At 44.0% G+C, this 288358-nt stretch overlaps 1 protein-coding gene across 1 annotated transcript; it reads right to left on the bottom strand.

The window, feature by feature from the left end:
• Positions 1-81948: 81948 nt before the first annotated feature.
• LOC145336444 (calcium/calmodulin-dependent protein kinase type 1-like) lies at positions 81949-282879 on the bottom strand. Its single transcript, XM_080181753.1, has 12 exons — positions 282807-282879; positions 282340-282473; positions 159053-159184; positions 119745-119819; positions 99864-100002; positions 98254-98380; positions 94503-94578; positions 92535-92647; positions 87788-87866; positions 86558-86645; positions 84779-84917; positions 81949-82274 (listed from the first exon to the last, which is right to left on the bottom strand). The coding sequence occupies exons 2-12, from the start codon at positions 282420-282422 to the stop codon at positions 82165-82167; spliced, it is 1161 nt and encodes a 386-aa protein (XP_080037879.1). The 5' UTR covers positions 282423-282473; positions 282807-282879; the 3' UTR covers positions 81949-82164.
• Positions 282880-288358: the final 5479 nt, after the last annotated feature.

Here is a 288358-nt window from a genome sequence, read left to right as displayed (position 1 = left end):
CGAGCACCACCTCTCTAGTAACAGTAATGTCATTAAGACCCTCCAGTCCTACCACCTTTCCATCGCTAACACCCGGCAAATTATTCACGTCCTCCTCCGTGAAGACAGAAACAAAAAAGTTATTCAAGACCTTAGCCATATCCCCATCCCCTACCACTAGCTCCCCTTTCTCATCCTCTAAAGGACCAACGTTCACCCTAGCCAGCCTCTTCCTTTTTATATATTTATAAAAACTCTTGCTATCCTTTTTTATATTAAGTGCTAGCCCAGCTTCATAGCTTCTCCTACCCTCCTTTATCAACTTCTTTGTCAATCTTTGTTGACATTTAAACCTTTCCCAATCCTCTTCTCGCCCACTGCTCTTAGCTACTCTAAATTCCTCCGCTTTTAATTTAACACTTTCCTTCACCTCCTTCGTTATCCACGGCTTATTACCTCTCCTCCTACTGTCCTTTTTGACCATCGGAATAAATTTCTGCTGAGCACCAAGAAAGATCTCCTTAAAGATCCTCCACTGCTCCTCAGCAGACCCACCTTCCAACGCGCTCCCCCAGTCCACATTCGCCAATTCTTCTCTCATCCTACCATACTCCCCTCTATTCAAACAAAGGACACGTGTCCGGGAACCCACTTTCTCCTCCTCCATCTGCAACAGAAACTCCACCATACAATGATCACTCTCTCCAAGAGGATCCTTCACCGCAAGGTCCCTAATTCTACCCGCCTCATTACATAGCACCAGATCCAAGATAGCTCGCTCCCTCGTCGGCTCCAACACACACTGTTCAAGGAAATTATCCCGGCAGCATTCCAAGAACTCCTCCTTGAGCCCACCTCGTCCAACATGGGTCGACCAATCAATATGCAGATTGAAATCTCCCATAACTACTGCCGTCCCATTCCTGCACACCGCCCACCTATTTATTCCAGTTATCAATCTAGTAAACCTTCTTTGAATCACCTTCAACACATTTACATTCTTCCTTCAATAAGGATACCAAAACTGCACACAGTATTCAAGACATGGTCTTACCAATGGCCTGTATAACTGAAATATATGTAACATCCTTATTTTTATATTCAGTTCCTCTATCAGATGACACTGAGACTGATGGCTTGTGGACAGTGAAGAAAGTTATCTCCAACTGCAATGGGATTTGACCAATTGGGCCAGTGGGGTGACGAATGGCTGATGTTGTTTAATTTAGACAAATGCAAGGTGATGCATTTTGGAAGATTGAACCAGGGCAGAACTTACTTAGTTAATTGTAGGGCACTGGGGAGAGTTACAGAACAAAGAGATCTAGGTACATGTTCATAGCTCCTTGACAGAGTGGTGAAGAAGGCATTCGGCGTGCTTCGTTTCATTGATCAGGACATTGAATACAGGAATTGGAATATCTTGTTGAAGTTGTACAGCACATTGGTATGGCCACACTTGGAATACTGTGTGCAATTCTGGTCAGCATATTAAAGAAAGGATATTATTAAACTAGAAAGAGTGCAGAAAAGATTTAGTAGGATGCCACTGGGACTTGATGGCTTGAGTTATAAGGAGAGGCTGGATAGACTGGGACTTTTTTCTCTGGAGCGTAGGAGGCTGAGGGCTGATTTTATATAGGTCTATAAAATACTGAGGGGCAAAGATCAGCTAGATAGTCAATATATTTTCCCAAATGCAGGATGATTCTAAAACTAAAGGGCATAGGTTTAAGGTGAGGGGGAAGAGGTACAAAAGTGTCCAGAAGGGCAATTTTTTCACACAGAGGATGTTGAGTGTCTGGAACAAGCTGCCAGAGATAGTAGTAGAGATTGATACAATCTTGTTTTTCAAAAAGCATTTAGATAGTCACATGGGTACAATAGGTATAGAGGGATATGAGCCAAATGCGGGCAATTGGGATTAGCTTCAGGATTTAAAAAAGGGCAGCATGGACAAGTTGGGCTGAAGGGCCTGTTTCCGTGCTGTAAACCTCTATGATTCTATGAGTCTGTGATTCTATCAATGAAGGATCATGTTCCATTAACTTTCTTGATTCCATGCTGCACGTGCATACTAGCTTTCTGAACTCAGGCAGAACATTTAGATTCCTCTGCACCTTGGAATTCTGCAAAGTTTCTCCATTTAAGTAACACTCTGCTTTTTTATTCTTTCTGTCAAAGCTATTTGACAAGCTATGGCAGACAGACAGAAATAGAGACATATGTAGAGACAGGCGTAGAGTAACAGAGAGAGAGAGAGACCAAGGCAGTCTCAGACAGAAAGCAAGACAGAAACACAAACCGGCACAGATACAGCAACAGACACAGGGATGCCAAGACAGACAGTAAGATAGACACAGTCAGAAACTGAAACATACACCAAGATCGATACAAAGATAGACACAGGCAGCAGAGACAGTGTTAGAGAGAGGCATAGTGACAGACAGACAGACACCGAGTCAAACACAGACACAGTGAGACTCAGAGACAGAAAATGATTGTATTAATATATGATGTTATTACCTGTGCCTGAACGATTTTATCAAGGTTTTTCATCTGAGACCTGTGTGGAAATTTTAAGTTGGAGTTCATGAAGGTCCATCACTTGTTAGCTTGTAACATGCACACGTGCCTAGCATTAGTGAAATGTTTCTCACTGACAACAAGACTGCTCATTCCAACAATAAACTTGAACTTGCAGCAAGTAAAACCAATGACTTTTGCAATGAAAGTTCTCAGAATTTATTGTTTTTTATAAAAACCAGATAAAGGCAAAGACCTATTGGGTGGCACAGTGGTTAGCACTGCTGCCTCACAGCGCCAGGGATCCGGGTTCCATTCCCAGCTTGGGTCACTGTCTGTGCAGCGTCTGCACATTCTCCCCATGTCTGCATGGGTTTCCTTCAGGTGCTCTGGTTTCGTCCCATAGTCCAAAAGTCTTGCTGGTTGGGTGCATTGGCCGTGCTAACTTCTCCCTCAGTGTACCCGGACTGGTGCCCGAGTGTGGCAACTAAGGGAATTTCACAGTAACTTCACTGCAGTGTTAATGTAAGCCTTACTTGTGACAATAATTAAAAAAAACCTTAATAAGGGTGAAGATTTTTTTACATCGGATTGGAAACAGAAACGTACATAATAGATCTGGAATTCCAAAGTTTTTTTAAAACTTTGTGAACAAAACTATTGACAAGTTTTTTTAGATTTCCAGGCATTATTGGTGTTGCTAATGTTTTGCCAGTTGCTGTAGAATACGGATACTCTTGAACTTGGTCGGGATTATGGATCTCTCAAAAGATCTTTTTTTCTGAAAGCCTTTGTAAATTATGATTGGTTACATTGTAGTAAAATCACCAGATATCCTTACCAGCCATCCTGCAGTCTTTTTGAGTGAACCTGTTAAAGTGGTATTAAGAACATAAGAACATAAGAAATAGGAGCAGGATTAGGCCATCTAGCCCTTCGAGCCTGTCCCGCCATTCAATAAGATCATGGCTGATCTGAAATGGATCAGTTCCACTTTCCCGCTTTCTCCCCATAACCCTTAATTCCCCTGTCTATCAAAAACCTATCTACCCATGACTTAAATATATTTAGCGAGGTAGCCTCCACCACTTCAACGGGCAGAGAATTCCAGAGATTCACCACGCTTTGAGTGAAGAATTAATTATTGGTGGTTTAAATTGCTGTAACAATAATTCCCTGCTGGAACAGTGGGGAGCGTGATTAGATCATATTAAAGAATCGTTTTTCACATCTACGATCTAGGTTTGAATCTTGTCTAACATAAAGAACAAAGGACAAAGAAAAGTATAGCACAGAAACAGGCCATTTGGCCCTCTAAGCCCATACCAATCATGATGCCCTAACTAAACTAAAACAAACTTGCTGACCTTATTCAGTCCGTATCTCTCAGTTCCCTCCCTATTCATGTACCCATCCAGATGCCTCTTAAATGTTGCTGACATGTCTGCTTCCACCATCTCCTCTGGAAACGTGTTCCCACAAATCTCTGCATGAAAAACTTCTCCGCACATCTCCCTTAAAGTTCCCCCTCTCACCTTGAACCTGTGCCCTCTTGTAATTGATAATTTCACCCTAGGAGAAAGCCTCTAACTATCCTCCTTGTCTATGCCTCTCATAATTTTGTAGACTTCTATCAAGCCTCCTCTCAGCTTCTGTCTTTCTAGTGAAAACAATCCTAGTTTATTCAACCTCTCCTCATAACCAACACCCTCAAGACCAGGCAATATCCTGGTGAACCTTCTTCACACTCTCTCCAAAGCTTCCACAACCTTTTGGTGGTGTGGTGACCAGAACTCCAAATGCACCTGAACCAAAGTTTTATACATCTGTAACATGACCAGGTCTTTCATTGGTTGCTTGAGGACCCCAACATTAGTGATATGGGGCAGTCTGGATGCAGTTCTTAGGTTCAGCTCAAAGCTCAAACTTGCATTAACTGGAATCCTCACACCAAAAGACCATAAGATGGTGTGAGGAAGGGAGAAGTGCTAATTGGTGCACTGGCAGTTTTCCACGGGGCTTAGAGTGCTGTGGTGCTGAGTGCCATCACTAGACTATTAATTCAGAAACTCTGCAAATGTTCTGGGAACCCAGGTTCAAATCCCACCAATGTTGGCATTTTGAATTCAGTAAAAAAAATTCTGGAATTAAGAATGTCCTGATGACTGTGAAACCATTGCCAATTGTCAGAAAAAAGCCCATCTGGTTCACTGATGTCCTTTAGGGAAGGAAATCTGCCATCCTTACCTGGTCTGGCCTACATGGGACATGTAATTTGCACGCCTGGAAAAGAAACCAGTTCAAGGATGAATGTGGTTGTGCTCTATTGCCCTCCAAGGGCAACTAGGGATGGGCAATAGATGCTGGCCAGCCAGCAACACCCATGTCCCCCAAATGAATAAAAAAAAATTGTTGTTGGTCTGGAAGTCATTGGGATCGACACTGGCTTTTCAAAATGGAAGCTGCCCATCCTGATGAATAGAAAACTAACATTTTCTCTTAACCCATTTGAGGAAAGATCCTGCTTTAAGAGTCCCCTGATGATGCAATGAGCAAACTGTCATCCTGTTATAACTTTCCAGCAGACTGGTACAGCATGTGCATTTTCTACTTCTTTAAGATTTCACTTGTCTCTGAGGACCTCTCTGTGCATGTTTCTAGTTTACATAGCAGATGTGAACTCTAACCCCAAGTTTTACTCCTTTCACTAAATCCCCAAGTTCATGTGTTCCTGATTTATTAAGTACATCAAGCTGCGCGGATCCTTCTCAGTTGTTCATGTAAAGTACATTCTATGACATTTCAAATGGGTTAAGCGCATTGAAACAGATAGGAAGTGGAAAAAATGGAGTGTGGTCTGGTTTTGGGTGTCAGTACTCCGCAGTAATAAGGGTAGCAGATGTAAAAGCTTGAAGATATATCTTGCTGTGAGATCAAGGCTAGCTCAGATAGGGGTAAATGCATCCATCTTACTGTCAAAATAGAGGAACCATTCGCTTGTTTTCATCATCTTTGAACTGTTTTCTTTTCCAGGCATGCAAATTACAGCATATCAATGTGATTGGTGCAGACATTCTTCAAGCTATGCTGACTTTGTCTGACAATATTGGCTGGACTGCAGCTTTTAAAATATGTTTAGTACCTGATCATAAACCCTTATCATCTGCTATTAACTGTTAAAACTACAGTTGTCCAATATATAAGCCAATAGGTGCAATCTAGTTCACAAAATTACACAGTCCCCATTATGTATTGGAGAGTTTGAACTAACATGATTTGCCTAATCTTTGTGTTTGATGACGAATTACAGCAGGTTATAGCAAAAAGTAATTCTGAAGCTATCAAAAGCATCCATTTTCTGATTATGATCTGTAATTGATAATTCTGCATACAGTGTTGTACATAGGTCTAGCCAAAGTGGCTATCAGTAGGTCCAGGCAGCTCTACATCAAGCGGATCACTTAGCTCAGTTGCCTGCCTTAATTTTGCAGCTATGCTTGCACCCAAGTGCACTGAAGTGGGAACAGTATCTGCTGCTACTTTTGAGGTCTTCCATGACATGTGGGCATAAGAGGAATTGGAGTGCATCAAAGATCCACTGACCACAATTTAATGTAATGTAAAAAATGAAAATGTTGTAACAGACCTGGCAGCTTCTATGGAGAGAGAAACAAGGTTAATGTTTCGAGTCTGTACGCACTTGAAAAAATTCTCCCGACATAGATGTTAACAGACCTGCTGATTTTTTGCACACTTTCAGTTTTTATTTCAAATTTCCAGCATCTGCAGTATTTTGCTTTTAATTTAGTAAGTTTTCTTTTTGTTGATTTTATAAATGTTTTATAAATGTTTATTGATTGTGCTTTGTCAATGAGGAACTTGCTACTTTCATTGATGACGGCCACTGTTGTTAACAGCATGTTAATTTTATTATTAATGTCGAGGATACATAGGTGAAGGGCAAGAATTAATTAAATAACTTAAGCTCATGTAAAAGGAATGTGCTGCAACATGGGGTGCTGGTTAGGGAGTACTTGAGGCAGATCTTTGTAACATTGCATTCTGCAACTAAATCTTGTAGTAAGGAGAAGATTAGTGATTTGGTTTGATTTATTATTGTCACATGTATTAGTATACAATAAAAAGTATTGTTTCTTGCTCGCTATACAGACAAAGCATACCATTCATGGAGAAGGAATGAAAAGGGTGTAATATGTAATGTTACAGTTATAGCTAGGGCTTAGAAAAAGATCAACTTAATATAATTCAAAAGTCTGATGGCAGCAGGGAGGAAGCTGTTCTTGAGTTGATTGGTACATGACCTCAGACTTTTGTATCTTTTTCTCAATGGAAGAGGGTGGAAGAGAGTACATCCGGGGTGCATAGGATCCAATGATTATCCTGGCTTTTCCGAGCCAGTGGGAAATATAGATGGAGTCAATGGATGGGAGGCTGGTTTGTGAGATGGACTGGGTTACGTTCACAACTCCTTGTAGTTTCTTGCCGCCTTGGGCAGAGCACACCATCTGTGATACAACCAGAAACAATGCTTTCTATGGTGCATCTGTAAAAGTTGGTGACAGTCATAGTGGACATGTCAAATTTCCTTCGCCCCCTGGGAAAGTAGATGTATTTGTGGGTTTTCTTAACTATAGCGCCGGTATGGAGGGACTGCACATCTGATTTCAAAATGATTTAATAGCTGAAAATCAGAATTAATAAGGCAGGCAATTGATTGATTCCCCTTCGAAGACTTGACTTGGCCAGAAATCAGCAGAACTTTTAAATCAGTAAAGAATGAACTGCATAAAATTGCCAGCATGCTTAACTCAGTTCATGCAATATCATTGTAATTGACTCAAATGGTGATGACAAATGGTCATTTACTTGATATTGGTGGCTGTCCAGCATAAGCATAGATGGTGTACATGGTGGAGACTGTAACAGGTACCTTTGTTAGGTACAGGATCTGAATGATCATATTTGCATGGTGCATGTAAAATGGTCAGAGGAAAAATAGATTGTGTGTGAGGTTTGCTTTACTTTCTTGGTTAATGAATGATAGTAGATGTTTGTTAAGTAAATACACAACGTATGAAGTTCATTTATTTGTATTGTGAGTGCATGTAAATTTCTCCCATAAAGTCTTGGAACCTTACAACATGGAAAGGGACAATTTGGCTCAATGTATCTTTTCTGTCTCCTTGATGGGACTATTCTGTTATTACTGCTGCCCTGTTCTGTCCCCATAGGCCTGCAAATTTTTTATTTTCTATTATATATCCAATTCCCTTTTGAAAGTTACTATTGAATCTGTTTCCAACCTTTCAGGCCAGACCATAAAAACCCAATTCATTGAATCGAATCATAGAATCCTGGCAGAAGTGGCCATTCGGCTCATCAAGTCTGCACCAGTTCTATGACAGCGTATCTCATTCAAGCCCACCCTATTCCTGTGACCCTGTACATTTTCCATGGCTAAACCATCTAACCTACACATCTTGGGACACTAAAAGGCAATTTCGCATGGCCAATCCACCTAACCCACACATCTTTGGAATATGGGAGGAAACCAGAGCACCTGGAGGAAACCCACGCAGGCACGAGGAGAATGTGCAGACGCCACACAGGCAATCACCCGAGGCTGGAATTGAACCCGGGTCCCTGGCGCTGTGAGGCAGCAGTGCTAATCACTATGCCACTGTGTCGCCCTTCATAAAACAAATTCCTCCTCCTTTTACTTCGTCCATTATCTTAAATACATCCTTGCTTGACTGACCCACCCACTATACTCCAACAAAACCCCCCACAATTTTGAACATCTTTATTACATCTCCCTTTAACTTACGCTCCTGGTGCATTTCAGCTATAAGGCGAGACTAGATTGGATTGTTGTCTCGAGAGCAGAGAAAGCTGAGGGGAACATGAGGTGAGGTGTATAAGCTTATGAGCAGTATGGATAGAGTGAATAGGGAGCAGCTGTTCCCCTTGGTTGAGGGATCAATCACAAGGGTGCATAGATATAAGGTGAGGGGGAGGAGATTGAGAGGGGATTTGAGAAAACATTCCCTTAGAAGGCAGAGGGGGTGGCGGTGAGAATCTGCAAAGTACTGCAATGGAAGATAGTCAAGGCCAGAAACAGTACAGCCTTTAAAAAGTATTTGGATGAGCATTTGAAAGATCATAACATTCAAGAATGTGGGACAATTGCTGTAAAGTGGGAATAGTGCAACTTTAGTGGTGATTATTATTGTGCAAATCTGATGGGCCGAACGACCTATTTTGCACTGTGAGGCTCTGTAATTCTAAAAAGTACAATCCAATCTCCTCTTGTCTCTTCACGTAACTGAAATCCCTCATCCCTAAAATTGTTCTGGTAGATATTCTTTATACCCTTTCTAAGGCCTTGACTTCCTTCCTGAACATAAGAACATAAGAACATAAGAAATAGGAGCAGGAGTAGGCCATCTAGCCCTTCGAGCCTGCCCCGCCATTCAATAAGATCATGGCTGATCTGTTGTGGCTCAGTTCCACTTTCCCGCCCTCTCCCCATAACCCTTAATCCCCTCTCTTATCAAGAACCCATCAACCCGCTTCTTAAAAATATTTAGCGAGGCAGCCTCCACCACTTCAACGGGCAGAGAATTCCAGAGATTCACCACCCTTTGAGTGAAGAAGTTCCTCCTCAACTCCGTTCTAAACCGCCTCCCCTTTATCTTGAGGCTGTGCCCCCTAGTCCTACTGTCTTTTTTGAGCGGGAAGAGTCTCTCCACCTCTATCCTATCCATCCCATTCATCATCTTATACGTCTCAATGAGATCTCCCCTCATTCTTCTAAACTCTAACGAGTACAAGCCTAGTTTATTCAGCCTCTCCTCATAGCTCAACCCCCTCAACTCCGGTATCAGCCTAGTAAACCTCCTCTGCACTCCCTCCAGGGCCAAAATATCCTTGCGCAGGTGCGGCGCCCAAAACTGCACACAGTACTCCAGCTGCGGCCTCACCAATGCCCTATACAGCTGCAGTGTCATGCTTAGATACAATACTCTAACTGTGGTCTAACCAGTGATTTCTAAAGGTCTGGCTTGTTTTATCTACACTTATGTGAGAAAGCTTCATCCAAATAGGGCCACTTTAAGTGATTTTTTACAGCCAGGTGATTCCCTGAGGCCAGATAGAGCCACAGGCTGCAGTCCATGCCATTCAGGGCTTAGCATTGACATCAATGAGGAAGCCCTCACAGATAGACACCCACGGTGCTGTCTGACCCCAGGGAATCAATGTCATCCAAGCAAAGCGCCATTCAGAGTGCTGCAATGCAAAACTTTCCCTCCCCCCACCCTCCCATGTCCCTGTTCATCAAATCAAGGACTCCTTGCACTCTGAAACTTTTGTATGAACTTGTCCTTGAAAACTTGGTGTATGTGAACCCCCAAGTTTTTCTATTCCTACTCTCCCTTTTAAAATGATACTGTTTCATTTCTACTTAAAATTGTTTGCAAGTGGCTGGAACCTGGTTACTGTAGATCATTTGGTGGCTTGTCAGGAATTTTACTGCAATGGTTTTCAAAGCTTTTTGCTTAAAGGGTCCGTTTTCAAATGGATTAGTAATCATGGAACTCCATCTAAATTATAATCATAGAAACACAATAGTGCAAAAGAAGGCCACTTGGGCCATTAAGTCTGCACCGACAACAATCCCACCCAGGCCCTATCCCTGTAACCCCCTACTTTTACCCCCATAATCCCTCTAAACTGCGCATCCTGGGACGCTAAGGGCCTATTTATCACGGCCAATGCACCTAACCCGCATATCTTTGGACTGTGGGAGGAAATCGGAGCACCTGGAGGAAGCTATCGCAGGGAACGTGCAAACTCCACGCAGACAATGACCCAAGCCGGGAATCGGACCCAGGTCCCTGGAGCTGTGAGGCAGCAGTGCTAACCACTGCGTTTCCATGCCACAAAAAAATTATCATAATGCTGGAGTGAACTTGTGTTTTGCTATCTTTTTGTTAAAGTAGCAACTAGTTAAACAATTAAACAGTTGTCTCCTCTTGAACAAGGCCAAACTCCTCTGGTAGCCACCAGCCGCCTTGGTAACTATCGGTTGATCCACTACTCACTCCTCACCTTCCTCCTCGCCTCTGATGGGAGATAGCCAGTTCATTCAGCACACTATACTCCTTGCTCCCAACCCACAATAAGCCAGCCTCCAGCCGCCACTCATTTACAAACTGCACAATAGTTTCACAGACTATTTGCACAGTCTCTCTGGACGTCTGCCCTGGTGTCTGTGGATGTCAAGTTGAGAAACACTGTTTTATTGGACTTTGGTATTTTAAATGTTCAAGTTTGTAGGTTTAGCTCTCCCTGCCCACCAACCCCCACCCCGAGCATAACAGTAAATAAAGTAAATGATCCCTGATTGTAAATCAGATTATCCTGAAAGCACTGGTTTGAGGGGAAAAAAAGCGAATGGCTGCAGATGCTGGAATTTGAAACAAAAACAGAAAATGCTGGAAAATCTCAGCAGGTCTGACAGCACACGTAGAGAGAGAACAGAGCCAACATTTTGTGTCTGGATAAGCCTTCCTCAGAGCTCTGATGAAGGGTCACCCTGACTCGAAAGGTTGGCTCTATTCTCTCTCCACAGATGCTGTCAGACCTGCTGAGATTCTCCAGCATTTACTGACTTGGGGAATCTTACCAAAAAGTATCAGTTCCTGACTGGGAAACTGGTGTGTTCCTCACATGAGAAGCAGGCAAGTTTCTCCAGATCGTATGACACCTTGTCTAAAGAAAATCAGGGAGATGTGTTTCACATCTTCGTTTTGAGGGAGATTCACCAGGGTAATTCCTGGGAATGAGAGATTTATCAAATATGTCTGAATCTGTATTCTTTGGAGTTTAGAAGAGTGAGGGTCGACCTTATTCGAACAGGGTATTTGACAGGGTAGGTACTGAGATGTTTTCACTTAGTGGGAAATCTTGAAAAACGGGATATAAGATGAAGGGCTGGATGTTTTAAACTGAGGTGTGTAGAAGTTTCTTCTTGCAAAAGCTGGTGAATCGCTGGAATTCTCTGCCCCAGTGAGTAGTGGAGTGGATCATTAGAAGTATTCAAAGTGGAGGTGGATAAATATTTTTTAGATTGAGGAATAGAGGGGTAGGGGGAAATGGCACACAAAAAGAGCTGGGGTCAGCATCGATCAGTCATAATCGTATTAAATGGCGGGGCAGGCTTGAAGGGCCCACTCCTGCTTCTATTTCTTGTGCTGGGGTGCTGGGGCCTCAGCTTTTTACCATTTATATAGATGATCTGGAGGAGGGAACCGAGTGTAGGGTGTCGAAATTTGCTGATGACACCAAGATTGGAGGAAAGGCAAATTGTGCGGAGGGTGTGGAGAGTCTGCAGAAGGATCTAGATAGGCTGGGCGAATGGGCCAGGAAATGGCAAATGGAATTTAATGTTGGCAAGTGCGAGGTGGTCCACTTTGGTAGGAAGAATGGTAGGAAGGACTATTACTTACGTGGCGAAAAACTGCAGCAGGCGACGGTGCAGAGGGACCTCGGGGTCCTTGTGCATGAGTCGCAAAAACCCATCTTGCAGGTGCAGCAGGTGGTCAGGAAGGCGAATGGGATGCTGGCCTTCATAGCGAGGGGGATTGAATATAAAAGTAGGGAGGTCTTGCTGCAGCTGTATAGGGCATTGGTGAGGCCGCAGCTGGAGTACTGTGTGCAGTTTTGGGCGCCGCACCTGCGCAAAGATATTTTGGCCTTGGAGGGAGTGCAGAGGAGGTTTACTAGGCTGATACTGGAGTTGAGGGGGTTGAGCTATGAGGAGAGGCTGAATAAACTGGGCTTGTACTCGTTAGAGTTTAGAAGAATGAGGGGAGATCTCATTGAGACGTATAAGATGATGAATGGGATGGATAGGATAGAGGTGGAAAGACTCTTCCCGCTCAAAAAAGACAGTAGGACTAGGGGGCACAGCCTCAAGATAAAAGGGGGGCGGTTTAGAACGGAGTTGAGGAGGAACTTCTTCACTCAAAGGGTGGTGAATCTCTGGAATTCTCTGCCCATTGAAGTGGTGGAGGCTGCCTCGCTAAATATTTTTAAGACGCGGGTTGATGGGTTTTTGATAAGAGAGGGGATTAAGGGTTATGGGGAGAGGGCGGGAAAGTGGAACTGAGCCATGACAGATCAGCCATGATCTTATTGAATGGCGGGGCAGGCTCGAAGGGCTAGATGGCCTACTCCTGCTTCTATTTCTTATGTTCTTATGTTCTTATTGTGTACGGGGTTGTGATGACTTCAGTCAAGCTAATGAGGTTGACTTGACAGAGTACGAACTACCTGATGAATCGTAACTGTTGGTTAAACAGGGAGCCTCATGCTCTCTTTTTATGTGTCAGACTCCCAGCCTGCATTCAGCAGGGAAAACTGGAGAGCTGGCTGTGTACAGGGGTATGGTGTAAATAAAGTAACTTGGACTTTCGCCTCCATGGAGTTATCACAGGGGTTTAAACATGCAGATAAAGCCAACTGCACTGAGATCGGGGCACCCTTTTTAAAGGGCACCCCAATCAGACAAAGGAATAACTCCCTCCACACCCACCAAGGAGGTCTCAGTTGGCACAGCCAACCTCTGCCAGCGGTCAGTGCCAGGGCATTTCCTGGCCATAACTCACTCCTCCAGAAGTCATACTCACCTTTGTGCCACCGGGAGAATCCCCATGACAGTTCGACAGGGTTAACTTGTTGTAAACCTCACCGACGTGAGGGGGGAAGATCTGAGGTGAGGGGGGTGTTTAATAATATTCAAATTTAATGTAAATCAGGTTCCCACCCATTAAGGGCCCGAATCTCATTACGTCGCCAGCGTGGGTATGGCGGTAATTGAAAATTGCTGGCGAGAGTCGTGACTACAGGGTTTCGCCGAATCTTGAGCCTCCGCCAGCTATCCTGCAGACGGAGAGTGCGGGCTCAGAATTATCCCCATTGTATAGCAAGGCAAGGGAGTACTCTCTGAAGCATTTAATTAAACAAAAACGCAGAGTCTCCTTTAAAGTAAAGGCTTGACTTTTATCCTGTTTGTGTTGCTTGCAACCAACTCAATTCAGGCTTATCCCTCACTTCAAAGCTATTACAATGCAATACTAACTGACAGTTTGTTCCCTTCAGGTATAGAGGAAGGAAATCTCCAGCCTTCAGAATGTACGAGTTGACATATCTGTTGTGACAGTGTTTTCACAGCTGTGACCTCTCTGTGCTAACACACAGCACGTACTACACCTTCAGCAGAGGGCAGCGAAAGACACAGAAAATGTTATTCCACATCATTCCCTATCCTCTCTCATTCATTCCCTGAGATCAAAGGATCATCACTGAACTGACCAGTGTGACTTGACAGCCAAAGTAATTGTTGAGAAAACGCCATTCAAAGCAGGGTTAATCCCAGAAAACATCCAACAAGCAAATTCTATCTCATCAGTTGCCATTTTAATCATTTTTTTTTAAAAATTGAATGTCAAATGGTTGCTTGTGATGTTGGTTGCTGTGCAGAAAGCTCCCCAGATGCTTAACTGGGTAAATTCACTCTGTGGCATGTATCAGGTTTAACAGCCCACCCTCTATTTCTACATCGACTGTTCTCCCTAAGGTGAAATGTGGGTGCTTCATTTAACTTTATATTCGCATGCTAGAGTGAAGAAGAATGGCAAATTTCCCCATATTTGACTGTCTTGCAGGAAAATCAACATGGATCCAGGAGGGGCAGATCCTGTCTAATCGAACTGCATACTACGCATAAGTGATGTCTCAGCACTGCGGCACGGTGGCACAGTGGTTAGCCTTGCTGCCTCACAGCACCAGGGAGTCTGGTTCGATTCCTGGCTTGGGTCACTGTCTGTGTGGAGCCTGCACATTCTCCTGGTGTCTGCGTGAGTTTGTTTCGGGTGCTCCGGTTTCCTCCCACAGTCTGAAAAATGTGCCAGTTAGGTGCATTGGCTGTGCTAAATTCTCCCTCAGTGTACCCGAACAGGCGCCGGAGTGTGGGCGACTAGGGGACTTTCACAGTAACTTCATTGCAGTGTTAATGTAAACCTATTTGTGACACTAATAAGTAAATAAAATGGAGGAATTGGAACAGAAAGTGGGGCGGTCCTTGCAGGATTTTGCATCCAAGGGAGGGGACTGATTGAAAACAAATGTTATTCATTTCTGTATTGAAGACAAGACAGCAAATGGGAGCCAGCATTAAGACAAGGAGGGGGCAATCAGATTGACACAGCAAAGATGAAAGGGACAATGAGATCTGGAACAGTGACAAAGAAAGGTAAACTTAAATCCAAAAGCTCTTCACACAAAGAGATCTTGGAATATGTTGCCATAGGGATTAATCGAGATAAAGACAATCGCATCTTTTAAGGAAAAACATCAGAGGACGAAAAGGGCTAGAAGGAGAAAGCGGGCATGTGTGTTTAATGTTGGACTATTCCCAGGGAGCTGGCACATTAACAAGGGGAGAAATTGTTTCCTTCTGTGCTGTAAACGCTTATAATTCTATAGAGTGCACTGTCACATCTTTCAGAAATGTCCCAAAGCATTTCCCACACAATGATACATTTCTGAAATGTAATTGCTGTAATTCTGTAGCAGCAGCCATTTTACATACAGGAATATCCCGTTAACAGTGAAGGGATAGGTAGCTCGGTAATGTTTTGTGTCATCCTAAAGAGGATTTATAGAAAGCTCACTGCTCTCCTTGAAACAGTGTCATAGAATCTCCAGAACAGAACAACAAACCCTGAGGGTGGCAATTCCAAAATAAACACTGCCACAACTATACCGAACTGTTTGATGATAGTAAGTGTCTAAGTCCCTCCTGGAGAATTTGAGCCCAAAACTTTCTGACTCACCATCAACAAAGCCAAGTTGACACAGGGCCTGGATAGAACATAAGAACATAAGAAATAGGAGCAGGAGTAGGCCATCTAGCCCTTCGAGCCTGCCCCGCCATTCAATAAGATCATGGCTGATCTGTCGTGGCTCAGTTCCACATTCCCGCCCTCTCCCCATAACCCTTAATCCCCTCTCTTATCAAAAACCCATCAACCCGCGTCTTAAAAATATTTAGCGAGGCAGCCTCCACCACTTCAACGGGCAGAGAATTCCAGAGATTCACCACCCTTTGAGTGAAGGAGTTCCTCCTCAACTCCGTTCTAAACCGCCCCCCCTTTATCTTGAGGCTGTGCCCCCTAGTCCTACTGTCCTTTCTGAGCGGGAAGAGTCTCTCCACCTCGATCCTATCCACCCCATTCATCATCTTATACGTCTCAATGAGGATTGTGGTCAGTGCAGCCTCGATGGGCTGAATGGCTTCCTTCTGCACTGTAGGATTCTATGATTTATGATTATGATCGATGACATTCTTCGTAGATAGAGCTTTTCGAGCAGTATGAAGTCATTCTGGTCTGAGAATCTGCTTAGATTAAGGTTGCGGTCTTACTGGGCATTCATGCCACTCCCCTGCTGTGGCAAAGTCGTAGAATTTGGTGGCCAGCCAAATCTCCGCTCACTGCGATGGGATGGGAAAATTCTGCTGGCATGAACGATGGTAAGGTTCCGGCCTGTATTTTTGGAATATCTGATTGGGTGGATTTTGAACAGAAGGCAAGAAATGAAGTAAGTCTTTTTTTAAAATCAAGTATATAGGTACAAGATTATTTACTTTGATGTATCAGGGAATAACTGGCTGTAAGAGCAATTTACATTATAAAATTATAGGATGCAGCACACAGAGTGGTTCTTTCCAGCTCTCTGTAAAGCAATCCAGCTAGTCCCACTCCCCTCCCTTTCTGCTTAGCCCTTCAAATGTTTTCCTTCAATTACTTATCTGACTTCCTTTTTGAAGGCCGTGACTGAAGGCACCTCCACCGCACTCATAAGAACATAATAAGAACATAAGAAATAGGAGCAGGAGTAGGCCATCTAACCCCTCGAGCCTGCCCCGCCATTCAATAAGATCATGGCTGATCTGAAGTGGATCAGTTCCACTTTCCCGCCCTCTCCCCATAACCCTTAATCCCCTTGTCTGTCAAAAACCTATCTACTCGTGTCTTAAATATATTTAGCGAGGCAGCCTCCACCACTTCAACGGGCAGAGAATTCCAGAGATTCACCACCCTTTGAGTGAAGAAGTTCCTCCTCAGCTCCGTTCTAAACTGCACCGCCCCCCCCCTTATCTTGAGGCCGTGCCCTCTAGTCCTGCTGTCCTTTCTGAGCGGGAAGAATCTCTCTACCTCTACCCTATCCATCCCTTTCATTATCTTGACTCTCAGTCAGGCAGTTCATTCCAGACACTAACCACGCGCTGCATTAATAAAAGGCTTTCTTTCATGTCATTAATCCTTTCGTCAATCACCTGTAAATTTGTGGTTCAGCCAATGGGAATAGTCTCCTCAATCTAGATCCCTCATCATTTTGGGCACCTCAATCGAATATTCTCATAACCTTCTCTGCTCCAAGAAGATCAACTATCTATCCCTGTACTGAGTTCCCTTATCCCCCGAAGCATTTTGTAAATCTTTTCTGCACCTTCTCTAAAGTCTTCACAGCCTTCCCAAAATACGATGCTGAGAACCAGATAAAATCATTCACTCGAGGCTTAAGCAGTGTTTAAGTTGGAAACATTGAAACTAGAAGCAGGAATAGGCCATTCAGCCCTTCAAGGCTGCTCCACCATTCATTTTGATCATGGCTGATCATCAAATTCAATATTCTGATCCCCCCGCCCCCGTCCCCCTTTATCCATTGATCCCTTTAGCCCCAAGAGCTATATCTAATTTCTTCTTGAAATCACATAACCTTTTAGCCTTAAGAACTTTCTGTGGTAGTGTAGTCCACACATGGACTACAACCCGGATAAATGTGTAGTGGTACATTTTGGCAGGTCAAATGGGATGAAGGAATATAATAGGTAGAGGATGTGGTTAAGAAGGTGTATGGTGTACTGGCCTTCATCAATCAAGGAATTGAGTTTAGGAGTCAGGAGATAATGCTGCAATTGTATAAGACCCTAGTCAGACCCCACTTGGAGTACTGTGCTCAGTTCTGGTCACCTCATTACAGGAAGGATGTGGAAGCCATTGAAAGGGTGCAGAGGAGATTTACAAGGATTGGGTAGCATGCCTTATGAAGATAGGTTGAGAGAGCTCAATCTTTTCTCCTTAGAGAGACGAAGGATGAGAGGGGAACCTGATAGAGGAGTATAAAATGATGAGAGATATTGATCGGGTGGATTCTCAGAGGCTATTTCCCAGGGCTGAAAAGGCTGCCACAGGAGGACACAAGTTTAAGGTGCTGGGGAGTAGGTACAGAGGAGATGTCAGGGGTAAGTTTTTCACTCAGAGGGTGGTGGGTGAGTGGAATCGGCTGCCATCAGTGGAGGCAAATTCGTTAGGGTCTTTTAAGAGACTTCTGCATGAGTACATGGGACTTAATAGGATTGAGGGTTATAGGTAAGCCTAGTAAGTAGAGATAAGATCGGCGCAACTTGTGGGCTGAAGGGCCTGTTTGTGCTGTAGTTTTTCTATGATTCACCACTCTCCGGGTGAAGAAATTTCTCCACACCTCAGTCCTAAAAGGTTTACCCCTTATCCTCAACCTAAGACCCCTGGACTCTCCCACCATTGGGAACATTTTTTCTGAATCTATCCTGTCTAATCCTGTTAGAATTTTATAAGTAACTATGAGATCTGCTCTCACTCGTCTAAACTCCAATGAATATAATCCCAACTGACTTAGTCTCTTCTCATATAACAGACCTGCTATCCCAGGAATCAGTCTGGTAAACCTTTCGCTGCACTCCCCGTATAGCAAGTTCATCCCTTCTCAGATAAGGACACCAGAACTACACACAACGCTTTAGATGTGGCATCACCAAGCCCTGTACAATTGCAGTAAAACGCCCCTATTTTAAAGAGGTTCATCATCACTTTGTTCTTTTTGTACTCAATGGGCTGCATTTTCCTGGCCCTATGGTGGCACACTTGGAGGCAGTAAGTCTAGGACAACAGAGGGAAGCTTCATCAGGATGGCTTTCCTATGCATTCCCACCACTGGGGAGCTCTGCCAACCTGATAAATGGATTGGCTGACTGCTCTAAGCAGGCAACAACGAATTAACAAATTTACGGTTTGCCTCCTTGGCATTTTGTCAGCAGCGAAACAGTTCCTACCACAGTCTGGAGGACACCAGCTCAATGGAGGCAATCGCCGTGTGGCAGGTTCCAAAAACTTGACCAACTCCAGTCCTCTGAATATTTTATTGAAATCTATGACTTTGACATTGAGGCACCCTCGCGGTCTCCAACCTGTCTCAGCAGCACCTATCTTTCTTGGTGGTACTACCAAGAGTCTAGAGATTCTGCCTCTTCTGACGAGAACGTTGGAAACCTGTCCACCATCCATAATAAGATGATGAATGCAGAGGCCACTAATTAGGAGACAACATCTATGAAGATTGCCCAGTCTCGCTGCGGGATGTGTGAGCGCAGGATCCCCACTTGTTCCCAATGTTGAGATTCTAAAGCCCAAGGGGAAATTCTGCCCTTTATCATAGGATCCTACAATGCTGGAAGAGGCCATTCGGCCTATCGAATTGAAAAGTACTGTTTCTTGCTCGCTATACAGACAAGGCATACCATACATAGAGAAGGAATGGAGAGGGTGCAGGATGTAATGCTACAGTCATAGCTAGGGTGTAGAGAAAGATCAGTGTAACACAAGATAGGTCCACTCAAAAGTCTGATGAAAGCAGGGAAGAAGCTGTTCTTGAGTCAGTTGGAACGTGACCTCAGATTTTTGTATCTTTTTCTGATGGGAGAAGGTGGAAGAGAGTATGTCTTGGGTGCATGGGGTCCTTGAATATGCTGGCTGTTTTTCCGAGGCAGTGGGAATAGTAGACGGGGCTGGAATTCTCCCCAAAAAATTCTAAGTGTCAAATTTCCATGAAAACTGGAATAATTCACGCTGGTTTTTTTCAGTGGGAGTTCGGAGAAGAATCTCCCACAGTCCTGTGCACGGACCACATTCCTACCTAGGCCCTGTTTCTATAATCCCATGCATTTACCCAAGTTAGTCCCCCTGACACTGAGGGGCAATTTAACATGGCCAATCCATCTAACCCTGCACATCTTTACCTCTGTTTATAAAACTCGGAATCCCAAAGACTTGATCAGGAATTTTCTCAATCTACCCCGTCACCTACAATGAATTCCAACGTACGCAACAACAGAAAATTAAGAGACTAGAACATGTGCCTGGAGAGAACAAAACATTCTGAATATTAGAAATCTTTCTGTAGACTGAGCTTGGAGGCTCGGTTCCCAGACTCATTTCCTGAAATGAAAACTTTCATTTCCTTAATGATGTGATCTGACCATTCTCCACAAATATGAAAACTCTTTTCCATAGCTCTGCCTGCGAGGATTGAATACAATTCTTTGGTGTCAAAATAAAAAAAGATAACATATTCAATTCATAAATTAAGCATGGATTGTGAAATGTAACTTTTAGTACACGTTAGAAAGCCCATGGCACAAATAAACTCAGCTGCCAATCTCTGCTTAGTACCAAAAGTAGCTGAGCTTAGATTAGATACACTTGCACATTTGGTCATCTTACTTCCTTTTACTACCCTACAGAGATGAAAACATTTATATCCCATCACAAAAACAGTGCTGTTTATAGAAACTCAACTTCCTTCAACACCCAGGATAGAGAGAAGTGACCGCTTCCTCCAAAATCCTACAATTACCAAGATCGCCCTTCACAATCCTACACAAAGACAAAAACCTAGAATCATAGAAACCCTACAGTGCAGAAAGAGGCCATTGGGCCCATCGAGTCTGCACCGACCACTATCCCATCCAGGCCCTACCCCCATATCCCTACATATTTACCCGCTAGTCTCTAACACATGCATCTCAGGACACTAAGGGGCAATTTTAGCATGTCCAACCGATCCAACCCACATATCTTTGGACTGTAGGAGGAAACCGGAGCACTCGGAAGAAACACACGCAGACACGAGGAGTAGATGCAAACTCCACACAGACAATGACATCTTGCTTCTTCTCCAGTCCTATAAAAGCCAAAAATGTCTTTCACAATTCTACATGGAGAAAAGGGAAAAGCTAGCCTCACAAACATAATGCACAACTAGCTCTTCATTGTGACTCCATTCTTCATGATTTCTATGTAAGTGCAAAAGTCTCACCCTCGCTTCTTATACTAATTCTACTTTGGAGTGGTAAATAGCATGAACACAACCAATAAATCAGAGTAAAGCAAAGATACATACAAGTAACAGTGGCAAGACAACATGAAGCTAGCGAAGTGCACTCGTTCTTTCTCAATCCCGTCTAGTCATCCTGTTCTCCTGATTATACTGTGTTTTTAAGCTCTTCTCAAAGTCTTAATACCATGGTTATATAGTCCTCACAAATGCTTTCTATTCCACTCCAGTTGATCAAGCTAACATATTCCAGAACATCATAGACATGGTTGAGTGACTATCACTCATTCCGTTATTTTGAGTTGATAACCTTGCCTTAAGCCTGCAACACTCTTTTAACTCATCATGTGCTAGTCCCAGGCCATCGGAGTACCCTGGCAATGTGAACTTTGATTCCCACAATCTTCAGAATCCTATAAGGACCCCTAACTTACTTCACATTCCTCTGCAAATGAAAGAGTGCTCAATTCCCTTCATAATCCGTCAACAGGTGAGAGTATTCAACTCTTGTGCACAGTTCTACACATGAAAAAGAGCACTTCCATCCCTTCAAAGTTCTCCAGGAATAGAAGTATTTAGCTCTACTCATAATTCTACACAAGGACAAGAACATTTGTCTCCTTTCAGAATTCTACAAAGTGCTAAGAGCACTTGACTCATTTCAGATAAAGTTTAGTAATGGGATAATCAAAGTCCGATCAGTACTGGTCCACCCAACTGAATGATGTGTGAACAAGTGTCTCAAAGATGTCATTATTCCTTATCAGTTAAATCACTTCATTGAAAAGCAAATAGAGTATTGTATCCATCCAAATCTTGGGAACAAATACCGACATTGAAAATGGACTTGTTCCCTTTGCAGTGCTTTAGAAATATGAAACATGGCAAAAACAGCAATTAGAAAGTAATTAGTTTTAAGCACTCTAAAGTGTATGACTGAGGAGATTAGTGGGCAATTTAAAACAGTGAGGAGAATTTCTGCAGCTTTAAACATAAGCCACCATTTTTTAAGTCAGAGACTAGAATCAATCTGATATGATTTGATTTGATTTATCACTGTCACATTTATTAATATACAATGAAAAGTATTGTTTCTTGCTTGCTATACAGACAAAACATGCCATGTATAGAGAAGGAAAGGAGAGGGTGCAGGATATGGTGTACAAGTCACAACTAGGGTGTTGAGAAAGATCAACTTAATGTAAGGTAAATTCATTCAAAAATCAGATGGCAGCAGGGAAGAAGCTGTTCTTTAGTTGGTACATAATGTCAGACTTTTGCATCTTTTTCCAACAGAAGAAGATGGACGAGACTATGTCTGGGGTGAGTGGAGTCCTTAATTATGCTGGCTGCTTTTCCTAGGCAGCGGGAAGTATAGACGGAGTCGGTGGATGGGAGGCTGGTTTGCATGATGGACTGGGCTTCGTTTATGACCCTTTGTAATTTCCTGCAGTTTTGGGCTGAGCAGGACCTGTGATACATCCAGAAGAGGTACTTTCTATGATGCATCTGTAAAAGTTGGTGAGAGTCATAGCAGACATGCCAAATTTCCTTTGCCTCCTGAGAAGGCAGAGGCATTGGTGGGCTTTCTTCACAATAGCGTTGGCATAGAGGGACCAGGACAGATTGTTGATGATCTGGACACCTAGGAAAACTTGAAGTTCAGAAACTTGAAGCTCAGAAACTGAAAGGAGTGTTCATGGTGTTTTACTCAGGGAGAACGTTGTTAACATCTCCAATTGGTGTCTCCGTAATCAACAAGAAAAAAAACGAGAAAATGAGAGGGTACTTAAGGCAAACAGCACTCTTCAAACCCAGCAGCAATCAATCTTTCCATGTCAGATGAGAAAAGGGAGGGGGAGAAAAATAGCACAGAGAGAAAGAAAATGCAATGATGTGACAGAAAGGAAAAATGAAAAAGAGTGAGGAAAATAAATTGAGAGGGACTGGGAGTGATATGAGTAAGAAGGAAGAGCAAGAGACAAAAAAATAGAGAGGAGGAAGAAAGTGTGCATGAGAGAAAAAAAAGTTGAAGGGAGAGAGGGAAAGCAGAAAGAGAATTGAACAAGGGCAGGAACAGTAATTTGCAGCCTTAAGATAGAAAAACATTCCCAAGGAGATAGTCTGAAGGAAAATGAAAAGAAGGAAAGATTGGGAGTCATGGCCCACCTCTGACCCAAGATCCACAGCAATGTAAGTGCCCCTCAAAAGCAATTCGGTATGGGCAATTAATGCTGATCCAGCCAGTGGTGGCCACATCCCAAGAAAGGATTAAAAAAATTTGTAATGAGGCAAATGATGTAAAGGCACAAACAGGGCGACACGGTCGCACAATGGTTAGCACTGCTGCCTCATTGCACCAGGGATCTGGGTTCAATTCCAGCCTTGGGTCACTAACTGTGTGGAGTCTGCACATTCTCCTCGTGACTACGTGGGTTTCCTCCAGGTATTCCTGTTTCCTCCCACATTCTGCAAGACGCGCTGGTTAGGTGCATTGGCCGTGCTAAATTCTCCCTCAGTGTATCTGAACAGGCGCCGGAGTGTGCTGACTAGGGGATTTTCACAGTAACTTCATTGCAGTATTAATTTAAGCTTACTTGTGACACCAATAAATAAACTTTAAAAAAGATGTAAACGGATATGATCGAATTAACAGAGGAGATTCTCCCAAAACAGTTCCAAGTGTGCACTCATGATGAAGGCCTACTTTGACTCTGTGAGGTGCCTTTTTTGCAAATGAAAATCATCAAGTTCAAGTATTACACTTGTCTCCCTGAAGGACTGGTTGTCGTAAACTCCAGCCCAGACTTCACAGCATTCACAGATAATATGCAAGCGAAGGTGTCGCATTAAGATTAGATGAGTGTTATATATAGGTACATTTTGGGGGTTTTTAGTAAATTCAAATTTTTCAGAATATGTCTCGTGCTACATTTTGATGTTAAAAGTGACCTTGTGCTTAAAAAAGGTTGGAGACCACTGCTGTAGAGATTCTGGGTGATTTTCTAGAGCAGCATGTTGAGGAATGGTAGGGGGAAAGGGTTTTAATTCAGTCAGGCAGCATGGTCAGTGCAGGCTTGGAGGGCCAAAGGGCCTGTTCCTGTGCTGTAATTTTCTTTGTTCTTTGCTCCCTTTGTTCTTTGAATTGATTATTTTAGATGCAGTATTATGTAATGAAAAAGGATTTGTTAATAATCTCGTAAAAGAAGGTATGAGTGAGGCAGTCTATCTGAAACCAGGATTTTTAATTTGACACTTGGAATCTTTTTGAGAAAACTCTGCCCAATATCTACGGATGACATAAAGCTAAGTGTGAATGTGTGTTGTGAGGAAGAGGCAAAGTGGCTTTAAAAGGATTTGGACAGACTTGGCGAGAGGGCAGGAACATTGCAGATAGAAAATAAAATGGAAGATGTGAGTTTTTCAATCTTGGTAGGAAGAACAGATGTGAAGAGCATTCGTTAAATGATTATAAGGTGTCAATGGATAAAGGGACTTGTGTGGCCTCATCAATAAGTCTCTGAAGGCTGATATGTGGTTGCAGAAAGCAATTACGAAGGCTAATAGCATGTTAGCATTTATCAAGAGGACTTGAACAGTGAAGTCTTGCTTCAAATGTATAGAACTTGGTTAGATCACACCTGGAATACTCTGTGCAGTTTTGGTCCCCTTATCTTAGGAAGGATATCATTACCAAAGAGGGAGAGCAAGGAAGGTTCACCTACCTCCTTCCCAGGATGGCAGAGTTGTCCTGTGCAGAGAGATTGGGGAGACTGGGCCTTTACTGAAGAATGAGAGGTTATCTCATTGAAAGCTATGAAGTGCTTAAAGGGTTAGACAGGGTAGAAGCTGGTGAGATGTTTCCCCTGGTTTGGGAGTCCAGGCCAGGGGACACAATCTCAAAATAAAGGAGAAGCCACTCAGGACCAAAATAAGGAGAATTTTCTTTCCTTTAAAGGTTTTGAATCTTCGGAATTCTCAAGCCCTGAGGGCTGTGGAAGCTCCTAACTGAGTATATTTAGAGACTGACAGATCTCTAGATACCAATGGCATGAAGGGACATGGGAAAAAGACATTGAAGTGGATGATCAGCCATGATTGCACTGAATGGCGGAGCAGACTCGATGGGCTGAATGGCCTATCCCTGCTCCTATGTAAGTAATTGCAAAAGTTCACTCTGCTGTCAGGAAGCTGATTTCTGGCTTCCCGCTCAGTTAAGTTGTCCTGCCTATGTTGGTTTACACTCACAGGAGCAGCACAAGATTCTGCTCTTTGAGAAGGAACAGCAGAACTCAGAGCTGAGACAATTGAAGATACAACCATTCCAAATAATCTCTCCCCCCTCCCCCGGTTCACTTGCGATGCAGAACAGCTCACCCTTCTGGTGGGCAGTGCCAAGGTGCCCGGTGGGCATTACCAAGGTGCCAGGCTGGCACTGCCCAGGGAGCACCACTCATGTTCTCGGTCTACCTCAGGGGCCTCAATGGCCTCCAGTTCCACCGACAAGGACAACACGACTGTTCTAGTTCATGGGGAGCGGATGTTTTCCTCACCAGAGAGAACCTTTCCTGGCGACACCATAAGGGATGACGAAGGGCCGGGCTTATTAAAGACATGTAAAGACCTATTAACATACATTACCATAACTTTTTCAGTCTGTCACCTGTTTCAGGCAAGAGACTGACCTTGCTGGAAATCCGGGTCTTGTAAGGTCGCAAGAGCCCAGAAATTGAGCGTGATCCTGATTCCTCGGCTCTGCGTAATTTTACCAGCACGGGGCGGGATAAACCAGTAAAATTCCCCCTAGGTATACCTCAAAGCTTTTAACACATTGGCAGTGGAGGGGTCAGGGTGGGGTCAGAAGGCTAAGGAAATTCAGCATGTCCACTATGACACTCACCAAGTTTTACAGATGCATCATAGAAAGCATTCTTACTGGATGTATCACAGCTTGGTACGGCTCCTGCTCTGCCCAAGACCCCAAGAAACTACAAAGAGATATGTGAACGTAACCCAATCCATCACGCAAACCAGCCTCCCATTCATTGACTCTGTTTACAACTCCCACTGCCTCAGAAAAGCAGTCAGCATAATCAACGACCCCATGCACCCCGGACATTCTCTCTTCTAGCGAGAAAAAGATACAAAAGCCTGACGTCACATGCCAACCAACTCAAGAACAGCTTCTTCCCTGCTGCCATCAAACTCCTGAATGGGTCTACCTTATATTAAGCTGATCTTTCTCTAAACTCCATCTATGATTGTAACACTCATTCTGCACCGTCTCCTTTCCTTCTCCCCCATGTTCTGTATGAATGGTATGGTTTGTATACAAGCAAGAAAAATCCTTGTCACTGTATCCCAATACATGTAATAAAAACAAATCAAATCAAACCGAATCTAAGCAAGTATTCTGGACAATTAAAATTGGCTGTCATTGGAAATGAGGAATCTGGATAATGTCACTAAAAGTCAATGTGTAGATGGAAAAGAGAAGAGGATCTTGAAAGGACCTTTGGGAGACTCCAGAGGTGATAGTGCAGGGTAGACAGAGAAGATATTACTTGTAATACTTTGGATAAGATCAAACATTTAAGAGTGGAACTAAGTAAAGGTAATCCCATAAAGTTACACAATGAACACATTGGCAGACGGGTGACGGATAAATAGCACATGATCAACTGATCAAAAAGAGAGATAACAGGAAAAGAAGGAGAAAATATGAGAAGGGCAAAAAGGAAGAGGAGAAAATGTGAGAAAAGAGGAACGCAAGTGGAAGGGAAAATGAAAATGTTCGCATCAAAGAAAGAGGTCAAGATAAAATAGAAAGAACAAGCAAGTAGAATTAATTGTTTGGGAAGAGGGTAAAGAATTGACTCTGAGTAAAGTGATGGACAGGCTGAAAATGAATAATTTCCCCAATTCCTGATGGACTACAAGTTCTATTTAAAGAGGATGCTTCTCCCCTCCCCTAAGATCAACTCAAAATAAAGATGATGAATTGTGAATGTTGAGGTAATCTTCCTGTGTTATATTTGGAAAACGTTGAACGAAAGTAAAGGTGCAGTTTATGTATTCGTAGTCCTACAGAAACCAAGTTTTCTTTTGGCAATAATACACAGTTAGAATTGGACTTCCTCCCATTCTCCTGTGCAGCAATGTGACCCGTGCCAGAGGAGAAACAAGAGAGCTTGCACTGAATGATGGAAAACCAGTAAAGTAAATTGCCCCAGTCAGCACAACAGCAGGGTTTTGGAAGAAAGGTTTCTGCTCTGGTCTACATTATATAAGCTACAGATTTTTCTCATCAAACCATCCAAACTTGCATTCCAATTTTGGGCCAATTGGCATGTTATATTAGTTTTCCATTTTCATGTTTTTTATTATTTTTGCGACCACATTAAATTAGGCTTTAGAAAACAATCACCTCTGCGAAACATTACAAATGTAATCATTTTGAAATGGGACATTTGGGTATTTTCTCAAAATTAGAAGTAAAACAACATTTCAGGGGAATATAATTGAGAGCAGAACTGGTTGTGTTAATTGTCCTTTTACTTTGTGAGCAGTTCTAGTACATTAGTTCTCACTCTGGGCTATGGAGGACATGAACTGACATAAACCTCTCCTAGAAATGGCACAAGCTGTTACTTTTCCATTGAGTTGCGTTTGCAACATGACAGCTGTAACTGTCAGTGAGATGCTATTAGTACATCCACAATCTGAACAGTAAGAAGTCTCACAGCACCAGGGTAAAGTCCAACAGGTTTATTTGGAATCACGAGCTTTCGGAGCGCTGCTCCTTTAATGAGGTGAGTGGAAGTAAGTTCACAAAACGACATACATAGGCCTATACATGTCACGTGCAGGATCTGTTCATTCCTCAGAATAGACATAGACAGCACTGGTATGTTGAATTTATTTTACTGAGCAGAATTTTAAAGTTAACACCTTATAGCAAGCGAGAAAACTGATTTACTGGAGAGAGAGAGAGAGTGCGAGATATCAGCAAAAACCAGTCCTGACACAGACTTGACCCAAACCTCACTGAACACTTATTGCTGTATATAGAATTATAACTTTTCTGTTATCTCGTATTGAAATTGCTCGGTACAAGCTGTGTCTCTAACTTTCAGAAACAACTTGCACCTGTGGCCATGAAAGCTTTGTTTTGCTTATGAGAAAGCCGCTTCTGCTAACATTGTACTTTCAAAGAATGCAGTCAATTTTCAAGCTAATCCCAGCATGCCTGCTGGGTTTAAAATGTGGTCAAGTTAATTCTAAAAGCTTAGCATTTAGTTACATAAGCAGAAACATCTTAAAATGATGTCTTTGCATTAGCTGAAGCAAACCATACAAAGGATCCCACACCGTGTTTGTGAACCTACATCCATTCAGCTGACGAAGGAGCAGCACTGCAAAAGCTCGTGATTCCAAATAAACCGGTTGGACTTTAACCTGGTGTTATGAGACTTCTTACTGTGTCCACCCAAGTCCAATGCCGGCATCTCCACATCATGGCTATCCTCAATCTGAAGTTGAAGGAAAACATAAGGAATCTCATCAACTTCATTTAAGATTCAAAGTGGATTTCAGCGCCAGGTTTAAAAGGAAACTCAGTAACCCTTGACTTTTAAGAAGTACAGGTCGAGAAATAACACCTATGATGTTGGAGCTCCATGTCCCTTTCAGTATGCCTCCCACATCAGATCTAACCTACACTTACACCTCGATAAAGGCCAGATACTGCGGATGTTGGAATCTGAAATAAAAATAGAAAATGCTGGAAAATCTCAGCAAATCTAACAGCAGTGGTGGAGAGACAATAGAGCTAACATTTCAAGTCAGAATGACCCTTTAAAGAGTGGGATTGCAATTGGTGTGGGCTTGATGGGCCAAATGGCCTCCTTCTGCACTGTAGGGATTCAATGATTCTATTTTTCTATGATTCAACTCAGCATATAATCCAAATTTCAGGCATGGAGAATGGTAGACTACAGCCCAGAATATTATCCTGGGGTAGATTGCGTAAGGTCAGAGAAAATGGAGTACTGTGTGCAGTTTTGGGTGCCGCACCTGCGCAAGGATGTTTTGACCCTGGAGGGAGTGCAGAGGAGGTTTACTAGGCTGATACCGGAGTTGAGGGGATTGAGCTATGAGGAGAGGCTGAATAAACTGGGCTTGTACTCGTTAGAGTTTAGAAGAATGAGGGGAGATCTCATTGAGACGTATAAGATGATGAATGGGATGGATAGGATAGAGGTGGAGAGACTCTTCCCGCTCAAAAAAGACAGTAGGACTAGGGGGCACAGCCTCAAGATAAAGGGGAGGCGGTTTAGAACGGAGTTGAGGAGGAACTTCTTCACTCAAAGGGTGGTGAATCTCTGGAATTCTCTGCCCGTTGAAGTGGTGGAGGCTGCCTCGCTAAATATTTTTAAGAAGCGGGTTGATGGGTTCTTGATAAGAGAGGGGATTAAGGGTTATGGGGAGAGGGCAGGAAAGTGGAACTGAGCCACGACAGATCAGCCATGATCTTATTGAATGGAGGGGCAGGCTCGAAGGGCTAGATGGCCTACTCCTGCTCCTATTTCTTATGTTCTTATGTTCTTATATTCCTGGTTCTGTGAAACCAACCTTTAAAAATGTCTGTCCATAAACTGGATTTTCAGATTGGGGAAGGGTTGGAGTGCAGGGGTGGGGGTGGTGGAGGGGGAGTGGTGATGGGCTGAACTAAGACTGGGGGCAGGCAACCCCAGAGTAAATGCTGAGGTGACTAGGTACAGAACCTAACTGATCACCAGGCCTGTCTCTCTTCACCAAGATTGTGCTTAAATAAATAAAGTATTGAAACAAAAAACAGCCCTCACCCTCACAACCACTTCCTATGTGCTATCCATGCCAACCTATGCCAATCCATGTCAGCCACACACCTCCCTTTGCACTTCCTCCATGCCAATTTGCCTGATATCAGCTTTGACACTTACAAGTTTAAAGTTTATTCATTAGTGTCACAAGTAAGCTTATATTAACACTGCAATGAATACATTGTGAAAATTCCCCAGTCACCACACTCCGGCACCTGTCTGGGTACAATGAGGGAGAATTTAGCATGGCCAATGCACCTAATCAGAATATTTTTTGGACTGTGGGTTGAAACTGGAGCACCCGGAGGAAACCTACGCAGACCTTGACAGCTTTGACAGCTGGACATCTCCTTGACAGCTTTGTGAGCTGGATGGATCCTGGACAGTTTCTGGACTGCTGGATAGTTTATTGACAGTTGTCTGACAACTGGACAGTTCCTTGACAGCCAGATAGTTCTTTGACAGCTTGACAGTTCCAATGAGTTGGTGCACAAAAAGGACATAATTTTAAAAATATTAAAGGGTGACTTATCTTTCCCAAAGGTGTGCTCGGGTCCCAGTTATCCAAACAAATCCACCAAGTTCAGACGCCTTTTATTTGTTCCAGTTTGCACACTTTGGGTTTTACAGTCCCAACCTACCAAAATCCATCTTCAGTGGAGGCAGCTGGTGATTTAAATGGCCAATTGCCATCCTCCCACCCCACCTCCACCCACAGATATGAGAAATGAGAGATCAAACAGGATTTAGAACTTTTGAGTCATTTCCAGGATTCCCACTGTAACACAGAGTCTGTCCTCTCTGTTCTGGTGAAAATCTGAGCCAATTGGTGTTTCATTTCGACTGAACTGTATCAACATCCTTGTAGGCAATCAATAAAAGCTTTGGGAGAGGAGTTAAGTTCAATAAATCAGAGTTTTATAACAGATAGAGAGGATAGCAGCTAGTTTCCCATCTTGTTCAACCTCAGTTACATGTGTTAAGTAGAACATTTAACAGAGATTGAACAAGTGAAAATGGCCAGAGGCAAGGCGACACATACTTGGAGGAATTCTGAAAGGCAAAGCAGGCAACTAAAAATAAATCTCTATTCCATTCTGCAATATTGCAAATTGACAAAAGGAACCAGAAGCTTGAATTGTATGCAATATGATATAGTAGCAATTACAGAAATCTCATTATGATATGAGCAAGATTAGAAGATGAAAATATGTAGGCTTTTTCAGAAAAAGGAGGTAAGTGTGTTAGAAGGGGGATGACAGCATTCATAAAAGGCAGAAAGGAAGGATCTAAATGAATGTAATCAGTTGGCAAAATCAGCAAAGCATGGCTTAGGAACAGGAAAGAATGTTAAGCACTAAAGGGAGTGTTTTATGGACCTTCTGATTGTGATGATTTAATAAAGGAAAATATCTTAATCAATTCTGAAAGGCATAAGAAGAAAATGTAGTAATGGAAAATTTTAATTTGCATTGAGATTGGAAGATAAAATGGTAAAAAGAAATAGATTAAATGCGGGCTTTTAACCCAACCAGAGGGATGATGATAATTGGTTTAGTTCCAAGGAATCACAGTATTAGCTTGTTAAGAAGGGAATATCTTGGGAAGTCAGAGGGACAAAGCAGGCAAGCAATCTTGGGAATAGTGAAAGGATCATTGAGATGAAGTGTCAGACCTGAACGTTCACCCTGTTACTGTCCCTTGACACATCTGCTGAGTATGTGCAACATTTTCTGTTTATAGTTCAGATTTCCATCATCCATAGTGATTTCTGGCCATACTATGATTGAGTTCATAGTCTGATAATGGAATCTGATTCATGGATCACAAAACAAGCATATTTCTGAAATACACCATCGATTTAGGTGACGGTGGTTAGCACAGCGCCAGGGACCCGGGTTCGATTCCCATCTTGAATGGCTGTCTGTGCGGAGTTTGCACATTCTCCCTGTGTCTGTGTGGGTTTCCTCCAGGTGCTCCAGTTCCCTCCCACACTCCAAAGATGTGCAGGTTAGGTTGATTGGCCAAATTGCTCCTCACTGTCAGGGGGATTAGCAGGATAAGTACGTGGGGTTGAGATATGAGGCCTGGGTGGGATTATTGTTGGTGCAAGCTTGATGCACTGAAGGCCTCCTTCTGCACTATGATACCTTCAACTTGTCACTGTGATAGTCTATCAATTGTGGTCAGAGCCTGTATTAAACAATAAAAAGCTTATGCAAGAACGAAGAACAATGGAAAGAATGAAGATGGGGTTAGATTATAGAAAGCAATGAAGGAGAACAAATAAATAATAAAAGGTAAAAGTTGCAGATGTTATTAAACGTAATAGTAATGTTTTTCTTTTATAAAACATCAGAATAAAGGAGTGGTGCAACTTTTTTTATTCATTCATAGGATCTGAACTAGCAAGGCCACCATAAGTTGCCCTTCAAGCCACACACCACCCTTATTTGAAAATATATTGTGGTTCCTTCACTGTCACTGGGTCAAATTATTCCTCCCTTAACCGTACTGGTATAGCTACATGGGCTGCAGCGGTCTTAGATGGCAGCTCACCACCACCTTTGGAAGTATAATTAAGGATGGGAATAAATGCTGGCTTAACCAGCGACATTTACATGATAAGAATGTAGACATAAAAAGGCCAGGAATTTACCTTCCTCTGTGATTTTTTTCATTCCGTATGAGAGATTCCTGGCTAAATGAGACCATATTTCTGCAGACAGTATTTTAACTCAGGCCACAAACAGGTGAGATAGTGGGAGGCACAGCCCATGTACAAATTGCTCCGACGTGGCGGTTGTCCCCCTTTTGAGACGGAATGCTGACTCCCCCAAAGAGGAATACCTTGCCTTGTAATCTGTTAAAATTGTGTGGGAAAATGTGAACTGTCCTTCAGTAATATTTAGTAGTTAACTAATAAAAAATCTGACACTCTTTTTAAGATGTACACTTGATTTATCTATTTAACTAACGGGGAACTTTAACTAAACACGTAATATATTGAATAAAATAAGCTTCTATTGGAATGTTCAAATAAACATAATAACCATTCATTAACCAAAAAAAAATAGAATTTGGTCACTCTCAAAAAAATATACAACCAGGTTTTGTGCCTTTTGGAACCTTTTGGAATTTTTCAGTTGATTTCTCTGCCTATAAGTTGAAACAAACACCAGCTTTTAAAGAGGCCACGCAATAATTTTTCCTCTAGCATTTTTACATTCTTTACATCTTTACAATCTCAACTTTTCCGCAAAATGAACTGCCCTTACAAGATAAATTGAAGCCATATTCTGTGCATACTGATGTTTGACCACAACTAGGGGGATATTGGGGACATTGGCCAAGAGGACATTGAAGATGAGAATATCAGTATTGGGAGATAAAGAATGCTAGAATTTTTAGTTTTATTATTTTTAATTTTTTTTTGTGTATCACAAGTAGGCTTACATTAACACTGCAATGAAATTACTGTGGAAGCATCCTAGTTGCCACATTCCGGCAACTAGGATACTAATGGAGGAAACCCAATGCAGACACAGGGAGAATGTGCAGACTCTACACAGGCAAGCTGGGAATCGCTAACCACTGTGCCACCGTGCCACCCCATAGAAGATAAATGTATTTTCCCTTCACTGTCCTTCAATTTCTCAAACCGATCTCCTTCAGATCCATTTCATCAACACCATTCTCGCTGTGAAAAATCTTTTTCATTAATTTGCATTTAATTGCCTTTGTTTAAATGTTTAGATTACATGACCTTATTTATATAATCCACAGTTACAATGCAGTGTGTATTCCTTTGTAGACTGTGAGGTTCTGTTATTAATACAATTCAAGAGGTCTAAGTAGTCAACAAAATCTATGTTAAAGGGACACTGTCTTTCGGAATAATGTTGCATTTTTAAAAATGTGTTCATTGCATGAAGCTTTAAATCACTTTGAAACAGATTATTAACTCACATTTAGATGATTTCATTGTGATTAAAAATGACAGTCGGCTCTCTGGCTCTCCACATCTTCCCAGGAAATCTTAACAAATCCTTTATTCATGAAGACAGTGTCCCTTTAAACAGATGAAAATAGGGGCTCACAAATCTTTCTCCAGCACACAAATCTGGTTATGTTCTCTCTTACCATAATATGGTCCTGCGCATAATGTATAATTTGTGGGAATTGTTGCCTGAGGCTGCTGCGTTGAAGGCAATGATATAAAATCATTCTGGCTTCTCCTGAGGAACAGCCCACCCTCAGCAAGCAGTAACTTTCCTGTCCCGCAGTGGTATTCTTTCCCCTGCGGATTCATCCATAATTCTTACGATGATAAGTTTTGCAACAAAAGTTGTTGGGGACGTTAAATGCTCTGGAGGCCTTGGACTCTTTATGAATTCTTAGTGACTCAGAAACAGAGATTGGAATTCTCTATCTTGGGCCAACATATTGTGGCCTTATTCAATGAAGATTGAAGCAGAAATGGTGTGTTCCAAAAACATATCTGAATTGGAACAGCTGCGAATGAGGCTTGGAAACATAACCTCGGGGATTCATCGTTACCTCCTTTGGAATTATATGAGAAGGAAAGATATTGCTGCAGCATGGATTAATCAAATATACGGCACTCCATATTTCACTTTCATCACTTGAAACTCTCCCTGGAAACAAAATAATAAATCTTTGGACTGAAATATTCTTAGGCGTCAGGTCCTGGTTCTGCTCATTTCCATCATTATAAACTGAAGTTCTCTTGTGGACAGGTTCCATCCATGGGAGTGTAAATTCCCAGAAAGTTACTCCCTCCCACAAGACCGTAAGACAGAGGAGCAGAAGTAGTCCATTCAGCCCATTGAATCTGCCCCACCATTCAATGAGATCACGATTTAGGGGCGGCACAGTGGTTAGCACTGCTGTCTCACAGTGCTAGGGATCCAGGTTCGATTCCTGTCTTGGGTCACTGTGTGAAGTCTGCATGTTCTCCCCATGTCTGCGTGGGTGTCCTCTGGGTGCTCCGGTTTCCTCCCGCAGTCCAAAGATGTGCGGGATAGATGCATTGGCCAGGCTAAATTACTCATGGTGTCAGGGAGACTAGGGTAAATGTATGGGGTTGTGGAGGTAGGGTTTGCGTGGAATTTTGGTCTGTGCAGACTTGATGGATCGGATTCTATGATTCTATGAAAGGCGTGCTGGTTAGGTGCATTGGCCATGCTAAATTCTCCTTCAGTGTACCTGAAGAGGCGCTAGAGTGTGGCGATTTGGGGATTTTCACAGTAACTTCATTTCAGTGTTAATGTAAACCTACTTGTGACACTAATAAATAAACTTAAACTGTCCTTTCCTTCTCTATGAACGATATACTTTGTCTGCAGATTTCATAAGAAACTATACTTTTCACTGTATACCTGTGACAATAATAAATCAAATCAAAAATCCAACTGAGGTCCCGTTGGGGAGCCTTAGATTGCAGTGTCTTGCATTCCAAACCTGACTCCTCCATCTGAACACTGTGACATCTTAAAATGCTTAATAAAAAGAAGGATATTTTAACTAGTTGGTTGGTACATATTAGTCACAGGCTCCAACTGTGATGCTCAGCCAACAGAACAAACAAATGATCTGTGCCTCAACAATAGCATTTGAATAACATCCAACAAATGTCTTCAGAGTGTTGATTGAGGGGTGAGGAACGGATTTAACGAAGAACATATTTGATCAGATGGTTACACTTATCTCCACAGAATTCTGTGTCCTCACGGAGGGGCAAAGCTAATAAAATTGAATTATCTGTTTATGTTCCAGAAAGTGATCTCAATGCTTTTTTTTCTCAACTGTACCTTATCAGATTTTATGCTTATCCGAAGTCCCCGGAGGGGGGTTTTCCTTTGTTTGGATTTTAAAGTTAAACATCTTAGCGCTCTGCCTGATCAAGAGTTGAATGCTCGCAGCTAAATGACAGCAGAGGTCCAAGCACAGAGCTATCTGATAAGAGTGTGTGTTTTCTCCCCCACCCCCCGGGCAGTTCCATTCTTCTCCCTTCCTAATAAAAATTGTTTACACAGATCAGCATGCCGTAGCCTGAAAAATATCCATCTGAATGATCCAAAGAACACCTTCAAGGACACAAGGACTGTGGAATGCCTCCAACCCCTCTCCACGTCTTAATTACTCAGTAACAATCTCGAATCAACAAAGAGGATGCACAACTTAACGATGCATGAATTCTGTTCTTGTACGATTGCCACCAATACAGTGTGCACTAGGTGTAAATAGTCATGCCACCGTATCTGTTAAAATAAAGGCAAAATACTGCGGATGCTGGAATCTGAAATAATGCTGAAATATCTCAGCAGGTCCGACAGCATCATTGCCATAGAAGGCTGTGGAGGCCAGGTCATAGAGTATACTTAAAATAGGTTCATGATTGGTAAAAGGATCAAAGATTACGGGGAAAAAGCAGGAGAATGGAGTTGAGAAATTTATCAGCTGTGGTGGAGCAGACTTGATGGACTGAACAGCCTAATTCTGCTTCTATATCTTTTGGTTTTACAGAGGGAATAGAGCCAATGTTTTGATCAGGATGAGCCTTCATGAGAAGGGTTGTCTGTGGCTACTTTATCATTAATATATATCAATGCATCACATTTATCCCATAGGCTACAAGTTTCAGCCAAGGAGAGTGAACATACTGTCTGAAGTTTACAATGGAACATGTACTGTCATTACATTGATCTTGATGTGGAGTTGCCGGTGTTGGACTGGGGTAGGTACAGCAAGTAATCTCACAACACTAGGTTAAAGTCCAACAGGTTTATTTGATAGCACAAGCCACAAGCTTTTGGAGCACTCGCATTCCAACTATTATCTTGTAAAATGAGTTTGTGTCTATGTACGCCCTGTTTATGAACACAACTCCCACTCACCTGATGAAGGGACAGCGCATCGAAAGCTCATGCTACCAAATAAACCTGTTGGACTTTAACCTGGTGTTGTGAGACTTCTTATTGTGCTTACCCCAATCCAACGCCGGCATCTCCACATCATGACCTTTCAACCAAAGCAGAACCCTGGTTATACCAGCTCCCTTCCTAGCGCAGACGTAGATAACACAAATCACTTACTTAAAGAAACGCAAAATTACTGTGAATGCTGGAATCTGAAGCAAAAACAGAAAATGCTGGAAAATCTCAGCAGGTCTGACAGCATCTGTGGAGAAAGAACAGAGCTCACATTTCACAGAGAGTCCTGTTCATTATGTTATCTCTTCATCTAAAGAAATAGGGTGAGATTTATACTGTTGTGGGGGGACGGGGTGTTTGGTGCAGTAAGCACTGAATGGACAGTGCTTCCTCTGCATGGACTTCCTCTGGGTGCTCCAGTTTCCTCCCAAAGTCCAAATATGTATTGGTTAGGTGAATTGACCATGCTAAATTGCCCCTTAGCGTCCAAAGATATATAGGTTAGTGGAGTAAATATGTGAGGTTACAGGGTACGCCTGGATAAGAGTCAGTGCAGGCTCGATGGGCCAAATGGCCTCCTTCTGCCCTGTAGGGATTCAATGATTCTTGATTCTATGAACAGACCAGGATTGCAGTGAAACCATAGAACACGAAAGCAAGCAGCTTCACTTAACCATGGTATGTTATGGCATGACCTGTGTTTTTTTATTGATGCCATGTGTAAACATTCTAATTTCAGTTTATTGCATGTTGCTGTTTTCTGAATGTTCGAGCTTTGTGTGGGGTGCTGGAGGGGGTGAGGGGGTGGCGGGATGGTTAGTGAGCGGGGAGGGGGGTATGTGGATTGCGGGTTTGAGAGAAGGTGCGCAGAACTGACCCAAATTTTCTTGGTGCACTGACTCCAAATATTGTTAACATGGCATTGTGCCAATGTAACTAACCAACAGCTGATATGTGTGGGAGTTTGCTGTTGAAAACTATAGAATCCTGATGTGCATAAATCAGAATGTCCCCCTGTTATTACTGTTCCATTCTGGAGACCCACTAAAGCTTTGAATCGAAATGCATTATCTACCCTACCCTGTGACAACCATCAATCAAATTTAACAAGATGTGCGAGTCAGGAATACCAAAGAAACGAGCCAGATGTATAACTTCCTCATCCTTAATTACCTTCTGATTTTGCAATTCCCAAAGCAAAATGTTTGCATCACCAGTGAGCAATTTCCTAAACTGCTCAGATTTGATTATATAAAACCATCGCTGAGATTCACATCCCTGAACACCAAAGATTTAAACTAAAATAAAATCCTGCAGCTACTGGGAGTCTAAAATGAAAACAGAAAATGTTGGACAAACCTCAGCAGATCCAGCAGCATCCGTGGAGAGAGAAACCGAGTTAACCTTTTGAAACTGTATCACTCTTCCACAGAGCTCTCCTTCAGCCATAGAAACATAGAATGAGTTTCACAATCCACAGACGCTGCCAGACTTAAAGTTTATTTATTAGTGTCACAAGTAGGCTTCCATTAACATTGCAATGAAGTTACTGTGAAAATCCCCTAGTCGCCACACTCTTATTGGGTACGTGGAAAATTTAACATGGCCAATGTACCTAACCATTTGGCCTTTCGAGCCTGCTCTGCCATTCAGTTTGATCATGGCTGACCATCAAATTCAATATCCTGATTTCCCTCCTTTCCCCCAATAGCCCTTGATCCCTTTAGCTCCAAGAGCTACATCTAATTTTTTTCTTCAAATCACACATCGTTTCGGCCTCAACGACATTCGGTGGTAGTGAATTCCACACATTCACCACCCTCTGGGTGAAGAAATTTCTCCTCACCTCAGTTCAAAAAGGTTACCCCCTTACCCTCAAACTCTGACCCCTAGTTCTGGATTCCCCCACCATGTGAATAATTCTTCCTGACCTTGTCTGATCCTGTTAGAATTTTATAAGTTTCTATGAGATCTCTTCTCACTCTTCTACATTCCAATGAATACAATCCTAACCGATTTAGTTCTTCCTTATATGACAGACACACCACCCCAGGAATCAGCCTGGTGAACCTTTGCTGTACTCCCTCTATAGCAAGAATATCCTTCCTCAGATAAGGACACCAAAACTGCACTCAATACTCCAGGCATGACCTCACCAATACCCTATACAATTGCAGCAAAACATCCCTATTCCCTCAATCAACTCGTCTCGCAATGAAGGCTAACCTACCATTTGCCTTCTTTTTGCCTGCTAAACCTACTGTAAACTGACTCAGAACATTAACTCAGTTTGACTATCCATAGATTCTGCCAGACTTAACATTTAAGGTTTATTTATTAGTGTCACAAGTAGACTCACATTAACACAGGAATGAAATTAGTGTGAAAATCCCCCAATTGCAACACTCCAGTGCCTGTTCAGGTACACTGAGGGAGCCACCATGTGCGATGCATGGCCAATACATTTACCCAGTACTTCTTTCGGACTGTGGGAGAAAACCAGAGCACCCAGAAGAAACCCATGCAGACACAGGGAGAACATGCAGACTCCACACAGACAGTGACCCAGGCCAGGAATTGAACCCAGGTTCCTGATACTGTGAAGCAGCAGTGCTAACCACTGTGCCACTGTGCTGCCCTTATGTGATTTTATACCCTTTCAGGAAGGTTGAAGTGTAGGCTGAGTGGTAGTGGTGGCGGGGAGCAGGGGACGAAATAACTAGAAGGCCAGTTTCCAAGGCAGGGAGGAACTTAGTGAGATCCCCAGCACTGTGGAGCAACAGTGCTAACCACTGTGCCACTGTGACGCCAAGACTTGCTGAGTTCTTCCACCGTTTTATGTTTGTTTTTACTAATAAGCATTTAAACTTTGCTATAAACTAATTGCACGTGCTCATAAGAAGATTATGAAGAGTTAGTATGATATTTGCAAGCACCTTGTTGTCCCTATCATTTGAAAGTTCTCCTGAACATTGATGGAAAAACACATGTGGCAGCAATTACATGTAAATGATATTTAATTCTGATCTGTGAGTACAGTATGCTTCACCATCGCGCATGGTGGCTCATTCCTGGCAGTGAGTTAAGCCCTTCAATGGTACATTAGGTGGAAAATTCTTTGTATGCCACATTGACAACTATAAATTAGCCATCTGACTTTCGTTAATGAACATGGCTTGTCGTAAATAGATAGCAAAAGAGTGTTGATCAAAAGCAGGCGACAGGAAAGAGAAAGAATTCATTGACATAACACGCAACACACAACCCTGAACAAAATACAGCAGCAAAATGGCCAGTGAACGCAAATGTAATGAGAAATACGACCAAAGAAACCGAGTAATATTAGAAATGGCTAAAGGCTTTAAAAAGTGAGCTTATACCGAAGATCAGGAAATGAAGACCAACTGTGTTACTGTGAAACCCTAAATCGTTCGTCCTCTATAGCTGACTCCGGTTTAAATATACCCAGATGCACATTTCTACCAAATTCTAAATTTCAACATAAATCTCATTGTAGGATCTTACATTGCAGGTTGAAACTCTTTCCCACGTTATGTCTGCTGGGACCACACATGTAGGATTACACTTTCTCTCACTCATATCCACTATATAAGTTCAGCGAATTGACCATCTCTCCTGTGTTACCAAATACTGCAGTAATTCATTCCACGGACCCCAGAGGACACGAAAGACATTGAATTCCTGCTCTGCCTTCTCTCCAAGCGCTGTCGAAGGTCTAAGATTTAACCCAAAGCCAAAATAAACCAATTCAAATCCTCAACTCAGATCCCAGACGTTATGCCCTCGCCACATTAAACATGGTGCAAAACCTTCAGTGGAACATTAAATCATGTCCTCTGGAGCATGTGGTTCTTATTCAATGACAATTGTCCTGTTTAAAGGTAATGCTGCTATTCTCTTATTCCTCTTTGCACCTAAGTGACAGATGTACAGCCAACATAAATCCAATGAAAGATTTGCTCGGATTTGTAATTCAATGTAAACATCAAAGCAATGAGATCCTTTATAAGTACAAATATAGAACAGTACAGTCCAAGAGCAGTAGATTTTTCAGTGTTTCATCAACTATGAGGTTCCAGGTATTCCTGATCCAATTCAAAAATAGCTTTCATTTATACAACCGCTTTAATGCAATTTCTAGTTATTCCATAGAATCATAGAATCCTGCAATGCAGAAGGAGGCCATTCAGCCCATCATGTCTGAACCGACCACAATCCCAGCTAGGCCCTATTCCCATAATCCCATTTATTTACGCTAACCTGACACTAAGATGCAATTTATCATAGCCAATCAATCTAATCTGCACAACTTCAGAATATGGGAGAAAACCAGAGTACCCGGAGGACACAACGGACCAAGTGACTGCACTTATCTTTATATCATCTCCAAACTTAAGTGTATTGCAGTCAGCCCCCTCATCTAAGGTATGGATTCATCAACTTTGAATTTGCTATTAACCCAATTGCAGAACACGGGACTAATATAGATAGTTCCCTCAGAGAATAAAATGGCACAAAGCAAGAATGTGGACGTGAAATTTGTCACAAGATGGAATAGTTGAGGCAAAAGCATGTTAAGGGGATGCCGGATAAATACATGAGGAATGGAAGGATATTCTGGCAATATAAGATGAGGTAGGGTGGATGGAAGCTCGTGAGTAACATTAACATTGGCATAGATCAGTTGGGCCAAATGACTAGCTTCTGCGTTGTTATTTCTAAGCAATTCATTGAAATGGTAACTGAAAAAGAGCAGCACAATCTGTGAATAGCATAGACAATTGAATGGACAGATACACCAGACAGACCCACTTGGGTGTTATTTCTTACTTTTAAAGTTGAAATTCCGAAGGGACCTGAAGGATGATTGGATTACCGCCTTGATGGTTCTTTCACAACTTGGGTGTCATGTTGAGTCATGCCCTTACTGTAACATATAAATTTAGGATTAACTCTCAGAAGATACAAATATGAAACCAAAGTGTATACAAATATAAATCTTTCACACATACATGCGTGCACACAGATGTAATAAACTTATCTGCCATTGAAAAGAAGCAATAATTCACTCTGACAATCTTAACATGCACTGCAGGGATCTTGTGGAACAATTATTAAAGTTTTCATTTCAAGCTAGCAATTCCACAGACCAAAATCAGCCCACGGGGCCTATGTCCACTGTTCCAAGAAATGCCAACCTATAAGACTGGAATTGAATAGAAAAATTCCCAACGTAAGCTAAGCTATTAACGCAGATTAGAAATGATATCAGATTTAACGTTGGACAAGACGTGCATAATACCCCAGTTTCTACATATACCCCTTTCTTTCTGTGTGTGTGTTTTTTAAATCCTATTGAACACCCAGTCCAGATTGCAAGGCTTGCTGTTTGATGTGTCTGGCTGTGTTAACCGCTGTTTGATCTGCTGCGCTCTATTAATGACAGGACTGCAGATTCCTCCGTAATTAAAGGGAGCCGTTCACTGCTCATTTCCTGACACATCTGCTGCTTAGTGTAGAAGTAAGTGCCGCAAATTCTTCTCATTTTCAACAAAGGAAACTATGTTAAAGAGGAAGGAATTTTCCCCCCTTTTTTTCCAAAGTATAAAATTCCTTTTCTGATGAATTCGTTCTTATTTTAAAGCAGCACAATAATCAATTGGGGCATTCAGGTGGAAGCTGAAATCTGAACACATTTTCTAAAATAAAATCATTATTTTATTTAAAAGTTATGCGAACCTTCAATCATAGCGGAGAAATTTAATTTCCAACATAAAATAAAATTATTTTTCAAGAATGAGGTGCCTGTTCAACAGTAGTTCTGAATTTATCATGCTGCTAAAAAGCTGCATACAATAAGGGGTAACATTTCATGATATTTTTACGCCAAGATTTATCATTTTGGATAGTACCTTCCATCCAAACTCACAACCACTACCATCCAGAAGGACAAAGGCAGCAGATACCTAGGAACATCACCACCTGGAAGTTCCTCTACAAGCCACTCACCATCCTGACTTGGAAATATATCCCCATTCCTTCACTGTCGCTGAGTCAAAATCCTAGAACTCCCTTCCCAACAGCAGTGTGAGTATACCTACACCTCAGGGACTCTGCTGTGGTCCAAGAAGGCAGCTCAGCACCACCTTCTCAAGGGCAACTAGGGATGGGCGATAATTGCTGGCCTAACCAGCCACATCCCGTAAATGAATAGAAAATAAATAAAAGGATAGATTTTGGCACTGTCAACATTCTTGGGATTACCATTGGCCAGAAACTCAACTGGACTCGCCACACAAACACAGTGACTACAAGGGTAGATCAGAGGCTAGGATTACTGCAGCGAGTATCTCACCTCCTGACTCTCCAAAACCTGTCCACCATCTACAAGGCTGAAGTCGAGAGTGTGATGGAATACTCTCCACTTGCCTGGATGGGTGCAGCTCCAACAGCACTCAAGGAGTTTGACACTATCCAGGACAAAGCAGCCCATTTGATTGGCATCACACCTACAAACATCCACTTCCTCCACCACCGATGCTCAGTAACAAGATGCACTATAGCAAATCACCTTAGACAGCACCTTCCAAACCCATGACCACTTCCATCTAGAAGGACAAGGACGGCAGATACATGGGAGAACACTCCACCTGCAAGTTCCCCTCCAAACCACTCACCATCCTGACTTGGAAACATATCGCTGTTTCTTCACAGTCGCTGGGTCAACATCCTAGAATTCCCTCCCTAACAGTATTGTGGGTCAACCCCAGAGCATGTGGACTGCAGTGTACCAAGAAGGCAGCTCACCGCCACTTTCTCAAGGGCAGCTAGGATAGGCAATAAATGCTGGCCAGCCAGTGATGCCCATGTCCTACAAATGAATAAAAAAAAGTTGTGGTCAGTTCAGCGACATTGGGGTCAATTCTCCCTTTCTGACCCAGTAATTTTTTTACGGGTTCGATTGGGAGATGCACGTGTGCACCAATTGGCGGATGTGTTCCTGATGCATGGGCCTCTCCCGCCTCCGGAAATCAGGCGCGGCCAGGACCACACAGGAAACCGGTGGGAAGACCAGATAACTCATATGAATCTATTTGGAACGTTATTTGCATGTGATTATCGGGCCCGGAACTGAATTCTCTGGGACCGATAGCATTTCCCACCCTGACAGTACAGCTTCACTCTAGCGGAGTTTAGCTCCCCACTTTCAGGGAACTAGCGGGGTGATGCCACTGGAGTAAAGGGGGGCAATTGTGGCCCCCCAGGGGGTTAGATGACAAGAGGTGATGCCTCCTGGGCGTGGCCACTTGGCAGTGCCAACCTGTGTCCCTGGCACTGCCCCAGGGAAAAAGTGCCAATGCCCAGGTGCACCTTGACACTGCTCACTGGGCATAGAGCATTGCCAAGGGGGCAGTGCCTTTTAACATAAGAACATAAGAAATAGGAGCAGGAGTAGACCATCTAGCCCTTCAAGCCTGCCCCGCCATTCAATAAGATCATGGCTGATCTGTCGTGGCTCAGTTCCACATTCCCGCCCTCTCCCCATAACCCTTAATCCCCTCGCTTATCAAAAACCCATCAACCCGCATCTTAAAAATATTTAGCAAGGCAGCCTCCACCACTTCAGCGGGCAGAGAATTCCAGAGATTCACCACTCTTTGAGAAATTCACCACCCTTTTGGGGGCAGGGTCTTTTGAGGTGGGGGGGGGGGGCGGTGCGGTCCTACTGCTACTCTATCATTTGGATCCGGTCAGGACTGAAGAGAGGCCAGTGATTAGGGCGGACTGGGTGGAGCCTGCAGGGTGGGGGCTGGCCCGGGAATGCTTGTGGCAGCCATGATCTGGGCATGTTGGGAGGGGCAGTACTGCGAGGGTCCCAGGCTGGCCAGCGATCGTGCTGGTCAGCAAACTTCATGATGACAGATCAGGGTCACTGCGCATACGCAGAGTTCCAGACCTGTCAGACTCTGGTGTGAATAGGCCCCAGCACTCCCGAGCTTTTAATGATATTCACAATTGTGATCTCTGCATTGCAGAGTGTGGCAAATTCGAGTCTGAACTCCCACTGAAAAGAAAATAGTGATTTACACCATTTTTCTTAGAATTCTTAGGGAGAATCGCCCCCATCTACTTGTTTGAATCTGTGGATATTTCAACAGCGTACCCTAAGGAATAGAATCACTGACAGCAACTTGTAGATTTCCAAGTTTAGCTGTGCATGTGCTCCAGGAATTGCTGTCAGTTTCAGAGAAGTAATGAAGACAAGCACTAGCAGTTTTGGCTTCGTTACTATGTTAAACTCTGGGTCAAGATATAACATTTAAGAAAAAAGTTACATGCCAAATTGTCCAAACCTTACAACTTCTATAATCGACTGCAGAATTTTGAAATGGAACAGATTCTGCTGGTCTTGTATGACCCTGTTGTGTGATTGACCAAGATTCTCTCTAATAGCTGTCACATGTCTCTCCCACGATCTATGAAAGAATTAGCTTAGCCCTTCCGTGAGAATATGGGAAGATTCTTTTCTTCAGAGGGATTAGCTATAATAAGATCTTTCTTTGATCTGAGAGTGACCCGGGGTAGTGTACTCAGAAAGCAAAATTGCAAAATGTCAGCACCTGAGCAAACATTCCAACTCCTCTAAATACCCCTTGGATCATTCTCATCGGTGTCTCGCTCCATTGTGTTTTGAACATTAAACTCTCTCGCCCTTGAATCATTGTACTTTAATACTTGAAAATAATGATTTTGGAATGTGTCAAAGTTACATTATTACTTTGGTCACAATTGATTAACAACTCAATCTTCAAATGAAAGTTGGCTTAATAACTAAGTGAAATTGTCCTGAAGAACATCATGAAACCATCAAAAACATTAAAAACTCAAAGAGTCCAAGATTCTCATTTTCTGTAGAATAAAAATGTGGTTAGAACTGGCTATGGTTTAAGGAAATCCACATATTTTAACTTTGTGTCAGCATGGTTCATTTGGGAATGCTGTTAACACTAGGTAGGCTTCAAGTTTCTAGGCATCCAGATTACCAACAGCCTGTCCTGGTCCCTCCACTCTGAACCATAGTTAAGATAGGCCACCAATGCCTCTCCACTCTCAGGAGGCTAAGGAAATTCAAATGTCCCCTCCGACTCTCACCAACTTTTACAGATGCACCGTAGAAACTGTCCGTTCCATATTTATTACACCTTGGTAAGGCTCCTGCTCTGCCCAAGACTGCCAGAAACTACAAAGGGTTGTGAATGTAGCCCAGATCATCATGCAAACCAACCTCCCATCCATTGACTCTGTCTACATTTCCTGCTGACTTGCGAAAGCAACCAGCATAATTAAGGACTCTACACACCCTGGACATTCTCTCTGCCACCACCTTCTGTCCAGAAAAAGATACAAAAGTCAGAGATCACATACCAACCAACTCAAGACCAGCTTCTTCAATTCTGCCATCAGACTTTTGACCATCTATTAAGCTGATCTTTCTCTTCATCCCAGCTATGACCGCAACACTACAGGTGCGATCCTTCCAGTCCACTGCTCTGCTTTTGTAGTGCTTGCTGGGGTTAGGACCGTGGCCGGGGATGCGGGGGTGCCAGGGGCGACGGGATTGTGGCAAGGAGAGTGGGGATCAGGGGTTGCTGGGGTGAGCGGGGGGGGGAATCGAAGGGTGGTGTTTGATGCTGGCCGGACATACTCGGGGCAGCTCAGTGATCTGGCAGTGGGGAAGTCGGGGGACCAACAATGAGGGGTCACGGGGCTGACCAGCGTTCGAGCTGACCAGAGATAGGGAAGCTACAGTGCAGGGCTATTGCGCATGTGCCAATCTTGATGCTGACAGATTGACGCATGGGCAGTGGCCCGCTCAGCGCTATGCTGCTGGCCTCTTCAGCGGGAATAGGCCCCGCCACTGATTTTTTGCAATATTTACACTAGAACACTCTGCAGTGCACAGAATGTGGGAGATTTGTTTTGAAAATCCTGCTGAAAGAAAACTAGTGGGATTTACTTCAGTTCTTATGCAAATTCAACACTTAGAATTTTTTGGGAGAATTGTCCTCTACATTGTTCACCCTCTCCTTTCCTTCTCCCTATACACTCTATGAATGGTATGTTTTGTCTGTATAGCGCCCAAGAAACAATATTTTTAACTGTATCCCAGTACATGTGACAATAATCAATCAAATCAAATCAAAGCAAAACAAAAAGAAAATGATGTGGTCAAGTCACGTCCCAAGATTGAAGCATATAATCCAGGTGGATGCCTTATGCAGTACGAAAGGAGTGCTGTACTGATGGAAGGTGCTTCCTTTTGACTTGCGATATTGGTCCGAGGCTATTTCAGCTTTTTGAAGGGTGGGTGGGTGGGAGGGTGAGGCTGGGTTGGGGGAGGGGCATTAAAGGTTCATGACTCCAAGAAAAGCAAGGATTTCTCCCATGTGTCCTGGCCAAAATTCCTCTTGATAACAACCCTCTTTGCTGGTCCCTTGTGAGACTTTGCTACGTTTAGATTAGATTCTGTGGTAATATCTGCATTTGGAATAAAAAGCAATGCATGTGAAACAGTTGAAATGTCTTGAGGGCAGAACAAAGTGCTTTTTAAAAATAAGCTCTTTTCATAACCCACACTTGTTGTTTATGTTGCCGATAAACTCCAGTATGGTCTCACGGTGTGTTTTCAAGTTCAAAATGGTTGGATCCTTTGGGAGTTTGAGATGGTTGCTGGTCGGAGTCCACTTAAAGTAGTGCAGATTCTACTGCACATCAGCTTCCATTAGTGTGAATGTAATGTCCACCACTGGCATCCAGGTCAGTCAGGTCGCCAGGTCTCCTGAAGACCAGGAAAGATTTAAAATATTTTTGTAAGTCTCCAGCTCAGAGTTTTTGGGTGACATGGGCAGACTAGTGCTGGAGATGATATACCCAACATGATGGCACAATGGCACAGTGATTAACACTGCTGCCTCATAGTATTCAGCACTCTTGCCTCACAGTGCCAGAAACCTGGTTCAATTCTTATCTTGGGTGACTGTGTGGAGTTTGTACATTCTTCTCGCGTCTGCGTATGTTTCCTCTGGATGCTCTGGTTTCCTCCCGCACTCCAAAGATGTGTGGGTTAGGTAGATTGATCAGGGTAAATTGCCTCTTCATGTCCCAAGATGTGTAAGTTAGATAGATTAGTCATGGTAAATATGTGGGGTTACAGGAAACGGGTGGGTGTGAGGGCTTGGATAAGAGACTCTGTGAGAGAGTTGGTGCGGATTCAATGGGTCAAATGTCTTCCTTCTGCACTGTAGGGATTCCATGATGCCTGCACCCTCCTTTCCCATTCAAATTAGATGTCCCCCCACTGACCCCATAAGCTCCAGCAGGGATCAGCACTGGAGGACACCATTGAATATTATCCCTGCGTAACCACTGGGATGTGATCCAAGAAATGTAGCAGTTGGGTTGGGGACCTGACATAAATCTCAACCTGTGACGTTACTGAAAAATAAAGTGCTAGCCCATATCATGAGGGCTATTATTTATATGTGGGGAATGCAGTCGGAATGGTGAAAGACATATAATGTATTCAAAGTTGCACTGCAACAAAGATATGTATAATTGTGGGTGAAAATGACTAAAATAAAGAACAGTCCTCAACCCTCCCCCTCCCAACATATTCCCCATGCCCCACCAGTGCCAATCCATGACCCCTACCACTTACCACTATTTCTGCCCTTTACTCCTCCATGCAGACTCACCTGGTCTGCGTCATGGAACTACAATGTCATCAAGTAATGTGCCTATTGATAACATCACGATCTTAAAAAATAATTTCATTTAAAAAAACATTCAATACAATGAAATATCTTCTCTTATGAAAACAAACATTTCACTTAAGTGCTTAATCTCTTGTGAACACAAACATTTCTATTCTATTACCAGTCCAAGCTGTCAATCAAACTGCTCACTTAACAGGCACCTCACTGTGATAATGTTCACTTGTAAAAGCAGTCATGCAGCAAAAATTCTATAATGATAACTCTCAAACCTACGTTAACAGACAGAGCGAAACAGCGAGCATTGATACTTCTTCAAAACTCCATTTTTTAATATATCAGAACCCCCACAAAATTAAATCTCTGAACAAGTCCAATGCGTTTTGACAATTCTTTGACAGCTTTGATGATTCTTTGACAGCTCTAACTTTTTATGAAAAATTATGTCTACTTTTACAATCCCAAAATGGACCTGAGATATCCCAGAGTGCACCTGATTCTCCAAAAGGAGTCCTGGGACCCTATCAAAATGGGCACCTAGCCTCTCCAGAAGGATGCCTTGGCTACCCAAATGAATCCACAAGGTTCAGACCCCATCCTACCTGTCCTAATTGACATTCTTCAGGTTTCAGACACCTATTTCACCAAAACCACACAAGTAGAGGCAGATGCTGATTTATATGAGCAGCTGCCTCTCTGAACCCAGGGATGCATGATTTGTAATCCTTCTCATTCCTCCCCACCCACCCCCACCAAAAATGGCAAAGGCCATGTTCAGCGACAGGACCATGAGATTCAGGCCTCTTTTCCATGTGGAGAGAGAGCTGTTCCATCCATGTGAAAATTCAGGCTTTAGTCTTAGCAGTTTGTTAATATCAAAAGCCCCTATTTCATATTAACTTCACATGGAATAATAATGAGTTCAAATTGAATCATACACCAGTTTATTCTCCTATGCTACGCCTATGGGTGGCATCTTACCAGCCGTTCAGGCCACGATCCCGCTGCAGGGAAGAAGGATTGGCACCTTGCCAAATCTCTATTCACTGCAGCATGATGGGAAAATCCCACCGGTGTGAACGGCCGTAACATGCCGGCCGATGAGTTTGAGTAAAATGAGTTTCAGCAAAACGCATGGATAAAGGCTAAAGTGTCAAGTGATGAACATAGAAACATGGAAGGGAGCTTTAACCACAGAAATGGGCAGGTTTAGGTCAGCTTCCCCATAGAGAAGTGACTCATGGGAAACAAGCAAGCAACTTGCAAAAGTCAGGCTGGCAATTTAAGATGTATTGAGGCTGGCAGCCTTGGGAACTTGATAGCTATGGGAGACAGAGGTCTGCTGAATCCAGGAAGTAAGGGCCATTCAAAACGCCGCCCCACTCAATCCCTGTGGGGGGAGACCTGCCCCCAACCACCACCCCCCTAGCCCAGGTCAAACTCTAAATCCAGCTCAGATTGTTGAGCCTGTTGGATTATGGCTGAACTCCATTTGTCTGTCCGTCTTTCCATTTCTTGGTGTCTGTACCCAACCAAAAAAAAATCTATTGATTTATTTTAAAATGCCAATTTTGTCCTCAGGCATTTATGGGAGAGAAGATTCCAGATTTCCACTACATGTCCAAAGAGCGCCTCCTGATTTTGCACTTAATGACCTACTTCCAATATAGTGTCCTTTCGTTCTACTCTCTCCACCAGTGTAAAGATTCTTTCTGTGTCTTTCCCTCTCAATACATTCAGATCACCCCCTCCAATTTTCTGAACTTGGAGTTCAAAATAATCCATGCAACCACCTCTCACAACCTTCCGATGAGTCCACATTGTACTCCCTCTAAGGAAAATGTGGGTAGGATTCTCCCAAAAGAATTCTAAGTGCTGAATGTGTGTAAAAACTGGAGTAAATCCCGCTGGTTTTTCAAAATGAATCACCTACACACTGTGCATTACTGAGTGCCTTAGTGTAAATCTTATTAAAATTCAGTTGGTGGCGCAGCATAGTGCTGAGCGGGCTACTGCACATGCGCAGATCTGTCATGGCAGAGATCGACATGCATGCAGCAGCCTCGCACTGCCAGCTTCCCAATGGCTGCCCAGCCCCACAACCCCTGCAACGCCCCCCCTCCAATCCCCCCACACCCCAATCACTGGCCTCCCGGATGTTCGGGCCAGCCCTGAAACCACTCCCTGCCTGCCTCCCCTGGCAATCATGATCTCCCTGATATCCACCCCCTCGCAGTTCTGACTCCCCGCCATAGCCAGAACCCACCCCCAGCAGTCCTGACCCTCCTGGCAGGGGGAGGTGACTAGGGGGTTTTCACAATAACTTCATTACAGTATTATAGTAAGCCTACTTGTGACGCTAATAAATAAACTTAAACAAAAGCACTACTGAACTAGGCTCATCTTATATCCCGCTCCTCTACACCCCCCCCGCCACCTCCCCAGTCTCTACCCATGAAGAAATTATTCAAAGAATAACAGAAAAAGAGAGAATGTGGATTTATACGCTGCTTTTCATGAGTACCAAATGCCTCAAAGTGTTTGAACAGCTAATTATGTTCTTTTGAAGTGGGGACATTGTTATAATGTAGGCCATCACACTTTACTCAGATTGAATTTATTTTGCCATAGTTTTAAATTAAGAGTCCTTGCAATTTGCTGCCCCAGTTTTACAGTACTTCCTAACAACTTAGTGTCGTAGGCAAACTTGGGTAAAAATAACTCTTTTTTCCTTCAACCAAGTCATTAATATATACATGGTGGAAAGTGTGGTCACAGTAAAGATCTCCATGGAATATCACTTGTCAAACCCTGAAAGAGAAAATCCTATTTAAACAAACTGTCTCCTTTCTCCCAACCAACCACCAGCCCACATCACAAAGTTGCCACCAATTCTGTGCATTTTCCGTTTTTACTTGTTTTCTCTTGTGTGGAATTTATTAAATGCTTTCTGAAAATCCACACAGACAACATCCATAACAATCGACCGCGCAAGTGACCTCAAACAAATTCAACTAGATTATTCAGACATGACCTAGCCTTCACTAATCCAGGCTGACTCTTTAATCAGCTCATGCTTAATCAAGTGCTCAGTCATTCCATCCCTAATGATAAGATTCCAGTTAATTTCCCCACAAGAACTGATGCTAAACTGACAGATCTGTGGTTGCTGGTACTTACTTACTCCATCCATCATCCACCACCACTGCTCCCCCACAAACTCATGAATAATGGAATGACCTTTTCAATATTCCAAATCAGAACCACAATACCTGAATATAGAGAGCTTTGAAAACTATGACTAAGGTAGCTTCAATGTTCTCATAGATTTATTTTGCTATGCAGAGGGAGAAGCTAGCATGACGATGATGTATGTATCTTAAGTCTCATCATTTTCCCCATTGCCATATATTTCACTGATATGTTCACTTATCTCTTTACAGACATACCATACTATTTCTCCAATATATAAAAAAAGCATGCTTATACCAAATTTAGAAGCTACATTTGAAGTAACTTTAATCTGGTCACTGATCCGGCATTTTACCATATGAATAACATTACCACTAATGTATTGTTACATTACTGTAACACGTAAAGAGTTTTCCCAATACACTTTACAAAAGCATTATAATGCAAAATTTGACAGCAAGTCCAGGGACGCGGGTTCGATTCCCAGCGTGGGTCAATATCTGTGTGGAGTATGCACATTCTCCCCGTATTTGTGTGGGTTTTCTCTGAGTGCTCCAGTTTCTTCCCACAGTCCACAGATGTGCAGGTGAACTGGCCATGCTAAATTCTCCCTCAGCATACCTGAACAGGCGCCAGAGTACCTTCATCACAGCAAGAATATAAGCATACTTGTCACTTTAAGTCACATAAGGCATGATTAGGGCAGAGTGCCAAAAGCGTGGTTGAAACACAGATGTTACAGGGGGTGGATAATGCCCACAATATGCAAAGAATCTGGGTTTCAGATGCCCATGTCTGAACTATATTATGTCTTGTGTACTTGGACCCAAGCCCATACTAAATAATGTCAATGGGGTGCGAGGGCTCATAAATTCCATTCCCAACACACTAAGTACACAAGGAGGCCTTTCCTTACATTACACATGTATTAGAACTGGTTTGCCAGCGTCCTAAACTAACATCACTTGCTAAAGAATGAGAATACACACTAAACATGTACTCCAAATTATGAGTAACCTTCACACATTTGAAGCAAAAGATGTGATATGAATAAGAACTAGCAGTAGATACATTACTTTGCTTGCTTTGTCTGTTCTATCAACATTGTCTCCTCGATCGCACAATGCCATGTCTGCAATCCATCCATTGGTGGGACTGTTATTCAGGTTCAGCAGAGATTTCTAATTTTTACATTTTTTTCAAAGTTTATTTATTAATGTCACACGAAGGCTTACATTAACACAGCAATGAAGTTACCATGAAAAATCACCTAATCCTGTTCGGTACACTAAGGGAGAACTTAGCATGGCCAATACACCTAATCAGCACATCTTTCGGAGGAAACCCACACAGACATGGGGAGAATGTGCAGACTCCGCACAGGCAGTGACCCAAGCTGGGAATCAAACCTGGGTCCCTGGCAGCAGTGCTAACCACTGTGCACCGTGCCACCCTTACAACAGAAAAATCAAACACTCCCACTGTACTTCCACATATATAACAATGACTGTACCTTGTTGGAAAAGTGATCTTTATGAATAAAGGCAGAAGATAATACGTGATAACTTCGCCTGCTTGAAAATCAATTGTCCAAAGTTGGCCAGAAAAATTTTAAACAATGTGATAATAACCCAAAATGTCATTGGCATCATTTTAGTACAGAAACAGAAGGTATAGTGTTTGAATTAGCTAAACAATTTTATTACTGCTTTGTAATGCTTAATCATTACAAATCTTACCCAAATCTTACGTTTTGGGTAAATATTGTTTTCCACTTCACACATTTGTGGTTAGGCATTCTAATGTCATTCTTTAATCTAGAAAATTCCAAAATCCAGAAATGGTTTAGTCCCAAAGATTCTGGACTGGAGAGATTACATCAAGTAGGATGGATTGATTTTCTGAGGTCAGCATGCTGATGATGCACAACACGTACGACACATAGCAAAAACATTAGATCTTCCATGTTAACCTGAATTATAACATTTCAATTGAACTCTTGTCATAGAATGTACAGACTGCTGGGAGTTTGCGATAGTGGGAATCAGAATGTTAGTGCTGTTACGGCCACGTAAAGGGCAGCGGCAGTCATTTAAACAGATGTAGGCCATGAAAGGAAAGTGGTTGCCTGAGGGGAAGAATGTTTTTAAAGGTGCTAAGTATTAATGGAGAGCAAAAATGATCAGCAATGAAAATAATTTGGAAGTTAAACATTGAAAGCTCCAAAAGGTTTACCCTCATGCTGTCAATACCCCTAGTCATCCAATACCTGTGAATCTGTAGCTCAATTCTAAGCTGAATATAAACCCTACCCAGTCATGTTACTTCTCTATAGTTTTAAATGTTAAGAAATGTTAAGACATCATTTTGTGAACATAATTCATATAAGTCTTGTAACTAAATTCTGGAATTATACAGTCCAGCATAATCTCCTTACTCTTATATTCTATGGGTGGTATTTTACCATTTTTAGTCTAAGTGCTGGGAGAGTTCCAGATCTGTTTTTTTGACATATTTTTAGGCCCCGCCACACGCACTCTGTCTGCAGAAGCCTGTGGGTGGGGCTTAACCTGCCCGAAAGCCTGCAGAAGGAGATTGTGCGCATGTGGAGCCCTCTGATGCTGCACATGCAGTTTAGCAGCAGCAGGGGTCTGACAGATAAAAAGAGAGCTGTCAGGCCTCTGCTGCTGCAAGCAGCCTGAAGCAGCTCCCCCACTGAAATTGCAGAGGCCTGCGGTCAGAGATGCAGCCTTCGCCAACCTCCCTACCACCCAGCCTGAGTGCAGACCCCCTCCCTCCCCTACTGATTGTGGCCCTGCTGCCCTCCCCATTGCAGGGTGGCAATGGGTCCCTTTCCCCATTAGCTCCCCCCACTGGCTGCTCCCCCATTAGCCCCGCCCCCACTGGCAACTCCCTCACAGGCCCCTTTCCTTTATAGTCTACCTGATCGGCATTACCCATGTGCCAGACTGACATTGCCCTGGTGCTGGGGTGGACCGCCAGTCTGGCACAGCCCCAGGGGCACCCCACCCTGCCCTCAAGCATCCCCAGGGGACCTCAATGGTTTTCGTTGAGGCCAAGTCAACCAATGCCTATTCCATGCTGGCAAGAACCTTTCCCGACAAGGCCATAAAGGGGAATGAGCCTGGATGATTGAGCGTCGGGCTCACTAATGATATTGAAGTGCTTATTTAAATAAATTTCAATAAATTAACCTGCCTCTTGCCCATTTCCGGCAAGAGGTTGACCATGTTGGAAATCCTGTGCTCGTCAAATGGCACCAGTTGTGAAAACCGGCATCAATCGCTTTAAGCCTCACTTAACGACGGCGCGACGTGATGGTAAAATCCTGGCCTATATCTCAGCCGATAAGAAAATGTATTCTGTGTGCTTTCTTAAATAACTTATGCACCATTCCCATAATTTCAAGAATGTGTGATAGTGCACTTTACAGTCTCTGTGTTCTTCTACACTTCTCAATATCCTTCTATTTAATGTGCATTCCCTTGCTTTGTTTTCTCTTTCCAAATGTGTTACCTCGCACATAGAATTCCTACAGTGCAGAGGAGGCCATTTGGCCCATTAAGCCTGCACCGACAACAATCCCACCTTATCCCCATTAGCTCACGTATTTATTATACTAAACCCCGACACTATGGAGCAATTAACTATGGTCAATCAACCTAACCTGCATGTCTTTAGAGTGTGGGAGGAACCCGGAGCTCCTGGAGGAAGCCCACGCAGATACGAGGAGAATGTGCAAACTCCACACAGACAGTCACCCGAGGCCAAAATTGAACCCAGGTTCCTGGCGCTGCGAGGCAGCAGTGCTAACCACTGTGCCACCGTGCCTTTCCATTTGCCACTTTTCTCTCCATTTGACAAATCCGTTGATGCCTAACTGCAGTCGATAGCTTTCCTCCTCACTGTCAAACACATGATCAACTCTTGCAGAGATTTGTTGGAATCGATAAAATGCTAATACATTTATTAATCTATACCTGTCGTCATATAAAGTAGCCTTACTCAGTTTGAATTCTTTAATAGATATTATTTCATTTAAACAATTTACATGCATATAAGCAGATAATATGGATCATGCCAGCTCATAAAAGCATATTATGGAGCATTTTGGAAGCCTGGTATGTTTAGCTTGGCAATAATTGCCAAGGGTGGATTTTCACTATTGAGACAGGCAGCTTGAGTTGAGAAATTCATTGATTCGGCAGGCCCTGAAAGTTGTTTTAAAGGTTATTGTGTCTCCTAATCCTCACCCCTCACATACCCTAGCTCCTGACCCAGTCCCTACGTCACCTCCATGGCCTTTCCCATGACTAGGCACAAAACCAATGAGCCATATGGAAACAATGGCATGTGCGAACTGACTAAAAAAAACACATCCATCCATGAATCTTCATTTTGGTAGGACAAATTTGAATATGGAATACAGGGTCAGCGGCAGGGTTCTGAGGAATGTGGAGGAACAGAGAGATCTTGGGGTTCACATCCACAGATCTCTGAAGGTTGCCACTCAAGTGGATAGAGCCGTGAAGAAGGCTTATAGTGTGTTAGCGTTTATTAACAGGGGGTCTGAGTTTAAGAGTTGTGGGGTTATGCTGCAACTAGACAGGACCTTGGTGAGACCACATTTCGAATATTGTGCGCACTTCTGGTCACCTCACTATGAGAAGAATGTGAAAGCATTGGAGAGAGTGCAGAGGAGATTTACTAGGATGCTGCCTGGTTTGGAGGGCAGGTCTTATGAGGAAAGGTTGAGGGAGCTGGGGCTTTTCTCTTTAGAGTGGAGGAGGATGAGAGGTGACTTTATAGAAGTTTATAAGATGATGAGGGGGATAGATAGAGTGAACATGCAGAGACTATTTCTTCGGTGGATGTAGCTGTTACTAGGGGGCATAACTATAAGGTTCATGGTGGGAGATATAGGAGGGATGTCCCAGGTAGACTCTTTACTCAGAAAGTGCCAGGGGTGTGGAATGCACTGCCTGCTGTGATAGTGGAGTCGGACACTTTAGGAACTTTCAAGCGGTTATTGGGTAGGCACATGGCGCACACCAGAATGATAGGGAGTGGGATAGCTTGATCTTGGGTTCGGACATAGCTTGGCAGAACATCAAGGGCCGAAGGGCCTGTACTGTGCTGTACTGTTCTATGTTCTATGTTCTTTAGAAAAAAACTGCTGTTCCTACAAAGTTTCAATCAGATAGACTGTTGATATAGCAATAATGGAGGTTTCAAACAGTTCATACCTCTTAACACTGTGCAAATAAACATTCAGACATTGACAACAGAGATCACAGAAAGAACTTGTTATAACCACTTAATGTTGTCAATTAAGCAAAGTCAACAGTTCTCATTGGTTGTCAGATCCTCCTGCTGAGTTTGATCCATTCATATTTCTGGGCTAACAGTCAAGCATGAGAAGTCCAGTTCTATGAAAGAGATCTTCCACCTGTATCTGAAATGTTGTGTCATGTCACTTCTTTGGGAAAGGCCTGCCAGAGCTAAGCCTTCCCTGGATTAAGAGCTCCAAGGCGTTGGTGGAGAAGTGAATCCCACACCCATAGAGCTGCAGGCCACTCAGGCTGGCAGCAGTCCATTGGCAGGCAACACCAGGGGAGCAGTAGCAGCTGTCAACAATACACCTACCAGACGTCTCGGATCATTGACTGTGCCTTTGAATGAGGGAACACTCACAGGTTGCCCTACCTGCCTATAACAGACCAGTATCAATAATGCTATCTGTGCCTGCATTCAGTAGATGCACTACGTCTGCAATAACTCCTACATTAGACCCAATGCCCTAACATTACAGATATGATCAACAAAGATCTAGATCTATATTAGGAAGCATACTGCAGGCCAAATAATAATGGTGGGCACATACCAACTTGGAACGGAATAGGGGACAATCCAATTTTACGAACGACCCTTGGCAATTTCTTAAGAAGAGGTCCTTAGTCTGGTATGAAATCTTAACTAAGTTCTAGAATGGAAAGTTAAAGGCTTATTCTGAAGTATTGTATTTATTCTTTCATGGGATGTGGGTGCCATTGGCAAGGCTCCATGTGAGGTAAGTCCTCCCATAGTGCTGAGATTGTTCATGGCTACAAAGATATTAGTGTTAGAGAGCTATAGATGTGAAGGTACAATATTCATTTATTCCTGTGCTCCATTGAACATTATATAAATCATTTTATAATACTTCAGTTGTCTTTCTGTAAGGATTATTCAATAACATCAACATATGATAGATTTATACATAATAACAGGTAGTAAAATCTGGCACTTACATCAAATTCAGCAGCACCTACATTCTTTAAATCTTGATAGGAACAGATGTAGTTTCCTCATAAATGTCAAGAATGACACTTTGCTCATAAAACTTAATTCTTCATTGCAAGACATATCTTGCCCGGAGATGAATCCTTTGAAGCAGTTCGTATTTATTTCTCTCTAGATTCTTATCAGGAATGTCCCTCGAGGCTAATTCTTCTTTCTGACCAGTAAGAATCTCTGAACTCCACATTCTGCATTTATTAATACATAACAATCTGGAATTTGGTTTATTAACTAACTGCAATTCTGGGATTAAAATGTAAAGTAAACATCATATCTGCAGCTACGCCAGGTATATCTTGGTCAGGACAAAATAAAAAATCACGTACTTCATAATGTAGATCAAAGTATCACATAACGCAAAGAGTTTTTGAATCATGTAAGAGACAAGACTGAAGTTTGAAGTTTACTTATTAGTCACAAGTAGGCTTACAGTAACAGTGCAGTGAAGTTACTGTGAAAATCCTCTAGTTGCCATACTCCTGGCACCTGTTCAGATACACTGAGGGAGAATTTAGCATGGCCAATAAAATCAAAACATAGTGTCGGACAATAGATGTGATTCTGCAATTGTACATTAGCATGGAATTATCACACTTCCCCACATGAAACTCGACCTGCCACCTTGTTACCTTCTTGTTAACTTGTCCGTATCTCTTTGCAGCCTTTTTGTATCCACCTAACTTAGTATAATCAGCAAGCTTAGATATATTACACATGGTCTCTTTGTCTAAGTTGTTGGGGCAGCAGGGTGGCACAATGGTTAGCATTGCTGCTTCACAGCACCAGAGACCTGGGTTCAATTCCCAGCTTGGACCACTGTCTGTGTGGAGTCTGCATGTTGAATCATTGAGTCATTAGATGTTCTCCCTGTGTCTGCATTGGTTTGCTCTGGCTTCCTCCCACAGTTCGAAAGACATACATTGATCGTGCTAAATTCTCCCTCAGTGTACGTGAACAGGTACCAGAATGTGGCAACTAGGGGATTTTCACAGTAGCTTCATTGCAGGATTAATGTAAGCCTGCTTGCGACAATAATAAATAAACTTAAACCTTTTATTTCGGTTGAAAATAGTTGACTTCCCAGCACTAATCCTTGCAGCATTCCAATAGTAACAGCCTGTCAACTTGAAAATGATCCATATACCCCTAACCTCTACTCCCTGCCCATTAACCAATCCTTCATCCATGCTAATATATGCCATTAATCCATATCTTGAGTATTAACTTTTTGTGTGGCATCTTGTTGAATACCTTTTGGAAATCCAACTTCCCGTCTATCTACTGTTTCCCTCTATGCAAGGCCTGTTTGATATCTCCAATTATAATTCCTTATATGGTATGTGTGAGTAAAGTGGGAGTGACACTGAGTGTATGTTTGTGGAAGAGAGTATGAGAGAATATGGAAGAGACTAAGGAAGATCTTATGACCTGGACTATTTTTAACTGACATCAGATACACTTCCAGCTTCGTGAAGAGTGTTATGAAGCAACAGTAACTTCAGGCAAGAGGTTAATACTTCTCTAAAATGTCTTGGTCAAACAGTTTCAATTCATTTCATATAAAAGGCCAATAATTTTCTTGGAATGATGATTGCAACCAATCCTCCTGCAATTTAAATTGACTCATTCAATATGCATGAGTGAGTGCAAGATACAAGGTTGAGTTTTTTATGAGCATTAACTCTCCCCTTCAACCCATTTCCATTTATTTTATTTAATTTTATCTTGTTCTCTATTTTGTCACCTCCTTCTTTCCATCCTCTCTCTGACCTTTTACAGGCCAATTGTCACATTCCTCAGGCAGTCCTTTGCCAAGCTGTACCTTTGTTTTGCCAATAACGCATTCTCATCACTTAATGGACACTTTCAGTATCTTCTCATCCTTCTGCCAGCTCATTTACACTCCCTTTGTCCAACTCCACCCACCCCCACTTCCTACCTTCACAGTATAAATTTCTGCTGACTCCCTTTCCTCTTAGCTCTGACAAAGGTTCATCTAGACTCGAAACATTGACTCTACTCTTTCTCCACAGATGCTGTCAGACCTGCTGAGATTTTCCAGCATTTTTCTGTTTTGGTGTCAGAGTTTTTCGTTAAATATTTTTAAGACGCGGGTTGATGGGTTTTTGATTAGCGAGGGGATTAAGGGTTATGGGGAGAGGGCGGGAAAGTGGAACTGAGCCACGACAGATCAGCCATGATCTTATTGAATGGCGGGGCAGGCTCGAAGGGCTAGATGGCCTACTCCTGCTCCTATTTCTTATGTTCTTATGTTTTCTTATTTCTTAAGAAATAGAAATAGAATGAAAACCATGGGTCAGTTTAACGATAACACATGAATGGTGATACTTACACATGCAAGTGTTCATATTGGAGTCTGCATGTTCTCCCTATATCTGCATACATTTCCTCTGGGTTCTACAGTTTCTTCCCACAGTCCAAAGACATGCAGGTTTGGTGAATTGGTTATGCTAAGTTGACCCTTAGTGTCCCAAGATGTGATTAGATGGGTTAATCAAGGGAAAATGTGTGGAGCTACAGGAATAAGGTGGGGAAGAGGTCCTGGGTAAGATGCTCTGTTAGAGATTTGGTGCAGACTTGATGTGTTGGATCGCTTCTTCTGCCCTGTAGGGATTCTATGATTCGATGTCTGGATGCCCCTAAACCACTTTAGAGAAACTCACAGGTGCCACCAACACCACCTCACAACTTACGGTTAATATAGCAACAGCTGCAGTGTTCAGGGGCACATTCAGCTGGTTGTAGCCAAGACCAGTTTCAGCGACCATCACTGTATCAACCAGCAGTCTTCACACCCTGCTGTAGGCAGGAATCCCAGTCACCAAGCCTGTGCTTGAGTGCACACTGCCATCACCTTCTTGTGAGACTTGTAAAGAGCATTTACAGCACTATTAGTATGTATAGGTTATAAAAATTCTGCTCACAGCTCATTGCCATGGGTTAATTTTGAGAGAATAACTAATTACCTTCCCGAGTAAAATAGAGGTGAAAGGATTAATAATCACATGTTTAAAATTCACATAAGCTGCAAGCAGTATCTCAGTCACACAGGAAAGCTATGTGAAGACCACAGATCTAGATTAAAGCAGACCCAAATAAGAGCCAAGGACCATTTAATTAAACAATGTGCAACTCATATTTGCCCATGAGAATAAGGAATAATGGAAAGGGAGGTTGATATATACCATTGGTCAGAGATATAGCTATAATTTATCGATGATGCAACATGCACTAGTTTTAATTGGACACTATACCCTTATGGATGTATGATGTAACCTTAATAACTGTGAGTGGATAGAGATAACTCCTATACTTTTACTGGTATACGCTAATTACTTATAATCAAAGTTGAAAGTATAATTGCTTGTGTATTTCTGAATTCTGTACTGTGACTGCACTGAACAACAAAGTCGGAGTCCTGTAGTGCTGCAGTTTGTCAATGGATCATCTTAGAGTCCTTACAGTGCAGAAAGAGGCAAGTCAGCCCATCAAGCCCACACCAATAACAATCCCACCCAAACCCTATCCTCACACATTTACTCTACTAATTTCCCTGACACTAAGGGTCAATTTAGCATGGACAATCCACTAACCTGCACATCTTTGGAGTGTGGGAGGAAACCAGAACACATAGAGGACACCCAAGCAGACATGGGAGAACGTGCAGGCTCCAGACTGTCATCCAAGGCCAGAATTGAACCTGGATCCCTGGCGCTATGAGGCAGCAGTGCTAACCACTGCATCGCCCAGAAACCACTCTGTGAATTTGTCTGACTACTTGAGGGGAATGATAATTTTAAATACAACAAGAAGCATTATGACAGTCCTGTAACAGGTGGGAAGGTGTGAGGTGAATGAATTTCGAAATGGTCCTGTTTATTAAACCCACTTCAATGAAGTTGGCTCCCTCCTGTTGCTCTTTCCTCGATTTACAACTGCACAACACAATCAGGACCACTTTTGAAGTGAAGACAGAATAAGACACACTTTTATTAAATGTTTTTAGTTTGGCCTTTATTTCATTCCATCCAGTCAGTCTTTCCAGCCCAAAGAAAACACAAAATAAGTTGACTTCCAACACCAGTTGCGGACACACAGATATGATACGTGCCAGGGAACTTCAATCAAAGTTATCTTAGCAACATGTTTCTATTTGACTTATGCAACAATCTGAAAAAAAACCTCAAATCCACGTGTAAAACAGTCGGAGAAAGATGACAAATATTTGGGATTTGAAAAACAAATTGCATCTATATCACAGCAGCTTGGCCAACAGTTCAATAAAACCTAACACTTGGACTATAAACTTAACAGGGACTGCCGGAAGGAGAATAATAAATAGTGCGGCCCAATTTAAACAGACAGCTACAGGTGAGACATAACTATCCCTTCTGGGGTGCATCTCACCCTGCTGCTGTGTAAAACATCTCAGCTTATTGCAATAAACCTTTCTATCACAGAGTGAGGGCTGATCAGGATTTCCATTGCCTGGACAAATTGATTTTCCATTTAATGACTGTTCAACTTAACAAAATGATGATAAAGCAAAGGTGATGACTTACATTCTTGTGAAGCAGGAAAGGATGCCAGCGAGCCGCATGCTGCAAGTCAGTTGAACTACTGGAATTTCTCATTATCCTCACGATAATATCAACTGGTAATCTGTTCATTGGCTCATGGTAGCTAATAAAAATCACCCAGCCTTTTGGCTAAGTTCAAATGTCAAATCAAGCCCAAAATGCCTTATCTTGTCAGCTTGGATCTTGTTTGTCTCTCTTGTGGGGAACATGAATTGGATTCAATTGGATTTTGAGTTTGAAATATAGAAACCTGACAGTGCAGAAGGAAGACATTTGGCCCATCAAGTCTGCACTGAGAACAATCCCACCAGACCTATCCCCGTAATCCCGCATGTATTTACCCGGCTACCCCGTCTAATTTACGCATCCAGGGACACTGGGGAATAATTTAGCACGGGCCAATGCACTTAACCTGCACACCATTGGACTGTGGGAGGAAACCAGTGCACCCAGAGGAAACCCATGCAGACACAGGGAGAACGTGCAGACTCTGCACAGACAGTGACCCAAGATAGGAATGGAACCCCTGGTGCTCTGAGGAGTTTGGTTTTTGGGTTTGGTTTTTGGAGTAAGTCAGGAATGGATTTGGGTTTGCCTGGTCCACTCTGGCTTTGTAATTTTAAGGAAGCAATATTTTTTAAAAATCTACAGCACCGATGGTTCTCCAGTCTTATCGAAACATTTCTTTAATGTTTCTAATGATTGGGGAATGTACAAACGCCAGCCCTACAGTTCACCGGCACCAGCAAAAACTCATACTTTTGTGATTATAAAGTAACAGGAAATGTGTTTGGAGCAGAAGAAAGATCCATGATTGGAAACATTAACTCAATTTCTCTCTCCACAGATGCTGCCAGATTTTGATACATTTTTAAAAAGTTTTTCATTCAAAATTTTCAGCATCTGCCTACAGTATTTCACTTTTATGAGCATTGCTTCTCAATCAACACAGTGGAATCCTTTTATAATGAAGATTTTGCCTGAGTGGTAGTCACTGGGATGATTATCTTTGAATGAAGGGAAATTGAAGTGATTACTACACTAATCATTACAAATGAATGCAATAATATGTTGATGGTACATGGATTCTGGCTTTGGAAGACAAAGTCTTATTGTTTTAAGGGGTGAATATAGCAGGGTTCAACTGCAAATATTTCAAAATTATCTTTCCATTGTAAGCTAGCATTCAACCATTCTATCATCAATTATTCAGTCATTATTACACTGTCAATTAACCTTCAATAGTCAATTGTCATTCCGTAGTCAACTATCATTTTATTATCATTTTATAGTGAGTTGCCATTCAATTTTATCATTCTGTAGTCAATTAACATTCAATTATAATCCCATAGTCAATTATCCATTCATAGTCAATTATCAACCCATGTTATTCCATAGTTAATCATTCAATTATTTCATTGTCAGTTATTATTCCTTAGTCAATTACCCAAAGTGACTATTTCCAAAAATGTATGGGTTAGGTTGGCTATACTAAATTGTGTCAGGAGGATTAGCAAGGCAAATGCATGGAGTTAAGGGGATAGGTGGGGTTGTTGTTAGTGCAGGCTCGATGGGCTAAATGGCTTCCTTCTGCACTGTAAGGATTCAATGAATTATCATTCGATAGTCAATTAACATTCAATTATCAATCCATTGTCAACTATCATTCCCAAAATGGTTTTCCTTTAATTCTGCCAATGGAGACCTTTACATGCTCAACCATGAACTGTTCCTACAACCCCACGCTGGATAAATGTGTCGGATTGTGGGAATGGGGCCTGGATGGATTGTGGTCCGTACAGACTCGATTGCCCAAAAGGCCTCCTGTTGTACTGGGGGGATTCTATTCTATTCTATTCATTAGGGTTTCACTTCTTATCGTAATTGTAATCTAACAAAGGGCTGAATAACCTATCCTGTCACTTTCTCTGTGTGTGATCACTGTTATTAAAGTTGCTTTGGTTAAAGCTATTTTGTGTCCTCTGAAGTTTAATGGCTTAACCCATTGGGGAGGCAGCTATTAAAACTCTGGGCTCAGGTTTAGCCAATGCACCATCTGCATGAAAATTGTAGCAGACGCTGGAAATCTGAAATAAAAACAGAAAACTCAGGTTCAAAATGTTAGTTCTGTTTTTCTCTCCACACATGCCGTCAGCCCTGCTGAGGTTTTCCTGTTATTTCTGTCTTTTTCACAACTTGCGTGGCCTACCTTTAAAAAGAGTATCTCAAGTAAACAGCACAACGGAGAGGAGGTCAGGACAAGAATTGATATCACTAAAGTCCATATTAAATCTCAACAGTTGGTTAGCATGAATACTGTCCATGCCTGCCTGGCCCAGCCTCACAATCCTGTGTTCTGTTGTCCAAACAACATTAATGCAATATTTCCTGTACTACTGAAGGGGGTCACAGGCAGAAGGCATCTTTGTCGAATCCTACAATCCTTACAGTGCAGAAGGAGGCCATTCGGCCCACCGAGTCTGCACCAACCTACTCAGGCCCTACCCTTGTAACCCCCCATATTTACCCTGCTAATCCCACTGACACTAAGGGGCAATTTAGCCTGGCCAATCCACCTAACCAGCACATCTTTGGACTGTGGGAGGAAACCGGAGCACCTGGAGGAAACCCACGCAGGGACCAGGAGAACGTGCAGACTCTACGCAAACAGTGACCCAAGCAGGGAACTGAACCCAAGTCCCTGGCGCTGTGAGGCAGCAGTGTTAACCACTGTGCCACCGTGCTGCCCTCTTTGAGGTGGTGTACTTACAAATATCAGCAAATTTTCTGTGACCACTTCATCTGCTCCTCTAGGGCATGGTAAGAAGCCCCACAACACCAGGTTAAAGTCCAACAGGTTTATTTGCTAGCAAAAGCCACTAGCTTTCGGGGCTCTGTTCTTTCGTCAGGTGAGTGGGGAGTTCTGATTACAAACAGGGCATATAAAGGCACACACTCAGTTTACAGAATACTGATTAGAATGCGAGTTTTTATAGCTGATCAAGTCTTAAAGATGCAGACAATGTGAGTGGAGATAGCATTACGCAAAGGTTAAACAGATGTGTATTGTCTCCAGACAGGACAGTTAGTGAGATTTTGCAAGCCTAGGCAAGTCATGGGGGCTACAGATAGTGTGGCATGAACCCAAGATCCCTGTTGAGGCCACCCTCATACGATGTTGTGAGACTTCTTACTGTGTTTACCCCAGTCCAACGCCGACATCTCCACATCATGCTCTAGAGCACGGTAGGTAGCATTTCAATCACTCCATCAATCACGTGAATTGTGAATTGATGCACTGTGGAACGCTGGAAGATCTAACTTCAAACTGTAATCATTTTCCATGACTGCATTCAACACGTGTGGGATTCATTCTTTGTCTCAGGATTTGAAAACTGTTGCGTTGCTTGGGAGGATCTCGGCATTCTGCTGTCTTCAGATGAACGAAATATGATCCATCCCAAGAATCCCAGCTGATAGCGACGTGTGTTTATACTGCATTCCACCTTCATTTGCAATTCATCTCAAACCCTTGGCTTTCTGAGGCGTTTCTTCACACAGCTGGAGATTTTTTCTTTTGTTTCTCCCCCTTTTTAGGGAGTCTAAAATGTGGTCCATTGCTGTTCATTATTTCACATTCATGGACAGCAGCTGCATTAACCCATTCGCAGGCTAATGCTTTTAGAATCATAGAATCCTACAGTGCAGAAGGAGGCCATTCAGCCCATTGAGTCTGCACTGACCATAACCCCAGCCAGGATCTATCCCCATAACCCATGCATTTACCCTACTTAGTCCCGCTGACACTAAAGGGCAATTTACTATGGCCAATCCATCTAACATCTTTGTACTGTGGGAGGAAACCGGAGCACCCGGAGGAAACCCATGCAGATACAGGGAGAATGTGCAGACTCTGCACAGACAGTGACCCAAATCAGGAACCGAACCAGGGTCCCTGGCGGTGTAAGGCAGCAGTGCTAACCACTGTGCCATCATGCCGCTTTGTTGATCTGAATCCCAAATTTTAATAAATGGTCTCCAATCCAGCAATAACATTTCTTTTTCTCTTTCAGATGATGACGGACCAGTGAGTATATTAGCATATTCATTTCCTACAGCCTCTGGTGTTGGGCCACTGATTGCAATGAACCAGAACCATTTTCTAGATAAAAGGTGTACAGAAATCTTTTAAAATTAGGCTGGATAAGAATGCTAAAGAAGCGACTGACGTTCAGTCAACAATCTGCACAGAAATAGGCGCATGACTCCTTTAGAGGAATTCCAAACATTTTACTTGGCATATGTGATGGATTTTGATGTGCTCGCTTGAGGTTTGTTTAGTGATTGAAAGCAGTAGGCAACTCAAAGATGAATCAGACAGAGGGCTGCAGAAGATGGTGGGCTTCTGTTATCAATATGGTTGCAGGGATTGAGAAGCAAATTGAAACCAGTTTTGACTAAATATTCCCTTTACGTAAATAAAATCATTCATAAAATAGTGATCAGTTTAGACGTAAAAGCACACCGAGTACAGCATGTGGAAGATGGAACCATACGGTGTGCGGACAGAGTGAAGAGAAAGATAACTCTTTGTTAGAGGTAGATATGGAGGTTTAGGATGGAGACAAAGGAAGAGAGAAGATGAGTCTTTGTAGTTCATTCTGTAAGGGAAAGAAATGGAATAACTTAGCCACTCAGCCAATAATATATGGCATGACTAGGAGGTGAAGGTTGGGAATAACTACATCACTGTATTTGAGGGAGAGGCTACTTGAAGAGACACACAAACATGTCTACATTAGCAACACTTTAAATAATGAAGCAGTTCATATCCACATTCAGCAAGACTTGGACAATATTTGGGATTGCGCTGTTAAGTGGCAAGAAACATTCACACCGTGTAAGTTTCGGGCACTGATCACCTTCAGTAAGAGATAACCGAATCATCGACCCTTGGCAATCAATGGCATTACCATCGCTGAATTCTTCACTATCGGCATTCTGCGGATTACCAGTTCCTGGAAAATGAACAGGACCAGCCAGACAAATCCTGTGGCTGCAAGAGCGACGATGTAGAGATGCCGGCGTTGGACTGGGGTAAACAAAGTAAGAAGTCTGACAACATCACGTTCTAGTCCAACCAGTTTATTTGATAGTAATCCCACAAGCTTTCGGAAACAGTGTCCCTTCGTCAGGTGTGTGATGAAGGGACACAGTTTCCGAAAGCTTGTGGGATTACTATCAAATAACCTGATTGGACTCAAACCTGGTGTTGTGAGACTTCTTGCTGCAAAAGCAGGTCAGAGACTGAAAATTCTGTGATGGGTAACTCCACTATCTACAAAGTATGTATGTTGGCACAATGGTTAGCACTGCTGCCTCACAGAGCCAGAGACCCAGGTTCAATTCCCAGCTTGATCACTGTTCCAAGATGGTGCCAGAACATGGTGGCTTCTTACAAGCTGTGCCCAGCACACCTTCTAATTCTACCTTTTACTGTGGTATGCGTACTACATTCTGCACTCTCTCGTTTCCTTCTCTATGAACGGTAAGTTTTGTTTGTATAGAGCGCAAGAACAATACTTTTCACTGTATTCGAATATATGTGACAATAATAAATCAAATTAAATATTGTCTGTGCAGTGTCTACATGTTGTCTCTATGTGGGTTTCCTCCAGGTGCTCTGGCTTCCTCCCACAGTCTGAAGGATGTGCTGGTTAGGTGCATTGCTAAATTCTCCCTCAGTATACCAAATAGTGCGGTGGCTAGGGGATTTTCACAGTGACCTCATTGTGGTGTTAATGTAAGCCTACTTATGACAATAACATATTTTAAAAAATTCATTTACATACACAATGTCAAAAATATATACAATAGGTATGGATTTTGAATGTATTCACTTCATACACTTTAAGGGTGTGCCCCTGTGAAGTGGACACTGGATGTTGTCTACATGGACTTCAGTAAGGCCTTTGACAAGGTCCCTCATGGCAGACTGGTGCAGAAGGTGAAGTCACATAGGATTACAGGTGAGCTGGGAAGTTGGATACTAAACTGGTTTGGTGAAAGAAGACAGGGGATAGCAGTGAAAGGGTGCTTTTCTGAATACAGGGCTGCGATGTGGTATTCTTCAGGGATCAGTGCTGGGATCTTTGCAGTTTGTAATATATATAAATGATTTGCAGGAAAATGTAACTGGGTTGATTAGTAAGCTTGTGGATGACAGAAAGATTGGTGGATTTGTGGATAGCTATGAGGACCATCAGAGGATACAGCAGGATATAGATCAATTGCAGACTTGGGCAGAGAGATGGCAGATGGAGTTTAATCTGGACAAATGTGAGGTAATGCATTTTGGAAGGTCTAATACAGATAGGAAATATACAGTAATTGGCAGAACCCTTAAGACTAGTGATAGGCAAAGGGATCTTGGTGTACAGGTACATAGATCACTGAAAATGACAATGCAGGTGGAGAAGGAAGTCAAGAAGGCATATGGCATGCTTGCCTTCATTGTCCAAGGTATTGAGTTTAAAAATTGGCAAGTCATGTTGCAACTTTATAGAACCTTAGTTAGGCCACACTTGGAATATAGTGTTTAATTCTGGTCGCCATATTACCAGAAGGACGTGGAGGCTTTGGAGAGGGTACAGATAAGATTTACCAGGATGTTGCCTGGTATGGAGCGCATTAGCTATGAGAGCTCTGTCACTGAAGCGACAGAGGTTGAAGGGAGACCTGATAGAAGTCTACAAGATTATGAGAGGTATGGACAGAGTGGATAGTCAGAAGGTTTTTCCCAGGGTGGAAGAGTCAATTACCAGAGGCATAGATTTAAGGTGCAAGGGACAAGGTTTAAAAGAGATGTACGGGGTGGTTTTTTTACACAGAGAGTGGTGGGTGCCTGGAACTCGTTGCCACGGAAGTAGTGGAAGCAGATACAGTAGTGACTTATAAGGGGCGTCTTGACAACTACATGAATGAGATGGGAATAGAGGGACATGATCCCCAGAAGGGAGGGGGTTTTAGTTAGGTCGGGCAGCATGGTCAGTGCAGACTTGGAGGGCTGAAGGGCCTGTTCCTGTGCTGTAATTTTCCCTGTTCTTTGTTTGTTCTTTATTACAACAGATAATATTTATCAAACAAACCCTTACAATTTTGCAGCAAAATAATGCATTTATGGGTCATAATCTTCCAGCAACATAATGGTGAAGCTAATAGTTTTTGCTGTTTATGCTCAATGATACGGCAACTTCAAGCAAAGGCCAGCTACTTGGTTACAAAAGTGCCATCTCATTCCTTCAGGTCTTAATTGTTGTTGGAGATGTAAAATTGTAACATTCAAAGTTTTATTTGCACTTTTTCCTCTTGCAATCAAATCTTTCTTTCCCTCCCTCCTCTTCTTCCTGTACCTGGTTTGACATTGAATTCAGCCACTCCGATTTAAACTTCCTACTCCTACACTGATTGGTTCCAGCAATGCACGATTGACTTGTTTGCTCTGGTCCCAATTGCCCTGTTTTCGTCACTGACACATTAGCTTTTTAAATTTGCCACTGAAAGTGTGAGTTGGTAATGTGTAAGGGCAGGTCTGGCTAACTAATGCCAGGCTACAGCAAATTATACCCCTTCATGTTTTACACAGTATAATTTTCACGTCCTTTATAAAAGTGTATCATTTGTCTAGCGAGGAAACTGCGGGCGATTTGCTAATGTATATGTATGTTATATTTATTTTTCCTTCAAACTATGTAATAAACTTAATGTTTCTATCATTGTCATTAATACTTCATTGAGAAGGTAATCATCCATTAGTTGTTTGTGGCACATTGACAACAAATATCTGAAGTATTCAACTGGCCCTGAATATATCAGTGGACAGTCTTTCTGTGATTGTGAACACAGTACATTATAGAATCATAAATATTCTAAAGTTTAAGGTTTTAAAGTTTATTTATAAGTGCCGGAAGTAGGCTTACATTAACACTGCAATGAAGTTATCATGCCACCATGCGAAAATATAACTTTTTAAACAGTTACCCCATCAATCCCATAGTATACCTTCCTAAAACACATGGGAGTGATTTTGCACTGGTCATTGGACTCTTTCATCTGCATTTGTGCTAACTTTAATTGCTCTGGGCTTCAGGAAGCATACATAGACCACAGTAGTCAGCCTTCACAGTAGTCAATTGGGTGGTACAGTGGTTAGCACTGCTGTCTCACAATACCGGGGACCCAGGTTCGATTCCCAGCTTGGGCCACTGCCAGTGTGGAGTTTGCTCATTCTCCCTGTGTCTGTGTGGGTTTTCTCTGGGTGATCCAGTTTACTCCCACAGTCTGAAAGATGTGCTGGTTAGGTGCATTGACCTGAACAGGTGCTGGAACATGGTGGCTAGGGGAATTTCACAGTAACTTCATTACAGTGTTAATGTAAGCCTTACTTGTGACTAACAAATTAACTTTTCTTTAACGATTGAAGCTGTAAAGTTACTCTTTTATGTTAAAAAAAGACTCACAACACTGGTGTATTTAGATACAAACAGAGGGTAGACAAACAATTTTATTGATCAATAACAAATCTCAAAAAAGGTACAAATCAATGGCTTCCATTAGCATAATCAATATTACCCATGATGCATTGCATCCATACTGACAGAGCTCAGAACTGCTTACAGTTTAGTGCAGTCTTCATAAAAATTAGCAGAAAGAACACAGCACAAAAACTTGCAAGAGAAGATGTTTGCTCAGCATAACACAAATACCACAACCTCCCCTCCTCTTCCCCCATTTAAAAAATAGATCAAGCTTAATGATAAAGAATAAAATACCATTAACAAGCAGCAAGTGACTGTTACTACATGTGTCAATTCAGTAATGTACAAGTAATATTGTATCTAGCTGTATGAATTCTCAGATTTCTTAAAGCTGTCTATCCCACAGGATTGCCAGTCTATCTGTCTCACATATAAAGCTTTGTGGTCTGCTTCACTCTGTTATACTCCAGTATGTAGGATATTCATCAGCCTACTTCCCAAGCAATCTACCATCATCCATCTTATATTGCCACTGCTTAACTCCCCCATTTATCTGCCATATCAAATGTCTCCCATTTGGTAACTCAGTCCTTAATCATAGTAAATTGCTTTATACTTGCTCTGCTTTTTCACCATCGCCCCTCTGATCGCATACATTTTCCACTGGTAAGATTCCAAATCATCTACGTGCAATGTGAATGATACAGGCCTGAGTACTGATCCCCAATAATCACTTATTTCCATCTGAAACAACTAGTGCAGGGTTACACACTCAGTAAGTGTAGGTAACATTTACACGCATGCTAGGTCGACTTTCAGAAAAGCAGCGCTGCTTTGTCAGCACTCCTCACATTTGTACTAAGAGTAGCTTTGTAACAACGGGACAATCACAGAAGGAGATAAAGGTCTATAATATTAGTGCTGACAGGGTGTTGGAAGGCAAACTGAACAAATGAACTGGAATGTAAGAGCATCTTATGTGGGGTTTGATAGCTGTTTACACTGCAAGGGTTTATTTGAGTGTTTCACAAAACATGCTAAAAGACACACAAAACTGCTCAGTTACAAAGAAACCTAATTCTTCCATTACTAGTTGTGTGTTTTATATAATTATGATTTCAAATGTACGAACATGAGATCCTCAAAGAAAAATGCAGGAACGAATTATAGAATCATACAGTGCAGAAGGAGGCAATTTGACCCATTGAGTCTGCACTGACCACAATCCCACCCAGGCCCTATCCCTATGCATTTACCCTAGCTTGTCCCCCTGACACTAAGGGATAATTTAGTATGGCCAATCCACTGAACCCGCACATCTTTGGACTGTGGGAGCAAACGGCAGCACCCAGAGGAAATCCACACAGACACGGAGAGTGTGCAAACTTCACACAGGCCGTCACCCAAGCCGAGAATTGAACCTGGGTCTCTAGCATTGTGCTAACCACTGTGTCACCCCAAATTTAATTTAATCCAATTTTTTAAAGTTGTAAAACAACAGCTCTTTGGATTGCATTAAAGTGTTGCATGTTTATGAGCTACCAGGTCCTTCCTTGCACTCTCTATCAACATTGAGACAGGCAGCTTCCTTTGTGGACTTGTTATTGTTTCATAAAACTGTCTGGCATGAAGGCCTGCTACCAAAACTTTCAATAATTGCTCAATGCTGCAGAACTCTTCAGCTTATGAGCAAGTACAAGTTCTCTCATTATCTCAGTGACACAAGCAGCCGAATATAGTCACTCACCAATGACCTGCCACAATCGGCACTCACTAGACTATTCCAACATCTTCTGAGCAGTGGATACACCATGTGCCAGATCCCACAAGTTCACCAATGTCAATGACACAGCACTGCTGACACGTACGTCACTGTGAGAGCAAGATGCTCATCATTGGCCTGCATCTCACTGAAAATATTATTTCTGGGGTTCTGGAACCTCCACCCCAAACTGGAGAAGAAAGTTGCTTCGGTATTTCATCAGAACACCAAAGACATTGGGAAAGAATCCAACATTTTCTTCTGTAGGGGTGACTGACCCATGCCCCTATCCAAAATAGCTGGATGGGATCTTCACTGTTTGGCTTCATCCCATCAACACAGGTTAAAAAGTAAAAAAAGCAGGGTGAACCTGGTCCAGAAACTCACTGGAATGTCTTGGGGAAACATGGTCAGAACAATGGCTTGATTTTACTCTGCTGCAGAATATTGTAGTCTTGCAACTACCATACAAATATAGCTCATGTACAGTTTGTCAAGAGTCGCTTACGTCCCCTCCAGTTGAGTGGCTCCCAGTGATGCCCCACCCTGCCCTACTTCCCATTCACCATGGCGCCACTGTGCTCTGTGAGGTGGGTAAACAACATGAGCAACTGTAACCTTTCCACCCACAAACAACCCAACCATGCAAGCACATAAAATTATACTGAGCATTTCCTGGAAACAGCAGCCAATGTTCACACAGCTAGTATCCACCTGCTATCCAAATGCACAGAAAGGAACAATCGCTGACCCAACAATAGAGGTCTCTGGTTTCGACTTTCCTTAAAGGGCAGCACACAACTCAATCTGTACAGGGAGTGGGACGGATGAGCGATGTAGCCATCTGCTGGAAGAAGAGGGACAGCTGAAAGAGGATAACGTGGCCATCACATCAACCTGCCCACTATGATGTGTGGCAGCAGGATGCACCTCAGTTCTTTGCTTGGCATTTCAGGAAGCTGTCAAATGGGTCAGGCATCCCCTTATAAGCTAGAGTCATAGTATATATTAGATTAGTTTACATAAGTGTTTTCTATTATAAATGTGCACACTGAAATTTATAATAAGTAACAGTAGGCAAAAACGTTACAACAGGAAACATGGTCTTTGGAAGAACACGCTGATGTAAGATTAATAAATTGTAGATGTTGGCAACAGTGTCACATTGCATAAAACCCACCATGCATTGTGGGAACCAGTACAGCCAGAGTACTAAGATGAGGTTACAACATAATAGTCCCTATTCCTCTAGCAGTAGAAACACCGCAGACAGCTAAATTGTCATTTATCAACTGATGTTCTGAAAACCGACGGGTAGGTTTGGAATCAATTAGCAAACCATGTCTAACAGTTCTTGCTGCAATCAATCTGGTTTTTCTTTTCAATGGGAATTAAAGTTACGTTTAGCAAGCATCTTCCTTCCAGTATTTTAAACACAGAAAGCTGGAAATTTGCTGAAATATATTGTAGCCCATCATGCAAAGAGCTGTCACGATTTTTTTTAAAGAAAAGGGAAAACCGCGCGACTTCAGCCGTTGTAACCACAGGACATGAAACCTCAGGCTGAGCAGTGGGCAGAAAGGAGTAAGTGACTGCACTGACAGCTGCTTCACCAGTAGAGATGGAGTGAGGCTAACAGGACAGTCACTGTGAACACTGGTCAGCAAGGAAGCTGCTGTGAGCCGGCCGCAGCCTCCCCCCTCCACCCCCCAAATTCGCTCCCCCCCCCCACCCCCCCGAAACCCCACCCCAATACAAACTACTGATTGTCAGCAGAACCCTTCCACACAATTATACTGTTATACACACCACTTCTACACAACGTGACACAACACAAACAGCCTGTACACAGGGTCTACCGTGATGCAGCAAGCACAAAGATATTTAACCCACCCATCTGATGCACTGTGATAGTCTAGCATGTACGCTGTGTGAACACAAACAAATGCCAGTCACAAACAAAGTCCGATCAACAGCTCAAAATGGAACAAAAGACAAAAAGGGTCAAATCAGTCTTTGATCGTGTCAAACTCATTCAGTTATTTTATAAACTAATTATTGATGTTGGGCATCCTAAAATTTCCTTGTCAGAGCAATGGGTAATACATTTCACTTAATCATTGCTATTTCCAGTTTCATCTCAAATCCTTGCTACGCCTCTACCTCAAGATAATGAACTGACTTTGCCATTCATAATTGGGCCCTAGGTAGCATTGCCTCCCTTACTGCAGTCAATGATGATGGTTTAAATGGGCAAGGTATAAGGGGCGGGCAGGCATTACCCAATGCCAATTGGCATTCTGGTTCAATGACACAGTCTCAATGTCCAGTCATTCTCTGGAGGTTAAATCAGACAGACCAGTGCAACCACTACCAGCCATCAAGCAGTGCCCCCTCTCCTCCTCCTGCAGCGTCAGGAGCATGGGAGATGCGGCCTTCCGTGGCAGACATAAGGACCAACACACCAAGATGACTCGGAGGCCTTCACTGCCTCCCCATCAGCCTACCTGGCCACCGCTACAACTGCCCTGTGACAGAGTGATCTGGCAGTTGTGGTAAATATACCTGCAAGCGCAGATGGAACTCCTTCAGTGCTAGAAGACCTATTGGCCTTCCAGTTTGAGAAATCCCCCAACTTTACCCCCAAACAGCTAATTGGACGGCCTCCGGTCAACAATTGGCTAATCCAGCAAAAATCGGTTGGATTAACTGTTCTTGACCTGGTGTGGGGTTGGGACCTCCATTTGATCTTGATATCAGGGTCTCAACCTAAAACTGAAAACCCTGTCCAACACCCTAAGCTCAAGGCTAACAACCAAGCTGCTTTATTATTTTAACCTGTATATTTATTCTCACTAACTAACATCTATTCTTATCAACAGCACTCACCATTTTAAAGGTGGGGGGGAGTGGCTCAAGGCTCATTTCCAATAGCTCGATAGCAAAATACCACGTTATTTACTGAAGTAAGTTGCCACGGGCGGGATCTTCCAGTCCTGCCGAAGATGACCTCCTGCAGTGAGTACCCAGAGGTGGGACAGGTGGGCCACACATAACACCGTAGGCATCTGTGGGACCAGAAGATCCCACTGGTGGCCAGTGGTTAACCTACATCTGCTGCTGAAAAATGTGCGGAGGGGGGTAGCCCACCCAGCACATGTCCCAGTCAATGATAACAGTCTCTGAAATGCACTTCAATCAAGGCTTGCTAACGAACAGTAATAGACCACTGCCTCCAGACTAATACTGCGATATTTCTAGGGATGGCTTCTGGCACATTCCTGGGTTGTGGGCATCACTGGCAATGCCAGCATTTGTTGCCCATCCCTAACTGCTCTTGAATTGAGTGACTTGCTAGGACATTTTCAGAGGACAACCACGTTGCTGCGGCTCTGGAGTCACACATAGGCCAGACTAGGTGAAGATGGCAGATTTCCTTCCCTAAAGGACATCAGTGAACCAAATCAGATTTCACAACAGTTAATGATGTCGTGGTCACCATTACTGAGATCAGCTTTATATTCCAGATTTTTATTAATTGAATTTAAATTCCATCTGCTGTCTCCATGGGATTTGAACCCCATGTTCCCAGAGGTTGGTCTGAGCTTCTGGATTACTAGTCTGGTGACAATTTAGCATGGCTGATCGACCTAACCTGCACATCTTTGGAGTGTGGGAGGAACCGGAGCACCCAGAGGAAACTCACCCAGAGAGAGATGGGGAGAACATGCAAACTCCACAACCACAATCTACCAAAGTGAAATAGGATTAGTCATGACTGAAAGGATCCCTGATGTCCCAACATTTGGTGGTTAAGTGAAACAGGATGAGTGTCTCTTAACCTAGTGTTGCACGATTAATTTTCAACAGGACAGTACGGGTTTGTGCTAATTGGTGTAACCAGTGACAGTGCTCAACATCTAATCAATGGAAGAATGACCACTATCTCCCCATGATTGGTTCCAAGATGTAGAGAAGTCAAAAAGGAAGAGAGTTTAGCAAAGATTGTTCTGCAAAGGTCTTCAGCAGAAACTTTGTTTGCTATTACAAATGCTGTGTACAATGCCTTTTCAGAATGTTCTGCTTTCTGTTTAAGTTCCCAACATCCCAGCCTTTTCATTTCATTTCTACAGAATTTACAACCTACCACAAAGTCAACTATCCCATTAATTTCATACTATCTTACTTTGTACCCAGAAATCCATTCAAATATTGGCAATTGGTTACCAGAACGCAGCAGGAGCAGGTGGTTAAAATACAATGAGTGCCACTCATAGATTCCCCATGGTGCAGAAGGCCATTCAGCCCATTGAGCCAACACTGACAACAATCCCATCCAGGCTCTATCTCCCTATCCCCACATGTTTACCCTGCTAATCCCCCGACACTAAGGAGCAATTTAGCATGGCTGATCGACCTAACCTGCACATCTTTGGAGTGTGGGAGGAACCGGAGCACCCAGAGGAAACTCACCCAGAGAGAGATGGGGAGAACATGCAAACTCCACAACCACAATCTACCAAAGTGAAATAGGATTAGTCATGACTGAAAGGATCCCTGATGTCCCAACATTTGGTGGTTAAGTGAAACAGGATGAGTGTCTCTTAACCTAGTGTTGCACGATTAATTTTCAACAGGACAGTACGGGTTTGTGCTAATTGGTGTAACCAGTGACAGTGCTCAACATCTAATCAATGGAAGAATGTTTCAGTTGCTGTTGCAATGCTTAGTTTCTGCTCTCTGACAGTAAGTTGACTGGGTTATAGATGGTCTCTCAATAAAGGATATAGCAGTAGTTAAATGTGGGAAATGGTCCAGCACCTGAATCATAGACATAGACACTCTAAAATGCAGAAAGAGGCCATTCAGCCCATCAAGTCTGCACCGACCACAATCTCATCCAGCCCCTACTCCCATATCCCTACATATTTTACTTGCTAATCCTTCTAACCTACACATCTCAGGGCACTAAGGGGAAATTTATCATGGCTAATCAACCCAACCCACACATCTTTGGACTGTGGGAGGAAACCGGAGCACCTGGAGGAAACCCACGCAGACACAAGGAGAATGTACAAACTTCACACAGGCAGTGATCCGAGCCAGGAATCGAACCCAGGTCCCTGGAGCTGTGAAGCAGCAGTGCTAACCACTCTGCTACTATGCCACCTCTACAGGCTAGGTCGCACAAGTTACATAATTTAATAAGTCAAATGCAGCTCATTGCCAAGAAAAACCCCTGTTGAAATTCAAATTTCTTCTCTGGTACCTTCTCAAGTTTTACGAATACAGACTGTGAATCAGAACTCTTCCTCCACCCATTCCCACTCCCACCAAAAGACAGAGGTAAAAGTAAGGGCACCAGAAGGACTAGGAAGAAGAATGGCCTTTGTCACAATGGCCCAATTGGGTAATAATGAGCTCTGACAAAGTATCATCTAGACTCGAAACATTGGCTCCACTCTCCCCCCACCGATGCTGTCAGACCTACTGAGATATTCCAGCATTTTCTGTTTGCGTTTCAGATTCCAACATCCACAATATTTTGCTTTTACATTGGGAAAATAACTCGTACTGAAAGAGTGCAGAGTATCCCCTATTTTGAAAAGATTGAACAAGCAACTAAGCTGTTTGCAATGATATTCCGGTGAGCAGTGACCGACGTAAAGGTCACTCAAACTCAAGCCCAATAATTGCTTTGCTTTTGCACCCAACATCCAGCCATTTAATCAGGACAAAGATCAAAAAGAATTTAAATACAAATTTTAAAGTGAGTGTGAATTTAGATAAAGCACACATTACAATATCAATCCAAATTTCCAAGTAAATATTTCACTGTTTTGTCTAACATTTTCTAGAGAATACAGCCAAATTTGCCCATTAGTTACCCTTACTAATGACGCCCAGAATCTCTACTTATGCACTTTGTGCTAGGACTACAAATTATCCAGGCCATTTCTGAATTTTAACTTTGTCTGCTGATTGGTTTGAGGGACACAGGTGGCCAACAGATGGTGTTAAATATTCCAGTGAATGTCAAACATTTTGAAACTTCACATTTCCCCTTAGTTCATTACTAATAGCTTATGGCAGCAAACCTTGATAGTATGCAGTGTAAAAATACTTTGTTATTGTATCTTAACCTTAGCTTTCGTTTAAATAGAAGTATATTTCCAAAATTAGCTGTTTGCTGTCAATGGTTTACGAACTCTACAATGTTAGATCAAATAAGTGCTTGGTGATACAGAACTTGAGTATTGCTGATTAAAAAAAAAGACGTGCTGTAAAAGCTTTTGATCTTGCACTCATCAGGACAGATGCAAGAATGCCAAATTTCAAAGGAAGCAATAATTTATACTGCATGGGAAAAGGGGTGCAGGTTGGTTGACAAGTGAGCTCTGATTGGTCAAGACTTTTCCATGGTGAATGTACTCTAAAACTATTGTTCCCTCATGCTGATTTACACTTGCCAGAAGTTACACATATTCAGGTACAGGAACCTGTCATCTGCAGATTAAAGGAATATGTTCAGATAATGCACCATTTTTGAATAAACAAAAGCAGGTTGGTTAGAGACGAGGGGGCAGTCAATAGGCCCCTACTGGATTCAGCATGGGTCTCAACCAATCAGAGCCCCTTTTCTCTTACAGTATAAAATATTGCTCTCTTGGAAATTTGGCATCCTTGTGTTTGTCCTGAAGAATATAGGACAAAAATCTTTGACAGCATGTCTCTTTTTTCAGCCATACGTATGTTAGGTCACCACAGGGTTGGTTCAGTTAATTGCAGAGAAGGGGCATCGATCAATAATGAGATTCACATTTCATCTATTCGGGGCATTAGAGGGCTAGCGCCCACCCGTGTATAAAACTGAATTATTAGGTTTAACTCATCTAAAGAAAAATATTTCGCATTTTCTTTTTTAACTAGTTATTAGAGTCTTTATTCTGAGCCCCTGAGCACTGTGACAATGCAGTACTGTGACTGGCATATCATTGAGGCAGGCTGATGTATGGCTGACACCTTAGATGAAGATTAAATGGCAGTGTTACTGAGTGCCTTGTGACCAGAAAGTTTAGAGAAACTCCTGCGTTCATAGATCTCAGAACACAAAAACCAAAAAAAAGGACTCCTTCCTTATTGACAGGACTTTCGCTGTCCTTATGTACCAGCTCTTCTGCTGTGAGTAGCAACCCAATTTCCCTAGTTAGTAGCATTACCCATGTGCGAGGTGGTATCGAGATTTGCCAGAACTATACAGTTCCGAACATAAAGTGCTTTGGATGGGCCCTTTTACACAGTGTCCTTGCAGTTGTATTAGAACTGGCAGATGGTCAGAGTGCCAATATGTCAGCAGCCTATTCAGCACCATTAGCTGAGTCACATCGTGGCAGGCAAGTGAAGATATCAGATTCACTCATTTGCAACCAGTCCAATTCGGCAGGCCACAAAGCAGAGTAGACAGTTGCTTTCCAGACAAACTGCACCACACTCTGGGAAAAAGGCTTTGGAAGGAAAATAAGTCAGAAGTGAAATTGGAGTAGGCCGTTCATGTAGACGTTTGTTTTCCCAAAATTGATCTTATTAAATAGAAGCAGTGTGGGAAATCGCAATCCTGCTTATGCCACATTGTACAAGCTTGCATCTACACACTGGAGAGGAAGTTAAAACTGATTTCTATCTGTACAACTCTATGACTTAGCCCTTCTTAGTATTTCAAACCTATAAGTGTGCAATTTTCATCAACTGATCAGAATTAAAACCATGCTAAACAACGTAAAAATATTCCTAAACTACGCATCATCCAGCTTTAGGAAAGGATTAATTGTTGTGGAAGCAAATACCAAATAATTAAAAACAGAATGCAATAATTGTCACTGAAATCAAGAGTGCCTGTGCAGATGGCTAACCTCTCTTTTATCACCTGTGTTACAAGGAGTAGGTGAAAATCTAAGGACTCTATAGCAGCCAATCATCTCTTTCTAGCATTCAATCCAACATTCAACTCCAAGGGTTTCAGCTAATCAGCATTATTCAATGGTGTGATCTACTGAAGATCCATTCAAAAAAAAGGGAAGATACAAAAGGCCCAATTAAAAGCCACAATTTCCAACCTAAAATCTTTCCACTGATAAAAATTCCCTTGAGTTAATCAAATGGGACTGGTTGGCAAAGTTTCAACGATTCCCATAGCAGCACAATTTCAAACGGCTGTGACAATGACTCCTTGCCCCAGGGGAGCATCAGAAGCTGGACTTCAAAACTATCCATTTATCACACCACACTCTGGCTCTCGTAAGTCGAGGTTCACGAAACAGTTCAAGTAAGTACGAGCCGTTTCAATTACCCATTTGGGTTGAAAGATTAAAAAAAATACAAATAAGGTGTGATCGCAGACACTCAGATAGATCATTGGTGACAGTCCACATTAATAAAGCCGCAAAACCCAGATGGTGCGGGAATCCGGATACCATGTGGATGGGGCTTGGTCCTGACGTAGTAGTTCATTTGACTTAAATTCGCCATATTTACATATACATACACACACAAAACAGTCTCGATATCAGGTCAAACCTGTGTGGCACTTTCCATGTTACCTGGGCCAATTCTCTTTAGATATTAGGGAGCGGGTTCAACGTATCAGCTATATTAGAACAGCAATCATCTCTAGAACGACTTTTGCACAAGGAGTCATTGTTATAAAGAAAGGGAATGCATGGGTCAAACTCACCTGGCCTTTGGTGCATGAATTTATTGAGCCCTTAATGGTATTTTTCTACTTGTTTTTATTTAAAAAGATCTCAATTGGAATATTTAAAACGGTTAAAATATATTTTGATTCGGGTCCCAGTCTTTCAGTGGTCAGAAGGATTTGACCGCAAAACCTATTTTTGTAATTGTCTCTCTGATTTGTGAGTAATCAGCTTTTCAGAGATGGAATTTAAAAACACAAGCCCTGATCGAGTGCCCACCACTCCCGAGTGTCACTCACACCATCAGCTCGCCAGTTGCATTCTCCACCCACCACCACCACCACCCCACACCCCCCCCCCCCCCCCCCCCCACACCCCCCTTTACACCCAGAAGTAACAATCACATCACAGGCAACAGTTGTACTGCTTCGACATTCTGGGGAACAGGAAAGTTTAAGAGCATTCAAGAAGGGGCCCCGTGCACAAGGCTCTCAGGTAATATGTGCTGAGAATGGAATGATTGTTACATTTAAAATCTGCCTCTGAGCCCAAGCTACGTCATCGATAGCCAGCACGTTGGTGGTCTCCGTCTGGACTCAGACCCGGTTAGAGTAGCGGCAACTGTGCGAATGGTTGGTCAGCAGGTTTTGTTCTGTTTGTACCGGCGAGTGCGGCGAGGGAAGAGAGCATTCCTCACAGGGTGACCCTTGGGAAAAGAAAACAGGACACTCTTAACAGTCAAAAGAAAAATCACAGAATCCCTACAGTGCAGCCAGCACTATGACTCTCACCAACTTGTACACATGCACCATAGAAAGCATTCTTTCTGGTTGTATCACAGCCTGGTATGGCTCCTGCTCTGCCCAAGACCACAAGAAACTACAAAAGATTGTGAATGTAGCCCAATCCATCACGCAAACAAGCCTCCCATCCATTGACTCTGTCTACAGTTCCCGCTGCCTCGGAAAAGCAGCCTGCATAATTAAGGACCTCACACATCCCAGACAGACATTCTCTCTTCCACCTTCTTCCTTCGGAAAAAAGATACAAAAGTCTGAGGTCACGTACCAACCGACACAAGAACTGCTTCTTCCCTGCTGCTGTCATACTTTTGAATGGACTTACCTTTCATTAAGTTAGGGTGAAGTTTCTCTACACCCTAGCATTTTGCACTCTCTCCTTTCCTTCTCTATGAATGGTATGTTTTGTCTGTACAACGCGCAAGAAACAATATTTTTCACTGTATGGTAATACATGTGACAATAATAAACCAAATCAAATCAAATCGAGGCCATTTGAGCCATTGAGTCTGCACTGGCTCTCTCTAACAGATTATCTTACCCAGGCCCCTTCCCACACCCTATCCCTGTAACCCCACACATTTGAAAGGACTTACCTTATATTAGGTTGAGCTTTCTATAACTGTAACACTATATTCTGCACCCTTTCCTTCTCTTCTCCCCTATGTACTCTATGAATGGTATAATTTGCATATTGTGGTATATCGTGGAAGAAACAATATTTTTCACTGTATACCAATACATATGACAATAATAAATCAAATCAAACCTAACATGCAGATCTTTGGACACCAAAGGGCAATTTAGCATGGCCAGTCAACCAAATCTGCACATCTGTGGAGTGTGGGAAGATGTGGGTATGCCGGCGTTGGACTGGCGTAAACACAGTAAAAAGTCTGACAACACCAGGTTTTAGTCCAACCTATTTATTTGATAATATACTCGCAAGCTTTCGGGGTTAGCCCCTTCGTCAGGTGAGTGTGGGAAGAAACAGAGCACCCAGAGGAAACCCACACAGACACGGGGAGATCGTGCAAACTCCACACAGACAGTGACCCAAGGCCAGAGTTGAACTCGGGTCCCTGGCGCTGTGAGACAGCAGTGCTAACCGCCATGCCATCATGATAGCACCCCGCCAACAGTAAATACTTTGCAAGTGATCAGAAATAAAACTACACCATCGTTAAACAAAAACAGTACACGCGCTTCAGAAACACACTGCCAGATCAGGCAAAATCAGGGCATCCCAAAACCAAACTGCAGCAAAAGTCCCATGCTATATGTTGAATAAAAGCCTATGGGGAAGGGTATTTTCTTTCCATAGCTGTGTGGAGACTCTTAAACCTGACTGTCCACATTTAATACACACCCAGCCAACCACAAACACAGAGGATAAAAATTAATAGAATGGGCAGATCTACATTTTGAGCATTAATGGGATTTTCATTTCAGGCCGCCTTTCCAAAGAATGTATCGTTGTAGGAGGGATTTTCGTTTCTGTCAGGCTTAAATGCAGCGAGGAGTTTAAGCTCTATCCAGATCAACTGCATTTTGAGAATAAAGAGTGTCTTATCATGGTGGCTTCCTGTGACAATGTAGTGATATAATCTTTTCGTAATGCCATCCAAAACTGGGACAGCTGATGACACCAAATTCTGTCAAACAACTGAGAACAAAGACAAGTACAGCCCAGGCTGCGTGGAGATAGTTTTTCCATGGCCAAGGTTATCAAGTCAACTTTCCAAAGAGGAGTGTCGCTAGTGGAATGGGGCTCGCGCTGACTATTCAAAAAGGGGCAATGTCCCCCTGTTTATTCTAATGGCATCAGCACTGGCAAATAGCAGCTGGCATGATCCTGGCATGAGTGGATTTTGAAGAACATGCCTGGGTCAGTGGGAAGAAATTGACCCTCACAATTCTAACTCTGCACTCTGAAATGGCAGCGCGCCTTTGAACAATCCTCGAGGTCACTGAAATTAAATCGAGAAGTAAGCTTTTCTTTGGGAAGACATGAACTGGCTCAATTCATCTTGTTCTGCTTGGACTTTTAACCATCTAGTGGCAGGTTAATTAACTCTGCCTGATTTTAACAGTGCTCCCACTGTCAATATACCCCCCAGTTCACCAGAAGAGAAAAATCAATCAGGAGGCACTGCGAACATGCACTGAAATGGAGAGGTCAGCTTGCTGGAATATAATGACCCTGATATCTGAAAGCTCAAACAAGCAAAGCCATTGAGATGTCAGCAAATGCTGTAGAATCCATTTTGCAATATAAAGAGGGCATGGATAATGGAGGTAAATGAATTTCCTATAGACTGCACCCCAAAACACTACTCCCCCAAACCAAAGCAAGTTGGGGGAGAGTACTTGCATCACTTACTTTAACGCAGCTTCGACAAATCCTTACCATTGTTGGAGTCTCCCCCTGGCACCAGCAGTGTCCCATGGCATGGGCTGGTGGGTGTGTTCTGGACTGACCCTTCCTGACTGGTGCCCAATTGTAGTTTCCTCATGTGACGTATAACAGCTGTGGCATTGAAAGCTTGCTGTTGGAAGGCAAATGGGAATGTTCTGAGTGTTAAGACTCGTGTTGGAGTTTAGGAGCCGAGTGGGGAGAGATGGAAGGGAGAGTTGGAAAGGAAGACACAAACATGTTGGAAAACTAATCACAGGAAGAACATGTGCATGTCTATGAATGAGAAGATGAATGCACAAAGGTACAATGCTACCTACACTTGCGTAATTTTTTAATCATACAAGTCCATGGAACTGTAAGATTTCGGAATAGAATTAGGCCATTCAGCCCATCGAGTCTGCTCCGCCATTCAATCATGGCTGATAAGTTTCTCAACCCATTTTCCCATCTTTTCCCAGTAACCTTACCAATCAAGAACTTATCTATCCCTGTCAATGACCTGGCCTCTGCAGCCTTCTGTGGCAATGAATTCCACAGATCATCACCCTCTGGATGAAGAAATTCCTCCACATCTCAGTTCTAAAGGATTATCCCTTTACTCTGAGGCTGTGCTCTCGGATCCTAGTCTCTCATGCTAATGTAAACATCTTCTCCATGTCCACTCTATCCAGGCCTTTCAATACTCTCCAATGACATACCCCTCCCTCATCCTTTCAAATTCCATCGAGTACAGGCTGTATATGCGGCAATGTCACATGGACGCATTCAATGGGCCAAAAGGTTTCCAGTGTTGTATTAACTCTAGAGGGAGCTTTTTTCACTAATATCTCTGCAGTAAAATGAAGACACTGAGGACAATGACTTTATTCCCTGTAGAGTCATAGTTTTACAACACAAAAAGAGATCCTTCAGCCCATTGCATCTGTGCTGGCCTTCAAGCACCTATCTATTCTAATCCCAATTTTTCAGAATTTGGTTTGTAACTTTTTTATGCTGTGGTGTTTCAAGTGCTCATCTAAACACTTCCTAATAGATGTGTGGGTTCCTGCTTCTACCACCTTTTCAGGCAGTGAGTCCCAGATTCCCACCACCCTCTAGGTGAAAAAGTGTTTCCTCAAATCCTCTCTAAATCTTCTGTCCTTTAGCTTAAATTATGTCCCCTGGCTATTGACCCCTCTACTAAAAGGAAAGGTGCCATTCTATGTATGTCCGTCATAATTTTTTACATCTCGATGGCATCCTCCCCCTCAGCCTTCTCTGCTCCAAGGAGAACAACCCCAGCCTAACCAGCCCCTCTTCCTAGCTGAAGCACTCCAGCCCAGGCAACATCCTGGGGAATCTCCTCTGCACCCTCCCTAGTGCGATCACATCACCTTCCTGCATATCTCGCTCTCCTTATCCAAGTTCAAAATGTCTTCATGCTTTTAGATAGTCACTGATGAGACAAAGACTCTGTCCTACACATCTGCGCCATGCATGTCATGGCATTGTCCAATAAAGATTCTGGAGAATAAAAATTTATTTTTGAGGTAGTGGATTCAAATGTGAGAGAGAGAATAAAAGACATTTCATTTAAATTGTTAAGTTCTAATGAACGGTCTGGAGGTATCATTTCTGCCACTGAGCAGATATTTCAAGGCAACTGTGACTCAATGTTAGGCTAAATAATTAACAGCATGGTCGCTAAGCCTAAAGGATTGGGGATTAAGTCTGTACAGAATACATACAGACCAAAACACTGCACAAATGAGAAACACGCCAGGCACCTACCTTCCATTTACTCTTTGCAAAGTTCTTTCTGATTTGAGCACTGACAGACTCATGAATGTTCTTATCCAATGCGGTATCACCAGCAATCCTGCAGGGTAAACAAACAGATCAGTGTAACAAACAAATGCAAACTGTTATCATATATAATAAATGAATACAATTGTTAAATTATTAAGTAAGTGCAATTAACTTATCTCAAATCACCATTATTAGGTTTGAACTGCATGGTCCAGTTACTCCTTTTCACATCCAGATTCATAGAATCGAATCACTGAATCCCTCCAGTGCAGAAGGAGGCCAATCGGCCCATTGAGTCTGCACCAACTCTCAAACAGAACATCTTACCCAGGCCCTATTCCTGTAGCCCCATGTATTTACCCCGCTAATCCTATATATCTTCAGATAATAAGGGGTAATGTATCATTTGAAGGTGACTTACAAAATGTAAGAGATCACAGGTCCATCGATCAACAGTCAACTACTTGACTGTAGGGTTTCACAGCCTTACATAACCAAATAATGGAACACAAGAATACAAGTTAAGAATGAATCATAGAACCATAGAATCGCTGTAGTGAAGAAGGAGGCTATTTGGCCCATCAACTCTGCACCGACTCTCTGTAAGAACATCTTCACCAAGGCCTACCCATCCCCTGTCCTATCCGTGTAATCCTATGCATTTAGCAATGACTAATCCACCTAACCTGCACATCTTTGGACACTAAGGGGAAATTTAGAATGCCCAACCCACCTAACCTGCAGTTATTTCTTCACTAAGGGGCAATTTATCATGGCTAACCATTCTAACGTTCACAGATTTGGACACAAAGGGGAAATTTAGCATGGCTAATCCAACTAACATGCACATCTTTGAAATGTGGGAAACTGGAGCACCGGGACGAAACCCACATAGACACGGGGAGAACATGCAAACTCCCATAGACAGATTGGAATTGAACCCGAGTCCGTGGTGCTGTAAGGCAGTGGTGCTAACCACTGTGCCATCGTGCCACCCTATGTGAAATATGATCCATCTAGGTCACTGTCATTTGGACCCACATGCAGGACTCCATTAGTCTATTTTTTTTAAATCTCCCTCTTACTGTAACAAAGTGCTTTCAACATTTATTCAGAAAACCTCCCCTCCTGTACATCTTTATTTTGTGTTGAAGTCTATTTACAAATCTACCAATAGCTGAAAAAGTGAACGTAATTCAGGTCAAATCTTACCAGGGATGCTGCAAAGCTTGGTCACAGGTGTAGCGTTTGTTGGGGTCCTTTTCCATCAGATGCTGAATAAAATCTTTGGCTGGATTGAAACCAAAATAAAACCGTCATGAAAGCAGCAGTGATAAGCCATTCAGAGCTTTCCATTAGCTATAACCCAGCTAAACATGCTCTGTGAGCAAGTAAGCTTGGAGTTTGATGAGAAGCTTTGCTAGTCCACAGTTTGGTCTCTGGTTAAGGCAGAGGTGGGAAGGTCAGACAGACAATGGTGCAGCAAAGTAATGCCACAGAAAAAGTGCACCACAGGTTCTTTCCACAACCCACTCAAAGAGCTCCTGATGTCAGGTGTGGCATCGGAGAGGGATATGGGGGAGATAGTGAATGGAGGTTCTTTCATGGGAGGGTGGGGAAACAGATGGATGGGTCCCTGCAGCCCTCAGTGTTTTCAAGTTTATTTATTAGAGTCACATTAACACTGCAATGAAGTTACTGTGAAAATCCCCTGGTCACCACACTCTTTTTCTTTTGGGCATATTGCTCTCCTCTTTAGTTTAGATGGAAGAGGAACGATGCCATGGTTTGCAGATGGGGGGCACAGTAAGCTTTGAGGAAACTTTCCACACATTACAGGAGAACATAAGAACATAAGAACATAAGAAATAGGAGCAGGAGTAGGCCATCTAGCCCTTCGAGCCTGCCCCGCCATTCAATAAGATCATGGCTGATCTGTCGTGGCTCAGTTCCACTTTCCCGCCCTCTCCCCATAACCCTTAATCCCTTCTCTTATCAAAAACCCATCAACCCGCTTCTTAAAAATATTTAGCGAGGCAGCCTCCACCACTTCAACGGGCAGAGAATTCCAGAGATTCACCACCCTTTGAGTGAAGAAGTTCCTCCTCAACTCCGTTCTAAACCGCCTCCCCTTTATCTTGAGGCTGTGCCCCCTAGTCCTACTGTCTTTTTTGAGCGGGAAGAGTCTCTCCACCTCTATCCTATCCATCCCATTCATCATCTTATACGTCTCAATGAGATCTCCCCTCATTCTTCTAAACTCTAACGAGTACAAGCCTAGTTTATTCAGCCTCTCCTCATAGCTCAATCCCCTCAACTCCGGTATCAGCCTAGTAAACCTCCTCTGCACTCCCTCCAGGGCCAAAATATCCTTGCGCAGGTGCGGCGCCCAAAACTGCACACAGTACTCCAGCTGCGGCCTCACCAATGCCCTATACAGCTGCAGCAAGACCTCCCTACTTTTATATTCAATCCCCCTCGCTATGAAGGCCAGCATCCCATTCGCCTTCCTGACCACCTGCTGCACCTGCAAGCTGGGTTTTTGCGACTCATGCACAAGGACCCCGAGGTCCCTCTGCACCGTCGCCTGCTGCAGTTTTTCGCCACGTAAGTAATAGTCCTTCCTACCATTCTTCCTACCAAAGTGGACCACCTCACACTTGCCAACATTAAATTCCATTTGCCATTTCCTGGCCCATTCGCCCAGCCTATCTAGATCCTTCTGCAGACTCTCCACACCCTCCGCACAATTTGCCGTTCCCCCAATCTTGGTGTCATCAGCAAATTTCGACACCCTGCACTCGGTTCCCTCCTCCAGATCATCTATATAAATGGTAAATAGCTGAGGCCCCAGCACCGACCCCTGGGGCACCCCACTAGTCACCATCCGCCAATCCGAATAGCACCCATTGACCCCCACTCTCTGCCTCCTATTTGACAACCAATCCTCTATCCACGCTAACACCCTACCCCCAACTCCATGTCCCCTGACCTTCTGCAATAACCTCTTGTGAGGTACCTTGTCAAACGCCTTCTGAAAATCCAGAAAGACCACATCCACCGGCTCTCCTCTATCCACTGCCCTAGACACATCCTCATAGAACTCCAGTAAATTTGTCAGACACGACTTCCCTTTAATGAAACCGTGTTGCGTCCGCCCTATCAAGCAATTCCCTTCAAGATGCCTCGCAATTTCCTGCTTAATGATGGATTCTAACATTTTACCTACCACAGACGTTAAACTAACCGGCCTATAATTCCCCGCCTTTTGCCTGGCACCCTTCTTAAACAACGGCGTAACATTAGCCGTTTTCCAATCTTCCGGCACTTCCCCGGAATCCAGCGACGTCTGGAAAATAACCACCAAGGCATCCACTATCACCTCCGCCATTTCTTTCAGAACCCTCGGATGCATTCCATCCGGTCCTGGGGACTTGTCCACAATCAGCCCCTCCAGTCTGTCGAGCACCACCTCTCTAGTAACAGTAATGTCATTAAGACCCTCCATTCCCACCACCTTTCCATCGCTAACACCCGGCAAATTATTCACGTCCTCCTCCGTGAAGACAGAAACAAAAAAGTTATTCAAGACCTTCGCCATATCCCCATCCCCTACCACTAGGTCCCCTTTCTCATCCTCTAAAGGACCAACGTTCACCCTAGCCAGCCTCTTCCTTTTTATATATTTATAAAAACTCTTGCTATCCTTTTTTATATTAAGTGCTAGCCCAGCCTCATAGCTTCTCCTACCCTCCTTTATCAACTTCTTTGTCAATCTTTGTTGACATTTAAACCTTTCCCAATCCTCTTCTCGCCCACTGCTCTTAGCTACTCTAAATTCCTCCGCTTTTAATTTAACACTTTCCTTCACCTCCTTCGTTATCCACGGCTTATTACCTCTCTTCCTACTGTCCTTTTTAACCATCGGAATAAATTTCTGCTGAGCACCAAGAAAGATCTCCTTAAAGATCCTCCACTGCTCCTCAGCAGACCTACCTTCCAACACATTCCCCCAGTCCACATTCGCCAATTCTTCTCTCATCCTACCATACTCCCCTCTATTCAAACAAAGGACGCGTGTCCGGGAACCCACTTTCTCCTCCTCCATCTGCACCAGAAACTCCACCATACAATGATCACTCTCTCCAAGAGGATCCTTCACCGCAAGGTCCCTAATTCTACCCGCCTCATTACATAGCACCAGATCCAAGATAGCTTGCTCCCTCGTCGGCTCCAACATGCACTGTTCCAGGAAACTATCCCGGCAGCATTCCAAGAACTCCTCCTCGAGCCCACCTCGTCCAACATGGGTCGACCAATCAATATGCAGATTGAAATCCCCCATAACTACGGCCGTCCCATTCCTGCACGCCGCACTTATTTGCGTGTTAACAGCCCGCCCCACCTCCAGATCATTATTCGGGGGCCTATAGACGACACCCACCAGCGTCTTCCTCCCTTTGCTGTTCCTAATCTCCACCCACAACGATTCCACGTTCTGCTCTTTGGCTCCGATATCATCCCTTGCTACCACCTTGATACTATCCTTAATCAGCAGAGGTGACAGATACTGAAAATTGAGAGGTGTGTGGGGGGTGGGGGGGAAGGAAGAGTAAATGTTGGTGTCCACAAGACCATCCTTAGTTGCAATGAACTGGGTGGGCTTGCTGGAATTCAGAGAGACAGTTAAGAGGCCACATTGTTGTGGACCTGGAGTCACATGTAGGCCAGCTTCCTTCCCTAAAGGATATTAATGAAACAGATGGGTTTTTAACAATGATCAATAATAGTTTCACAGTCAGCATCACTGAGACTAGCTTTATATCCCAGATTTTTAATTCAGTGAATTTAAATTCCAGCAGGTGCCATGGTGCAATTTGAGCCCATGTCCTCAAGAGAATTAGTCAGGGCTTCTGGAGTACTATCCCAGTAACATTAGCACTGCACCACCATTTCCCCTGGGAAAGGATAGAGAATTAAGGTCTAGTCAGCACCAACACGATGGGTGCGATCTTACCAGCCGTTCATACCCTGCTGCAAGCAAGGACGGAGAATTTGGCACCCAACCAAATCTCCATTCACTGCAGTGGGACCAGAAAATCCCACCAGCACGAACGGCCGTAAGATTCCACCCGATGAGTCTTTCTGTGATCCCAAGGTCATTGGCTGCTGGATACAGACGGGAGCAGGTTCCGAGCTCTTGGCAAGGGAAAGGGCACACTCTGAGTTGGGGAATGGCCTAGCATACTGGAAAACAACTCTTTTCCCGATGGGGAGTAGAAGAAAATGGGAGCTTTTTCGACGTAATTCCCATGTTTTAGTAAAAGTTGTACCAGAGCCAACATGGAGAAATCAAAATGCAAATCAATCCAACACTCCATCCTCTCTCATTAATAATGATGATGATATATCGCAGGTAGACTCTTTGTGGTAGAGGAACCAGGCCATTATGTAGGGAGAGGGGACAGCTGCAGGAGCATAGAGTCCCTGCTGTACAGAAGTAGGCCATTTAGCCCATTGAGTCTGCACCATCAGAAATCCCACCCAGGCCCTATCCCCATAATCGCATGTGTTTACCCTGCTAATCCTCCTGACACAAATGGGAAATCAACCTAACCTGCACATCTTTGGAGTGTGGGAGGAAACTGGAACACCCAGAAGATATCCATGCAGACATGGGGAGAATGTGAAAACTTCACACAGATGGTCACCCAAGCCGGGAATTGAACCCAGGTTCCTGGCGCTGTGAGGCAACAATGCTAACCTCTGTGGCACCGTGTCGCCATGGGAGGAGGCAAATTAAATATCTATGGAAGAGGGGGAAAACCTGGAGCTGGATTCCTGCAGAATGGATTGCAAACTGCTTTACTGCCCTGCGTGCACCCTGGAACTGAAACAGTCGCGCTGAGCAAATGGGAGCACCTGGATATGTCAGTACAACACAGAGACCAGGGCCTACCTGATTCGGAAATATCATCCCAATACGGAGAATCAAATTCGTATTCAGCCTTTAGAATCTGCTCAAAGAGCTTTGCATCATTCTCATCGTAAAATGGAGGATAGCCACACAACCTGCAGGAGAGAGGGGGGGGATGGGGGAGGGGAAAAGCAAATGCCAGATGAGCAACTTTCAGCAAAGCCACATGGTTATTAGGAACAGAACCTGGATAATATAGTCGGGAAGGGGATTGCTTGGGGTGATGCTTCCACCTTCACATTATCTGAGAACTTTGAACAGTAATCATTTCAAATGTAATAATTCTTAATTGAATAATTTTGAAATAATATTACATTGAAACATTTCAAATCATTTTACATTTAATCATTTTTAATTTGGCCTGACTATTTTAAATCCTCCCACGGATAAAGATATCAAAGCTGGCGAAGGAAGCATCACCTCCCATTGTTCAAGCTGCAGAGGGAAAGTATTGGATTTCTCATCCACACGAGTCTCAATCGCCAAGAGTTTCTCACAGCAGGCAGAACTTCTTTGTGAGATGAATCATTTAGAGCCAAATTGAGTACAGCTTTTGGGGCCACAGAACTTCTGAGCCAACTTGGTAATTGTCCCTGATCCATTCCTTAAATCACCGCTTGCACATCTCCCCCCACAACACCTCCACCCCCCTTCCTTCCCGCAGCTCCTTCCATGTAAGTGGAGTAGAAGCAACGTCTGCCCTTTTACCCTCAATTCTTTTCACCACCCAAGGCCCCAAACACTTTTTTCAATTCAGTCTACTGTATTCACTGCTCGCAGTGCGACCTGTCCCACGCTGGGGAAACCAAATGCAGATCAGGTGAACACCTATACTCAGTCCACAGGTGTGACCCACTGCTGAGCAGACTCTTTAATTCTCTACCTTGCTTCTTTAAAATATTGATCCCTTCCAAAAAAAACACAAATTCAATTTGAATCCAATTCACGGTCCCCACAAGAGGGACAAACAAGACCCAAGGATGGACACGTCCCGGGTCAGATCAAACACTTCACCTTAACCCATAGGCCGCGATGGCTTTGAAAAATTGTATCTGGCAACACCTCAGTTTGATCTTATTGGCTACCCCGATCCTTGACTCCGCCCTATCCTGGGCGAACCACCTGCTTTTTCATGATTTCACCTCTGGCGCTGACCTCTCTGTTCTTGCCCTCCTGCAGTGTTCCAATGAAGAGCCATCTTAAGGAACAGTGCCTCATCTTTTGGTCTGGCCTCTTCAAGACTCAATGGCGAGTTCAACTGTTTCCTTTTCTTTACATTGGTCTTACCCTGTTTGTTTTTCTCTTGCTTTTGCTTTTGGATGGCAGCTACTCACCATCCTGTCTTCCACACCTCCTCTGGATACATCTACTGTTTCTTTATTTGTCCAATTACCGTTGGCCCTGCACCACTAACTCTTCCATCGTTTAATCGCTCCTCCCTTCCAACCTATCACACACCTTCCCTTTTGTACTTCTTCCACCCTCTTTGATAAAACCTGTGACGTTTCTAACTTTTCCCAGTTTTGATAGAAGTTATCAGCCTGAAACAATTAAGGGCACGATCTTACTGGTCATTCATGCCACATTCCCGCTGCAGCGAGGTCGGAGAAGCACAGCCAAATCTCCTTTCACTGCAGCAAAATGGGAAAGTCCCGCTGGCATAAACGACTGCAAGATTCTGGCTGAACTCTCTTTCTGTCTCCACAGGTCCTGTCAGAGCTGCTGACCTCTCTGTAGCTATTTCTCCTTCCTCGTTTCCCGCAGGACCTTCCAGCCGGCAAAAGATGAGACATTCATCCCACTAATTTGGATTGGAAGTGAATCTAGGTTGAAGCCGCTCAGAGAAGATTCGGATCCTAATCTGTCTTAGACCAATCTGCCCTTAGCAAATTTGTATGTTACGGTCCACTCGCTCCTTTTCAAGATCCAATACACATGAAGATAACTTACAAAATGTAAGAGATGACGCCTATGGACCAGCAGTCAACTGCTTTACTGTAGGGTTTCTGGGCCAGGACCTCCGGGGCTGAGAGAGGAATCAAAAGATGACGGGTTAGCAAAACGGACAGCATGTAATCCCTGGTGATAACACATCAAATCTAGGGCAAACCGAAACCCATTTTGTATTCAAGCAACTCATCCATTTCCACTGCTCTTAGTTCTGTCTTTGAGTCTTTGTCCTTCATTAATGGTGAATTATATCTCAATCTAAATTCCTAGGGAAATACAATAGAAGTGTTGGTCTAATCCAGGTACAGTTTAACCAAACTCCTATACAACTGAAGCAACACCTGTACACAAACCCTCTTGTGATAAAGACTACCATTCCATCAGCCTGCCAAATAGCTTGCTGCACCTGCATCTTAGCCTTCAGTGACTTATGGATAAGGATCCCTTTGCACATCTACACTTTCTAATTTCGTACCACTTAGGAAATACACTGCACATCTGTCCCTTCTACCAAAGTACATTACCTCACGTTTTGCCACATTATATTCCATCTGCCATGTTCTTGCCCACTCATTTAAGCCTGTCCAAATCCTCCTGTGGCCAATTTACATTTTCCTCACAATTCACATTCCTAAAAGTAAGGGGTGGGACATCTGGGGGGGATTTGAGGAATAATGTTTTTACTCAGAGGGTGGTGATGGTCTGGAATGCGCTGCCTGGGATGGTGGTGGAGGCAGGATGCCTCACATCCTTTAAAAAGTAACTGGATGAGTATTTGGCACACCGTAACATCCACGGCTATGGGCCAAAAGCTGGTAAGTGGGCAGGTCAGGGCCTTGCGTGCGTTGGTGCAAGTTCGATAGTCCGAAGAGCCTTTCTGTGCTGTAGTATTCTGTGATTCTGTGTTCCTTCCCAGCTTTGTCTCATTCACAAGCTTGAAAATATTACATTTGGCACCCACATCCAAATTATTGATGTACATTGTGTAAACAGCTGGGGTCCCGAGTACTGATTCTTACAGTATCATACCAGCCACAAGTTACCAATGTGAGAATAACCCATTTATTTTTACTCTCTGAACGTTAAAAGCAGATTCCTCATTCAGAATATCGTAAAGAGTTGTGGGGAGAGTGTGCGTAAAAGGCATTGATCAGCCATGATTGTATTAAATGGCGGCGCAGGCTCAATGGACTGAATGGCCTACTCCTGTTCCTATCCAAGGTAACCATGGTCTGGTTGGGCTTGTGGGAGCAACGATCCCTCTCCATCACAGGAAAAATCCTGGTGATCCGACGCAAGGTGCTGTCCATGTTATTGTACGTGGCGCAGGTGTGGCCTATCCCCAAATCCTGCACTACAGCAGTGACGCAGGCCATCTTCAAGTTTATCTGGAGATCAAAGATGGATCATGTCCGGAGGGAGGCGATGCACAAATCTCCAGAGAACGGAGGGAAAAACGTTCCCAATGCTGCCCTCATCCTGATGGCCACCTTTGTGTGCGGCTGCATCAAGCTGTGCGTAGATCCTCGGTACACTGACAGCAAGTGCCACCACTTTATGAGGTTCTCCCTGTCCCAAGTGTTGCGAAGGATGGGTCTGGCCACGCTGCTGCGGAAAGCTCAAAGCAGTTGGACCGTACCGCAACACCTGTCCTTCGTGGAGAAATTTTTCCGCAAACACACCTTTGACCACATGGTGATTCAGCAGTGGTCAGCGCGTAATGTCCTTGAGGCCCTGAGAGAAAAGGAGACGGCGGATCCTGTCAGATGGTTCCCTGAGCAGACTGTCAGTGTCATCTGGCAGAACGCCTCATCACCAGAACTCACAAACAAGCACCAAGATCTGGCTTGGTTGGTGGTGAGAAGGACACCCCCCGTCAGATCCTTTATGCACGCTCGAGGTCTCAACATCACCGCACGCTGCCCTGGAAGCGGCCGTGGGGCTGATGAGACGGTCGCACACCTCCTTCTGGAATGTGCCTTTGCAAAGAAAGTCTGGAGTGAGATGCAGGGGTATTTGTCGAGGTTCGTCCCAAGCAGCTCGGTGACGCAGGACTCTGTGCTCTACGGTCTGTTTCCGGGAACGCACACCGAGACAAATATCAACTGCTGCTGGAAGGTCATCAACTCGGTGAAGGACGCACTTTGGTCCGCCCGAAACTTGCTGATCTTCCAGTTGAAAGAACTGTCCTCGACCGAGTGTTGCAGACTGGCACATTCCAAGGTCCAGGATTACGTGCTGAGGGACGGGCTGAAGCTTGGAGCAGCTGCCGCAAAGGCACGACGGGGAAAGGCCACAGTGTAAGGCCTTTTAACGGAGGCAGACCGAGGGCCTGGGAACTGCAGAATACCCTCGACCTGTGTAACTGTGCCAATCTGAGCAGTAAATTTTGAGGTATGTAAATAGTTTTAAGTTTGAAATGTAATAGCTGTAATTTGTATAGGACTGTAAAAATGTTTTCATTCTGCACTGTTTGCAATGTATAGACATGTAGGTTTGCCATGGATTAGTTGAGATTTTTATGAATAAAGCATATTTTTGAAATAAAAAAAACCATGGTCTGGTTATAGTTGCCTCACACCAATACATCTCTTCATTGAGCCACCTAATCTCCCAAAAGATGGAGCAGGAAATAAAATAAAGTGAAAGGAATGAGATCTATCTTCAGATAAATTCTTCTCTGACCCCTGAAGACAATCAAGAAAGCTGCAAAAAACCACAGCAACTGAGAGTAGATGACTTACTCTCCCTTCTTCAATATACAGACAAATTCCCTGCATCCCAAAATGTTTCAATGCCTGCGCACACAGTGATCCCTGGTGAAATCTTTTATTAATAGAGTTTTCTTCCATTTGCTCCACTTGTAAATTACAAATAAAATTCTCTTCTGAATGATTTTGGAATGTTTCTGAGCTGCAGAAATTGCTGCTGTGAAGGAACTTGCCCTCCTCCCACACGCTTCCATTCCCTCTATCCCTCAGTTAGTTATGCACGGTGGCACAGTAGTTAGCACTGCTCCCTCACAGCACCAGGGACCGGAGTTCGACTCCCAGCTTGGGTCCCTGTCTGTGCAGAGTTTGCACATTCTCCCCATGTCTGCATGGGGGTCCTCGGGGTGCTCCGGTTTCCTCCCACAGTCCAGAAGACGTGCTGGTTAGGTGCGTCGGTCATGCTAAATTCTCCCTCAGTGTACCCGAACAGGTAGCGACTAGAGGAAATTCACAGTAACTTTATTAGTGTTAATGTAACCCTACTTGTGACACGAATAAATAAGCTTAAACTTGAAATTATTCCCACTAGTCCATCTATGGGGGCTAAATTACCCCTTAGTATCAGTGGGACTAGCTAGGGTAAATGCATCAGGTTATGGGGATGGGATTGTGGTCAATGCAGACTTGATGGGCCAAATGGCTTTCTTCCGCATTGTAAAATTCTATAGCTCTATGGTCTGAGTGCACCAACCCTGTCCATCCATGTAACCTTGTTAAAGCTTTCATCCTGATAAACAAAACAAAATGTCACATTTACTGCCAAAAGTGAGAGTTTGGAGACAGAACCAGTTCACCAAAAACCAGCTCCTAAACTCCAACCTGGGTGCTCCCTTCTTGCTGCCACATACCCTGCGCCCTCCAAACATCCCTTCATCTCTTCATTCAATAGCCTCCCCGCACAGGGGGAAGGGAACGTTGACACAGTTACCAGTACTTCTGCTGCCCATTCAATCTGATTTGTGGTGAATGTGTGGACTCACCCACGTATCCTGGTGTACCGCACGCTGTTGACATAACGCTCCCGGTCCCCTCGATTTTAGACAAGCCAAAATCACTGATCATTATTTTGGAATCTTCATCGACGCTGTAATACAGCAGGTTTTCAGGCTGCAGGCAAAACACAGAAAAAAACCATTCAGTTCAGCCACGGAACACCACTCAGCTAGCACAGAATGTTTGCACATGTTGGTATAAATTAGCTATAGCACAGTTCAGAAAAGTACCTTGTTGGCTTTATATGGCAGGTCCATTCAAAAATCTAATGGCAGCAGGGGAGCAGCTGTTCTTGAGTTGGTTGGTATGTGGTCCCAGACTTTTGTATCTTTTTCCTGATGGAGGAAGGCGGAAGAGAGAATGTCTGGGATGTGTGGGGTCCTTAATTATGTGTTTTGTGCTTTGCAATGCTCAGAAATTGTGAAACATCCTATTTAAACCCAAGTCTTTATGTGCATCTGGAGACCTACATACATTTTTGTGGAGTGTGTATCTATATTGTATACAGCTTGATATGGCTCCTGCTCTGACCAATACCACAGGAAACTACAAAGGGTCATGCGACATGATGGCACAGTGGTTAGCACTGCTGTCTCACAGTGCCAGGGACCCAGGTTCAATTCCTGGCTTGGGTCTATAGGGAGCCTGCACATTCTTCCCGTGTCTGTGTGTGTTTCCTCCAGGTGCTCCTGTTTCCTCCCCTGCCGAAGATATGCAGGTTAAGTGGATTGGCCATGCTAAATTGTCCCTTAGTGTCAGGCAGTTAGCTGGGGTAAAATGTATGTGGTTATGGGGATAGGATCTGGATAGGATTGTGGTCGGTGCAGACTCGATGGACCGAATGGCCTCCTTCTACACTGTAGGATTCTATGACTCTATGAATGTAACCCAATCCATCATACAAATCAGCCTTCCATCCATTGACTCCATCTAATCTTCCCGCTGCCTTGGAAAAGCAGCCATCATAATCAAGGACCCCACGCACACCGGACATACTGTCTTCCACCTTTGTCCGTCAAGTAAAAGGTACAAAGTCTGAGATCACGTACCAACCGACTCAAGAACAGCTTTTTCCCACTGCCATCAGGCTTCTGATGTGGAGATGCCAGCATTGGACTGGGATGGGCACAATAAAAAGTCTTACAACACCAGGTTAAAGAGCAACAAGTTTATTTGAAATCACAAGCTTTTGGAGCGCTGTTCCTTCATTAGCTGATGAAGGAGCAGCGTTTTGAAAGCTCGTGATTCCAAATAAACCTGTTGGACTTTAACCTGGTGTTGTGAGACTTCTTATCAGACTTTTGAGTGGACCTATCATATATTAAGCTGATCTTTCCCTACACCCTAGCTGTGACAGCAAGACTATATTCTGCACTCTCTCCTTTCCTTCTCTGCTATGTACTCTATGAACAGTATGTTTTGTCAGAATAGCAGACAAGAAACAATACTTAGCACTATATCCCAATACATGTGATAATAATAAATGAAATCAACATCGACAGCTATATGGGAGTACATTGAATGGGAAAAGTCAAATCACTGTATCAGTTCAATGGAAGTGGAACATTTGGTGATTACTGTCTCGGCGCCCATGTACCTTCAGGTCTCTGTGTACAATGCCCAGTTCATGCAGGTAGGTGACAGCATCCAGGATCTGCTGAATCAACATGCTGGCATCTTTCTCCGTGTAGAAGCCCTTGTCCACTATCCGGTCAAACAGCTCACCACCTGACACACTGGGAAAGACAGAAAGGGAACACAGTGATGATGGAACGATGCCCGATTAAGGCCTCCATTTATGACTCCATGAAGCACTGATGTGGACAAGGCCCACGTTCAGGGTTGTCAGAACAAGGAACAACTTGAGGGATTTACCTTCACTAGGAAGTGACACCAGGTAGATTTGGAATTAGTTTCTTTAGCTTTTATGGGATGTGGGCATTGCTGGCTGGCCCCTGCAGTTGTTCCCATCCCTAATTGCCCTCAAACTGAGTCCTTTGCTAGGCCATTTCCAAAGGCAGTTAAGAGTCAACCACATTGCTGGTAGCTCTGGAGTCATGTGTAGGCCAGACCAGGTAAGGACGGCAGATTTCCTTCCCTAAAGGACATTAGTGAACCAGTTGGGTTTTATGACAATCAGGTGGTGGATTTTCCTCATTCTTCCCTCTGGCAGGATCGCCAAAGCAACTAGAATGGGCGAACCACAGAAAGCGGTGTAGACATTGGCAGGACTGGAAGATCCCGTGGCAACAGCCGATGACAAGCTGCTGGAAAACCCGCTGCAGGAGGGGTGGGAGAAATGGGTGGAAAATCTCACCCATGGTCACCATGGCAGAGATTAGCATTCAATTCTCGATTTTATGCACTGAATTTAAAATTCAGTGGTGGGATTTGAACCCCTGCCCAGTGACATTAACACTACACCATCATCTCCCCTTGGGTATTGTCCAAATACATTCCAGGAAAAATAAGCGTAGCAGTCTTTCTGTGTGATGCTGTTAATTCGACTGCCTTCCAGCACTACCCCTACCAGTGAGAGACTTGCACTCATTACCACTTCAGTGTTAAAATCAAAACGCTCTCTTCACACAACACCCAACTTCAAACACAGAAGAATGTACAGGTCTTTTTTTCAAAAAACAGCACAACAATTCCAAACAACCACTGTCCAGTTTAATCAAAAAATTGTGGCGACCATTCTGTCACATATAAAATGGACAGTGCAGCTTACAGCGCAACTCAACCATTACAAGGGCAGGATTATCACTGACATTTTGTTGTGAGGCTTTATCCCAGGACAATTCCTTTGAAATCTTTCTTTATGTGAAACCTTCCTGGCTGCAGGTGAAGCTCTGAGTAGAACGGGTGGCATTGGTGGCACAGTGGTTAGCACTGCTGCCTCACAGCGCCAGGGACCAGGGTTCGATTCCCGGCTTGGGTCACTGTCTGCACGGAGTCTGCAAGTTCACTCCGTGTCTGCATGGGTTTTCTCTGGGTGCTCCGGTTTTCTCCCACAGTCCAAGATGTGTGGGTTAGGTGGATTGGCCGTGCTAAATTGTCCACCAGTGTCAGTGGGATTAGTGGAGTAAATGCGTGGGGTTACGGAGATAGGGCCTGGGTGGGAGTGTTGTCAGTGCAGGCTTGATGGGCCAAATGGCCTCCTTCTGCACTGTCGGAATTGTATGATTCAGAAGGTTTATTACACTGTGGTTTGCAGATCTGAATCCATCTCTATTAAAAGTAGAATTTAAAGTATTTATAGCAGCACAAACATCACTGCCTGGATCTCTGCCTACAGGATGTTAACAGTGACTTGTTCCTTTGGGTTTCATTATCATTGAAATCGTGACGATGGATGCTCCTGTAGCAGGGAAGGTCCAAATTATCAGGTTTCTAGTGACAATCTGGCTATACGATTGCTGGTGAAACAAATAACTAGACCCTCGGGGATTTATGAATTGTACCATGAGATCTCAGAGTGAGGTAAGGTAGGGCACAATATGGGAGACAAGTAACTACAGAATAGAGCATCTCCTCCAGTCTAGGCAATCTAGCAACACAGATCTTCCTGCATTTACCCCCAATCTCAGTAAATGTACAGCCTAGAGGAAATCATAGAATCCCAACAGTGAAGAAGGAGGCCATTCAGCCCATCAGGCGTGCACTGACAACAATTCCACTCAGGGCCTATTCCCTAAACCCACCTGTTTACCTTACTATTCCCCCTGACACCAAGGATCAATTTAACTGGCCAATCAACCTAACCAGCACAACATTGGAGTATGGGAGGAACCCAGAGGAAACCCATGCAGACATGGGGAGGGTGTGCAAACTCCACACAATCACCCAAGGCTGGAATTGAACCTGAGTTCCTGGCACAGTGAGGCAGCAAGTGTTGACCGTTGTGCCACTGTGCCAACATAGCAATCACATTTCCACTTGCGAGTCTATTCTTTTTTTAATCATTCATGGGACATGGGCATCGCTGGCTGGCCAGCATTTATTGCCCATCTCTAATTGCCCTCGAGAAGGTGGTGGTGAGCTGCCTTCTTGAATGCTGTGGGTTGACCCAGAATGCTGTTAGGGAGGGAATTTCAAGATTTTGACCCAGCGATTGTGAAGGAGATATATTTCTAAATCAGCAGACTGAGTGCCTTGGAGTGGATCTTGCGAGTGGTGGTGTTCTCTTGTATCTGCTGCCCTTGGCCTTTCAGATGGAAGTAGTTGTGGGTTGGAAGGTGCTGTCTAAGGATCTTTGGTGAATTGCTGCAGTGCATCTTGTAGATAGTACACACTGCTGCTACTGAGCATCGGTGATGGAGGGGGTGGATATTTGTGAATGTGGTGCCAATCAAATGGGCGGCGTTGTCCTGGATGGTAAAGCTTCTTGAGTATTGCTGGAGCTCCATCCAACCAGATGAGTGGGAAGTATTCTATCATACTCCTGATCTGTGCCTTGTAGATGGTGGACAGGCTGTGAGGAGTTAGGAGGTGAGTTATTCACCGCAGTATTCCTAGCCTCTGACCTGTTCTTGTAGCCACTGTCTTTATGTGGCAAGTTCAGTTGAGTTTCTGGTCAATGATAACTCCAAGGATGTTGACAGTGGGGGATTCAGTGATGGTTATACCATTGTATGTTAAAGAGCAGTGGTTAGAGTCTCTTTTATTTGTGATGGTCATTGCCTGGCATTTGTGTGACATGAATGTTACTAGCCACTTGTCAGCCCAAGCTTAGATATTGTCCAGATCTTGTTGCATTCAAACATGGACTGCTTCAGTATCTGAGGAGTCGCGAATGGTGCTGAACATTGTGCAATCATTGGTGAACATCCCCACTTCGGACTTTATGATGGAGGAAGGGTCATTGATGAAGCAGCTGAAGGTGGTTGGACCCAGGACACTCCCCTGAGGGACTCCTGTGGAGATGGCCTGGAACTGAGATGACCGACCCTCCACAACCACAAACATCTTCCTACATGCCAGGATTGACTCCAACCCGCGGAGAGTTTGCCCCCGGTACCCACTGATTCCAATTTCACAAGGGTCCCTTGATGCCACACTCGGTCAAATGTGGCCTTGATGCCAAGGACTGTCACTCCCACTTATTAATCCAACATAAAATTCAGGAGGAAACATCTTGACCCAGAGAGTGATTAGGTTGTTGGACTCACAGTTATTAGGCCTGGCTGAGGCAATTAGCAAAGATGCATTTAAGGGGGAAGTTAGTTGACTATTTGAGGGAGAAAGGAAAACAGGATATATTGATGAGACTAGCTAAAGTGCGAGGATATTCGTACGGAGTACTAACTGGGTGAATTTAGAATTTGATGCAATTCTATGTGGAATTGGAACTGGATACATGCAAGCACAGCGCCACCTAGTGGGCAGATTTAGAGAGAGCCCATCCTGCGGTGTCATAGCACCATCTGGAGGGCAGTGTGCATTTTTACAGCATTCCGCATTCTGTCAATCACTTCAGATCAGAATCATAGAATCCCTACATTTCAGGAGGAGGCCATTCAGCCTATTAAGCCTCCACAGAGGCTTAAGCCTCCACCCAGGCCCTAGTCCTGTAACCCCCACGCATTTACCCTGCAAATCCCCCAGGCAATTTAATTGAACCCACACATCTTTAGACTGTGGGAGGAAACCCACACAGACACAGGGAGAATGTGCAAACTCCACACAAACGGTGTCCAAGCCAGGAATCGAACCCAGGTCCTTGGAGTTATGAGGCAGCAATGCTAATCACTGTGCCACTGTGCACCAACACTTCCAAGTTTCCCTCCCAAGACACACAGCAGCCCGACTTGGACATTTCTTAAATTCTGTCATGAGATGCATGTGCCAATCGCAAGGCCTGCATTTAATACTGAACTCTCTAAAAGCCCTCGGGAATATTGACAATCTTTCGTTAACCTCAATGGAATTCTCTACACAACCATTGGGGGAAGCACCAACATCACAAGAAGGTCAACCTCCACTTGACCAATTTTCCCATCATGCCACTACTTCATTCGTACAACTTCACACTGCTGCCTCACAGCGCCAGGGAACTGGGTTCAATTCCTGGCTTGAGTCACTGTCTGTGCAGAGTCTGCACGTTCTCCCCATGTCTACGTGGGTTTCCTCTGGGTGCTCCAGTTTCCTCCTGCAATCCGAAAGTTGTGCTAATTAGATGCATTGGCCGTGCTAAATACCCCCTCAGGTGCTGGAGTGTGGTGACCAGAGGATTTTCACAGTAATTTTCATTGCAGTGTTAATGTAAGCCTACTTGTGACACTAATAAATAAAATTCGCATTCAGTTTCCCCTCCATCACTAAGAGATGGAAGTGTATTCCATATGTTGTCCACTCTTTCTGTGAAGAAACATTTCTCAATACCTAATGAACCCTTTTTCTGTGCCATACTGTCAGGATAAGGAGCGATAAAAACTCAAGTGTTACTTATTGATCAGAGTAGACTGAAATTAATTCAGCACTAAGGTGGGAAGAATAAGATGTACAATGTTTTGATTTTTGAGTTGAAACTTTCTCCCCAGAACAGAAACACTGGTGCAGTAATTTTTCTGGATGTGCTTCAGTTTGGAACAGTTTGTTTTTACTGTTGTCATTTTTCACACCCTCTGGTATTTTGCTGCCCCGGATGAACAAACAGCTAATGGGAACCTGAGGAACTATTCACTTGCTGAAGAGGCTCCAGTCTCCAGAGGTGAAGTGAGATTCATCTGTCTTTGTAGAGACTGCACTGGAGTTGGAAGCTTTTTCCTGAACTTGTTCTGAATGATAGAATCTATAGAAGCAAAAGGAGGCCATTCAGTCCATCGAATTTGCACCAACTCTCTGACAGAGTATCCCATCCAGATCCTATCCCCATAACCTCGCATATTTACCCCACTAGTCACCCTCACACAATTTGGGACATTAAGGGGCAACTTAGCATGGCCAATCAACCTAACCTACACATCTTTAGACTATGTAAGGAAACCGGAGCACCCAGAGGAAATCCACTAAATATGTGAGCGACACTGACAGTGCCAGCATTCATTGCCCATCTCTAATCACCCTGACAAAGTGGAGGTTGACCTTCTCCTTGTTATGTTGATGCCTCCCCCAGTGGGTTGTGTAGAGAATTCCACTGAGGATAATGAAAGATTGTCAATATTCCCGCGGGCGGGATGAGCAAACCACGCAAAGCGGCGTAGACTTGGGCAGGACTGGAAGATTCTGCCAACAGCCAATGGCCAGCCACCTCTGCCACTGGAAAATGAACTGTGGGGAATGCCGGAAAATCCCGCCCATTGTTTTTCCAAGTATCCATTCTGGCCTAGTCCAGTACTTGTAGAGCTATATGCATGTCTATACTGACATTGACTTCTCTGCTCTACATTGCATAGGTTAGATCTAGCTTCTGGCTTCTGTATCTTGCAGGGCTCTCCCTTACTTCCAGTGGCCATTTTCTTGCCCAGCTGTGCAAGCCAGTCACATACACAGCTCCCTCAATCATGGACTATTAAATTGCCCAGTGTCTCCATTCCACCATGGCTGGCTGTTTCTTCAAGCACTAAGTCAACCACTTGACCTCATTACCTTCATCCCTGCCTCAAAAGCTGGGCCTCGAGTTAATCCGTACCCCCAGCCTACACTTCAACCTTCCTGACAGGTGAATAATCACACAAGTTTAATAATCACACAAGGGCGGTACGATGGCATAGTGGTTAGCACTGCTGCCTCACTGCGTCAGGAACCCGGGTTCGATTCCCAGCTTTGGTCATTGTCTGTGCGGAGTCTGCACATTCTCCCCCCTTTCTCCGTGGGTTTCCTCCGGATGCTCTGGTTTCCTCCCACAGTCCAAAAGACGTGCTGGTTAGATGCATTGGCCACGCTAAATTCTCCCTCAGTGCCCCCAAACAGCAGCCGGTGTGTGGCAACTGGGGGATTTTCACAGTAACTTCATTGCAGTGTTAATGTAAGCCTACTTGAGACACTAATTTTTTTTACAAAGTTAAATATTACTTAAGCTGCAATGAAAAACAAGGATGTGGAGATGCCGGCGTTGGACTGGGGTGGGCACAGTAGTAAGTCTCACAACACAAGGTTAAAGCCCAACAGGTTTATTTGGTACCATGAGCTTTCGGAGCACTGCTCCTTCATCACTCACCTGATGAAGGAATAGCACTCTGAAAGCTCATAATACCAGATAATGCTGTTGGACTCTAACCTGGTGATGTGAGACTTTTCAATGAAAAACAAAGGTCTTCTTGTAAGAGCCTTCACAGATAGGCACGAAAGCCATTAGCCTGGGCAAAGTTCATTAAATCAGACATCTGGAACTATAAAGGGAGTGATCCACAGGCAGAGGAATGAGCTGTACCATGATAACTTGTAAAAAAAAATACAATGATGTATTAAAGTCTTCACAATGATTGGATATATTGTAATAAAGCAAGCATAAAGTAATTGTGATTGGTAAACGCTAATTACTTGTGATCAATTTTGAAAACTATAATTGCTTATGTATTCCAGAGTACACCACTCTGGTTAGCTGCAGAAATGTGAGCTGTAACTCTCTGGGGACCCTGCTATAGCTTGCAATTAAAATAGCTGTTTAAGAGAACCCTGTGACTGGGTCTGGTTACTTGAAGGGTGAAGTTGTGATCAATTAAAAGCTTGCAACACTTCCCATATCCCAGCCATAGTTTCTTGTTTTACCGTTCTGTAAAGCACTGCTCAAACTCTTCGGTGTTGAAGATGTTAATTATTTTAGTTGGTATTCAAGTGCAATAACAAAAGGGAACTTTGTGATTCATCGGTTGTTAATATGACAACCTGTTCCTGCAAGGGTTCACTGAACATCTTGAAGGAACCGAATTATATTTTCAAGTAATTAACATGACCCTGGACTTATTCCTTTAAATTTACCTGCACATTAAATAACAGGATGTTAAAGAGGACTGAAAAGATTATCCTTTGAAACTGAGGAAACATCACTGAAGAACAGATAAGGCCAGAAGTTCGCTTGGAATGACTGCAACATAATTCACCAGCCCACACTTGCAAAACCCAAAACAAAATGTCTACTGTTAGATGTGATTCTGCAGCTGGGAGGGCGGGGGGAGGGGTGGGGGGTGGGTGGGCCGGGGGGGGGGGGGGGGGTGGGGTGCACCTGCTGAACAATCCTGAGTTGTGCTGACAATTACATTATCTTCATTTATTTTAAATTGATTTTTAAACAGTTGAGCTCATAATGTGGCTCATTTATCCTTACTATAATTTATCCACAGGGACACTTTGTCCGCAAACAAAAGGAATATGTTCAAGTCTTGTGTCTTTTATGAATTATTCGGGAGCTTGAGGAACCCATGGTTGTCTGCTGCTTTCTCCATGGCAATGCCTTGGCCAGAGTTAACCTGCCAACCAATCACATTGCTTTCTCCTGTAGGTATACATCGTTATGATTGTCTGAAATTTGGTATTGGTTTGTCCTGATGAGTACAAGAGAAAAAGCTTCAACAACATGTCTCTTTTTTTCAGCTTGTATTGTTTGTAACTGAAGTAAACAGAAGGACACTGCAGAATGTTATGGTACGGAGTGGGTCTAGTGTCTATATATGAATCACAGAAAATTAACATGTAGGTACAGCAAGTAATTAGGAAGATAAATTGAATGTTGGCCTTTATTGCCAGGAGGATGGAGTAGAAAAGTAGGGAAATCTTTCTAAACTGTGCAGGGCATTGGTGAGAGCACACCTAGAATATTTTAGTCTATTATCGAAGGAGGGATATCCTTGTATTGGATGCAGTTCAGAGAAGGCTCACTACATTGGATTCCTGGGATGAATGTGCTATCTTGACCTGGACTCATTGGAATTTAGAAGAACAAGGGATGATCTATGCAAAACACGCAAGATATTGAGGGGGTCGACCATGTAGGTGATGGTGTTTCCCTTCATGGAGGTATCTAGAACTAGGAGACACACTGTCAACATAAGAGATCTCCCAGTTGAGGTGGAGATTAGGAGGAATTTTTCTCAGAGAATGGATAATCTCTGGATTGGTCTACCCCAGGCAGCAGACAATGCTGAGCCATTGAATACACTCAAGGCTGAGCTCAACTTTGATCTCTGAGGGAGTCAAGCGTTACATGGTGGGGGAGAGGGGGCAGGGTGGATGACAGAAAAGTGAACCACAGTCACATGAGCCAACAACAATGATGGAAGTTAAAGGAAAAGGCTTGAGGGGCGGGAAGTTCTTATGTTCAATCGATAGCAGAATAATTTGGTAAGTTGGAGGGCAGTAAGCCAATAAGTTATAGAAAAAGAGAAACTAGAAGCAGGAGTAAACCATTCGACCCTTCCAGCCTGCTCTGCCATTCATTTTGATCATGGCTTGTCTCCTCAGAAGGAACGCTTCAAAAATACAACAAAACTTACTCCAATTTATGAATCAAAGAAAGGGTTTAATAAAGAAACATCATTACTTCAAACTTGGGGCCTCATCCTGAGTCACTCCAAGCCCTCTACAATTCTACATGGTTTCTTATTTATAGTGAATCAGCTGGTCAGCTGACTATTACATCACTCTGTAATTGGATCCAAGGTTTACTGGGTCAGCTGACCCTTACATTTTGCACCCATTGTATAGATTGTAATGTGACCAAAGTTGTCACATGGCTCTAACATGGCTGATCATTGAGTTCAATATCCAGTTTCCCCCTTCCCCCCCCAAATCCCTGATCCCTTTAGCCCTAACAGCTATATCTAATTCCTTCTTGAAATCACACAACTACATTCAACTACATTCTGTGGTAGTGAATTCCACACATTCACCACCCTCTGGGTGAAGAAATTTCCCTTCACCTCACCCCTAAAAGGTTTACCCCTTATCCTCAAACTATGACCCCTAGTTCTGGACCCTACCACCCCCGGGAACATTGTCTCTACATCCACCTGTCTAACTCTGTTAGTATTGTATAAGTTTCCATGAGATCCCATCTCATTCTTCTAAACTCCAATGAATACAATCCTAACCAAATTAATCCCTCTTTATATGACAGTCCTGCCATCCCAGGAGTCAGTCTGGTAAACTTTTGCTGTACTCCCTCAATAGCAAGGACATCCTGCCTCAGATAAGGACACCAAAACTGTACAAAATACACCAGGCGTGGCCTCACCAATGCCCTATACAATTGCAAAGCATCCCTCTCCCTACATTAAAATCCTCTCACTATGAATGCCAGTGTACCATTTGCCTTCTTTACTGCCTGCTGTGCCTTACTTTCAGTGACCGATGCATGAGGACATCAAGGTAAATGACTGTAAACGTTCAGGCTGTATTCTGTAGATGGATCTGTCACAACCAGCCATGTCTATGTGCAATCTGAGGGTAGATTAATGTGTCCATTGGAGAGCTGAGAGTTACTGCAGGGTTGCTGTAACACTGACCAGCAGAAAGAGACAATGCATAGCTGCTGCCACAAACTGAATGGTCAAGAGCTTCAGGTTTTTAGGTGTCCAGGCCACCAAGACCTGTCTTGATCCCCCTCATGCCAACACAATAGTTAAGAAAGTCTATCAATGTCTCTACTTTCTCAGAAGGCTAAGGAAATTTGACATGTCCACCACGTCTCTCTCCAACTTTTTTAGACACACCATATAAAGCATTCTTTCTGGTTGAATCACAGCTTGGTATGGTTGCTGTTCTACCCAAGAACGTGAGAAATGACAAAGGATTGTGAATGTAGCCCAGTCCATCACTCAAACCAGCCTCCCATCCATTGACTCTGTCTACCCTGCCTACTGCCTCAGAAAAGCAGCCAACATAATTAAGGACCTCATGCACCCTGGACATACTCTCTTCCATTTTCTTCCATTGGGAAAAAGATACAAAAGCCTGAGGTCACGTACCAACTGACTCAAGAACAGCTTCTTCCTGCTACTATCACACTTTTGCATGGACCTACCTTGCATTAAGTTGATCTTTCTCTGCACCCTAGCTATGACTGTAACACTACATTCTGCACTCTTTCATTTCTTTCTCTATAAACGGTATGCTTTGTCTGTGTGGCGCGCAAGAAACAATACTTTTCACTGTATACTAATACATGTGCAATAATAAATCAAATCAAACACCACTCTGCTGCAAACAGAGCAAATTTATTCTCTCAGCAGCCTCAGATTGACTGAGCAACACATCATGTTTAGGTCAGGATTTCTAATTAAATACATCTTTGAACGACAAATTAAAAAAATATATATCTGAGCCCTTTGACCCTCATTGTGTTCCAAAGCGATACACAAAAACACTTCAGTGTAATGTTAACAGCCAATCACTACACAAAGCTGCTGACATATAGATAATTACAGTTCGACAGTCTCAGAGCAGAATTAATGTATTAGCAATGTTCAATTATATTAAAAGGCAATTTAGCTGCAAGGACTTTCTGTATAAACTTTTTGAGGTTAAAAAAAAACCTCCAGAATTCTTCTTCAATTTTCCATGCAGCTTATCTGTCGACAAGCCCTCCCTCCTCTCTGCGAGATGTAGCAGCCATTTTAGACCTCATCAACATGGCAGTGCTCAGGTGCCAGCTCTGGCTGTGAGGGCTTGCCAACGGCAACATCACCTGCGGCTGAATTTTCACCATGGAGGCAGGAAGCAGATTAAAATAAAGATTTTTCAAGCAGGTGAGGCCTTAGTTGGTATGGAGGTTGGTTTCTAGACCAATAAAGGGCAAGAGACTGGGCTCTCAAAGGTGGAGGGTCAACTACAGGCCTCCCAGCTTCAGCGAAGCAGCCAGTTGCAGTCGAAGGTAAGTAATCAGGAGGGTGCTTTCACAGAAGGTATGCTCTCAGCCATTTTTTAACGCAAAAAAACAAAAACAGTAGCCAGATGACCACTATGGAGGAAGGGTGGGTGGGTGAGTGGGGTGGGAGTGAGCATTATATTGGTCTTGATAAATAGGAAAGGCCTAAAGGTACCTGGAGGGCTTGTCCTGGCCTATGCCATTGATGTCCCCTCTGTCATCATGTTGATAAACTGAAGGCCAACTGGAAAGTCTCAAGACAGCCTCCTATTTTCAACAAGGCAGTTAATGAGCCTAGGTGCCTGTCCTCCTCATGGGGGTCGCCAAACTTGCCTCCTCCAAAATGCCCAGTGTGGAGAAAGACAGCTGGAAACTGGCGCACCACCCAGGACTGGTATTTTCCAGATTCTCCCACTACCTCCAAGCATTTTCGCAATCCCTTCCCTCATTCATGCCTTCAGCGACCTGAGCCTGTGGAGTCTGAGTCACTCCTAGCCAGTATTCACACATGTGCAGTGTTCACCAAATAAGAATTGCGGGAGGAGAGGGGGGTGGGTGGGAACTACAGGGTGGTTTTTCTCTCCCTGACCCAGCACCTTTACTACTGCCCCAGCGAAGGTCAGTTAACTGAGCACAGACCCAGCCTCAGCCCTGGGACTTGTGTAACAGAGGGGCACCGCAGGCAGTGAGAAGACGATCCTCTCCAGGACCCCTCAGCTACAACAGCAGACATCCAGGGAATGCAACACGGTATGTCCACAGCAAACTGAAACAGTAAAACTGTGCAAAAACATGCATGAAATAAGAAACCCGGTAAAGAGGCATTTGAAAGAATCATAGAATCCCTACAATGCAGAAGGTGGCCGTTCAGCCCATCGAGTCTGCACCGACCACAATCCTACCCAGGCCCTATTCCCATAACCCCACACATTTACCCTGCTAATCCCCTTGACACTAAGGGTCAACTTAGCCTGGCCAATCAACCTAACCTGCACATTTTTGGACTGTGGGAGGAAACCGGAGCACCCGGAGGAAACCCACGCAGACATGGGGAGAATGTGCAAACTCCACACAGACAGTGACCCGAGGCCAGATTTGAACCCAGATCCCTGGTGCTGTGAGGCAGCAGTGCTAACCACTGTGCCAATGTGCCGCTATGATATTTGTATATCATATCTGAAGCGCTATATCACGCAATGGTATAGCGAGATAAAGAATTACAATTTCAATTCAGAATCCTGGATTCTAAATTCTTAACTGAATTTCGGTGATGGGAAGTTTGGAGAGAGGAGTGTGGAGTTTGCACGTTCTCTCTGTGTCTGCGTGGGTTTCCTCCGGGTGCTCCGGTTTCCTCCCACTGTCCAAAGATGTGTGGGTTAGGTTGATTGGCCATGCTAATTTTTCCCGAGCATCAGGGGGATTAGCAGTGTAAATGGGGTTACGGAGATTAATCATCACTAATTAGGACAGACCTAAAAATAGAAAACCAAGGAAGATCAGCCATGGTAGTGGCTTTTTGTTCTCTTAGAGAGTCTGAGTTGCCATGGCAATATGCACCTTATAACCTGGCAGTATGGATCTTGATGGTCTTTCAATCACTTGGATGGCCAGGAATCTCTCCCGCTCTGTCCTGCTGCCATTGGTGTGTTCAAGGACTTGCAGGTAGGCACACTCGATCTGTTCGGCCACTAAATGAACACACCTACCTTGGCCACCAAGTCCTGGCGTGGGATCTGAACCCAGAGCTTCTTGCTCGGAGGCAGGGTCGCTGCCCACTGCGCCAGGAGATGTCTGCAGGTTTGAGCACCAATGCAAAAATCTCATCGCAATATCATAAATCAGTGTCTTGTCCAGGAACACGCTGTCTTTTCTGACCCGTTTAAGCATTTACCCTGCTATCCCCCTGACAATTTAGTATGGCCAATCAACCTAACCCGCATATCTTTGGAATATTGGAGGAAACCGGACAACATCCATGCAGACACAGGGAGAACATGCAAACTTCACACAGACAGTAACCCAAGCCAGGTATCGAACCTGGGTCGCTGGTGCTGTGAAGCAGTGGTGTTAGCCACTGTGCCACATGTTGCCTGTCTCAATATACAGTGTTTCTCAAGCCTGCTGATTATTCTGTCAACAGCCTCCCCCTGAACACAGGCAACAAGAACGTCAGTCTCTTCAGAGGGATGAAAGATGGAAAATCAATTCAGAGATGACACCTGAACAAAGCCAAGATCAAAGAAATAGATGCTCAAAGGAAGAGGATATTCGAACAAAGAGAGAGCATGTCAAGAAAGGGTCTGGCCACTAATGCAATACTTCCTCCACAACTGCTAGGAGGAGTATTTTACAGACAAACTCTCCAAGTCAAATTCCAAGTCCATCACTCAGACCAGCCTCCCATCCATTGACTGTCTACACTTCCCACTGCCCCAGAAAAACAGTCAGCATAATCAAGGATCCCATGCACCCCAGATATACTTTCTTCCATCACCTTCAATTGGGAAAAAGATATGAAGTTTGAGATCGTGTACGAACCCGACACAAGAACAGCTTCCCTGCTGCCATCAGACTTTTGGATGGACCTACCTCCCGTTAAATTGATCTTTTTCTACACCCTAGCTATGATTATAACACTATATTCTGCACTCTTTCCTTTCCTTCCCTATGTAAAGTATGCTTTGTGTGCTGAAGAAACAATACTTTTTACTGTTTACGAGTACATGTGACAACAATAAATCAAATCAAAAATCAATGAGGACTTTGCCAGGATCCGGAATGGTCCAGTTGTACCTGGTAAAGTGGTGGAAGCAGATTCACAGCAACTTAGATAGATACCGACAAGGGAGAAATATCCAGGGCTGTGAACAAAGACACGAAGAGTCAGACAGATTGGAGAGGGTGCTCCAAGTCCCATCACAGATGCAATCATCCAAATGGGCTTCTTCTGTGCTGTCCAATTCTTTGTTTAGGTTGCTAATCATCAAGGATGAGCAGGTAGATAACCGGAGCCCAAGCGGAAAGGCAAATGTGGAATGGACAGGCTGTACTCAACTCATTGTCTAGTCATGTCTTCCTTAAATGTGCTTTGCACATCACCCCTTCACATTGACAGCACTGAGCAGGCTCCATTAGCAGCTCCGCTCGATGGTAATAGCCATTCATCTTCATTAATCCAGGCTGCAGTTAAATTACACTCATTCTGAAGTCGACAGACTGAATTAAATTATTAAAGACAGATTAATGGTCTACATCTAATCATAACTTCCATCCACACCCCGATCATTCAGCTCACTACAATTTCGTTTAAACTACATTCGAAGTCGGATTTTATTAAGGTGAATGAGGTTGCAAATTGATTCGTGGCTGCCTAGAATAGCAAGATGGGCACGAAGGGTAATGGGAAAAATATTACTGTAATAAGCAGTTAGCAATATCAGAGGCAAAATGCAATGGTTATTACAGACACCAAAGATGACGATTACAAAGTGATGTGTTTGAACAGGGTGCATCCCATAGATTTCACTTATATTCACAAAGGCAACAAAAATACTTCAAAAGATCATTCTGCCAGCCTCCCTTCCCAGTCTGGAATTTTATTCTAATCCCATCTCTGCTTCTGCCTTGGAGTCAGAGAATATTGTTCCCTTAAAGCTTTGCCATTATTCATCAGGCGGTATGTACCCCCTGGTCCATAGCAGCCTTCACGGATGGTCAAACTCCCACCACAACCAGTTCCTAATCTCCCTCCCCCAGGAGTTCTGTGCACTTTTCATCCTCCCTCACTGAGAATGACAATGCCAGATAGTGTTAACTCATCGGGAAGACTCACTCAGGGGCCCAGACAGTTGCAGCTTGGATTGAAGGAGGAATTTCCCAGATTTATTTTCCCATCATAAATTGGTCTGGAATTTTAATCGGTTTTGTTCTGCCTCTTCCTGGAGATCACGTAGCCTTGGGTGGGCTGGAATGTGTACAGACCAATATCACGATACTGAGACAGACTGAGTGAACCAAAGGATCGTTTCCTGTCTATCACAGTACATATGTTTTCAGGCTGTCCACATTATGTTACACAACCAGAAGTGGACTTTTGTACCAATCTGGCTTTATTATATTCAGATCCAGATTTTTCTTTAATTCATTCAGGGGATATGGGCTAGAGTGATCGAATCTCTAAGGTGCAGAAGGAAGCCATTCGGCCCATCGAATCTACACCAACTCTGCAGCAGAGCTTCCTATCCATCCCTGTAACTCCACGTATTTATCCCGCTAATCCCCCAAATCTACAGATCTTCGGACACTAAGGGGCAATTTAACATGACCAGCCCACCTAATCTGCACATCTTTGGAGTAAGAGGGGAGCACCTGGAGGAAACCCATGCAGACACGGGGAGAATGTGCAAACTCCACACTGACAGTCATCCGAGGTCGGAATCGAACCCAGATCCCTGGCTCAGTGAGGCAGCAGTGCTAACCACTGTGCTGCCCATCCCTAATTGCCCTTGAGAAGCATGGCCTCTTGAACTGTTGCAGTCCGTGATGCTGTTAGGGAGGGAGCTCCAGGATTTTGACTCTGGGTAAGGGAGGCTAAAGGGGCAACATGCAAACTCATTCAATGGGTTTAGCTCGGAAATAAAAAAAGGAGCGGCCACACTTCCAAAAGCATACTATAGGCCCACAAATAATGGAAGGGAGTCGACTAAGCAGATATGTAGACAGATTTCTGAGTGCCAGAACAAAAGGGCAGTAATCGTTGGTGACTTTACCTACCCTCATATCAATTGGGGTACAAACAGTGCAAAGGGTACAGAGGGTGTAAAACTCTTGAATGGCTTTCAAGAGAACTTCATTAGCCACCATCTAAAAGCCCAATGAGAGGGGGCGCAATTCTAGATTTGGTCTTGGGGAAATGAAGCGTGGCAAGTGGTCAAAGTAGCAGTGGGGTCCATTTTACAGACAGTGACCACAATATAGTTAAACTTAGCATCATTATGGAAAATGGCAAACAGGAGTAAAAGTTCTAAATTGGGAAAGGGATATTTTACAAAGCTGAAAGCTGAACTGGTAACAGTGAGCTGGATACAACTACTAGGATGAAAAGCTGTGTCATATCAGTGGAGGTATTCAAAGGCAAAATTCTACAGGCACAGTGCAGACATCTCCCCACAAATAAAAACAGTGGCACTGCCAAATCTAGAACCCCCTGGTTACCCAGAAGCATACAGGCCAAGATAAACAAGTTACAAAATAGTTGACACTGCGGAAAGCTTAAAGGAGTATAGAAAGTGCACGTATGAAGTGAAAACGGAAATTAGGAAAGCAAAGAGAGGATACAAAATATACTGGCTGGTAAAATTAAAGAAAATCCTAAGAAATTTTATCAATGCATTAAGAGCAAGAGAATAACTAAGGAAAAGATGGGACCTACTGAGAAGGTAGGATCTATAAGAAATGTACACGGTAACTTGTGGTTTGATGAAGAAAATGTGGGTAAAAGATCTCAAACAAAGCTCTGATGAAGGATCTTTCCGACGGAGTTGAGGAAGAATTTCTTCACTCAAAGGGTGGTGAATCTCTGGAATTCTCTGCCCGTTGAAGTGGTGGAGGCTACCTCGCTAAATATTTTTAAGATGCGGGTTGATGGGTTTTTGATAAGTGAGGGGATTAAGGGTTATGGGGAGAGGGCGGGAATGTGGAACTGAGCCACGACAGATCAGCCATGATCTTATTGAATGGCGGGGCAGGCTTGAAGGGCCAGATGGCCTACTCCTGCTCCTATTTCTTATGTTCTTATGAAAGGTTGATTCTATTCTCTTTTCATAGACCTGCAGAGATTTTCCAATATCTTCTGATTTATTAATCACATATTTCAGTACGTAAAAATAACTGCTCTGTTTCCTTTACAATTCCAAAACCTCAGCAAAGCGTCCCCTCTTGAGCTGACATTATTTTAACTGCACTATGTTCCTGCAAGGTTAAGGAAGTAAGCCTCTCTTGAAGGAAGCCCTGGTGGAATTACAAAACCCCACTGGAGTGTGGTTTTCCCCGGGAAGAAGGTTTCATGTGAATTATCTCCTCACAGGGTTAAAGGAGCTCTCTTGTTTCACTTTCATTCAAGGATGAAAGATTCTCGTAAGGAGAAAAGGTTATAATTCATATTGAAACCTGTCAAAAAAAAATGGCAAAAAATATCACATCAAAAGTATGTTTTTCTTGATTCTTCTTAAGTCGTATGGGGGCCAATGACTCAAATGTCAATGTGTACAGTACAAGTTGTCTACAGCTCGCTCTCCTACGCTGTAATTAGTTGTCAGCAGCACTCACAAGCTAGTGGAGGTCATAGATTCTAACTTGCTCCCTGTGGAGCAGCGCAGGAGAAGACAACTTCGACCCCCACTACCCAACCCACACATTCCCACCTCACAAAGAAACAGCCCGTGAACGTTATAGAGCAAAGCTTTCCCAAAGACTTCAAGTGATCATATTATTCAAATTAACCTGTATGCAATGTTAATGCAGATCAACTTCTTTCAAACCATCGTGGGTACATTGGTCATCGATTTTTCACGTATCAAAACAGATCAACAATAAAGCAGAACTGAAGGCAACCTATTAGTGAGCCATTTAACATGCAACCGAGCTCAGTCACAGTGAGTTCAACACAACACGCACAGTGGAGATAAAAGGTCAACTAAATACGGAAGAGCATGACTGGGGCATCAATCCCTCGTTAAAACTCCTGAGCAACCGCCAACTAAAAGTCCATTAAAAAAAAGGCTTGATACCAAGAGTAATCATTGAAAGGTGTCCAGACTTGCAGGACTGGAGGGGAGAAGAATTACACTAACAACCAATTTAAGACTATCAGTCAGGGTGGCAATGTAGCTCAGTTACGCTAGCTAGAAGCTACAATTATTTGTATCAAGGGAGTTGTGTTCTGCAAACTAAAAGAACATGTCCAGACATTGCATCTTTTTTCAACAAACAAATGCATGGAGGATGATAACTCCCCTGTACATTTGCCATGGCAACATCTCAACCAATCAGAACTGAATTCCCAACCAATCAGAATCCCTTTTCAGCATGCAGTATAAATCGTTGTTCCTTCTTGAAATTTGGCATTCTTGCATCCGTCCTGATGATTGCAAGGTGAAAAACTTTGACAGTTGTATCTTTTTTCAGCAATACTCAAAAAGTGCCCATGTCTACCCCTTGCACAAGGGGGCTGATGTGACTTTGTGCAATAGTGATTGTTATTTCCACTGAAGTCAAAAATCACCAAGTGATATAAAGCAGGGTGTGGACTTGCTATCAGCCTTATTGAACTATCACATAAAGTCAAAAGCTACCCCAAAACAGGCATGATAAAGATCATTCATACCTCAGATAATTTACCAAAATCATATTGGTGAGGGTCTACCACACCTTGCACCCACTACACATCACCACCTTATCTGTAAACAGGGTAGCAAGGAGGGAAAATAAACATTTTTAAAAAGGGCAGCATGGACAAGTTGGGCCAAAGGGCCTGTTTCTATGCTGTAAACCTCTATGACTCCATGCCCATTTACCACGTTTGAGGCAATTTTGTATTCCTGGAAACCGGCTTGGGTTGACCTATAAGTTAGGTGGATAGAAATTTAACTCCTTGTACAGAAGCAATATTAAAAATACAAGCTGCAAGTACAGAAAGTGTTGGAAGTCATTCTGTAACACAAAGCCACAAAATGAATTCCGTCACAATTTGTCTAATTACATGGTTCAGTCACACTATAATCTACATACAATCATAGAAAACCTGTTGTCAGTATCAGCAGCGTAATACTCCTTTCAAACATGAGCAAGGTAGGAAACAAAGATGTTTTCATGATTCAGAGCGTTATTCAGCCTCACAGTGCGATTCTGCAGCAGATTTCAGACTTGTCATTACCCTATATATAATCTATTTTACATAAATTATTCAAAATACATACTATGCAAATTTTGCTCTTGATTTCAGTTATTTTACATCCTATCCTGGGAAAGATTGATGCTTCAATTCTTCTTTATTCATTCGTGGGACATGGGCATTGCTGGCTGGCCAGCATTTATTGCCCATCCCTAGTTACCCTTGTTCAGAGGGCAATTGAGAGTCACCACATTGCTGTGACACATATAGGCCAGACCAGGTAAGGACAGCAGATTTCCTTCCCTAAAGGATATTAATGAACCATATGGGTTCTTCCGACAATCGACAATGGTTTCCTGGTCATCAGCAGATTCTTAATTCCAGATATTTTTTATTGAATTTGAATGCCACCATCGGCCGTGTTGGGATTCGAACCCGAGTTCCTGGAATGTTAGCTGAGTTTTTGGATTAATAGTCTAGCGATAATACCACTCGGCCATCACCGCCCCATTAAAATCAATACTTCAAATAAATATTCTGCAATGGAAGGATCATTCCACGTGTACATCTACAATGGGGAGCTTACACTGCAGGGATCTTTACAGCTGTATTTCCAGGTCTAGGCAGAATGAATACTTAGCACTGGATAAATATTGATAGTTGTATTACTAGATCCATGTACACTAAATAGTCAGCATTAAATTTACAACATCACTTAGAGTGGGTGGGTAGTTACAACTGAATTACTATGTAGATGTGTGAAATGTGCAATCAATACTTACAGCTGCATCACCAAGTAGAGATGTGTTGGGCTTTCATAAATATCTTCCAGTGACACTATGTTTGGGTGTTTGATTCTGAAAGAAAGAATACGATTTAATTAGGACTATCCCCTTTCCATTGCACCAAAAGAAGAAGTTAAGACATCAATGTGAAGCTCCCCTGACCCAACAGCTCAAACATTGGCGCAAAACCCTCCACATAATAATTAGCGGTTTTCTGCATTTATAACGGGAATAGTTGACAATGTGGTAAATCACGAGGGACATGCTCAGTTAAGTGCCCCAGATGTAAGGTTCAAGCGCAGATAGTCCAGCATTCCACCAGAAGTGTTACTAACCAACCGCCCAGTATCTGATCATTATTCATGAGATAGTAGCTCTGCTGCCTCACAGCATCAGGACCCCGGTTCGATTCCTGGCTTGGGTCATTGCCTGCACATTCTCCCACTGTCTGCGTGGCTTTACCCCGGGTGCTCCGGTTTCCTCCCACAGTCCAAAAGAAGTTCTGGTTAGGGGCATTGGCTATGCTAAATTCTCCCTCAGTGTACCCGAACAGGCAACGGCGACAATGGGATTTTCACAGTAACTTCATTGCAATGTTAATGTAAGCCTACTTGTGACACAAATAAACTTTAAATTTCATTCTATTTAGGGTGTTATATTCCATTTCGTAGAGACATAGAGTTCTACAGCCTGGAAACAGGCCCCTTTGGCCAAACTTATCCATGCTGTCCTTTTTTTTAAAACACATAAGCTAATCCCAATTGCCCGCATTTGGCTATGTCCCTCTCTACCCATCTTATCCATGTAACTGTCTAAATGCTTTTTAAAAGACAAAATTGTATCCGCCTCTACTACTCCCTCTGGCAGCTTGTTTCAGACACTCACCATCCTCTGTGTGAAAAAATTGCCTCTCTGGACACTTCTGTATTTCTCCTCTCTCACCTTAAATCTATACCCTCTAGTTTTAGACTCCCCTAACTTTGGGAAAAGATATTGACCATCTACCTTATCTATGTCCCTCATTATTTTATAGACCTCTATAAGGTCACCCCTTAGCCTCCTACGCTCCAGAGAAAAGAGTCCCAGTCCATCCAGCCTCTCCTTATAACTCAAACCATCAAGTCCCGGTAGCATCCTAGTAAATCTTTTCTGCACTCTTTTTAGTTTTATAATATCCTTTCTATAATAGGGTGACTAGAACTGCACACAGTATTCCACGTGTGGCCTTATCAAAGTTTTGTACAACTTCAACAAGACATCTCAACATCCCAACTTCAATGTTTTGACCAATGAAACCAAAGCATGCCGAACACCTTCTTCACCGTTCTGTCCACCTGTGATTCCACTTTCAAGGAGCTATGAACATGTACCCCTAGATCTCTTTTGTTCTGTAACTCTTCCCAATGCCCTACCATTACATGAGTAAGTCCTGCCCTCTATTATATATTACATATTATATTTGTCTCTACACGGTCAATCAAAAGCCTAAGGATGTTGCTGTGCAGATAACTGTGTTTGGAAAATTATTTTTTAGAATCTTGGAATCCCTACTGTGCAAAAGTGGCCATTCGAGTCTGCACCAAATCTCTGACAAAGTATCTTACCCAGGCTCTCTCCCCCACCCTATCCCAATACCCCAAACACATTTCCCATGACTAATCCATATAACGTACACATCTTGAGACACCAAGAGACAATTTAGCACAGCCAATGCACCTGACCTGCACGTCTTTGGACTGTGGGAGGAAACCGCAGCACCTGGAGGAAACCCGCACAGACATAGGGGGAAAGTGCAAACTCCACACAGACAGTGACCCGAGACTGGAATTGAACTCTGGTTCCTGGTGCTGTGAGGCAGCAGTGCTGACCACTATGTGCATCACTTCTCAGCCTTTTGGCTAAGATCAAGTGTAGCATTGACATGTTGGACTTGGTTGAAGTCATTAGGTTACATTTCAGCTTAATTTGAAGCAATTCTTAAAAGCGGCTTCTTGGCCTTTTGGCTAAGATACAAATGAGATCAAGCCTTGGAGGAGGAGCTATGCCTACTCCAATCAACTTGGATCATGTAGATCAAGCCCAAGACAGGAGGTGAGAGCCACGTCTTGTCAGCTTGGGTCGGGAATGTCTCAACTTGTTGAGACTCTGAATTGCACTTGATTGGATTGAATTGGAATAAAAACAAACAAAAACCATTGTGCCATCATGCCGTCCCTTTTTATTTGTAATTACTGTTAATTTTATAATTTCCTACATATTGTATTTGCAACATTATGGAGAAAAACTTTGGCTACAGCTGTCATAAGTATTAGAATAGCGGAGGCGATTCTCCCCAAGAGACCAGTGTTGAAAGAGTTAAAATCATATTTTTCTAAATTGCAAATAAACAGCACGCCACACTGACTCACAGACCCTGCAGCTCCGATTTCTGACACCTTCCCACACAAAAATGTAGTCCACAATTATGATCATTATTAACATAGCAAAGAATCAGAATTGAGAGGAATCTTCGATAACCCAAGCAACTTTGAACCCCCAAAGCACAATTCTCTTCGGAGTTGGAAGGGACGATTTCTGTTGCAAAGGTTGTTTGATAATCAGAGCTCAGGGTAGTGGAAGCAGAAGGCTGGTTAAAATTTTCCTCATTTTGTATCTGATTTCAAAAGCGTTAGGCAACCTGCTACCTGCTTTAAAAGCAATCCTATGCCAGTGTCGAAGCACATTGCAATAACCAGCTGCAATAACACTCAGCGTGTAGAAAGCCACAATGGAAAGAACACCCCAGCTTATATATTCATTCAATGCACATTTTGCTTACCAACACAGGAGTGAATTTAAGACATATCTAGGCAGTATCAGGAAACTCTGTAACACTATTCAAACCTTGTGCAACTTAAGGGTGGCACAGTGGTAAGCACTGCTGCCTCACAGCACAAGGGACCCGGGTTTGATTTCCCAGCCTTGGGTCACTGTCTCTATGGAGTCTGCACGTTCTCCCCATGTCTGAGTGGGTTTCCTCTGGGTGCTCCGGTTTGCTCCCACAGTGCGAAAGACGTGCTGGTTAGATGCATTGGCCTTGCTAAATTCTCCCTCAGTGTACCCAAACAGGCACCGGAGTATGGCACAAGAGGATTTTCACAGTAACTTCATTGCGGTGTTAATGTAAGCCTACATTGATACTAATAAATAAACTTCAAACTTTAAACGTATGTCTTGTGTATCGGAAGACTTTAAAAAAAAATCTAGAATTAACGACAGCACGTACATTAGTCCCGGCACCATTACCTCAGCAGTTTTATTCCTACCTGATATTGTTGGGATTTTTCTGGAAATTTTGGATAGCTGAATAAACTTCACACTTTGGTGTCAGGCACCAAAAAAAATACATGATCAGTGTCTTATTATGATCAGTGGCTAGTTATTGAACAGAAGTTAATTCATGATCAAGAGTTGGGACTAGGATGAGAAATACTGCATGTGTGTTCTCATATAATAGAAAAATAGAATCTCTACAGTGCACAAGGAAGCCATTCAGCCCATCAAGTCTGCACTGTCAATACTCCCACCCAGGCCCAATCCCAGTAACCCCATGTATTTACCCTGCTGATCCTCCTGATATTAAGGGGCAATTTATCATGGCCAATCAACCTATCCAGCATGTCTTTGGACAGTGGGAGGAAACCGGGGCATCCGGAGGAAACCCACATAGACACGGCAAGAACGTGCAAACTCTACTCAATTGCCCAAGGCTGGAATTGAACCCCAGTCCCTGGCACTGTGAGGCAGCAGTGCTAACAACTGGGCCACCATGTGATCCTGGTAAGGTGTCTCTCAACTCCAATCCATCCGTCCAATGGCATGAAACAAGTCAAAACAATGATGAAGTTGACAACCCAAGTGTCAGAAAAACCAACTGTGAATAGACAACAAAGCTTCTCAACTACTTGCTGTTGTGCCTTTACCCCATTGGTCCTCATAATGCAGTTCATCAGTAAAGGTCTCAAGTTTTAAATCACTTGAAAATGTGCATCTGTCGCTGCAATTCCCATTGAAACATACAAACCATTCACACTTGGTTATGCTGTGTGTTTCTCTCAATCAGTGCCTAGACATGTCCATGTACAATACAGGCCCAAAGGAGAACCAGTAATGTTGTTGAATACAGTTAGCATGCATCTCAGTGACAACTCCAAGAGGAGTTAAATAAAAGATGATCAGGCTAACTATTGTACAGCACCTTAATGTTTCAAAACACTTTGCCCACAATAACTCACTTTAGTGTAATTGCTGCTATTTGTTCATTTGCCACATGGCAAAGCTCCCCAATCAACAGATGAGATGAGTGACCAGCCAATCAGCTTCTGGTGGCTTTAGTCGAGAGATTGAAAACCAAGAAAGTTCCCTGTCCCCCTTCGAATACTGCCCTGGGATTGACTACATCCAGTTCAATAAACGGAAACCGGCTTTCTACACAGGAATGTCAGGCTAGGTCTGACGTATTTACATCCTGGAGTATCCCCATGCCAGACGATGATAATGCTACACTGAACCCATATGTAGCAAAATGACTGTGTTTAACCCTCATACTTTCTTCTTACCTTCTGTCCAGGAGGTGTTGACTCCTCAATGGGATAAAGTTCCAAGGCAAATGCCCAAATCATATGTGGGCTTCTGGGAGGATATATGGAGTTGAATTTCACAGGGTGACAGGGTGTGGATGGGAGGCAGGGGGGGTGGGGTGGGGTAGCTGGCAGCAGCAAAGTCAGCGAGTAATTGACCAACTTTATCAAAGGCTGCCTCCGCAGGGATGGTATTAACGAGCTGGGGTTCACAACTCCATCTCTCAGTGGAAGGAAGTCCCGCCCTCGCAAACTGCCATCAATTTGATTGGAGATCAGGGGAGGTTGGGCGTGGAGGCCAGACAAGGAGGCACAAAGGGTAACAATCTTAGAGAGGGGCACTGCGGAAGCACGAAGGGCAACTTCCAAGGATGTGTCTCCCCCCGCATCCCCCCTTCTCTCCTGTTTTTTTTGCCAACTTGTGTGGAAAAGTTCCTCCCACTCTTGTCCACCTGCCACAGCCCAGTTTATTTTGACAGTGGAGGTGGATTGAGGGCTTTAAGTGAGCAATAATTGGCCACCAAAGTCGGCAGGCTACTGGGTGCCTTACACACCCCTTCCATATTATGGGAACTGGGTCTGGAGTGGGTGGGATAGCAGTGGGCTATTTTACATGTCCACCCAACCCCCCCACCAACCAAAATCACACCCAGTGAGGGCCTAAAATCCAGCCTTTAGTAAACCATTCAGTCCAGACTCCCATCACAGAGCCTGTTCCCACACAGGTACTTCTGGTACGAAGTTAGTCAGATCATGTGTAGCAACGCAGACTAATTTTATCCCTAACTCAAGAGTACTTGGGCCAACAGGGACACACTCAACTGACACCCAGGTTGAAATCAGATAACTGAGCCTGGATGGGGCACAGAATCCAGAGCTTCGCTTGGAGATTAAGCTAAGCCACTGGGGTAAAGTAGATAAAATATTTATTCCACATGTTAGAAGAATTACCATTTAGCAGAACATATTGTGATATGATGATATATGATATTTAATGTTTTTACGGTTATAGTTTATATCACCACATTGTCTCCACTATAATAAAATGTCCCAAATTATTTCTCAAAAGGCATATGGAAAGGTGATGCCAATTCAAGAAAGAACATATTAGGAGGGGATGACCAAAAACATGAATGAAGAGATTAATGAGAGATAAATGGAGAGGTTTAACTAAGGAATTGAAGAATGTTGAAGGTTCTACTGCTGGTGGTAGGGATAGAGATTGAGGAGCTGAGAAGGCCTAAGTGAAGAGAAGAACGTGCTCAGGATGAGGGCTATAGGACTCAAGGAGGGCACAGGGAGACCATGGGGTAAGGCTGTAGGGAAATTAAACAAGAACTAGGAATCAAAGGCACTGGGTAGGAGGAAGCCAACATAGTTTCATGAGGGCTGGGGGTAATAGAGAACATGGCGCAATGGTACACGGGTAACAAAATCTCAAAAGGTTGGTGTTTAAGGGGGTGGCAGAGGGGAGATGAGCAAGGCAACTGAGTCTGGAGTGCCAAAGGTGCCTAAAAGCCCAAAGTGGCCCTGCAGTTAAAGAAGATCCAACATCTTACCTCAAATTCCATACAAATCCAAATGCCATTTTGTCGAGCAGGCAATACAAGAGGTTCAGCTTTTACAAAGTATGGGTAACCACTTGATGATAATTATACAGACACAGCAGAATAAAAATTCTGTCTGTACACAAATAATGCGCAAGAGCAAACATTACTGCTCTAATACTAACAAATAAGGAAAAAAATATAGACAAACATTACCATAAAAATCTACATGATCTTCTTAGGAATATCTACTTCATGGTTCATGTTACTATTTTAGAGGTGATGTTTAATTCATTGAATCCCTACAGTACAGAAGGAGGCCATTTGGCCCATTGACTCAACTACAATCCTACCCAGGCCCTATCCCTGTAACCCCATGTGTTTACCCTGTTTACCCCCCTGACAATAAGGGGCAATTTAGCATGACCAATCCATATAACCTGCATACCTTTGGACTGTGGGAGGAAACAGGAGCACCTGAAGGAAACCCACGCAGACACAGGGAGAACGTGCAAACTCCACACGGATGGTGACCCAAGACTGCAAGTGAACCTGGGTCCCTGGCATTGTGAGGCAGCAGTGCTAACCACTGTGCCACCACACCGTCCCCTGTGCCACCCCACCCCCGCCGCCTCCTGGGAAAATACTGGTTGTGAAGATAGGTAATTAAAATGAAGTTCAGAAGGTTACTCATGTCTGTTGATTCGAGTCTGAATACAAGAGACACAAACCATAAGAAAAAGCAGAAGGGCTTACTTAGCTGGAGAACTGGAGACATGAAGATGCCTGTGTCATCGGACAACAAATTTTATGAAATTGGGCACACAAAATGGAAGCAAACTAAAGCTATCCTCAGAGCCCTCCACTAAAATCACAAGTAACAGACACCGATCAGTAGGCACGAGTATGCTTTTAGAATGCAAATGAGGGCTCGAACGTAAGGGAAATTGGACAGGATGGCACCTACAGGAACTAAATTAAAGAACACATCTCCACCCCATCAAAATCAGCACTTCTAAACCAGTCAAACAACCCATGGAGACACCTAAAATTAACATAGTTAAGGAAACGTCTCTGCCCCTCAAACCTCTTTGAGATCAATAACACCTATAGTTCAAACCCCGGAGATTCTAGACCATTGATAACCAACCAGACAAAAACGATTAGTACACATTTAAAACAATTGCTCCAACACTCGAAAACATCGTAACAGGATGGCTGAAGTCAAATACTGTAAATAAAGGGTTAGCATTTGAAATGCGAAGTTCAGGTAGAACTGTAGCCCGTTGTGGGGGAGTTTTTAGAGCGCTTTCGGGACAGTCCGATTGTATGTCCTGAGTGTGCTTCTCCATCGACGTAAAAAGAAAATAAAGCTGTGCCGTTATTGAACTTCACCCTGAGTCTGTAGTGGTCGTTTCGCCCACTCGCGCTAACACCTGCTTTCAAAGAAATGCAGTCCAGAGAGATGTTTTGATCTGGGAGTTAAACCAAATTAGTTTAAAAGCATTTATTTTCAATGAACCCTGAAAGGTTGTTTCATCACAGAGAGGGGTGCAGCTTAAGATGATTCTACACTTTCAATTTATCTGATATGAGAGGCAATACAATGGCACAGTGGTTAGCATTGCTGCCTCACAGCACCAGCGATGCAGGTTCAATTCCAGCCTTGGGTCCCTGTCTCTATGGAGTTTGCACTATCTCCCCGTGTCTGTGTGGGTTTTCTCCAGGTGTTTCAGTTTCCTCCCACAGTCCAATGATGTGTGGGTTAGAGTTGATTGGCCAAGCTAAATTGACCTTAGTGTCAGGGGAATTAGCAGGATAAATGAGGGTTACGGGAATAGGGCTTAGGTGGGATTGTGGTCGGTACACACTCGATGGGCGGAATGGCCTCCATTGTAGGGATTCCATAATTCTGCACCAGGGGAAGGGATTCCACACTGACAAGACACTGCTGTTTGCAAGGTCCAAGCAGTCAGAGCTCAGTAAAGCACTGGGGAACTATTCAGTGCAGCTCTCTTTGGACCTCATGCGGTTTGCAGCTCACACAAGAAGCCCTGAGAGCTGTCGGCAGAGTGAGGGTGGCAGAAGGTTGCTGGTTCCGCGCTAGGCCAAGGTGAGCCATTTAAAGTATAGGGCAGCTGGAAGGCTGGAGTTTGGAGAAACCCAGGGCAGTACCAGCATAGTGAAGCCAAAAATCTACTAAAGAGTTGGAAGTTAGACAGTGCCTAGAGACAGAACAACAGCTTTGGAAATCCTATAGACTGCAGCCTCAGGAGGAAAGAATGAACCATGAGAAGAAGTGCTGTCAATGAAGTAGTCCAAGTCGGACAGGCTTTTGAGCGATAATGCTTAAAAGAGCGTGGTCCAGTCAAGTAGGTAGAATTCTGCTGAAAAAGTAACTTTGGTAAAAAATTTGACAACTGTGAAACTGTTTGAAGTGGTTTTCGCACTTTCGCCAAGAAGGATGCTTGGGTAGCTTGGGCTGTATGCCACAATTTACAAGTCTAGCCACTGGAAACCCATCCTTTAAAACCAGGGCCTTTTAAAAGTCCAGGTTAAGGAATCGATAAGCTGCACAAGTCCTGTGTGTTAGCAACCAGGCACAATTCCAAGATCAAAGTAAAAGCAACTTCAGCTGGTATTCCTGAAACGTAACTCGTGTCAAAACTAAAATCTTCTAGGCCACGTCATCAAGTGACAAGATCACCACGATTAAATCTAAGTAAGTCATGCAAACCTCAAGGCAATGGGTTAAACAGACGAAACTACATTCTTTAATCAGTTACAGAGGTGAACGTAGACTGTCAGTTTTATTTTCTGTATCAGTGGTTGAGTACATTTAGTCAACAAAGCAATGTGTTTTGAACTTTTAAAGGTCTTTATAATCCAAGTTTCAAAGAAAAATGATTACTTCATTAAAGTTTAATAAACATCACAAATAAGGGTTTAGCCTTTGCTTGCAGAGTTCTGCCTTTGTTGCATGTCAGAGTTGGAAAAGGCATCATCAGATACTGTTTATTAAGGACATAACTCAAAACTATATTCAGAAATGATTATGAAGGCAAAGTAATAAAAGCAAAACGACTGCGGAAACTGAAATAACAACAGAAAGTGCTGGATAAACTCAGCCAGTCTGGCAGCATCTATGGAGAGATTTAAATCCAATATGGAATGCAACTTTTATACCTGAGGTGTTGCCCTGACTGATCCAGTTGTGGTGAACGAGACGGTTAAGGCAGATAAACTGGAAATATTGGGATTGAAGCTTGCTAATTACATTGTGATGAATGCAAATAAATGCAAATTGGCATTTCACCTGCTTTGGGCAGGCTCCTGATTGTGCCTTTTTCTTGTTGGTAAAATAGAAATGGGAGCAAAAATGGGCACCATTCCTGCATCACGCCCAACTGTCTGCCATTTTCTTGCCACAAAACAGGCACAATGAGGTTGTAAAATTCCACCCAGTTTATTTATATATTTCTGGCTAGCTTTCTCTCATACATTTCCCCCTTTTTATTCATCCTTTTAGTCCACCCTCTGCTGTTCCTTATATTCTATCCAATGTTTTGACCCACCACCTGTATTTGCATAATTTCCTTAGAGCTTGATAATATATCTAACCTTGCTAGTCAACCACAGATGGTGGCTCTGTCCCTTGTACTTTTTCTTATATGTTGGAATGTAAATTATTTGCATCTCGGTCATTCTCTCTTCCACCTTCTTCCGTCAGGACAAAGATACAAAAGTCTGAGGTCACGTACCAACTGACTCAAGAACAACTTCTTCCCTGCTACTGGCATCAGACTTTTGAATGGACTTACTTTGCATCAAGTTGATCTTTCTCAATACCCTAGCTATGGCTGTAACACTGCACTCTCTCCTTTCCTTCTCTATGAACGCTATGCTTCATCTGTGTAGCGTGCAAGAAACAATACTTCTCACTGTATACTAATACATGTGACAATAATAAATCAAATCAAATATCCTCTTAAATGTTTGCCACTCTATTGACCAATCCTTTAACCTAATACCCCAATTCACTTTAGCTTGCTCAGCTTTCATATCCTCAGAATTGCCCTTTTATAGGTCATAGATTCATAACGGTTTACAACATGGAAACAGCCCCTTCAGCCGCACATTTTTTAAACCACTGTGTATAAAATTATAATCTCAGACCGACTCCTCTCTCCCTCAAATCAAATGCAAAATTCAAACTTTTTATGGTCGCTGCTGTCACTATGAGATCATGAATTACCCCCATCTTGTTGCACAATACCAGGTTTTACATTTTTTTAAAAATTCATTTATAGAATGTGAGCACCGCTGGCAAGGCCAGCATTTATTACCTATCCCTATTTGCTCTTGAGAAATCGGCGCTGAATTACCTTCTTGAATCACCTCAGTCAATGGCTGGGTTTTATGGGATGCAATGTTCTCTGCCTATCTCCCACACCCTGCCAACTAAAAGGTTGAGTCCACGTTTTTGACCCAGCAACTGCGAAGAACAGCAATATATTTCCAACTCAGGGCAGCGAGTGGCTTGGAGGAAAACTTGCAGGCGGTAGTGTTCCATCCCAAACGGGTGGCATGGTAGCACAGTGGTTAGCACCGCTGCTTCACAGCTCCAGGGACCTGGGTTCGATTCCCCGCTCGGGTCACTGTCTGTGCGGAGTTTGCACATTCTCCCCATGTTTGCGTGGGTTTCCTCCGGGTGCTCCGGTTTCCTCCCACAGTCCAAAGATGTGCAGGTTATGTTGATTGGCCAAGCTAAATTGCCTCTTAGTGTCCTGGGATGTGTAGGTTAGTGGGTAAATATGTAGGCATACATGGATAGGGCCTGTGTGGGATTGTTGTCGATGCAGACTCGATAGGCCGAATGGCCTCTTTCTGCACTGTAAGGTTTCTATACATTCAATATCTGCTGCCCTTGTCCTTCTAGATGGAAGTGGTCATGGGTTTGGAAGGGGCATCTTTGCTGAGTTGTTGCAGCGTATCTTGTAGATAGTACACACTGCTGCTATTGAGCATTGGTGGTGAAGGAAGCAGATGTTTGCGAATGTGGTACCAATGAAGCGGGCTGCTTTGTGCTGGATAGTGTCAAGCTACTTGAGTGTTGAAGGAGCTGTACGTATCCAGGCAAGTTTGACAGAATTCCATTACATCCCTGACTTGTGCTGTGAAGATGGTCCTCAAGCTAAACTTAATAAAGAAACATCTCAGAACTTTCATCCTAAAGAATAATTTGTATTGATGTATATTGTAATATAACTATTTCCAATACTTGTTTTTCTTCATGTGCACTCAATCTTACTGATTATGTTTAGGAATACTTACTTTTCTTGGAACTAATATTTAATTTTGCATATTTTCAATAGAAACTTAAGCCTTTCAATATATCTCAGAGTCTTAGCAGCATTTAATCTCATAATTATATCTTCTTACTATAGAAGTTCACATGATGGACTGGTTTTGTCCCTTAAGCAGGATGAGTATTTTTATAAAGCAAAATAGCAATGTTCAAATCTGCTATAAAGCGGAGGTTGATCTCTCCATCTGCAAACTAACACAGAAACATCTAAAGAGGAGCATCTCGCCTTATAATCTGCAAAAACTGTGTGTGAAGTGATTACTCTTCTGCAACTTCTAGTGGTTAAATACAGATACATCCCTGACACTCACACTAAAATGAACACGTAACAATGTATTTATCTAACGAACAATGAACAAATTAACCAAACGTTTAACAAACCAAATAGGTCCTTTCTAACTTTTAATTATTCACAAATAAAACAAGATTTTAATGGTATGCTGTTCAAATAAATACAAGTCTCACTCATTAACAAAAGTAGAATTTAGTTACTCTCTAGATTACAATCAGGTTTTGTGTCTTCAGGAATATTCCGGGCCTTCTCTGTTGATTCTTCTGTCTGGAACTTCTTTCTTCTTTGGTACCTTTGCTGTCTAGATGGTGCTTTCTCTTAGACAAAGATGAAGCTACCGGAGCCAGCTATTCTCTCTCTCTCTCAAGAGTGAGAACTGAGAGCTCTGGCAGATAGTAGTTGGTGTTCCCTCTTTGTCCCACTGCCCCCTTCTTTTATGCTCATGATGATAGAGTCATAGATGTTTACAACACGGAAACAGGTCTTTAGGCCTAATTTGTCCATGTGACTCTTTTTCTTTAAACCGTGAAGCTAGTCCCAATTGCCGATGGTTCGCCCATATCCCTCTATACCCATCTTACCTATGTAACTGTCTAAATGCTTTTTAAAAGCCAAATTTGAACCTGCCTTTACTAATGTCTCATTCCAGACACTCTGAGTGAAACAATTGCCCCTCTGGACCCTTCTGTATCTCTCCCCTCTCATCTTAAACCTATGCCCTCTAGTTTTAGACTCCCCTACAATATTTCCCACAATAGGATTGGTCCTTGGTTGTCAAAACCATCAGATTTAAATTTAATAGGTTCTTGGTATCTAAGTGATTAAATTAAATTCAAAAGCCTGTTTTCTTGGCAAAAACTGCTGTTTGGCCTTTCGATACTAACGTTTCAGTTTGGGGCTTACTATGTATTTGCATTTTAAATCTCTCAGCACAGAAAAAGCACCACCTTTTAACGGGACCACGCAATGCTTCCCACCTCCCCCCCAAGCATTTTACAATGTTACAAATACCCAATTCTAACTTCCTATCTCCCAATCTACAAATATTCTACCCATTCTCAATATTCTCAACAAATAGAATTTTCCAATAATCAGTCTCCCATTGTCATTTAACATCCACGTATCCCCCAACCCTCATATTATTTGCAGTAAATATTTATGTAGACATTTTGGAATTTTACAAGTGAAGGAATGGAGGAAGTACATTTCAAATATGCTTTGATTTCTACAAATATCAAATTAACTTCCAGCCACTTCAGGTACTTTCCCAAGGCTACCCTCATGTTCCTATTTGGATGGATTCTTCACCGTGCATCAATGTGTTAATGGTATCAAGGTGACCTTGCATCATTTGGATGGTTTGATGGTAGCAAAGCAATAACAAAACTGCATCATAATTTGAAGCTTAAAATGCTCCCTTTTAATTCCATTGTTTTTGTTTCTGCAATGCAAATCAACTCACCGTCTTTAAAATATTCATTAGTTATTAATGAGTTCACTCATTCCGTTTATTCTAAGTCATTGAGACTTGAAGTGTCGGCTCAATTCTCTCTCCACAGATGCGGTCAGACCTGCTGAGATTTTCCAGCATTTTTCTGTTTCTGTTCCAGAGTCCAGCATCTGTTGATTGATTTCATTTACTTAGAATCACAGATTCCCTACAGTGCAGAAGGAGGCCATTTGGCCTGTCAAGTCTGCACCAACCACAACCCCACCCAGGCCCTATCCACATAATCCATGCATTTACCCTGCCAATCCCCCTGAGCAATTTAGCATGGCCAATCAACCTAACTTGCACATATTTAGACTGTAGGAGGAAACCAGAGCACCGGGAGGAGACCCAGGCAGACACGGGGAGAAAGTGCAAACTCCACACAGACATTCACCCGAGGCCAGAATTAAACCAGGGTCCCTGATGCTGTGAGATAGCAGTGCTAACCACTGCGCCACCATGACGTCCTATTTTAATTTTGCGTAGACAGCCATGATCACAGCTCGTTCCAAATTTCTTTTAATCCGCAAAGTTGAAATCTTTGGGTAGGATTTTCTGGCTCTTCCAGAAGATTCCACCAATGGCAAACTCCGAGGGGGGGATACAATGGGAATCCCATTGAGAGCCGTAGGACTAGAGAATCTTGCCATCATCCAATGCTGGGCCACCTCCCGGGGAGAAACACGTCCTGGGGAGACCAGAGAATCCCACCCATTATAAGTGCTTCTAAACATGAAGAAAAATGTCTATTTTTGCCTCACTCAATAGTTGCTGACCAAACTCTTCTTCCAATCATTTTCAATTTTCTGTTAGGTTCTAAAATAGCTGGCAGGAAGTAAGAACAGAAAATGCCAGACAAACTCAACAGGTCTGGCAGCATCTGTGGAGAGAGAAATAGGGTTAATGTTTCGGGTGAAATAGGATTCCTTTTCAGAAACTGGCAGGAAAGATTTGTTCGCGTGGCACCATTTTCAGTGGCTATCTGCAGACTTATGTTAAATTCCTGAAGCCCAAGAGGGTTTTGACATTGATACAATCAAGTGTGCTCTCAGCTAGCAGCCGACAGCACTCAGGTAATCGGCGTAGTCCGCACTTGCTTACACAAACAAATTCTTCCCCAGTGAAGTGCGGCTTGTTGGTCCAGTGGTATGATTCTTGCTTTGGGTGTGAGAGGTCCAGGGTTCACATCCTGGAAGAGCCCCACTTTTGGGCAGCATGGTGGCACAGTGGTTAGCACTGCTGTCTCACAGCACCAGGGACCCAGGTTCAATTCCTGTCTTGGGTCGCTGTCTGTGTGGACTTTGTACATTCTCCCCATGTCTGTGTGTGTTTCCTCCAGGTGCTCCGATGTCCTCTCAATCCAAAGATGCGCGGGTTAGGTGCATTGGCCATACTAAATTGCCCCTTAGTGACCTGAGATGTGTGTGTTAGAGGGATTAGGGGGTAAATATGTGGGGTTACCGGGATAGGGCCTGGGTGAGGTTATTGTCGCTGTAGACTCGATGGGCTGAATGGCCTCCTTCTGTATTGTAGGGATTCTATGAAGTCTCAGCGAGGGCCACCATTTCTCTATTTAATTCTTGTTTTGTGACACCAGTCCTTTTTCAACAAATGTTGCGATTCTTGGCTGCGTTCTTTATCATTCAGAAACTATTCTGAGACCAGCTAATTTTTAAACTTGTTTCAGGGTTGTTCACAATTTAAGATTAATGGAAAGTAATAATTTCACTGAGATTGAAAAGCAACGTTACATGCAGCAGTCCAACTTTTACAAACACAGTGTCTTCCTCAGTCCACTCAGAAGGGAAGCCTGTCTCAAACCAGTGCTGATTGCTACACAAGATGAAAAAGACCATTCGGTCCATCTCAATTCATCCTACCTGAAGGGCTGCACATTGCCCAAAATGCAACCTCTAACAGTTTCTTAAATGATTCGTGTGTGTGTGTGTGTGTGTGTGTGTGTGCGCGCGTGTGTGTGTGTCTGTGTGTGTGTGTGTGTGTGTGTGTATGCATGCGTGTGTGTGCATGTGTGCGTGCGTGCATGTGTGTGTGCGCACTGATCTTTTCCTTGAACTTCCTGATATAATCCTAAACTGCTTTATACTAGATTGAGCTTCACTCCCTCCTGTAAGTCTCACAACTGAAAGCTAACATCTAAGCTTAACCATCTCTGTACTCCTCTGTAACATCAACACTGAGAAAACCAGCAATAATTTTTTGCCTATCTCAGTGTTAAACAATTGGACTGAAGGAAAGTCTAATGAGAAGGATTTCAGGTCTCTTACAAAACCCATCAGATTTCCCATCCAGAATCACAGGATCAACAGTGCAAAAGAGGCCCTTCAGCCCATCGAATCTGCACCGACACATGAAATGCCCTGACCTGCCCACCTAATCCCACTTGCCAGCCTTTGGCCCATAGCCTTGAAGGATATGACATGCCAAGTGTTCACCCAGGTACTTTTTAAAGGATGTAAGGCATCCCGCCTCTACCACCCTGCCAGGCAGTGCATGCCAGACCGTCACCACCCTCTGAACAAAAAAGTTTTTCCTCAAATCCCCCTAAACCTCTCACCCCTCACTTTTAACTTGTGTCCCCTCGTAATAGACCCTTCAACTAAGGGGAACAGCTGCTTCCTATCCACCTTGTCCATGCCTCTCATAATCTTGAACACCTCAATCAGGTCGGCCCTTAGTCTCAGCTCCAAACAAAAACAACACAATCCGACCCAACCTCTCTTCACAACTTAAATGTTCCATCCCAGGCACCTTCCAATGCAGGAGTGGGAAAAAAATTCAACCGATTCAATAACAAGCATGTAATCTGCCTCACAGCTTTTCCCTTTCTACACAATGTCCAGGAGATACTCAACATCTGGGCATTGAGTAGCTGCAGTTTAAAATTAACTGGATAGCACCCTTTTCAAACTAGGTGAGATTAAACCCAACATCAGTTTTCAGTGAGTTGTGGCTGGCGTGAGTGTAAATAAATCAATTTGACAATGACATTTTCTTACAAACAATCATCGTCTGAATCACAGGCCTCAGAATGATTCAATCCTCTTGCTTTGAGAATTTAAAAAGGAAATCACACTCATATAAATAACCATTCAAACAGAAACGAACAACTCAGTATTCCGGTTCTGGCTGCTGCTCACACAAGTTGGAGGAGACTTCACAACTATGCTAACCTTCAGACACATGCAAGAAAAAAATCATTACTGTTCAATAGCAACTGTATCAACGATTTGGAAATATTACATACATTTATGCATAAGTTGAGCTCCTGATGTCACAGTCACTGAGATGTCTAAGCTGATTTAAAATTGAACATCACAGGGATAGGACAGAGGGGCAAGCGGATGCCAAAGGGTGGCAGGAGCAGCATGGCTGTGCCAGGTGACAGTCAATAAAATCACAGAATGCCCACAGTGCAGAAGAGGCCATTTGGCCCATTGAATGGGCACCAACTCTCTGACAGAGTATCTTACCCAGGCCCTCTCCCCCACCCACCCTATATACGTAACCCTGTGACACATTTACCATGACTAATCCATCTAACCTTAGTATCTTGGGACACAAATGGTCAACTTATCATGGCCAATCCACCCAACCTGCACCCCTTTGGATTGTGGGAGGAAACCAGAGTGCCCGGAGGAAACCCACACAGACACGGGGAGAATGTGCAGACTCCACACCGACTGTGACCTGAGGCCGGAATTGAACCCTCACCCAGCTGTGAGGCAGCAGTGCTAACCACTGTGCCACTCCAACAATGAGGCATTTTGTAATCCTTATGACTCTATTTTTAAGTGAAGTTTTAAAGTACATATATTACACGTGACAAGTGCTAAGAGGGTGAGCTACATTCGCTACACATCAGAATGAAATGTAGAACAATGACTAGTTTCAGCCAGCATAGGAATTGGAAGGCCATCGCAGTTCCGCTGCATTGGTTACCAGACACATCACTTCAACACAATGGTTATTTGGGCAACTTCATGTCAGCAGCTGCAGTTGGAAAGTCATGCAGTAAGAGGGCACTCTTGTTGCAAAACTAGCTAGCCAATTCCATGGTCAGCAAAACACAGAGCTGCCATTAAACATACCCACCCTTCCCTGGCAATGACTGAGAGCCCAAAAGAAAAAATTAAATTGCGTCACGTTTTTGACTATTAAGGAGTTGTCATTTTAATGATCTTTGTTGCTGGGTTACCTGTGGTTCTGTCCACTCTGGTATTCTTGCCTAGCTGCTACGTATGATTAAAGCCTGCAACAAAACAATCCGCTCACCCTTAATTCTGCTGCATCTTGATAATTTGGCACAACCACAGGGGCGGCACGGTGGCGCAGTGTTTAGCACCGCTGTCTCTCAGCACCAGGGGTTCGGGTTCAATTCCAACCTCGGGTCACTCTGCATGGAATTTGCACATTCTCCCCGTGTCTGTGTGGGATTCCTCCGGGTGCTCTGGTTTCCTCCCAAAGATGTGCAGGTTAGGTGGATTGACCATACTAAATTGCTCAATAGTGTGTCAGGGGGATTAGCAGGGTAAATAGGTAAGGTTACAAGGATGGGGCCTAGGCAGGATTGTTGTCAGTGATGGCTCAATGGACTGAATGGCTTCTTTCTGCACTGTAGGAATTCTATGAGTTATTATGGCACAAAAGGAGGCCATTTGACCCATCATGTCTGTGCTGGCATTGAGATTGAATAGCTGGTAACGAGCCAGGAAAGTGATAGAAAAGCAGTGGAGAGGAAAGAAAAACTGTCCTGGATTAATGTTTGTTTTTTGTAACAATTGGTGTGTTTTCTTTCACAGTCTTCCTGGACCAAAAGTAGGCACTACAGCCAGCACTTTTCAAATAAGCAACTGTGAGAGATTAAACACTGAATATAGTGTAAGTGCTTGTTTTCGCAAGTGCCTTGTGTGTGAGGTGTGCAGCATACATGTGTACGGCTTGGTGACTGTAATCAAGTGAGGTTTCTCAGACAGGATATAGCCGGATATTGGTTATACTGGACTAATTATCCAGAGGTCTGGACTAATAATCCACGAGTTTATATCCCACCGCAGCAGGTTGAGAATTCCAATTCCATTTCTTTTTCCAATTTAGTTACGGAAAAGGTGGTTCAAAAATGTGCTCTTTGTATCGTGTACACAATACCACATAAGCAGCTTGTTAGCAAATGTGAACCCTGAGATTAAAGGAGTAGAGACCTCATAAATACAAAATTGGTTAAGGGGTAAAGAGAAGAGATGGTGAATGTTGATTTTGATGCATTCTTGGAATCCAGCAAGGCTTGGTCCCAGATATTCACCGGGATACTGGATAGCATTGAATTTTCCACACACTGACTCCCCTGGTTAACTGTTGAATATGGGTGGACTGTACTGAGGAATAAGATATTGTGGGGCAAGTAATTTAAAAAGCTATTTTCTTTTGTTAAAAATTAGTCAAACATGTTCTCCTGTGCTTAGCTAACATTTTAAACTTCCCTTTTGGTCTCGGCAGTTGTTGCCTCATCTCCTGCAGAGTTTTTGTCCCCTGAAGGGTTTGCAGTCAGTGCTGATGGAGGTGCCAATGAGTGGGTGTATTAGAGACCAGGGTCCCTCGCCAGAGCATTTACCTTCGCCCTTCTCACACTTATCAAAACTCAAAACAACTTTTGTACATGTGTTTGACATTTAGTCAAATGGCAGCATGGAGTCAAAACTGTTCAGGTAAAAGGGCACCGACTTATGAAAGCGCAACTGATGGACTTCAAAAGTGATGCTGTACTTAATCTGACAATGAGTTTCTAGTCAGATTCTCCCTGCACTCTTGTCTCAATCAGAATGTACATGTATGACTGACAAGCTTTTTCAAATGCAGAGCAAGATACAAACATCACTCAAAATGAGTTCCCCCTGCAACCTTTCCTATTTTTTAAAGATTCCAAACGAATTTGCAGGACAAAATCAGCAAGAACTCAGCGATGCGAACACGCCACCACTACACCGCACCTTTACAGCACAGCGACAGCACATAATTCTCTGAGCGTACACGTAACAGAATCACGCATCCTTTTGTGCAACGAAGGTTTACCAGCCTGATTGGCAGGACCAATGTATGAGGAGAGATTGACTAGGTTAGGATTGCTTTCGCTGGAGTTCAGATGATGTGCAGCGATCTCATAGAGACTTATAAAGTTCTGACAGGAACAGACAGGGTAGATGCAGGGAGGATGGTGGGAGTGTCCAGACCAAGTTTGAGGATACAGGGTAGACCATTTAGAACGGAAATGAGGAGACATTTCTTCATCCAAAGAGTGGGGAGCCTGTGGAATTCATTACCACAGGAAGTAGTTGATGCCAAAACATTGAATAGATTCAAGAGGTGGCTGGATATAGCACACGAGGCAGATGGGATCAAAGGTTACAGGGGGAAAGCAGGGCTGGGCTATTGAGTAGGCTGATCAGCCATGATCGTGATGAATGGTGGAGCAGGCTCGAAGGGCCAAATGGCCTCCTCTTGCTCCTATCTTCTGTGTTCTGTTCTGTGCTGTAATGTTCTATGTTTTCATGTTTCTATGTTTCATTACTGACCTCAGATTCAAAGCTACTTAAAGAATAACACTGAGAAGTAATTATGACCAGGCCAGAGGCACACATTTCTACAAACACAAGTCAGAAGGGCAAACTGGGCGATTACCAGCTCCAATTTGGATTTCTAGTCAGCATGAGGCCAAGCTGGTCAGAAATGGTGTTATTAATTGTTGATTATACCACAGAATCATTAGGAAGAGGCCATGTGCTTGCCACACTGATGAGGCTTTTCATAAAAGCTGTCCAAATAGTTCCATTCCCAGTTCTTTCCCCAGAGCACTACATTATTCTTTTGTTTTGACTACCTAATCATTAGACCATAAGATATAGGAGCAGAATTAGGCCATTCGGCCCATCGGGTCTGCTCCACCATTCAATCGCGGCCGGCATGTTTCTCAACCCCATTTTCCCACTGTAGCGACTTTAATGGTCAATTGAGGTGGGCCTATTAGAATATGAATTCCCTGAGTCAGGGCCACTCACAAAGCTTCTCGCTTTGTACTTAACCAGATGTGTCAGTTCCTCTAGAACTCCGGGTGTAGACTGCTGACTGAAAGCACTCTGTATGCTGTTGTCTGACTTGTAAATAAAGGGATTTTGTTGAAGGGATTTCTGCCTCCGAGGACTTATTACACCCACCTTTCTCCCCCACCCTGTTTTGAAAGTTGCGATTGTCCGCTTCCATCAGATTGGAACTCAGATTGGAAGCTGGGTTCAAGCCTGTCTCAGGGTTTAACATAATAATCACGCTCTGTTGACTGATTGTAGATAATCTACATTCCAAACATGAACACCTATGCAATCTCTTGGACAGGTTCAGTCATTAGAAGGAATTAGAAAGGAATTTTCCTGATTTTTTTTTCCTCAGATTTTTTTCCCCACTTGTCCTGGGATTTTGCTTGTTTTTGCCTCTCCCGGGAGATTACCAGCTCCTGTGTAGAGCAGTGGTTATCTGTGGCGTGAGGCATAACTCATCACAGCCATAAAGGACAGGCTAGATGGATCCAGTGGTCTGTTCATTACATTCCGGCCCATATTACATTCCATTGTCTTCAATAGGACTGGAAATCAAGTTAGGTGTAAGTAGGCCCAAAAGCATTGGTTTGCACTGGGCAAATGTGCCTCATTATCACTTGATTTTTCCCCATCTCAATCCCACTGACGTTCAAATACATTTGGGAAAAATTATGGTGTGAAAAGTCAGTTTGGAAAAACATGTTCAGCAAATAAAAGAGTGAAGTATTTCTGTGAGATGTCTTTACAAACACTACATTAGCCACATGTCCAGTTGATCCACATGTCTACATAGAAGAACATCCTCCAGAGAAGCTCTCATCACCATCTCCTAAAAAGGTGGCTAATTACTGCAGCTTCACACACAATGATACTCAATGGCAATAAACTCTTAAAACATCCTTCCTTCTCTGTGCCTCAGTTGGAAAGTGCACCAAATAAGATGGTGCTCAGGCATTCAAACCAACATAAGTTGACACGGACCCTTTGCAGGTGCCCTAAGACTCCTCGTTCTTCATCACTTTAAGTGTGTGAGACCATTAGGTGAGTACTGGGCCATTCTCTTTTCTCTCCATATTTATGGCTAAGGATCCTGCTGCAAGTGTCCAAATGCACAGTGGCACAATGGCTCGCACTGCTGCCTCAGAGTGTCAAGGACCCAAGTTTAATTCTGGCCTCGGTGACTGTGTGGAGTTTGCACATTCTCCCCATGTCTGTGTGGGTTTATTCCGGGTGCTCCACTTTCCTCCCATACTCCAAAGATGTGCAGGTTAGACTAATTAGTCATGATAAGTTGACCCTTAGCGTCAGGGGGATTAGCAGAGTAAATACATGGTGCTTGCGGGGATAGGATCTGAGTGGAATTGTTTTTGATGCAGGTTCGATGGGCTGAATGTCCTCCTGTTTTGTAAGGATTCTACTTGGCAATGGAGAGCCGCCATCACGAGTGAAATTGTACCTTACTGATCTCCTCAAGAAGGAGAGGGGAGCGGCAAGGTGAGAAACAATAAGAGGAAAGCAAGGGATGTAAATAGTTAACAAAACATTTGAGGTTGAGCTGCTCTAGTCTTATTTACCTTAGAGATTAACAAAAGGTTGTTGCTTTTCTTTATTTGTAATATAATGATTTGCAAAACATCCAGCTGCTTTGTACTGTAAACACTGGATAAGTTATTTCCCAGTGACTTCTGCTCCACTAAACTGATCGGGATGGACATTGCATATTGTGATAGAAAGGTTGCTGTCGCGTAGAACTGTGCTGCAATTCCAGCAGACCAGCCTAACCCTCGCCATGACCCTCCTGACATCAGTGGGAAATAAACATGGCACCAGACATCTGTCATCGCCTGTCCATCCATATTTCCCCACAGTCAATAGAAAGGTCACATTTCAATGCAACATTACATTAATGTGAGAAGAAAAAATTTGGGGGTTTGAAATGTGCCATTGTTTATTTATTTTGTAATACGTTCCACGTGGTTGAAGAGTATTTGAACATTTTATTCAAGTATTTCTTACACAGAACATGAGAACAGGAGATATAGGGCGAACCTAAAGAAAGGAATCCTGGAAGGATTGTCCCATGATTCGATTAAGGAAGTGAGAGCTAGTCACAAAGTTATAGACATGGCCCTCAGAGAATCCCTACAGTGCAGAAGGAAGCCATTTGGCCCATCGAGCCTGAACCGATAACAATCCTACCCAGGTCTTATCCCCATAACCACATGTATTTACCCTGCTAATCCCCCTGACGTTAAGGGACAATTTAGCGTGGCCATTGAACCTAACCTGCATAGCTTTCGGCTGTGGGAGGAAACTGGAGCACCCGGAGGAAACCCATGCAAACACACGGAGAACATGCAAACACCACTCAAACAGTGATCGGAGGCCAGAATTGAACCCAGGCCCCTGGTGCCATGAGGCTGCAGTGCTAACCACTGCGCCATCGTGCCACCTATTCAAATGGCTTGAGAAAGACTCTTGTGATCCACAAGCAGTATGGAGTCCCCAACACAGAAGTGCTATAGTTTTCTCAGTAACTCAGATTATTGCTTTTTGCAAAAATATCCTTTATTCACATAAAATCTGAAAGACACCTTACAATGGATTGTCAGATAATATTGTGAAGTGCTGAAGCAACATCGACCATGATGGTTAGGTCTTGTCATTAGAATGGTGGTCAACTACCAAAAGATGCATCTTATGGAGAACTTAGTAGTGCCAGTGGATGGTCAAAACGAAGGTACAAGCATTCATGTAAGCCAAATATCACTTCATGTCAGACTGATTTCAACAACTGGGGATAGCCTGCACATGACCTTTAGACCCTAAGTCTCCCCACTGGAAATTTGAAGTGTTCTTCAGCTCAGTACAGAGAAGCACCAACACAGGAAGAGTCACACACATGGCCTCTGTAGCAGCAAATAGTGAACTACCATATCCCCATTGCAATGCCAATTCCTGGCTCAAATTGACAATACTCCCACTTGAAAACTCATAGATGAGTGGCATTTGTGAATCATCAGCAATGATGCAAAGCCAAGGAGGAGAGAGACTTAAGTGGAGCTCTTCGGTAACAAGTAACGGGGTGCTTAGCAAAGGAAGGTTACAAGCTTGACCAATATTTTCTTACATTTTAGATGTTTAATTCACACAATAAAATGCACTAACTATAGTTTTATACAAACCTATTTACTCCAAAATTACAGAGAAGAGTTTGCTCAACTTTTCCCTGTGAAATATATCACAATTTGTATTAATTTGGTTACTAATTTTGTACCTTACATCACTAATCCCTAAGGTCGGTGGCATAGTGGACAGTGAAGAAAGTTATCTCCAATTGCAACAGGATCTTGATCAATTGGGCCAGTGGGCTGATGAATGGCAGATGGAGTTTAATTTAGACAAATGCGAGGTGATGCATTTTGGTAGACTGAACAAGGGCAGGACTTACTCAGTTAATGGTAGGGTGTTGGGGAGAGTTACAGAACAAAAAGATCTAGGGGTACATGTACATAACTCCTTGAAAGCGGAGTCACAGATGGACAGAGTGGTGAAGAAGACATTCGGCATGTTTTGGTTTCATCGGTCAGAACATTGAATACAGGAGTTGGAATGTCTTGTTGAAGTTGTACAAGACATTGGTAAGGCAACACTTGGAATATTGTGTGCAATTCTGGTCACCCTACTATAGAAAGGATAGTATTAAACTAGAAAGAGTGCAGAAAAGATTTACTAGGATGCTACCGGGACTTGATGGATTGAGTTATAAGGAGAGGCTGGATAGACTGGGACTTTTTCCTCTGGAGCTTAGGAGGCTGAGGGGCGATCTTATAGAGGCCTATAAAATTATGAGGGGCACAGATCAGCTAGATTGTCAATATCTTTTCCCAAAGGGAAGGGAGTCTAAAACTAGAGGGCATAGATTTAAGGTGAGAGGGAAGAGGTACAAAAGTGTCCAGAGGGGCAATTTTTTCACACAGAGAGTGTGAGTGTCTGAAACAAGCTGCCAGAGGTAGTAGTAGAGGAGGATACAATTTTGTCTTTTAAAAAGCATTTAAATAGTTACATGGGTAAGATGGGTATAGAGGGATATGGACCAAATGTGGGCAATTGGGGCAAGCTTAGGGGTTTCAAAAAAAAAGGACAGCATGGACATTTGGGCCAAAGGGCCTGTTTCCATGCTGTAAACCTCTTTGACTCTAACCATGAAAGAATTCTCGAACAGATTATCAAGAGACAGCACAGTGGTTAACACCGCTGCCTCTCAGTGAGCCAGAAAACTGGGTTTAATTCCAGGGTGACTGTGTGGAGTTTGTACGTTCTCCCCATGTGGGTTTTCTCCAGGTGCTCCAGTTTGCTCCCACAGTCCAAAGGTGTGCAGATTAGGTGGACTGGCCATGGTAAATTGCCCCTTAGAATCCCAAAATGTGTAGGTTAGGCGAATTAGCTAGGGTAAGTCTGTGGGGTTACGGGGATAGGGCAGGGGAAAAGGGCCTGGGTAAGGTGTTCTGTCAAAATCAATGCCCAGACGCGATGGGCCGAATGGCCTCCTTCTGCACTGTAGAGATTCTATGATGATGATCGAATATTCATGATACTTGGTGTGCTGCAGTTGGTTGCTAGCAGTTTGATTGTTTTCTAAAGGTTCTGATCAAGGGTCTGTACCTAAAGCATTAACTGAGGTTGAGATAGACTGACATAACTGGACCTCAAATCAATGCTTCAAAGAAAGAGAAAAGAAGAAAAAAAATGGAAGGATTGTAAGGATTGGATAGTCGGAAGCTTTTTACCAGGGTGGAAGAGTCAATTACAGGGGGCATTGTCTTATGTGCGAGGGGCAAGGTTTAAAGGAGATGTATGAGGCAAGTTTTTTTACACAGAGGATGGTGGGTGCATGGAACTCGCTGCCGGGAGAGGTAGTGAAAGCAGATACGATAGTGACTTTTAAGGGGCATCTTGGCAAATACATGAATCAGATGGGATATGGTCCCTGGAAGAGTAGGGGGTTTTAGTTCTGTCAGGCAGCATGGTCAGTGTAGGCTTAGAGGACCAAAAGGCTTGTTCCTGTGCTATAACTTTTTTGTTCTTTGTACGATGCATTGAAGTTACAAACATTCAGTTAAGAAATACAAAAGGATCTGATACTGTGATGAGGATAGATTATAGATCACTAAGTAGTGCAAAAGCAAGGAGACTTGTAGGCTTATAAGAGAACTTGCAGTGGGTACTAGACTCTTCATTTAATCATGATGATTTGTGACCAATGAGGAAGCTTACTATTCATAGAGTACATAGGGGAGAAGGAAGGGTGGGGGTGCAGAGTATAATGTTGCAGATACAGATAGGATGTAAAGAATGACCAGCTTAATATGAGGTCCAATCAAAAGTCTGATGGCAGCAGAGAAGAAGCTGTTCTTGAGTCGGTTGGTACATGATCTCAGACGGAAGAAGGTGGAAGAGAGAATGTCCATGGTGCATGAGGTTCTTGATTATGCTGGCTACTTTTCCAAGACAGCAGGAAGTGTAGGCAGAGTCAATGGATGGGAGGCTGATTTGTTTGGTGGACTGAGCTATGTTCACGGCTCTTTGTAGTTTCTTGCAGTCTTGGTCAGAGCAGGAGCTCTGATACATCTGGGAAGGATGCTTTCTATGGTGCATCTATAAAATTTGGTGAGGATCATAGCAGACATGCCAAATTTCCTTAGTGTCCTAAGAAAGCAGAGGCATTGGTGGGTTATCTTCACTATAGCATTGGCGCGGAGGGGCCAGGAAAGGTTGTTGGTGATCTGAACACCTAGAAACCTGAAACTCTAAATCATTTCCACATCATGCCCGCTAACTGAGTAAGCAATTGAGCTCAAAGTCAGAGAACATTTGGAAATGGTGGCCATAAACATAACTGAGCCTACGTTGAAAATAAACGGAGTCACAGATACAAGTACTGGATGAGCTAATTTCAATGGTACTAAAGGCAACTGGACCCAGATTAACTTGGGCAAACAAGCGACAGTTCAGGAGAAGGATGGCCAGAAGAGGAGATAGAGAAAACGCAGGGTAAATATATTTTGAATAGGAATAAAGGGAGGTAACGTTTCCCTTAATTGAGAGGCATGGGCAAAGGAAAGGCTCAACAAAAGCGTATGATAAACATGGAGAAAGTGAAAGAAAACAGTAATAATAAACATGGAGGATAGCAAATAAAAAGTTTAGGAGAGGATGAGGAGGTGCACGAAAGGCTTGTGGGAGTCAGCTTAAAAGGAAATAGCAGGGGCTTTTATCAGTACACAAGTGAAAGAATGATCAAAGAGAAACAGGATGACTTCAAGATGAAGGAGCCACCTTGTACTAGACGGTGCGAGAACAGCAGAGCTGCTTAATGAGAATCTTGCATCAGTTTTTAAGATGAAAGAATTTGTGTCGAGGTAACGGAGGAGGATGTGGGAGAGCCACATAAATATTCAAAAAGGCCTCACTTTAAAAAATGTAATGGGACTAAAAATAGAAATACCGCCAAGCTCAGGATGCATGCATTGCAGGGGGAAGATGGAAAAGAGATTATGAAGACACCAACTTAAATTCTCAGAAAATCTCTGGAGACAAGAATTGCCATGGAACAGGATTGTTATTTTCATTCCTTCGTGGGAAGTGGGCAGCGCTTGCTAGGTCAACATTTGTTTGAGAAGGTGGTGGTGAGCGGTCATCTTGAATCAGTGTAGTCCACGTGGCGTCAACGGATACAGCAAATATTGGGCCTGCACAGTCATTAACTCTGCTGTCTCACTGTGCCAGGAACCTGGGTTCAATTCCTGGCTTGGGTCGCTGTCTGTGTGGAGTTTGCACATTCTCCCTAAGTCTGCGTGGGTTTCCTCCCACAGTCCAAAGATGTGCAGGTGCTAATGCAGCCATGCTAAATTGTCCCTTAGTGTCAGAGGGACTAGCTTGGATAAATGCATGGAGTAATGGGGATAGGGCCTGGGAGATTGTGGTCAGTGCAGACTCAATGGGCCGAATGGCTTCCTTTTGCACTGTAGGATCCTATGATTCTATGACATTACACCTTTGCCTGGCACAGGTAGCAAAAGGATAAACTATTTAGGGCACTTTAGGGCAATTAATTTTAACTTGATTGTGGGTAATTTTAACTTGATTGTGGGTAATTTTAAGATGAATTCTGCAGGTGGATCCCCAAGACACAGGCTGATAAGAATCCATTCTGTATAATCAATGACATAGAATAACATTAGTGAGACTGGGCAGAGAGTATGGATTTGTCAAGGGCTTTATTGCAAATTAAGGTAGATGGCATTGGAAGAAATATAGCCACATGGATAGAATGATGGTTGGAGAACAGATTGTTCAGAATGAAGATAAACGAATATGATTCAGCTTGGTATTGTATCCCAGGCCGCTGTGCTGGGACATATTTCATGAGAATGATATGGACACAGGCAATAGAATAATGATATTGAAGTTTGTTGAGAATACTGAAATGACTGGAATGGCAAATCATAAGGAAAGAATGTCAGAGACTGCCAGATGACTGACAGATTAACAAAGTGTGCAGATAGATGGCAGCTGCAAGATTAAATACCAGAGATTTAGGTCAGAAAGAGAAGAGAAGGATTTCATTAAATCTGAGGCCTGAGGGCCTGCGTGATGTATTATTAAAGTTAGTCATTCAAGCAAAGACTTTGTCAACATTTAAGAATGGGTTAGTAAGGCAGCAATGAAACCAGGAGAACAGGGCCTGTCGTTTCAGGATGATGGGGCTCGGCCCCGGCTGACTGAAGAATCAGTGGGGGGGAACACATTCCCGCACTCACTCCTGCGCCCATTTTACGCTCCAACGAGCACTGATCGGCAGCAAGTGGAACTTCCACCCCTCACTTGGGAGAAAGTCCCACCGTGGAGAACCGCCAGCCAATCATACTGCCACTGGGCATTGGGCAGTGCCAAGTTGTCCCCTGAGCTTTGGCACTTTGCCCCTCAGGCAGTGCCAGGGTCTAGGCTGGCAATGCCCAGAGTGCACCCTCCCCACTTTACCCCTGATATTGTTGGGGGTGGTGGTGGTGGTGGTGGTGGTGGTGGTGGGGGGGGGGTCCTCAATGGATTCCTTCGATCCAGCAGGGTCAGGTTGCCAGCTCCCCGCAGGTGGGGAGCTATTGTAAACCCCGCTGGAGTAAAAGACACCTGGTGGAGGCGGAGATGCTAGTGGGCCCAGAGACTTCAGTCCAGGGCCTGCTAATGAGATGTAAAATATATTCAAATAAAGATTGGCATAAATTATGCAGCTCCGCACTGAACCTTGGTGCAGAGCTGACGGTGCTGGAAATCCGGCTGCCAGAGACTGGCGGAGGCTGAGGTGCCCAGCGGGAAACCCACGAAACAGCCTCCGCTGCACGACATAAGCAACACAGTGAGGTGGGAGAATCGCTGCCACCAACCACCCCCCCCACACCCTCCGAACACCGCCGCCCCCCACCCCCCCACCCCCTCCGAACACCGCCGCCCCCCCGCCCCCCTCCGAACACCGCCGCCCCCCACCCCCCCACCCCCCTCCGAACACCGCCGCCCCCCCGCCCCCCTCCGAACACCGCCGCCCCCCACCCCCCCTCCGAACACCGCCGCCCCCCACCCCCCCACCCCCCTCCGAACACCGCCGCCCCCCCGCCCCCCTCCGAACACCGCCGCCCCCCACCCCCCTCCGAACACCGCCGCCCCCCCGCCCCCCTCCGAACACCCCCGCCCCCCTCCGAACACCGCCGCCCCCCACCCCCCCTCCGAACACCGCCACCCCCCACCCCCCCACCCCCCCACCCCCCTCCGAACACCGCCACCCCCCCGCCCTCCTCCAAACACCGCCACCCCCCCGCCCTCCTCCAAACACCGCCACCCCCCCGCCCTCCTCCAAACACCGCCACCCCCCACCCCCCCTCCGAACACCGCCACCCCCCACCCCCCACCCCCCCTCCGAACACCGCCACCCCCCACCCCCCCTCCGAACACCGCCACCCCCCCCACCCCCTCCGAACACCGCCGCCCCCCCGCCCCCCCACCCCCCTCCGAACACCGCCACCCCCCCGAACACCACCGCCCCCCCGCCCCCCCTCCGAACACCGCCGCCCCCCCCGCCCCCCCACCCCCCTCCGAACACCGCCACCCCCCCAAACACCGCCGCCCCCCCGCCCCCCTCCGAACACCGCCGCCACCCCCCCGCCCCCCTCCGAACACCGCCGCCCCCCCCCTCCGAACACCGCCGCCCCCCCCGCCCCCCTCCGAACACCGCCGCCCCCCTCCGAACACCGCCGCCCCCCCCGCCCCCCTCCGAACACCGCCGCCCCCCCCCGCCCCCCTCCAAACACCGCCGCCCCCCCCGCCCCCCTCCAAACACCGCCGCCCCCCCCGCCCCCCTCCGAACACCGCCGCCCCCCCCGCCCCACTCCGAACACCGCCGCCCCCCCCGCCCCCCTCCGAGCACCGCCGCCCCCCCCGCCCCCCTCCGAACACCGCCGCCCCCCCCGCCCCCCTCCGAACACCGCCACCCCCCCCGCCACCCTCCGAACACCGCCACCCCCCCCGCCACCCTCCGAACACCGCCACCCCCCCCGCCACCCTCCGAACACCGCCACCCCCCCGCCACCCTCCGAACACCGCCACCCCCCCCACCACCCTCAGAACACCACCACCACCTCCCCCCCTCATCCCACCACCTGATCTTTCCATGTGTTAAATTCCATCATTCTTTTTGACACCTAAAAAAGTCACTCACATTCCTCACACAAATTCCTTTTTGAGCTTTGACAAAGAGAATGCTTGAAATGTGTCAAATTTCCCAATGCCCACAATTCTTTGATTTGATTTGATTTGATTTGATTTATTATTGTCACATGTATTAACCTGCAGCGAAAAGTTATCGTTTCTTGCATACCGTTCATAGAGAAGGAAAGAGGAGAGTGCAGATGTAGTGTTACAGTCATAGCTAGGGTGTAGAGGAAGATCAACTTAATGAAAGTTAAGTCCATTCAAAAGTCTGTCAGCAGCAGGGAAGGAGCTGGTCTTGAGTCGGTTGGTACATGACGTCAGACTTTTGTGTCTTTTTCGTGGCGGAAGAGAGAATGTCCGGGGTGCGTGGCGACCTTAATTAATTTGTGTGAAACAGCAATTTTCAAGAATTCTCCCAGCACAAGGTAGGAACCATTAACCTCTCTACCTCTCCTGGCTCTGCCATTTGTAACTCTCAACTGGATGCAGTGTCGAGACACTCAATGTTGGTGGCAACATTTGGCATTGTGGAGTCTAATACTCAGCTGCAGTGAAGAATGCTTGCAGTAATCTCAGCCACACAGAAGCAAATAGAGGCGGAAAAATAATTTATCCAGCAGTGGGGCTCAGCTGTTGCTAAGTAAATCACAGAAATAATCAGTCTAATAATGAAGAATCGTGGAGAGGCACAATGCAATGCTGATAAAATGCACTGCACAGATCTCTGCAGATTTGGTTTGCAGAAATCTATCTCCTTTGCTCCACTTCGCAACATTACCCACTTCCAGCACAACTTCCTCCAAAACATATGGGGCCCCATAGAGGGATGGGAAGGGGAGGAGCTGGATGGGTGGGGAGGCAATTGGCTGGGGCCATGATCGACAGGGAGGGGTGGGAAGTGTTCAGGGGAGGCGGGGGCTGTTGGTGATGTCTGGGGGGTGGGATGTGTAGTGTCATAGGTGTCCCATCTATGCCTGCACAATGGCACCCCCAAGCTCAGCAGTCAGCCTCTCGGGCAAGCTGAGACTCCATTCCTCTCCCTCTAGTGGCAGGATTCACATTACGGTCTCTGCATTGCACGGAAAACTGTAATGACTTCAATCAGGCCATTGAGATTGGCCTATTGGAGTATGAGCTCTCTGATCAAGGATCCAATTGATGGGCCAATCAGGGAATCTTGGCCTTGTACTTAACCGGGAGTGTCAGTTCCTCTGGCACACCTTGAGGCAGACTGCTAACTGCTAACACACTGTGTACCGCTGTTTGTAAATAAAGGGGTTTTGGTAAAGGGACTTGTGCCTCCAAAGACTAACCACAAAAACCTCCTGTTTTCTGACCCGTTTTATACTTAGTGTCTTTTCTGAGAAAATTCTGCCTGCGTTCAGTAAAACACGGCACTCTTAAGGCATAGACAGCCAAGCTCACTAATTACAAAAACATTAATTCCCTTTCTTGAACACTTAAGGGGAATAGAAGGAATAAATCGTATTATAAATTAAATCCACTTAAACCTGGCACTGGAAGGTTACTTTATCAGAACTGAATAATGCAACGATCCACTTCCTTTTGGATCCGACTAGCAGGATCTCATTTCATATATATACCGTTATTCCTCGATCTTCAACATTCTCCATTTATTTAAAGCGGCATAACTATTAAAAATGTATTTTCTTTTTAGAAAGAATTGGCGAGGACATTTCCTCTAGGCTAGCTGATATCGTTCACAGACTCGTTATCCCTGAAGCGTAGTTTCTTTGCTGAAGCGCGGAATTTCAAATACCTGCTATTCCTCACAAAACAGAACTTTCAGCATTGTGGCTCCAGCTGACTAGAAGCTCAGTCCAACAGAGTCAATTTGACATTCAGTATCCCCAGTCACAGCCTCTGCTTATTCAAGTTCGTTACGCTGAGGTATAAAAAGTGAAAGAGCAAAGAACAAAAAACTACAGCACAGGAACAGGCCCTTCGGCCCTCCAAGCCTGCACCGACCATGCTGCCCGACTGAACTAAACCCCCTACCCTTCCGGGAACCATACCCCTCTATTCTCATCCTATTCATGCATTTGTCCAGATGCCCCTTAAAACTCACTTAAGAAGACATCACTTAAAGTTCATTTATCAGTGTCACAAGTAGACTTACACTAATGCAGCAATGATGTTACTGTGAAAGTCCCCTAGTTGTCACACTCCAGTGCCTGTTCAGATACACTGAAGGAGAATTTACTATGACCAATACATCTAACCAGCACGTCATTTGGACTATGGGAGGAAACCGGAGCACCCGAAGGAAACACATCGCATAGGCAGTGACCCCAGCCGGGAATCGAACCCTGATTCCTGATGCTGTGAGGCAGCAACGCTAACCACTGTGCCATCGTGCTGCCCATCTTTTGACTTAAGCATCTTCACTGTTTGATCCTTTCGCTACTGCACAGATCTGTTGCATGATGGCAAAAAACAATGTTAAAGATGAACCATAAGCTTCATGGCAATGATGACAAAAACTTCAGTAAAATACCCCAATGGCCTAGTGGTATTATCGCTAGACTATTAATCCTGAAACTCAGTTAATCTTCTGGGGATCCAGGTTCGAATCCTGCCATGGCATATGGTGGAATTTGAATTCAATAAAAAAAAATCTGGAATTAAGAATCTACTGATGACCATAAAACCATTGTTGGAAAAAACCCATCCTGGTTCACTAACGTCCTTCAAGGAAGGAAATCTGCCGTCCTTACCCAGTCTGGTCTACATGTGACTTCAGAGTCACAACAATGTGGTTGACTTTCAACTGCCCCTGGGAATTTGGGATGGGCAATAAATGCTGGCCAGCCAGCGACACCCATGTCCCACGAATGAATAATAAAACAATCACCTCACAGGAACTTTATAAAACAAGATTCCACATTGAGCTACTTCAGGTATTGGGACAGGATAATCAAAAACTTTGTCAAAGAAGTAGGTTCTAAAGAAGGTCACAAATAAAAGGACTGAGTGCATTGTGGAGATTTCAGGAGGGAATTTCAGAAAGCTTTGGGCTTCAGCAACTGAAGGCATTGCTGCAAACAATGCGTAACACTCGAGATGCGCCAAAGGTTAGAACTGAGACAGTGCAGAGATTGGAGGATCGTTAGGGCCGGAGGACATTCCAGCAATAGGGAGGGGGTGGGACAATTCCTTTGAAGGCAAGGATGAGAATTTTAACATTCAGCCATTGCCAAACAGGGACTGACCTGAGGGGGAACGAATGAACCGAGCGCTGCGCGTGTAATGACATGAGCCCAAGTTTATAGAGGATGTTGAAGATGGGAGGCCAGCCAGAAAAGTATTGGAATAGTCAAGTTCAGAGCATGTATAAGCAGCAACTGAGCTGAGTGAGGTAGGGCCAGAGAGAGGCAACACTACTGAGGTGGAAACAGGCCATCTTGGGGCCAGATGTGACCTGGTCTGAATTGGCCTTAGCAGATGTGCCGGGGAGGGGAATGGAACCAGAGAATAGGGAATTTCCAAAACAATGGCTTCTCAATATTTAGTTGGAAGAAATTTCTGCTTATCTGGTACTGGATATCGGCCAAGCTGTATGACCAAGGACGCTGGAGGGGAAATAGCTTTGTCTACATTTAAAGTACTAATCAATGCTACCACATACAATGGCATTTGTTCCAGTTAATGCCTTCTAACTCACTGCCAGCCTGTGAATCAATAAGCAAACTGCCAACAACCCCTGTTATCTTTTCTTTTTGTAACCTTCCTTAAAACCTACCTCTTTGATAAAGTTTTTAGCTGTCCTGTCCCATTACCATGTCACTCTATCCTCCACAGGGCAAACCTAACATTCCAACTGCTTTCCACCTCCTGATACAATCAACTTGACTTTCGCAAACTGAAACTCATAAATCAGCAAACAGCTAAAATCTATTCGCCTAAATGTAAATAACAAAAGAACAGTTCGTCTAGACAAGTCCAGACAGTAGGAGCAGCCTCTTGTCACACACATTCTGACCAACTCTCAAGGTAACGTAATGGAGTAGACTCCCACTGAAAGATCGGAGATAAAGGGCTGGATATTCGGAGAGGAGGCAGGAAGGTTGTGCTGGGGCAGACCCAAATCCTTTCAAATAGGCCAACTTTGCATATTTTCATTCTAGGGTGGCAGGAGTGGGACATCCAGTGGTAGGCATGGGGCAACAACAGAGGTGGGCAGATGATGCGGCCAGCAGGCCAGAACACCCACCTCCATTTACTGGGTCATTGGTTCAATTGTAATGATGAATGTCAGGCCCACGAAGCCCTCAAGCGCCCCCTCCCCCTCTCCCCCACCACTACCCCATTGTCCTTACACAGTATCCATTATGGGCAGACTTCAATGGACAGGTCTTTGAAATGGGCGTGAAATAATTGCACTTCTAACAATCTAACAGAGCCAACAAAAATGCTTTGGAGCTATTCAAGGAAGTTATGTTTCCTGAAGTGGTCAATCTGTTGCAAAAATAAAGAACTATTCAGTTCTTTAAGTTCTATAAAGAACATCAAGGATGGGTAATCTTTTACTAACCTCTTAAAACTGTCAATCAAACTGCCTACACAATCCCGTGTTGTACAAGTGGTTCTTTAGCTTTTGAAATTCAGCCAAGTGTTCATAATGGCCTTAGTTGTCAAAACAAACCCTTGAAAATGCAGACAGTGGAGCCTATTGAAACTGGAAAAATAGATGGCAATGGCCTTTTCCTAAACTCCAGCAGATGGCCTGTCAATCAAAGCAATCCAAGGGTAGGTGTTTGCTAGTTTTTCTTTAAGTGAAAGCTGCAGGTCAGTTTTTACTTTCCTAAATTTAAAGTACCGTGGACGTTTAGTTCACTTCAAATCAAGACACTTAGGACTTCCCAATAGATGATTTCTTCAGTTTTGAAAGCATCATTGCACTTTTCCCACCAGAAAAAGTACATTGATACATCTCAAAACTTACATAATGCTGAACAATGCAGATAGTCATCAACTTCAGGAAAGGCAGTGGAGGACATATCCCTATCCACATCAATGGGAATTTGGTGGAAATGGTCAAGAGCTTCAAGTTTCCAGATATCTAGATCACCAACAACCAGATGCTATAGTTCAGCCCGTTAACACTTCTACTTTCTCAGGAGGCTAAGGAAATTTGGCATGTCTGCTACAACTCTCACCAGTTTTTACACATGAGCCATAGAAGGCATCCTTTCCGGATATATTACAGTTTGGTATTGCCCCTACTCTGACCAAGACTACAAGCAACTACAAAGGGTTGTGAACATAGCCCAGTCCATCACTCAAACCAGCCTCCCGTCCGTTGCACCGTCTACACTTCCCACTGCTTTGGAAAAGCAGCCAGCAAAATCAAGGATCCCATGGACACCGGATATTCTCTCTCCCATCTTCTTTCATTGGGAAAGATATATAAATGTCTGAGGTCCCTTATGAATCAACGCAAGAACAGCTTCTACCATGCTGCTGTCAGACCTTTGAATGGGCCTATTTTATATTAAATTGATCCTTCTCTACTCCCTACCTATGACTTTAACACTACATTCTGCACCATCTCCTTTCCTGCTCCCCTTTCTATTCTATGAGTCGCTGAATCACAGAATGCCTACAATGCAGAAGGAGGCCATTTGGCCTATCGAGCCTGGTTTGACAATCCCACCCAGGCCCTATCCTTATAATCCCACATATTTATCCCCTCTAATCCCCCTGGTACCAAGGAGCAATTTAATATGGCCAATTGACCTAATATTTTTGGACTGTGGGAGGAATCTGGAGCAGCCGGAGGAAACCCATGCAGACACGGGGAGAATGTGCAAGCTGCACACAGACAGTCACCCAAGGCTGGGAATCGAATTCAGGTCCCTGGCACTGTGAGGCAGCAGTGCTAACCACAGTGCCACCCCTTCCATACTTTGTATGGCGTGCGAGTAACATTATTTTCCACTGTATCCCAATATATGTGACAATAATAAATCAAATCAAACAACATAGTTGTCATCTTAGCTTATCAGAACAAAGTCCTATGATCAATCATGTTGAATGTACAAGAATTTAATTACTGAAACTGAAAGAACAGATTTATTTTTTGCATGTCAACGCCTGTCAAAGAATTCCAGGAAAACTGATGGCTTTTGCTACCATATAAACCTGTTGGATTTTAACCTGGTGTTGTGAGACTTCTTAAAGAATCCCAGGAATAGGTGACGGATTTTTTTTTTGTTCCTCACCTGGGACTGTGGTTCCCCTGAGGTTTATGAACCCTCTGAGGTTCTGTCAACTATTTATACTTATCAAAGAGGCCTGACTCCACAAAGACTGCAGGGAAAGGGGCAGTTTCAATTGCCCAACTCAGCAACGAAGCCAGCAAGGGTGGGAATGCTGCATGTGGCAAAAACTGCTGGGAACGGGAACGTGAACGGAAATCCTGGTGTTGGGTCATATCCGCCATTTTTAAAAGGCTCCCAAGTCCTGGATGAATAAGTTGCTCATAGCACAACACAGTTCCCAAGGTATGATGTTAATGATTAGTAGTCATGATGTGGATGTGCCGGTGTTGGACTGGGGTAAACACAGTAAAAAGTCTGACAACACCAGGTTTTAGTCCAACCGATTTATTTGATAGTAAACGCACAAGCTTTCGGGTTAGTCCCTTCATCAGGTGAATGACGAAGGGGCTAACCCGAAAGCTTGTGCGTTTACTATCAAATAAATCGGTTGGACTAAAACCTGGTGTTGTCAGACTTTTTACTGTGTTAATGATTAGTGCAGAAGATTACTTTACCCCAAACAGCGGGCACAATTCTCCCAGAAAAATTTCAAAGTATTGACCGAGTGGGAAAAGCAGTGAGATTCCAGTTGGGCGGGTGATCCAGATTGCAACCCACCCTCACTTTTTTTGGAGCTTGGGGTGATTCCTACCAGGAAAGAGATGTGTGGGGATCTAAAGACGCTAGCTCCTTAGAGATTGTGGCACTATTTGGGTGCCCCAATCTCCGGGCAATAACTTGAGGAATTCACTAATTATGGAAATGGGTGAAAGGGGAATGCTGACGGTGGATGGATGGGATTCAGGGAACGTTTATGCCACAGGAAGAGGCCACAAGGACCACTGTGTTTGCACAGGCCGGAAAACGAGTCAGCCAACCTAGCCCCAACTTCCCAGCACTTTTTTTCATTCATTCGTGGGACGTGGGCGTCGCTGACTGGCCAGCATTTATTGCCCATCCCTAGTTGCCCGTGAGAAGGTGGTGGTAAGCTGCCTTCTTGAATCGCTGCCAATGTTCTGTGGGTTGTCCCACAGTGCTGTTAGGGAGGGAATTCCAGGATTTTGACCCAGCAACTGCGAAGGAACGGGGATGTATTTCCAAATCAGGATGGTGAGTGGCTTGGAGTGGCTTGCATAAAGCCCTGCAGATTACGCCTCTGGAGGTGTACATCCAGATAAATGAGTTGAGAGTTTCTGCCTCCACTACCTCTTCAAGCAGTGGGTTCCAGACCCCGACAATCCTTTGGGTGAAAACAGTTTTCTCATCTCCCTTCTAATCTTTCTCGCAATCACTTGAAATATATATCCCCTAGACATTGACCTCACTACTAAAGTAAGTAGACCTTTTCCATCTCATGTCCAAAGATAAGCAACTAAGTTTAACAGGTGGCCACATTGTGTACACAAGACCAAGTAATTTAGACAGCACGGTGGCACAGTGGATAGCACTGATGCCTTACCGCACTAGGGACCCAGATTCGATTCCCGGCTTGGATCACTGTCAGCATGGAGTCTGTACATTCTCCCTGTGTCTGCGTGGGTTTCCTCTGGGTGCTCTGGTTTCCTCCCACAGTGTGAAAGACATGCTGATTAGGTGCATCGGCCATGCTAAGTTCTCCCTCAGTGTACCTGAACAGGCACCAGAGTATGGCGACTAGGGGATTTTCACAGTAACTTCACTGCAGTGTTAATGGAAGCCTACTTCTGACAATAATAAGTAAACTTTAATGGGCCAGAATTCTCGGCCGTTCAGGCCCCGCCGCTGCTGCAAACAAGGCTGGAGAATTTGGTGCTCAGCCAGATCTCCATTCACTGCAGCGGGACTGGAGAATCCCACTGGTGTGAATGGCTGGAAAATCCCAAGCATTATGTCACAGAAATGCCCAATTTTAGTTCTCGGATCTTCATGTGTGGAAATAAATAAATCCTGCCTGTGCTATAAGCTTTCCTAATGGCTTGGATCAAAATCCTGGAATTCCCTACCAATGTGGGAGCATCAACACCTCAAAGATTCATGGGGTTCAAAGAGAAGACCAGTCAGGAACAACCAATAAGGATATACAATAAATACGGCCTTGACACCTTTACTGTAGAGAATACTCTCCAACACTCATGTGGTTAGTATTAGTCAGGTCTTTTCTCATCCTGAACAGATCATTGCAAGAACAACTGTATCAGCTGTAATCTCTGACAAAACAACCCACTGAAAAATTGAAAGAACGTTTGACCATCGGGTATCACAACGTAGCAGGGTAGAATAATCTTTGCACCATCTGCAACACCCATCCTTTCACAGCTATGTCAAAATAGCCAGACCTAAACTGTAACACGCATGTGGTGAGCATGCTGCTAAACTGACATCAGACTGCTGCGGGAAATGGAACCATATTTTGGCTGCATGGCTGAGAAACCAACAAACGCACTTTACAAACAAGGGTGAGATCCACCCGATAAGATACAGATAAAAAGAAATGTGGTACGTTCTTGCTGCAACCAACTCCCTCCATGCCAGAGCACTCCTCTGGTAAGGCTTTGTGAATATCTTTGCATCAGCACCTACTTTCAAGATGGAGCAAATTAATCAACTGTCTTGAATAACTCTGCGCCTCTCTCCTATATAGAAACATGCTAAAATACCATATTTTATTTAGCTAAATGAAAGCAGACTGGTTTTGGCGATGTAATCCCAATAATTATACAAATGACTAATATGGCAAGAATTTCCATATTTTGGAACAAGATTCTAATTGGCAGAGGAATACATTTCTTTCAGCTTAGCCATGATTGGGAACACTGCATCAACCCAGCCCCCACCATTTTCATTTTCACTTGCACTTACTTCCTTAGGACAGCAATCTCATTCTCAATGCTGTTCTCCTTTCCCTCCAGAGCTTTCTTGGGGATGCACTTGATGGCGACCAGTTTCTGAGTCCGCTTCTCCTCTGCAAGAACCACTTCAGAGAACGCGCCCCTGGAAAGAGAAAAGGAAGATATATTAGCACTTTACTGCACGACAGCACCAATCATCCACTTGTGGGCAGCACGGTGGCACAGTGGTTAACACTGCTGCCTCACACCGCCAGGGACCCAGGTTCAATTCCAGCCTCGGCTGACTGCATGGAACGTGCACATTCTCCCCGTATCTGCATGGGTTTCTTCTTGGTGCTCCGGTTTCCTCCCACAGTCCAAAGCTTTGCGGGTTAGGATAATTGGCCGTGCTCAATTTCCCATGAGTGTCAGGGGGACTAGCTAGGGTAAATACATGGGGTTACGGAGACAAGGCCTGGGTGGGATTGTTGTTGGTGCAGGCTCAATGGGCCAAGTGGTCTCCTTCTGCATCGTAGGGATTATATGATTCTATCCATTCTTTGAGACGCTATTGTGCTGGGGCACGATAAAAAGAAAGAATGTTAAATTAGCCATCCAGTAAAAGAAAACTCCCACAATTGCGAACAAAGGTGTGTAAGCAGCACCATCAGGCGTGCAACTTATGAAGGATACTTGATGCTCAATTGTCCAAGACATTCAGCACCACTCAGATGCACTATCAACCTGAGAGGAGATTTCCTGTGGAAAAGTCTAAAAGATAGGCAGCTAGCATAACTTCCAAAAAGGAGTTGGATATATACCAAAAAAAATCATTTACAGAGTTGTAGGAAAAGAGCACGGGAAATGAGACTAATTGGTTAGCTCTTAGAAACAGTCAACACAGGCAGGATGGGCCAAATGGCCTCCTTCAGTGTTGTGTGATTCTGTTGCGACATCCTTGCAGTTCGTAGGATGTGCGAATAGCAGACCCTACTGCAGGTTGCAGTGTCCCCCTCTTACAAGGCCTAATCCTGTAGAGAGGTTTAAATGGCATGATGGTGGGGATGCAGTCGGTAAGTGGGAAAAGGGAAGAAAATAGCCTTCCCCTGATCACTAGACTGATAAGTACATTTGTATAAATGCTGGCTGATTTGGTTTTTATGATACCCCACAGCTGAACAATCCAATACAGCAAATAACCAGTCGCACATTACAAAATGGTTGCTTATTGAATCCTACCCCTACAGTGCAGAAGTAGGCCTTAGGCCCAACATGTCTGCACTAACTCTCCAAAAGAGCATCTTACCCTGACTATCTCCACAAGCCCACATACTTAATTTTGTGGCACTAAAGGGCAATTTAGTATGGCCCATCCACTTATCTTTGGACTGTGAGTGCACCCTGAGGAAACCCATGCAGACACGAGAGAATGGGCAGACTCCACACACGTAGTGACCCAAGCCGGGAATCGAAGCCTGGCGCTGTGAGGCAGCAGTGCTGTCCACCTTGCCATGGGTGGGACAGCAGGGCTGGTGGAACCCGACGTGAGACACCACCTCCAGAAGAAGATTCGTTTCAGCTTACTTTTGCACGTTCACGTACCACAAGTGCAATTTGAAGAGGATTTACCCAACTTCCTACAGTTGTGTAAACAACAGATATCTACCCAACTATCGCTGTTACAGTGGGAGATGCGTGGTTGAGATGCAGGCATGAAAATGACTGCTGACGTAGACAGAGAAATGTCCAGCTTTTCATTTGTGAATATTACAAACTGTAGATTTTAGAATATGTATATTACAACAAACAATCAATAAAGTAAATGTCTTTATTACGAAGAGATTGCCATAATAAGAGTCAAGTTTGACAACAGCAACATAGGTTCACTAGATTAGCTCCTGGAAAGAGGGGTCTGTCCTATGAGAATCAAATGAATAGACTAGGCCTCTTGTTTAGGCCCCAGAGTTTAGAAGAATGAGAAGTGACTTCATTGAAATGGGGCTTGACTGGGTAAATGTTGGGAGAATGTTTCTCCTGGCTGGTGAAACTACAACTAGGGGTTTGCAAGCTCAGAAAAAGTGGCTGACCATTTTGGATTGAGGGGAGCAGAAATTTCTTTGCACAAAGGGTTGTCAACCTTATTAATTCTCAGCCTCAGGGAACTGTGCATATTCAGTCGTTGAGTAGGTTCGAGTTGGAGATTGGGAGACTCCTGCAGGAATGAAGTGATATGCAGACAGTGTGGGAAAGTGCAGCTGAGGTCAAAGATCCACCATGATCTTACCAAGCGGCAGAGCAAGCTTCGATGGCCTACTCCCAATCCTGTTTCTTCAATTTTTAGAAACAGGCAAATGGCTGCTGGATCAACATAGGGTGCATCGCATTGGCAGAGGAATGATCATTAAGGAATGATCACATTGCTGGAGAAAGTGGACATTTGCGCACAGCTGTAGATTACGTTCAGATGGAGCATGCGCGTTGTTTGAATTTTCACACATATCGCCCGCTCCCGTTAATATTTATCCCATTTAATAATAGTTACAAATAACTACTTTTAATGTTGAAGAAGGCTATAAACTTGCTTTGCTGGGCAATTTCATTTAATTTCCCCCTGACCTGAAGCAAGTCTGTTTTCCACTTTAATCAGGGAGTAACTGAGAACAATCGCCCGACTGTCACTCAGCGGTGACAACAGGGGAAGAACTGCCGGGTGAATATCTTTAAATAAGGGAGGCAGTGGCACTGTCAATGGACTGGTAATCCAGAGGATCTGCTCTGAAGACCCACTCTTCTGCTTCACTAATATCCTATAGGGAAGGAAATCTGCCACCCTTACCATGGTCTGGCCTACATGTGACTCCAGAGCCACAGCAACGTGGTTCACTCTTAGGTGCCCTCTGAAACGGCCATTTAGTTCTCGGGCAGTTGGAGATGGACAACAAATGCTGGCCTGACCAGCGACGCCCACGTCCCATGATGAATATTTTCAAAAAAAGGCAAAGGGCACGATCTTACTGGCCATTCGTGTCGGCAGGATTTTCTTATCCCGCCGCAATGAACGAAGATTTGGCTGGCTACCAAATTGTCCGGCCTCACTGCAGTGGGAATGTGGCGTGAAGTAATTAATTCAGGGAAGGTAGGATTGAATGCGACATCACTTCAGTCAGCAGAGAATATACTGCTCTCTTTATTTTGACAAGTCTCCTGTTTCTAAGGATTATGTCATAAAATGACTCCACGAAAGATGAACTCCTTGGGCTAAAGCCAATAAAATCTGGCCAATTGCAGTTCCAATACAGCAACAGTAGCAGTTTTCTAAGCTGGTCACAGGGAGCACTGATCATCTCTTCAATGCAACAGCACCACATAACACACACTCAGTTCAAAAGATAACATGGACAATGGAGTTTTATTGTCAAAGATCAATGCATATATGAGCTTCTGTCCAAAAAGCATCCATTTACTTAAGATATCCAGACTGCACTAACCCAAGATGATCCTGAGTGATTAATCTCCAGCATTTTCTTATGACAAATATCGCGTTTCACTTTCGACCTGAGTTCAGGGAGTTTAAAATTTCACCCACTCCTGCCCCAGCAATAACAAAAATCAGAGACAATCTTGTTGTCAGTGGCTCTCAATGGAACAGATTAGATTGCTATTGCTTGTCCTCCCACTTGTGCTGATCCCAAAACACCAATCTGGTTACCTGAGCCACAGCAAGTTTCATATTTCCAGCTGCAGATCTGAGAACATCAATATTTCAGATGCGTAAACACACAGCTTAATCTGGTCATGTCGGGTCAAATTCAAACTGGTTTACCACCGAGCTATACAAAGGTGGACTTGCTTGCAATATCTCCGTGCAATACACACCAAAAGTTCTTAGTTTTTCATTACAGGCGAGGGCATTCAGGGTTACAGGATCAAGGTGGCTCGGTGGCACAGTGGTTACCGCTGCTGCCTCACAGGGCCAGGGACTCGGGTTCAATTCTGGCCTTGGGTCACTGTCTGTGTGGAGTCTGATGTGGAGTCTGCACATTCTCCCCGTGTCTGCGTGGGTTTTCTCCAGGTTCTCCGGTTTCCTCCCACAATCCAAAGATGTGCGGGTTAGCCATGCTAAATTTCCCCATAGTGCCAGGGAGGGCAGCATGGTAAATATGTGGGGTTACGGGGATAGGGCCAAGTTGGGAATGCTCAATGGGAAATATGGCCTCCTTCTACATAGCAGGGATTCTATGATTCTAATACGAAGGTGTGTAGATGGAATGAAAATACAGGTCAGTCATGGTCTTGTTGAAAGGGGAGGGAGTTGGGAGGTTGAATAGCCTATTCGTATTCTTAACTTCACAGTGTCCTTTAGTGGATTCTTCAGATTCATGGGTTTGAGATTAAATATTGGTCTGTAATTCCCAAGCTCCAGAGCAGCATAGCTGAAGGGATGCGGAGGGGGTGCGGCCGCTGCAGTTTACACCAAAGATGGGGTCAGCCTTCGACTAGTAATCCAGGGACCCAGCGCAATGCTCTGGGGACCTGGGTTCAAATCCCAGCACGGCAGTTGGTGAAATCTGAGTTCAATGAAAGTTTAACGATGACCATGATGATAATCGTCATAAAACCCACCTGGTTCACTGATGCCCTTTAGGGACTGTCTTGACCTGCTCTGGCCTACAGTGACTCCAGATCCACAGCAATGTAGTTGACTCTCAAATGCCCTCTGAACTAAGGGCAGTTAGAGAGGGACACTAAATGCTGGCCCAGCCTGCAATGCCCACATCCCATGAATGAACTTACCTCACATTTCACACACAGGATCATGAGCTCATTTGCAGCAGTTAACAGGAATGCTTCATAAAATAGCAGCACTCTTTCTCCACATGCAGTAACAAATAAAGTGCTACCTATTGTGGGGGCTTTCCCCCAGTTACCTAAGTACCTTGGAACTGAAACCTGGCCATCATTTTTGTTGGCAGTTTTGTATTTGGCTACAACAAGCTTTCCAAAGGAAGTGTAGATGCCAGACTGGTTACTGCTCCATTCATGTCCGAACAAAGCTGTGTGGGAGGAATGTAAATTTCTGCCTCTACAATATGGATTCTGTTTTTTTTTAATAATAAACCGCAGCCCTCTCAAACGCACTTCCAGAACTTTCATAAAACTCGACCTTCATGTCTACTGAAGGAGCACAAATGGTCAGAACGGAAGTGTTCAAATGTCACGACACGTACGACATTACTTGGGACACAAGAGCATTTGGAATTGTGTTGGGACATCAGAGAACCCTGGAGGCTTCAAACTCAATAGCACCAGGGCAAGCTGAAGGCCTGATTTTGAAGGAGTCACACTGATAGAGACACAGCACGATTAAAATGATACAAAGGGACGTCTCTTCAATTTGTAAGTTGAGAATTGGGTGGGGAAGAAGGCGTTAAATTGGATATTCTCCAAAACAGAGTCAGAGAGTCATAGAGATTTACAGCATGGAAACAGGCCCTTAGGCCCAACTTGCCCATGCTGCCCAGTTTTTACCATTAAGCTAGTCCCAATTGCCTGCATTTGGCCCATATCCCTCTATACCCATCTTAACCATGTAACTCTCTAAATGCTTTTTTGAAGACAAAATTGTACCTGCCTCTACTACCGCTTCTGTTCCAGACAGTCACCAAGTCCCAGTAGCATCCTAGTAAATCTTTTCTGCACTCTTTCTAGTTTAATAATATCCTTTCTATGATAGGGTGATCAGAACAGTATCATTATTCCAAGTGTGGCCTTATCAATGTCTTGTACAACTTCAATAAGACATCCCAACTCCTGCGTTCAATATTCTGACCAATGAAACCAAGCATGCCAAATGCCTTCTTCACCACTCTGACCATCTGTGACTTCACTTTCAAGGAGCTATGAACATGTACCCCCAGATTTCTTTGTTCTATTGCTCTCCCCAACGCCCTACAGTTAACTGAGTAAGTCCTGCCCCGATTTGATCTACCAAAATACATCATTTCTCATTTATCTAAATTAAACTCCATCTGCCATTCAACGGCCCACTGGCAGGGATATCGTGATGCTGAATTAACCCCTGCTTGATCAATGTCAACTTCATATTGGCTGCATCAAAATTATTGCTGTGTGAGACCAGGGCCTACCAAACACCTGCAGCCATCAGCAGAGGCCCCAGGCTATAATTTGCCGGCATCGATTACAGCCAGCTTGCATTGCTTTAAAGAGGAGTGATTTGTAGCTAGAACGGGCGTTGGTCATCATGCAGGACATGACTCGAACCTGAGGAACAATGAAGGAAGCTTTCAAGCTAGAGTCCTTGATGGAGAGGGCGAAAGTAGGGGTGATGTCCTGGGCCTAGGGGGGACAAGGGGATGGATCATGTTCAAAAGACATTGGGAGCAGATAGCTGTGGCACTCATTGCCAGCTACACCCTGGGGACTGATTATAATGTTGCAAAGAACTTGGAGGCATTCAAGAGGACATTAGATGATGATGTGAATAGGATCAATATGCAGGGGAAAAGCCATCAAGTCATGATGCTCACTGGAGAGCCAGTGCAGACACGATGGGTCAAATGGCCTCCTCTGCGCTGTAACAACTGTGTAAAGTTCAGTGACCACCACGAGTAATCAAGCTCAGTCAAAGCACAATCAAATGCCATATCCCAACAGCGGCTGCACCAACCTCAGCTGCTGCTCAAATCACCCACACACCCATCTACTCAACTACCAGCAATCTCTGTCAATCAAGGATCCTAACTACCAATCATATGCTTCAGCTATGCTGCAAGTCTCAGAAACCGCGTCTCATGCGCTGCCAACTAGTCAATCACAAAAGCCTCACATGTCAAACAGATTACACAACACAATGACACATTTTTTTCCCTTGTAGGGACAACCAGAGATGAAGCACTGAACCAAAGAGGAACAAACACACCGCCTGGCCCAACCCCGCCCCCTCATGCAAGAGGCAGGGCTGGCTATCGTTCAGACTCTCTCTTCATGGGAGAACCAGTGGTAGGGATGAAAGCCTGGAAGAAATCAATCCCTCTCATACCCAATTCTCTGACTCATTACCCACTTTCCTCACTACCTACGATCTCTTCTGATGTACAAACTGCGGATGATGCAAACGCCCACCACTTGCGTTCTTCGCCGGCTTGCACCCCCACCCTACCCGTGTGTCTTTTCCCTTTTGGATACCCGAGAGGCATCTAAAGGGTAAAAATAAAGTCGCCACAGTTCCAGATGACCATCGGCTGTTCTCCCTCTCAAAGGGATATTACATTCAAACATGCTTTGACTGAGCTTGATCACTTGTGGTGGTCGCTGAACTTCACACAATTGACTTGTGGAGATTTAACCCAAGGATCACCACACCTCAGGCGAGGGGCAAGATTGGGGCCTTCATGAATAACCTCAGCCTGTACAGGAATTGAACCCACACTGTTGGCGTCGCTTTACTTCACTAACCAGCCATCCAGCCAACTGAGCTAAACCAAACCACAGCGGGAATCAAACTCCAACCACCTGGATAAGAATCAAAAATCTAACTGCTAGGCCATATGGGATGCTTAGCTTAGATGGCTGGACAGCTGGTTAGTGATGCAGAGTGATGCCAACAGTGTGGGTTCAATTCCCGTACCGGCTGATGTTATTCATAAAGGCCCTGTCTTCTCAACCTTGCCCTTCACTTGAGGTGTGGTGATCTTCAGGTTAATCACCACCACTTTCCACTCAAAGGGGAAAGCAGCCTATGGCTATCTGGGACTATTGCAACATTACAAAGAGACATCCAGGCAGCCAGTGAGGCTATGAACACCACAAAGGGGTGATGACACAGCACTATCTCTTGATTTCACACTTGCAGCCCGTCGCCTGCAAATTAGAAGATCGATAAAAGGCAGATCCACAAGTGCTAAGACTAACTCTGGGTATAAATAGTGTGTGGCCAGAGCAGGGCACAAGTGGCAGGTGGATGGAGGATGGAGTTGCCACTGCTGAGAAATAAGATGAGTGCTTGGAGGAGGAAGCCTAGACAGGAAACATAGAAGCTGCAGTAGGCCATTCAGCCCTTCAGGCCTGCTCTACTGGTCATTTTGATCATGGCTGATAATCAAATTCAATAGGAGTGTTCAACAGAATGCCAGATCCATTGGGAATCCTGCCAGTCAATGGTAGGGAGCATGGAGGAATTCAACTTGGCACAGGGCTTTGTGCAGAGCTTGGTGCCCATCCGTTCCAGCATGGCAAGGATGGCCAATTCCATTTGCACATTGTAGACCCGACAACAATGTAGCACCCAATGGCCAGCATTGCAGCTTCCATTACAGCACAAGCAACAGACACCCAATATCTAAGAGTTGCAAAAGCTCAGATTACAGCCACACTAGGTTAGCTTGCTGCCAATGCCAACTCAGATTGCTGCCCGCGTGACTGTAGCCCATGGTGCGGGGTGAGGGGGTGGGGGTTGCAGCAGCTCAGCAATCTGTTCTCCGATAGATCACTAGGAGTGCTAAGACACTGCCCCAAGGGAGCGTACAGATTTGCTATCCTGAGGCAGCCAAACTCGGCTATTCTGCCAGCGCTCCTAACTGGTATCTGTCAACCAGTCAGACTGCTGCCATCCATACCAGGATGATGCCATCCACAGCCAGGGCTCCTAAACTCAGAGCTGCTCAAGAACCTCCTCCACGTTCACCTATAGCCTCCTCCACTGCATATCAGCAGCTCCCCCGGTAGCCATGCTGCAGCCACTGGGGAGGCCATAGGCCGAGGGGTATTATCACTAGCTTATTAATCCAGAAACTCAGCTGGGGACCTGGGTTCAAATCCTGTCACAGCAGATGGTGGAACTTTAATTCAATTAAAAAAAACCTGAAATTAAGAATCTACTGATGACCATGAAACCATTATCGATTTTCAGGAAAAACCATCACTAATGTCCTTTAGGGGGGGGAAATCTGCCGTCCTTACCTGGTCTGGCCTACACGTGACGCCAGACCCACAGCAATGTGGTTGCCTCTCAATTGCCCTCTGAAATAGGCAATAGGCCATTCGTTCAAGGGCAATAAGGGATGGGTAATAAATGCTGGCCTGGCTATATTTTTGCATTGTTGGACATGTTCAGTGAGGGAGGAAGGTATGGAATTGTTAGTGATTGAGGAATTGCAGTCACTGCCAGTGCATTCTGATAAGGTCTTCCCAGACAGGAAGAGGCTATCAAAAGCTGCTGCCTATGAAGCACACACATCCCACACACTGTCCTGATCCGAGGTTAAGGTGGAAGAATTGCCCCCCGGACACCCAGAATGGGAATGGCCACTGGCCGAGTGCCTTTCTGCTCCTCATTTTCCCAGCAACTTTTCAAGCTCCGTGCGGCTTCCGTTCATTCTCTACGTCACAGCACAAGGAACGCCAACTCTTGTACCCACATCAGAAAGCAACTGGTTTGTAAAGCAGCCATGAATTTGGCAAAATCTTCTTCAACAATCACCACATCACTCGTTCGACTTTTGTAACTATAGAAAGCACCAAATGTTTGTAGAATCATACAGAAAAGGCCCATCAAATCTGCACTAACACGTGAGAAACACCTGACCTCCCACCTAATCTTGTTTACTAGCATTGGGCCCATAACCCTAAATGTTATGATGTGCCAGTGCTCATCCAGGCACTTTTTAAAGGATGTGAGGTAACCCGCCTCTATCACCCTCACAGGCAACGCATTCCAGACCATCATCACGCTCTAGGTAAAAAAGGTTTTCCTCACATTCCCTCCTAAACCTCCTGCCTCTGACCTTGAATCCATATCTCCTTCTGACTGACCCTTCAACTAAGGGGAACAGCTGCTTCCTATCCACTCTGTCCATGTCCCTCATAATCTCGTACACCTCAATCATTTCACCCCTCAGTCTTCCCTGCTCCAGCGAAAACAATCCAAGCCTACCCAACCTCTTTTCGTAATTTAAATCTTCCACCATCCCAGGCAACATCTTGGTGAATCTCCTCTGCACCCCCTCCAGTTCAATCACAACTTTACAACCAGAAGTCGTCAACCAGGAATTAATCTACAAGCAGTTGATAAACAGCACCACTCGGAGGGAGGGGGGGGGGGGGGGTCCTTTCTACCCCTGAATGCATGTCCATTAATGCATGCCGATGAAAAGACTTTAGCTGGAGCATAGACTGGCATGGCATTAAATAATCATGATCTGCTTGCTTGGTGTTCTCCCAGCCAACATTTACTGGGTACATGTCAGTGCCTTCACCAATATGGCACCTGGCACCATCCATCCACCAGTGTGCTACAGATGCCACTTTGCAATGGTAGGAGCACTCACAATAACTAGGACCAGACACCGACAAGCCCAATTCTTGGTATCCCCCAGAAATGTATTTTCCTAGTTTGCCAAGTGAACAGTCCAAAGGACTTAACACAAAGACTTTGGGTGATATACATTAAGGAGTATACCAGGGTGAAATATTGAGGAGAACTGTATGACTTTGTGCAGTATTGGGTGTGCCTAGTTCAGCGAGTGCGTTCGAGCGTAGGGGTGGGGTGAAAGAGAAACTGAGGAGGGGTGAGAATAAAAGCGAGAGAATCGGAAAGAGGGCTTAATTAATTGAGAGACAGGAAATGAATGAAAATGAGGGAGAATGAGAACGACAGACGGTCAGACAGACGGAAAGGCAGAGACGGATATCTATACTCAGCGTATGCGCTGGTGTAGATACACACGAGAAAGGCAGACTTGTACAGTGTTAGTGCTACAAATAATGACATGAGATAAAGGCATTAATCAGAGGTGTTGCTGCTTCGGATCTCAGCTGTGCAAATTTCATAAGAAAACATCCCCAGGCTGCTGGGATAGTCAAACTCTGGTGCTAATTATTTTAATATTGATACTGAATTATATAAGATATCATTCAACTTGTTACAGTCCTGCTGCTGTGAGGAGAAATAGCTCTCCTGTATCAATTCTTTCTCCGATCAGCCAGGTTAAGAGTCCGGCTGATAAGATCGGCTGTCCTACAAATAGGCAGGTACGCAGAAGTAAGCTCCTCTAAATATTTAAGTAGGCAATTAAGCATCGCACTTAAATAAAGCAGAGTAATGGGCAAAACACATCATAAAAGGCCAGGCTGGATTTTAATCTAATCAGTGAAAAATGTCAGAAAAGGTTACCTCAGTACAAGAGGCTGGAAAGAGATTTCTATCACTACACTATATTTTATTGCTGTCTATATGGTCCACTATTTGACTCAGGGTATAACTTTCAACATTTACATACAAGCCAAACCCTAGGAAATGATATTCTGTGCTTGGCATCATGGTTGTCACTTTTCGTCTAATTTCCCCCCGATTCTAAGTTTCATCATCCAAACCTCCAGGATACGAAGCATTTAAAAAAACACTTGTGGATACGCACTTGATACGTACTCTGGCGGCACGGTGACATAGAGGTTTGCACTGCTGCCTCACAGCGCCAGGGACCGGGTTCAATTCCCGGCTTGGATCACTGTGCAGATTTTGCACGTTCACCGTAGGTTTCCTCCCACAGTCCAAAAGACATGCTGGTTAGGTGCACTGGCCATGTTGAATTCTCCCTCAGTGTACCCAAACAGGCGCAGGAGCATAGCAACAACTAGGGGATTTTCACAGCAACTTCACTGAAGTGTTAATGTATGCCGATTTGTGACTAATACAGTAAACTTGAGGTGCTGTGAAACAGGCAAGGTCATGGATCAGGGAGTAGGGAGGTGGGATGAGGCTCCATTGCTCTTTCTCAGCCAACATTAGCCTGATGGGCCAAATGGCCTCCTTCTGGACCTTCTATGCTTTCAAGATTAGATGTGTTTCTACAGGCCATCTGTTATTGGGCCCAGGACAACCCAGTGGCTTCCTCCAACAGCTTGTACACTTTTCCATCAACAGCTCACACCACTGAGCACCAACTGGCAGTACACTGTTCCACTTCACTGAATGCCTTCTTGTGAGCATTGAACACTGCATGGAACCTTCCTTCTGATTTTGCTGCTTTCATTCCTTATTATTATTTTAGATCACTTAAAATCTATGTGTACATAATTTGGATGAGTCACACCAAACGCTGCCCCCTCAAAAAGACATTGTTTGTGGTGGTGTACCTTTAAAGGGAGAATTCAATTTTTTTTTGAGAAGTTCTGCTTCCTTAGCTGCTTATTTGAGCTGAGTTTTCAGGAAATAAGAGTTGTGGGTGATGTTTTGAAGCACACAGCGACTGACGCAGAGCCAACTGCTTTGGGCAGTTGCTAAGGGAGGCGACGGTATTGTCGCCGTACTATTAATCCGGAAACTCAGCTAAGGTCCCGGGTTCGAATCCAGCTATGGCAGATGGTGGAATTTGAATTCAATAAAAATATCTGGAATTAAGAATCTACTGGTGACCATTAAGACATTGTCGATTGTCAGAAAAACTAATGCCCTTTAGAAATCTGTCGTTCTTACCTGGTCTGGCCTACGTGTGACTCCAGAGCCACAGCAATGTGGTTGACTCTCAACTGCCCTCTGGTAACTAAGGATGGGCAATAAATGCTGGCCAGCCAGCGATGCCCAGGTCCCATCAGTGAATTCAAAAAACTGCATCCTTCAAGGGAAAAGTGGCTGATAGCAGGTATCACAAAGCTATATGGACAGCAATGAGAACCACCACAGATTAATCCATCTTCTATCGTGTAAATTTCCTCCTATCTCTGACATCAAAGACAAGAAAGTTGTGGAAATGTGGTTCTGAGGATGGATAGAGCCGGTTAGTTGGAGAGAAAATACAGATGCAATGAGGATATCTGAGAGTGGAGTGAGAAGAAAGATTGTCGGTGAACGACACTAAGAAAAAGCAACAAGGTTGCACTGACCATATTCCATAGAATCGTAGCATTCATTTGGCCCATCAAGTCTACACTGACAACAATCCTACCCATGTCCTATCCATGTATTTACCCTGTTATTGTCAGAGGGATTAAGGGGCAATTTATTATGGCCCATCAACCTAACCCACACATCTTTGGACTGAGGAGCAAACATGGGAAGAACGTGCAAACTCCACACAGTCAGTGACCCAAGGCCAGAACTGAACTCGGTTCCCTGGCACTGTGAGAAAGCCATTCCAAGGCCTGAGGATTTGCTAATGGAAGGTTAGAGGGATATAGGGCTAGAAAGCAAAAGGAAATTTTTTAAAAATTTATTTGTGGGACATGGGCGATGCAAGGTGGTCAACATTTATTGCCCATCCCTAATTGGCCTTGAGAAGGTGGTGGTGGAGAGCTGCCTTCTTGAATCGCTGCAGTCCATGTTCTGTTGGTTGATCCACAATGCCATTAGAGAGGGAATTCCAGGATTTTGACCCACTGACTGTGAAGGAAGGGCAATATATTTCCAAGTCAGGATGGTGAGTGGCTTGGAGGGGAGCTTGCAGGTGGTGATGTTCCCATTTATCTGCTGCCCTTATCCTTCTAAATGGAAGTGGTTGTGGGTTTGGAAGGTGCTGTCTAAGAATCTTTGGTAAATTTGTGCAGTGCATTTTGTAGACAGTACACACTGCTGCTACTGATTGTCGGTGGTGGAGGGATTGAATGTTTGTAGATGTGGTGCCAATCAAGTAGGCTGCTTCGTCCTGAATGGTGTCAAGCTTCTTGAGTGTTGTTGGAGCTGCACCCATCCAGGCAAGTGGGGAATATTTCATCACATTCCTGACTTGCGCCTTGTAGATGGTGGATAGGCCTTAGGGTGTCAGGGGGTGAGTTACTCGCTGCAGTATCCCTAGCCTCTGACCTGCTCTTGCAGCCACTGTGTTTATGTGGTGAATCCAGTTGAGTTTCTGGTCAATGGTAACCCCAAGGATGTTGACAGTGGGAGATTCAGTGATGGTAACACCACTGAATGTCACGGGGCAGTGGTTAGAGTGTCTCTTATTGGTGATGGTCATTGCCTGGCATTTGTATGGCACAAATGTTACTTGCTGTCAAATAATGCTAATAAATCTCTTGAAAGTGCACATTTTATTTCTGCTCTTTCCACAAATTTCCTATGTTCATGACCATTCCTTACAGACGGCACGATGGCGCCGTGAAATTTTGGAACGTTCTTAATTAAATACATAACGAGCGTTTATGAACTCAGCATGTGGGTGGCTATTTACACATGGTGGCACAGTGGTTAGCACTGCTGCCTCACAGTGCCAACGACCCAGGTTGAATTCCCAGCTTGGGTCACTCACTGCCTGTCTGGAGTCTGCATGTTCTCCCCATGTCTGTGTGGGTTTCCTTCCACAGTCCTAAAGACGTGCTGGTTAGGTGAACTGGCCATGCTAAATTCTCCCTCTGCATACCCAAACAGATGCTGGAGTGTGGCGACTAGGGGATTTTCTCAGCAATTTCATTGCAGTGTTAATGTAAGCCTTACTTGTGGCTAATAAACAAACTTTAAAGAAGCTATACTTTGCCTCAGAGCCTGTTTTAAGCATCGATACTCGATCTAGTACACCAATTGTTTGTGTGAATATTAAAAGCAGCTTCAATTAGTTTCACCACAGTTCCCATCAAACTCCATCAGTATGTGGGAGATTCAAGGCCAGATTTCCAATATGAAAGGGTAGTGTACAAACCTGTTGCATCATTCCCCACCCACTCCAGTACTGCTGAACTTACCGTGCTGCAGTTTCGCCATCATAGGATTAGCTTTGAGCGCAAAAGTCAAATTAATTTCACTAAATTCTTGCTATAATAAAAAAGTCTTGCTTTTTCAGTGGTCGACACTGATCCTAGAATTTGTGTTAAAACGGTTGACACAAGATCCCAAATTTTCAGTGTGGCTGTCTCCAAGGAATGTGTAAGAAAATGCTTCCTAGTTACCTCCTATCCAATTGTATTTATTAGTGTCACATGTAGGCTTACATTAACACTGTAATGAAGCTACTGTTAAAATTCCCTAGTCGCCACACTCCAGCATCTGTCCAGGTACACTGAGGGAGAATTTAGCATGATCAATGCACCTAACAAACCAGTCTTTCAGGCAGTGGGAAGAAACTGGAGCACCCGGAGGAATCCCACTCAATAATGTGGAAAACGTGCAGACTCTGCACAGGCAGTGACCCAAACTGGGATTCAAACCCGGGTCCCTGGTGCGGTGAGGCAGCAGTGCTAACCACTATGCCACCATGTGTAGATATCCACCCACATAAGACCATAAGATGTAGAAGCAGAATTAGGCCATTCGGCCCATCAAGTCTTTTGGTATCTTCTCCCTATAACCCTTGATCCCTTTATTGATCAAGAATCTATCTATCTCTGTCTTAAAGACACTCAATGACCCGGCCTCCACAACCCACTGTGGCAATGAATTCCACAGATTCACCACCCTCTGGGTGAAGAAATTCCTCCTCATCTCAGTTTTAAAGGGGCGTCCCTTCACTCTGAGCTGAGCTCATTAACGCTCGCTATGTATTTAGTTACAGAATGGTCCAGAATTTCACCTCCAAATCTCAACCGTAATTTTACTGCTGCAAAGGCTTCCCCCTCACTCCACCGAATCTGGAATTGTTTACGAGACACAAGAGAGCCGGAGCTGAGCCCTGCCTTGCCAGCTCTGGATCAAACGGAAACAAACACATACAACCCAGTGTGATTGTGGAAAATGTTCTGTTCTGTTTATGCAAACGTGAGATGATTGAGTGAAAGTGAGACTGAACTTCACCACAAATTGGTAGGTTACGCAGCTGTGGCAGTGGTTTTGTGCGCAATCAGTTGCACAGTGAAACTCCTTTCCCCCTTTCAGCGTGTCGTAGCAAAAAGCTTCACCTAATCATAATTCCACCCTGACTTGAACAATCTCCTCAGAATGACTCCAACATGGCTTCCGGCTGAGAATTCGAAAAAACTGTGAGTTGCTTATGACAGAAAGCTTCACTTCAAGTCCAAAGAATAAGAATAGAAAGGATTAGTCAGTTCTATTTTAATCTGATTAAGAATTCATTAAAGTTAAAAACAAGCATATAAATTGACTTTTCCAAATAGAACACCAGTGACCTAGGGTTCATGAACTGTGAGAGGCAGGATATGAAAGGTAACTGGCTTCCCTGGAAACCAATATTTTGACAACCACAAACCTTCCCCAAGGACAGCTGGGCACAATAAATAATTCCTGTGTATGGAATCTTGCCAAAATAACACACATGATAGATCTTTAACCCTGGTTTATTCCCATCATGCCTCACAATCAGAGTTGCCAACACTGATTTGAAATATTCCTGGAGATTCATAGAATCCCCCACAGTGCAGAAAGAGGCCATTTGGCCCATTGAGTCTGCACCAACCATAATCCCACCCCACCCCCTTACATATTTACCTGCTAATCCCTCTAACCTCAGGACACTAAGGGGCAATTTTAGCATAACCAATCAACCTAACGCGCACATCTTTGGACTGTGGGAGGAAACCGGAGCACCCAGAGGAAACCCACACAGGCACAAGGAGAATGCATAAACTCCACACTGACAGGTCCCTGGAGCTGTGAAGCAGCAGTGCTAACCACTGTGCTACCGTGTCACCCAATTTGATCATGGAATATTTTATCACATGAAGATTAACCTTGTGCCAATTGTCATTGCTTGTAAACTTGCATGTCCCTCAGCTAGCTGGTTAGCGGATGGTCCCGAATAATGCCAACAGTGCTTGACTGTTAAACTGGCTGAGGCAGAGTAGGGACCAGTCTCTTTGCACTGCACCTCACCCCCCCACCCCAGTGTGGAAGGCAACGACAAACCCCATCAGTGACAAGAGGTTGGCTCAGAATGAAGCATAGGCATGGTGGCACAGTGGTTAGCACTGCTGCCTCACAGCGCCAAGGACCCAGGCTCAATTCTGGCCTCAGGTCACTGTCTGTGGGGAGATTACATGTTCCCCCCATGTCTACTGCGGGTGCTCCAGTTTCCTCCCACAGTTCAAAGATGTGTAGGTTAGGCAGAATGGCCATGCTAAATTGCCCCTTAGTGTCCCAAAGTATGTAGATTAGGGAGATTGGTGGGGTAGATACATGGGATTATGGCGAAAGCCTGGGTAAGAGATGGTGCAGCCAGATGGGCTGAATGGCCTCATTCTGCACTGTATGGGTTCCATGATTAGGCCAAGAATTTGCCTTCAGGGACAGCACCCGTACCATATCATTATCATACTTAGTTGAGTGTCTCATTATCACAAAGTCCCAACTTTGTATTTTATAACTAGAATGAATAATAATTTATAACTCAAAGGAAGTGCACAAAATAGAGAGATTTAAGAACAGTTTTTCAATAAAAATTACTGTGAAGATGTTTCTGTAGTGGTACAATTCAACAAAAACATCATTGATACAAACAACTTTCTAACTAAAGTCTTTGTGTTAACCTATGATTTTTTATGATGCAAATAAACCGAACCAAAGATTCATTTAGTTTGCCGCTTCCCACACCCCACAGCCTGAGGGAGGTGAGGATCAGTCCTCAGGGGAAGCTGCCAGGCTTCTGGGAAAAAGCACATTATACAACAGTGCACATCACCGAGTGACATGAACTCTTGCTCCCCACGGTTTCAGTTTCTCTCTCTCCCCCACTCCCAGTCGGGCTCTCGGGGCTCATGGAGTTTCCAGCCAATTTTCATTGGCCTTGATGCTGCCAGCCTTGCAATCAGTAATGAGGTGTTGTACACCCAAATAGTTCAATGTTTATTTGTGTCACAAGTAGGCTTACATTAACACTGCAATGAAGTTACTGTGAAAATCCCTGAGTCTCTGCACTGCCGGCACCTGTTCAGGTTCACTGAGGGAGAATTTAGCACCCAACCAGCACATTTTTCGGACTGTGGGAGGAAAACGGAGCACCCAGAGGAAACCCACGCAGACACAGGGAGAACATGCAAACCCCACACAGACAGTGACCCAAGCCGGGAATCGAGCCTGGGTCCCTGGCGCTTTGAGGCAGCAGTGCTAACCACTGTGCTGCCATTCCACCCCAAATAGTGGAGTGACCAGCAGATTTTACATAATGCCAAGCCACAAAAGCCACAAGTTTACATCGAAGGAACATCCTCCTCCATGCCTCAACCGCTCTCTATCTTTGTATTGTGATCCAGCCCCGTTACAGCTCTGCATTCACCCAACATCTTGCCCATCCCAGGGGATGGATCATTTAGTATGTTAAAGGCACTATATAAATGCAAGCAGTTAAACCTGTACTCTAGCACAAGGAGAAATGAAGGCCAGGAGCTGAGGAAAATCTGAAAGCTCTGTTAGTTCGTCAAGAAGCCAGGAAAACGCTGTGTCAATCCATCCGGCACCTCATCTCTTATAATATTGGTTCTATTGCATTACACTAAAAAAAACTAGATTGGGAAAACAGGCTTCCATGATACATCTAGGCAGACAACCCAACATATAAAGGTAACACGGTAACTTACGCAACGCCTCTGTTTTTCATTATCACTGTCCCCACTTACTAAGCACCTATTCTTAGCAAATCCTGCCTCTAACAAGTAGAGTTATGATGTTCTACTTTGTAACCAGGATGTTGCAATACTGCACACATAGGGTGGGTAGATCAGATGCAGATGGTTCCTGAGCACACAGCCCTGTTTCATAATGCCGTCTACAAAGCTCAAGAAAAACTGCTAGATACATTCAAACTCGAATATTTAAAAGTAAATCAAAACAGAATGTTTACCTTGAGAAATTGACGAAGGAAGTGCCGTGGACGTAGTGTACATGGACTTCAGCAAGGCGTTTGATAAGGTCCCCCATGCAAGACTTCTTGAGAAGGTGAGAGGGCATGGGATCCAAGGGCCTTTGGCCTTGTGGATTCAGAACTGGCTTGCCTGCAGAAGGCAGAGAGTGGTTGTGGATGGGGCTTTTTCTGAATGGAGGTCAGTCACCAGCGGAGTGCCTCAAGGATCTGTTCTGGGACCCTTGTTGTTTGTCATTTTCATAAATGACCTGGATGAGGAAGTGGAGGGATGGGTAAGTAAGTTCGCTGATGACACTAAGGTCGGTGGTGTTGTGGATGGTCTGGAAGGATGGCAAAAGTTGCAGCAGGACATAGATAGGATGCAGGACTGGGCGGAGAAGTGGCAGATGGACTTCAACGCGGATAAATGTGTAGTCGTCCATTTTGGCAGAACCAACGGGATGAACGAGTACACTATCAAGGGCAGAAGTCTGAGTAGTGTTGAAGAGCAGAAGGATCTTGGGGTCCGGGTCCACAGGACTCTTAAATCGGCCTCACAGGTGGAGGAGGTGGTCAAGAAGGCGTATGGTGTACTGGCCTTCATTAATCGAGGGATTGAGTTTAGGAGTCGGGAGGTAATGCTGCAACTTTATAAGGCCCTTGTCAGGCCTCATTTAGAGTATTGTGTGCAGTTCTGGTCGCCTCACTATAGGAAAGATGTAGAAGCTATTGAGAGGGTACAGAGGAGATTTACAAGGATGTTGCCTGGACTGAGAGGCATGCCTTATGAAGTTAGGTTGAGGGAGCTGGGACTCTTTTCCCTGGAGAGACGAAGGTTGAGAGGCGACCTGATAGAAGTTTACAAAATGTTGAGAGGAATAGATAGGGTGGACTCTCAGAGGCTATTTCCCCGGGTTGAAATGGTTGCTACGAGAGGACACAGATTTAAGGTGCAGGGAGGGAAGTTCAGAAGTGATGTTAGGGGTAAGTTTTTCACTCAGAGGGTGGTGAGTGAATGGAATCGGCTGCCGTCAGTGGTGGTGGAGGCGAACTCGCTGGGGTCTTTTAAAAGACTTCTGGATGAGTATATGGGGTTTAATGAGATTGAGGGTTATAGATAGGTCTGTAGGTTGGTGGGTGTTGATGTGATCGGCGCAACTCGTGGGCCGAAGGGCCTGTTTGTGCTGTAGTGTTCTATGTTCTATGTAAATTATAGTTAATAAGATGCCCACAAGTTGTTCTGCACTGTATTTTCACAAACATCATTGTTAAGGCACAATAGAAAAGGAAGAGAAAACTTTATATTTCATAGAATCCCTACAGCGCAGAAAAGGCCATTTGGCCCATTCAGTCTGCACCAACTCTTTGGCAGAGTATCATACCCAGGCCCTCTCTCACGTGCTATCACTGCACACATTTACCATGGCTAATCCATCTAACCTACACATCTTGGGACACTAACGGGCGATTTAACATAGCCAATCTCCCTAACCTACATATCTTGGGATACTAAGGGGCAATCTGCATGGCCAATCTACCTAACCTGCACATCTTTGGAGTGTGGGAGGAAACTGGAACGTCCGAAGGTAACCCACGCAGACACGGGGAGATCATGCAGATTCCCAAGGCCGGAATTGAATCTAGGTCCTCGGCGCTATGAGGCAACAGAGCTAACCACTGTGCCACCCACCTTATAAAGCACCTTACACTTCAAATTATTTTTGAAGTCACTATTACAGTGCAGTAGCTGGAGCACTCAATTTGCACACAGAAAGGTCCCAGAAAGAACAGTGTGTTAATGACTCGAGAAACTGATTTTGGTCGGAGTGGTTTTTTTTGGAAATATTTTATGCCCACTTTTGGGGACCTCTGTTCATCTGCCAGATGGCACTGCAGACAGTGAAGCACTCCCTCAGCACTGCACCGGAACATCAGCCCAGGTTTTAATGTTCGTCACTGAGCCACAGCTAACAATTATTCAACATGTTCAGACACAGAATCAACACCTGGAAATTACCTGACCTTTTCAGTGCAGAATTACAGGAACCGAGGTTGGAAGAGACGAGGTTAGTAGAGCTCTACATCCGCCCACACACCTACCCCTTCCCACCACTCTTCCCCTCCCGACCAAGCAGTGGTCACACTGAAAATAGTCTGAACGAGAGCAATTCAAACATTCTCAATCTAAAACTTCAGTTGACTGACTTCTATTTCTCTACTGATAATTTGATTTGATTTATTATTGTCACATGTTCAGGGATATAATGAAAGGTATTGTTTCTTGCGCGCTACACAGACAAAGCATATCATTCATTGAGAAGGGAAGGAAAGGGTGCAGAATGTGGTGTTACAGTCATAGTTAGGGTGAATGATCAGCTTAATATAAGGTAGGTCCATTCAAAAATCTGATGGCAGCAGGGAACAAACTGTTCTTGAGTCGGTTAGTACGTAGACTTTTGTATCTTTTTCTCGACGGAAGAAGGTGGAAGAATGTCCGGAGTGCATTGGGTCTTTGATTATGCTTGCTGCATTTCTGAGGCAGTGGGAAATGTGGACAGAGTCAATGGATGGGAGACTAGTTGTGTGATGGACTGGGCTACATTCACAACCCTTTGTCGTTTCTTGTGGTCTTAGTCAGAGCAGGAACCATACCAAGCTGCGATACATCCAGAAAAGATGCTTTCTATGGTGCATAAGTATTTCCAATAGTTTCAGCAAGACTGCAGAGATGAGCACAGACTCAGGTTACCATCCGATCATAGGAAATAAAAGTAGGCCCATCGAGCCTGCTTTACCATTCAGTAAGATCCATGGCTATTCGGTGGCCTTAACTCCACTTTCCTGTCTTCTGCTTACAACTCTACCCGTCCCATAACCCTTGGCTCTCGTCAATCTCAACCTGTCGAACTCGGGTCTTGAATATATTCAATGACCCACAACATTCCATGGAAGAGAATTCTGTAGATTTCTGAGGGAAGAGGTTTTTCACCTCTGACTTAAATGGGAGACCCCTTATTTATAAACAGTCCCTGCTGATTCTAGATTCCCCAGGAGGAGAAAATATCCACTCAGCGTCTAAACCAAGTACCAGGGTATTTCACATGACTTGACTCAGTAAATGGTAATGTGACTGCGGAAAAGCACTTGTTGAGGGAGCAGGCTAGGGAAGGAGAGGCCAGTTACAGAAATCAACCCAAAAATGGAGAAGGACAGATAAGCTCACATTTTGACCATTACTAGTTAGGAAACGTTTTCGGACAGAACTTTCCTTCAGGAGATTAGGCAGCTGCTGTGGACTCCAAGAATAATTGTACATGTTTTGGAAACACCCTGCGTTGAGTGACCTTTTTATTTCAACTTCATGCTTCTCCCCAGCTGCTAATGCCCCAACAGCTGCAGCAACTGAAACCAGTCCGTACAGCACAGACTGCAAGTTGAATCTTGGACCTTCTGTAGCCTGAATAAAGGAAAGTACAATCTTCCAAGAAGGGAGCCAAGAAAGCTCAGAAAAAAGCTGCAGATGAAAAGCAACAAAAAGATGTGGTGGTTCGGGACGGAGAGTTACTCCATCTACACCTACAAAGTGATGAAGCAGGTTCACCCTGACACCGGCATCTCCTTTATGGCCCTAAGCATCATGTGGGCAGCACAGTGGCACAGTGGTTAGCACTGCTGCCTCATGGTGCCAGGGAACCGGGTTCAATTTGGGCCTCGGGTCACTGTCTGTGTGGAGTTTGCACATTCTCCCTGTGTTCGCATGGGTTTCCCCCGGGCGCTCCGGTTTCCTCCCACAATCCAAAGATGTGTAGATAAGGCCGATTGGCCACGCTAAATTGCCCCTTAGTGTCAGGGGGATTTGTGAGGTAAATATGTGGGGAATCGGGCCTGGGTGGGATTGTTATTGGTACAGGTTTGATGGGCCGAGTGGCCTCCTTCTGCACAGTCGGATTCTATGAATTTGTTTGTCAACAACATCAAACACGTCGAGGGCAATTCTTCCAGCCTGGTCTTTTACAACAAATGACAGCACCATTGGCTCCCTGGAGATGCAGACCACCGTGTGCCTGCTGCTGCCCAGGGAATTGGTCAAACATGGCATGTCAGTGGGGACAAAGATGGTGACCAAGTACTACAGCTCCAAATAAAACTGTACCATGCAGGAAAAAAACACAACCTCTGCATGATTTGCTTACTCACTGGTTCTTCTGGGATTAAGACACTGGGTGGGGTTTTACAACCTCACTCGTCCCAAAACTGTAAGATCCCATCCGAGGTCAACACACCCTTCCGTGGTCCGCCCTCACCTGCTCCTGGCAGGCAGCACGGTAAAATTCCAGCCATCATGAAAATTTGGCAATAGTGGCAATGCTTATGTGAAAATTTAGATGACAGAATATCTCTATTATTCACTGGGTTTCTTGTTTGCATAGTTTATTTGAATTGGCAGGTCTTTACAATATTAGTCACCCATCACCACTACGACTCTTTCTCAGGAAAGCGTATTTTCATAACTTGTCACTCACCTTCTACCTCTGACATAGATGTACTGTGAATTAACTGAAAAAAATGCTAAACTCAGCAGATGGCTAGGAACTGAAACAGGATGCGTGTTCCAGGCACCAGTGTTTAGCACCGCTGACACGCGCCAAAGCTGGGAGAGAAAGAACTATTTCGATTTGCCCAATCGTTAAAAGTTAGACTGATTAAAAATGTAAATAAGTGGCACTTAAGAGCTGTTAAAACAAATGCATCATGCACTCGCTCGCTTTACACAGAGTTTGATGATCGCTGTGAGGGATGAAAGAGAAAGTGGGTCACAGCTCGAGATCTTCATCACTGAACGACTGCCGGATGAAGGGCATCAGACTTGGCTCCGATGTTGGCATTCCCAAGTCACCACAATCTCTTCTCACGCTCAGTGGGATGACAACACAGGCCGGATTTAGTTTGGCAAGCTGTTAGAAGGGTTTCAGCAGAACCACACCCCAGCATTCGTGAAGCTGACAAGAGAGAAACCTGGGAGAAATATACACCAGATATACAAAATTTTTATCTGTGCTCCAGGAAAGCAAGAACCCTTTGGCTTCTGCGTGTCTGGCTGTACAGGCCCACACGTTATTGAATATATGTTCCTCCATTCAAGAGAGAAGGGAGGCCCATTTAAGATTCAGACTACTAATGTAGTAGTGATTGCCCAAGGACACTGAGACAGCATATAGTCACTTTGGTAGTAGGTCAGAGGCAACCACATCAGTCTGACTTGTGCAGGTTTATTCATTAAAAAGACATTTACCCATCTTAGGGACACTCTTGTATATGACTTTCTTTCAAATCTGCTTCACCATTCCCCTTTTCTTTCCCTTAAGGAATTGATTTATGATGGTGTGTAACTCCAGAGGCACAATCAGCCCTTCTGCAAATCAACCAAATAGTAATTTGCTTTGCACAAGTCTGGATAGAAAGAGTCAGATTATTTTATGATGAAGTATATTAGAACCAAACACAGCACTCCAACTAGGTGGCACAATAGTTAGCACTGCTGCCTCACAGTGCCAGGGATCCAGGTTCAATTCCGGCCTTGGGTAACTGTGTGAAGTTTGCATGTTCTCCCCATGGGTTTCCTCTGGGTGCTCCTGTTTCCTCCCACAGGCCAAAGATGTGCAGGTTAGATGAATTGGCCATGCTAAATTACCCATTAGTTTCCAAAGGCGTGCAGATTAGGTGGATTAACCATGGTAAATGCACAGGGTTACGAGAATAGGGCAGAGAGGAGGGTGTGGGTGGGATGTTCCCTTCAAAGAGTCAGTACAGACGTGATGGCCACTTTCTGCACAGTAGGGATTCTAACTGCTGAGATCAGCAAATATAGACAAAAAATTGGAGAATGTTGCAGCCAGTCTTACTTAATAGAGCATTGATGCGGAGCATATTATTCAGCATGGCACTGAGCGCAGTGGGGATGGGGATACACCCCACCATAGCTATATTCATCACTCAGTATTGACGTGACATTGCTGCTCATCACAATCAGAACCATGTCACTTTCTGGAAGCAATTGCTGTGCTCATTATCGAGATGTAGAACAAGGCAATTGCTGCAGAGCTGAGCTCCTGTTGGTCCCTTATCAAACATTCCCCAAATTATTTTTTAAATTATGTATCTCAGGATAAAGGACAAGGTAACAATGTCATTGTGCCAGAACGAGCCTTAAATCTGCTCAATATCCTGTCTACAATGTAGCGAGCAAACATTAGAGCAGGCAGGCGTGAAACTCCATGGCTAAAGACACAAGCAACTGATGCACACTGACGATTTTAGGAAAATAGCTTCTTCACACTCTCTCCCATGCCAATAGCAAGAGCATTCTCAATCTGTAACTAACAGAATTTTGAATTTGAGTCACAAAAGCTGAATCATTTCAGTGGAACCAAGCCCATCCTTCACCAAGGGCAGTGAGGATTTACAATGGAACTATAGAAAATTCCACCCTGACATTTTCTATTTAATCTGCATGAGCAGCAATAACCATGGAAACAACTTCTTTCATCACTGCTAGAAATTCTATTCATGTTTCAGATCAAATTTTCATCAAGTCCATTTATATTTGGAGATAGAACAGCTCCAGGAGTGTGCAGGGTCCATTGAGAGATTTAACTCACCCCAGGAATGCGAGGGATCCATTGAGAGATTTAACTCACTCCAGGAGTACGAGGGATCCATTGAGAGATTTAATTCACTCCAGGAGTACGAGGGATCCACTGAGAGATTTAACTCACTCCAGGAGTACGAGGGATCCACTGAGAGATTTAATTCACTCCAGGAGTACGAGGGATCCATTGAGAGATTTAATTCACTCCAGGAGTACGAGGGATCCACTGAGAGATTTAACTCACTCCAGGAGTACGAGGGATCCATTGAGAGATTTAATTCACTCCAGGAGTGCGAGGGATCCATTGAGACATTTAACACACTCCGGGAGTGGGAGGGATCCATTGAGAGATTTAATTCACTCCAGGAGTGCAAGGGATCCATTGAGAGATTTAACTCACTCCGGGAGTGCGAGGGATCCATTGAGAGATTTAACTCACTCCAGGAGTGCGAGGGATCCATTGAGAGATTTAACTCACTCCAGGAGTGCGAGGGATCCATTGAGAGATTTAACTCACTCCAGGAGTGCGAGGGACCCATTGAAAGATTTAACTCACTCCAGGAGTGGGAGGGATCCATTGAGAGATTTAACTCACTCCGGGAGTGGGAGGGATCCATTGAGAGATTTAACTCACTCCGGGAGTGTGAGGGATCCATTGAGAGATTTAACTCACTCCGGGAGTGTGAGGGAGCCATTGAGAGATTTAACTCACTCCGGGAGTGGGAGGGATCCATTGAGAGATTGAACTCACTCCGGGAGTGTGAGGGAGCGATTGAGAGATTTAACTCACTCCGGGAGTGGGAGGGATCCATTGAGAACTTTAACTCACACCAGGAGTGTGTGGGGTCCATTCTTTTTATTGGTTTCTTTCATTACTTTAATTCCAATCAAAAAAGCCAATTCAAATTATGTCCAATCATAGCCCCCACATGATGGACAAAGCAGATCCAAGCTGATACGACAAGACGTTGCATCCTATCCATCAAACAAAATCCAAACTGACAAGATGAGACATTGAACCCCCTCCCTGACTTTATCTAATGCTTCATCTCAGCCAAAAGGCCGAGATGGCTTTGAAAAGTTGCATCAGATAAAGCCTCGGTTTAATCTCATTGGCTACCCTGATCCTTTACTCCACCCTAGCTTACACATACCACGATTGTAGACGTTGACACACCCCCAGTGCAATGGGCTACACTCCTCCTCTGCCTGATCATGGTTTCACCTGCTCCCTATCTGGCCCTCCGAGGCTACTCCCTTTCCTGCCCTCCGAGGCTGCTGCCGACCTCACTCCGGCTGTCTTCGCTGTCACCCTCACCTGGAATTTTGAACGCTGACATCGCTGCTATTTCCAGCTCATCCAATCAGAAGCTTCTGATTTGATTTACTATTGTCACATGTATTAGTATACAGTGAAAAGTATTCTTTCCTGGTATACAAAGCATACTGTACACTGAGAAGGAAAGGAGAGGGTGCAGAATGTAATGTTATAGTCATAGCTAGGGTGTAGAGAAAGACCAACTTAATACAAGGTAGGTCCATTCAGAAGTCTAATGGCAGCAGGGAAGAAGCTGTTCTTCAGTCAGTTGGTGCATGACCTCAGAGTTTTGTATCTTTTTCCCGACGTAAGAAGATGGAAGAGAGAATGTGCCCTGCTGGTAGACTGACTCGTGGACCTATCATGGGCCAATGCAGTGTGAAAACCACCTCCAATTGGACAAGCTAGAAGGACAGCTTTATTCAAATTTTACACAGCTGGACCTACTGCGGAACTGTCTCCAACAGAATCCTCACGTTCCACGGAACCCAGTTTGGGAAAATTCTGCTTCAGAGGATCAATGTGTCACAAAGCTGATGAAATATTGCACATTTTCTCCAGTTTGCTATCAGCATTCCTCTTTACCCAGCCGTACGCAAACCTCTACACACAAACTAGGGTGTAGGATTCTTGCAGTCTGTTAAAATACTGCACTTTAGTCATTTTTCAGAACTTTCTGGGGACTTGGAGTCTGTTCAGGAAGCCCAGCCTTTACCAGTTTAATGAAACTTCATAAGTAACTAAATCTAATTGCCAAACATAAATCTGCCAAGATTCTCATACAATGGGTTATAAATAGAAGTCATAAAGGAGAATAATGAATTCTTTGGAATATGGATACAATTAGAGAAGGTACAGAATTGTCTTTATGGTTCAAGATTGGAGACAAATAAATTCTCCACAGTTTAGTTGTCGTGCCGTTAGTGGTTTTCTATTGTATTACTTTTAGTATCATTGTCTCTGGATGGAGCGGATTAATTGTTTAAAGTTTATTTATTAGTGGCGCAAGTAGGCTTACATTAACACTGCAATGAAGTTACAAGATCCCCTTGTCGCCATGCTCCAGCGCCTGTTCGGGTACACTGAGGGAGAATTGGGCATGGTGGATGCACCTAACCGGCACAACGTTTGGACTGTGGGAGGAAACCGGAGCGCCTGGAGGAAACCCACGCAGACATGGGGAGAACGTGCAGACTCTGCACAGACAGTGACCCAAGCCAGGAATCGAATCCAGGTCCATGGCACTGTTAGGCAGCAGTGCTAACCACTGTGCCACCATGCTGCCCCCTTCATGCCAGGTCGAATATGCTCCCTCAGAAAAGATAATTCCCAGATGATTTATATCAAACCCAGAAAGCAAAGAAATAACTTAAGAAGTAAGAATAGGAGACCCCTTTGACTCCTCAACAGCCTGTCCACCATCTACAAGACACAAGTTAGGAGTGTGATGGAAAACTCTCCATCTGTCTGGATGAGTCAATACGGTGGCACAATGGTTAGCACTGCTGCCTCACAGTGCCAGGGACCCGGTTCAACCTTGCTCCCTTGCCTAAGGTGTAGAGATCCTCAGGTTAAATCACCACCAGTCAGCACTCTCCTCTTTGACAATAACCTCAGCCTATGGTCATCTGGGACTGTGGTGACTTTATTTAGTTATTCTACTCCTTGCCTCCCAGCACTCTGGGTCTATCAACACCACGTGGACTGCAGCGGTTCAACAAGGCAGCTTTATTCACAGCTCTCTCAGGGGAAATTCGGGATGGGTAATAAATGGTTCCGCCTGCAACGTTCACATTCCGCAAAATTAAAAATAGATGATTCGGCCCTTCAAACATTCTCCACCAATGAATGATCAAGAAGACCATGGCTAATTTCTGAGCTACATTTCCTTGCGATTTCCCCATATGCCTAAAATATCTCGGTGTCCAAAAATCTAGCAATCTCTGAACAAACTCAACACTGAGCATCCAGCTTCATAGAATCCCTATAGTGCAGGAGGTCTTTTGACCAATCGAGTCTGTACCGACTCTCCACCAGAGCATGTTACCCAGGCCCTATCCCCATAACTGCTCATACTTACATCACCAATTTTCCTAACCTATACATCTTGGGACACTAACGGACAATTTAGCATGGCCAACCCACCTAACCTGCATTTCTTTGGTCAGTTCTCTGCACAGTACCCCCAGTCACTCACACTTGACAACCCTGAGCCCCTGACAATGACCCAAGAAGCCTTCAACCTATTCTGATTAGCCCCCACCATCTGACTAGCTCCCAACATGAAGATCCCTCTGAACCCCAATAACTTCGGACCCATCTACCCACTCACTGCTTACTCACTCAACAACCTACCACCCTACCCATCTCACCGACATGCCATCCTAACCACCTACCCTCTTACTTTACACACCTGACAGCCTCACCTACCTTACTGCCTTATTCAGCCTACTCCCGCACCCACATATTTCACCCACCCAACCCACATACCATTCCCGCTCTATCCCTTTACACGCTGAGTGAAAGATAGCAAGGAGTTGATGGACCGAATGGCAGTGCTGCCACATTCTATACCTCTAGGCTAGATCCTTGACATTCCTCAGCAGCAATTGCAATGGCTGAATTTATACACGTCTGCAGCATTCCTGACCTCCTGAGATGGACAAACAGAACTGTCTGTGCACAAACCCGGACTGACACCAGGATGTGACAAGTTGGCTTCTTCAGCTGCCAGAAACAATTAGGGTGAAACCGCACAGGGCAGTAGCTTTAAATTAAAGATCTCGAAAGACCCAAGCGCGATAGAATATTACCTGTCAGACTTACTACAGTTAATTCGTCCAACTAGTGAGATGTCACTTCTGCCAGAGTGTGGTGAAGTCTGAGGTGGCAATTTAATTACCCGCTGCTTTTAGAAATTGATCCTGGAAATACACTGGCTAGACTGGAGTGGTTATTAAAATATGAAATCTGTAATATTCCCTTGGGGAAACAAGTCTCTGCATCAAATGGCACCGTAGCACTTGGGACAATGTCATAACTGATCAAAATTGTGCACCTGAACTGGAAGATCCCATCACCGAATCAAAAGGTGGAATATAGGGGCCATTCCCAGCTGCCTAACATCCCATCACCGGATCAAAAGGTGGAATATAGGGGCCATTCCGATCTTCCCAGCCACCCCGCGGTTGGAGTGGTGAGAAACATGCCACAGGCCCGTAGGAAGCCATCTTTAATACATTAGCATGCCACTAGCGAGCACTCTCTCTGGGACCTCCCCCTCACCGGATATTCAGCGGGCAACACCATGACATCACACCAGCACCATTTACAACAGACTCATCTGACATGAATCTGTTGTGGGGGTCTCCCCAGGGTGGGAGGTGGGGTGGTGGGGGGGGGGGGGGGGGGGGGGGCGGGGTAACCTAATGGTGACTCCAGCCCCCAGGGGAGAGGGTCATGTACTAACTTAGCAGTGCCAACTTCTACCAACAGGCAGTGCTTCACAGCATTGCCAGGCTACATGCATGAGCCCCTCCCCAGGGGGTGCTATACTCACCTTAATGTCCCATTGGATAGACTCCCACGACAAGTGCATGTCAAGGAGGGGAGGTGTGGAGGAAATGGTTGTGGGCCAGGAGAGCATGGAATGTTGGCGGGGATTTTGACAGGGGGTGGGGGGTCGATGATCAGTGGGAGAAGAGGGGGGAACGGCCAAAGATGAGTGGAAAAGGGCCGATGATTGGGATGGGAAGGGAGGGGAGTGGGCCAATGATCTGTCAGGGGAAGGGGAACCTTTAAAGATGGCTCCCTGATCTGAGTGCAACAGGGCATTGCCGTGGATTGAGCCCCCCCCAAGTCCCCCAACACTGTGGCGTGAAACACGCCTCCTTGATTTTTTTTGGCAGAGTGTCATGAGATCTGGAGAGAAGTACTTTGCTCATCAGAAACAACACTCCGCCATTCTTTGGTAAGATTCCCCCTACATTTTATGAATAGAAATCACTAAATATATTAAATATGAATTTAGTCCGCACTTGTCAACACCTTCACTGGTAAGAGGAGATAATTATAATGTGATAAGTTTAAAATAGCCACTTCCCAGTATACATGGGAACATAGGGACAATGAAGGAAAAGGTTGACAATGGAAATGCCCAGTTGCTTTCAATATATTTAGATATCAAACATCCACATATGCCTCGTACATATTTATTACAATTGTGTGTCTACTTCTGTTACATTTCAGATATCATATTTTGACCTCATTTTAACTGAGATGAGGCCGTCTCTAATAACCCTTGACGAGATGACAGTGAGCCACCATGTTGAACTACTGCAGTCCTTGTGATGTACGTACTCACAGAGCATAATTAGGGAAGAACTCCAGAACTTGGTGACAGCGAAGGATATATTTCCATTTCAGGACGTTAAGTGGTTTGGAGGCGAAATTGCAGGTGCTGGTGTTCCCATGTACCTGCTTCCCCTGTCCTTCTAGGTGGTCGAGGTTACAGGTTTGGAAGGTGCTGTCGATGGAGCCTTGCTGAGTTGCTGCAGTGCATCATTCAGATGACACACACTGCTGCTATTGTGTGCCAGCAACGGAGGGAGTCGATGTTTAAGGATACCAATCAAGTGGGCTGCTTTGTCCTGGATATTGCTGGAGCTGTGCTAATTCAGGCAAGTGTAGAGTATTCAGTCACACTCCTGACCTGTGCCATGGACAAGCTTTGGGAAATCAAGAGGCAAGTTACATGGTGCCTTTAACCTGCTCTTTCAGCCACAGTATTAATATGGTTGGTCCAGTTTATCTTCCAGTCAATGGTGACCTCCATGATATTGATGCTAAGGGACTTAATAATGGCAAAACCACTGAATAGCAAGGGAACTTGTTTAGATTCTCTATTGTTTCAGATGGTAATTGTCTGGCACCCGTGTTGCACACACATCACTTGCCCTTTACCATCCCAAGTCTAAATGTTGTCCAGATCTTGCTGCAAAATAGGAATGAATTGCTTCAGTACCTGCATTACAAATGGAACCTGTGATGGATGTGACATATTTTAAGGCTAATCAGCATCTAACAAATTTGAGCAAAGCACACCCTTTATACCTTCTGGTCTTGAATTGATGCAGCACATTGCACAGAGCTATACTTTTCGTAGAAAGCACATTGTGCGTGACATGGTCTAATGATCATGATATCAGAAAACAAATCCTGCAATAAGCAGTGCTACAAAAGAGCCACTGACATCTGGAACTATACTAGTAAATCCGACATCTGTCCACGCTTCCTGTGTCCAATTCTTTACATTATAATCATGCATTTGGAAATTGGTAAAGGAAACAGTCTTTACAGCAGCTTGTGCTGTAGGTAAAGCCTCCTGTCAGTGCAGGCACCTTTGCAGTTCAATCCTACACCAATCAGCTCCTCAGTACATCATGTACAGAAACTCCATTGCACCAACCCAAAGCAGTTGGCATCTTTTTGGGTACACTGAGGGAGAATTTAGCATAGTCAATGCAAATAATCAGCAACTCTTTCGGATTGTGGGAGTAAACAGAAGCACCTAGAGGAAACCCACACAGACACGGGGAGAACGTGCAGACTCCGCACAGATAGTGCCCTAAACTGGGAATCAAACCCGGGTCCCTGGCACTGTGAGGCAGCCATGCTAACCACTGTTATAATGGGAACCAAATTCCCTGGTTCAGCGACCATCCGTCCTGTAAAGCTGGTTTATCGTAAGGCTACACTTGGGGCCAAATTTTCCCACAGGTTTCTGGAGCCGGTTAATGGGACCAAGTGGTGAAGTCGAACCTGCACTTGCTGGCAACGGGATCCACTTGGCAATTTCACCCAACACGGCCTCCTGGCTCAGTATTCTATCAGAGGCCCAGCAACTCCGAAACTTCAGCAGCATGAAGGGAAGGTGGGCACTGCTGTGGCAGGCCAGAGGGCACCTTTCGGAGTAGTGATTTAAATCTTGTTCAAAAATCAAGTGGCCATGGGTAATCATAGAATCATCGAAAAACTACAGCACAAACAGCCCTGTCAGCCCACAAGCTGCGCCAATCTTATCTCTACCTACTAGGCTTACCTATAACCCTCAATACTATTAAGTCCCATGTACTCATCCAGAAGTCTCTTAAAAGACCCTAACAAATTTGTCTCCACCACCACCGACAGCAGCCGATTCCACTCACCCACCACCCTCTGAGTGAAAAAACTTACCCCTGACATCTCCTGTGTACCTACTCCCCAGCACCTTAAACCCTGTGTCCTCCTGTGGCAGCCTTTTCAGCCCTGACGAAAAGCCTCTGAAAGTCCACCCGATCTATACCTCTCATCATCTTATACACCTCTATCAGGTCCCCTCTCATCCTTCGTCTCTCCAAGGAGAAAAGACCGAGCTCCCTCAACCTATCCTCATAAGGCATGCCACCCAATCCAGGTAACATCCTTGTAAATCTCCTCTGCACCCTTTCAATGGCTTCTACATCCTTCCCATCTCGCCGATGGGAGGGGTCACCCTCCTTGGGGATCGTTAGGGTCATGGGAGCCCTTTTGGGTCAAAGAGTCTCTGGCTCCAATGGCACCCAAGGGTGTCTGGAGGGAAACTGCCTCCTCATGAAGCAAGATGCTGGCACACACATGGAAACTTCTACCCAGTTTCCAAGATTTACATGTCCCTTAATAAAACAAATCTCCACATCAAATCGCACCAAGCCACTTGGGACAATATCAGTGCCGATCAAATTGTGTGCCTGAATTGTAAAATCCCATCATTTGACACTAAGACCGGAATTTCACCTCAACGGGATCTTCTGCTCCCAACGACCGCACACACAGCCATGGGTTTTCCGGCAATATTGGGTGGATTCAGTGGGGAAATCCCAAGGCCAGAAGATCCCATCTTAAGTCTTCATAACCTCATTGATCCAAAAAAGTGGACATTTGTGTAGCAGTGCCAGCAATCACCACCTCTGTGGTACACACAGGCAAACCTCTCCAGCACCGGGACTGCATCAGGGAACCATCATAACATGGTTTCCCCTCAATTTATTTTCCACTGCCCCACCTCTGCTCCCACTGTACAGGGGCAGGTAAAACTCAGCCCTTCATCTTTACTCCCCATTTACAATCACGTAGAAGCTTGATTAACGATATATCAAAAGTGGCATATGTGACCTTCAAAGTTCAGTCCAAACATTCTCACTGTCGTCATCATCCTTTCTCACGTATAAATTTATTAAAGTTGATTCACTCAAGTTTCACAATCAGATCAAAAGAGAATCCATGCAACTATGAGGAAAATTGACCCATAAAATTAAACAAAACTAAACAAAACAAATACATTTCCTCTAATTATTTCTCAACCATCACTTTTTCTTCAGGCAAACAAGTAAATGGGAGAAAACATTCTTAATATTAGAGACTGGAATCATACAGATGCACCATAGAAAGCGTTCCTTCTGGTTGTATCACAGCTTGGTATGGTTCCTGCTCTAAGACCGCAAGAAACTACAAAGGGTCGTGAACAAAACCCAATCCATCACTCAAACCACCCTCCCATCCATTGACTCTGTCTACACTGTCCGCTGCCTTGGCAAAGCAGCCAGCATAATCAAGGACCCTCAGGCATCCCAGATATATTCTATTCCACCTTCTTCCGTCAAGAAAATCATACAAAAGTCTGAGATCACGTTCCAACCAACTCAAGGACAGCTTCTACCCTGCTGCCATCAGACTTTTGAATGGACTTACCTTGCTTTAAGCTGATCTTTCTTTACACCCTAGCTATGACAGTAACACTACATTCTGCACTCTCTCCTTTCCTTCTCTATGTATGGTATGCTTTGTATGTATAGCGCGCAAGAAACAATACTTTTCACTTATGTTAATACATGTGACAATAATGAATCAAATCAAATCAAACTTGACTGAACCTATCCATAGCTACACAATACAATCTGTCTAAATCCTGGCCAGGATGGTGGTGATGGATTATGTAAATTTGGTTGTAGTCACTTGAGTTTAGACGGTTGAGGGGTTATTTAATGGAGGTATTTAACATGTTGACAAAATCCAGTAGGATAAAGTATTTCCTCTAGAACGGGGGCCATATTCTTACAAATTTAGCTAGGCCATTTAAGGATGAAATCAGGAAACCTTATTTCAGACAAAGGATAGGGGGGTTCTTGAATTCTGTACTTGAAAGTCTCTGAATGTTAGCTCATTTGAAATGTTCACAGTTCAAAGTGATCAATATTTATTAGGTTAGGGCAGTCAAAGGCTTTGGAATGAAGGTGGGTCAATGGATTTGACAGACCAATCAAACGTGGTCTATCTGAATGGTGGAACAGGCTGGACGAACTTCATGGCTAACTTCTTATCCTATAATAAACTCTTGTTCAATTGTACTCCTACGTTGGGCACTCTCATCGATGTATCATTCAGGAGCCTCAAGTTCGCTGGAAAGCTGAGGGTTTGAATAGATATCTTTCCCCATCTGAGAAGTTAACAATTTGGGTGGCACAGTGGTACAGTGGTTAGCACTGCTGCCTCACAGTGCCAAGGACCCTGATCCAATTCTGGCCTTGGGTCACTGTCTGTGTGGAGTTTGCACTTTCTCCCTGTATCTGCGTGGGTTTCCTCCGGGTGCTCCGGTTTCCTCCCACAGTCCAAAGATGTGCAGGTTATATTGATTGGCTAGGCTAAATTGACCCTTAGTGTCATTAGCAGGATAAATGTGTAGGATTAGAGGGACAGGACCTTTGTGGGATTGTTGTTGGTGCAGGCTTGACAGGCCAAATGGTTTCCTTTTGCACTGTAAAGATTCTATGAACTGCACCAGTTTCAGCAATTCTCAAATGGCCACTGTTTGAGCCTTGACTCTTGTGGGATCTCCCAGTCTGCATTGACACAAATTTCAGGTGTTAACCATGACTTTCTGCGCCTACTGACAGTAATTATGAATGGGGCAATTTTTTTCACTGAGGATGGTGAGAGACTAGAACGAGCTGTCAGAGGTAGTAGTAGAGGTGGGTACAATTTTGTTTTATAAAAACCATTTTAGACAGTTACATGGATAAGATGGGTATAGAGGGATATGGGCAAATGGGGGCAATTGGGACAGCTTGGTGGTAAAAACTGGGTGGCATGGACAAGTTGGGCCGAAGGGCCTGTTTCCATGCTGTAAACCTCTATGACTCTAATTGGTTCATCCAAAAGATGTCTAAACAAGCTGAAATATTAAACTTTACCTCCTGTAAAGCTGAAAGCTTTAAATGGCAAAACTAAGTACAGTTTTGTTTGCTAAGTTTTGAGACTAGTTACGCCACTTGTCTTTTTTATTCATACTGAGAATTAGAAAACAACTTTACAATGGGTTTATTTATGCCCAGGTGGAATCTATTTATTCTAACCGCAGGGGAGATGAAAAATAATAATTATTTTCCAGGATTCAATCCAAGCGCACGTATTTCATTGTACCTATGAAAGATTTTTATAACCATCTTTCAAAATGAGTTGTTACCCTTCCCCACGCACCTCAGATTTGGTCTCAACTGGATTTGATTTTAACTCTGTGTTAAGTGAATGGGTTTTGAGTGAGTTATTAATCTGTGTGATGCCTTACACAGGACCAGAATTCATAAAGCAAGTCTTTTACCTGCAGTGTATTCATCACCCTTTAGACATCACACAGTTACAGATGCAAACCTTGATGTCTGACTTTGGATTAATGGAGCTTACAACTGCCAAACATAAAAAGATAGAATAATGCTGCAAAGATGACGACCGTTCGGCCCATCGAGCCTGCGCCAGGTCTTTGATTAGTCCCATTTTCCTACCCCTTGGTAAGTTTGCATTGAATTTGCTGCCACTACCATTTCAGCAGTGCATTCCACACCATAACCACACTCAGAATTTAAAAATGTATGCTCCTCATCTTGTCTCTGGTTCTGACCACTTTCACGAGGAGAATACTTAAGCAGTAGCATTGAAAGAACAGAGTGCAAGACTTTAGACCCATTTTTTTATTCATTGGTTGGATATGGGTGTCACTGGCTGACCAGCACTTGATGCCTATCCCTAGTTGCTCTAGGGCAGTTGCGAGTCAACCATATTGATATGTCTCTGGAGTCACATGTAGACCAGATCAGGTAAGGACAACAGATATCCTTACCGAAAGGACATTAGTGAACCAAGAGGAATGCCAGATAAAATCTCCCAGCACAGCCCTGAGCATTCTCCAAGCAATATATGGGGAGTTCAGTTGACTATGATACACTGCATTAGTTTTAGAATATCATCTATTACATTCTACGCTTTGGCAAATGATAACAAAAGATCCACAAAATGCTGTACCAGAAAGTCTTAAAGAACATTAACCTCACTGCTGAAAATTCATTCAAAGTGTGCTCAGTAACAATTAATATCAACAGCAGCTCTCACATGTGTTAAAAAGCACATCCAGTAGGAGTTACACATAGCTGTATGGTTTTTGTAGGCAGTTCAATAATCCACAAAATATAGTGATGTCCTGAATGAAATTCCAGCTACAACGTCTCAATGATACACTTTAAAATCATCCCACAGCAATCCTTTCTTTGGATCATAAATTGGAATCGAAAAAAGTTATTTTTATCCAGGTCAAAAAAAACATTCTGAGGAGGGTCAGCAATGTTATGCAGGAGTGTGCAGCAAGGGAAAGGGCTATTCCATATGCAATTATTCTATCAGGGTCACCCTTTTAGAATTTCAGTCACAGAGTGGTTAGCATTGCTGCCTCACAGTGCCACAGACCCGGGTTCGATGCCCGGCTTGGGTTACTATCTGTGCGGAGTTTGCACATTCTCCCAGTGTCTGCACGGGTTTCTTCCCACAGTCTGAAGGATATGCTAGTTAGGTGTATCGACCATGCTAAATTCTCCCCCAGTGTACCCAAACAGGCGCTGGCGTATGGTGATTAGGTGGTTTCACAGTAACTTCATTGTAGTGTTAATGTAAGCCTACTTGTGGCAGTAATAATTAAACTTTTTCACAAATACAGACTTTCATTTAGAAAAACTAAACTCAACAAAATCAAATCAATATTAAGTTGATCTTTTTCTAGCTATGCTATGACAGTAACATTACTTCCTGCACTTTCTCCTTTCCTTCTCTATGAGCGGTATGCTTTGTCTGTATAATGCGCGAGAAACAATGCTTTTCATTGTATCCCAATACATGTGACAACAATAAATCAAATCAACTCAGCAGGAAAAATTGGCATTTTAAAAAGAGAAACTCTCTTCCTTATCTCCAAAGAGAGGCAAGTATCAATCAATACCTGCCATAACTATACTGTGCTGGATGACAGAGAATGTCGGAGTGGGAGGGAGACAGAAATGTGTTTCATTTGAATGAGCGACATACCATCTAGTTGCCTTTACCCTTACAAAAATTACATTACAATCACAATCTCAGAAAACAAGCCATCAATATTAAAAAATCCATCTCACCAAACAAACCTACACATTTTTCTGACAGAGAGGACCAACTACAATCAAATTACAGGGAATTTTATGTCATTGACTGGCAGCTATTAAGGACTGGATGAAGGCCACACAGTGGGTGAAATCTTTACCAAAAATGGCAGAGTGTTGGTTCTGCTGCAAAAAATGGAGGCTGGAATCTTATCACTTTTCACATCAGTGGGACTTTCTCCATGCTGCTGCAGTAAACAGAGATTTAGTTGGCCGCCAAGTTCTCTGACCTCGCTGCAGTGGGAGCGTAGCGTGAACGGCAGGATAAATCGCACTCGGAGTATTTCCCGCTACACCTCATTAGCGATAATTTTTATTCCCACAACATTCACACCACTCCAGCAGTGCAGTCCCTCTGATTCTCCCGCCCCGCAGCGACTTAACTGCTGCAAGCACCAGGAAGGTTCACATAAGCGGCTTTCCAGGACTTGTTCCACAATGGGGAAGAAGGCAGCACCATGCCTTTCAGAGGGGGCCTTCACCAGGATGCTGGATGGAATGGAGCCAAGACAAGACACCCCCTCTTCAGCAGGGTCCCCACCCCACCTGGGATGCAGTGACAGCCCTGGTCAGTGGATGCATGCTCCAGAAGAGGACAGGGCAGCAGTGTCGGAAGATGATGAATGACCTTGTCTACTAATTCTATCAATTGCAAAGAACACCCTGCTTCCTATTTTTTCCTTCCTCTTTGGTGCTGCTCAGACATGGTTTACAAAATCCATGGCAGTTTGATTTTACTTGTGCAAGAAACTAACATTTCATGAAACAAACCTGTTGCAGTGAACAGAGTTGGAGATCAAGGGGAAAACATGTCTAGTGTCTGGTTCACATTTAACTGGAAACTTATTCCTGTTAAATGGCATGCACCTTTTTTTATTTTGGAAAATCGGTTCAACTTCTTTCTGACTCTGATCTCCGCTGCCCGCACTGTCACAAGGTAAAATGGTACAAACCACCCTTGTAAACACATTGACAGCAAGCAAAATATCAGCAAAATAGACTATCTGGCTACTTATCTCAATGCTGAACTTTGCTGTGTGCAAATTGGTGACACTGACAATGCTTCACTAATATTAATCAACAACTAAACACACCAGAATGTCCCATGATCATACAAAAACGCAGCATCATTGCACACTTCTTTTTCTCTATTTCAGCATGTACAAGGCAGCAGGCTTCAGCTTGTGGCAATCTAAGTACACTTGTCGTTCATACATTACTGCTGCTGCATATAAAGTTAGATAACATCTCTTTTCCAAGATAAATTTTGCACCGTTGATCTTTACAACCTTTTCTTGTCCCCCAGTGTTTCAGTCATTCATCACCCAATTCAAGATAGACCTTGCAGTCTTTGCAATCGAAATAGAAGGCAGAATATACACGCTGACCACCTCCACCGACCTATTCACAGTGGCGCCTCACAATGCCAGTGACCCGGGTTCGATTCCCGGCTTAGGTCACTTTCCGTGTGATGTCCGCACATTCTCCCCATATCTGCATGGATTTCCTCCAGTGTTCTAGTTTCTTCCCACAGTCCAAAAGACATGCTCGTTAGGTGCATTGGCCATGTTAAATTCTCCCTCAGTGTAGCCGAACAGGCGCCGGAGTGTGACGACTTGGGGATTTTCACAGTAACTTTGTTGCAGTGTTAAAGTAAGCTTACTTATGACACTAATAGTTAAAACACTCAACCCCTGATTCCTTAGCCCTTCTGGGAAGTTATTTGTGTTTTCCCCTGTGAAGACAGAACTAAAGTAGTTGTTTAACTGAAGGAATTTAGTAATATTAGAAAAGTAGTGTCGGAGAAATGAATGGGGCTGAAAGTTGGTGAACTCCCAGAGCCTGATGACCTACACTGCTAAAATTGGGGCCCATAAATTGTGGGTGAGTTGGTTATCGTCTTCCATATTTGTCTCCACTGAAACTTTTTCTTTTTATAAACTATAATCCACTTTTATAATCCACTTCTTTGTTACTTGCAGGTTTACTGTCATACTTTATTTTTCCCCTCTTAATCAACCTCTCTGTCCTCCGAAAACTTCTCCCAATCCTCAGTCTTGATCCTTTTGCTTGCGACTTTATGGGATTCCTCTTCTGATTTAAAAATAGCCTTAATTTCTTTTGTTAGCCATGGTTGGGCTGCTTTTCTTGGTTTTGCACCAGAAAGGAATGTACAACTGTTGCCAATGAAGAAACGTTGTTTTAAAGTGTCTGTGTGGGGTTTGCACGTTCTCCTCGTGCCTGCGTGAGTTTCCTCCAGGTTCCCTGGTTTGACAATAGCGAAGTGATTAAAACCAAAGAAAACTCCAAGGTCCTCTTTCAAAATAAGGCCCTTGGATTTTTTAAATCCATCCAAGTCGGCAGATCCTGTTCATACAAATGATGGCACCACCAATGATGCAGCACTCTCTCAGTGTTGCACTGAGTTTGTGCTCATATTCTAGAGTAGGCCTTGAATCTGGAATTTTGTGACTCAAAGGCAAGAGTTTTTTGATTTGATTTTACTTATTATTCTCCAATGTATTAGTATATAGAGAGATCTTGGGGTTCATATCCACACATCTCTGAAGGTTGTTACTCAAGTGAATAGAGCCATGAAGAAGGCTTATAGTGTATTAGCATTTATTAACAGGGGTTTGAGTTTAAGAGCTGTGGGATTATGCTGCAACTATACCGGACCTTGGTGAGACCACATTTGGAATATTGTGTTCAGTTCTGGTCACCTCACTATAAGGAGGATGTGGAAACATTGGAAAGAGTGCAGAGGAGATTTACCAGGATGCTGCCTGGTTTGGAGGGTAGGTCTCATGAGGAAAGGTTGAGGGAGCTGGGGCTTTTCTCTTCGGAGCAGAGGAGGATGAGAGGTGACTTAATAGAGGTTTATAAGATGATGAGAGGGATTGATAGAGTGGACGTGCTGAGACAATTTCCTCGGTTGGATGTAGCTGTTACTAAGGGGCATAACTATAAGGTTCATGGTGGGAGATATAGGAGGAATGTCCGAGATAGATTCTTCACTCAGAGTGGTTGGGGTGTGGAATACACTACCTGCTGTGATAGTGGAGTCGGACACTTTAAGAACTTTCAAGTGGTTATTGGATAGGCACATGGAGCACTCCAGAAAGCTTGTGAGTATATTATCAAATAAATAGGTTGGACTAAAACCTGGTGTTGTCAGACTTTTTACTGTGTGCACTCCAGAATTACAGAGAGTGGGATAGCTTGATCTTGGGATTGGACATAGCTCGGCACAACATTGAGGGCCGAAGGGCCTGTACTGTGAAGTAATGTTCTATGTTCTATGTAGCAAGTATTGTTTCTTGTGCACTTTATAGACAAAGCATACCATTCATAAAGAAGGAAAGGAAAGGGTGCAGAATGTAGTGTTACAGACATAGCTAAGGTGTAGAGAAAGATCAACTTAATATGAGGTAGGTCCATTCAAAAGTCTGACAGCAGCAGGGAAGAAGCTGTTCGAGTCGGTTGGTACGTGACCTCAGACCTTTGTATCTTACTACTGATGGAAGAAGGTGGAAGAGAGAATGTCTGGTGTGCATAGTGTCCTTGATTATTCTGGCTGTTTTTCCAAAGCAGCGGGAAATGTAGACGGAGTCAATGGATGGGAGGCTGGTTTGCCTGATGGACTGGGCTACATTCACGACCCTTTGTAGTTTCTTGCAGTCTTGGTCAGAGCATGAGCCATATCGAGCTGTGAAACATTTGGAAAGGATTTCTATGGTGCATCTGGAAAACTGTTACCATCTGTGCTACGGTGACATTAAAACAGTCAGTTCCATTTTTTCACTTATCCATCAGAAACAAAAATGTTTCTGCCTCCATTCCTTTTGGTTAGATGCATTGGCCACATTAAGTTGTCTCTCAGTGTATCCGAACAGGCGCCAGAGTGTGGCAACTCGGGGATTTTCACAGTGACCTCATTGCAGTAAGCCTACTTGAGAAACCTCGGAGTGTCATATCCGAAGTGAGCAGGAAAAACTTGGTACAAATATTTCTGAACTCTGTATATTCATTTGGATAGCTGGGACAAGGCAAGGTACCCCATCAGATATGGTCCCAGGACACTTTTGAGTGAGATCTGGTACACTTTGTTGGAGGTACGATCTCCTTTGGGGTAGGTCAGCTTATTTTTGGAATTGGTAAAAAAGTGGGCATAAAAATGTGCAAAAAAGTTTATAAGCTCATTACTGTCAAGCTCATTGTAATTGTCAATATATCTGTCAAAACTATCAAAAGCATCTAACAGGGAGCTGTCAGGCTGCCAAGGCATTTAAAAGTCCTGCCCTTTAAACCTTTAATAATATGTTAGCAATGTTAAAAAGAAATGATTGCTTGCTATTTAATTTATCTGTTGACGATATATATGTCTCCAATGCTGGGCAATTAAATGAGCTGTGAGGGCAAGGAGTTTTTGCCTTGGGGGTGCATGACAAGTAAACAGTGGCATGCTTGTTTGTTGGGTCTGATTGTGGGTGATGGGTAGGGGGGTGGAATCCATTATTCAAAGGCTTAAAGGCACTTAATGTCTGGTCAAAGGATGTGGCATTGGCTGAAAGCCATACCACTGCTCTTGCTACCAATCCTCGAGTGGGTGTCATATCGCCAGCAGCTCCCACCTCCCAGGTGGCACTGCTGAGTACTCTGGCCTCTGATTGGTTGACAGCTCTGGGCAGGGCAGAGGTCCACTCCTCGGGTGCTGAAGCTGAGGTGAGCCTTGTAAAGTGCCTGAACTGGCATAAGCTGCCAAGGGAGGTGGGAGAGGCAGGTTCAATTACAACGTTTAAGAGAAACTTGAATAGGTACATGGATGGGAAAATACTCAGAGGGATAAGGGCCCAACGCAGGTAAAAAGGACTAGCGCAGTTTAGGAAACCTGGTTAGCATGTATGAGTTGGGCCGAAGGGCCTGTTTCCATGCTGTATATTTCTATGACTCTATGTGGTGGGCCTGGGCAACATGGGGGAATCTTGCCAGTTGTCCAGCCAGTGAAAGAGACCCCGTCCCATCAACACAGTCCAGCAAACGTTTGATTTTGGGAGGGTTTTTTTTCAAATCACGCGCTGGAAATATTTAAAGCAATGAACTGCTAACCTGACAAGGAAGGCCATTGTTGAAGGCATTACTGCAGTGAGCTGCCCTCAATTTCGTTCCACTGTATACAATAATAACTCTGAATATTAGAGTTTAGGCATTCATAATGAAAAGTTCAGAGTTTACCCATTTCAAATAAACTGCATTGGACAACCGAGAAGTCTTCGTAAACAGAGAGTGTTTATATTCGGAAATAAAAATAAAGGTCGAGGAACAGACATCAAATACAATCATGTAAAGCACACAGACATCAGAGCAGACAAGGGCCCTTTACCATACCTCTCCTGAACCCTCATCAGACTGAAACACAGGAACATAGGAATTAGGAGCGTATGTAGGCAATTTAGCCCCTCAAGCCTCCGCTATTCATTCAGATCATGGCTAATCTCTCCCTGGTCTCAAATCCACCTCCCCACCAGTTCCCCATACCCTTTTATTTTGACTTAATTTATTATTGTCACAGGCATTGGCATACAGTGAAAAGTATTGCTTCTTGCACACTATGCAGACCATTCATAGAGTACATAGGGGAGAAGGAAAGGAGAGGGTGCAGAATGTAGTGTTACAGTCATAGCTAGGGTGTAGAGAAAGGTCAACTTAATATAAGGTATGTCCATTCAAAAATCTGTTGGCAGAATAAGCTGTTCTTGAGTCATTTGGTACGTGACCTCAGACTTTTGTATCTTTTTCACCATGGAAGGAGGTGGGAGAGAGAATGATTTGCTTTAATATTGTTGCATGTATGAGTATACAGGGAAAAGTATTTTTTTTTGTGTGCCATAAACACAGCACAGTGTACACGGAGAAAGAAAGGAGAGGGTGCAGAATGTAGTGTTACAGTCATAGCTAGGGTGTAGAGAAAGATCAACAATACAAGGTAGGTCCATTCGATAGTCTCATGGCAGCAGGGAAGAAGCTGTCCTTGAATCGGTTGGTCCATGACCTCAGACTTTTGTATCTTTTTCCTGATGGAAGAAGGTGGAAGAGAGAATGTCCAGGACGCGTTGGGTGATTATGCTGGCTGCTTTTCTGAGGCAGTGGGAAGTGTAGACGGAATCAAAGGATGGGAAGCTGGTTTGTGTGATGAACTGGGCTACATTCACAACCCTTTGTAGTTTCTTGCAGTCTTGGTCAGAGCAGGAGCTATTGCAAGCAGTGATACAACCAGAAAGAACGCTTTCTATGGTATATCTGTAAAAGTCGGTGAGCATTGTGGCGGACATGCCAAACCCTTTTTTTAAAAAATCAGAAATATATCTATCTCCTTCCTGAAAACATTCAATACTTCAGACTCCACCACACTATGGGGCAGCGAGTTCCACAAATACACCACCCTCTGCGAGAAGTAGTTCCATCTCATCTCAGTTTTAGATCTACCGCCTCTCAACCTATACCTGTGACCTCTTGTTTCAGGCTCCCCTCCCATTACGCAATTCATATTTAAGAAGACTGGGACCTGGTAGACATCAAAGAGCTAAGCAGTTTATTCAGGCATACAGTAATATTCACCAGGCGCACAAGTCCATTTGCAAGTGCCAGAGGCTTGGTACTTGTCCGCCAATGTATCTTAATGTGTGCCTGGAAGTACTGAACAGCCAGATTATTCAATCCTCACATTGCTGTTCTTCTCACTGCATGAGTTTTGACCAGGTTCCAATGCAAACAGTCAATACTGGACGTTAGTTTCTTCCATATATAAAATTCAAACATCCATCACCGACACTGTCCCAAGGAGTAAAATCTTTCTTGAGCATCTCTTGGCACCTAAACTGCAGCTGTAAAAATACAGGCTCAATCCAGAGACATTCCAGAGTTATAGTTATTGGCCAACTTTTGTTGCCAACACCTTACTAAACATTGTCTGAATAATTTACTAAAGTACAAACCAATATTTTAACAAAAGACAGACCGATAGCATCAATCTTTGTCAGATCGAGTGCACTGTGAAAGATAAATCATCAATTAACTCAAGACTAATAATTGTTGGGCAATTAAAAACAAGACACATTCGGGATTGCATAATTCAGGATGCGTGTGCAATGTAAGCACAGAATAAAATCTATCCATCTTTCCACAGGCACCTCCCCAAATCAGACATTCCTTCACAAATCCTGATCTCAACTCAAATCTCCACTTCCATCTCCCAATGCTACTAACCAAACTGTTCCAGCCACGCACACAATGAAACTTTAACACACCAGGCAGACCACTCTGTCATCATATTCCAACAGTAAGAAAAGGAAAACACGTGTCAGTTAATTGCTTTAACTTTGGTCAATTCCTGTTGAAAAAGAGACTGATTAAAAGCTGAAGTTCTGGAAAATTTCCAATTCTATCCAAGCTCCTCAAACCTCACTGTCAAGGCTATTTAAACCTTAGTGCTTCCATCTATCTCCACTCCGATCACACTCACTTCTTTCCACACCCAGCTTCCGCCAGCCATCTCAGTGCTTGGCCCTTCCTTCCATCTCTCCCTCAAATACATTCCACTGCATTTTCTTTTTTCTCTCTCCCTCATTCACCTCTCAACTCCTCTGTGTACATGCCTTAGTCTTCCCTTCCCTCCATTTGTCACAGCGGCATGGTGGCACAGTGGTTAGCACTGCTGCTTCATAGCACCAAGGAAACATAGAAGATAGGAGCAGGAAGAGGCCATTTGGCCTTCAAGACTGGTCCACCATTCATAAAATCATAGAACCCTATAGTGCAGAAAGAGGCCCTTCGTCTGCACTGAACACAATCCCACCCAGGCCCTACCCCTATATCCCTACATATTATACCCACTAATCCGTCTAACCTACACATCCCTGGACACTAAGGGACAATTTCTTAGCATGGCCAATCAACCTAATTCATCACGATAATGGCTGATCGTCCAACTCAATTGCCTAATCCTGCATTCTCCCAGTAATCTTTGATCCCATTCGCCCCAAGGGCTATATCTAGCCGCCTTTTGAATACATTCAATGTTTTGGCATCAACTACTTCCTGTGGGAATGAATTCCACAGACTCACCACTCTTTGGTGAAGAAACGTCTCCTCATCTCTGTCCTAAATGATCTACCCTGAATCCTCAGACTGTGACCCGTGGCTGTGGATACACCCACCATCGTGAACATCCTCCCTGCATCTATCCTGTCTAGTCCTGTTAGAAATTATAAGTATCAATGAGATCCCCCCTCATTTGTCTGAACTTCAGTGAAAACAATCCTAACCTAGTCAATCTCTCCTCATACATCAGTCCCGCCATCCCTGGAATCAGCCTGGTAAACTTACACTGCACTCCCTGGAGAGCAAGAACATCCTTCCTCAGAAAAGCCGGCCAAAACTGCACACGATATTCAGGCTGTGGCCTCGCCAAAGCTCTGTGTAATTGCAACAATACATTCCTGCTCCTGTACTTGAAATTTCTTGCAATGAAGGCCAACATTCCATCTGCCTTATTTACCGCTTGCTGCACCCGCACGCTTATCTTCAGCGACTGATGCACAAGGACCGGGTTCGATTCCCGGCTTGTGTCACTGTCCGTGTGGAGGTTGCACGTTCTCTCCGTGTCTGCGTGGGTTTCCTCCCATAGTCCAAAAGATGTGCTGGTTAGGCGCATTGGCTGTGCTAAATTCTCCCTCCGAACAGGCGCTGAAGTGTGATGACTGGGGGATTTACACAGTAACTTCATTGCAATGTTAAGCCCACTTGTGGCACTAATGAGTAAACTTAAAACCTTAAACTTTAACTGACTCTCCTCCATATCTGACCGCCATTTCCTTCACATTGCTATCTGCTTCTCTGCCCCCTGAAACACTTCATGGGGGACAAGTGAGGAAAACATTCAAGGAAACGCTTTTACCCTTTGCTCTACAATGTTATTTCTTGTTTCGGCCAAGTAGAACTACTCAGGGACACAACACAATCCAAGTTTTAGAAAAATCTGTTCGGGCAGTCATAAGAAAGCGCCAGTCATTCAATCGCTAAATAATCTGCGTGAAAATACTGCAGCGTTTCAACTACCAGCCTGCACCACCAGTCTACCTACTGGGACTCAGAGCACTTTGACAGGATCTTCAGACTTTAGCTTTGAGGATTCTGCACACATTGAGTGATATAAAGTTGCTCTAAAAACAGCCACTGGTGAAGCATGAGCCTCGCTCATCTGACTCAGAATGCAGTCAAACGAGCTTTAGTAGTGTCATTGTACACAGGGTCACTAAGGAACAAACATCAAGGAACAACAAATGTAGCCAGGCAGGGCTTCATTAATTCTGGAACCACTGCAGGATGTGACTGAGAAAAGTTACGTGACAGATGGCACCAAACACCAAACACAGATTTTATAAATAGTTGTAGGTAGGTGGGAAATTCTCCTGTGGCTAAATTAGTACAAAGTCCCTGGTGTGTCTGGCTGCCCACAAAAAAAACAACATGTCCTGGCACACTAGGGAGTAATTATTTCTATAAGTGACAGGGCCCTGTGAAGTTGCTCAAATGAGTTGGGCATTTCATAAGAGCCAAGTATTATACTACGATAGCCAGAGCAGGGATCAACATTGGATCTGGGTGCACTCAGCAGCGGGTCTAGGATGTAGCAGTAACTTGGAATGGGTGTGTCATCATCTAGGAATCTTGGGCGGCAAGTCCAAGGAATTCTGCAGTTAGAGGTTCTGTGAAAACATGGGAAATTCGGCATGTCCGCTATGACTCTCACCAATTTTTACAGATGCACCATAGAAAGTATCCTTTCTGGATGTATCTCAGCTTGGTAAGGCCACCTGCTCTGCCCAAGAATGCAAGGAACTACATAGGGTCGTGAACGAAGCCCAGTCCATCACTCAGACCAGCCTCCCATCCGTTAACTCTGTCTACATTTCCCGCTGCATCAGGAAACCAGCCAGCATAATTAAGGACCCCACGCACCCAAGACATTCTCTCTTCCACCTTCTTCTGTCAGGGCAAAGATACAAAAGTCTAAGGTCACGTACCAACCAACTCAAGAACGGCTTCTTCCCTGCTGCTGTCAGACTTTTGAATGGATCTACCTTGTATTAAGTTGATTTTTCTCTGCACCCTAGCTATGACTGTAACACTACATTCTGCACTCTCTCATTTCCTTCTCTATGAACAGTATGTGTTGTCTGTTTAGCGCACAAGAAACAATACTTTTCACTGTACGTTAATACATGTGACAATAATAAATCAAATCAAAATGGAGTTGGAATCAATAGGGGATGAGGACCCACCATCTAATAATTGTTCTGACATTAGGAAGCTAAAGAAATGCAGGCTTTGGGCCCAGTAAAAATGGTCCTGGAATAGAGGGGAGAAAAATTTTTAAAACATGGAGAACTGAACTAAGACTCTTTCAAACACGAGGCTTTCTCCTCGCTCCCACCAATATTTATTAACTAAAGTCACAGTTAGGCTTACATCAACACTGCAATGAAGTTACTGTGAAAATCCCCTAGTTGCCACACTCCGGCGCCTGTTTGGGTACACTAAGGGAGAATTTAGCATGGCCAATGCACCCTATGAACAGTATGCTTTGTCTGTATAGCACAGAAGAAACAATACTTTTCACTGTATGTTAATACATGTGACAATAAGAAATCAAATCAAGGAGTTGGAATCAACAGGGGATGAGGATCTGCCATCTAAGAATTGTTCTGAAGCACCTGGAGGAAACCCACGCTTACAGAGGGAGAATGTGCAGTCACTCAAGGCCAGCAATCGAACCGGGTACCTGGCAGTGTGAGGGAGCAGTGCTAACCACTGTGCCACCCTATAAGCTCAACTTGTCCATGTACCATTGTGACATCAGGTATGGCTGCCCTGTCACTATTTTCAGCCAGTTTATATCCTAATAATGATACATCCAAGCACTGAAACGAGGTCCTTTGCCTTTTGCATCTGGAGTTTGGCGGGCAGATAAACAGATTGGGAAGTCGACATGTTGCTGACATGTACTCCAGCTAGCACCTAGGGCACAGGAGCAAATGCCTTATGCTTCAGTGTATTATTAGTAGGTTTGTTCACCTGTACCGTTTCCATTCAATTTCCAAAAAAAAAATGCAAGTCATAAAACATATCAGTTACAGTTTAACGTTTTTGTGAGTAACTAAATTGTTGAGCAGTAAAGTTTATTTATTTAACTGAACATACAGCTAAAATAACAGGCTGTCTAAAACCAATCTATATTGTTTGCAAAAGATCAGAGACACCGAGATCACAACAGCTGCGGATCAGAGGCACTATCTATCTGAGCATCACAGAAAACAAGGCTTAGCAAAACATTTGCCTGAGAATTCAAACCTCCAATTTCTTGCAAAATCATTTGGAAACAAAAGATGCTTTCCAGTTTTGGCAGGTTACGAGTATATACATTTTTACCTTTGGAAATCTGCCAATATATAGATTACATACTGGGCAGTGCAGGAGGCAGAGATATATCTAAATGCTCTTTGCAACTAGTGAATAGAGCCAGGACCCACATTATTAAAACTGATATCTTGAAAAGAAAGACACAAAAGCCAATTCGTTGGCTACATTTGACTGTTATTACGAAATACCTAACTTCTATTTTAGACACTTGGGTGTGAATTTTCATTCCTGGATTAGTGCAGAGTCAGGGCTGGCACTTGGAATCACAGAATCCTTACAGTGCAGAAGGAGGCCATTCAGCCCATCGAGCCCACACCAACAACAATTCCACCCAGGCCCTATTCCCATAACTCCACGTATTTACCCTGCTAATCTCCCTGACACTGAGGGATAATTTTACATGGCCTATCAACCTAAACTGCACATCTTTGCAGTGTGGGAGGGAATCAGGGCACTGGGATGAAACCCACGCAGACACAGGGAGAATGTCCAAACTCCACACACTGACAGTCACTGAAGGCTGGAACTGAACCCGGGCTCCTCGCACTGTGAGGCAGCAGTACTAACCACTGTGCCACTTTGGTGAAGCTATTGAAAAAGAATGAACAAAACAAAATACAGCTTGCCCTCCAACCGAACACTCCCACCCATTCCACGTGTATGTCAATCCATTCCAAATCATGCCTCCCACCCTCCCTTTATTGCCCCATACCCTCCATGCCAAACTATGCCCTTCTGTCTACATGTTATGGCTCATATACTCTAATGCCATCTGTAATGTCCAACCTATGTTAGCAGTTGTGGGTTTTAAACAAAAAGATATAGTTTGTACACATAGACTCAAAGTAACACACAACAGTTTTACTGAAAGAACTGTCCTCTGAACAGCATACAAACTGACATGTAACAGCTGCCTGTGAAACATCCCAATGACATCACCATCAAAGCATGTAATCAGCTCTTAAAGCAATCATACAACCAGTTAAATATATAACACCACCCTCTCTACCCACACATGGCCCTTCATAGCCCAAATCCAAACCATGTCTCAACTCAGCCCCATGGCTCTTTATAGTCCATACTCTAACTGACAATAGCTCAAGCCCTCCATTATCCACCACCCTTTTCCCTTACCCTCCTCCATGGGAAATCACCTAGTATCTACTATGGGCAAACCTCAGGAGCCATACTGACATAACTTAAAGTTGTGTCCATTGATGAAGATGACAAAAACCATTCAAAATTTGAAATGTACTATCTATGACCACTTAGAGCTGCCAATCAAACTGCTCATTTAACAGATACCCCACTGTGTTAATGTTTGGTTGAAAAATCAGCAATGCAGCACAAATCCTATAATCATAGTCCTCAGATTTATGTCAATAGACAGTGTGAAATACCATGCCCTGATTTTTCTTGACACCATTTGACTCCCCACAACCCCCACACAACAAAAATGGCAGAGGCTGAGTTTGGGTGGGCAGGATTCCCAGAAATCGGCCTCTTGACGACATTACTATGAAGATGTGGAGTCTCTCTACTTATGCAAAAATGAAAGGGCTCAAAACTTAAGTTGATCGGGAAAAAAATGGCAAACGATAATGTTTTCAGATAACATTTGGGGCAGCACGGTGGCACAGTTGTTAGCACTGCTGCCTCACAGCACCAGGGGTCCAGGTTCAATCCTGGTCTGTCTGTGTGGAGTCTGCACATTCTCCCCGTGTCTGTGTGGGTTTCCTCCAGATGCTTCAGTTTCCTTCCACAGTCCAAAGATGTGCAGGTTATGTTGATTGGCTGTACTAAATTGCCCCTTAGTGTCAGGGGCATTAGCAGCATAAATACGTGAGGTTATGGAGATAGGACCTGGGTGGGATTGTGGTCAGTATGGGTTCAATGGATCGAATGGCCTCCGTCTGCAGTGTAGGGATTCTAGAATTATAAGTGATTTGATTTGATTGCTCCATCAAGAGAACATTAAATGCCAAATTGTTCCCATTACATTTTCCCCGTTAGATGTTTACATACAGTTTTCACATTCGAATGTTAACACAATAGAATTTTATAGAATGTATGTCACAGAAACAAGCCGTCCAGCTCAGCATATCCATGCCAGTGTTTCTGTTCCGTACTAGCTTTCTCCAATTCTTCCCCTCTCAGCATGATTTGCAGGAAGTTTTATCTGTTGACAGGAAATGTGCACCATACACAAGATTTCTTTTAGCAATATTAGATAATTGTTGTGTCAGGAAGGAGTTGAAAAGAGGAACTCAATGTGAATGCAAGGACTTCCCTATAAGAAAAATAATGACTACAAGTGAAAGAGACCAATGATTGGGCAATAAACATTCCAAACAGCTCACTACTTCTAAAGTCTGAAGCAGCAATTCCATCTAATCCGGAGGGTAATTATAATGGGGAGATGATGGTGTAGTGGTAATGTTACTGGACCAGTAATCAAAAGGCTCAGGCTCTGGGGACATGGGTTCAAATCCCATCGTGGTGTAATTTAAATTCTATTAATAAACCTGGAGTTGAAAGCTAGTCTCAGTAATGACTGCAAAACCATTGTCGACTGTTATTAAAAAACTATCGTCTGGTTCACTTTAGCGACGCCACCTTAAAGGACGGAAATCAGGCATCCTTGTTTGGTCTGGTGTACATGTGACTCCAGACCCACAGCCACTCAGTACAAATGCAATTGGGGATTGGCAACAAATGAGTGTCTTGTCAGTGACCCCCCCCCCCCCCCGTACCCTACACACAGATAAAGAAAATAAATGAATGTGACATATCAACCTGCAGGTGGAAATTGGCCAATCTCATAGGTTGGTGCTTCTCCTAAAATGCAATGAGTTAGTGCATGCAATCACTCAGCCTGTCACTCTACTGAGTAACTCAGGGCCACGGCAACACAGGCCCATCGATAGCATACAAAGCTGCTTGCTGGTTGAGGGTGGAGAAGTGGGCCACGGTGAGAGGTGACTGTAAATGAGAGAAATGGAGAGGTATATGTGTGTGTGTGAGAGAGAGAAATGGAGACATGAGAGTGCGTGTGAGAGAAAGAGAGAGATAGAGAGGTGGGAGGGTGAGTGTGAGAGAGAGAAATGGAGACATGAGAGTGTGTGTGAGAAAAAGAGAGATAGAGAGGTGAGAGGGTGAGTGTGAGAGAGAAAGAGAAATGGAGAGGTGAGATGTGTGTGTGAGAGACAGAGATGGAGAGGTATGTGTGTGTGTGAGAGAGAGAGAAAAATGGAGAGGTGAGAATGAGTTTATGTGTGTAGTGAGTATATGTGAGTGAGTGCATGAGTGAGTGAGTGAGAATGAGAGTGAGTATGTATATGACCAAGTGAGTTAATGAGTATACGAGTGAGTGAGTAAATGAGTGAGTGAGATTCCTGCATTTCAGCAACACTCCTCCCATTATAAATGACAAAAATGTTCAAGTCAAGCACATTTTTTAATAATTATGCAGAGATGCCGGCGTTGGACTGGGGTGGGCACAGTAAGAAGTCTCACAACATCAGGTTGAAGTCCAACAAGTTTATTTGGAATCACTAACTCTCAGAACGCTGCTCCTTCATTGGGTGAGTGGAGAGGCAGGTTTCATAAACATGGCCTATATAGACAAAGACATATTTGCCAATTATGTCTATGTATGCCTTGTCTGTCAAACCTACTTTTTACTCAACCGATGAAGGAACAGCACTCCGAGGGCTCGTGATTCCAAATAAACCTATTGGGCTTTAACCTGTTTCTTTAATAAGAGAACACTTTAATTATAGTAAACACATATATTAAGAAATAGAAAAGACTCCTAGAAATTGATTTTTGAATGTTTTCATGCAATGGGTACAAACAGTCATTTTTTTTTAACGGTTAAGCTCTTCCACATAATGTTCTTCAGAGGTTCCTTCAGTCCTGTCGGGAGGTTATTAGGAGTCCACGGCTCAAAATGTTTATGAAACCCTGGCTTAATTCCCTTAAAATCCCTTTGGCTCTCTTATGGTTGCAATGAAAAGGCCACCCAGCTTTGTAGGATCACATTACCTAATCGGAGGACTTTATACAAGGTAATCGGGAACCTTGGTTCCTCAATACAATGTTTGGATTCCATGCAAAATTCCAAACACACCCAGGTAAAATTCTTGACCCTAAAATCTGATAGTGCTGTAGTCCCTTAGTGTCAGGGGGATTAGCGGGGTAAATTTGTGGGGTTACAGGAATAGGGACTGGATGGGATTGTGGTTGGTACAGACTGGATGGGCCAAATGGCCTCCTTCTGTACCATAGGGATTCTATAAGTGGACAAAGATGGAAATAAGTAGTAGTTGCAGTCACGGAAACCTGAAGAGTCGTTTTGCCTGTTTGGTCGCGAAGGGAAGGCAAATTCTCCAACTGTTGGAACATCATGTTGCCGTAGCAACACATTACTTGGATCACAGCTTCCATTGTGTTGCTCAAAAGTGTTTCATTGAAAGAAAAGCCCGGAAACAGGTTCTACACGACCCTTATTCTCGGTAATTATGGCTAATGTCTCCCATTTCTTGTTTCTTTCAAAGAGAGAATGACGAGGTTACCTGTGAAAGAAAATAACAACTCGCATTGCAACAACCAGCCTCTCAAACAGGGCGGTGGCATTTGATTCAGAAAACTGTAAACGCTGCAAAGCTAAAAATTAAACAGCAGATGCAGGAACATACAGCAATTCCATCAGCAATAGAAAAAGCGGATGAAGATAAAATACCGTGGATGCTGGAATCTGAAACAAAAGTAGAAAATGCTGGAAAATCCCAGCGGGTCTGACAGCATCTGTGGAGAGAGAATCGAGCCAACATAGAGTCTGGATGACCCTACAAGAGATCTGAAAAGATGGGTTGACATCTCCGTGGTAGACTTGTTTTAACAAAGGTTGGAGAAGTCTGGCCTAGCATGACTGAATAGACCGTGACCAATTTGCTTCAGGGCTGCCATTTTCCAGATATTGGATGTGGAAAATATGGTGGCTCTCTTTTTGGTGCCAACTCCCAGCAAGCTCTAGCAGCTCCACTGAAAGCAACATGCCACGCAGCATGTTGTGCTGGCAGCTGCTACCCACCTGTCAGAAACCTGTTCTAAAATATGCCTCTGAGGCGAACGATATCAGCCTGGATTATTTGTGGCTTTTCGGGACGTGGGGACAGAAAGAAAGAAAACATGAGGTGGCACGGTGGGTTAGCACTGCTGCCTCACAGTGCACGGGACCCAGGTTCAATTCCGCCCTTGGGTCACTGTCTGTTTGCACATTCTCCCCATGTCTGCATGGGTTTCCTCCAAGTGCTCCAGTTACCTTCTTTAGTCCAAAGATGTGCAGGTTAGGCTGATTGGCCATGCTAAGTTGACCCCAATGTCAGGGGATTAGCAGTGTAAATTTGTGGGGTTGCAGGAATAGGACCTGGATGGGATTGTAGTCAGTGCAGACTTGATGGGCCGAATGGCCTCCTTCTGCACTATAGGGATTCTACGATTCTATTCTATGATTCTACGAATTTTTTTTGTTAAGAGATAAGGAGCTGGCGAGGGAGGATCCTCAAATCAAGGTAAATGACTTCTTTAAGACAAATTTTAAAAGCAAAATGAGTGTTCAAAGAGGCCATACAAAGAATATGATGGCTGAGTTTATGGTTTCAGATAGCTGTGAAACTCATGCATGCGTTTACAGCTATTAGTCCAGTCTGCCCAATACCAGGAACTATAACCTGCACGTCAATGATGTCTGAGCACTTAATTATCTAGCTGGTCACATGATCTTCAAGCCACCACGATCTATTCAAACCACATTGTCAAATGGTTTCCTGAACAATTCTGATGCAAACAAATGTTGTGAAAAAAATAAGTAAGACTCCTTTTCTTAAAAAAAAATATCAGCCAGAGTTCCTTATCTGGTTTTGCCAGATGCTAAACATCTGCTCACGGTATTTCAGACAGGGGCAACATCGCAGTTTGGGCACCAGGTTCAAGAGCAGATTTCTAATGGTTGCCTGCTGCTGAAGCCTGGACACAGGCCACAGTGAAGAGAGCAAAAAAAAAATGGACAATGAGACAGATCTGTCCTTCTATCAAATACAACCGATGCTGTTAAGTATCAATTTAAAGTTCCACTGTGAGGTGGGGGACTTTTCCATCCGCCTTAAAAGCCAAAATGCCGTACCTACCAGCACATTTTCCTCACACCCTACAAGTTACACATTTCTCCCATAATCTACAGAATTGTTACAGTGCAGGGGCCATTATGCCCATTTGCGCCTGTACTGCCTCTCCAAACGACTTGACTTAGTGCCATTCCCTTGCCTTTTTCCCATGCCCCTACACATTTGTTTCTCTCCAAGTAATTATCTGATGCCCTCTTGAACACCTTCATTGAACCTGCCTCTTGATTGAAGACTGCATTCCAGACCCAAGCCATGCGTTGTGTGAAAATGTTTTTTTTACATCACATTTACTGCCTTTGCAAAATCACTTTAAATCGGTGCCCTCTCATTCCCGATCCTTTTACAGGAACAGTTTCTCTCTATCTACACTGTCCACTCCCCTCATGATTTTGAATGCCTCCATCAAAATCTCTGTTCCACCTCCTTCTCTCCAGGGAGAACAGTTCTTTCTGCCAAAGATCTCACCTGTCACTTAGAATCCATACAGTGCAAAAAGAAGCCATTTGGCTCATGGAGTTTGCACCAACTCTCTGAAAGAGTATCCCACCCAAGATCTCCACTCCGTCCTATCCCCATAACCCCATAAATTTATCATGGCTTATCAAATCTACACATGTTTGGACACTAAGGGGCAATTTAGCATGGCCAATCCACCTAACCAGCACATCTTTGGACTGTGGGAGGAAACCCTTGTAGACACGGGGAAAATGTGCAAACTCCACATAGACAGTGACCCAAGGCTGGAATTGAACCTGGGTCCCTGGGGCTGTGAGGCAGCAGTGCTAACTATTACATCACCACATCACCCAATTCTCCACACTGAACTGCATCTGCCACCTATTTACTTCACCAACTTGTTGATGTCCTTTTGACACTGTCTTCTTCTCAGTTTACAATGCTTCCAAGTTTAACATCATCTGCAAACTTTGACATTGCTCTTGCACAACCAGATTAAGGTCAGAAAAAGCAAGGGTTCCAATACTCACCCCTGGGGGCCTCCACTACAAACTTTCCTCCAGCCTGAAAAATATTAATTGACCATTACTCTTTGCTTCCTTTCACTCAGTCACTTTGTATCCATGTTGTTCCTGTCCCTTCTTTCCATGACTTTTCTCAATCTATTGTGTGCTCCATGTAGTCTGATAGTCCATGTACATTACCATTCAACATTACCCTCACCAACCTTTTCTGTTACCGCTTCAAAATACTCCAGTAGGTTTGATAAACATTATTTCCCCTTTCGAAATCTATGCTGGCTCTTCCTAATCAACCCACGTTTTTCCATATGACAGCTAATTCTATCCTGAATAATTGTTTCTGGAAGCTTACCCACCGCTAATAGAACAAAGAAGATTACAGCACAGGAACAGGGCCTTTGGCCCTTCAAGCCTGCACTGACCATGGCCTCTACCCTTCCGGGGACCATATCCCTCTATTCCCATCCTATTCATGTATTTGTCAAGATGCCCCTTAAAAGTCACTACCATATATGTTTCCACTACCTCCCCTGGCAACAAGTTCCAAGCACCCACTACTCTCTGTGTACAAATTCTGCCTCATACGTCTCCTTTAAAGCTTGCCCCTCGCACCTTAAACCTGATATTAAACCTGATATTAGTAATGGCTGGGGCTATCCTTACAACCTTTTTGGCACTGTATCAAATGCCTCTGAAAGTCTTCGGTTTTATTCAAAAAATGCTGTAAGGATAGCTTCACAGTAAGAAATCTCACAGCACCAGGTTAAAGTCCAACAAGTTTATTTGATAGCAAACCCACTAGCTTTTGGGGTCTACCCCTTCGTCAGGTGAGTGGAGAGGTCTGGTCACAAACAGACCATATAAAGGCACACACCGTTTACAGAATACTGATTAGAATGTGAGTCTGGTGTTGTGAGACTTCTTACTGTGTTTATCCCAGTCCAACGCCAGCATCTCCACATCAGGATTGCTTCAGCCATCCTTGCCTCATTCCCTTTCATTCCACGTGCTCCAACGTTTCTCACCAGTCTGTTGTGTGGCACTGCATCAAATGCCTCTGAAAGTCCGTGTACCCCACATCAACCGTTTCATAGAATCATAGAAACCCTACAGTACAGAAAGAGGCCATTCAGCCCATCGAGTCTGCACCGACCACAATCCCACCCAGGCCCTACCCCCATATCCCTAAATATTTTACCCACTAATCCCTCTAACCTACACATCTCAGGACAATTTTAGCATCAACCTAATCCACACATCTTTGGACTATGGGAAGAAATCAGAGCACCTGGAGGAAACCCGTGCAGACATGGGGAGAATGTGCAAACTCCACACACTCAGTGACCCAAGCCAGGAATCGAACCCAGGTCACTGGATCTGTAAAGCAGCAGTGCTAACCACTGTGCTACCGTGCTGCCCTTTGTTGAACAAGGGCGTAGGATTAGCAATTCTCCAGCCATCTCCCAGCTGGTTCTGGCATTACATTTTTCCATGTCCACATTTTCCCCTCCAAGCCCACACAGATGTCTTCATTTCACTTTCCTCTCCAGCTTCCAGCCACTCTGTGGTTAGACACCAGCTTGGAGAGTGAATGGGTAAGATACAAACTCGAAGGCATCACAAACCCCGACACAAACCTATTTGTACTCAATATCGACACAAGCACAATCAGGAATGGGTCTTTGCACATTGGAGCCTGCAGAAGAAACCTGTTTGCATTTTAACAGGATTACAGAATAACAAAGGCGCAACAGATTACAGTAAATAAACCTCATCAATGTCTGAGCTGAAGGCCCCAGGTTACTGTTGATAGTTACTCTGCTGTATCAACACCACAGCCATGGCAACCATAACATTTCAAAAATTCCTGGCGCTTCTTATCTGTTGTACACCTGCACCATTTCTCTAGCAGGGAGGGGGAGTGGCAGACACTTTAAAGAAGCTGATGGCCCATCAGCTGAGTGCGCTCCGGGACACGGTTGTCCCTTTAGACCCCTGCAGCATTTCATTTTTGCAAAGTGCCTCCCAGCAGGACCTTGTTTAAAGTGCTCCACTATCGTCATCATTCCTAGCAACTGCAAGCACTTGAGTTACATCCCTAAGTAGCAATTTTAAATACTGTCCTTTTACTGCTCACTCTGTTATCCAAGGAAGGTGATAGAGGGAAATTATAGACCAGTTAACCTGACATCTGCGGTCGGGAAATTGCTAAATGCCTCTAGTTAATGGTAGGGTTGCTGAACACCTCGAACATTTTGAGCAAATCAGAGGGAGCCATCACATCTTTATAAGGAGTTGGTCATGCCTGACTAATCTAATGGATTTATTTTTAAGAAGAGGTGATGAAAGTAGTGGACATGGAAACGTTAATGGATGTTACTTCTGTGCATTTCCAGAAGACAATTTGAAGAAGTAACGCACAGATACAGGATATGTTGGTCTTCTCTTCAATATTTCTTGCACATTCCATGAATAGGAATGGATCAACATTCAGATGTCTGCTGATTACACCTAACGCTACTTTTCCACCTCCTCCAATGATCCAATGCTATGACCCGACCAACATCGAGATTTGGGAACCAAAATTTCTCGTGGCAGATCTCAGGCCACTTCCTCCAACCTGGGAGACATTGACCACCTCTCTTTATTTCCGCAGTCTTGGCCTTTGCAGGTTCACTAATTATCATGTCAAAGTTCAAATTGTCCAACACATCCTGCTTCCTTACTTCGATCCTCTGTAAATTGTACCTCATTCGAAACGTCAGAGTCCATGTCCATCAAAGGTCATGTCATCCTGCTCTCTCCAACTTTCATTTGCTCGCCAGGCCCCAGGAAGTTATTTCCAAAAGTCAAATCGCTCTGAAATTGCATCATATTATCTAAGCGACTTAATTCTTGCAAACACATTCTCCATTCTTCAACACCAGACAACACTTTGTCCCTCACTCGATCCACTGCATCACTGGTCAATCCTTGTTCAGCTATTATGCTGCCTAATTCCCTCTATCCTCCTGCCTTCTTTCTTTCAAAGCCTCCTCAGATATCTTCAACAAAGCCTTTAATCGCCACATTTTTCATCTTCCCCTTTTATGCCCTCACATATGAGTGCTAGGAATTGCAAGTGGTGTTGCATCTAATGCCAGGCTGCTCTTAGGTGCTCAGAAATAAAGCCCTTTTGCCACAGGACTATCCAGGACACTCCTCTCTCCTTGCTCATTATCACAGACTCCTTGTGGCTGGCGTTGAACACAGAGAAAGCAGATTTATTTCTTTCCCAGCTGCTCAATATTAGATTTCAAGTACATGATGTGCATTCAAGGAACCATAGTTCTGTTTCTTGCCCCATCTTCATTCACTGTCACAGAATCTTGAATAGAATCACAGATTTCCCATAGTGCAGAAAGAGGCCATTTGGCCCATCATGTCAGCACCGACTCTCTGGCAGGATCTCTTACCCAGGCTCACTGTCCCTCCCTTTGTATTTACCCCACTAACCCCCTGACCAGCACATCTTGGGACACTAAGGGGCAATTTAGCATGGCCAATCCATCTAACCTGCACATCATTGAACAGTAAGAGGCAATTTAGCATGATCAATCTACCTAACCTGCACATCTTTGGACAGTAAGAGACAATATAGCATGGCCATTCCATCCAACCTGCACATTTTTGGACACAAAGGGGCAATTTACCATGGCTAATCCTCCTAACCTACACAACTTTGATACCAAGGGGCAATATAGCATGGCCATTCCACCTAACCTCCACAGCTTTGGACAGTAAGAGGCCATTTAGCATAGCCAATCCATCTAACCTGTACATTTTTGGACACAAAGGGGCAATTTACCATGGCTAATCCTTCTAACCTACCCAATGCTGGATACTAAGGGGCAATATAGCATATATTCCATCTAACTACAACAGGGTCTCTTCATCCTTCACCTCGATCCTCCAAAATCCCATCGCTTAATTTTGGCCATCATCTTTGCTGGGACATTCAATCCATTTCACTAATTTAACCCGGTACAACGTTGTACATCTACTGCTTCTCCAGTCATAAAAACAGCTAAACGCTGCAGCATGCTTCCATTCTCTAAAGCATAACAGCCGTCCACACGCACATTCCTCATTTCTTATTATTTATTAACTAGATTGTGCGAATTAACTTAGTTAAACATTTATGATCATCTATTGATTACTATTCCATCCCCGTTCACATCATTCTTACCTCTGAAAAATACCACTATCTTGCTTCATAGCGATAAAACGATGAAACTACTCAAATTCCCCAGGCTGACTCTTTCACCCTATCTCCGGAACCCCACCTATTTATCCTGTTAATCCCCTTAATCTTGGAACTCCAGGGGGCAATTTAGCATGGCCAATCCAGCTAACCAGCATACTTTTGGATTGTGGGAGGAAGCTGGAGCACCTGGAGGAAAGCCACGCAGACATGGAGAGAATGTGCAAACACCGTACAGACAGTCACCCAGGGCTGGAATCGAACCTGGGTCTCTGGCGCTGTGAGGCAGCAGTGCCACTGTGCCACCCTGGCAGACTTTTTACAAATCAGGATTTAGCATAAAAATCATACTGAAGAGGAGGAAAGGAAAAGAAGTTTGGTTTTATTTATTCCAACATAGTTTGAATACAGTTTAAGAAACGAAAAGGGACTGGTGTTCAGCTTCTGATGCTGTTTTATCAGCAGATCACAAGGCAAAGGGAGGCAGACGGGGGCTACGGGGCAGTTACTACAATAAAACCAACAAGTATGTCTTCACCCAGGCAGGCAGCACTGGCAGAGGTGAAAATATATTCACTGAATCTTTCATTAAACTTCCCGATTGGGAAGAAGTTCAAGTAACGACAGCCCGTGTAGAGACCAGAATGGGCTCACAGTGCAGAGGTCAACAGGGATAGAACGCAAAGCGGGAAAGCAACTCCCTATTTCCAAGTAAGCGCTCCAGGAAGTTGGCTATATTTTAAAATAGATTTCAATGTGTACACACTCACGTGAGGACCAATCACTGAAGCAGCCATAAATGGCTTTCCTATTTTCCAAGAATAAATAGCTGACAAGAAATTAAGAGGGGAAAAGATTATGATCACAGTACCACTGCCAATTAAAGCAATGAGCAGTTTAGTAATAAGCCTGTGATACGCAGCTCATGCTAAGGAAAAGAGGATGCATTTGGTCATTGAACCATGATGCCAACAGTCGCATGATGTGGAGATACTGGTGTTGGACTGGGGCGGACAAGATGAGAGATCACACGACACCCAACAGGTTTATTTGAAATCACAAGCTTTTGAAGTGTTCCTCCTTCGTCAGATAAGGTGGAGTGAAGTGTGCAGGCACAGAATATATAGGTGGACTGACGATAGCCTGACACTAATGGGTACTGAAGAGTGTCAAAGGATAAGTGTAGACCAGCTGAATAGCAAGTCTTTACAAGTAATCACAAGTGCTAACAGACAAATGCAAGCAGTTGTATAATCAGTACGTATAAAGTATTGACAGGCTGTATAACAAGTGAAGGATAACTAAGAACCCAATAACGCAGAGAAATAATTACAAACAAAGAATGAGACTGGGATAAACACCATGCAAACTAATTCAAGTAAAGAGATCATCACCTGTCATCAAGGTATGCATGCCGTCAAAACAGGACAGTCAGGGAGATTTTCCCCCACAGAACAAAAAGGTGGGGTTACATACAGCGCGACATGAACCCAAGGTCACGGTTAAGGCCATGAGTGCAGAACTTGGCTATCAGTCTCTGCTCGGTGATTCTGCATTGTCATGCATCTTGAAGGCTGCCTCGGAGAACGCTTACTTGGAGATCGGAGGCTAAATGCCCTTGGCCAGTGAAGTGTTCTCCGACTGGGAGGGAACACTCCTGCCTGACGGTGTCCAATCATCCATCACCAAAGTGTTTGCATGGTCTCTCCAATGTACCATGCCCCGGAGCATCCTTTCCTGCAGTGTATGCAGGAGGCGATGTTGGCCATTGCGTGAGTACGTACCATGTACCTGGTGGGTAGTGTTCCCCCACATGACGGTGGTATCTGTGTCAATGATCTGGCATGTCCTGCAGAGGTTAGCATCTGCGATAGGGTTGTGTGGTGTCGTGGTCACTGTTCCCCAGAGGACTGGGTAGCTTGCTGCGAATGATAGTCTGTTTGAGGTTAGGCGGCTGTTTGAAGGCAAGAAGTGGAGACGCAGGGATGGCTTTGGCGAGGTGTTTGTCATCATTGATGACATCTGAAGGCTGCAAAGAACCTGATGTAGTTTGTCTGCTCCAGGAAAGTACTGGCCAACAAAGTCACATGGTCAAGTGGCCAAAGGCAAACCATCTAATTACTCTGCAATGTATTACCAGTATATCACATAGTAAATGGGCGGCACACAGCACACTGGTTAGCACTAGCACTACAGTGCTAGGGAACCAGGTTCAATTCCAGCTTTAGGTCACTGTCTGTGTGGAGTTTGCACGTTCTCCTCATGTCTGTGTGGGTTTCCTCCGGGTGCTCCGGTTTCTTCCCACAGTCTATAGATGCACGGGTTAAGTGGGTTGACTGCGCTAAATTGCCCATTAGTGTCAGGGGTTCTAAGAGGGTAAATACATGCAGTTACGGGGTAGGGCTAAGAGGGTAAATACATGCAGTTGCAGGGTAAGTCACCCAATGTCTGAATCAAACTGGAATGCCTGACACTTGAAGACAGTTGTGCTAACTACTGTCCCACCATGCTGCCATGCTTAGTCATGTTTGTGTGCAGGATGTTTCTTTTAGTCTGCTCGAACACCGATGCTACTGCATCTGTACCTTGAATTGTTCCTGTAGCAGTATAATTGCTCCCAATTGCTAGAATGTTTGTTTTAATCTGAACTAATGTTGCTCTGTAATTTTAATGCTCTCCTGTGGTTTGGCAGAGTGGGACTTGATTAGGTTGATTGGCAGAAAATCAAGTCATTGGGTGAAACTGGGCTTACACAGGCAAACCAAGCTTGGACGCTCCTTGGAGTTGTTAGAGAACAGTGCCTTTCTTTTCCTCACTGCATTTTGAGACTGAGATCTGCCAGGAACTAAATCTCTTCCTCTGAGATTTATACAGCTCCATCATAACCTCCCTGTTCTTACCTTTATTAGTTGAGGCATAGAATATAAGTATCCCATATGCCTTGTTAACCACTTTATCTACTTGTCCTGCTGTCTTCAGGTACATTTGGACAAGATCCTTCTGGCGCTTTATGCTTCCTAGCGTCCTATCACTTACTGTCTTGTTGGTCTTTCCAAACACACTTTTCAGAGTTAAATTCCACTTGTCGCTGTTCTGCCCATCTAACCAGCCTACAAGGTGTTTGAGAACCACAAATATAAACCAGCAACAAATGTTTTATTTTCAAAATAACCGACACACTTCTAAAAAAAAATCGCTTCCCTCTTACATGCTTTCTGTGGACTGATGGGTGACAGCCAATGAGTTTTCACTGCATTTATGCAAAGCTGGGAGATAAGCATACCCCTGACGCAGTAGCCCTTTCATTGCGTCTCTGATTTCAATTCCAGATTTCAGTTGAAATGTGATCGAGCATTGATACTGAGCTAGCACAACTGCAGCTCAGAGAGCATTCCAAACCTCTACCACCCTTTGTGAGTCACAGTGTTTCCTGCTTTCAATTCTCAAAGATCCAAATCTAATTTTTAGATGATGCTCCTAATCCTAAACCAGCCCCCCCCCCCCAAATAATTAATCATTTATCATAGAATCCCTACAGTGCAGAAGGAGACCATTTGGCCCATCAAGTCTGCACCGACTTCAATCCCACTTAGGGCCTGTAACCCCACATATTTATCCTGCTAATATTCCACCTGACACTAAAGGGGCAATTTATCATGACCAACCCGCACAATTTGGACTGTGGGACGAAACCAGAGCACCCGAAGGAAACCCACGCAGACATGGGGAGAATGTGCAAACTCCACACAGACAGTGACCCACAGCCAGAATTGGCGCTGTGAGGCAGTAGTGCTAACTACTGTGCCACCCCTTCCTTTATTACATTTCCTTCATTACAATAGCAACTACATTTGCAACATATGACCGTAAAGCACTTTGGGATCTCCCACGGTCAAAGGATATATATGATATATATAAATGCAAGTTATTCATTACTGCTTGGGACCTTAGTTCATGCAAAATGGTTGCATATTTCTCTCTAATACATCTCAAGTAATTCACAGTATGTGAAATGATTTGAGATGTGAGAACACAAATGCAAATCTTTCTTATGAAATAAAACAGTATGGTATTAAATTGTCCAGTGAACACACTGTTGATTACAATAGAATCCATTACATTATTCCTCCTGAATAACAGTTCCTGAACCTATGCAGCCTTAAGCTAGACACTCCATGTATTCACTTGCAAGGAATTCATTACCACAGTGACTTCAAGTTTTCCTGGCTCCTGGTTAGCTCAGTACTTATTTGCCAACAGATTTAAAACTGTTCTTTTGAGGTTAGTTAAAGTGGAAAAATTGGTGGCAATTCCCCAGTTTCTCATCAACCCACAAATACTTGCTTTTTTCCAGATATTAGTGCTAACCATTTTAACCTTATCAAAACTGGAAGGCTGGAAGTTCAGAAATTCAGGTCATTATTCTGCTTAGAGCTGTACAGCGGGGTGGGGAAAAGAGCAAATACTACACTTTCAGAACAAGTTCATAGAGAAAAGGCCAAGTGGGATAGTTTGGTCTAGATTGCATCCCGATATGGTCCTCAAGGATCCTCTTCTCGACGTGCCCGTCATGTTGAAGATCTCTTAAAGTTGTGGAAAGAAGAAATTAGGTGTTTTTTTACTCATTCTATGGGCATCGCTGGTGGGTCGGTATTTATTGCCCATCCTTACTGAAGGCAGTTGAGAATCAACCATATTGCTGTGGATCTGGAGTCACATGTAGACCAGACCGGGTAAGGATGACAGATTTTATTCCCTAAATGATAGTAGTGAACCTGTTGTGGCCTGTGGCTAGGTAACAGCGAACCTGATCACAACTTAGCCTGTAGGCTACTGCAGATAAGAATGGGGTTTCCTCTGCATTGTGGGAAAACCCATCAAGACACAACTGGAAAACAACTGTATCGCAACCTTCCTCCCCTAACATTTTCTATCTGGTTTAACTTCACACTCTATAACCATAGATTCCCGTGCACCCTCCACCTCCACCGCTCTGGTGCTCCTCTCCTGCTGCTCCTCCAATCACAGGCTCCTCTCTCCTGCCTTTGCTACTGATAGGCATTGAGCCTCTCAGCCTGTGATTGGAGGAGCAGTTGCTCACCGATTGTTGAAATAGCCTGTGATTGGAGGAGCAGTTGCTCACCGATTGTTGGAACAGCCTGTGATTGGAGGAGCAGTTGCTCATCGATTGTTGAAACAGCCTGTGATTGGAGGAGCAGTTGCTCACTAATTGTTGAAACAGACTGTGATTGGAGGAGCAGCTCCTCATTGATTGTTGAAACAGCTTGTGATTGGAGGAGCAGTTGCTCACCAATTGTTGATACAGTCTGTGATTGGAGGAGCAGTCATTCCCTGATTCTGTCACTTGCACATGATTTTTCTCTCATTGGTCACCCCAGTGATTGAATTTTCCTGGGCCTTTCTGGGGGCTTGTGAGAGCGAATTCACCCCCCACCCCATGTATTTCCGAACACTGCAACTGACCCCAAGAGTACAGGCTGTTAGCTTCGAAAGAGCAGGCACATCCAAAGCAGCAATCATTCGTGTTTGAGAGCAGATGTACACAACTTTTGGCATCAGGTTCTACATTTTGGTGACTCAGTTTATTGACAAAATCTCATCCAGATGAACACACAGTACACGTGTACAGAATGTTGTTTCATATTAATGCACAGCTGCACAAAGAGGCAGAAGAGGCAGGGGAGAAATTCTAGTTGTCATTTTATTGAAGTCTAAACAAAATAGAACCCAAAATCAGTTACAGTATAATATCTACTAGCATCCTGTGTGTAGCCATACAAATTTACAGGTAGCAGAGACAATGGCCTATATTATGCTAGATTCTTCATCCAGAAAGTCAGCTAATGCTCTGGGGATCTGGGTTCGAATCCTGCCATGGCAAAAAGTGGAATTTGAATTCAATGAAAAATATCTGGAGTTAAGAATCTACTGATGACCGTGAAACCATTGTCAGAAAAACCTATCTGGTTCACTAATGTTCTTTAGGGAAGGAAAGCTACCATCCTTATCTGGTCTGGTCTATTCCAGAGCCACAGCAATGTGGTTGACACCCAACTGCACTCTGGACAGGAGCAACTAGGGATGGGTAATAAATGCTGGCCAGCCAGCGACGTCCATGTCCCATGAATGAATTTTAAAAAGTTCTGGTCACAGCTAACATTTGATGAAGGTCAGATTTGATAAATGCCATGTATGCTGAAGTATCAGAAACCATGTAAAAACGATGGTTACTCGAGTACCACCAGAAGTTCAACTCGATAAACTGCCCATGCCTCAGTCAAATGACCCTGCTTCAATATTCAAGGCCAGTGAGGGTCACTACACGACTAATACACAAACAGGAGGCATTATAGCTAAGCCTCGCCTAATCCTCAACAGGTATCAACACACATCCACTTTCCAACACGGGTATTTGGGTGTTGGCTTGGATTGAAATCTCTGATAGGGAGAGAACAAAAAGCACACTGACACTAAGTCATAGAAACTAGAAGCAAGAGTAGGCCATTTGGCCCTTCGAGCCTGCTCCTCCATTCATCTTGATCTTGGCTGATCAGCAAATTCAATGTTCTGATTCCCCCCTCCTCCCTGTAGCCCCAAGATCTATATCTAATTTCTTGTTGAAATCAGGCAATGTTTTGGCTCAACTATTTTCTGTGGTAGTGAATTCCACACATTCACCACCCTCGGGGTGAAGAAATTTCTCCTCACCTCTGTTCTAAAAGGTTTACCCCTTATCCTCAAACTAAACCCCTCGTCATATCAGCAGCAGAATAATTTAGGACTTCTTTACTCCAATGTTGGTGTCAAAGGGAAGATCAAAATGTCAAGTCAAAAGACAAGACAGAACAGGACTATTAAAGTCTAACTGCAGTATCTCACAGAAAGGAAGTTTGACACCATCACATTTCTTATAGAATTAGCTTTACATTCCTATTTAAATCCATTCAAACACAAATGCAATATGGTTACATTATCTCTAAAGTATCTAGAAGGGAAAGAAACCTCGGGTTGACCTGAAGTTCTTTTGAATGTGCTGTCATGTAGGAAACATCTCTTTAATACCAGTTTGAAGAACAAGAAAAGACAAGGCCACAAAGTTGAACTTGCTCAGACCTTCACATCTTCCTTCTCCTTTCTCCTCCTGTATGGGTTTCCTCCGATTGCTCCAGTTTCCTACCATAGTGCAGGTTAGGTAGACTGGCCAAACTAAATTGCTCTTAGCATCAAGGAGAATAGCAGGGTAAATCCATGGGTTATGGAGATAAGACCTGGGTGGGATTCCAGTCAGTGCAGACGCGATGGGTTGAATGGCCTCTTTCCGCACTGTAGGGATTCTATGATGAGGTACCATGCTCTAGAAGGTGTTGGCAATGGTATAACACAAGGTTCAGTGCTGGGACTCCTATTGTTTGCTATAATAAATAATTTAGATGATAACAAGTGGGTAATGATAAGCAAGTTTGCAGATGGCATTAAGATTGGCAGAGTAGTAATAGTGAAGAAGGAGGTCGTAGGTTACAGGGAGATATAGATGGCTCGGTCAGATGAGCAGAGCTGCGGTCGATGGTATTTAAGACTGATAAGTGCGAGGTGATGCACTTTGTAAGTACTAGTAAGACATGGGAGGATTTAATGAATAGCAAGACACGAGGAAGTTCAGGAGAACAGATGGATCTTGAAGTACTTATTCACAGATTCCTGAAGGCACCGGAGCACGTGAATAGGAGAGTTAAGAAGGCATACGGGATATTTGCTTTTATCAGTTGTGGCATAGATTATAAGAGTTAAGAGGTAATGTTGGAGCTGTACAGAATGTTGGTTAGGCCACAGCTGGAATATAGTCTGCAGTTCAGGGGTCAATCATGAGGGGGCATAGTTCTCGGATAAGGGGATTCGCAAACTATTTTTTCCCCCCCAGGGGGTGGTGGGAATCTGGAATGCACTCGTGGGAAGATAGTGGAGGCCTTACAACCTTTAAAAAATAATTCAATGAGCGCTTGAAACATCATAGCATCCAAGGGTATGGGACAAATGGGAACAGCATGACTTTGGGGCAGCACGGTGGCACAGTGATTAGCACTGCTGCCTCTCAGTGCCAGGAACCCGGGTTCGATCCCCGGCTTGGGTCACTGTCTGAGTGGAGTTTGCATGTTCTCCCCATGTCTGCGTAGGTTTCCTCTGGGTGCTCCGGTTTCCTTCCACAGTCTAAAGATGTGCTGCTTAGGTGCAGTGGCCGTGCTAAATTTTCCTTCAGTGTACCCAAACAGGCACTGGAGTGTGGCGACTAGGAGATTTTCACAGTAACTTCACTGCAGTGTTAATGTAAGTCTACTTGTGTCTAATAAATAAATAAACTATAAATATAAAATAAAAACTTTAGTGATAGTTATCATTGGTGCAGACAAAATGGGTCTTTTTTGCACTGAACAACTCTAAGTCAATGACTGTATGGATCTTCATTGAATTAATCCACAATTATTCTTGGCAAAGAACCATAGGGGATTGCCATTGTCTTCTACAATCTGGCCAACAAGGAAACTCTCCCAACTCTTACCGCCTGCCATCAGGCATATCGGAAGTACTTATAAGCCGGTAATCAACCTGTTTGACCACTTCTAAGGCCAAACCTTACTGTGGGGCGTATAGACTCAAAGAATCACACAGTGCAGAAGGAAGTCATTCAATTTATCGAGTCTGTACCGACTACAATCCCATCCAGGTCCTATCCCCATAACCCAATGCATTTACCCTAGCTAGCCCCCTGACACTAAAGGACAATTTAGCATGGCCACCCATTTACCACCTAACCAGCACATCTTTTGGAGGAAACCAGAGCACCCGGACAAAACTCACGCAGACACGGGGAGAATGTGCAGACTCCACGCAGACAGTGACCCAAACCTGGAATCGAACCCAGGTCTCTGGCGCTGTGAGGCAGCAGTGCTAAGCACTGTGTCACCGTGTGGCCCTGGACTTGAACCTGGCCCAGAGGCAGGGACACTACCAACTGCACCACCAGACCTCCCTCCCATTTACTCTACCTTCCAATATAAAATTAGATGTAGGATAAAAAGTAATGCACACCTTTTGATGATTCAAATTCAGATAACCCAAAGATGTCAAGCGTTGGCACACGAGTTGGATTGACGCCAATTTCTGTTTGATGTCAACATAGCTCAGTTTTATATTCCCTAAATACTTGGTTTTTCAAAAATAACACGGGCGCCCTTACAACAATGACTTCAAAAGCACTTCCAAGAATTATCGTCCATATCTAAGACTCCATAGTCATAACAAAAGAGAAATCAAAGAATTCTCTTGAGAATGAAATTTTTCCAGTAAGGCAAGACCATCAGGCATTAATTACAGACACTCTAGGTCTTCATGGTTTCGCAGACAAGCCAAAGTTAGAACTTTCTCACACTGAACCACAATTGTTCGCAATGTCGTTAAGGTAAAATTTCATCAATGTTCAGATTCAAGTCTTAACGCTGATGAGGAAGTACCTGACAGGAACTTGGTGATGTTCAGAGAGTGGGAGGGAACACTAATCTGGTTATTGTCTCGCTGGGGTCTTACATCGCGACACAGTGGCACAGTGGTTAGCACTGTTGCCTCGCAGTGCCAGGAACCCAGGTTCGATTACTGGCATGGGTCACCGTCTGTGCAGAGTCTGCACGTTCTCCCCATGTCTGTGTGGGTTTCCTCCGGGTGCTCCAGTTTCCTCCCGCAGTCTGAAAGACATGCTGGTTAGGTGCATCGACCATGTTAAATTCTCCCTCAGTGTACCCGAACAGGCGCCAGAGTGTGGCTACGAGGGGATTTTCACAGTAACTTCATTGCAGTGTTAATGTAAGCCTACTTGTGACACGAATAAATAAAGATTATCACCACTTCTTTCTCAAGCAATTTCTAAAGTTGGCTTTAACTCACTTGCTGTTTAGTCTCACCAGATTCTGAAGTTATTCCTGGGGATTTGTTGGGCACACATTTACTGCCTCATTTCCTGCATTTCAATGGTGACTACACATCAAAAATATTTAGTTGGGAATTATTGTAGTGTGAAGTAATAGGACAAGCAAGCTTTAAATCACAACGGTGACTTATTTAACAGCAATAACTATATACAGACAAGATAAACTTAGATTCTAGTCCCACCGGCTCCCGGGCTCTCAATGCGGGTTAGAATCATAGAATCTACAGTGCAGAAGGAGGCCATGTGGTTTGTATCGACCAAAATCCTACCCAGGCTCCATCCCCATACCCCCATACATCCATCCTAGCTAGTCCCCTGATACTAAGGGACAATTTAACAAGGCCAATCCACATAACCCGCAAATCTTTGGACTATGGGAGGAAACCGGAGTACCTGGAGGAAACCCACGCAGACATGGGGAGAATGTGCAAACTCCACACAGACAGTGACCCAAGCCGGGAATCGAACCCGGGTCTCTGGTGCTGAGAGGTAGCAGTGCTAACCGCTGTGCCTTGCCTGCCACAAGAGGCAGACACTCGGCTGAACAGCCACCCCAGCCTCCCCTCCCTAGTGATTATGAAGCCAAACAGCACTGCTGCTTCGTGGAGGCCACCTTTTCACCCTTTGCAAGTGTTGATCCCAGGCATTGAGCTGGGCGGCACGGTAGCACAGTGGTTAGCATTCTACCTCACAGCTCCAGGCACCCGGGTTCGATTCCCAGCTTGGGTCACTGTCTGTGTGGAGTTTGCACATTCTCCTTGTGGCTGCATGGGTTTCCTCCAGGTGCTCCGGTTTCCTCGCACAGTCCAAAGATATGCAGGTTAGGTTGATTGGCCATGCTAAAATTGCCCCTTAGTGTCCTGAGATGCGTAGGTTAGACAGAGTAGTGGGTAAATATGTAGGGATATGGGGGTAGGGCCTGGGTGGGATTGTGGTCGGTGCAGACTTGATGGGCCAAATGGCCTCTTTCTGCACTGTAGGTTTCTCTGATTCCCAGTAAGGCTGCAACATCTCACAGATATGCAAGGCACTCATCACGCAACATACTCAGGGTCATGGTGGGGTGCATCGTCAAGGCAACCCTTCAGGATGTAAACAATGCTGCCACTCGACTGCCTTCTAATGTGACACCAGGTTTCTTTGTGGTGAGTTTGGGGGCACGGGGGGGATGCCGATGTCCACACACTTCAACCAGCTGGTGTTGACAGGGGTCAATGTGGAAACGTGGCTATAGTATCCAAATGGAGGATGTGTGGGATGGCATTGAGGGCTCTCAGCCCGGGCATGACTCCAGCTGGCTGTGCCCACTAACACCCTGTTGTGGTTGAGTTTGTCCTGCAGTGACACAAATAGGGAGAGTGTCGGTGGGAGTGTTGATATTTCAGATAGTGATGAGATGTGGCAGGAGGGGGTTGGGTGGGAGCTGGAGTTTGAGGAGCATTGCAGCTACTGGAAGAACATGGTGATCGTGGGCACTGGGGGCACCTGGTGTTGGCAGAAAACAAAGGTGGCTGAGTGAGAGACAGCATTGGGGGTGCGAGGGGAGATGGGGGGTGGTTCACTTATCCTGAGGGGATCATTCACCTTCTTCCGACACTGCTGCTCCATCCTCTTCAGGAGTGTGTTTGCATGGACCAGGGCTGCCACTGCATCTCAGGCGGGGGGTGGGGGCCATGCTGTAAGGCCGCCTGCTGGAGCAGGGGTAGAGTGTGTCCGTCTCCGCTCCACTCAGCATCCTGGTGAGGGCTGCCTCTGAAAAGCGCAGTGTGGGCTTCCTGGCTGCCATCCTCTGCAGTCGCTGTGGAACAAGTGCTGGAGGGCCGTTTATATGGAACTCCCCAGTGCCTGCAGCAGTTAAGTGGTTGCAAAGCAGGAAAGTGAGAGGGAACTCGCAGCTGGAGCAGTGTGAAACTCGTGGGTGTAAAAATCATTACTAATGAGATGGAAGGGCTGGGATTCTCCGGCCATTCACACCCCACCGCTGTTGCGAACAAGGACGGAGAATATGGCACGCAGCCACATTTACAGTTCACCGCAGCGAGACTGGAGAATCCTGCTCCGTGAATGGCTGGAGAACTACAGAAGGTTGTGAACGAAGCCCAGTCCATCACACAAACCAGCCTCTCAGCCACTGACTCTGTCTACACTTCCTGCTGCCTCGGCAAAGCAGCCAGCATAATTAAGGATCCCCACGCACCCCGGACATTCTCTCTTCCACCTTCTTCCATCGGGAAAAAGGAGCAAAAGTCTGAGGTCACGTACCAACCGACTCAAGAACAGCTTCTTCCCTGCTGCTGTCAGACTTCTGAATGGACCTACCCTGCATTAAGTTGATCTTTCTCTATACATTAGCTATGACTGTAACACTACATTCTGCACTCTCTCCTTTCCTTCTCTATGAACGGTATGCTTTGTCTGTATAGCGTGCAAGATACAATACTTTTCACTGTATGTTAATACATGTGGCAATAATAAATCAAAATCAAATTCCACTTACAATTTGGCCTGAAAACCCACCAAGACTGTCAGTGGGAAACACTCCATTTTTAATTCCCAAACCAACAGTTTGGTGAGATTTTGTCCATAACTTCTGCATTTCAAAATATTTTATCTTTTATTAAGTTTCCACCTGTGCTTGTCTATGTTGCTTCACGGCCACGTCAGGGAATTTCCATATTAAATGGAATATATACAGCCAACACCACAGAGTGATGATAAATTGCTTTGGTAAAGTGCTTTCAAACTCTCGTCTGGCTCCAGGCCAGAAAAATCCGCAGTAACTTCCACTTGCTGAGTTGATTACTGCGAGCCTCCTTCAGCAGCTGAAAATTTCTGCCGTGGGATTTCATTTACAGTGACAGCTAATCGGAGACATCTTGTGAAAGCAACTCGTCTGGTGGAAGGAAAGTGTGCAAATGATTTATGAGAGTGATCCCAGAATTAGGTGTGAGGAATGGGTGAGGAAGGCATGGGCTCCTTCTTGAGGAAACAGGTGACCTGATAGAAGTATTTTTAAAATGACTTCAAGGTAGCGCAAATATTTTGGTTCATGGAAACTTCCACCAAGCCTGGAGATCATAATGGGATTTTTTTTTAAATTTGATTTATTATCGTCACATGTTTTGGGATAAAGTAAAAAAAATTATTTCCTGTGTGCTATACAGACAAAACATAGAGCGAGCGGGAAAGAGAGCGAGCGGGAAAGAGAGCGAGCGGGAGAGAAAGAGAGACAGTGAGAAACCTAGATAAACACAAATGCACTAACTCTGTTCAGACAAACACATCATTGGCTAAAATCAGTCATTATCCTGCATTCTCAATATCTGAGCTGCCTATTGCCCAACAAATCAGCACCATGTAAAACAGAGCTGAATTGTAAACATACTCCTTGTATAAAAAAAAGGTAAAAATCCATTTCTTAAAGGTACAGTATCATCACAACTAATAAATCCAATAAGGAGCTCGGGAAGGAAGTCTCTACTCAGCATGTGTGAGGCACACAACCCCACGGTGCGGTTGAGGCAAACAGAACAGAGGGGAAGGTAGACAAGCAAAACAGAGACAGGTGGAGAAAGAATTAAAGCAGAAAATTATAGAAATACTCAGCAGGTCAAGCTGCATCTGTGGAGAGAGAAACAGAATTAAGGGGTGGGATTTCCTGGACCTGGCCTGGCAGATTGTGCCGGGGCAGATGCAGCAAGCCAGCCAAAGTCCATTGACTTCAGCGGCATGGGAAGATCCCACTAATGGGTGGATTCAAAATCCAGCCCAATGTTTTAGATCAATGGCCTTTTATCAGAATTGAGAATCTCTGACAAACTGTGCAAACGTCCACGGAAAGAAAAAAAAATGCTTCCCAGAAGTGGAATTAAATATTAACAACAACAACTTATATTTATATAGCATCTTTAACATGATGAAATAACCCAAGGTGCTTTGCAGGAAGATTGTGAAACACAGCAATGACATGGAGCCAGAAGTTTGATCAGTTTATCAAAGTGATAGATTTTAAAGAGTGTTTTTAAAATGAGGTAGACTGGTAAAGTAGTGTGGGGGGGTGGGGGGGGGTGATATTCCTGAGCTGGAAATCTGGAGAACTGCACCCACACCCACCAATGGTGGAGGAATCGTAGAGTCCCTACAATGTAGGAGGAGATCATTTGGCCCATCGAGTCAGCACTGACAACAACCTCACCCATGCCCTATCCTTGTATTTGCCCTCCTAATTCCCCATGATATTAAGGGACAATTTAGCAAGGACGATCCACCGAAAATCCATTCTTTTGGACTGTGGGAAGAAACCAGGGCATCCAAAGGAAACCCAAGCAGATACAGGGAGAATGTGCAAGTTTCACAAAATCACCCGAGGCCGGAATTGAACCTGGGTCCCTGGCACTGTGCAGCAGCAGTGCTAACCACTGTGCCATCCTTATAATGATTATAATTGGGAATGCACTAGAGACCAGAATTTGAGGGTATGTTTATCTTGGATAGCTGTGGGGCTGGAGGATGTTATGGAGATCCAGAGGAGTCGGAGCATGTTAAGATCGCGGGACAGCAGCACAGTGGTCAGCACTGCTGCCTCACAGTGCCAAGGACCCAGGTTCAATTCCCGGCTTCAGTCACTGTCTGTGCAGAGTGTGCACATTCTCCTCGTGTCTGCACGGGTTTCCTCCAGGTGCTCCCATTTCCTTCCACAAAGGGAAGACGCACTGGTTAGGTGCTAAATGTTCCCTCAGTGTGCCCAAACAGGCACCGGAGTAGGGGCTTTTCACAGTACCTTCATCGTAGTGTTAACGTAAGCCTAGTTCTGACTAATAAGTACTTTAAGATGAAGGACAATGCTACCCCCATTGCTGTGGAATGGCTTTCCATGTCCGTCTCAGGGCTGGGAAGCGACCAACCAGAACGACCAAGCGTGTACAACACGCAATGTTTTCCTGAGTTGGGATCACCCTTTGAAGGGGATGAGAAACAAAGGGCAGGATTTTCCAGCACCCTGCCCCCACTGAGATCTTCCCATCCAGGCCAAAGTCGATGGACGTCTGCTGCCTCCCCTGCGGCGGGTCTGGAAAATCCCAGCCAAAGCCAGCGAAGCTCCAGTGCCGAGGCTTGTGAGCGCGAGCAAAGTGGCTGAAGGGAGATGGGGAACAGATGGGACTGATTCATTCATTCATAACAGGAAGTCTACTTGACAGAGCTAAAGTGCGAGAAGAGCTTTTTCTGTACACTGGGAGAATGGAGGCTACTCTCTTTCTAAAAACGGAATTAAAACACTGTGAAAAGAGAAGTATCATTCAGCTCTGTAACTTTCAGCTTTTGAGTATCTGCAGATCACGTGCCACGAATGCATGACACACACTGCCATCTTTTAAACTGCTTTAATATTTAACAGAACATCCAATTCCCCAACATCCCGGCCTTCTTCAGCAAGGCCAACTTTATTCTGTCAGCTCTCCAACAGGAAACAAAAGCACTGCAGACTCAAAATCCCTTCCCCGGGATTCAGCAGATGTGCCTGTCGAGTCAGGGCCTCCAAGCGGCTCTTTCCGATTTCTGTTTCTCAGTATTGCAGCAATCCATTAATTATTAATCGTCAGCTCAGAATTTTTACTCTTGATCCTGTCGGCCTGCCTCAGTCGGTAGCTCTCTCTCTCCCCTCGGAGTCAGGAGATTATAGGTTCAAGGCCCACTCCGGGGTGCCAAATTAAAGGCTGACACTCCAGTGAGGTACTGAGGGGGTGCGGCACCTGCTGGAGGTGCCGTCTCTTCGGGTGAGACAATAAACCAAGGCCCTGTTTGGCCCAAGAAATCTCATTGCACTGTTATGAAAAAGAGCAGGGTGGGGGGTTATCACCCGTACCCTCGTCAGTATTTACCCTCAATGAAAATCACTAAAACCAGGTTATCCGCTTATTATCACATTGCTGTTGTGGGATCTTGCTGTGCACATCTCGGCCGCCACGTTTTCTTCACTTCGAGTAGTAGTTCATTTGTCGTAACCTGCTTTGGGGGGGGGGTCCTGTGGTTGTGAAAGGTGCTATATTAATGCAGGTTGTCTGTTAAATCAGAGAGTGTAGATTTGAGCATCAACAGGAGAATAGGCCATTCAACCCCTCAAGCCTGCTCATTTAATTGGATCAACTCAACTTCATTTTGCTGCCTTACCCATGCTCTTTTCTCCCTCTATCTAATCTGCCCATCTCGGTTTGAAAACTTGAAGTGACTCAGCACCAACGACCCTTTGAGGAAGATGCGTCCACAATTCTACAATCCTCTCTAGAACTATAGAACATTACAGCACAGAAACAGGCCTTTTGGCCCTTCTTGGCTGTGCCGAGCAATTTTTCTGCCTAGTCCCACTGACCTGCACCTGGACCATATCCCTCCACACCCCTCTCATCCATGTACCTGTCCAAGTTTTTCTTAAATGTTAAAAGTGAGCTCGCATTCACCACTTCATCTGGCAGCTCACTCCACACTTCCACCACTCTCTATCTGAAGAAGCTCCCCCTAATATTCCCTTTAAACTTTGCCCCTTCACCCTTAACCCATGTCCTCTAATTTTATTCTCCCCTAGCCTCAGTGGAAAAAGCCTGCTTGCATTCACTCTATCTATACCCATCATAATTTTATACATCTCTATCAAATCTCCCCTCATTCTTCTACGCTCCAGGGAATAAAGTCCTAACCTATTCAATCTCCCTCTGTAACTCAGCTTCTCAAGTCCCGGCAACATCCTCGTAGACCTTCTCTGCACTCTTTCAACCTTATTAATATCCTTCCTGTAATTAGGTGACCAAAACTGCACACAGTACTCTAAATTCAGCCTCACCAATGTCTTATACATCCTCACCATACCATTCCAACTCTTATATTCAATACTTTGATTTATAAAGGCCAATGTACCAAAAGCACTCTTTACAACCCTATCTACCTGTGATGCCACTTTTAGGGAATTATGAATCTGTATTCCCAGATCCCTCTGTTCTACTGCACTCTTCAGTGTCCTACCATTTACCTTGTATGTTCTACCTTGGTTTGTCCTTCCAAAGTGCAATACCTCACACATGTCTGCATTAAACTCCATCTGCCATTTTTCAGCCTATTTTTCAAGCTGGTCCAAATCCCTCTGCAAGCTTTGAAAACCTTCCTCACTGTCCATTACACCTCCAATCTTTGTATCATCAGCAAATTTGCTGATCCAATTTACTATATTTTCATCCAGATCATTGATATAGATGACAAACAACAATGGACCCAACACCAATCCCTGCGGCACCCCACTAGTCACAGGCAATCCTCCACAACCACTCTCTGGCTTCTTCCATTGAGCCAATGTCTAATCCAATTTACTACCACTCCATGTATACCTAGCGACTGAACCTTCCTAACGTCCCATGTGGGACCTCGTCAAAGACCTTACTGAAGTCCATGTAGACAACATCCACTGCCTTCCCTTCATCCACTTTCCTGGTAACCACCTCGAGAAACTCTAATAGATTGGTTAAACATGACCTACCACACACAGAGCCATGTTGACTCTCCCTAATAAGTCCCTGTCTATCCAAGTCTGAGTGAAAGTGTATCCCTGCAAAGCCTGGCTGCAATTTTCACATTTTGATCGCTTGTTCTGGATGCCCCTGGCAACAGCAAACCATTTCTTTGGGTGCAATTTCCTATTTTGTTCACAAATTGTTCTCTTGGGCTTGAAAAGTGGAGGGCAGACCATTGGCTGCCTCACCAGGATACCTCACACCCACCGCCTCCCTTCACCCACCCCCCGTATTTTCAAACACTCTGGAAAAATAAATCATAGAATCGCAACAGGGCAGAAGAGGCCATTCGGCCCATCGAGCCTCTGACAGAGTCACCCAGGCTCTTTCCCCCACCCTCTCCCCATAACTCCACACATTGATGTTGCTAATCCCCCTAACCTGCACATCTTTGGTCTCTGGGAGGAAACCGGAGCGGCCAGAGGAAACCCGCACAAACACAGGGAGAATGTGCAAACTCCTCACAGACGGTGACCCAAGGCTGGAATTGAACTCACGTCCCTGGAATCACACTAAACCATTGCACCACCATGGAAGAGGCAGGTCCCATGGCCATGCTGGCTGGGCGGGTTTGAAAGATGTGCTCAGAAAGATTTGGCTCAGGATGTGCCAGGGGACAGTGCAGGGATACTGCCCAGGCGTGACCCTCTTTCTCCCTGGGGGCTGTACACACCTCTGGACCTCCTGTGGGGAGGCATTCTGCTCGACAGGTGTATGTCATGCGGGATATGTTGTGATTCATGTTGATGTATGGACAATGGAACTGGGGGAGGGACAGACATAAAGACCTGATAATCATATTTAAGTGAATGAAATGGGGGGATCCCTGGCTTTTATTGTCATTGATGGGGGAATGGGGACAATCGAGCGGGAAATCGCACTGGTGTAAACACTGTTTTGGGATTTCCGTTCGATTCTCTGCCCCTTCATCAGTTCCTGCCTCCCAAAAGTAGGGATGGAAAATCCCCTCCTTTGTACCCATTCTGTGAATCATTTTAGCATGTTAACCGCTTTAATTAGACCACCCATCAACTTCCAAAACTCCAGGAAATATAATCCTCAATTTACGTAATCTGTGCTAATAATTTTTTACATCTGTCCTGTCCCCCACTAAGACAATATATTCTTTCTGAAGCAGCAATGCCCAGACTGCCCAGCAGCAAGGTGGTACAGTGGTTAGCACTGCTGCCTCACAGCGCCAGGGACCCAGGTTCGATTCCCGGCTCGGGTCACTGTCTGTGTGGAGATTGCACATTCTCTCCGTGTCTGCGTGGGTTTCCTCTGGGTGCTCTGGTTTCCTCACACAGTTTGAAAGTAGAACCCCCACAGTCAGCAGTTAACATGCTGGTTAGGGTGGATTGGCCATGCTAAAATCTCCCTCAGTGTACCCAATCAGACACCGGAGAGGGGCGACTAGGAGGTTTTCACAGTAACTTCATTACAGCGTTAATGTAAGCCTACTTGTGACACTAATAAATGTAAATCTGAATAAAATGTAAGATAGGATCTGACAAAGACACTGCACAACTGAAGTATAACTACCTCTCCTTTTGTATTTCAACTCTCTAGATAAAGGCCAACATCCTGTTAGCCTTTTGACTACTTTACACGCCTGTGCACAAGTTTCTAGTAATCTTGGTATCCAGCCAGCCTAATTCCTTCAGCCCTCCACCATTTCTAATCACTTGTTATTGAGAAAAGTTTGTCCTTCTTGGGTCCCAAGTTCTTCACAAGCTTCCACCCTGAACTCCACCTGTCAGTTTTTCCCACTCACTTCATCCACCTCTGGAGATGATGGCTTTGTAATAACGTCACTGGGCTAGTAAACTGGCTAGTAATCTGGAGGCCCCGGATGATGTGCTGGGAGCAAGGTATTAAATCCTAGCTGCTGGAGTTTAAGTTCAGCTTAGAATTGAAGTCTCACGAATCATAGAACCCCCACAGTGCAGACGGAGACCATTCAGCCCATCGAGTGTGCACTAACTCTGAAATTATCCCACCCTAGCCCATAACCCCATGTGTTCACGTCACTAATCTCCCTAACCTACACATCATGGGACACTAAGGGGCAATTTAGCATGGCCAATCCTCCTAACCTACACATGATGATGGTAGAGGCTCCATCACACAGCTAACCAGGTATCTCTCCCGCTCTTTCCACCTGCCATTGGAAGGATTTGCAGGTTGATACTCAACCGGTTTGGTCATATTTCCCTTCACCATCATGTCCTGGAGTGGGACTCGAACCCACAGCTGCTGGTTCAGGGGAAGGACCACAAAGTACAATTCTCAAATCTAAAGAGTATTTTGGTGCTGTGCTCACGTACTTTGTCTCTATTTCTTCTCCAGGCCAATTTTCCTCTCAACTGAAGCTGATGTTGCATTGATGAATGGAGTTGGCGGAAGCCCAGACTTTCTTAAAAAAATACACACTCAAAATAGTGATTATTATCACTTCCTCTCCACAACTTGGCTTTCCCTGTCTGCCAGTATAATTAGTTTTCTGGCAAAAGAGGCAATTAGTGTCAACTTGTCATAAGTCTAAATACTTTGAATAGCAGCTATTTCAAACATTTTGCCTTTTTAGCTGACACTTTATGCTTGGCATGCTTCGGTGAATTCTCAACTAAATTCTCCCCATTTCCCTTTTTCAAAACTAAAACAAATGCTTTTTTTTAAAATGGGAGGTGGGTTCCAGCATTTAATGCCCATCCCAATTGCCTTTGAGGGGGCAGTCAACCATATTGCTGTGCATCTGGGCCCACAGGTAGGCCAGAGCGGGTAAGGATGGCAGACAGGCTAAAGAACATCAGTGAACCGGATGGGTTTTTACAGCAATCAACAATGGTCACTATTAGGCTTTTAGATCCAGATTTTTATTGAATTAAAAATTTCACCACGTGGGATTCGAACCTGGGTTCCCCCCCAGAGCATTAACATGGGTCTCTGGATTACCAGACAAGTGTCAGGGGCGGCATGGTGACACAGTGGTTCGCACTGCTGCCTCACAGCACCAGGGACCCGGGTTCAATTCCAGCCCCGGGTCACTGTCTGTGCGTTCTGCCCATGTCGGCATGCGTTTCCTCCGGGTGCTCTGATTTCCCCCCAGAGATGTGCGCCTTGGGTTGGTTAGCCATACTAAGTTGCCCCTTAGTGTCAGGGGGACTAGCTAGGGTAAATGCATGGGGTGACAGGAATAGGGCAGTGCAGATTCGATGGGCCAAATGGCTTCCTCTGCATGGTAGGAATTCTATGATTCTACGAAGTGTCAATCTCACTAGGCCACAGCATCAAAAGCATTGTCGGAGAAAGGAATAAGATTGACATTCATCAGTTCTACAGGATAATGCAAAGATAAGCCATTGACATATGGAAGAATACTTTTTTGATACATAGGCTCCGATGTGTAGGAGCCAGGAAGAGAGTGGGCGGGTGGTGTGGGGCAGCAAGGGAGGAGGTAAGAATTTCCAACAGGAAAGATGGAAAGTAACTATTTTCCCAGATGTCTTGAGGAAAATTAACTGCAGGATGTATTTTAATTTTTTGCAACAGCCAGCCAGTCTGACAGACCAGTTAGCTGGTGGGAAAAACAGCTGAGGGGAGCATATGTCTAATAAATCAGACAAGTCAAGAGGAGGAAGAGGTGGTGATGTGGTGGTAATCTGACTTTGGAGAGTGGGAGCACTGCTGCCTCACAGCACCAGGGACCCAGGTTCACTTGGGTTACTCTCTGTGCGGAGTCTGCACATTCTCCCCACATCTGCTTGGGTTTCCTCCGGGAGCTCCAGTTTCCTCCCACAGTCCGAAAGACGTGGTGGTTAGATGCATTGGCCATGTAAAATTCTCCCTCAGTGTACCCGAATAGGCGGTGGTGTGTGGCAACTAGGGGACTTTCGTAGTAACTTCATTGCAGTGTTAATGTAAGCCTATTTGTGACACGAATAATAAATAAGCTTTAAACTTAAACCAGGGAGCCCATTTGAACGTGAATCCAGGTGTTGCAGTCTGTCGGAAAAGGCTCTGGGGCAGCGTACATCAATGGCCCTTGTGGATCCTGCAAGTCGGGAGCATTGGCTGTTTGCCCTGGAAATACATTTGCATTTGCACTGATTTAAATAAATACGCTCCAAGCCTAGATCCTACGCTACAATGTACCAGGGGTAAATACAAAATTCAGTAGCAGAAATCACGTGAACCTCTTGGTCTTGGATGGTGTCAAGTGTAAGTTGCGACTTGATCTTTCCAGGTGAGTGATGAATATTCTATCATGATCCTGTCGAACCTTGTCCATGGTTTACTGAGAAATCAGTAGGTCAGGGTAGCCAGCTTCTGCCCTGCTCTTGTAGCCTCACTGATGATATGGCTGGTCTAGTTAATATCGGAATGATGACACCCCCTCCTCCCCCACTCCCTCCCCCAAAAAGGAGGAGGCACTCTGTAATAGTAGTGTTCTTGGAAAGTTAGCAGGAAATGGTTAGACTTTTTTTGCTCAGGAAGGTTTATTACCCAACATTTACATGGCACAAAAGGTGATGGTCACTTGACAGTGATGTTATCTGGGGGGCAGCATGTGGTGAGCACTCCTGCCTCACAGTGCCAGGGACCCAGGTTCAATTCCTGCCTTGGGAGACTCTGTGGGGTTTGTATGTTCTCTGTGTGGGTCTCCTCTGGGTGCTTCAGTTTTCTCCCATAGACCAAAGATGTACAGGTAGGGCGATTAGCAGGATCAATGTGTGGTGTTACGAGGATAGGCTAGGTGATGGGCCAGATTAAAGTGCTCCTTTAGAGAGTCAGTGAAGACTTGATGGGCCAAATGGCCTCCTTGTGCACTGTAAGAATTCTATCTGAGTTCCATTGCAGGCTGGCACAGACTGTTTCACTAGCGGAGGTGTTGTGAGTTGGACTCCTTCGCAAGCAGTTCCATTTTGGAATCTGATAGAGCAAAGACTATTGATGAGGCAGCTGAAGATGTTTAGGCCAATGGTACTTCCCTGCAGATCATTCACAATGAGAACCTGAGTCTCCAATGACTGCGATAAGGACTATATTGTCTTCCATTGTGTCCAAAATAAGTCCAGCCCCACAAGGGAACCTTTTCCCAAGGTAGAAATGTCAATTACTAGGGGACATAGGTTTTAGATAAAAGGGGGAAAGTTTAGAGGAGATGTCAGAGGCAATTTTTTTTGCACAGAGGGTGGTGAGTGCCTGGAATGTGCTGCCAGAGGAGATGTAGAAGCAGATACACTTCAGAGGCATCTTGACAGATACATGGATATGCAGAGAATAGAGGGATACGGACCGCATAGAGGTGATAGGTCTTTAGTTTAGAAAGGCATCATGTGTTGGCGCAGGCTTGGTTTGCCAAAGGGCCTGTTCCCTTTCTTCTAATGCTCGTGCACTCAAGGGCATCCAGCTGGTGTGGTCACACTTGAAAGGTCTTGAATCATGTAGTTTTAGTGGAAGCTGAATTAAGTATCAATGTGCAAATTATTGATGAGTAGGTTGGAATTATGGATCGTTTTATCACTCTGCTGATAAATCAGAGGAAATTGATAGGGTGGCAATTGACCGGATTAATCTTATCCTTTTTTTTGTTGTGGACAGGACTTGCCTCGGCAATCTTCCTTGGGAAGATGCCAGTGTCACGGATGTACTAACAAAGGTTGGTTCGGTGAGTGGTTACGTAAGTCCAGTTTGCAGGTCTTCAGAAGTACCAGTGGTTGCAGCTTTGACTCCGGCCTGTGTAACCAGCATCTTAATGTCATATGAAGTGAATCAAGTTGACTGAGTATTGACAGCCATGTTGTGGAGACAGTCGGGGAAAACCACTTGCATTTATCAAGGGACAGACTGATCAGTGGTGGAGAACAGGAATGCAGACATCGACTGCGGTTGCCAAGTCCTATACATACACACATGAAACACTTAAGATTAAGGCCTGTCAAGAATAAAACCATCATGTCACAGAGCATTGCTGCAATTGTCAGTGATTACAATAAGTAATAATGACCTATAATAACTGTACTAATAACTAATATGTATGGTATAGTAACCAATACATATCATATCAGCACAGGCTTGGTGGGTCAAAGGGCTTGTTTCTGAGCTGTAATGTTCTTTGTTCTATATTACCGATCTGGAAATGATTTTGAACGACTGGTGTCTGTGTTTGCCAATGAGGCTTGTATGAAAACATCACATAATGTTGAGGTGGTGTCAGAAGGTAACAGGACAGATTTGATCGGACCAGTTTTACATGGAGACACTAACCAACTTGGAAGGCCTCATATTGCATCCAATTACTTGAGAAGTTGAACATCTTTGCTTGTGAGACAAATCCTATCCCTGCTCCTTTCAGCATCCTGTCAAGATGGTGATCTCTCACTGTCATTAAGGCCATCTACTGCATTTAGCTTGCACATTTGTAGATCCCTAGTGGCACTTGTCCATTACAAGTCAAAAGACTTGTCTATTATAAGGATAGGATGGTTATGCCATGAAGCATAGTTCTCCCATCCCACTGCACTGATTTTTTTAGTGCAACGGGCCAGGATATTGCAGCAACATCTGATCCGTGGGATCCACGCTGGGCGTCCCAGCACCGGATATTCAGCTGTGTCAGCTCCATGCCAGGAATCGGTGGGGAGACACATCAATAATTGAAGTGAGCATCTCCACATATTTTAAATACAATTAACAGGCCCAGAGATTTCAGTCCTGGACCTGATAGCATCCCCCCCTCCCAACTCCACCCGAGTGCTTCACTCCAGTGGGGTCAGATCGCTAGCTCCCCACAAGGAGGGAGCTATAGTAATCCCCACTAGAGTGAAGTGGAGGGGCAATTGGGCCCCCCCCCCACAAGAGGGTTGGGTGGCAGGGGGGTGGTGCCCCTGGATATTGGTACCTTGGCAGTGCCAGTCTGTGCCTCTTTGGCACTACTCAAGGGTAAGAGTGCCAATGCCCAGGGGGCACGATTGGGTAGTGCTAAGGAGGCGAGGCCTGATGGGGTAATCGGTGGGGCTAGGGGGCCCTGCTGCCACTCTGCAGGGAGTGCATTGGGACTGCCAGTGGGGCGGGAGGTGGGGGCTGCGGAGGGAAGGGGTCGAGGCTGGGCCCGGGCACGCTTGGCGGGCCAGCAATTAAGCCATGGAGGGTAGAGAGCCAGCATTGCAGGAGTTGTTGGCCAACAATCAAGCATGCACAGTGACTCGCTGAGATCTATGCTGCCAGCCTCCTGAGTGGGATTAGCCCCCACACACTGATTTCTGGGGTGAATCATACTAGTGCACCCTGCAGCACACAGCGTGTGGGAGATTCTTTTTAAACTCCCGTTGAAAACAAAAACAATGTGAAGTTGCCACGCAAATTCGACACTTAGAATTCTTTGGGGAGCGTCGCCCCCTGCACTTTTTTGCTGAGTGAAGAAGCTACGTATAACCTGGACTGTCCCCTGAATGTCGCTGGCCTATTTGTTAGACATTAGGCCAGTGGTAGGCAACATGTGGCCAGCCCTGCGATCCCTGCAACCCTCTGCCCTGCCACAGCCCGAACGCTGGCCACCTCCCCAAGAATACCCAGGCCCAGCCTCCAAAGTGGCACTCTGCCTTGTGATGATACTAAGTGTGGCTTACTAGGGATTTTGTTGACTGTTGTCCACACATGCAGGGCTGCCAAGCTCCGCCGGTTTTGTCCACCGACTTTTTTTTTCCTTTTTAAAGTTAAAGTTTACTTATTAGTCAAGGCTTACATTAACATTGCAATTCCTACCAGTCTGACTAAAGTGATAGGCATGCAAAGCAACAGCATGTGATGAGATGCATGCTGATTGCACACAACATTGACTGTGAGAGCTGCGCGCTCCCTCTGCACCCAAAATGTAAATCTTTTTGCTTTTAACATTTGAAGTTGATGACAGTTCCATAAATATATAAATGATTAAGTGTTTTCCATAACTCGTTCTGAGATTTTTGGCACGCATTCAATCTTATTTATGGGGGTCACGGTTGGGGAATAAGCCTGAGTTCAATCTTGCAGCCCACTGCAGTAAAGGAGGACCAATCGTGTGACCCACTCACTAGTTTAGGTGGCCCATCACTGCACTAGACTGAGGTCAACTGGATGTGATGTTATATGCTTGGCTTATCAAAAGGGCCTTGGATAACGTTAGCACACTAAGCTCAAAACAAAGGGCAAGGTGTATGCAGTCAGGGGACAAATAGCTGAATGGATAGCAAATGAGCTTTTAAAAAAAAGCAAAATAAGGGGCAAGGGTTAATTATTCAGCGTGGGGGAGGTAAAAAGAAAAGTTCCACAATGAATAATGCTGAGATCAATCAATCAAGCATTTGGACAGTGACATAAGTACGGTGGGTATAGAGGGATATCGGCCAAACGCGGGCAATTGGGACTAGCTTAGGGGTTTAAAAAATAGGGGCGGCTTGGACAAGTTGGGCCGAAGGGCCCGCTTCTATGCTGTAAACCTCTATGACTCTAATCATTCATATTTAAAAATTTCAATTTGTGCACAAGCAAACAAATATCAAAATTTGCCCCATGCTAACATTCTAGTTGAGAAAGTGCACCAACCCCTCTACTTTCTCAGAAGACTAAGAAAATTTGACGTGTCTACCACAACTCTCATCAACTTTCACAGTCGTACCAAAGAAAGCATTCATTCTGGTTGTTTAACAGCACTGTCCAATAGTGCAAGGAACTACAAAGGGTCTCGAACGAAGCCCAGTCCACCATGCAAACCAATCTCCCATCCATTGACTCTGTCTACACTTCCCGCTGCATCAGAAAAGCAGCCAGCATAATTAAGGACCCATGTACTCTGGACATTCTCTCTTCCACCTTCTTCCATTGGGAAAAAGATACAAAAATCTGAGGTCACATACAAGAACAGCTTCTTCTCTGCTGCCGTCAGACTTTTGAATGGACCTACCTTGCATTAAGTTGACCTTTCTCTACACCCTAGCTATGACTATAACACTACATTCTGCACTCGCTCGTTTCCTTCTCTATGAACAGTATGCTTTGTCTGTATAGCGCGCAAAAAACAATACTTTTCACTGTATACTAATGCATGTGACAATAATAAATCAAATCAACTCAAATCAGAAAGCACTAAAATGGGAAGGGGAGAAAGTGGACATTTAACTCTGAAGAGTGAAAGAGAATACAAGAAGACATCATTAAACCTACAAGGTGACTACAGTAAAATGGCAAATGAATTGTCACTGATCAACATGAGGGGCAGCACATTGATAGGAAAAATATCACCCACATCTTCATAGAATCACAGAATTCCTACAGTACAGGAGGCGGCCATTCACCCTTCAAGCCTGTACCACAACAATCCCACCTAGGCCTTATCCCTATAACCTCTGCTACTCCCCTTGCCACTAAGGGACCATTTAGCTCACACATCTTTGGGGTATGGGGAGGAAACTGGAGCACCCGGAGGAAACCCATGCACACACGGGGAGCATGTGCAAACTCCGCGCACACAGTCTCCCAAGGCCAGAATTGAATCTCTGGTGTTGTGAGCAACGCCACCGTGCTGCCCATGGTAAATAAAAAAACTGGATGGGGTTGTGCCTTGTGACGAAACGTTACATACGTGAAATGTTAATTGTGTCTTTCTCTCCCCACAGATGCTGTCTGACCTGCCGAATATTTCTAGCATTTTCTGTTTTTATTTCTGATTTCCAGCAGTACAATATTTCTCCCCCTCCAAACAAAAAAGCTGAAGCTAATACAAAGTTCAACTTATACAAGATCCTGACCGAGCCACACTGATAGTATAAGGCTCAATACTGGCCTCCACACTATAAAAGGGCAGAGAAAACTGGAGAAAATGTAAAGCATGTCAGCTAAACTGGAAGATGATAGTAAACAGGGAAGATTGAACAGTTTGGACTTTTTACTTTAGAAATGAAGGACTTAAAGTGCTGCTTGAAGTAGGTCTTCTAAATTATGATTGGGTTGGACATGTCAGCATGGAGAGAATGCTTTCATTTGTGGGAAATTCCAAAATGAAGAGCCATAAACACAAAATAGTCACTAATAAATCCAATAGGGAAATAAGGAGAAAGATATCTACTTAGCAAGGTTGGTTTGAACTCATGACCACAGGAAATGGCTAAACCTAAACATCATAGAAGAATCATCACAGAATCCCAACGGTGTAGAGGGAGGCCATTCGGCTCACCGAACCGGCAACGACATCAATCTCACCCAGGGCCTATCCAGCACCCCCCATCCCTGTAAATCCATGTATTGTTCCTGCTCTTCACCCTGAACGTAAAGGCGAATTCGCTACGGCCAATCCACCGAACCTGTGGGAGGAAACCAAGCCGTCCGGAGGAAACCCACACAGACACGGGGAGAATGTGCAATCTCCGCACACCCAGTCACCTAAGGCTGGAATTGAACCCGGATCCCTGGCGCTGTGAGGCAGCAGTGCTAACCACTGTGCCACTGAGCCACCACAGCTTAGCTGCTTTCAAAAGGAAATCAGAAAAGTGCAACAGGAAAAAAAAAGTAATGGAAAGATAGGCTGAAAAATTGGAATGGGACAAAGTTTGTGCAGAATTATAATCATCTGCACAGACTAACGGACCCAAGTGGCCTGTTTTCGAGCTGGATGTTGGGTGTAATCCTACAGTAAGCAGAGATTCAGTGTTTTGCTAAAGATTGGTATTTTACAGCGATGACCAATCCTTGCCTTGCCTGAGAGAGACTTGAACAATTGTCAAGTAACACTCAGTTACAGTATCATTATTGATAAATTCCTAGGATGGTCCTTGAAGAAGCCCTTGACTTTGGGTTGTTATATGATTTGAGAGATGTTAGCATTGAATACTGAGTTATTCCACTCTACATCTGTCCAGGTTTACATTTTGGAAATGAGATCTATAGGGAAATCCCAGGATAACATAAGGTCATCGCATTAATATCACACTGCTGTGTGGGGGAGAGGTGTCTGCTAATTGTATATCATTTGCATTTAATTGCAGGCAGATAGTGGGCACTGACTGGAGAATATGGTAAGGGGATATATCAAAGCTGTGGATATCGGGTGAGAAGATGCATGTTTGTAATGCATATATCTACAAATAAATACCCAAGTTTTCTTTTTCAAAGTTTCTGTTTTATTTATTCATGAAGAGGTGAAGATAGGCGTGTCCAACCTGCTTGTGGGTGGCCGTTATATCTCCTTTTCTTTTTCACTCAACTAACTGGTGAGCAAATTTCAGAAGGATGCACGAATTTCAGAAAAAGATTGGGTGTAAAGAAAGGAACAACTTTCTGAGCAAACCTGAAGCAATGTGAAAGCAATAACTCGATAACTAGGCCTCTCCTGCGGCCCCGTGTCCCCGCCTCAAACCTCTCCTTGCCCAGTCTCTCCTTCCCCACATCTGCTCCTTCCCCTCGTGGCACCTCCAGCTTCTCCTTTCTCCTGTGGCGCACCACCCGCCTCTTCCTTCCCCATCGTGGACCCCCAAGCTCTCCTCCACCCCCACGAGCTGACACATCACTACTGGTCTTGGCTCAGCCGTGAATGAGCCTATCAGCACAAACGGGAGAGGAATGACCTGTGATCTGAAGAGCAGCCCATTGCAGAATCTTCACCCTCATTTATCCAACTGCCCGGCATTTTGAACAGAGGCTCCAGGGGCCACAAGGAATGGCTTTGGACACCGTAGCTTTCCCCCACCCCCTCCATCCATTACAGAAGCCTGAGTCAAGAGGTTTGGGATGGGGAATTCTACAACACAAGCACTAATGGTAGAGTGATTAGAATTGAGCAGCAAGAGTTGAAGGCATGAGGGTTTCTTAAGTAGGTTGTTGGATTGGAAGAAATTACAGAGAAAGCAAACAGTGTGGCCAGAGGGATTTGAAAGCATTTGGAAGCCGCCCAAATTAAAAATAAACAGCGTCTTGCCCACAACACACACACGGTATGCTTCTGAAACTAAATGACACCACTACTCCCACTGGGACCTCAAACAGATGACAGATTTCAAAGTGGGAACAAAACAAACACAAGGGGCCGGATTTCCCGCCTGCTCAGGAAAATCCGGACTGCGCACATTCTGCCACGCACACTTTACCCACTTGTGACTCTGCCCAGAACCTTTGTCTGCTCAGCTGGGCTTGTACTCGCTGGAGTTCGTAAGGATGAAAGGAGATCTGATCAAGGAATATGGACTTCAATCTGGATAAGTGTGTAGTGGTCCATTTTGGCAGGTCAAATGGGATGAGGGAGTATAACATCAAGGGTAAGACTCTTAGCAGTGTAGAGGATCAGGAGGATCTTGGGGTCCGGGTCCATAGGACTCTTAAATCGGCCTCACAAGTAGAGGATGTGGTTAAGAAGGTGTATGGTGTACTGGCCTTCATCAATCGAGGGACTGAGTTTAGGAGTCGGGAGATAGTGCTGCAGCTTTATGAGACCCTAGTCAAACCCCTCTTGGAGTACTGTGTGCAGTTCTGGTCACCTCATTACAGAAGAGATGTAGAAGCTATTGAAAGGGTGCAGAGGAGATTTTCAAGGATGTTGTCTGGATTGGGTGGCATGCCTTATGAGGATAGGTTGAGGGAGCTCGGTCTTTTCTCCTTGGAGAGACGAAGGATGAGAGGTGACCTGATAGAAGTGTATAAGATATTGAGAGGTATAGATCGGGTGGATTCTCAGAGGCTATTTCCCAGGGCTGAAATGGCTGCCACAAGAGGTGGCATAGGTTTAAGGTGCTGGGGAGTAGGTACAGAGGAGATGTCAGGGGGTAAGTTTTTCACTCAGAGGGTGGTGGGTGAGTGGAATCGGCTGCTGTCAGTGGTGGTGGAGGCAAATTCGATAGGGTCTTTTAAGAGACTTCTGGATGAGTACATGGGACTTAAAAGGATTGAGGGTTATAGGTAAGCCTAGTAGGTAGGGATATCATCAGCACAACTTGTGGGCCAAAGGGCCTGTTTGTGCTGTAGTTTTTCTATGTTCTAATGTAACATCTTTTTAAAAAGGGGTTGATAAAGTAAGTGTAAACCAAACGTTTCCTCTAATGGGGCAATCTAGAAGCAGAGGTCACAGGTATAGGTTGAGAGGCGGTAGATTTAAAACTGAGATAAGGAGGAACTACTTCTTGCAGAGGATGGTAAATTTGTGGAACTCACTGACCCATAGTGCGGTAAAGTCTGAATCATTAAATGTTTTCAAGGAAGAGATAGATAAATTTCTAATAAAAAAAAGTGATAAAGAGATATGGGAAAAATGTGGGGCGGTGGATTTGAGATCAGGGAGAGATTAGCCATGATCTGATTGAATGGCAGGGTAGACTCGAAGGGCAGGATTTACTTACTTCTGCTGCTAATTCCTATGTTCACACTGAGGGCAAATTTGCAATGGATTTTTCTTGCGAGGAGTGTGTGAGGAGTGAGGGTGCAGAGGCAGGCTAGTTAGAAGACTTATCTCTCCTCTCCAAAACAGGTTCAGATCCTAATATCTTTTAATGGCCCCTACATCTCAACCTTCACCCGCCCTTGCCGAACCCAACCCCCCCCCATAGCAACCATGCCCTGTCAAACTGCCCATGCCCCTTACCCCACTCAGTCACTACCTATGCCACCTTAAGTTGCCAATGCCACCTCCATGCTTCTTTCATCTTCCCAACCACCTCCACGCCACAGCCAACTATCTAATGCCAGCAATCTCATCAGGTGGCTCTTGCCAACACCACTCCCATCCACTCACCCAACATTAAAATTCAGTGCAGAAGATGGCACAGGGGTTAGCACTGCTGCCTCACAGCCATCCAGATTCAATACCCTCAACTGTCTGTGTGTTCTCCCCGTGTTTGTGTGGGTTTCCTCCGGGTGCCCCAGCTTCCTCCCACATTCTGAAACACATGCTGGTTAGCTGCGCTAAATTCTCCCTCAGTGTATCTAAACAGGCGCCGGAGTGTGCCGACTAGGGGATTTTCACAGTAATTTCATTGCAGTGTTAATGAAAGCCGACATGTGATACCAATAAATAAATAATAAAATAAATAAATGTCACTCCATGCCCCTCAGATCATCCAAGTCCCCTATAGTCATTCACCCAATTATCACTGTGTACAGTCTTTAGGAACCAATGGGAATTGCAATAACAGTGGGAAATATTTTAAAATAATTGAAATAAATGATAAATGATGCTAACAATCTAATAAAATCCTCTATTCAAGTTCATTATCACTGATAAAACAATTACTCTCATAAAAACAAAGTGTGACCCTTTAAGTGCCTATTGTGTTTGTAAAAGACAAGAAGCTACAAAGGCGCATTTTATTATTACAGCTTCTTAAAACTGTCCATCATACCTGGCTCAATAGCTCAACTGCCGAACTGAAGCCTTTAGCAGATTTTGAAACCTAACCAAGAGCAAGTCTTCGACTGAAGTTGTCAATGTCCTAAGCTTTTAAACTAAAAATTCTCCATTGGTTCAAGATGGTTGGTCAGTGATCCAAGAAGATGTCAAAAGTTCAATGTCCAGAGTATGTTTTTACCTGCACAATATCTGGATAAATAGAACATAGAACACTACAGCACAAACAGGCCCTTCGGCCCACAAGTTGCGCCGATCATATCTATACCTACCAAGCCATAGAACTATCTGTAACTCCCAATGCCATTAGATCCCATATACTCATCCAGAAGTTTTTTAAAAGACCCCAGCGAGTTCACCTCTACCACCACTGACGGCAGCCAGTTCCACTCACTCACCACCCTCTGAATGAAAAACTTACCCCTAACATCTCCACTGTACTTGGTTCCCAGCACCTTAAACCTGTGTCCTCTCGCAGCAACCATTTCAGCCCTGGGAAATAGCCTCTGAGAATCCACCCTATCTATTCCTCTCAACATTTTATAAACCTCTATCAGGTCGCCTCTCAGTCTTCGTCTCTCCAGGGAGAAGAGACCTAGCTCCCTCAACCTATCTTCATAAGGCATGCCTCCCAATCCAGGCAAAATCTCCTTTGCACCCTCTCAATAGCTTCCACATCCACAAATGGTGATAATACTGGGAATAGAACCTAGGACCTTGGCCACAGTACTGCGGGTTACAGGATACAGTGCAACTTAATCAATTCCATTTTTTAAAATATAACACAGATCAACATGTACAGAAACCAGACCAGGCACTGGCAATAATCCAATAGACAAATAAGTAGTACTCAGTGCAAAAACAGGATGTTTACGTTAAATATCCTGGGATGGCAGGTCTGTCACATGAGGACAGATTAAGTCGGTTAGGATTATACTCATTGGTTTAGAAGAGTGAGAAACTTACAAAATTCTAACAGGGTTAGACAGAGCAGATTCAGAAAGAATGTTCCCGACGATAGGAGAGTCCAGAGTATGGGTCATAGTTTGAGGATCAGGGGTAAACCTTTTAGGACTGAGGTGAGGAGAAATTTCTTCACCCAGAGAGTAATGTCCGATTTCAAGAAGAAATTAGATATAGCTCTTGGGGCTAAAGGGATCAAGGGATATAGGGGTGGGGGAGAAAGAGAGGAGGAGAGGGGAAATCAGGATATTGAATTTGATGATTAGCCATAATCAGAATGAATGGCAGAGCAGGCTCAAAAGGCCAAATGGCCTATTCCAGCTCCTGGTTTTTATGTTTCTGAGCATAAACTTCACTAATCTCCTTCTTAGAATGCACAACCTTTAACCCAGACAATACTCTTACCTCTTCAGCCTGGCCATAATTCAATGTCCTACACAGCTAATCCAGTGGAATTCTGAACCAAGACTGCATTGGAAAGTTAACAGTGCTATACCTATCCTGATGCAATCATATCTTACTAGTGTACTGGATGCAGAGATTCTGGCCCTGTTGCTGCGTGTCAGCTTTGCAATTTATATCTTTGCAACACAGCAATATTTCTGTTCTCATGATAGTACCATTAAAAAAAAATCAATATTGACTTCTGAATGGAAGCTGATGGTGAATTATTGATTATATACACAGACATTTGTCCCATTCAGCTGTCCTCCTGCCAGTTTCCCAGCTATAAAATATTTAAAACTCATGTCTGTTCTAGCTCAATGGATTCCTCGTCCTGGTTCCATAAACTGGCAATATGGGGAGAAGTAGAACCTCAGATAGTATTGGAATTCAACCCACATGAGGACAGAGGGCTATTCGTTCATTGTGGTAAGTTACCCTGCAGAGTTAAGATGATATACACATGTACACGCGCACACACACAGACACAAGTTCGCGGACTTTCACTGATTTAACCATCTGTAACGCAATGCAATTTCTGATTACCCAGGCTGCAACACATATCTCCTCTCTCAATGCATAAAAGATATACAATCATTCAACAAACGTGGCTTCCTTGCCTCCATTTAGGCTTTACAGATCTGCAAATTAAATGTTAGCGAATGCAGACGCTCCACAGCGCTCCTCCCTATGCCATATTTCAACACCAATCACCATTGTTTGCAAATTTGGAACTTTTTCCCATGAAATAATGCCAAGCTTCTAAAGTGCTTCAAGCATTTCTGAAGGAGTTTGGATTTCACAGCCAGGGGAGAGGGTGGGGAGGGTGCGCGGGAAGAAGTTTGATACTTTGCAATAGAAGTTACAAAACGAGATGAGGTCTGTGAATGAGCGCAAGGAAAAGAAAAGAATAAGAATCGAGTTGACAAGTCAGTTACGAGGGGGTATGGGTTTAAGGTGCGAGGGGCAAGGTTTAAGGGAGATGTACGAGGCAAGTTTTTTTTTTACACAGAGGGTGGTGGGTGTGTGGAACGCACTACCGGGGAGGTAGTAGATAGAGATATGATAGTGCCTTTTAAGGGGCATCTGGACAACTACGTACATAGGATGGGAATAGAGGGATATGGTGGCCGTAAGAGTAGGGGGTTTTAGCTCAGTCGGGCAGCATGGCTTGGAGGGCCAAAGGGCCTGTTCCTATGCTGTAATTTTATTTGCTCTCTTTGTTCTAACAAAGGCCAGTACAACACAGGAACAGGCCCTTCGGCCCGTCAAGCCTGCGCCGATCACATTGTCCTACCTAGACCAATTGCTTGTATCCCTCTATTCTCCGTCTGTCCATGTGTTTATCCAGACAAGTTTTAAATGTGGCTAATGTACCTGTCTCAATCACCTCACTTGGCAGAGCATTCCACGCCCCCAACACCCTCTGTGTAGAAAATTTCCCCCGCACATCTCCAGTGAACCTTTCCCCCCCTTAAATTGAACTTGTGCCCCTTTGTAATAGTCATTTCTGGCCTGGAAAGTAGTTGGAGATTGTATTTGCGGCCAGTAAGATAGAGGTTAGGGAACACAAATGAGGAGCAAAATACAAAAAGGAAAATGTCAAAAGTGGAGCCAAAAAAAGGTGATTTTGTTGCTAAATAAGGAATTGACCAACCGTTTGGAATATCGTGTGCTGTTCTAGTCAACGGAAGGTACAGAGCCAAGTGATGATGCCGAATATAAGGAATTTGAGTAAAGGTTAAAGAAGTTGGGCTTGCTCACTTTAGAAAAGACAAGAATTTGAGGTGATTTAGTGAAAGCCTCGTTTATGATGAGAAATGACCCAAAAGAAACTATTTCATTTTAAGGAGGGTTGAAAGGCCATAAAACACAAGGGGGAATTTAAGAAGTTATAATCAAGATGGGATGTCAGGCAAAAACCATTATGTAATAAAGTTAACTGTGCTGCTGTTCAGGATTGAGACTGAAGTATGTTATACATAAGAACTAGGAGCAGGAGTAGGCCATCTGGTCTCTCGAGCCTGCTCTGCCATTCAATAAGATCATGGCTGACCTTTTCATGGACTCAGTTCCACTTACCCGCCCACTCACCATAACCCTTAATTCCTTTACTGTTCAAAAATGTATCTAACCTTGCCTGAAAAACATTCAGTGAGGTAGCCTCAACTGCTTTGCTAGAATTCCACAGATTCACAACCCTTTGTGTGAAGAAGTTCCTCCTCAACTCAGTCCTAAATCTGCTTCTCCTTATTTTGAGGCCATGCCCCTTAGTTCTAGTTTCACCTGCCAGTGGAAACAACCTCCCGGCTTCTATCTTATCTATTCCTTTCATAATCTTATGTGTTTCTATAACATTTCCCCTTATTCTTCTGAATCCCAATGTGTATAGTCCCAGTCTACTCAGTCTCTCCTCATAAGCCAGGGACAAAGTAGGGCGAGTTTCATTTCTAACTATGCCACATCTGCCCTAGGAGTGCTTGATGGTGATACTGGGTGCCAACACTGGAAAATACTTCATTCCTCAGCACTAAGATCAATCACTTTGATGAAAGCTCACAATTCAACAACCGCTTAAAAAAAAATTGTGCAACCCAACCTCTCCTATTTTAATCAAAGTTTATACATGACAAACACCAGTTCAGGACACTCACTTTCTTTTTAATAAAAAAAAAAATCACTCTTGTAGCTTATTGCTCCCCAAACATTACAGATTAGGAGATTTCCCACATGCTGTGGGCTAAATGGAAAGTTCACCAGCTACTCTGAAAGCTCAATAATCATTTCTGGCCTTGTACTCGGGAGATGCTGCTAAAATTGACAGGTTTCCACCATTCATCATCATATAGATTCCGCTGGCCAAGATATATTGCCAATATTACCCAGTTACCACAAACAGTGCAGAAGTTAAGTTGGCACTTCACATTTTGATTTGATTTATTGTCACATGTATTGGGAGACAGTGAAAAGTATTGTTTCTGGTGCACTATACAAACAAAACATATTATTCATGGGATACATAGGGGAGAAGGAAAGAAGGTGGTGCAGAACATAGTATTATTGCAGAGTTTAAGAGAGTTAGAGTTAAGTTTTAAGAGCATAGAATAAGAACAAAGAACAAAAGAAATTACAGCACGGAAACAGGCCCTGTTTCTGCACCAAGCCCGACTGAAATAAAACCCCTTTACCCTTGCTGGGAACATATCCCTCTATTCCCATCCTATTCACGTATTTTTTGAGCCCCTTAATAGTCACTAAGTGAAAGATAGAATTAGAGGATATGTTAAGGATGGCTCAGGGCAGCACGGTAGCACAGTGGTTAGCATTACTACCTCACAGTGCCAGGGATCCAGGTTCGATTCCTGGCTTTGTCACGTCTGTGTGGAGTTTGCACATTCTCCCCGTGCCTGCATGGGTTTCCTCCGGGTGCTCTAGTTTCCTGCGACAGTCCGAAAGACGGGCTGGTTCGATGCATTGGCCATGCTAAATTCTCCCTCAGTGCACCCAAACAGGTGCCAGAGTGTGGCAACTAGGTGATTTTCGCAGTAACTTCTTTGCTGTGTTAATGTAAGCCTACTTGTGACAATAATAAATAAACTTAAAGAAGTTGCCCACTCCGGTGTCACCATTAATCAGCCAACACCATGGCCGCAATTCTCCCATCCCACTGCATTGATTTATTAGTGCAGCGAGCCAGCAGGTTTAGGCAGCGCTCGATCCATGGGATTCACGCTGGGCATCCGACCCCGAGCGTGTCTCCCAGTGCCGGATTTCCGGTGCCATCAGCTCCGTGCCTTCAAGCCAATCAAACACCGATTTTTTTTTAAAATTCTGGTCAAGGCAACGTGCAGCATTGAAATAGCCACAGCATTGAGGGACAGCACTCACATCCAATAAACAGCTTACTTTATAATCTTAGCCCAGCTGGAAGGATTACCATCTGGGAGTCAAACCATGTTAAACTGTGTTCACTCTTATTAAAGGTCTTCAGGTCTGCTCACCAAACATCTGTTGCTGTCCATTTGGACTTGTCTCTGAGTCCCAAGAAAGAATGATACTGGTTTTCGAAAGGAAATATAATTAAGAAAGCAATGGCACATGTTCAATGAATGGGTATTTTTAATGATTACATTCAAGTGTTCAGGGAACATGCATCCTCTTTTCAAATCACTCCTACAACTGGTCAGTTACTAAGATATAATGCTGTCCAAATGTGAGAGCTTAGGCAAGGAATAATCTCAAATTAAATTTTAAAAATCAAATCTTCAGTAGGTTCATTTATATTCAGCGACATAGACTCTCATCAAGCAAGCACTTAAGTAAATATTAATAATAGTGCACTAACTACGGTTCTCTTACTCTCTGCTGCTTTACTGTTTGATTGCAACATTCTCCAAGAGGGGTTCAGATTGTTGGTCGTGGAGTTGGCATGATGTGGGTTCAGCATCAAAATACCAAACGGATTTCTCCCATTAGCTCTGGGATTCACCAACCAAAGATCCTTCCTCACTCCAAAAGGAACCTACAGATAACGAGGGGTCATTTTGATTCCTCCCAATAGTTACATCTGCCTGGGTTATTGGCCCTACAATATACTGCCATCTCACCCTTATTTTTATATATTCATTCCTGGGACATTATGTGTCACTTGCTAGCCATTTATTGCCCATCCCTAGTTGCCCTTAGAGGGCAGTTCAGAGTCAACCACATTGTTGTGGCTCTGGAGTCACATGTAGGCTAGACCAGGTTAGGACGGCAGATTTCCTTCCCCACACGATGTTGGAATGTAACCGGAGACAACTTTATATTGGATGTAATGTGACCAATGGGAACAAGATGTAATGGTCAGCTGACCTAGTAAATCTTGGAACCAATTATAGAGTGATGTAATAGTCAGCTGATCAGCTGCTTCACTATAAATAAGAAACTATGTAGAATTGTGGGGAGCTTGGAGTGGCCCAGGGCAAGGCCTTAAGTTTGGAGTAATGATGTTTCTTCATTAAACACTTTCTTTGATTTATAAGTTGGAGTAAGTTTTGTTGTGTTTTCATTAGCTGCATTTTGAAGAGTTCCTTCTGAAGAAACAAAGGAAATCAGTGAACCAGATGGGTTTTTTTCCCCAACAATCGGTTTCATGGTCATCAGTAGATTCTTAATTCAAATTCCACCAGCTGCCTTGGCAGGATTCAAACCTTGGTCCCTAGAACATGAGCTGAATTTCCTGATTAATTGTCTAGCGATAATACCACTAGGCCATCGCCTCCTCTGCAGATGATGTGTGGCACAGAAACACCTAGAAACCAGAACAGGGGAAAACCACCTCAAACAACAATTAAAACTCAAATAGAAATTGGACACTCTGGAAGCAAGTAAAAATGATATAACACCTGGAATCTTCAGCCAAGTAACCAGAGATCATTTTGGCAACTAACTTAATTGGGAAGGAACAAGGGCTGCACAGTGGCACAGTGATTAGCACTGCTGCCTCACAGTGTCAGAGACCCGGGTTCAATTCTGGCCTCGGGTAACTGTCTGTGTGGAGTTTGCATGTTCTCCCTGGGTCTGTGTGGGTTTCCTCTGGGTGCTCTGGTTTCCTCCAACAGTCCAAAGACGCAGAGGTTAGGTTGATTGGCCATGCTAAATTACCCCTTAGTATTAGAGGGACTGGCATGGTAAGTACATGGGGTAATAGGCCTGAGTGGGATTGTTGTCAGTACAGGCTTGATGGGTCAAATGGCCTCCTTCTGCACTGTAGAGATTTTATGATTCCCTGAAAGGGACTTCACCTAATCCCTCAAATGCAAATAGTTTAAAAATAATTTATTGAAGAATCTGGTTAAGCGCAACTACTGTAGATTTCCCATTCCGCCTTAAAGTGTTGAAAGTTGGATTTAATGCTAATCTGCACAATCTCTTGATTGTGACATTCAAGAACAAAAAATATATCTATTCAAGTTTGTTTGGACTTTTTTGTGGAAATATTATTTCTTCTTGGGTGGTTTCCAGAACGTTCTCCTATCAAATTACCTACATGTAGTACGCCAGTTCTTTAGAAACCTGACTGAAACTGCCTGTCAGCTACAGCATGCAGAGGTGCAGCTGGCACTTATATCCCACCCTGCTGCTGGGAGCGTTCTGAGAGTGGAAAGGAACAGCCTGGATCAGACCAAAAGGAAAACAAAAAGGTTTTTTGCTTCTTGTTAATAAAATGTACTCATGGCACCTCATACAAAAGTAATTGGTCCTTCGGAAATTAATTAACATTTGCCATCCTCACTGTAGACCCAATGTAAAGCCCAGAATGGCACCTACTCCTTCTCTTGGCAGACCTGTGTCCCATTGGACCCCATGGAAGACTCACCGTCAGAATTTCCAGGACCTTCCCCCCTCGTCACATTGATTTGTTCTAATAAATTTGGGGAGGGGTAGGCGGCGACATGGTGGCATTGTGGTTAGCAATGCTGGCTAACAGCACAAGGGACCCGGGTTCAATTTCAGTCTTGGTTCACTGTCAAAGAACAAAGAACAGTACGGTACAGGAACAGGCCATTCGGCCTCCAAGCCTGTGCCAATTATGATGCCTGCCTAAACTAAAACCCCGTGCACTTACGGAGGAGTCTCTATCCTTCCATTCCCATCCTATTCATGTATTGGTCCAGATGCCCCTTAAATGCCTCTATTGTACCTGTTCCCACCACCTCGCCAGGCAGCGTGTTCCAGACATTCACCACCCTCTGCATAAAAAACTTGCCTCGCATATTTCCTCTAAACTTTTCCCCACGCACCTTAAACCTATGTCCCCTAACATGTCTGCGCATGTTCTCCCCGTGTCTGCGTGGGTTTCCTCCCGATACTCCAGTTTCCTCCCACAATCCGAAAGGCTCGCACTGGCCATGATAAATTCTCCCTCAGTATCCCCGAACAGGCACTGGAGTGCAGCGGCTAGGGGATTTTCACAGTAACGTCATTGCAGTGTTAACATAAGCCTACTTGTGACACTAATAAATAAACTTTAAAAACTTTTCAAAAATAACTTAATGCCTCATTCACAACTCCTAATCTAATCTAGGCTGCCGGCAACCAAAATACACATCCTAATTCCCAAGCATACACTGCTGTCATAATGGTGCATTGCTCCCCAGAGAACACATAGGACATATTACCATTTGATTCCACTCCTGTTCAGAGTGAGATAGACAGTTTATATAATCAGACTCAGAACCCAAATAAAAAATGCACAACTTCGGGTAAGGCAAACCTGCCAACCTGATAACGACTCATTTATCACGGCTCTCTGTTATTTAGTCAATTCTCTATCCATGTAAATATATCACAGCCATATCATGAGTTATTTACTTGTGTCGTAACCTTTAATGTGGCACCTTTTTGAATGCCTTTTGCAAATCCCAAGAAGGCAACACCGATTGGTTCCCCTTTATCCAATCTGCTTGTTACAACCTCAATGAATTCTAATAAATTTTTCCTTTCATAAAACCATGTTGACTCTGCTTGTATTATGATTTTCTAAATGTCCTGATCAGATTATCATAAAAGTGGATTCCAAAATTTTCATAATGTCAGATGTTAGGTTCACTGACCTATGAGGTAAGAGTTAGTAATTATTCTTATATCATGGAAATTCACTAGAAATCAAACATGGTTTGCTTACTCAAAATCACATCATCTGGCCATTGTGTTCAAACCAAAACTGATAACAACTCTACGAGCAATGTGCTGTACCCAAGCAATGTTACTCCAAAAATATATTCCCAGGAATTTCTGCTATCTGTTAGTCTTGATAGCAGCTCAATCCTTACTTCCCCTTTGTAATTAATGTACTGGATACAGAGGCTCTGACCCTGTTGCAGTTTGTTAGCTTAACAACCTTATTTCTATGTCATCATTGCTACTTTACAACTGTGACTATACTCCAAAAGTACTTCATTAGCTGTAAAGTGCTCATGTGTTTATGAAAAGCGCTCTATAAATGCAAATCTCGCTTTCATTTCCAGTAGGAACAGGCTACAAAGATGCTGCTGTCAAATCAGTCAGAATCAAAGGCACAACGTTGAGGGATTGCTGCATGTCCTAGCACCTTGACAGCAAGCTATTTACTTAGAACAAAGCCCCTTAATCTCATTTCCAAATCAGGCTTGCCTAATTTCTTAGGCAGATTGCCACCTTTCATCTATTTTTCAAATGTGACAAGGGGGGAATCACTTTCATTTTGACTTTGACTACTTTGGGATCAAAAGTTTTTAAGTTTATTTGTTATTGTCACAAGTTGGCTTCCATTAACAGTGCAATGAAGTTATGGTGAAAATCTCCCAGTCGCCACACCCCAGCACCTGTTCGGGTACACTGAGGGAGAACTTGGCTTGGCCAATGCATCTAACCATCACGTTTTTCGGACTGTGGAAGGAAACTGGAGCACCCGGAGGAAACCCACGGGGAGAATGTGCAGAATCCACACAGACAGTGACCCGAGCTGGGAATCGATTCCAGGTCCCTGGCACTGTGATGCAGCAGTGCTAATCACTGTGCCATCGTACTTAGTAAGCACAGAGGCAGGATTTTCTGGATCTTCCTGCCAGCGGGATCTGGAACAACAGGACCGACCAATGGCGATCAAAGGTGCGAACAACAGAAAACCGTGTTAACGGCAATTGGACTAGAAGATTCTGCTGCCAGCCAATGAGGGGTAGTCTCCCTGCTGTCGCCAATGACGGCGCGCGCATGGGATGGAGTAAGGAAAATCCCACCCCTAACATTTACATCACAGCAGCTCTCCCCCCACTCCGGCTCCTACACCTTCCAGGGACCAGAGAATCTTTCCTCCTTCTGCCACTTTCAGATATTTGAAATATCTTGTAACTGCACTTCATCCATTAATAGACCAGAAACACCTCAATGCCTACAACAGATTTCAGAAAGCTTCCTGACCTGTTAAAGGTATTGAATGTTTGGGAAATATCATGTCAACATGATGTCTCTCCACAAAATATTCATGCAAATATTCATTAATAATTCAATGACATTCCAAATGTCCAAGTCAACCGGATCACAGATATTGCTGCTAACTTTAAGTTGAGGGCTGCTTGCAACAAATTCATTCGCAAAACTTCCCATTTTTAGAACACTGTCGCCCTATGTGACCTTGCCATTACAGACTGCCATCTGAATCCTTGCCCCAAATCTCTGCAGTTTAGTCCTTATAATCTCCCGCAGAGACTTCCCTACCATTTAGCTAAGAAGACATTAAAGAAGATGCATACATATGTGCTTTTTGTCAGAATAAATGCTATAGATTCATCAGTTGAGAGGCTGATCAGTAAGTATAAAGAAAACTGATCCGCTAAACCCAGTGCACAGGATCTAATCAAAAGGAAGGAATTACAACCTAGCACTTCCTATTCAGCCCATAGAAGTAATCTTGCCTACATCCTTGAGTCTTAAAGGAAATGGCTGCAAAGAAAGGTTAGACAGAGTAGATTCAGAAAGAATGTTCCCAGCGGTGGGGGAGTCCAGAACCAGGGGTCATAGTTTGAGGATAAGCGGTAAACCTTTCAGAACTGAAGTGAGGAGAAATTTCTTCACCCAGAAAATGGTGAATGTGTGAAACCATAGAATGTAGCTGAGACCAAAACGTTGTCTGATTTCAAGAAGAAATTAGATATTGCTCTTGGGGCTAAAGGAATCAAAGGATATGGCGGGAAGGGGGATCAGGATATTGAATTTGATGATCAGCCATGATCAAAATGAATGTGGAGCAGGCTTGAAGGGCTGAATGGCCTACTCCTGCTTCTAGTTTCTATGTTTCTATAGTGGATGCACTAGTTGTAATCTCCTAAAGTCTGGAAAGGTCCTAACAGATTGGAAAATTGCAAACATAACACCTCAAGAAAAGGAGGGAACTTGGAAGCAGGAAATTATAGGCCAGTGAGCCTAACATCTGACATTATGAAAATTTTGGAATCCACTTTTATGATAATCTGATCAGGACATCTGGAAAATCAGAATACAAGCAGAGTCAACATGGTTTTATGAAAGGAAAAATTTATTAGAATTCATTGAAGTTGTAACAAGCAGGCTGGATAAAGGGGAACCAATCGGTGTTGCCTTCTTGGGATTTGCAAAAGGCATTCAAAAAGGTGCCACATCAAAGGTTACGACACAACACAATAACTCATGATATGGCTGTGATATATTTACATGGATAGAGAATTGACTAACTAACAGACAGCCGTGATAAATGAGTCCCTATCAGGTTGGCAGGAACTGGTGGGGTGCCAAAGTGATGAGTGTTGGGGTCTGAACTATTTACAATCTATATTAATGACTTGGTTGAAGTGGACAGTGTATTACGGCCAAACACAATGATGGAAAAGATAGTTAAAAAAGCAGATTGTGAGGAAGGTACAAAGATTCTGCTAAGGGATTGAGATAGGTCAAAGAAGTGGGCAAAAATTTGGCAGACGGAATACGTGAGGTTATCGACATCAAGAGAGAAAAGCAGACCGATATTTTTATGGAGAGACTGGTACCAAGGGATCAGTGTCTTTGTGCATTAATGACAAAACAATCAGCACATAGGTAGCATGAATTAGGAAGGCAAATGGAATCTTGGCCTTTATTACAACAAGTATAAAAATAGAGAAGTCTGGCTACAACTGTACAGGCCATTGGTGAGACTCTATCAGGAGTACCGCAGAGTTTTGGTTTCATTTAAGGAAATTTGTTATTATTCAGGTCAAAAACTCCAAAGTGTTTTATGAAGCGCGCCTGGATCATACGTTTTGCACTTCGAATTTAACTAGGGTAAGCATGAGATGTTTCACTTCAGGTCAGATTCAAATGAGCCAGTAGGGAGCTTTTATCAAACTAAAATTTAAGAATACAGTTAACATGTATAGAAAGAAAATTAGCAATATTTTTTCATCAACTGCAAACAAAAGAAACAACCACGATATATAACCCTTAATAGTTAAACACCATTCCACCGAAACAAGTCCCATAAACAAAACCTTTACCATGGGTTTAACACAGCAAAATATGATGCTCACGTGATACTGAAATTTAGTCCTTTGATTGAATGCTGCAGTTCTTCTGAGGCACACACAGACAAGCTTGGAGTCAGAATAACTTCACAAAACACCAGGGACGGACTCTAAGCAAGCCAGCCATCAACAGCAGACTTTCTACTCCAGGATCTTACTTCCAGCTAACAGCAAAATTTCCAAAACGAGGGAGAGAGAGAGAGAGAGAGAGGGACAGAAAAACACTGCTTTCCAGCTTGATGTCTACCCCCTTCTAAACTAAAACTGAAAATGAATCTTAGATTTTTTTCCTGTGGAGGAATCACCTGACTTTGACTTGTCAATCAATCTTCCCCCTCACAATGCAAGCTCATAAAAGATCACAGAGTAAAAATAAACAAAACTCCATTTAAGCCATTGAAATAACAATAAAATAACTTCTAGCAGATGGCCTGGCAGCAATGAGAAAACTGAAGCAGAGAACAGGATTAAAAAAAAACATCTGAGGTATACTAATGTCACAATTTACTTGCAATTGAGGTTGCTTATCCAACGCCATCCTCCATCCATGGAGAATCACTGATTGATCTCCCTGTGGGGCTTGTTGAGTATGAGTTTCCTTGGTAACAGACAGTGGCCTGCCCAACTAGAACTTATTACCTGATCCTTTTATAAAGCAGAATTGTAATCACACACAGGGACTAAAGTTTATTTATTAGTGTCACAAATAGGCTTACATTAACTCTACAATGAAGTTACTGTGAAAATCCCCTAGTGGCCACATTCCAGTGCCTGTTTGGGTACTCTGAAGGAGATTTAGCATGTCTTTCGGACTGTGTGAGGAAACCGGAGCCGCCCAAAGAAACCCATACAGACACGGGAAGGAAATGCAAACTCTGCTTAGACAGTGACCCAAGGCCGAAATTGAATCCGGATTCCTGGCGCTGTGAGGTAGCAGTGCTAACCATTGTGCTAATGGAGATCAGACTGGAAAGAGACGATCAGGCCAAATCTACTGAATGGCAGAGCAGGCTCACGGGACTGAATGGTATACTTCTGCTTATATTTCTAATGCTCTTATGTTACAGTTTTGGTTCATTTTCAAGATCTCCTTGGAGCAAACATCATCCTCCTCTCTCCTAAATTAAGAACTCTGACCATTTCTGCACATTTAGATAGAGGCATGAGATTAGCTCTGATTTGTAATCAAGGTCTGTACTGTAAATCAGTTGTCATTCTCTTCCCTGGTTTGTCCATTTGCACCATTTTCTGAGAAGTGTAAAGTTCTTTATAAATTGAGGCTAAGCTGCGCTCAAATAAATGTGAGTAAAACACACATTCAACTAACACTTAAATGAAAATGTTTATAATTAATTTGTTGTTTTTCATCGCAACCAACAGGGTTGATCTGACAGTTCTGCTCAATGAGTAAGCCAAACACTTTACAGGTTTAAATGGCTATCACTGTTTTAATAGGGGGAAACCCAGAGGCCAACAAAAGGACAGGCTTTCAGAGAGGCACACAATTACTGTAATCCTGACAGAGACACACACCAAATACAATATCCAGTCTCAGAACTATGCTGGTGTAAGGGAGCCTTCCTATATCGAAGGTCATCTGGAAGTGGTGCTTATAACAAATAACATTCCATTTTATAAACCCCAACCGATGCCACATTATTGCAATTAACAGTGATCAGTGTTCCAGTGCCATGGTTACTTCCAACAGCTCCCCATTATTAAGACAATTGGCCCAGCCGTAATAGTGGCAGGTAAATTTAGACTGTTATATTGGGAAGATTGGTATAGAAGGCAATACTAGCTTAATGGTAAAATCTGGGCGGCATGGACAAGTTGGACCAAAAGGCCTGTTTCCATGTTGTAAACCTCTATAGCATCGTAATCAGCATAAGAATGGATAATGATACTAATAAGCTGCTCCTTATCACTAACTGGTTAACTATTAAAGGATTCTGTGGAAGGCTTTATGACTGCACTATTGACCTCTAATCATTAAAATTCACTATCACTTTTAATAGCTGTGCAATGCCGTGTTCAACACTGATATGGGTTCAAGAACTAATAAATGGAACAAAACAAGACAACTGCCATTCTTTCTTTAGCAGTAGCGTTCTAGTGAAGAGGCCCCACAGTAGGTTAATTAAAAGCAAATCATCGCGGACACTGGAATCTGAAACAAAAACAGAAAATGCTGGGAAATCTCAGAGGGCCTGGCAGCATCTGTGGAGAAAGAATTTGTGGGACATGAGTGTTGCTGGCTGGCCAGTATTTATTTATTGCCCTAGTTCAAAAGAGTCAACCACTTGGCTATAGCTCTGGAGTCACACGTTAGGTGCATTGACCCGAAATGTGGCGACTCGGGGAATTTCCACAGTAACTTCACTGCAGTGTTAATGTAAGCCTTACTAATAAATAAACTTTACATGTTGACCAGACCAGGTAAGGACAGCAGATTTCCTTCCCTAAAGGACATTACTGAACTACATGAGTTTTTCTGACAATGGTTTCATGGTCATCAGTGGATTCTTAATTACAGATTTTTTTTTAACTAAATTCAAATTCCACTATCTGCTGTGGCAAGATTCGAACCAGGGTCCCCAAACCATTAACTGAATTTCTGGATTAATAGCCCAGCAATAATACCTGTAGGCCATCCCCTCCTCTCTATTCTCTCTCTACAGATGTTGTCAGAGATTTTCTAGCAGTTTCTGTTTGTGAAGTAAATTAATGAAATTGTTTAAAGCAAGACAAGGAAATTTAGACAGCACCTTTCACAACCTCAGGATGTCCTAAAGTGCTTTACAGCCAATTAACTCCTTTTGAAGCACAGTCACTGTTATTATGTAGGAAATGGGGCTCTCACTATGTGCACAGCAAGTCCCCACAAGCAGCAGTGTAATAATGGCCAGATAATTGGCTTTTGTGAATCTGATTGAGGGATAAATATTGCTCAAGACATGGTGGGAGACTCCCCTGCTCTTTCGCAAAATGGTGCCATGCGCTCGTCCAGGAGTTTGGCCTATTTAATATCTCAGCTGAAAGACAGTGCCTCCAATAGTGCGGCATTTCTTCATGAGTTGGATGATCAGCCATGATCATAATGAATGGTGGAGCAGACTTGAAGGGCCAAATGGCCTCCTCCTGTTCCTATTTTCTATGTCTATGTTTCTATGCCATACTGGAAGCCAGATTTTCGTGATCAAGACTTTGGACTTGGACTTAAACTCACAACATTCTGACCTCTGAGGCAAGAATGCCATTCATTGGACCTCAGTGGGTACACAAGTGCTGGCAAGAGGTGATCAGGAGATCCACAATGTGGGGGATTGCCAGCTTCAAATGTACTGGCCATTTAGATTTGGTTTGGCACTGCTCAATATGATCTTGATGTGCGTCTTTCTCTCATCTTTCCGAGCAGTCATTGTTTGGATGTTTGAGTAATGCAGTTTATGCCTTGTTCTAAATATCTCAATTCCCACTGGGCTGGTAGGACACATAGGTCAGTACCAATTCTATGAAACAAACCTTGTCCAAAGAGGCATTTCACAGAAAAGGCCCATTTCCAACACAACATTTGGAGTATTGAGAGCAGTTTTGGGCCCCATATCTAAGAAGGATGGGCTGGCCTTAGAAAGGTTCCAGAGGAAGTTCATAAGAATGATCCCTGAAATTAAGAGTTTATGGTATCAGGAACGGTTGAGGACTCTGGGTCTGTACTTGTTGGAGTTTAGAACGATGCAGTGGGGAGGATCTTATTGAAACTTACAGGATACCATGAGGCCTGGATAGAGTGGACGTGGAGAGGATGTTTCCACTAGTAGGAAAAGCTAGAACCAGAGGGCATAACCTCAGGCTAAAGGGATGATCCTTTAAAACAGAAGGCTGTGGAGGCCAGATCATCGAGTGTCTTTAAGACAGAGATAGGTTCTTCATTAATGAGGGGATCAGAGGTTATGAGGAGAATGGGGTTGAAAAAATATCAGCCATGGTTGAATGGCAGAGCAGACTCGATGGGCCGAGTGGCCTAATCTTGCTCCTATGCCTTAGCGTCTAACCCCTTTCCAACAACCTACCCGTTCTGGCAAGGACCATTGCTAAGCAAGTTCATTTAAAACAAAACTGCTCTTTTAATAATTATGTTACATTTGGTTATAAAACAAATCAGCATTGTATTTGAAGATATATATAAATATCAGTCTGTGTATAAAAATATATCTATGATAACAGCGAGAATGGTGAGACCAGTGCAAAGAAAGCTTCAACTGAACATCACTTCAAATGTCATCATTGCAGTCCAGCTTCTCATTGAATCATAGAATCCTTACAGTGCAGAAGGCGGCCATTCAGCCCATTGAATCAGCACCAACTCTCCAGCATAGTATCTTACCTAAATCTTATCCCCGTAACCCTACATATTTACCACAATCCTCCTAACCAACACATCTTTGGACACTAAGGGGCAATTTAATATGGCCAATCCACCTAACCTACAAATTTTTGGACTGTGTGAGGAAATTGCAGCACCCGGAGGAAACCCACACAGACATGGGGAGAATGTGCAAACTCTACACAAACCATCACCCAAGGCCGGAATTGAACCTGGGTCCCTGGAACTGTAAGGCAGCAGTGCTCCAGGGCCTATAAATACACATAAATAAACTTATACACGCATATTATATAGGCATATTCATATATCTGTGTGCTGTATAAGCTAAGCATTACAAACATTTTTGTTTTATTATTCAGATTTTATTATTTTTGTAACATCTGTTTACAATGGAGTTCTAGGAGGTCACATTCATTGGATTTGATTTGATTTATTATTGTTACATGTATTAGTATACATTGCATGCTGCACAGACAAAGCATATTGCACATAGGAGAAGGAAAGGAGAGAGTGCAGAATGTGGTGTTACAGTCATAGCTAGGGTGTAGAGAAAGATCAACTTAATGCAAGGTAGGTCCATTCAAAAGTCTGATGGTTGCAGGGAAGAAACTGTTCTTGAGTTGCCTGGTATGTGTCCTTAGACTTTTTTGTAGCTTTTTTCCAACAGAAGGTAATGGAAGAGAATATGTCTGGGGTGCATGGGGTCCTTAATTATGTGGGCTGCTTTTCAGAAACAGCAGGAAGGGTAGGCAGAGTCAGCGGATGGGAATGAGTGATGGACTGAGCTTCGTCCACGACCCTTTGTAGTTTCTTGCGGTCTTGGGCAGAGCAGGAGCCACTCAAAAGTCTGATGGCAGAAGGGAAGAAGCTGTACTTGAGTGGTTCAATGGACTGACAAACAGCTTGGATGGGAATCTTTCCAGCACTTCCCCACAAAATTCCCCAAAGGGTGTAAAGATACTTTAAGAAAAGGAGTTTTTTTTCTATCTGCTCTCTAGTAATATCACAGTATGTTATAAAGAACAGCATTCCTCACAACCAACAATGGGGCACTCATCCATTGTGGCTCGCGGATGCCATGCAGGGCTCCTAAGTGCTTCTATATTGCCCTTGTCATTGGTAGATACCCTCATCTCAACATACATTGCTCAAATTCCAAACCTTCTGGTGTAGTGGATAGAAGATTCTTTATTCAAGTCAATTGTGAATGCAGAAACATGCACAGCATAATAGAGAATCCCCTTCCATTTCCACACCAGATTGAATGGTTAATCTGGAAGAAAATGATTCTTGCTGTGCAGCACTGGAATTTAGAAAAATTTAAACCTTGGGCATGGATTTTAGAACAAAGTGCTTCAATTGTTTAAAAAATAGTGGGTGATTATGCTCGATTGTCCAAGGCAAGTAATCTTTAGCGCGCATTACCACTGAGCATCTGGCTTAGCATCACCTTATCAAGGGCAAATAGACTATTGAGGGATGGGCAATAAATGCTGGAGTAGCCAGCGACACCCACATCCCGCGAATCCCAGAAAATAAAAATTTATTCCTCACTGAGATGAGGAGGAACTATTTCTCGCAGAGGGTGGTGAATTTGTGGAACTCGGAGCCCCATAGCGAAGTGGAGTTTGAATCATTAAATGGTTTCAAGAAGGAGATAGATATATTTATGATTAAAAAAAAAGGTTAAAGGGATATGGAGGATAGGGAGGTGGATTTGAGACTGAGGAGAGATCAGCCATGATCTGATTGAATGGCAGTGCAGGCTCAAAGTGGTCAATTTGCCTACTGGTGTTTCTAATTACTATACACTGCAGCCTCACAGCACCAGGGACCCAGGTTCAATTCCAACCTCGGGTCACTGTCTGCGTGGAGTTTGCACACTCCCCCCCGTGTCTGCGTGGGTTTCCTCCGGGTGTTTCCGTTTCCTCTCAAAGACGTGTGGGTTAGGGGTTGATTGGCCATTCTAAATTAACCCTAGTGTCAGGGGGATTAGCAGGGTAAAATATCTGGGGTTATGGGAATAGGGCCTGGGTGGGATTGTGGTCGGTGCAGACTTGATGGGCCAAATGGCTTCCTTCTACTCTATCGGGATTCTATGATTCCTATGTTCATTGCATTTTGTCCAGCTCGAGATCCAATCCGGCACCTTAGGAAACGAGAGCAGCCATTTTAACAATAAGACAATATATTGTCTTCAATTAATCCAATGGCATTGATTGCACTCAGTTTCTGAATCAATTGGCTGCATTTTGCTGAAATTGACTCTGTGACATGAGGTCAATAATTCATTTCAGACTTCCCTCTTCAAAGCAACGTTCAGGCTAACCACCAAGTCAGGTCGCCCTGCCTAACACGCCAGTTATAACTAATTAAAAAAACATTTCTTCAATCTCATCTCCCCACCCCCAACCTCTGAAAAACAGATCCACACATAGGACTTCAGTGACCGAGAAACCAGTAGAAAATGCAACAGAAAGTGAAATTGCAAAGCTGTAATTCAAAGTGAAAATGCCACTGCCTTACTATCGATCTGAAACCCACCATTACTTTCAGTGAAGTGCAGGTAAGAAGCAATTTTACTGACTGGAATGTAACTTAACATACATTATTCTGTCACATAAAGAGGATCTGGAGTGATATTAACAGAGTATGACATCCATTTTTGTTGGTCTGTAAATACACTGATAATCATAGGATAGAATCCCTACAGTACATTGAGTCTGCACCATCTCTTCGATAGAGCATCTTACCCAGACCCTATCACCGCTAACCCTACATATTTAACCCTATCCTACACAGCTTGGGACACTAAGCAGCAATTTAGCATGGCCAATCCACCTAACCTGCACATCTTTAGACTGTGGGAGGAAACCAGAGCAACCAGAGGAAGCCCACTCAGAAAAAGGGAGAACGTGCAAACTCCACACAGACAGTGACCCGAGGCTGGAATTGAACCCAGTGCTAATCACTGCCAAGACCAATGTAGGAGTCCTTGCTAATGTTTATCCCTCAATAAACATAATTAAAAATAGAATATATGATCAGTATCACAGTGCAATTTCTTTAGAACTTGTTGTGCAAAGGTTTGTTTTCGCATTTCCTAGTATCGTAACAGTGACAGTACTTCAACTGCAGCTCACTGACAGGAAAGCACTGTGGAACACCCTAACATTGTGAAGAGTGCTATAACAACGCAAGTCTTCCTTTTATGACCTATGAAACCAATACAACAGATTACAGTAATGACCCAATGCTCGTTAGCTTTCACAGGTTATGACAGATGTAACGGGTGGTTGACAATGGCTTGCAAGACACCGCTGGGAAAAATACTGAACACTAAACCAATAACAAACATCTTGTCCCCTGGGTGAAACACAGAAGAGAGTTGCACATTAATAAGACTCCCACTGCACTGATTTCCATCAAATCTATATGCAGAAAATAAAATTGAATTGCCAAAGAAAGCAAGGAGCTGTTGGTTGCGACAAACTATTTTGAAATTAAGATAATGAAAGCATTAAGGATCTCGCCTTCTATCGTGTTACAATCAAGAGCCCTTTAGTATGAGAAATCTGTGATTTCCTGACCAGTTCAGGAGAAGATCTGAATTTAAACAAAGATAATTACATCGATATGAGGACAGTTTATGCCCTAGTTGACTGGGCAGTAAGACTAAAATATAGGGCAGTTGATGAACAGCGGTAAGTATTCAAGTCCTCCCAACTAAAATATATTCCAGAGAGGAGGAAAGGTGGTAAGAGGGAGGAAAGGCTTCCACAGCTAAGAAAGTAAGTCAGGATAACACAAAGATAAAAACTACGGCATACTGGGTGGGGTTTTACGATGTCACTCTTCCCAAAACTGTAAAATCCCACTGAGATCAACAGACCTTTCCATGTTCTGCTCCTCGCCCACTCTGATTTCCATGACAGGCAGGACAATAAAATTCCGGCTATTGTATTGCAAAGGCCATTGACACACCGGAAGATTGGGAAGTTTTTAAAGATCAGCAAAGGACCACTAAAAAAAAAGTAAGACAAAGAGCAAAGGTAAATTATGGAAGAAAACTAGCATGAAGTATAAAAATGAACAGTAAAAGCTTCTGTAAGGATATAAAGAGGAAGAGAGTAGCTAAAGTGAACGTTGGTCCTTTGCAAGGTGAGGTTGGGGAGTCAATAGTGGGGAACGCAGAAATGACTGAGTAAATCAATATTTTGCCTCAGTTTTCACGGTGGAGAACATTAGAACCATTCCTGTAGTAACAGAGATTATAGAAAGGAAGGAACTTAGAACTGTCATCATCACTAAGGAAAAAGTATAGAGCCAACCATTGGGATTGAAGGCAAGTAAGTTCCCAGGGCCTGATGGCCTACATCCTGGCGTCTTAAAGGAAGTAGGGTTGGAGATAGTGGATCCATTGGTTACAATATTCCAAAGGTTCCAGGGGATTGGAAAAATGCTAATATAACACCCTCATTCAAAAAGGGAGAGAGGCAAAATGTAAGAAATTATAGGTCAATTAGTTTAACACCTGTCGTTGGGAACTTTTTAGAATCCGTTATTAAGGAAGTAATGACAGGACATTTGGAAAGTCAAAATGCAATCCCTCAGAACCAGCATGGTTTAATGAAGGGCAAATTATGTTTGATTAATTTGCTTGAGGTCTTCAAAGATGTAACAAGTAAGGTGGACAATGGGGATCCTGTAGATATTGTATATCTGGACTTACAGAAGGCATTTGATAATGGCCCACACAAAAGATAAATTATGAAAGAAAACTAGCACGAAGTATAAAAATGGACAGTAAAAGCTTCTGTAAGGATATAAAGAGGAAGAGAGTAACTCACATGGTTAGTTCACATGGAATTAGGAGTAATTTATTATCTTGGATAGAGGATTAACTAACCAACAGAGAGTTAAGATAAATGGGTATTTTTCTGGTTGGCAAGGTGTAACTAATGTGATGCCACAGGGTTCAGTCCTCAGGCCCCAACTATTTACAATCTATATTAATGATATAGATTGTACCATAGTCAAATTTGCAGATGACACTAAAATAGGTGGGATAGTAAGTTGCGATAATGAAATAAGAAATTTACAAATGGATATGGATAGGTTGAGTGAGTGGGACAAAATTTGGCAAATGGAGTTCAATGTGGATAAGTGTGAGGTTATCCATTTTGGTTAGAAAAATACAAAGGCAAAATATTATCTGGAGAGAAATTTCAGAGTGCTTTAGTGCAGAGGGATCTAGGTGTCCTTGAGCATGAATAGCAGAAAACTATTATGCAGCTGCTAATAAGGAAGGCAATGGAATCTTGGCTTTTATTGCCATAGAAATAGAATATCAAAGAAGTGAAGCATTGCTGCTACTGAACAAAGCGTTAGCGAGACCGCACTTAGAATGTTGTGTACAATTTTGGACCCCTTCCTTGAGGAGGGATGTAGTTGCATTGGAGGAGGTTCAGAAGAGACTCACTCGACTGATTGCAGAGATGAGGGATTTGTCTTACGAAGAGAGATTGGGCAGTTTAGGCCTATACTCCCTGGAGTTTAGAAGGCGAGAAGATCTAATTGAGGTGTACAAGATGATAAGGGGGATTGACAAAGTCGATGTGGAGGGGATGTTTCCTCTTGTGGGACTATCATAGAACAGCAGGCCATGGTTTTAGGATAAGGGGTGGCCGATTTAAAACAGAGCTGAGGAGAAATCACTTCTCTGAAAGGGTCATGAATGTGAAGGATTCACTCCCCCAGAGCGTGGTGGATGCCGGGACATTGAGACCGCACTGTGTACAGTTTTGATCCCCTTACTTGAGGAGGGATATCATTGCATCGGAAGCTGTTCAGAGGAGGTCCACTAGATTGATTCCAGAGACGGGGGATTTGTACACAATATTCTAAGTGTGGTCTCGCTAATGCTTTGTTCAGCAGCAGCAACACTTCAATACTTTAATATTCCATTTCTTTCACAACAAAAGCCAAAATTTAAGGAGGAGGTGGACGGATTTTTAATTAGTAATGTGTTTGAAGGGCTTTGGTGAAGGGGAAGGAAAGTGGAGATGAGGCTGAGATGAGTCATGGTTGTATTAAATGGTGGAGCAGGCTCAAGGGCCTCCTCCAACTCCAAGTTCTCATGATTCTTATGAAACTGTACAAGTCGCAAGAGTCACCTCAGGTTTCAATTTTATTGTTGACGAGATTTTACGCAAAAGTTAAATCGCCTCTCTTCACACTTGCTTTTTGCATCTTGTGTATGTACAGGAAATTAGATCAGAGCTCAGAAGCAAAGCAATATCTGTGACAGAAATTTAGTGCTGCAATGCTGATCAAAGTGTAAACAAGCTTATTATTCCAAATGCATGTGGATCAAAATTCAAATTGGTCAGGGTGGTGTACCACTGCGAGATTGCACACAGCAGAATGGTGAAGATTTAATCTCCTGTTCCAGTGAGTTCTTGATCTCAGCCACCTTGGGTTCGATGGAAGCAAGCTGTCTGCTCAATATGCTGAGAGAAGGCAAGGATGAACCGAGAGTGAGTTGTTGCCAGGGTAGTTCCTCCATTCTCCCTGGCAGCCAGCCAAAGAACAGAGAAGCCAAAGGCCAGAGAACACAACATTCGTGAGCAGTCTTTGGTTGCCAGATCAGCAAAACCCAAACAAGGGAAAAAGAAAATAATCCTTAAAAATTATCTGATGCCCTCACTGGATAAATACCAGATTCTGTTTTGGAATGTACTGCACTCCTAAATATTGTTCTTTTAAAAAAAGATATTCATGACGTTTTCACTTGGTTTCATTTGGGATAGAATGCATGCAGCAGGGAGGGAAGAAGGATCGAGGGAGGAAGGGGTTACAGAATGAAGTATATGGACTTGACACAGATTGGGTGAAAAGTTTTCTATTTTTACAGAAGTATGATTGAAATCAAATTTGGAGAACATTTGGCACTGGGTGCAGGCAAAGAGAATCTATTAATATATCTCACAATCCTTCACATTTCACAAATTATCCAAGTAAACATTCCAATGAGAGTGAAGTTACTGAAAACATTCTTCTTTTTGCTCCAGACTCCAACTTCTAACTCCCAAGCTAATGCATGTAACTGTGTACAAGAATAATGCATATAAGCCTTTAGTGCATAACACAACGTACACCATGGTGGCATATGTGGGGTTAGCTGCATAGCTATATTTTAATGTAAGCTTTGCTGTCCATTTGAAGGCCACTAACATCAAATGTTTCCATCAGGCAAACTAGCAGAGGCTAGTTTAAAAATAAACTCACAAAGCAAATCTGCAGTTCTCAGCTACCAGTTTTTAAAATTTAATCAGATTTAAATCTTGCCTTTTTTCAAGCATCAGCTTAACCTGACAGCTAAGAAATGATAAGCGATGATGATTTAACTGAAATTACTGACTAACTTGTTTTGAGCATGTCCAAGATGGGATGCTGTTTTTGTCACACAGCCTGCCTTTTACTAAATCAAATGCTTGTAAATACCACATTAAGACTGCAGTAGATTATAGACTTCAGTAGAAAAAGCTATCCCTCCACTGGCAAAAAAGGCTTTTTATCTCATTCATGATAAAAAAACGTTTACAACTCATTTGTATTTAACCTAAGGCTGCATTTTAAAAGCTTAAAAATTTGTTGCTCTCAAGTTTCAGATTATCTGGAGCACTAATTCCACTGCATGAAGCTTATTGCCGTGAAAGGTTGTTGGTTAAAAGCATATTAAGTCCTATTAAAGTGCCATTTGAGCTTAAACTCTTCTGAACAAGCAGACAACTTTATTTGCATTGAGCGTCATTGTTTGTTGTGGGCGGCACGGTGGTTAGCACTGCTGCCTCACAGAGCTAGGGATCTGGGTTCAATTCCCGGCTTGGGTCACTGTCTGTGCATTCTCCCCATGGCTGTGGGGGTTTCCTCCCATAATACAAAGAGATGTGCTGGTTAGGTGCATTGGCCATGCTAAATTCTCCTTCAGTGTACCTGAACAGGCACCAGAGTGTGGCGACTAGGGGATTTCACAGTAACTTCATTGCAGTATTAATGTTAGCCTACTTTTGACAAAGATAAAATAAACTTTAAACAAAAAGGCTATTTTTCTAATCGCCATTTTTTTTTCTCTCTCAAAGTTTATTTTACCTTTGTGCTGTTCTATTGGTCATTTTTATTTTAAATTTAAATATACAAATAGTATTGTGCATCAGTCAAACCTGAAATTTCTTCTTGTGATCTTTGTCTATTTCTTGGGACAAGTTGCTCATGGAATAAACTTGCCGAATTGGATTTGCAAATCTATTAGACAAAGGAGCCTGCAGTACATTCGAACTAGCTGCCAAAAGCCTGACGGTAATTTCGCTTTGTGCATTTCTTGGAAAGTTTGATATTTGAATCTGTGGGTGTGGCAGGCACTTTACACGGCAGGCAAAAACATCAGATATTGCCAAGAGCAATAAAACGAGAGCTAGGAACACAGCAAATATAGACACATAGACTACCAGGGAAAAAACAATCTTTTCAAAACAGACATGCTGAATAAACAAAACGTTTATGCAAACGTTCGTTTGGCAGCACAGAACTTGAGAATTACGGGAAAAAGACACATGTTGTCAAAGCTGTCCATCTTGTACTCATCAGGCCAATCTGCAAGAATACCAAATGTAAAGGGAACAACAATTTATACTGAAAGAGAAGAGAGTGCGGATTGGTTGGCAAGTGATTGAGAGTCCTGATGAGTGCAAGTTGAAAAGCTTCAACAACGTGTCTTTTTTTAAGCAATACTTAAAATTGGCATGGGAGTAGTTTTTGTTTGACAAACCAGAATAATTCACCAACTAGGTTCAATCCAATTTGGCAATGCAGATAATTATGCAAATTGACCCAACTCCTGAGCCAAATGCACTGTACAAGATATTTTCTTGCTTAGCACAGTACTTTCCCACCCTCTGGAATCCTGTTCAAGCAGCATCATTATGGAGAGTTACAATCAAATAATTCTGAGCACTTTTGTACAACAACAACAGCATGCATTACACCAGAACTTTTACCGTAGTGAAAATACCAGTGTGCCTCACAGGAGCAACATCAGCCACAAAAGGAGGTAGGGGACAGGTAACCAAAGGTTGGTCAATGAGGTAGGTTTTAAGAAGTGTCCCCTCAAGGAGGAGAAGGTGGTAGAGAGTTAGGGATGGAGTTCCAGAACTTAGGCCATTGACTGGTGTGCCTTCAACTGTCGATGGTGAGGTGATCAAAACCATAACAGGCCTGAGATTGAGGGAAGTAAAATTCTTAAGAGCACTGCAGGGGTTTGAAAACAAGGATGGGAGTTTTAAAATCCAAGATTGAGGTCAGCAGGCAGAGGAAGGATGAGTGAACAGGACTCTGGTGCTGATAGGGCACAAGCAGAGGTTTGTAGGCCTCAAGCCTGCAAAGGATGCAAGATGGAGCTCAGCCAGGAGAGCAATTAAACAGTCAAACCTGGAGGTAACAAAGACATGGATGAGGGTTTCAACTGATGAGGCGAGGGAATAGCATGGATGGGCAATGTTACTGAGGAGGAAGGAGGCAGGTTTGGTCTCAGAGGACATATGGAAATGGAGGCGCATCTCAGGGCCAAACAGGATGCCAAGGCTGCCAAAGACTTGATTCAGCCGAAGTGGCCAGGAAGAGGGATTGAGTTGGTACCTGGTTTCTGTTTATAAGAACTAGGAGCAGGAGTAGGCCATCTGGCCTCTAGAGCCTGCTCCACCATTCAGTAAGATCATGGCTGATCTTTTTGTGGACTCAGCTTCACTTATCCACCCGCTCACCATAACTGTTAATTCCTTTACTGTTCAAAAATCTATCTTTGCCTTAAAAACATTCAATGAGGTAGCCTCAACTGCTTCACAGGGCAGGGAATTCCACAGATTCACAATCCTTTGGGTGAAGAAGTTCCTCCTCAACTCAGTCCTAAATCCCTTATCTTGAAGCTATGTCCCCTAGTACTGTTTTCACCTGCCAGGGAATGAGAGCACTTTTAAAAAGTCTGTAATAACACTCAAAGGTTTGTACTATTTCAACTCAGCATGGCTCCTGATGTCTGCCATGGTGGATATTGGGTGATTTGGCATGGTAGGTGGATGGGCAAAGGATGATAGGTAGTGGGCATGGGCTGACACGGTGGATAGGAGGGGCCATAGGCTGGCTTAGTGTGGGCATATGTATGTGAGGTGGGAAGGGAGGGGGAATGATTGCTAGCTGGCTTTTTCATTTTTCTTTTAAACACCTTATCACAGTACTAGCCACAATACAGAAAGTTTTCTATCCAGATCCCCCTCCTCACCTGGCAGCCTATGCTTTCCTTTTAGGGTCACCTGGCCTGACTCCCTGAGGACACAGCCAATCTAGAAAGCAAATCCCATCTTCCAGGTCACTTTTACCCAGCTCAGGTTTGTGGAGCCAAGAAATGTCCCGACTCTGTGTCCCTGCCCCTGGAATGAAAATTCAGCTTGCGTTTTCGGATGAGCAGCACATTGATGAGAAATAAGTTGAGGGGTGGGAGAGACATGGATCAATATCCAGAGATCATCACAAAAGAGAGGAAATAGATGCCATTGGTGATGAGTAACTTTTATAACTGGATCCAGGTGATGGCAGTTCTGCCTCCCAGCTGGACAACAGAGGACAGGGCGATGATTCAATCGGCAATGTGAAAGGCTGCAGACAGATTGAGAAGAATGGTCAGACAGCCTGTTGTCACAATCGCACAGGATGTGGGGTGACTGTAGTAACTGCTGTTTCACTACTGCGACAGGAGCAGGAACTTGGATTGCTGCAAAGATTAGTATTAATTTGGAAGGTACCAAAAGTGTAGGTCAAAAACATCCAAACCTACCAGTGGAATGTGCTTTTTAAACAACGAGCGGGATTTTCTGGCCTCACTCACCCTGAAATTGGAAAATCCCGCCCAAGGTCACTTTTCCGTGGTCCACTCCTCTCCCTCTCCGATTCCCATGGTGGGTGGGACAGTAAAATTCGAGGACATATCTTTTTCAATTGTTTATAGGATGTGGGTATCATTGGCTAGGTCGGCATTTATGGCCCATCCCCAATGAGGAGACATTGGCAAGCCACCTTCTTGAACCACTGCAGCCCAAGTGATGTAGTTACACCTACAGTGCTGTTAGGAGGGGAGTTCCAGGATTTGGGCCCAGCTATGGTGATGTAGTTCCAAATTGCGTGCAGTTTTGGTGTCCTTATCTGAAGTAGGATGTTCTTGCTGTAGAGGCAGTGCAGCAAAGGTTTACCAGTCTGATTCCTGAGATAGCAGGACTGATGTATGAGAAGAGATTGAGTCAGTTAGGATTGTTTTTGCTGGAGTTCAGGTGAATGAAGAGAGATCTCACAGAGCCTTATAAAGTTCTAACAGGACTAGACAGCGTAGACGCAGGGAGGATGTTCCTGATGGTAGGTGTGTCCAGAACCAGGGGTCATAGTCTGAGGATTCAGGATAAACCATTTAGGACGGATTTGAGGAGACATTTTTTCACCCAAAGAGTGGTGAACCTGTGGAATTCATTATCATAGGAAGTAGTTGATACCAAAACATTGAACGTATTCAAGAGACGGCTGGATACAGCACTCAGGGCGAATGGGATCAAAGGCTTTGTGGAGAAAGCAGGATTGGGTGTTGAGTTAGACGATCAGCCATGATTGTGATAAATGGTGGAGCAGGCTCGAAGGACCAAATGGCCTCCTCCTGCTCCTATCTTCTATGTTTCTATATCCCTGGACTTTAGAGGAATGAAGGGGAACCTCATAGAAACCTGAATTCTAACAAGACTAGGTGGGCTAGATGCAGGAAGGCTGTTTCTGATGGTGGGGGTGTCCATATCCAGGGGTCAGAGTCTGGGGATACAAGGCAGACCATTAGGTCAGAAATGAGGAGCGGTTTCTTCACCCAGAGAGTGGTGAGCCTGTGGGATTCATAGAATCCCTGCAGTGCAGAAGGAGGCCATTCGGCCCATCAAGTCTGCACTGACAATAATCCCACCCAGGCCTTATCCCTGTAACCCCATACATTCACCCCACTAACCCCTCTCGCCTATGCATCTTGGGAAATTAAAGGGCAATTCAGCATATCCGATCAACCTAACCAACATATCTTTGGACTGTGGGAGGAAACCGGAGCACCCGGAGGAAACCCACACAGATACAGGGAGAATGTGCAAACTCCACACAGATAATGATTCAAGCCAGGGATCGATGTCCCCGGTGCTATGAGGCAGGCACTGTGCCATTGTGCTGCCCCCAAGCCACCATTAAATTCACTGCGTCAGAAAGCAGTTGAAACCAAAACATTGTAAGTTTTCAAGAAGGAATGAAATCTAATTCTTGGAGCAAGGAGGATCAAAGGATGGGGAGGGGCGAGAAGGGATCAGGCTACTGAGTTGGCTGATCAGCCATGATCATAATGAATGGTGAAGCAGGCTCGAAGGGCTGAATGGCCCCCAGGCTGCTCCTATTTGCTATGTTTCTGGGTGGTGTGTTTGACTTGCAGGTGTTGGGGTCCATCTGGTTACAAATTATTAAAAACACAGCTGAAGCTACAAAGATCTGATGCACATTATAAAATTGCGACCTTGCAGTGAATATCTGAGTATTGTTGTACAGTCTAACAGACCAGTAAAATACCATGTCCTTTGCCTATTCACCTGCCCTCAACCACTGCAATGCTGGGTGCTAGTACCCCGGTGCCTGCTCTGATTGTTTACCAATGTATGGAGTAAGCCCAGCCAGATGTAGGTGTTGGATGTGAACCTGACCAGGTTCGATTACAATGTCCCACAGAGTAAAGGTCTCATGCTAACGGCCCAAGCTTGTACAACGAATCACTAAACACTCCAGAGAGCCAAAGCTCAAGGCGAGTGTTCAAAAGCAATGGCAATGGGTGGAAAGGAACACGAGGTAGGAACCAACAAGTTAATGTTCCGCCACTCAAACAAAGCTCCAAAAAATTCTCATACATTTGGGTATTATATCCTGAAGCTGTGAAAGCACCCACGGCAGGGTTTCCCGGAAGGAACGCTTCAACGATAAAGCTTCATCTCGTATTTCCCATTCAAAAGACAGCACCGCCTCAGTCCCTCTGTAACTGCTTACGACTTAACAGGAGGTAGATCACTGCTACAGATCTGGGGATGTCCCCTGTCACCTCTTTTAACGCTTGCAATGACTTGCACATGGGTACCGCCGTCAGATTTAAAACGTTAGTCACCAAAAATGAGTGTGAAACGTTCACTCCAATGTATCAGGCCACCAGATATGAAAGATGTGCCATTTTGGGAATCAATTCCGATCTCTGCGTGATGTCCTAACCTCCGACAACAAATAGAATGAGAGGCGAAAACACTGACATATACTGATTGTACTTACGTTCCCAGGACTTCTCTGAAGTCGTACGCCACTTTTATCTCTTCCTTCTTTTTCCACGTTTTGTCCATTTCTCCTAGAGGCATCCTATCCTATATCTTTTTTTTATATTTTCCCAAAGATTGTAGCCTCTTCCACTGAGGAGAAAAAAAAACAGGGAGGAGAATCAACACTGGATTTACTTTCCAATTGCATATATATATAAAAAATTCGCCTAGAAGCAGCAACAGCGGCTGAGTATGAAGATCAAATCTGTCTGGGTGTCAATTACGAATACCCTAAAGCAACAGGAAGGGAGGTAAATAAATACTACCTTGCTTTTCGACACATACATAATGATTTACCCAATCTTTTAAGAAACGGTGCAGAAAAGAACCTCTCATTGTAAGACAGAAGACAGGGTAAGGCTTCAATGATGGTCGTGATCATTGAAGGAAAGGCAGAATCCAAAGATCTGCTTTGTGGCTTACCTGGTTGTGTGTGTGTGTGTGTGTGTGCAGTGCTTGGTGTGGGTGCTGACAGCCTGTCTCCTCCTCTGTGTGTGTGTGTGTGTGTGTGTGTGTAGCTCTGTGTGTCTCTGGGACAGTGTCTATGGGAGAGTCTGTACCTCTGTCTCTCTCTCTCGCTCCAGCACTCGTTACATCCAGCGCCAGCAATCAGCTGCTGCCGCATTGACGTCAGCGCCCCGCCACAGGCGGGCGGGGCCTCGCTTTCCCCCTCCCCTCTCCACCAATCAGAGACAATCGGAGGGTGGGCGGCAACTCCGTCCAATGGGCAGCCGGGTGAGTCCTGGGGGGCTGTCCAATGGGAGGGGGGAAGCCCAGTCCCGGGTGAAATCGATCAGTCTGGAGTCCCATTCATGAATTCCTCCCCAGCCCAGACTGCACCAAACCATCTATACCTGTATAGTTAGCCCTGTTCTTCTCTCCCAGGGGGCTGCATGGCCCGCTGAGTCTTTCCTACTTTTGTTTTACACTTCATCAATTTGTTTTACTTTATTTTATCAGTGTCACAAGTGGGCATGGTGGCACAGTGGTTAGCATTGCTACCTCACAGCGCCAGGAATCCAGAGTTCAATTCTTGGCTTGAGTCACTGTTTGAAAGGAGGCTGCATGTCCTCCCCGTGTCTGTGTGGGTTTCCTCCTGTTTCCTCTGAAAGACTTGCTGGTTAGGTGCATTGGCCATGCTAAATTCTCCCTCAGTGTACCCAAACTGGTGCTGGAGTGTGGTGGCTAGTGAATTTTCACAGCAACTTCATTGCAGTGTGAATGTAAGCCTACTTGTGATAATAATAAATAGACTTTAAACAAACATTAATGCTGTGAAAATCCCCCAGTTGCCACACTCTGGCACCTGGTTGGGACACTGTAGGAGAATTTAGCATGGCCAATGCACCTAACTAGCATGTCTTTCAGACTGTGGGAGGAAACCAGAGCACTGGAGAAAACCCATGCAGACACAGGGAGAATGTGCAGACTCCACACAGTCAGTGACCCAAGCCGGGAATCGAACCCAGGTCCCTGGCGCTGTGAGGCAGCAGTGCTAATCACTATGGCACCATATCACCTCCTCTCTCTGCAGGGGCTTCATGGCCCGCTGAGTCTTTCTCCTGCATTTTGTTACATTTCAGACTCATGAATAAATCTACCCCCAAACAAGGATTTTACAACAAAACATGCTCATGCATTCATTGCACTATTTTGATTTTCATTTGATTTGATTTATTTTTGTCACACAGTGACAGTAAGCAGTGAAAAGTATTGTTTCTTGTGTGCTGTACAGACAAAGCATACTGTTCATAGAACACATGGGGAGAAGGAGAGAGGAGGGTGCAGAATGTAGTGTTACAGTTGTAGCCAGAGTGGAGAGAATATCAACTTAATATAAAGTAGGTCCATTCAAAAGTCTGATGGCAGCAGAATGGAAGCTGTTCTTGAGTTGCTTTGTATTGCCCCCTGCCCCCACTTTGATCAACATCCGATCTACCAACTCAATCATTCACCCCCTCCGCAGTGACAATAGTGTGTACCATCTACAAGATGCATTGCAGCAATTTGCCCAGGCTCCTTCAGCAGCACCTTACAAACCTGTAACCTCTACTACTGAGAAGAATAAGGACAGCAGACACATAGGACATAAGAACATAAGAAATAGGAGCAGGAGTAGGCCATCTAGCCCCTTGAGCCTGCTCCGCCATTCAATAAGATCGTGGCTGATCTGAAAGTGGTTCAATTCCACTTACCCGCCTGTTCCCCATAACCCTTAATTCCCTTGTTGATCAGAAATCTATCTACCTGTGACTTAAACATATTCAACGACGTAGCCTCCACTGCTTCAATGGGCAAAGAATTCCAGAGATTCACTACCCTCTGAGAGAAGAAGTTCCTCTTCAACTCTGTCCTAAACTGACTCCCCCTTATTTTGAGGCTGTGTCCTCTAGTTCTTGTTTCCTTTCTAAGTGGAAAGAATCTCTCTGCCTCTACCCTATCTAGCCCCTTCATTACCTTATATGTCTCTATAAGATCACTCCTCAGCCTTCTAAACTCCAACGAGTACAGGCCCAATCTCTTCAATCTCTCCTCATTAGCTAACCCCCTCATCTCTGGTATCAACCTGGTGAACCTTCTCTGTACTCCCTCCAAGGCCAATATATCCTTTCGCAAATAAGGGGACCAAAATTGCACACAGTACTCTAGCTGCAGCCTCACAAGTACCATGTACAATTGCAGCAAGATCTCCCTGCTTTTATATTCCATCCCCCTCGCGATAAAGGCCAACATCCCATTTGCCTTCTTGATCACCTGCTGCACCTGCAGACTGAGTTTTTGCGATTCATGCACAAGGACCCCCAGGTCCCTCTGCACAGTAGCATGTTGTAATTTTTCACCATTTAAATAATAGTCAATTTTACTATTATTCCTTCCAAAGTGGATAACCTCACACTTGTCAACGTTATACTCCATCTGCCAGATCCTCGCCCACTCACTTAGCCCATCCAAATCTCTCTGCAGACTTTCCGCGTCCTCCACACAATTCGCTTTCCCACTCAACTTTGTGTCATCAGCAAACTTTGTTACCCTAGACTCGGTCCCCTCCTCCAGATCGTCTGTGTATATGGTAAACAGCTGAGGCTCCAGCACCGATCCCTGCGGCACGCCACTAGTCACCAACTGCCAACCAGAAAAGCACCCATTTATTCCAACTCTCTGCTTCCTGTTAGATAACCAATCCTCAATCCACTCTAATGCTTTACCCCCAACTCCGAGTACCTTAATCTTATTCAGCAATCTTTTGTGAGGCACCTTATTGAATGCGTTCTGGAAATCGAAGAACACCACATCCATCGGTTCCCATCTGTCAACCACACTCGTTACATCTTCATAAAAATCCAGTAAATTCGTCAAACATGACTTTCCCTTTATGAATCCATACTGCGTCTGCTTGATCGAACCATTCTTTTCCAGGTGTCCTGCTATTTCTTCTTTAATGATGGATTCTAGCATTTTCCCAAATATGGACATTAAGCTAACCGGCCTGTAGCTACCCGCCTTTTGTCTACTTCCCTTTTTAAACAGTGCTGTAACATTAGCTGTAACACCATGTGCAATTCACCCACCCTCCCTAAGCCGTGCACCATCCTAACTTGGAAATATATTGCCATTCCTTCACTGTCTCTAAATCAAAATGGGAATAATCACAGAGGAGGTGCTAGCTGTCCAGGGCAGAGGTGGACACTGCTGCTGCAGGTGGAGGTCTGTGAGGACACCCACAAGGTAGAGGATACCTATGAAAATTTGTAAAGACTCAAAAGATGTACAGCTGCCAAGTCATCATAGTACAGGGGAAAAACACCCTTCACAGGGTTATTTATGTGGCTGTGGCCCTTGCAGGCAAGTGGGTCCATCCTGAGTCTCTTTGCAGGATGCAAATCAGCTCCCACCACAGGCCTGCTTCGTCAGGTGGGTTCCGAAAGCTTGTGGCATTTGCTACAAATAAATCTATTGAACTTTAAGCTGGTGTTGTGAGACTTCTTTCTGTTCTGACCCCAGTCCAATGCCGGCATCTCCACATCATAAAGGTCAGAAAGCAGGGAGCAAATGGTGAACAGTTGATTTTCAGTCTGGAATACGTGGTGTTCCCCAGGGGTTGCTGCTGGGATCACTTCCCTTTTAGATATATGTTAAAGACCTGGCCTTGGTTATACAGGGCATCATTTTAAAGTTTGGAGGGGAGTCAAAACTGGGGAATGCTGTAAATAGTGAGGGGGACAATCAGGAGGATACACACTGAACATATGCGAGACAGGTGAATGTTAACACAAAGTGTCGAAGTGATTCATTTTGGTAGGATGAAGGAGAGATTTAATTTCAACCCAATATCACAATTCAAGGATGTATATCGAGTGAGAAAGAGAGTTCCTGGGGGGCAGTGGGCAGCATCCCTACTGCGGAGCCAGAAACTTTCCCAGGACTTGGTGGCCACGGGAGGTTCCAGGTCCCTATGGTAGCTGCTGCGCATAACCACATTAAAATATTCCATGTGCACAGTGGTACACTGCCTCACAACGCCAGGGACCTGGGTTCGACTCCAGGCTTGGGTAAGTGCGTGCAGTTTGTACATTCCCCCCATGTCTGTATGGATTTCTGTCAGATGCTCCAGTTTCCTCCCGCAGTCCAAAGATGGTGAGGTGGATTGGCCATTCTAAATTGCTCTTAGTGTCCAAAGATGTGTGGGAGTCATGGGTAAGATGCTCTGTCAAACAGTCAGTGTGGACTTGATGGGTTGAATGGCCACCTCTTGCACTGTAGGGGTTCTATGAAGAAGTGTCCTCTTTGGCTCAAGCGACTACAAGAGACAGAGTAAATGAAAGGCCTGAATGGGTACATTCACAAATCTTTTAAGCTTATTTATTAGTGTCACAAGTAGGCTTACATTAACACTGTAGTGAAATTACTGAGGTGGCAAGGCAAGTTAAGAAGGCTGTTAAAAGACAAGCAGATCCTTGACTCTATTCTTCATAGCACAGAGTGCAAAAGGAAGGAAGTTATGTCATATCTTTTTTAGAACGCTGGTTAACCCCAGCTAGAATATTTGGCCAAATCATAGTAGTCACGGCCTGTGGGAAGCACAGTGCATAGACCACTGTATGTATGCAGTACCTATACACAAACCATAGTCCACAAGGAGAATCTATCTAACCACCATAAAAAGGAATATCTACACACAATCCCCTGTCTATAAACAGTAGCTGCACAGACATTAGTGTCTATAAGGAACAGTTCCTCACCAACTTCCTATGAGACTATTTACACATGAATCAATGTCTGTAAACAATGTCTACACAATGCCAATCTATTTAAACAGCACCTGAAGTATTCGTCTGAGTTTTAATTGACCTCACTCCCTGATATCTATTAAGTTCTATCCACTAACCTCCAGGTATTGAGCGATCTGTACATATCTCATTCCCAAGTATCTATTATTCTCTATGCATCTTTCCCAGACACCTATTTTTCTATATCAATCTCTGTCTATTTCAGCATTATTATCCTCTGTACATGAAACTCTCACTAGCTATTACACTCTGTGGATCTCAGTCCGACATGCCTGTTACTAAATTTGTAACTTACACTTCACTATTAACAAGCAAGAGATAGAGGACCAAACTGGCATAAGCATCAAGATTTCAAGAATATAAACTTCTTTATGCCTCAAAAGAAAAGCAGAGGCCCCAAAAGGTGGCTGAAGGCAGTGGTGTGGCACAAAACCATGAAATAAAGAACAAAAAGTGGGTAGAGAGGGTGCGGGAGAGCCAACAACTCAGGCACCAATGAGATGCATAGTTTCTTCAGTGCTGTAAAGGTGAGGTATGGCTCAAGAACTCGAGTGCCAACATCACTGAGACCCAAACATGGCAGGGTGCCCAACAAGGACAGGGAGTCAGCCACTGCTCACTGGAGAGAACACTTCGAGTAACTTCTAAGAACATAAGAACATAAGAAATAGGAGCAGGAGTAGGCCA

This window comes from Carcharhinus amblyrhynchos, chromosome 3 (assembly GCF_965287045.1).
Source record: "Carcharhinus amblyrhynchos chromosome 3, sCarAmb.v2.hapA, whole genome shotgun sequence".
Lineage (NCBI taxonomy): Eukaryota > Metazoa > Chordata > Chondrichthyes > Carcharhiniformes > Carcharhinidae > Carcharhinus > Carcharhinus amblyrhynchos.
The sequence above is the reverse complement of the archived record's forward strand: the minus strand, read 5'-3'. Positions and strand labels throughout refer to the sequence as shown.

Excerpts from the sequence above, each read along its gene's own strand:
- LOC145336444 (XM_080181753.1), bottom strand. The coding sequence starts at position 282,422 with ATGCCTCTAGGAGAAATGGACAAAACGTGGAAAAAGAAGGAAGAGATA. Across the intron at positions 119,820-159,052 it reads GAGATTGCTGTCCTAAGGAA|AATCAAACACCCAAACATAG; the intron begins GTAAGTGCAAGT and ends TCTTTCTTTCAG. Across the intron at positions 98,381-99,863 it reads TTGTACACAGAGACCTGAAG|CCTGAAAACCTGCTGTATTA; the intron begins GTACATGGGCGC and ends TTTTGCCTGCAG.